This window comes from Globicephala melas, chromosome 13 (assembly GCF_963455315.2).
Source record: "Globicephala melas chromosome 13, mGloMel1.2, whole genome shotgun sequence".
Lineage (NCBI taxonomy): Eukaryota > Metazoa > Chordata > Mammalia > Artiodactyla > Delphinidae > Globicephala > Globicephala melas.
In genome coordinates, this window is record NC_083326.1 from 52,140,012 (window position 1) to 52,428,369 (window position 288,358).

General features: G+C 40.7%; 6 protein-coding genes, 1 long non-coding RNA gene, 2 other non-coding genes and 2 pseudogenes across 28 annotated transcripts; 7 read left to right on the plus strand and 4 right to left on the minus strand.

Annotated features, from left to right (window-relative positions):
* Window positions 1–2,215: 2,215 nt before the first annotated feature.
* Window positions 2,216–2,644, minus strand: LOC115845061 (endothelial differentiation-related factor 1-like). 2 transcript variants are annotated; one of them, XM_030842671.2, is made up of 2 exons: window positions 2,435–2,644; window positions 2,216–2,383 (listed from the first exon to the last, which is right to left on the minus strand). In XM_030842671.2, the coding sequence occupies exons 1-2, from the start codon at window positions 2,642–2,644 to the stop codon at window positions 2,216–2,218; spliced, it is 378 nt and encodes a 125-aa protein (XP_030698531.1). The 2 variants fall into 2 exon arrangements, with proteins under 2 accessions (XP_030698531.1, XP_030698530.2); XM_030842670.2 differs by having other exon boundaries at window positions 2,216–2,644.
* An 11,135-nt stretch (window positions 2,645–13,779) lies between these two features.
* Window positions 13,780–13,890, plus strand: LOC115845064 (U6 spliceosomal RNA). Its single transcript, XR_004036312.1, has one exon. It is a non-coding gene; the product is annotated as a U6 spliceosomal RNA (small nuclear RNA).
* Window positions 13,891–14,012: 122 nt separating this feature from the next.
* Window positions 14,013–45,232, plus strand: CLUL1 (clusterin like 1). Of its 5 annotated transcripts, none has more exons than XM_060310459.1 (9): window positions 14,013–14,154; window positions 14,990–15,108; window positions 16,269–16,417; window positions 21,266–21,433; window positions 23,350–23,782; window positions 27,841–27,978; window positions 36,433–36,647; window positions 40,782–40,838; window positions 42,892–45,232. In XM_060310459.1, the coding sequence occupies exons 2-9, from the start codon at window positions 15,003–15,005 to the stop codon at window positions 42,925–42,927; spliced, it is 1,302 nt and encodes a 433-aa protein (XP_060166442.1). In that variant the 5' UTR covers window positions 14,013–14,154; window positions 14,990–15,002; the 3' UTR covers window positions 42,928–45,232. The 5 variants fall into 5 exon arrangements, with proteins under 5 accessions (XP_060166442.1, XP_060166441.1, XP_060166443.1 ...); XM_060310458.1 differs by having other exon boundaries at window positions 42,948–45,232; XM_060310460.1 differs by having other exon boundaries at window positions 43,519–45,232.
* A 4,477-nt stretch (window positions 45,233–49,709) lies between these two features.
* On the plus strand, window positions 49,710–61,809 carry TYMS (thymidylate synthetase). The gene is made up of 7 exons (XM_030842574.2): window positions 49,710–49,920; window positions 51,719–51,792; window positions 54,182–54,356; window positions 56,597–56,698; window positions 57,396–57,571; window positions 58,326–58,397; window positions 60,611–61,809. The coding sequence occupies exons 1-7, from the start codon at window positions 49,710–49,712 to the stop codon at window positions 60,746–60,748; spliced, it is 948 nt and encodes a 315-aa protein (XP_030698434.1). The 3' UTR covers window positions 60,749–61,809.
* On the minus strand, window positions 60,415–83,669 carry ENOSF1 (enolase superfamily member 1). 3 transcript variants are annotated; one of them, XM_030842581.2, is made up of 16 exons: window positions 83,556–83,669; window positions 79,966–80,074; window positions 75,934–76,049; window positions 73,937–74,023; window positions 73,582–73,608; window positions 71,505–71,577; window positions 71,357–71,395; window positions 70,845–70,927; window positions 70,030–70,064; window positions 68,041–68,128; window positions 66,458–66,592; window positions 65,593–65,634; window positions 64,655–64,784; window positions 64,315–64,414; window positions 62,648–62,729; window positions 60,415–62,044 (listed from the first exon to the last, which is right to left on the minus strand). In XM_030842581.2, the coding sequence occupies exons 1-16, from the start codon at window positions 83,637–83,639 to the stop codon at window positions 61,943–61,945; spliced, it is 1,332 nt and encodes a 443-aa protein (XP_030698441.1). In that variant the 5' UTR covers window positions 83,640–83,669; the 3' UTR covers window positions 60,415–61,942. The 3 variants fall into 3 exon arrangements, 2 of the variants coding, with proteins under 2 accessions (XP_030698441.1, XP_060166616.1); XM_060310633.1 differs by having other exon boundaries at window positions 64,315–64,498; XR_009566437.1 differs by lacking the exon at window positions 64,655–64,784 and having other exon boundaries at window positions 61,994–62,044.
* Window positions 83,670–83,996: 327 nt separating this feature from the next.
* Window positions 83,997–128,287, plus strand: LOC132598347 (uncharacterized). The gene is made up of 4 exons (XR_009566419.1): window positions 83,997–84,114; window positions 93,826–93,896; window positions 127,252–127,373; window positions 128,152–128,287. It is a non-coding gene; the product is annotated as an uncharacterized lncRNA (long non-coding RNA).
* Window positions 95,580–171,322, minus strand: YES1 (YES proto-oncogene 1, Src family tyrosine kinase). Of its 11 annotated transcripts, none has more exons than XM_060310572.2 (13): window positions 171,142–171,322; window positions 156,955–157,008; window positions 121,634–121,906; window positions 117,171–117,270; window positions 113,399–113,497; window positions 111,259–111,362; window positions 111,022–111,171; window positions 109,900–110,055; window positions 109,552–109,731; window positions 103,622–103,698; window positions 102,311–102,464; window positions 99,004–99,135; window positions 95,580–98,167 (listed from the first exon to the last, which is right to left on the minus strand). In XM_060310572.2, exons 3-13 carry the CDS (start codon window positions 121,896–121,898, stop codon window positions 97,959–97,961), a joined length of 1,626 nt encoding a protein of 541 aa, XP_060166555.1. In that variant the 5' UTR covers window positions 121,899–121,906; window positions 156,955–157,008; window positions 171,142–171,322; the 3' UTR covers window positions 95,580–97,958. The 11 variants fall into 11 exon arrangements, with proteins under 11 accessions (XP_060166555.1, XP_060166556.1, XP_060166554.1 ...); XM_060310573.2 differs by lacking the exon at window positions 171,142–171,322 and adding an exon at window positions 170,834–171,038; XM_060310571.2 differs by lacking the exon at window positions 156,955–157,008 and having other exon boundaries at window positions 171,142–171,321.
* LOC115845029 (small ribosomal subunit protein eS26 pseudogene) lies at window positions 107,937–108,285 on the plus strand (annotated as a pseudogene).
* LOC115845065 (U6 spliceosomal RNA) lies at window positions 157,201–157,297 on the plus strand (annotated as a pseudogene).
* A 41,375-nt stretch (window positions 171,323–212,697) lies between the features above and the next one.
* Window positions 212,698–212,769, minus strand: TRNAE-UUC (transfer RNA glutamic acid (anticodon UUC)). Its single transcript has one exon. It is a non-coding gene; the product is annotated as a tRNA-Glu (tRNA).
* Window positions 212,770–252,895: 40,126 nt separating this feature from the next.
* On the plus strand, window positions 252,896–260,577 carry ADCYAP1 (adenylate cyclase activating polypeptide 1). 3 transcript variants are annotated; one of them, XM_030842610.2, is made up of 5 exons: window positions 252,900–253,541; window positions 253,855–253,965; window positions 256,110–256,241; window positions 256,686–256,784; window positions 257,902–260,577. In XM_030842610.2, the coding sequence occupies exons 2-5, from the start codon at window positions 253,856–253,858 to the stop codon at window positions 258,089–258,091; spliced, it is 531 nt and encodes a 176-aa protein (XP_030698470.1). In that variant the 5' UTR covers window positions 252,900–253,541; window position 253,855; the 3' UTR covers window positions 258,092–260,577. The 3 variants fall into 3 exon arrangements, with proteins under 3 accessions (XP_060166905.1, XP_030698470.1, XP_060166904.1); XM_060310921.1 differs by lacking the exon at window positions 252,900–253,541 and adding an exon at window positions 253,651–253,751; XM_060310922.1 differs by lacking the exon at window positions 256,686–256,784 and having other exon boundaries at window positions 252,896–253,541.
* Window positions 260,578–288,358: the final 27,781 nt, after the last annotated feature.

Consider the following 288,358-nt stretch of genomic DNA (forward strand, 5'->3'; position numbering starts at 1 on the left):
TGTGATGTACAACACGATAAATATAACTAACACTGTGGCATGTTATATATGAAAGTTATTAAGAGAGTAAATCCTAAGAGTTTTCATCACAAGAAAAAATTTTTTTCTATTTCTTTAATTTCGTGTCTATATGAGATGATAGATTTCCACTAAACTTCTCATGGTAATCATTACTTCTTGTGGTAGTGATGGATGTAAGACAAATCATTATTCTGTACTTTATATAGTGCTGTATGTCAATTATATCTCAATAAAACTGGAAGAAAAAAGGATATAACTCACATATCACACAATTCCTTCATTAAAAGTATACCGCCCAAGGGGCTTTCCTGGTGGCGCAGTGGTTGAGAGTCCGCCTGCCGATGCAGGGGACACGGCTTCGTGCCCCGGTCCGGGAAGATCCCACATGCCGCGGAGCGGCTGGGCCCGTGAGCCGTGGCCGCTGAGCCTGCGCGTCTGGAGCCTGCGCTCCGCAACGGGAGAGGCCACAACAGTGAGAGGCCCGCGTACCGCAAAAAAAAAAATAAATAAAATAAAGTATACCCCCCAAAACTATTTAAAGGATTTATTTTTAGCACCAAAAATGTCAGTGACATTTTTGTCACTATCATGGAATTGTCATATTGTCACAATTATAAAAATTAATAATGATTTAAATCAGGGGTCCCCAACCCCCGGGCCACAGCAGACTGGTACCGGTCCGCGGCCTGCTGGGAACCGGGCAGTACAACAGGAGGTGAGTGACAGACAAGTGAGCGAAGCTTCACCTGCCACTCCCCATCGCTTGCATTACCGCCTGAACTATCCTCCCCACACCCTGGTCTGTGGAAGAATTGTCTTCCACGAAGCCGGTCCCTGGTGCAAAAAAGGTTGGGGACTGCTGATCTAAATTAACTTTAATTTAATAAATAATTTAATTAAAGTATTAATGAAATTATTTCCCTTACTGTCACATCACAGAGGCAAATCTTAATTTTGGTGACTGGTATGGGGTAACTATTCCTCTTATTTGCAAACTATCACTTGTTGTTACTGTATATACAGCAGTTGGATTTTTGTTTTTAATTTACTTCAGTAGCTTTAGCCTTTCCCACCAAGATTCAAGGCAATCCATTTGCCAATTTTTTTTCTAAAAATCTCTCATAAATTATAAATACTATACACAGGCTAAATCTTTCCTGTACTTCCATATAGGACATAAATCAGTATCTATATGATGTTTCTCACTAATAAAAGGAGTGTATCTGGTTCCAGAACCAGGCAGTTTTATTGCAATACTGAGTTTCCACAGTTCAGCCAAAAGTTTGAGGATGAAGACTTGCTGCAAAAAGCCTTAACTAGTTCTCAACTGCTTTCTCACTTGGCATGTAAATACGAAAGTTAGAAATGGCCACTGGTACAATAGCTGTGAGTGCATATTCCTCCCATAGAATATCAGAAGAGACTTGCAGTTTACAGACAAGGCTGGCAAGGTGTTCGGAAATATATCCAGAAACCTGAGGAAATTAGTGGAAAGAGAGGCTTGTTATTTCTGTAAATATGCTAGAGTACATTTTGATTTTACACCTGAGGAACCAATTAGATTAAGTATGTTTGTAAGGTTTGGGGTTAAGAAAATACTGTCAGTGGAGGGTTTTTCTTAGGACTTCTTAATTGATTCATCAGCAAAGTTACCAGATCCCAGTCAAAGAAGATTCTAAGTTTTACAAAACTTAAGATAACTGTCAAAGAGCTAGAATAGCTTTATCACCTCTGAATAATGCCTCAATGAAGCTATATCGTGAGGAATCTATCTATCTATCTATCTATATTTTTTTTTTTGGAAGGGCAACAAATGTTTATTAGCTTCTCTACGAGCCGGGCGGGAGACGCAGCTCCTCTCCCAGACGGTGGCTGCCCACCCTGTGCGAGGTGGTCCCACTCCGAGCCCCCTGGAGCCACCCTGGTGACGGGGCAGACCCCAGGGGAGAGGAAGGTAGCGTTCCGCACCCCACGTGAGGGACGGGGACAGGGAGGAAAATAATCAGGAGAAGCAAACACTTTGCAAGGTTTTGTTTGTTAGTCTGACAGCAGGTAGGGGTAGAGGGCGCTCCCGGGCAGGGCTACCGCCCCGTGTTCCGCGTGGCCGCGTGAAGAGACCCACGCTGGCGCTGGTGGTCACGCGGAACCAGCCAGACAAGATCAGCTGGAACGCGCTGATTTCGAAGCTTTGTGTTCATTTCGCCCTGGGCCCCTTCTCGATCGGCTTCCCAATGTCTTTCCCCCGGAGCTTAAGGCCGATGGCTCTCTCGATTTTGCCCAGAGCCTGGTTGTTAGAAATGGCCCGGCCCCTCTCACGGTCAGCGACGACCTGTGGCTTTTCGTTGATTTTCGTCGCCAGGTCCTTCTGCGTCAGCCCTTTGCTCTGCCGGCCCTGCGGGATCCCCTTGCCCACCTCCAGGCTCACCCGGTCGTGATGCAGCTCCTCAGTCCCCAGGTCCAGCTTGGCTGTGTTCTTGGTGATCCAATGCTGTTTGTTCTGGCCGGCGGCCCATTTCTTGGAAGCCTCCACATATTCTCCTCCTCTCTGAGCTGCTAGAGAGGAGGACTTGGCCTTGGCCTGGGCGGCCATGGGGCCCTTTTTGGGCCAGTCACTCTCAGCCATGGTGGGGCAGGTGGTCCGTCCGGCGGCTCCGAGGCAGCTGCTCGAGACCCGGCGACGCGACGTCCCCTTGTCGCTCGGCCGCTTCCGGGGCTCGCCGCGGCCCCGCCCCCTAAATCTGTATTTTTAAATTAACCCTAATTGTAGGGTGAACAACTGTCCCAGCTGACCTGAGACAGAAGATTTCTCAGGCTGAAGGATTTCAGTGCTAAAACCAGGATAGTCCCAGGCAAACCAGGATGGTTGGTCACCCTACGCAATGGCCTGATGTATATCATTAGATAGAGTATCTGGATTCTTTCATGCCTCAAAAATCTACATGGCTTGCCTGACTCTAGACAGTCAGCAAGCTTTTATTCATTGCCTGCTGGGGGCCAGGATCTGGAGATGATGTACAATTAGTAGACAAGCATCCCTAACTGAAATATTTTGTGTGTCTCATGCCCTGTGTCTTATGCTGATAGCCCCACGTGGATACAACTATTTCCAGGTTCGTGTTGCTTTTGGAGCTATTAGACTGAACTCAGCAAAGCAAGATGACCAAAATTAGCCTTTCCAGTGGATTCTGTCTTGGTTGTGCTGTTGTCATCTAAGTTAGATATGATATCAAGAAACGTATAAAAACATTTCCATGTGAAAGCAAATTAAAATGGGCCAAAGACAGATTGTAAACAGCTTGCCCGCCTTCCCGCCTACTTTCCTATAAATATTAAGTTAAATATAGTATATGCCCTAACATTGTAATTCACTTCCACGAGGATTTATTGGATGATTATCCTGGGTCAAGCCCTGTGCTAGGTGCTGGGACTACAAGAACGAATGAGAAATGGTCCTGCCCTCAGGAACCTTCCTTCTAATGGGGAGAGAAACATGTGTCACTTGGTCTCTATTTGCCACTGTCTCCCCCAGATCCATTCTCGCCCTCTCTCTGCCTTGCTCCACGCCTCAAGGATTGACCTCTATGAGCTGCATCTCTGGGGCTGTCTTGCTCTGTGGCTTCTGGTTGAGTTCAGCCAATGGGAGGCATTGTTTTGGCTTGAAGCTCTGGCCATTGGTCTGTGATTGTAATTCTCTCCTCCAAGCCTCCAGCACTTGCAGGGCTCCCTTAGCCAATAATCAATTTCCTTACCTCTGCCCACTTCTGTGAATAGTCCCTTCATAAAGTTAGTTTCATGATTTCATCTGAGTGTGCCTTCTGTTTCCTGTACAAACCCTGACTGATTCAATAGGTAAATAAGCTACTGAATTAAAGGAGGTAAGTGAAGTAATAGAGGTATATACACAAGTAGAATGGTGTGATACAGGAGGGCATGCTCAAGAATGCCCAGAGAATGGGAATGAGAAAATGCTTCTTGATCTGAACACTGAAGGATAAATAATAAGTGGGAGAAAGACCTGGAAGGGCAATGTCTAGCATGGAGAGAAAACTCACCAGGATGTATTCATGCAACTGTTAGCAGGTTAGGGCAGCTGGAGCACTAAGTATAGGGAAGGCAGCAGAGGGAGATAGTGTGGAGAAATAGACTTGGTTCAAGACATGTAAGGATGTTAAGCAATTCTGTTCATTTCACATGCACACTGCCTGCCTCTCTCTCTCTCTCTGCCAAACACTGTTCTAGGCACTGGAGATTCATTAGACCATAAAACAACAATCCCTGCTCTTAGGGGATCTAAAACAGGGCAAAAAGAGGGGACACATATTATAAAGGAAATCAAAAAGGAGGACAATGCCCAGGACAGTGCAGACAAATCTGAGAATTTTTTTAATTTTTAATTTTGAAATAATTATAGATTCCCAGGAGGTTACAAGGAAATGTATAGGGAAACCCCATGTACACTTCACCCAGCCTCCTGCAATGTTCACATCTTATACAATTATAGTAAAATATCAAAACCAAGAAATTGTCATTAATATAATCACAGTGTTTTCAGATCTCATCAGTTATACACACACTCGTGTGTATGTGTAGCATCGCCACCATAATCAACACGCTCAAGCCATCATGTTACCTCTTGATGGCCACATCCATCTGCCATCCCTAACCCCTGAAAACTACTAATCTGTTCTTCATCTCTATAATTATGGTATTTCATGAATGTTACATAAATGGAATCGTGTATCATGGATCCTTCGGGGATTGGCTTTTTTCACTCAGCATAATTTGCTTGTGGCTCATCTAAGTTGTGTGTATCAATATTTCACTCCTTTTTCTTGCTGAGTAGTATTCCATGGATGTACCAGTGTTTGTTCAACCCACTGAACCCACCGAAGGACATGTGGGTAGTTTCCAGTGTGGGGTTATTATGAACAAAGCTGCTATGAAGAATTGTATACAGCCTAGATACTTTTTGAGTGAATGAATGAGATAAAATGGATAGAATGCAGTGACCAGCTGTAGGGGATGAAGCCTGACATTGTTAGTAAAAAATGAACCTCAAAGCACGTGCAGCCACCAAGTACTACAAAAAGGGTTTATTTTGTTTCATATATGTATGTGTCTTATACATATGTATACATATACTTTATTAATAATCAAATGGTATCTTTTAAAATAAAACAATTTAAGATAAGCAAACTGAATTTAAAACTCTAAAGTAAAACTTGACAACATATTTACGTTGTCAAGAGACAACAGCTCTCAGTACAATCATTTTAAATATTTAAGTAAATTTTAAAGGATCTTTGTTGTGATCTGGCATTTTTAAAATTCTGATGCTTTACAAATTCTGTTTTGTTAGTTGCTTGAGTTCCTATTCTGCAATGTGCTATTATTATTATGCAGGATTGTATCCGTGCTCCTGAAAGAGTTTTAAAATTAATTCTAATTTGAAGAAAGAACATTCTACCCATAGAAAGTTCAAAAATAAAAATGAGGAAGGACACATTTCAGGAAAACACACATGGTATTTTACGTCACCTACTTTAGAATAATTCCAGGATAGTTTCTTTTACTTTTGTTTTATTTATTCTACTTTTTAATGAATTTACAAATAACCCAAAATGTTCCCTAGTTTTTTTGCCTTCCAGAGTCACAATTTCCTTCAATACTCAAATAAGGATAATTCATCCTGGCAAGTCTGTTGCCTCCTTTTGGATAAAAATCTGGCAATAACCCAAAGAGCATTTGTAAGGGCTCCTGATCTATCTACAAGATACGTGTATAATTTCTTTGCCCATTTTAATATTTTAGGTGTGTTGCCTTCTTCTAAAAATTTGCAGTCAGTACCCATGAAGAATTTTTTTTTCCATGTAGAAAAAGCCTAGTTTGGACTTCCCTGGTGGCACAATGGTTAAGAATCCGCCTACCAATGCAGCGGACATGGGTTTGATCCCTGATCCAGGAAGATCCCACATGCCGTGGAGCAACTAAGCTCATGCGCCACAACTACTGAAGCCCACTCGCCCTAGAGCCTGTGCTCCACAACAAGAGAAGCCACCGCAACGAGAAGCCCGCGCACCACAACAAAGAGTAGCCCCCGCTCGCCACAACTAGAGAAAGCCCACGCACAGCAACGAAGACCCAACGCAGCCAAAAAATTTTTTAAAAAGTAAACGACCTTAAACAAAAAAGTCCAGTTTGCTCAGAAAAACCCAACAAGCCAGGTGATATATTCTATTATTTATATGCTCCTGTTCATATTTTATTATTTAATTTGGACTTGCAACTACTTAGGCAGTTATGGATCAGAAGGTGAGGCTGAAATGTACTATCCAACTGATAGAATGATTTATTCCTCCACAGGTCATTGGTATAGGCTCCAGTTGTCATCAAATACATATGGTATTTTACCTATCCTGTTGCCATGGAGATCAAGAACCAAATTAAAACACATTTGCCAGGGTCATAATAATGTAGTCAGAATTTAAAGAAAAACTTGATTTGCAGTTATATATAATTTTGCTTGTTTGCTCTGACGGTCTGTTGACTTCTACGTGCTTTAGTTTATCAATAATAATAGAGCTTCTCGAGCCATTGACTCACATGGGTCTTGACATTCCATGAGCCCAGATTCAACACATCGTCTGGCAGTCTGCTTGGGTTGGCCCCTGGATTGAAGAAGAGAGGGAAGTCTGGGATAATTCCCAAATATCTGGATCTGGTGACTGGGATCCCATGGTAAGGCAAGCTTGAGGAGAAAAAGCTGGATTAGGAACTGTTGAGTCTGAAATCCCTGTGGGCCATGCAGTCCAGGAGGCAGCCAGTAGAAGGCTGGCTATGAGTGTCTGAGGTTCCATGTCACATCAGCCAAAGAGGGTGGCTTGGCATTTTCCCCAAGAAGAGAATCCTGGGGAATATAAACATCTAAGGCTGGGACAGAGGAAGAAGGTCAGGAAAAAGACCGAGCAGGTGTCTAATGTCTGATTAAGTGCCTGGCACACAGCTGGCACTCTGCAAATACTGTGAAAGAATACGGAACGCAGCCATGGGGATCTACAGCAGGATGGTTGGGCAAACAGGCTCAGCTCACTCTTACCTGCAACTAGTCAGAAATGTGCCTGGGGCTTCCCTGGTGGCGCAGCGGTTGAGAGTCTGCCTGCCAGTGCAGGGGACACGGGTTCGAGCCCTGGTCTGGGAAGATCCCACATGCCGCGGAGCAACTGGGCCCGTGAGCCACAACTACTGAGCCTGCGCGTCTGGAGCCTGTGCTCCGCAACAAGAGAGGCCGCGACAGTGAGAGGCCCGCGCACCGCGATGAAGAGTGGCCCCCACTCACCGCAACTAGAGAAAGCCCTCGCACAGAAACGAAGACCCAACACAGCCAATCAATCAATCAATCAATAGAAATGCTGTAGAATTATTAAAAAAAAAAAAAGAAATGTGCCTGGACCCAGAGGTTCATGTAACATGTCGACCACTCTTCTCAGATCACTTCTGGTCAGTGCTGCGTCCACGTCACGTGCCCTTGGTCTCCCTTACATGTGCCTCTTCTCCATTTCTCTGGGGTCCTGGCTTGGTTCACCCCAGGGATCTCTTCCCGCCTGCCTGTGTCATCACACCCTTGCAGGGGGAGCAGTATACACTGCCTCTCACAGCATAATTGCGGTTTGTTATTATCCTAAAAGACCCTCTTCCTGCGGAGGGGTTGGGATGGATGAGATAAAGGAGATTTAGAAGATGGAGAACCCAGTGAGACTAGGTGGAATTAAAAGAATGAAGGGGAAGGTGAACCCCATCCTGCTACAAATAAAAGGAACAGTCTGAGGAGTAAGAGGAGAACCCAGAGAGAATGGTTCAGTAATACCAAAGACCAGCTGCTTTAAAAAAATAGTTGCGGGGGCTTCCCTGGTGGCACAGTGGTTGAGAGTCCGCCTGCCGGTGCAGGGGACACGGGTTCGTGCCCCGGTCCGGGAAGATTCCACATGCCGCGGAGCGGCTGGGCCAGTGAGCCATGGACGCTGAGCCTGCGCATCCGGAGCCTGTGCTCCGCAACGGGAGAGGCCACAACAGTGAGAGGCCCGCATACCGCAAAAAAATAAAGTTGCGGGACTTCCCTGGTGGTGCAGTGGTTAAGAATCCGCCTGCCAATGCAGGGGACATGGGTTCGAGCCCTGGTCCAGGAGGATCCCACATGCTGCGGAGCAGCTGGGCCCGTGAGCCACAACTACTGAGCCTGCACTCTGGAGCCCGCGAGCCACCACTATTGAAGCCCGTGCACCTAGAGCCCATGCTCTGCAACAAGAGAAGCCACCGCAATGAGAAGCCCGCGCACAGCAACGAAGATCCAACATAGCCAAAAATAGATAAACAAATTTATATTAAAAAAAAAAAGTAGTTGCTAGTCAACTGTGCCAAATGCCACGTGGAGGACAAGAAAGAGGACAAAAAGTAAGCCGTGGATTTGGTGATCAATAGCTCCGTGATGCGTTTAACAATAAAACTTCCCACTGGCAGAGAGAGTGAAATCCAGGCTGCAGGTCAGGAGTCGTGGGAAGTGAGGGAGGGCTACACGCCCCAGGCTTTCTCATCCGGGGCAGGGCATCGTTGGACACACTTAGCGCATCACAACCCCAGCAGTCCCCAGTGATTCTGCTCCTTCCCTCAGCTCACAATCCAGTCCTGCCTCCAAAATAAGTCCCAAGCCTGACCACTTCTCACTCCGCCCAAGGAGCCACCCTTGTGTGGCCATCTGTCCAGGTGATGGAAACTCCCTCCCCCCTGGTTCCCCTCCCACCTGACTGTCCCATAATCGGTCCTTCACAGTGGCCACAGGGGTCTGTTAAAACCAGTCAATCAGACCATATCATTGCCCTTTGTAAATCCTCCACAGTGATCCTGTTATTAAAAATAATTGTTCATGTCTGACCCTGCCATACTACATGATCCGCACTTTCTGCCTCTTAGCATCCTACTTCCCCTTCCTCTCGCTGCCCTCCGCCACGTGCGCCTATTTTCAGTTCCTCAAACGTGCAGGGTTTGTTCCTACCCTTGCACTTGCTATTCCATCTTTCAGGCAGGGCTTGCTTCTTGCGCATGAGTCCTGCACCCCCTGATCCCTATGGCCCCATATTGGTTTAATGCTCCGCTGTTAGCATCTTGAAATTCTTCATTTTTGAACTGAGGGGCCTCACCTTTCCATTTTGCACTGGGCTCTGCTCTCAGGGATCGTCCCCTCCTCAGAGAGGCCTCCCTTGGCTTCCCAGACTAAAGCTGCCCCCACTTTCCAAAACACAGGCAATCCCCTTATCCCGTTTTATTTTCTTTGTAACAGCTTTCACGCTCTGATATGTTCTTGCTTAGGTACTTATTTGCGTGGTGTCCACTTCCCTCCCCCTGGAATGTAACAGGAGCTCCTACAGGGTAGGGACCATCTATTCTGTCTCGCCCCAACGTCCGTAGAACCTCAGTGTGTGGAACACAAGGCTGCCCAACATACATTTGCTGATAAATGAGCTGTTCCAAGACTGAACTCCCTGGACGCAAGAGAAGAACCGTGCTCGGTGTCATGGAAATTCTAGAATGCTTTTGGTATTTATATACATCCTGATCAATAATTAAATTTTTGTGGTGCTGGTCTGTTCTGATAAATTCTGATTTCATGATGAGGTTAAATGGGATATAAATTCTTCTTATTATATTCAAGGTTGGTCTTTTTCATGAAAGATTTTGAAATCTGGATTCAATGCCTACTTTTGCTGCCTATGTTATATGAGCCTAAAACAATCATTTTAGTTTAGTCTGAATTTTTTAAAAGAGGTTGTTGGTCTACCTTCCAATTACATTGTGCTCTATGGCTCAATAAATCATTTTCGTTTGTATTAACTAATTTGACCTGTTCAGTAACTCTATACAAGAGATAAGGTGGCTGTGTTATTTTACAGATGGACTCAAACTATGTTGAAGCTTGATGAGAATACAAGAATAATAATCACAGATATTTAGAGCTGGGAGTAAGTGTTGAGATTATTTCTTCCAATAATTTCTCATTTTTAGATGAGGACACAGAGAAATCCAGAGCCCACCACGAGGCAAGGATTTTGACAGAACCTGATTCTTAAATCAGTGAACTTTATACTTTACCCTTGGTCCTCTCTGCCAACATTTGCCCCAAAAGAGTATTTACAGTCTACTTCAAAATTTTGCTTTTTGATGTGAATTATATCTTTAATTTTATTAAATGAATGGCTGAATAGATGAAGATAAAGAAAGAAAGAAGGAGGGAAGAAAAGGAGGGAGGGAGGGAGGGAGGAAGGAAGGAAGCAGAGCTAGGGAAATTATTACTATTGTTACTGAACCAGGATCGTTTTGCCTGACACTCAGCAAGCCAAAACACTGAGTTGCCAAGTTTTGCAGCAAAGAGAAGGTTTATTCACAAGGCAGTCAAGTGAGGAGATGGGAGAACAAGTCTCAGACCATCCTCCCCCTTTGGGGTGCAAAGGCCTTGGGGTATTTGGGAGATAAAGAATAAAGAAGCAGGATGGTCTGAGGGGTAAGGAACGTGGGGAGCATGAGGAAAGTGCTTGGGAAAAGGTGTGGTAATTGTCATCGTTCTATGAAGGCCTCTGCACATTCAAAACTGGAGGTGCTTAACATGGTCCTGAGGGTGGAGTTTTTGGCCCTCTGACATCGAAACATCACTGACTGGACACTCACACATGCCCAGTTGGAGGGTTGGTGGTCCTAACCAGTGTTAACCACTTCAGCTTGGTCCTATCCAGCTCATCTCCAACTAGACACAGCTGACTCCAAGTACCTGGAAAATAACTTGGGCAAACATCTTATTGCTTCAGCTGCCTGCTGCTTGGAGGATGTGCAAGTCTTAAAATGACCTTGATTAGCAAAGGCAGGTAAAATGGATTTGACTAATAATTACCCACGGTTTAATTATAATCTACATAAGTCATTTCTTTGGATCTTTATGCTCTTGTCTTTTACTTCTCTTATGCATTCCCTCCTTGATTTTTTTTTTTTTTTTTTTTGGTGGGAAGGGAAGGGACTTCTGCCAGAGTAGCACTCCCTCCCAAGCGGGAGTGGGTTGACACACGGGAGAATCCAAGTTGTGGCAAAAGCATTAAGGCTTCGCTCTCTTTCCTCCCCTTTCTGACCTCACTGGTGCAAGACAGCAAATCCCAACTTATCCACAGGACACATGCAGGGCTGCCGGGTTACACAGCTCCACGGACCACGGACATCATATCCTGGAGTTGGGCTCCACAGAAGAAACAGCACAAGTGGCACAGGCTTCCTGGCCTGCTCTGTGCCAAGTAGTTACCCGAAGGGAAGCCCAGAGGTTGTCTAGCTATGCCAGTGGCAGGGTGGGCCGATATAATCAGGGGTGACATAGTAGCAAGTCCATTATGGGCACACATCTAAGATGCTCTGTCCAAGCCCAAACTTACCAACAATAAACCTGACATTTTGAAGTCCATCTGTCTGACTTCTCTATTTCTCAGTTAATACCCTGTGCCTCTTTTTGTTGTCCTTCTTAATTAAGATGACCTTGCTTCTAGGTGTCCTTAGTTACTGACTAGCTATAATATTTTACAACCCACTTAAATCTTGAATGTAATGATGTCATAATTATGAAAGTAACCAGATTCACACGAAGTGTTACCTAATCTTAAGAACAAAATGGCATCTGTGAAAACAGCTGAAACAATTAGAGGAAGAAAGTTTTTGGAAGCTTCAGGATTTTTTTTTTTTTTGCGGTACACGGGCCTCTCACTGTTGTGGCCTCTCCCGTTGCCGAGCACAGGCTCCGGACGTGCAGGCCCAGCGGCCATGGCTCACGGGCCCAGCCGCTCCACGGTATGTGGGATCTTCCTGGACCGGGGCACAAACCTGTGTCCCTGGCATCGGCAGGTGGACTCTCAACCACTGCACCACCAGGGAAGCCCTGCTTCAGGCTATTTTAAAAGTAATTAGTACTAGTTAGCAATAAAGTTCTCTTCTAGGAAATTACACTTAAAGGGGGAACATGGAATACAGAAAAAAATCTACCACTAGAGAATGAACCACCAGTCTTCCTAAACATTGGTTCCACTTTCAACAAAATGTGGGTTGTCGAAAAAGAGCATGTAGATGCCAGCCAGGACTTCAAATGGGTCCAAACTTGGACAACAGCAAACTAACAAGAAAGGTTCTCAGGGTCAGAGTTTGCACTGATGCGGCACAATTTCCTATGATTGACTTTCCCAGAACTGTGCTCTCCTCTTTCTGAGAAAAATACCCAAAGTACTGCTTCTTCCTTTGGCCAACCAATCACCTCTCAGGATAGGACACATCTGTTTGTAGGTGTGGATTGTAGTTGCTCAAAAATGACGTGAGGCTTCTTAAAATGATAATAGGTCAATTTGCTTTGAACTGATCTGTTTTCCAACAGAGCTAAGAGGTTTTCCACTAAATCAGAGATTCAGCAGGTAGTCAAAACAGCTGAAATGAGGTGTAGGCAGGACTTCACGTGTGTCCTGTAATTGCCCATCCCTATGTCCAAGCAGAGCAGAGATAAACTCCAGACTGCAAGTTACTCAGACACAAGGATCAACTTCTAAGGGCCCTGAAAGGCAGGTGAACCAGTTCAAAACAATGTGACCTGCTTAGAAAGTATTGAGTATCTAATAAGTATTGATTGGCTAATCCTTCAAAACTTGCAAAGGGGGCCCAAGACAATCTTGAGATTTCAGTAGCCAGAGAGACCCAGACAACACCTGGCTATGGTGACTCTCTAAATTGCTTTTAAATGAATTTTTCGCTGAATTTTCAGTTCAGCTAATCAATTATCAAATTGTAGTAAAATACTCACTTATATGCTCAGTGTTATCACTTTAGTTAAAATGTGTTTGCATGTATTTTTTAAAATGCCAAATGACTATAAATAATCTTCAAAATGTTTTTTAATTAATTTTTATTGAGTATAGTTGATTTACAATGTTGTGTTAGTTTTTGCTGTACAGCAAAGTGAATCAGTTATACATATATGTATATCTACTCTCTTTTAGATTCTATTTCCATATAGGTCATTACAGAGTATTGAGTAGAGTTCCCTGTGCTATATAGTAGGTCCTTATTAGTTATCTCAAAATGTTTTAACTAAGCATTTACTTTATTTCATATTGTTGCTTATACTTTCAATCAAAGAAATTTGTTTGGCCTATAAAAGAATATACATAGAATAAATTTCTATTTTATTATATTATTATTATTTTTTTTTGGCTGCGTCCAGTCTTAGTTGCAGCACGTGGGATCTTTCGTTGCAGCAGGCAGGCTCTCTTGTTGTGGCACGCAGGCTCCAGAGCATGTGGGCTCAGTAGGTGTGGCAGGCAGGCTTAGTTGCCCAACAAAGGATTGAACCTGCATCCTCTGCATTGGAAGGTGGATTCTTGACCACCGGACCACCAGAGAAGTCCCATAAATTTCAAATTAAAAAAAAATATATATATATATATATTTTAAGGCTTTAATGAGTCCTATCAAAACATATTTGTGGGGACTTCCCTGGCAGTCCAGTGGTTAAGACTTCGCCTTCCAGGGGGTGTGGGTTCAATCCCTGATCAGGGAGCTAAGATCCCACATGCCTCGCGAGACATGCCTCGAGGCCAAAAAGCCAAAACATAAAACAGAAGCAATATTGTAACAAATTCAATAAAGACTTTAAAAATGATCCACATCAAAAAAATCTTAAAAAAAAAAAAATTGTGTGTGCTCACTTCGGCAGCACATATAAATACTAAAATTGGAATGATACAGAGAAGATTAGCTTGGCCCCTGCACAAGGATGATATGCAAATTCATGAAGCATTCCACATTAAAAAAAAAAATTTGTGTAAGATAAAGTAACTCAAGGTCATTGTTCCTGATCGTGTAGACAGCCCGCCCTCTAGTGTTTCTTTCTAAACCCTACCGCATTTTAAACCATAACCTCAAAATGCTAGGTTAATAGGATTAAGAACTGTGTCATCAAATTAATAGAACAAGGCAAAATCCCTGACACAGACAAAAATTAAATCAGAGAAAAGTGAAGGTCCTTCCAGAAGCTGGTGACAACCTCACTGGGGAGAGCCTGCAAAGTTGGTGGTAAATATATTAAAACTTCATTTGGTAAATAGGGTCTTAATAGAAAGAGAATTAGTCCAAATGATAACCGTAGATATAAAATGTGATAGCTTTGTAAATACTAGTATTTTTAAAAGATATCCCAAATGTTGATTAAATAATGGAGTTTTTTTAAATAACAAATATACATAAAGCAGATAAATATCCCCTTTGGGAGGAATTAAGATAATCTAAGTTATTTTATAGATATAACTTTATGAAAGCATACATTTTTATTTGGAATGTTTGCAACTAATATTTATCAAATTAAATTTAAAAGGAAATTTATTATCTGAGAAGAAACAAATTTAACTGTGCATGATTCATACATCCTGATGGACTTTATAAGATGTATGAGAAAAATCTGAGGGGTTTTTGCTTTCATAAAAAAATAAGTAGTAAGCCATTTAGGTTAAAACTTACTTGTGGACTCTGAATTTTGAAAAAAACAGTCCCTTTGACATACCTAATTCTGTGTTTGGGAATATTTACTGTTGACAAGGAAATAAAATGTAGTTTGGATTCTATGGGGCTGTTATCCATGCTATTGGTTGCCCTAATTTTCAAATGCTTCAGATGATGACCTTATTTAACTGTCAGGAAGAATGTAAACAAAATAGGGACTTGGGTTGTCTTTTTTAAAAATTTATTTAGATTTCAGGTTTCCTTATGTCTCAGCCATATCAGCATACATTGTCTAAAGTCATAAAGAAAAACTGACAGAAAAATGCTTTGGATCACCATGTGTTTTCAATTGATGCCAGTAGAAACTAACTTAACCTAAGGCATTTGATGCAGGTTTATTTTTCCTTTGCAGTCACAACGGAAACATGAAGCTGCCACTCTTGGTGTTTATTGTGTATCTGCTGTGGTTGAAAGATTGTCACTGTGCACCTACGTGGAAGGACAAAACTGCTATCCATGGAGGCCTGAAGGGTAATGTTTGGTTTTTTTATCTGCGCTGTGTCCCGTTTGCCTGTTTGCATGTCCTGCTGGCATTTACGGTGATTTACAGTTGAGAGATAACCGTATTCAGGATGCCCTCTAGTTTCACGGTGAGATGTTCTCCAGGCACTTAAGCCAAGTAGACAAGACGCCAAGCATCTGGATAAAAATAGAAAATTCCAAATGCGTCTCTGAGAATGGTCCACATATCCAGATGTTTGCCATCACAGAGATAAAACTTGCCAACGTTTTGAGTTGCATTGCTTGGTCTCATCCAGATGTTTGGTGTCCTCTGAGCACAGTTTTAATGAACAGTGAAATTCTTTTCTAGCATTTGAAAAATTTAAACAATTAAAGTAATCCATGCAGTTATTCTTGAGATAGTGAAAGAATGGGTTATAATGACATTGAATCTGGTTGGTCTGTGCTCATTAACTTGTGGCCTTTGCTTGATGAGATATGCTTTGAGTACTTAACAGGAAAATAAATTAGTTTAAACGTTTCTTTTTTGGGGATCTGTAATTAAATTTGGAGGCCAGATTAAGCTCCTCTGGTGGCCACATTGGCTATTGTGAAGAGAGAATGACAAACCATGAATTTCATACTCGCTAAAGGCTTATTAAAGGGGTGTAAGAGATGTCCAGTAGGTTATTAAAGAATCTTGCATTATACAAGATGCTTTCTAGGTTTTATGCCTCCTGGGAAGGTAACTGAAGCTGAAAGAAAAGGAAATTGTTCACTCTGTTTAAGGTTCCCAGTTGGGCATTTAATATAAATTGTCTGTGAAGAAAATTCAATGTTTTCTTCTAATATAAACACACTTGAGTTTTAAGGGAAAGAAAAACAATTGGATAAATGAAAACAGGCCCTGAGGAAAATGATAAGAATAGGGTTAAATGAACTCTGACTTGGCTAGCAGTTCAGAAGTGAGGAACAGAAGATATCACCCGGGTGGTAGCCATGTCCATGTGGCAGCTGACAGCCCAAATCATTGTGATCTGCTTTCAAAGTTTGATGCTGTTAAAAAAAAAAAAAACAATTAAGCCTCTGCTGGGGGAACATGAAAAGTTGGCGAACTCATTGTGTTCTGATACATTGTAATCTGATCAGATCTCAAAAGAAAAAACTACAACTACATCGTAATCTTTTAGGATTTTCCAAGGCTGGGGAGATAGATATAGATGAAGAGGTGAAGAAGGCTTTGACTGGCATGAAGCAAATGAAAATCCTGATGGAAAGAAGAGAGGAGGAACATAGCAACCTAATGAGAACCCTGAAGAAATGCAGAGAAGAAAAGCAGGTACAGTCATTGAAAATCACACCTGTCCTTAACTATATCTGGACCATAAATAGTGCATGTCTGAGTGCACTGGAGGAATTACTTATTTACCCTAATCATAGATTTTCTGGAGAGCAGCACTTACTGGAGGAAGAGTTTGAAGAAAATTTCAAGTTTCTCCAAAGAAGATATTCCTTGTAGATCAGGCCTTCGCTGGCCTCCAAACTCGGGAATTTGGGGGATTCGGCTTTGTTTGGGAAGTGCTGCTTTCTTAAAAATGCTTTATTGGTGCCTTTTGAGTTGGGATATTGTGTCAAAAGTGTCTGGGAGTTTTTGGCTACATCAGTGGCCTCCAAAGTTTTTTTCTTTCCCATCCCTATTACCATAATTATTGTTAGCATCCACTCCTGAATATATGCATTTTAATTAATTTATTAAATTAGACACATGAATTGCTACCGTTATTATCTCAAGGCACAGAAGGCAGTTAGGGATCATCATTAGCTTGGGTAGGTGTAAGTCCATATTTCAAATCATCTAGATATTTTGAAAATATTTTAGCTTATTGCCAAATCTGATTAGATCATATTTTTACTGACACAAGGCCAAAGAGCTTGTAATGAAAAAGTGGCAGCCCTGCCATTTGCTTCTTATCTACTTGAGCTTAAGTTATTCATATTTTTTAATCTGCTGGGGTTTTTTTCCAAGAAACTTTTAAAGCCTCCTGTTCATTTTGTGAGGGCTAGTTTAGTTAAAAGTAGTTAAAAAACATCATTTACCTGAGTTCTCTTAAACGGCAAGTCATTGCAATTGGCCCCAAGTGAACAGAGAGAGGCAACCAGTGTCTCTTCCGCAGGGTCTTCACGCACAGCTAGCCACACACAATGGCCTGACACAAGCACCAGTGCATGTGAAATAGTACATCAGCCTCATCAATTTTTTTAATTCAAATACCTTAATAGTTGTTGTCCAAACTATGTATCTTATCAATGGAGAATATACATTATATTCAAATGTCTATGGGCCATATTATAAACTGTTCATATGTTACAGTATAAAGCTCAATACATTTCTAAATTATAGACATTGCATGGCTCATAGTTTAATATCATTAACCATTAACATAACACTCAGAACAGTTAAAAAATTTTTAAATTTATTTTCCAACATACCCTTATAGAGAATATCAAAACTATAAAAATAATTTGGAAAATATTTTAAATTTTAAAATTGGGAGTAAATTACTTTTCAATTTTATTTTCATGAAAACATTTTTAATTATGGTAAAATATGCATAACATAAAATTTGCCATCTTAACCACTTTTATGAGTACAGTTCAACAGTATTAAATACATTCACAGTAATTCCCCGGTGGCGCAGTGGTTAAGACTCATGCTCCCAATGCAGGGGTCCCGGCTTTGATCCCTGGCCAGGCAACTAGATCCTGCATGCATGCCGCAACTAAGACCAGCGAGCTGCAACTAAGACCCGGCTCAACCAAATAAATAAAGAAATATATATTTTTAAATGCACTCACATTATTGGACAACCAATCTCCAGAATTCATCCCATTTTGCAAAACTGAAACTCTATACCCATTAAACAACCCCCCATTTCTCCTTTCCATAGTTGATTTTTAAATTTAAAAAACACAAATACAAGTTCTAATATCTCTTCTCTAGACCTTGATCTACACCTAGACCTGTAGACCTATAAAGTTGGGGGTTGCCAAGCTCCGGAGCTGCTGGAATTCACGGTGGCCACTGGGTGTCCCCTGATCCATTGGAGCAGGGCTACATCACAGGCTGGGACCCCAAAGCTGTAGTCAGCCTGTCACCAGCTGGTTGATTTTGCAGCCATCCCTCTCCCTGCACCACACAGGGTCCCTGTCGAGGAAAGGAGATTGCTTGACCAGCAGCTGGAAGCCCTCCTCCCTTTTGGCAGAGATCAAAAGACCTTGAGGAAATGAAAACCAGCTCCTCATGAGGAAAATGTGGAAGCCCCTCTAGCTGTGTTCTTCCCTGGTGGGCTTGTGAGTCTGGCCACCGGGAACAACCACACTAGATATCATTCACAGGCCCTTTATAAAACACATTATCACCTGCAGTCCTTCCAACATCTGAGTAAACCATCACTTTCATTTTACAGCTAAGGAAACTGAGTTTTGAGATGTTAATTAATGTGGTGTTGTTGTTGTTTTAAATTTTTACTGGAGTAGGGTTGCTTTACAATGTTGTAACCCTGTCATGACTGACCCAGGACAAAGTCCACTGGTGCTGTGCCTGTGGAAGACCCAGTGACTTTCTGTTTTTCTCCCTTTCCCGGGCCTCCTGGCAAGCCAAGGAGGGAGCACATGCTATGGAAAGAATGCTTGGTGTAAGTCAGGTTAGCAAGTGTTAGTTCCATTTCTGACCCTGAAGAATCCCAGGAGCTAGTAGAATTTTTATTATTTCTTAAGACATACTTATTTTATTTTTTAAAAAATCATTGAATTATACTCTTAAGGTTTGGGTACTCATTTAAAAATTCATTTCAAAAAGGAAAAACCGGGCTTCCCTGGTGGCCCAGTAGTTGAGAGTCCGCCTGCTGATGCAGGGGACACAGGTTCGTGCCCTGGTCCAGGAGGATCCCACATGCCGCAGAGCGGCTAGGCCCGTGAGCCATGGCCGCTGAGCCTGCACGTCCGGAGCCTGTGCTCCGCAACGGGAGAGGCCACAACAGTGAGAGGCCCGCGTACCGCAAAAAAAAAAAAAAAAAAAAAAGGAAACACCTGTTTAACCCTGAGTTTCCCTCCCTAAAATTATTTTCAATCTAAAATAAAGGATACTTCACACAAATCACGAATTGACAAATATGGGGTGGGTGCCCCCAAGTCTCCCAGAACAAAACACATCCCATCCTCAGGTGATCCAGTGTAATCTCGATCCTCCTCATCAGCTTCTCCCTATTTATATTTAGTGGGAGCATCTGAAACTTGCTCTTACTAAAGTGGGAAACCCTAAAGCAGCTTCAAGTGATTCCCCACGCCCCACACCCCCATCCAGGTTTGTGTGGGACTTTGAACTTCAGGAAGAGGGTTCTAAGTATGGAATCTATCGCTGGGTGGGACATTTAGGGGGAAGCAGAAGGCATGGACAAGGCATTCCTAAACCAGAGACCTTCTTCCTCCATGGCAACATTTCAGTACCAAAACTTGGGCCATGTGATTTGGTCATTGGTTCTTGTTACACTCTTGGAGGTGAGTGGAAGGAAATCAGATGATTACGGACTATGTGCCTTGCTTGCTCATCTCACTTAATACGAAACCTTAAGAGGTAGATCCTACAGTTATTCCTATTTGCTAAGAAGGAGACAGGGACTCAGAGATGTTAAATAATTTGCCCAAGGGTCCACAGTGAGTGTAGTTTGTAATTGGAAATAGTGGGATTTCGGTTTATAGTGACAATGGGCAGAATATTTAAAAGACTGATTGAGAAAATCTGGGCAGTACTGTTGCCTGTCCTGGTGAGGCAACCTTTCTTGAGAAGTTGTAGGATTCCAAAATTGTTCTGCAAAGCCCAAAGAGACAAGTTAAACCTGTCTGGATCACGAGGTGCATTTGGCAGACTGGAGCCCTGCCAGGTTTCTTATGTGGGACGTAGCAAATGACACCCAGCTTAGCCCCAGGATTCTGCCATGAGAGCAGCTGAAAAATCTGAGCCCTGCAGAGGAAATGTGGGGGGATTGTCAGTGCCCAGGTGTTTCTTTGGACTTAATATGCCAGGAAAGGGTGATTTCTTTTTCTTTTGCCGTAGGTAAAAGTGCATAGTACATTGGTGTTAGAAACTGTGCTCCCTCGTGTTTTTTTTCACTTAAGGGAGTCTTCATCCGCTCTGAGGCTTTCTCCTTATGGACAGGTCCATTATATCCCCTAAATCCCCTGAACTACTTCTCAGGCCTGGAGGGAGCCGGTCTGCAGAAGCCCACACTTGCAGGGAGACGGGGGTGGGGGGGGGTCTAGGTGGGCCTGGCCTGGGGGGAGCTCTGGGGGCAGGGTTGACGTTCTCAGGGACAGGTGTCGCTTCTGCTGGGCGGGACCTGGCCGAGTACAGCAGGCACCACAAGGGGGAGTGCTTGGAATGTGGATGAGAAGAACGAAGCCCCTCAGAATACAGCATCTTTGCCATTAGAATGCAACTCACTACAAGAATTGTGATATAGAGTACACAGGAATTTGATATACAAGATTTGATTTGATACACAAGAATTGTGCTTCCTTGCAGTGTTTAAGAACATACAAAAATTAAAAGCAGCATAAATGAAGGAAATAAATGTATCAACTTTGTAAGCCTTAAAAACCCATCTTCCACATCCTTCAAGGACTAGAAGTGAATACAGACAAGTAAACAGATCAGTTACAGTCATTCAGCAGAGTAGGGGCTGTGTCTTCATTGTTGCTTCACCCACAGGCAGTGAATGTCCATCCCATAGCAAGCACTCAATAAATAGCTGTTGACTGTACGAATGAACAGGTGAATAAGAACTGCCCCGGTCTTCAATAGAGATCAAGCAGTGCTCTTAACAGAAAGCTTCAGGGTAGATCTGTCAGACGCTAAGGGCTTGAAGAAGGAATGAGGTTTAGTATTTTTTGTTTTTGTTTTAATTTTTGGCTGTCCCACAGGGTTTGTGGGATGTTAGTTCCCCGGCCAGGGATCGTGGAACCCGGGCCCTTGGCAGTGAGAGTGCCGAGTCCTAACCACTGGACCACCAGGGAATTCCCAGAGGTTTAGTTTAGAATTCGCACATTTTGTAAAGAGTGAGATCAACTAAGGTACAACACATAGAGTCATGAAATGGAAATAGGGTGTGTGTTTCTACTTTTTAATTAGGAGGCTCTGAAACTTATGAATGAAGTTCAAGAACATCTAGAAGAGGAAGAAAGGCTATGCCAGGTGTCTTTGACAGGTTCCTGGGATGAATGCAAATCTTGCCTGGAAAGTAACTGCATGAGATTTTATACAACCTGCCCAAACAGTTGGTCCTCTATGAAAAACAAGGTAAGGGAAAAATAGAGCTCAAGGTTTCTAAGTTCTTAAGGTATGTGCTTCAGCTTACTTTTAAAAATTAACTTATGTTAATATTTAGAATAGATATGGATGATCTGATGTTGGCCTTTTGCAACCTAGAATCTAGCATTCATGCTTATGTATGAATCACTTGTGGATATATAATTTTTAAGTTAGAACAGCCATCCAGTGCTTGCCCTCCCTTTCAGGACACTGTGTGTATCTCTCAGAAACACCCTGACTCTTTCTGCCTTGTATTTGTTATTTATGAACACATTCCCACTAGATTGTAAGCTTTTTGAGGGCAGGAACCATATATTATCTGCCTTCATTTAAGCATTGTAGGCATTCAATAAATGTTTGCTGAATTGCATTCTGAATAATAGTATTATAGTCTCTGATTTCAACCTGCTTTAATGTTTTCTCTGGAGGCCAAGCCTTTGAAGGTGTCCTCTGCCTCCTGAGTCTCTCCTTCAACGGGCTTGCCCTCTTGTGGCAGCACACACATGCCCGTGCACACACGTACCCACATTCACGTCCCCTTTACCCCAATCCATGCACATCCTGTAGGACTGGCATGTTTTCTTTTTTGTCCTCTTTGGCTCTTTTCTGGGCAGAGGGAATCACAGAGGGTGGTGACCTGATTAGGATGAGCTCTGACCCATAAAAGGCTCCTCTTCTCTTGGCCTGAATTTCCCTTCCCCTTCAAGAAGTGGGCTGAGTAGGCAATGCAGAGAAATTCCCCTCCGTATCAGAGCATGCAGTAATCAGAGTCTGCGCCTGGCTTGGCAAGGCCTTCCCCAATTACAGAAGGAACAACCCCTAGGATAATTCATATGCCAAGTTAATTTGCCTCCACTGTTAATTGCATCTGCTCTATTTTTATAGCCACTCTCTAACATACCAGAGTATACTGGAATGAGCACTGGCTGGAAGTCAGGAGCTTTGGAGACCATTCCTATCTGCACCTTTTGTGTGACCTTATGACAATTTCTTGGGCCTTTAAAGTTTCATTTTTGTGGCTGTGTTCAGGTAAACAGAAGCTGACAGAGGGAGAGGCAGATGATCCACCCAGATTACTTTTTGAGAAAGGCATGAGTCTTCTAAGAATCCCTGGAGAATTCTTTGAACAGCCCTTGAGCAGGGGTGGGGAGTGCTCCCACAGTGATGTTTGATGGTTGCTACATTCCAAAACATACAACAGGGTCATATCACTATCATACAAGGGCAACTGTGTTCTGGCACGAACTTATGTGTCACATAGATGAAATAGAACATGGTGTGACTGCTGGAAGATCTCCCCCTGAATAGGAAATTCTATAATTAGAGCTTCATTCCTTTGACTACAGCCAAGGAGGGCTTTGATCACTGGTAATATGTAACATCTCGAAGTAACCTATTTAGCTGTATTAAGCATCTATAGTTCAGTGTGAATGTATTGATCTTTTCCCTGGACTAATTTATGAGATGAGAGAGAGGAGAGCATAAAGACATGAATAGCATGCCACTGAAGGAAAAAAAAAAAAGAAGAAGAACTAAGGCAGAGGTGAAAGACAAGAGCCTTCTTCACAGTTTTCAGGCTGCACGGTCTAAAACCATGCATGCCAACCACCACCAGTACATCAGGACTGTGGCTTGTCAATAATATTGAGAACTTGGCCTTCTTAGGCCTTGGTAGACAAACAGAAACCGGGAGGAACTTCAGACCCTATTTCCATGGTCAAAGCCAAAGCCAGGTACATGAATGTTAATAAATTATCTTAAAGTGGATCACCTTTACCTAGTTTGCCCAGAACTGTTCTTGATTTGGAATGACTACTTGTAAGTTGACATAAAAATTCACAAGAAAAAAATAGTCCAAAAGAAAATTAATTTATTTCATTTCTGTCCCCCATCCCACCCTACAGCTTGAACATTTTTTCGGGAAGATATATCAGTTTCTGTTTCCTTTCCATGAAGATAATGAAAAAGACCTTCCCATCGGTGAGAAGTTCGTTGAGGAAGACTCACAACTGACCCAGATAGAGAACATGTTCAGCCAACTGACTGTGGATGTGGGATTTCTCTATAACAGGAGTTTTGACGTCTTCAAACAGATGCAGCAAGAATTTGACCAGGCTTTTCAATCATATTTCATGTCAGATACAGACTTCATGGAGCCTTACTTTTTTCCAGCTTTTTCCAAAGAGCCAGCAAAAAAAGCACATCCTGTGCAAAGCTGGGACATTCCCAGCTTCTTCCAGCTGTTTTGTAATTTCAGTCTCTCTATTTATCAAAGTGTCAGTGCAACAGTTACCGAGATGCTGAAGGCGATCGAGGATTTATCAAAACAAGGCAAAGGCAAGTATTAAAAGATTATTTAGATATCTGTACTAAAGTTGAGTTTTATTTAACTTTGGAAATGGTAGCCATTTCTAAGTCATTGTACAATGTTTCTGAGAGTGATGGTTTATGGATGATCAAAGTCTCACAGCCTCTTAGAAAAAGCTTTGAGGTCTGCCAAACACTAGCCTTCTCCCGTCTTTGTCGAGAGCTCTGTGGGGCTGTTCTCTATTTCTAGAGCAAATTTTCAAAGCTGAGAAAGAAAATGCTGGTAAGGTGAGAACTTGAAAAAGACAGTTGCCTCCTTTATTAAAACTCAGGCAGATGCTTGGCTCTATTCTGCTTGAACACCATGGGGTTTCTTTAAAATCAGTCCAGGCTCCTCAACTTCCAGTTTGGGGAGAAAGCTTAGTGCCATGTAAAACCAGGTCATATTTAGTGCCTTCCGTGACCTCCTCTGCATCGCTACTGTAATCCCTTAGATCACATCTTTTATGCACAAAACCAGAGAAAATACTCAGAGACAAACCCAAGACTGTAGAAATTTCTGTAAATGATAATAATCGCCTTCTACCAATACCACTCATGCCCTCTGATATTCCATATTGGAAAAAGCAATGCTGCTTTATGTTGTTAAGGCAGAAGGAGGTAACTTCTTCGGGTTTCTGTGGAGAGCCTGGGAGGCAGCATCTCAGAAATGAGAGTTGCCGTGTGGGCCACAGGTAGAATCTGTGTTTCCTTGGACATATCTCTATGGAACATTAAGTCAAGGACAGGGATGCTCTTCTCTAACAAAAAATGAAACGGGCTCCTTCTAGAAATCCCGCCAGTTGTGACAACATGGATGAACCTGGAGGACATTATGCTATGTGAAATAAGCCAGACACAGAAGGACAAATATTATATCCCACTTACATGAGGAATCTAAACTAGTCAATTCCTTCCTTGCACCACCACCACCTCAGTGATAATCTAGAGATCCAGGGTCCCCTGCAAGTGCAGAAAGTAAAAACAAAAACAAAACAGCAAACAAAAAAAGCCTTTGTTACACTTTTATACTCTTCTCTCTCCAGTGTCCCTACCCTAACCAGACAGCAAGTTCAACAGATTCTCTTCCCAGATGAGTACATGAGGACAGTTTATCAAAAATAGGCAGGCAGGGGCTGTGGGGTATTTGCGTGTAGTTTCCATCACTTTTCTGGACTGGTGGTAGGTGCGGAATAAACCTATTGCCCCTAGAAAATCCACCTAATGGGAATAAACCTTTGCCCCTTGTGGTAGGCAGAATAATATAATAGCTTTCCAAAGATACCCAAATCCTAATCCCCAGAACCTGTGAAAATGTTGGGTTACACAGCAGGGGAAAGTAAGGTTGCAGATGGAGTTGAGGTTGCTAATCAGCTGACCTTAAAATAGAGTATTTGGGGTTGTCCAGGTGGCTCCAGTGAAATCACAAGGGCTCCTAAAAGTAGAAGAAGGAGGCAGAAAAGAATCAATAGAGACAGCCTCACGAGACGAACTTGTCCCTACTTTGCCAGCTTAGAAGATAGAGGAAGGGGAACAGGAGGCAAGGGTGGGGTGGCCTCCAGACTCTGGAAAGGCATGGAGATGGATTCTGCCCTAGAGCCTCCAGAAAAGAACAGCCCTGCCAACACCTTAATTTAGCCCACTGAGACCCACTTCAGACTTCTGACCTATAGCACTGTAAAATAATCTATGTTGTTCAAACCACTAAATCTGTGGAATCTGTTACAATAGCACTAGGAAAGCTGCCTCCTGTCAATTACAGTGGTTAATATCTTCTGAGTGTAAACTACGTATCTGGCAGCCTTCACAGATAGGCTTTATTTGTCATGATCATCCTAAGAGCCAAAATTAGAAAAGTAGCTAAAATTGAATAATGAACACTGTTAAAAGGAAAAAGGTGATAAAAATATGAAATATCTTGTTTAATATATTTTTTAATTTTATTGAGTGTTGTTTCATTTTAGTCTCCATATGAAAGAATTTCTTTCCCACTTTGTTCTTTCTAGACTTCAGTTGCTGAATCTGTTGAAACAGAATAAGATAGCTTTTGCAGTTGTCCTCACTTGGCTTACAAATCCCTAGAGAGAATAGATGCGATCCATTCAGTAAAACTGTGGTGTAGTAGCTTCACACAGTGCTGGGTGCTGGGAGCTGGGGGTTCTGGGTTTTAATCCTGCCCTGGAGAATTTTGCTGTCTTAATTTTCCCATGGGGGAAACAGGCAAGTTGGGAGGGTAGATGATTTACTAGAAGTAACTGCCTAGAAGGGCCCTCAGGCTCTGTTCTGGCATGGCCGAAGGTAGGCGATGGGCTACTCTCATGGGTATAGCATGGGGAATTGGTTTAGATAGCCCTCAATTTGCCATCCTTGAATATACCAAGTATTCATCTAGATCCTGTGAATAAGCAATGATTATGACAGACATGACACAGCCCCTAACTTTTAGGAGTTTAGTCCAGAGAAAGAAAAACAGGTCAGTGAACAGTTGCACTACCATATCTTAAGTGAAATGACAGAGGAAGTTATGGAAGAATGACAAGATTAAAATGACAAGACCAAATCCCCTCTCTCAAAGGACTCAGAGTCTAATAGAGAAGACAAAATTAACAGCACATAATGCAGAATTGCTCTACAGTAGAACTCACAGGGGTTCTCTGGGGTGAGAGGAGATGCCACTGAATCTATAGGGAATGGGAGAAAATGACTCCTATTCAACCAAGGGGATGGCTGCCTTACCCATCAGATGATCTAGCAAATGCCTCGTAGGTTTTTAAACAATAAACTTCACATTTTTTGTTTGTTGCTTTTGGCTGTACCACGCGGCCTGCAGGATCCTAGTTCCCTGAGCAGGGATTGAACCCCTGCCCCCCTGCTGTAGAAGCACAGAGTCTTAACCACTGGACCGCCAGGGAAGTCCCAGTAAACTTCACAATTTATCTCGAAATGTTTCATTTTTTTAACGTCAAGGATTTAATATAACAGAATATCATCAGGTTAAAAATTAATAACAAATTTTTCCTAATGTGAAACACTCAATTGGGAATTGTCAGTTTGCTGTTGGACGACTTCTTTTTACATCATTTTTATATGGATGGTTAATTATTCCAGGAAAAAAAAAAGTTTCTTAAAAGTTGATCTGCTTTAGATGTTTTCCTAAATCTTTGACTTACTGTTTATAACATTATATATGTGAAATGCAAAAAAGAATAGTAATAAATACCTACCACCCAGTTTAAAAACAGACATTTCCAATATCTTTGGAACTCCAATACACATTCGAATTACAGCTTGAAAAAATTAAAATAATTACTAGAAAAAATTTTAATGGAAGCCCAAAGAGAAAAGTGGCTTACAATTCCCTATCTAGTTAACCCCAATGATATCAGAAATAATGATAAAAATAAGACACACTAAATTTAAAATAATTTAAATATACAAAGGAACAAAAGAAATGAAAGCTGCCTTCTCCCACCCCATCAAGTCTCTCTTCCAATAGAGTTACTATGAATAATTCCTCATGATTCCTTCCTGAAAATAAAATTATATGCATTAACCTCTGTGTGGGGAGTGGGGTTTGGGGGAAGCAAGTAGTAATAATAGTAATGATGAGTAATAATGACAGTAATGAGACTGCTGGATTAAAGGATACATGCACTTTTTTTTTTTTTTTTGCGGTACGCGGGCCTCTCACTGTTGTGGCCTCTCCCGCTGCGGAGCACAGGCTCCGGACGCGCAGGCTCAGCGGCCATGGCTCACGGGCCCAGCCGCTCCGCGGTATGTGGGATCCTCCCGGACCGGGGCACGCACCTGTGTCTCCTGCCTCCGCAGGCGGACTCTCAACCACTGCGCCACGAGGGAAGCCCGATACATGCACTTTTTAATAGATGCCAAATTGTCCTAGTAACTGGTTGCACCAGTATGCACTCCTACGATTGAATACAGAACAAAGATTTTGCAAGTGCTGGTTAGAAAGAGAAATGACATTCTATCCATGCCTTTAAAGTTCAAACTCTCTAACGACACTGATGTGAAAATGCTGTTACTTGTAGACTCCGCCCACGGCGGCCTGAGTAGGACGGCATTGCCTGTGCGGGGCCGAGGGCTGTGCGGAGAGCTTCGCCAGAACTCGTCGGAATGTTTCCAATTTCACGCAAGATGCCAAAAATGTCAGGATTACCTACAGGAAGGTAAATGATTATTATGTTCTCAGGGTTTCGATTGTATTCTGGTCAGAGGTCACAAATCTCGCTTTTACAGGCATCGTGGATTCATTTGCTTCCCTTCAAGCTCTTTTTGGCGTGCTCATTGCCGTCTGCGGGTGCTCAGAGCAGGTTTATAAACGTTTATTATTCAAAAGTAAGTCAACTTACTTTTCCCTTTTTAAAAATTCCCTCATTATTCCCGTGAAAAATTTTTATGGTTAAAGACCAAGCGAACACTCTTGTGTGCAAAAGAGAACTCAGCAAATTAGGGTAACTTCTTTCTTCTTACTGCAGAGAAAGAAAACCACCAATGAAGAAATCTTCAAAATGTGTAAGCAAATTTTTTGCCAAATAAGTTTTTTTTCAAATGGCATTAACTCTTTCCAGATGGTGGGTTAATTACTAATTAGTATTTAAATACAGATAGTAGCTTCTCCTCCCAAGCCCTGCACAGCGCGTTTCGCCTCCTCCCAGATCTGACCAAGAGCATCTTTCATTCCTTCCCCAGGTGAAAAATTCTCTCCACCGGCCCTTCCCCCTTTCCTCCGACCCTCATGTCCCTTCTCCTCCCCAGCTGAAGTCACTTCCCAACCGCTAGGGTCTGAACGCAAATTTTCTTGCAAAATCCAAGAAGAGCTTTTGATTCCTGTGCTTCTGCTTTTTACCTTGCCAAAGCCCTAAGGGAAGGAAATTCTAAAAAATGTGGCTAAGATTTGAAGCAAGAGATTGAATATACACTGGACCTTTTTATTAGAGCAGATGAGGGTCTTATTTCTTCAGAATTGCTCCCTGGGTGACTTTCTGCAGCTCTGTTTCATCATTTGGAAAATGAAATTAATATAGCTACTTCACACAAGTGTTTTGAGGATTAAATAAAATGTCTGAAGTACTCATGATTCTCATTATTCAAGTGTTTGTTTTTCAAGTCACAGTTACAAGGTTGCATACAGACAACAGAAGTTTTTACAAGAGAAAAATATACACTAATATACTGACCTCTTACAAAAATAGTCCCACTCAAACATGCCACCTATCTATCATTAACTTCCTTTAACTTCCAGTTAAAAGCTTTGAAGAATAATCTCTCCCTGATTGTCATAAGATAATAGAGAAGATGGGGTGTGTGTGTGTGGGAAGTGATTGGAAGAAGGTGATTGAAAGGTACAAACTTCAGTTACAAAATAAATAAGTACTAGGGCTGTAAGGTACAAGATGATGACCATAGCTAAAGCTGCTGTGTGATATATAGGAACGTTGTTAAGAGAGTAGATCCTAAGAGTTCTCATCACAAGGAGAATTTATTTTTCTTTTTATTGTATCTGTATGAGATGATGGATGTTAAATAAACCCACAACAGTAATCAATTCAGAATATATTGTGAATATGTAAGCCAAACCATCATGTTGTATACCTAAAACTTATACAGTGATGTATGTCAATTATTTCTCAACAAAACTGGAAAAAGAAAGACAATATATAAGAAATCAGATAATACAATATAAACACATCAAATAATCAGTATACATCAAGTCACACAGTATACATGCAGTATAAATTGATTGCTGCAAAGGTAAAACACAGAGGAAAGGCTGTCCTAATGTGCTCCCAAACAATTTTTTTTTTTGGCTGCTTTGGGTCTTCATTGCTGCGCGCGGGCTTTCTCTAGTTGCGGTGAGCAGGGACTACTCTTTGTTGCGGTGCGTGGGCTTCTCATTGCGGTGGCTTCTCTTGTTGCGGAGCACAGCCTCTAGGCACATGGACTTCAGTAGTTGTGGCTCGCGGGCTCTAGAGCACAGGCTCAGTAGTTATGGCACACGGGCTTAGTTGCTCTGTGGCATGTGGGATCTTCCCGGCCCAGGGCTCGAACCCGTGTGCCCTGCATTGGCAGGCGGATTCTTAACCACTGTGCCACCAGGAAAGCCCTCCCATACAATTTAAACTTTTATATTTTATGATAAATGTATATAGAATAAAATAATAGAAACACATGTGCCTAATACTAGATGAAGAAATAAAACATTACCAAAATAGATGAAGCCCCCGCTGGTGCCCCTTCCACATCACATCCTCTTTATCCCCTTATAAGGAAATCGTTTTGGGGTTTTTTTTTCCTTCCAGTTTTATTGAGATATAATTGACATACAGCACTTATAAATTTAATGATTTGACATCGTGAAATGATTAACACAGTAAGTTTAGTAAACATTCATCATCTCATGTAAAAAAATTTTTTAAAGAGCAAAACATTTTTTCCTTGTGATGAGAACTCTTAGGATTTACTCTCTTAACAATTTTCATATATAACATATGCCAGTGTTAATTATATTAATCATGTTGTATATTACATCACTAGTACTAACATCTTATAACTTGAAGTTTGTAACTTTTAACCACCTTTGTCACCATCACTGACTATATTCCCCACACTGTAGGAAACTTCTGTTTTGAATTTGGTGCTTATTATTTCCTTGTATTTCTTTTTTAAAAATTTATTTTATTGAAATATAGTTGATTTACAATGTGTTAATTTCTACTGTACAGCAAAGTGATTCAGTTATACATATATATATACATTATTCTTTCATATTCTCTTCCATTATAGTTTATCACAGGATGTTGAATATAATTCCCTGTGCTATACAGTAGGACCTTGTTGTTTGCCTTGTGTTTCTTTATACTTTTATCATGTGTTTATATATAGCACACATACACACATATACCATCCATAGCAATGTTTTACATGTTTTTAGTTTTTATATTGTCAAAGTATAACTTTTAAGCTTAAAAATATGACTCATACAAGTACAAAATGAGCATGTTAAGATTGATTTAGGGCTTCCCTGGTGGCGCAGAGGTTGAGAGTCCACCTGCCGATGCAGGGGACGCGGGTTCGTGCCCCGGTCCGGGAAGATCCTACATGCCGCGGAGCGGCTAGGCCCGTGAGCCATGGCCACTGAGCCTGCGCGTCTGGAGCCTGTGCTCCGCAACGGGAGAGGCCACAGCAGTGAGAGGCCCGCGTACCACAAAAAAAAAAAAAAAAAAATTCGAAAGATTGATTCCATTAATAAGGGAACGAGCAGAATGATTAAGCTGGTTTAAATGAGTACAGGAGAGACTGAAGTATTTACAGTCAAGGACAGAATGTTGAAGTAAGATTGCAAAGTTAGATATAAAACTAGTTGATGTACCGAAGGGTAATAAAACTGTAACTTTTGCAGTTATGATTTCTATCAGACCAAAATAATTTATGTCTCTACTGGACAAAAATTATTTGCAACTTTTCAATCTGTAATTTACATCTAATGTCGTGGAGTCTGGCCCAAATCAACAGTGACTAGTAAATACAACAAAGGATCATTTCCCTAGAGAATTAAGTAATCTTTGGGTGGACCTCTTAGACAATACTTTATGTGACATTGAAAGGACACACAGCCATTCTTCTGCATTGTTTCCAAGTTTTGGATAATATTTCTTAATAGTATAAATGTTATCGCTTATGTATTCTTTTGCACCTTGGTGTTTCACTCAGTACAGTTTGGGAGATTTAGTCATGTGAATGCGTGTGTTTCTAATTTCACGAATTCATTGTTGTATGTTAGTCTGTGTAAGCACATTACAATTTATTTATCCATTCTCCTGCTGAAGCACATTTAAGTTGCTTCCAGTATTTTACAAACAACTCTTGTATGTTTTGTCAAACAATGATTTTGCCTCTTTTATCAACATTTAACTCATTCTTTGTTCTAAGACTAAGCATACAGCTGTAATTATAATCTTATATTTGAAAAATATAAGATAAATGAAATATGTTCCCAAACATTATAAATCATTTTTTTTCATTATTTATGATACATTTTTGGTCCCAATTTTAAATGGACTCACTGTAAGTAGCTCTTTTCCCATACCAGTTACTGGTACTAGATGTATACACCTAAATTCAAAATAGTAGTTTCAAGATAAAGGAGTTTGATGTGGAATGGTCACAGTGGGGGGGTTCATCTGTTTGGGTTATATTTTGTTTCTTAATATAGGAGGTAGGCACATGGAATTTATACCAAGGAATGTCTGTCTCCAGCCCAGTTTTTGTTACATGAGACCATATAATTATCAATTAAACTGAATCTTTTTTGAAAGTGATGTAGGCAATATTAATAATTGCTTGATAACCACAGGTATAAACTGGAAACTCTCACAGGCAGAAGGTGATACATGCACACTAGATTAAAGACAAAACATCCACAATATTTTGCAGCTCCTCCCATCAAAAGCTGGAGTCTGTTTTTTCAACCTGAGAATCTGGGCTCGGCCATGGGTCTGTCCTTAAGCAACAAGATATTGGCAAATGTGAGTGGCTTGAAATGTGCTTGTGAATTAAAGTTGTCCTCTCTTGCTACTGGAAGCCTATCCACCACTGCGTGATCAAGCCCAGGCTAGCCTTCTGGAAGATGAGAGGTCCCAGCCATGCCAGCTGAGACCCTCAAAATGTGAGGGTCTAGACCATCCAGCCCCAGCTGAGCTAGCTCAGACATAAGAATAGTCCAACCAACCCACAAAACCCACAAAAACATGAGAAATAATAAATATTTGTTTGTTGTGCAACAAAAGCTAATGGATGCATATTGTCACATTTCATAAGAGACACCTGCTAAATGTGGGTTTTCTTTCTTCCTTTTCTTGAAACACTCATTCTCATGTCTATACGGTGACTAAAAAAAGGCCTTAAGGTACTGATCATGTGAGTGTATTTTTTTAAGTAACAGCATTAAGATACAGTTCATATACCATAAAGTATACAATTCAGTGTTTTTTAGTATACTCACAAAGTTGTATAACCATCAGCACTATCTAATTCCAGAACATTTTCACCCCATACTCATACTCATTGGCTGTCAACTGGCTCATTGGCTGTCATTGGCTGTCATTGGCTGTCAACATTGGCTGTCAACTCATTGGCTGCAACTCCATACTCATTGGCTGTCATTTCCCATTCCCCGCCCCTTTCCCCTACCCAGCCCCTGGCAACCAATAATCTGCTTTCTGTCTCTGATTTTGCCTATTCGGGGTATGTCATATAAATGAAATCATACAATTTGTGGTCTTTTGTGACTGACTTCTTTAACTTGGCATAATTTTTTCAAGGTTTATCCATACTGTAGCATCTCTCAGAACTTCATTCCTTTTTATGGCTGCTTAATATTCCATTGTATGGATATACCACATTCTGTTTATTCGTTCGTTAGCTGATGGATATTTGGTTTGTTTCTGCTTTTTGGCTATTGTGAGTAATGTTGCTATGAACATTTGTGTACAAGTTTTTGTTTGGACATGTTTTCAATTTTCTTGGGTATATACCATGAAATATATATGGGTAATATGGTAACTCTATGTTTAACATTTTGAGGAACTACTAAACTCTCTTCCAAAGTGGATGTACCATTTGCATTCTCACAGAAATGTATGAGGGTTCTAATTTCTCCACATCCTTGTCAACACTTGTTATTGCCCATCGTTTTTATCTTAGCCAACCGAGTGGATGTGAAGTGGTATCTCATTGTGATTTTGTCCTGTATTTCTCTAATCACTAATAATATCAAGCATCTTTTCATGTTTTTATTGGCCATTTGCATGTCTTCTTTGGAGAAATGTCTATTCAAATTCTTTGTCCATATTTTAATTTTGTTATTTGTCTTTTTATTGTTGAGTTGTAAGAGTTTTTTTTTTTTTTACATATTCTAGATACCAAATGCTCATCAGATATATTATTTGAAAATATTTTCTCCCATTCTATGTGCTGTCTTTTCACTTTCTTGATGGTGTCCTTTGAAGCATGGAAGTTTTTTATTTTGATGAAGTCTACTTTATTTCTTCTTTTCTTTTTTTATTTTGGTGTCATATCTAAGAAACCATTGCCCAATCCAAGGTCACACAGGTTTATGCTTATGCTTTCTTCTAAGAGTTTTATATATTTAGTTCTTGCATTTAAGTCTGTGATGCATTTTGAGTTAATTTTTGTATATGGTATGAGGTAAGGATCCAGCATCTTTCTTTTGCAATTGGATATCCCGTTGTCTCAGTTTCACTTGTTAAAAAACTCTATTCTTTCCTGTGTAGAATTGTCTTGGCACTCTTGTTGAAAATCCATGGACAGCAAAAGTAAGGGCTTATTTCTGGACTCCCAATTCTCTTCCATTTGTCCATATATCTATCCTATGCCAATTCCATACTGTCTTGATTATTGTACTTTGTAGTAAGTTTTGAAATTGGGAAGTGTGAATGCTCCGATGTTGTTCTTTGTTTTCAAGATTGTTTTGGCTCTTATGGATCCTTTGCATTTCCATGTCAATTCTCGTATCAGATTGTCAGTTTCTACAAAAAGGGCAGTTAAGATTTTGATAGGGATTGCATTAAATCTATAGGTCAATTTGTGGAGTATGGCCTTCTTGACAATATTAAGTCTTCCCATTCATGAAAATAGATGTTTTTCCATTTATTTAAGTCATCTTTAATTTTTCTCACAGCGTGTTTTAGTTTTCAATACAAGTCTTACAGTTCGTTTAAAACATTTGTTCATAAGCATATGGTTCTTTTTATGCTATTGTGAGTGGAATTTTCTTAATTTCATTTTTGGTTTGTTCATTGTTAGTGTATAGAAATACAACTGATATGTGTATATTGATCTTGTGTTCTGCAACCTTGCTGATTTATTACTTTTTTAAAAACAAAATTTATTTATTTATTTATTTTTGGCTGCATTGGGTCTCGGTTGCTGCAGGTGGGCTTTCTCTAGTTGCGGTGAGCGGGGCTACTCTTCATTGAGGTGCGCAGGCTTCTCATTCTGGTGGCTTCTCTTGTTGTAGAGCACAGGCTTTAGGGCACACGGGCATCAGTAGTTGTGGCACACAGACTTAGTTGCTCCACGGCATGTTGGATCTTCCCGGACCAGGGCTCGAACTCATGTCTCCTGCACTGGCAGGCAGATTCTTAACCACTGCACCACCAGGGAAGCCCTGACTTATTACCTTTAATAGTTTTGTGTGTGTGTGTGTGTGTGTGTGTGTGTGTGTGTGTGTGTGTATGTATTCCTTAGGATTTTTTGTATACAAGACTATGTCGTCTATGAATAGAGATAGTTTTACTTTTTCCTTTCTCATGCAATTGTGTTTTGCACAAAGTTTCACCTTTATTTTAGGGAAATCGTTTTCCACTCTCTAAAAGAGTAAATGAGTGTCCCTTGTAGAATTCTCCTTGCCTAAGATCATGAGGTAACTCACCACCTTCTTCCCCCATAATTAAAAAAAAAACAAAACTACACCACTATTCTAAAAGTTAACAACTCTAAACTTGCAAATGAAGACATTTTAAAAGAATATCTGGATCTCCTTTCAAACGTATAATGTATCTTGTTAACTGTGACTCTCTTTGTTTTCAAAATATTTTCTTGAATTACTTTTCAAATGTACACTATTGCAAATTTTTTTACCTGCAAGTACAAAGGTCTCCCTTTCCTGAAGATCCCAACACAAATTTTGGAAAAGTGTGAAGGCTGGAGGATCTTGCATTATATCTACATATCAAAAAGAAACAATAACTGATTTTTAAGACTTGAGATGAGGTAGTCACCTAGCTTCTGGTTGGTGGATTCTCCCCCACCCCTATCTTCCTGAAGGCATGGTTTCTTAGTAAACAGCAGAAGACATAGTCGAAAGAGTCTGTGATCTTTTTCTACAATAACAATCTTTTATGATCCCAGATGCCCTAACACATAGACACTTCTGTAGTTTGCAGATAAATAATCTTTACACAGTATCAAGATGCTCATCAACGCAGCTCTATAAATTCCTTTAACCCTGTTTCAGTTCAGAAGGACTGTTGTGCAATAATAACACAGAGCTGCAGAATCTTAGTGACTTGTGAACACAAAGCTTTCTTTCGCTCTCTCTGTCTTGTCAGTTACAGCTTGCATGGGAGCTCTGCTGCACATCTCCTCACTCAGGATGATGGAGCCTCCACCATATGGAGCAAAACTAGTTCCACTGTCAGGGGAGGGAGGGTGATAAATCCTAAACCATTCTTAAAGGATTCCTCCAGCAGTAAGACACATCACTTTGAATATGGCCATGCTCAACTTCCAGGTGGCAGAAAAGTGCAATCTCCCATGTGTCCTGATCAGAGTATAAGTGAGCAGCCCTAATGACCTTCAGAGACACTATGGAAAGGAAGACAAGGAAAAGGAACATTTTAAATCTTCAGTGTGTGCTGGCTCTGTGAGCAGGCATTCTGCAGTGTTATTTCATTTGTGACGGTTGTACCTGGCTGAAAACTCACTCAAGGTCAAAAGGCTGGAAGTAGAAAGCTTAAGGGCTGGGACTTAAATCCACAACACCCAACTCCAAGTCCCACATACATTTTTCTTTACCATGTTACTTTCTTCTTTGCTAGACTGTCCTGATGTTCCTAAACTATACACAAAAGTAGATGAGGCCCTTGAGTTGGTCAACATATCCAATCAGCAGTATGCCCAGGTTCTCCAGATGACCCAGCATCACTTGGAGGACACTACATACCTGATGGAGAAGATGAGAGAGCAGTTTGGCTGGGTGACAGAACTGGCAAACCAGACCCTAGGAACCAAGAACATCTTCAATTTCATAAAGGTAATGGAGAGACTCAAGAGCAGTTATGGAGACTAAGTGTGCATACATTGATTTTTCTGTTAATTTACTTATTAATTACGTCTGAATTTGAAAACAGGCTCTAGAAGGATATTCTACTTCCATTGTGATTGTACTCAGGCTGACTTGTGCATGGTCTTTAGAAAACAAGAAACGCTATAAAGAAAACCAATTTAATACACAAAATACTTTCTAATCCAGAGATGGCTAATTCTGCTTAGAGCTATAGTGCTGATACAAGTAACCATGAAGAAACCTGGCCAATGTCGTTTTTAAGGGAGAAGACTTTCAGGTAAAGCAACTTGAGATCAAAGGCTGACTCTGAAACTTACCAGCTGAATAAGTTTGGGAAAGTTCCAGAATCCTTCTAGGCCTCAGTTTTTCCATCTGGAAAATGGGAATAATAATAGCTACCTTAAAATTAATGTCTGTAAAACAATGAGTATAAGTTCCTTATCCAAAACAAGAGCTCTGTAAATTATAGCTCTCATTAGCTTTTGACACAACAAGCTACTGACTTACCTTGAAAATTAAACACAGTTATATATTAATATTCACATATAAACATTGCTATCTTAAGTTGCACTTATACCATGTCTCCCACTTGCAATCAATAACTCCTGTTGCATAACATAAAATAGTGATTGAATTTCTTCCCTGATGCACCCCCTTCACACACCATATTACATTAATATACAATGCACCAGGCAAGTGATTTCTGATGAGGTTGGTATTGGTGGGCTCCTAAAAAGGCCCAGATACAAAAATCACCTGCAGAGCAATTGAAGGTACAATATTTTGTGTAGCATGTAATGTTAACAATCCCCCGGGATCCCTTTACCAACTCCAGCTGGTGCTGCTGCTAACTGCTCACCCCTGAAATCTTCTCCAAAGGGTTGTCCTTGGGGCCACTTATGCTCCAGAGCTCCCTGCAGGATCAGGCTGAGGCTGGAGGTCACCTGAAGGCCACCTCCCAGATTAGCATCTCCCTCTTCTCTATCTTGCTCGCCTCATCCCCCTAAAAGTTTTACTGAAAGCGCCCTTAATAAATAACTGTGTCAGAATCTCAGGCTCTGCTTCTAGGCAGTCTGACCTAAGACATTCTGTATCCTAGTGATTCACTCTCTTTCAAGGTACAAGGTTGTGGTTTGAGAAATAAGTTTAGAGAGTCACAACCAGCACATTAAACAAACAAACAAACAAAAGCAGAATAGAACACACCAGAAGAAAAAATATTAGAGTGCATTGCATTTAATAAGTCAGATGCATATGTCATGGAACTTTCATTTCCATGATGTGTGTTTATATATGTGTATAACTTATATGTAAGATGTGGTTTATTTTCTTTTTCTATTTGAGTATAGTCGATTTACAATGTTGCATTAGTTTCAGGTGTACAACAAAGTTATTCAGTTATATATATGTCAATATATTCTTGGGCTTCCCTGGTGGTGCAGTGGTTGAGAGTCCGCCTGCCGATGCAGGGGACACGGGTTCGTGCCCCGGTCCGGGAGGATCACACGTGCCGCAGAGCGGCTGGGCCCATGAGCCATGGCCGCTGAACCTGCATGTCCGGAGCCTGTGCTCCGCGACGGGAGAGGCCACAACAGTGAGAGGCCCGCGTACTGCAAAAAAAAAAAAATATATATATATATATATATATTCTTTTATATATACATTCTTTTTCAGATTCTTTGCCATTATAAGTTATTACAAGATATTGAATGTAGTGCCCTGTGCTATACAGGGTCCTTGTTGTTTATCTATTTTATATATAGTGGTATGTATCTGTTAATCCCAAACTCCTAATTTATCCCTCTGCCGCCTTTCCCCTTTGGTAACCCTAAGTTTGTTTTCTAAGAAATGTGTGTTTTTGAGTCATGATGACAAATGTGTTTATAACTGTAGACCATAGTCAAAAGGTTTTGAAAGCCACTATCAATTCCTGCTGACTCTCTATTACTTCATTAGATAGATCATTCCCTAGGAGAGTAAAATAATGTGATATATTTGATCATTCTCACAAATATAGACTTTTAGTTTAAAGAGGAAGAATTCTTATAAGGAATGAGGGAAAGAATAAAATTTTAAGAAAAATTTTAGCAATGCTCTCAATCTTTAGAAAAGTAGAGCCAATATTTAACTGTTTTTATCGTCGTCAGGATTTCCATTCTATGCTTCAATTTGCTTCCATTCTAGTGGCTCTGAGTAACATTAATTGATTTAACTAAAATTTTTGATATTGATAACAAAGACACTTCTATACAAAAAACTCCATAGAAAATAAAATTATGGTTTTCAATGGTATATTTTTCTAATAATAATCACTGCTAAAGAGCACTCAATATTTGTCTGGCAATGTTCTAAGAACTTTTCCCGTGTATTAGATCATTTAATACTCTGTGTTCCTATAAGGTGAGTATGATTGTTTTACAGATTTTTCAGATGAGGTACAGAGAAGTGAAACAACTTGTCTGAGGTCGCACAGCTAGTAAATGGTAGAACTGAGATTCAAGGCCAAACAGTTTTTCTTCAGAATCCTTGGACTTAACCACTTTGCTGAACCGCTTGTAAAACTTATTTTTCTTTAAACGGCTCTTATTTCATCATGTAATGGAAAGTGCAAATTTGTAAAACAGCACATACTGAAGAGGAATCTTTTGTAAAAAAAAAATACACAAATTCCAGCAGGTGAAAAAAGTTATGCTTTTTAGGTTGTAGTTACATGTTAGCGTTATAATTGTTTATTCAACTAGATGTAAACGCTTTACGCAGTTTTTATGTGTGTTACATGTATCAAAAGGAAAAGGGGGAAAGTTATGTTAGCTTTATAAACTAGAATTAAGAAATCACCAGTGTTGATTTGGCTTCTTAATATTCTGCTTTAGTTTTTTTGATAGGGAAATTTATTTGAACACATTTTCAAAATAGTTCTTTTTTTATATAAATTTATTTATTTTATTTTTGGCTGCATTGGGTCTTTGTTGCTGTGCGCAGGCTTTCTCTAGTTGCGGCGAGCAGGGACTGCTCTTTTTTACGGTGCGCGGGCTTCTCATTGCAGTGGCTTCTCTTGTGGAGCACAGGCTCTAGGCACACAGGCTTCAGTAGTTGTGGCACATGGGCTCAGTAATTGTGGCTCGCAGGCTCCAGAGCACAGGCTCAGTAGTTGTGGCGCACGGGCTTAGTTGCTCCGCGGCATGTGGGATCTTCCCAGACTAGGGCTCAAACCCATGTCCCCTGCATTGGCAGGCAGATTCTTCTCCTATTTTTATTTTATTTTATTAATGTTTTGGCCACACCGTGGGGCATGCAGGATCTTAGTTCCCCAACCAGGGATTGAACCTGCGCCTCCTGCAGTGGAAGTGCAGAGTCTTAACCACTGGACCGCCAGGGAAGTCTCTCTGGCAGGCAGATTCTTAACCACTGTGCCACTAGGGAAGCCCCAAAATAGTTCTCTTAAGGTTACATCAAGTTGCATGTCATTACAGTTTCGTTTAAATTATTAAGATCAAAGTATATGCCCTTGAGAACTTATTAAGAAAGTAAACGACATGCATTTCAGATGACTGGTTCTTACAGAAATCACACATACAACCATAAATTGTAAATTTCCTGTGGAAACTCAGTACAAAACTTGGTACATCACATTAACATTTGTGACAGACAGTAGCGCTCACCAAATATTCCATCCGCTCACTCACACTTTCTTGCTCCTCTTGCAGTTAAGTGGTGCCATGTGTTAAGTTCTGGCCAATGAAATGGGAACAAAAATGAAAAGAGTTATTTCTAGACTGAGATAGAGAAGAGCCTGTGTGTGATTATCCATTCTCTTTCTCTGATGAGGATGTAAAGAAAGCCATGCGTTATTACATGTGCTACAGCACATGTGAGATGATGTTCCTTTCTCAGCCAGGGTCCTGAGCATCTAGGTGGTTCAGAGCCCTTGTAATGGGCATGTAACATGAGTGAAAAATAAATTATAAGAAGCCACTGGAATGCTGGGGCTAATTTGTTACCTCAGCACAACTTAGCCTATCCTGACTTATGTGGTATTAAATTAATGCTGAATGTGTGCTGGGATTTCGTAATCTTTTGTTGTATAATCCTTCTTCTTAGGTAGTTCCAGGTGTTCATGAAGGAAATTTTTCCAAACGAGATGTAACGATGACAGAGGTAAGCATTCTGCCTTCCCCTAATTTCACACTCACCATCCCTCATGAAGAAAGTGCTGAGAGTTCTAACTTCATTAGCTACATGCTGGCCAAAGCTGTACAGCATTTTAAGGAACATTTTAAATCTTGGTAAACAGAGTGCTTGATTAGGAATGCTTGTCAACAGGAATAGATGATTCATAAAAGGGGAAAATGACAAAACTAGTTTTAAAATACCTTGAAAATATATTCCACCTCATTAATAATCAAAGACATGAAAACTAAGACAAGATAGCAATTTTTGCCTATTAAATTTGCAAATTAAAAAAAAACCTGATAGGATGTGATGAAATGAGAATTCCCGTATGTTATTGCCGGGAACATAAACTGTTTTTGCCTTTTTGAAAAGCTATTCAATTATACATATCAAGAGTCATAAAATTTCTTTTTGATACATTAATTCCACTTCTGGAATCAATCAGAAGGAATAAATCTAAATTTGAATAAAAGTTCCTACCCCAAGATCTATATCTGCAAAATTATTTAAAATGTTAAAAACAATCTGAACATCTAAAAATAAGAAAATGGTTAAAAGATTATGGCTAAATATGCTCAGTAAGTCTTATGAAACCATTAAAGATATTTATAAAATTTAAATCATAACATGACAACTACTGGAACAAGGGTTTATTCTCAGCCTATCTGTGAGGTACATATTATTATTACCCTTTTCCAGAAAGGGAACTTGAGACTCAGGATTCAAGTCAGCAGGTGGTAGAGCCAAATTTTAACTCAGTTCTCTCTGACTCAAAATTGCCACATTATACTGGTTCCTGTTAGGACATTTGGTCAAAAAAAAAAAAAAAAAGTACAAAACTCTATAAATGTAACGATCAAAAAAATCTAAAATCTGCATTAAAAATAAAAAGGATTGTCAGGAATTACAATGGGAAATGGATGATTTCTTTTAAAAACTTTCCATTTTCTGATATTTTTACAATTTTCTGTAGTGAATAAATAATTTTAAGATTTCAAATTAGAAGATGTTATTTTGCTAAAATAGCTAGGTAAATGTAGATCGAACCGTATCAATGTGTTCCGCATCTCTAAACCTTAGTATAAGTACTTCCATTCCATGATAATCCTACATTGAGATAAAATGTAAATCTATTAAGTCTGCAGAGAAAATAAATGAATGACATTTCAGGCATACATTAGTCACCATCTCTGTTAAACTTAGGATGATCTAAATTAGTGGCACAATTAAAACTGTACATAATAGTCTCCTTTGGTAACATGATCAATCTTAAAAGAATAATTTTTAATTCTAAGTTATTATTCATAAGGGATCTTGTTAGTAGGTCACCATCAGTGTATAATTAAGCTGGATATTACTGGATTTGCTGCCTCTCCCTTTACCTCTGAATTTTGGAGAAGTTTCTTTTCAAGTTACATCAATCAACCAATATCTTTTTAGCATCTACTAAGTGAAGGCACAAGACCCAGGTACGGTGGAGGAGAAAATGATGAATTTGAGAGATACAAGACACACAGAAGAGTAATAGGAGGCAGCATTTAGTGAGTGCCCAAGGGGGCCCTCTAGGAGTTGAGGGGAGTGTCTTTACTTTACCATGGAGGAGAAACTTCTCAGTGTGGTACATTTCCATTTTTTTCCTCTTCGTTTTCCATCGGTCTTCTATCCCCCTCATATTTTCCTCTTCTTTTCTCTTTCCCTCCCTCCTTCCCTCCCTCCCCCCCTTCTCCCTTCATCCTCCACCAAAATATATATGATATATATCATATATATGTTTGATCATATATATATGATCAAATAATATATTTGATCATATGTGCATATATATATATGGTCAAAATATAAAGGTGAGAATATTCCAAAAAAGATTCCAAAAATAGGGGGAAATGTGAGCAAATGGGGCCAGAAAGACAGGAGTGTCTAGATACTAGAGATGCTGAGAAGTCCTATTAAATGAATCTACTCCCACCAGAGCCCTTTGCACCTCCCTCTATCCAGGAACCTCCCCCATATGAGTTTGTGTTCTTTCTTCACTTGTAAGCATGGAAGGCGGCTTCCCTGGTGGCGCAGTGGTTAAGAATCCGCCTCCCAATGCAGGGGACACAGGTTCGAGCCCTGGTCCGGGAAGATACCACATGCCGCAGAGCAACTAAGCCCATGCACCACAACTACTGAGCCTGAGCTCTAGAGCCTGCGAGCCACAACCACTGAGCCCGCAAGCCACAACTACTGAAGCCCATGTGCCTAGAGCCCATGCTCCGCAACAAAGAGAAGCCACTGCAGTGAGAAGCCCGCGCACCGCGATGAAGAGTAGCCCCCGTTCACCACAACTAGAGAAAGCCCACGTGCAGCAACGAAGACACAACGCAGCCACAAATAAATAAACAAAACATAAATAAATTTATTTAAAAAAAAGAATATAGGAAGGGCTTAAACACCTTCCAATATTCTATATATATATTAAAAAAAAAAGACATGGAAGGATACTGTCTGCCTCACAAAATGAGTGGGGAAGCTGGGCAGCTGTGCCTAGGGCCCAAACTCAGTGGGCCACAGTGAGACACTGCAGGATTTTGAGGGAAGAAACAGTGTGCTATTGTTCAAATGGGTATTGATGATTTATTTATGACTGAATAATAAATATATTTTCAATAAAATCTTTTCACAGATTTTGGAATGAAGAGGCTGCAATGACAATGGAAAATATGTTGAAAAATTGAGATAGTGAACAAATTATTTACTAATATGGCTCACAAAATGATCTTTCATAAAGGCAGTACTAATTTTTTTCTTTTTAATTTATAGTTCTTTAATTCTAAAAGTAACAAAATCACAAATTCCAAAACTTTATTTATTTTTCTTTTAATTTTTTTTTTTTTTGCCATGCCACCCGGCTTGCGGGATCTTAGTTCCCCCATCAGGGATCAAACCCAGGCCCCAGCAATGAGAGCACGGAGTCCTAACCACTGAACTGCCAGGGAATTCCCCCCAAAATTTAGAAGGCAAAGATTATCCACAGTCCCACCATCTTCACAAAACTGTTATCATCTTACTATTTTTTCTTATTCACATTTTCCACTTATTTTCTTAGATGGATTCCAAAAAATTGAATTATTTGTTTAAAGGTTAACATTTTATTGATATATATTGCCAAATTTGATAGCAGCAATGTCTAAAGTACTACTTTCTCATATCCTAACATTTCAATTTAAAAAAATCTTTACTAATAAATGAAAACTTTTCTTACTATTACAACTTTTATGTTTTTGATTATAATGTACATTTTTCCAAGTTTGCTTACTACCTGAATTTCTTCTTTTGTGCATCCTATTTAATTCAGTGGGTAAGACTTTGTGTGTTTTGATTAGATCAACATACCAAGCTCTCAAACCTGCCAACAGTGAAATAGCAACATACTAAGGAAAATAACAGGAAAGATGGGGGAAAAGAATCACCCTGTCATTTCCATTCAAATATATGAATATTTGTTAGGCCCTTACTCCAAGAATGTAGCTCGTTAAAACATGAATCCCAATTTTATAGGGTAGAACATATATTAAGAACCCTCTGGAATTCTCATCTAGTCATCTAGCATCCTAAATGCCTAACTTTATTGATTGGTTTGGGATGTGTTTATTTCCCTATTCCAGACTTTCACAGCTGTAACTGTGGTTGGGATCCACAGTTACAGGCTGTAACAGAATGTCTTGCACATCCCAAGTATCCAATAAGCATTTGGTGATTGGTTCTTACCGTCATTATGAGAATGAAGGGCACACAAAGGGAAGAAACACCTTGAATAAAGTAATGTGTCGTAAACAGTAGAAGTTTATCGAACAAGTACTATGTGCATGTAGAATACAGAATGAGTATCTTCACATCAGAGGCAGGGGCAATTGTAAAGGTTTAATAATCCAGGGTTACTGAGAAGATCCCTTTGAATAGTGTTATTAAAAATATCCATACAGATGAGTTTTCTGTTATTTTGCTATGTATTAATTTTTTCAAAAGCCAAGGGTATTTATTCTGTCACTCATTCTGGACTTTATTCCAAGAAAAATGCACTCAGTCTATAAGTAATTTATTAATATTTTGATTATTGATGCTTTTTTAAGGTAAGAACTGATGCATCCTATATGTGGCAAGTAGAATTACCTCTTCAGCTGAGACCTGAAAATCCAGAAATACATAAGATAATGCAGGAAATGTAGCTGCAGGAGAGTATGTCAGTTATATATTGTAAAGTACTGTTAATTGTCTTACGCTGAATGGCAGTTTAATAACTTCAAATTGAGTTAAAATGAAAATTCCTTTTTAAAAAATCAAATGTAAATATTACTGTATTCTATGGTATATTCATAGTTTGTATATTAAATATTAAATCACCAAGGGGTCTGTGTTCTATCACTTCTACTACAAATGTGCCACTTTCTAATTAACAAAGATTCTTTTTTTCAATTTGCTTTTACAATATAAAATATTTGACTTCTTGAAAAAAATCTGTAATTCATTCCTTTGTTTAGTAAAGATCTATAGCTTCTGCATAGATTTTTTTTTGTGGTAAAATATGCATAACAAAATTTACTATTTTAATCATTTTTAAGTGCACAGTTCAGTAGCATTAAGTAAATTCACAATGTTATGCAACTATCACCATTAACCATCTCCAGAACTTTTTTCATCTTCCTAAACTGAAACTCTGTCCCCATTAAGCAATAACTCCCATTTCTCCCCTGTCCCCCAGCCCTTGACAGCCACGATCTGTCCAACTCTGACTACTTTAGGGACCTCAGATAAGTGGAATCATACAGTATTTGTCCTTTTGCAATTGGCTTAGGGTAGTGTCCTCAAGGTTCATCCACGTGGTAGCATATGCTGGAATTCCTTTTCTTTTTAAGGCTGAATACTACTCCATTGTACGTGAGTATCACATTTTGTTTATCCATTCATCTGGAGTTGGACACTTGGGTGGCTTCCTTCTTTTGCCCATAGTGGAGAGTGCTGCCATGCATATGGGTGTACTGCATAGTTTCTTTTAAAAATTAACACAACAGTGCTCTTTTTTAACAAGGTCATACAGATTTTACATAAAACACAAAGTGTTTTTGACTGAGTCTTACTTAACCTCAGAATTTGGACCTTGGTGCAATACAAAAGGAGAATCTTTTGCCAGTATACCTCACTAAGGATTACACTGGGGATATATTTATAGTCAGTCTTTCAAATTATCAAAAGAAATATAAAGAGAGAACTTGAAACCTTTAAAGCATTTTTCACCCAGTTGAGCTATTTGGTAGGAAAGCTTGTTGGAGAGACTTAGAGTTCAAAGGCAGCCCATCGAATATAGTCAATTCCAAATGAAGACAAGCTGTTTTTATCATAACTGAAGGCTATATTTAAAAAAAAGGATACTATTGATAGAATCCTGGATACTGTAATGTACAGTAAATCTCAAATAAATAGAGCCTATTCAGCCATACATTTGATATATTTGTCAGAGAAGGTGCCAAAAAATAAGTTATAAAGGGAACCTGACTATTTTATAGCCAATGTGCCATCAAAACCTTGTAGAGTAAAGAAAGGAAAGGAAGATACTGGCCTCAAAGCACCTGGCAGAGAAAAGCCTTCCCGTTCAGGCTGACCTGGATTTTAATCCTGGCTGCCAGATTTCATAGGTGTTTGACTAGGCAAGATCCTTAATCTCTCTGAACCTCTGTGTTTTTAATCTATAAAATGATAAAAGTAATAGTTTTTGTTTTATTGGGTAGTTGTGAGAACTACAGTAAATAATCCATAATGATAAGCATCAATCGATGGTAGCTTTGACTATATAAATAATACTATTATTTAGTATCTGACTCATAGTTGGCTCTCAAAAATTTTAGTTTCCTGCTTTCCTTTACCTAATTGTGCCAACATTTTTGAGAATTTGTCGTGTAAAGAAGAATCAATATCCAGACCAATAATATTCAAATGTTCTTGCTCTCATACACACTGAAAAGGAAACTGAAAAATGTATATATGCTCTTGCACATGATTTTTCAATATAAGTTGAAAGAATAGGGAATTTTAATTTTCCCATGTATTGTAAATAGTAGCATCTTTAAAAATATCTCATCCTTTTTTGAAATGTGCCCAATGGAATCTACATATCATGGCAATTTGATATCCAGTATCATCCATTTAAACAAATACACAAGTTTTTCTTTATCAGTAAGAAATTTTATCTCATTCCATTTTCTCCTTAAACTCTTATATTTTCATTCTATTTTCTCCAGAGAATTTTATTCTAATGTAATATATTTTATGCTTAAACATCTTTATTGATCAATAAAATATAAATATTTTTAAATTTTGAAAATTAAAAATTTCCTGGGACACAAAAATCTAGGTATCAAATATTCATTCTGGATTGAGTTATCATTGTAATTTATTACTTGTACATAATTGATCAAAATAAATATATTACACATTTCTATGGCTATTAAACATAAACAGTGAAATTTTTAACAGAAATAGATCTCTTAATGAGAAGAAAAAGCTTTTTTTCCTCCAGTAAGTTAATGGATCCATTAATAATTATTATTTCTTCCTAGAATGAGATAGGATTCAGCATCAATATCATCCTTATTTTGCGTTTTTATAGATGTGAGTGCTGTGAAAGCTGCTGGTGTAATGCATTTGAGGTTAGAATGCTCTTTCCCCAGATCATCCCCTGCTGGTTTCTTCTCACTATTTAGATCTCAGCTCAAATGTGACCTCCTCAGGGAGGCCTCACCTGATGGTGGGATCTAAAGTGCTCTCTCTGAACCCGGTTATGTAATCATCATAGCACTTGTCGCTCTCTGCAGATGTCTTGTTCTCAGATTTAGAAATTGCTCCTCTAGGCTGTGAGAGTGACCTTGTCTATCTTGCTCCTTGGTGACTCGTGGTAGGCACTATGATGTAAACGCTGTTGGATGAATGAATGAATGAATGAATGAATGATAAGCTTGTCTGAGAGGATCATTTGTTTATAGAGCAGTAACCGGGAAGGAAACCGTTCTCTCTCCATTTATCATCAAACCAAGGTCCTCCAAGTACTACAATGGAAGAGGAGTCTCCACACAGGCGGGGGAGTCTACACTTGTGTCCCAAGATTAACCCTGTGGTACAAGTGATATTCAATTGGAACAATTAAACTCAGCTCAAAATAACAAAAGGGAAATAAACACGGAGAGTAACTGCAACTAGGTAATCTGGGAGATTTTCAGCCTGGGACCAGGCACATGGTTGGAAATGTGTGGAGACACTTTTGCTCGGCGTGGGATTGGGGGAATATCTATCTGCATTTAGTTGGCCTGGCACAGGTACCTACAGCCCTGCGGTAATTAATGTGTGGGACGATCCCTCGCAGCGAAGACTGCACCTCCACATCGCATTTGAGCTTCTCACACCCAGGGGCGCTCTCAAGCTAAGGCAGACAACGTGAGTCCCCATCCCTGTCTAAAGCCTGTTTTCTGAGTTCAGGTTTCCCACAGAGCAGTCTCTGCCCAAATGACCATCAGAAAAAAGCCCGCCGCGTCTGGAGACAGCCACCACGTCCACCCCATCCAAGCAGTACAGCGCAACACAGGACGGCCATCATCCCCAAAGCAGATACAGGTGACTTTTTAATACTATTATTACACTGGTGTGGGCGTGGGGGGTGGGATGAGGAAGGTGCTGGGGGAGGGGAAGGATGAATCTAGTTGACCTGGGAAAGGCCAGCCTAGCAGGTGACGGATTAGATAGGTTTAATAGATTAAATATATCTAAAACATCTGCTATCCAGTGCATTTCAGTTTACCCTTTGTGAGCACTCATACAACCAAAGAGCAAGAACATTCCACCCAAAAGAAAACACAAATGTAACATTGTTTTTGCCGAGCAGATTAGGCAGAGCTGCAGGTGAAAGATATTTATCTCCTCCCAGAATGTTTTCCTGTTACAAAAATTTTAACCTTGAGTTTGAGAAGTGCCCTTTAGCAGAAAGATTCGAGAATCTTCCACAGACAATAAAGTTGAGATGGGAGAGGAGAGGGGAGAAAAAGGAAAAACCATCGACTTTATTGAATGGAAAGAAATAGTGTTTAGTATGTTTCAGAGAGAGCCCACATCTCCTTCTTGGTAACCCTAGACGCAGCGACATCAAGAAATTTATTGAGCATCTACTATGTGCTCAATAAACAGGTGATTCAAAAGACTGCTGTTGCATGTACATGTATTAGTACCTTTTAAACTCATTATCAAATATTTTCTACCCACCAGTGTTTATATTATAAACGTTACGCTAAAACTGAAAAATTTGGTATTCAAAACTGAAAACGGCTGGCTGTTATTAATCAAGTAAAAAAGCTGCCTTATTCTATTTGCTCCAGCTGCCGGCCTTGAGGGAGGACGGGGGAAAATGGAAATGCAAATCACTTGCAGCAGCCTCCCTCAGTTGTAGGAAACACCGCAGGTAACAGGGTTTTGTTTGTTTTTCGATTGCGCGAACACGTGTAAATTGTTTCAGGGTCCCCTTGATCACCGAAACGTGCGGTCGACCCTGAATCTTTCCAACGAGGGCGGCCTATCTCAGGCAACGCACCAAGATACAGCTTTAGGATTTCCTTCTAGGCCAAAGGTTCTTGACTTTTAAAATGCCATAAAGGTTACGCGATTCGGGAAAGCGATCGCGGTCCCAGCTGGCGGCCCAGCGCGCTCAAGGGACGCGAACGGCTGGGCCCCGAGGGGATCGGGGCGGGGCCGACGTCATGGAAGAGGCGGAGTCTCAGGAGCTGCGGCGGGAAAAGAGGACCGTTGAAAGCGGCGGGTCGCCTCGCCCGCTGCCGCGCTATGCCCGCCGCCGGCTCCGAGCTGCCGCGCCCGATGTCGCCGCCCGCCGCGCAGGAGCAGGGCGCCGAGTCGCGGCCGCCGCCGCCGCACGGGGAGCTGCAGTACTTGGGGCAGATCGAGCACATTCTCCGCTGCGGCTTTCGGAAGGATGACCGCACAGGCACCGGCACCCTGTCGGTGTTCGGCATGCAGGCGCGCTACAGCCTGAGAGGTGAGGCGGACGCGCCCGGTGCGCACGGAGCTGCGGTGGGGAGAGCGTTCCGGACAGGCCGGGCCCCGCGGTCGGCGTTTATTCAACCTCAACCCCGCGAGGAGGGGAAGCGGCCTTGGCACCACTTTGCAGACGCCGAAACTGAGGCTCGGATTAGAGAGATGACTTGCGTAGGGTCACACGAACTGGAGGGACAGAGCTGGGAGGTAAAACCAGGTCCTCTGGCTCTTAATCACGCAGTTATGCTGTCTCCCCAAAGCGGGCGCGATCCTGCAGCGTTTGCCCCAGATTAGAGGGTGGGAGAGGATCTGCTCGGGCTTGACCGGGGCCTTGGCTGGAGGGCCCCTTTTCTGCCCCTCCCCTTCCCTCCGCGTCTGCTGTTTCGCTTTGCAAAGTTTTTAAAAATTGGAGCCAAGATGACGTGGGCGAGGCCGCGTTGGGAGGAGCGAGCCGAAAAGCAAGGGCGGGAACTTGTGGTTCACTACAGTTTTGCCATTTGGTCCCGCGAACCAGCTTTCCTCTTAAACCTTGAAACAGGAACGCGAGAGTCCGAGTAGGAGTTCATATTTATTTGTCTTTGTCTTTAAAACAGGGTGGCTCCTGGGAAGAAGTGTGTCTAGGGGGCTGTTAGGGTTGGGCTTTCAGGGGACAGAGGGGCGGGGTGGGGGTCGGCACCGGACGAAAGTTGAAACAGGCGTGGAGGGCGGTTGTGAGTGGGGAGACCAACTGTTGGTGCAGCAGATTGACCCAGGTCAGGGGAGAAACCCTCCGCCGCGCACCCATTGGAGAGACTGGAAAATACGGGGCTGCAGTGGCCGATGTGGCTTGGACAGCCTAGGGAGTTTTGTCTGAGCAGAGGGATCCATCCACCTTCCTGCAGCTCCAGCGCAGTGGCCTCCGGGGAAACACAGACCTCGTTTCTACCCCCGCCCCTTTGCTTAGACCTTTGGCAAGTGGCTTAACTTTCCCATCTTCAGCGTCCCCATGTGCTCAAAATGGAGGAAATCATCCTCAAAATGGAGGGAAGCAGGTGCTTGAAGACTCTGTTCTTGTTACATGAGTATCACCTGTACAAGTGATAATGTCGACTGAATAGGTACCAAATTTAGTGAGAAGCTTTTACAGTTTTCTCTGTTGCTTGACGCAAACTTACGTATTACCTCCTGGTGTCTGTAAAAAGGGAGGTCATAATGGAGCCTCAAGGAAGGCTGTTTTGAGGATCAAATAGGATCATGCATATCAAGTGTTTAAACAGTTAACTATTTTTATTACACTTAAAAGAATAGAGGTTAATTTTCTTTGCGACTATCTAGAAACTATTCATTTTGGGCCAGGGCAGTATCTACTATCCCGTGGTCTTGAGCAAGTTATCCCTGGCAGGATAATCATGGAATAGGAGCCTTCAGGCTTTGTCCTAGGTCACATTCTATGTGTTGTCTTCGCACCTCTGTGATGAAGGGTTCACGCTAACCAGGTAGTGGGTGGTAGCTCTTTCCCTGCGTACACGTGCATCCCTGCCTGTTCCCTGCCCCAAATCACTGTGTGGAATTCCTGTGTCTGGTGGTCAAGGGGCACAGGAGGGTGGTCTCGGTCTGAATTGTGTCACTGACTTGGGGCTGCAGCCTTGGGAGCTCCACTCTGATCCGGGGGTGCCCACGTGGCAGAGGTTGCAGTTTTCCAGCTGCTCTGTGGTCACTCCAGGGCCTTGTGTCCTGGAGCAGTTTGCTTTTACAGAGAAAGTTGGATGGCATGTTCTGTTTTCCCATCTTGAAATTATACGATAAACTTTGTTTTCCAGATGAATTTCCTCTGCTGACAACCAAACGTGTTTTCTGGAAGGGTGTTTTGGAGGAGTTGCTGTGGTTTATCAAGGTAAAGAAATTTGCTGCTATTGGAAATCAATAATCTGTTCTCAGTACAGCATCAGCTAGATCCTTTTAAAAGTCACACCATGTCACTCCTCGGCCTAAAGCCCTTAGTGGCTCCAATTTCACTTAGTAGGAGCCAAGGTCCTTACCATCCTGTCTCAGCTCTGGCCTCCGCCAGAGTCCTGCTCACTCTGCCCCTCCCACCCTGGCCTCCTTGCTAATCTTCGAGCACACCAGGACATTCCCACCTAGGGCCCAGGCACCCGCTGGTCCTGCTCCCTGGAACCTTCTGCTCCATGTAGCATGACTCGCTCCCTCACCCTCAAGTCTCTGCTCAGTGAGCTTTCCCTGCCTCGGATCTAAAACTGTGATTACCTCCCCACCCTCTCCTCCCACCCCTCCTTTGTTTTCTCTACAGAGAAATACCTTATGTATAAGGTCTGCCCTCCCCCTTTACCCCCTTCAAGGGTAAAGGCAGACAATCAAATAAAATTTTTTAAAATGAAAATATATTTAAAAATAATTTTTTTTTTAAATTTAGAAAAGTATTAGAAGCTCCATGAGGGCAGAGAATTTCTCTTGTCCACTGTTGCATCCCCTGAGACACAGCCTGCCACACAGTAGGCACTCAACATGGAGTGATCACTGAATATAGATCCCAACTGTGCTCTTGTGTTGGGATAAGCTGGAAGGGTCTCTTGAGTAACAAGCTAGAGTGAAGTGATGATGGGCAGCAGCCACACCTGGGCTTCCCCTCGCTCCATCTGGTTCAGACCAGTGATATTCTGGCCAGTGCTGGTCACAGGGTACCTGAGGAAATGGGCTCTGTTCTGGGCTGGGCTAGAGGTTGGGATCCCTTCTACAGGGCACTTATGTGGCTTGTATTGTCTTGGGCCAAAGCAGGCCCAAGGCCTCTTAACACCTTTTAGAAAAGGTTTAGATTTGGATTCAATCCAGTCTCCCTTAGTTCTGTATTCTCGGGGTATTTTCTTCTGCATTGGCCTATCTCAACTGAGAGCGAGCTTCTACTTCCAAATACACCAGCGCAAATCTCAGAAGAGGACGTTTGTAAAGCAGCTAGAGCCCAGTCTGAATAGATGGGAAGGGAGACTTTTGAAGCCACATGCGAAAGGTTGAGAAATGAGTTGTTGGAAGTGAAAAAAATTAGTACAAACTCAGTGACAGAAAGGGTGGAACTGAGATGCTCAGAAATAAAATGTATTCGCTTGTTTTATCTTAAAGCTTGAGTGCAGGATTCTAATAAATCCTTGTCAGGAACACATCAGACTCGCCTCTGATCATCACTCCATGGGTGACTCAAAAATACAGGAGTTAGGGATTTCCCTGGCAGTCCAGTGGTTAAGACTCCGTGCTTCCACTGCAGGGGGCACGGGTTTGACCCTTGGTCGAGGAAGTTCCACGTGCTGTGTGGTGCAAAAAAAAAAAAAAAAAAAAATACGGCAGTCAGAGTTTACCTGCACTTCAGCTGGGATCTTTGGGCAATATGGAGATGTATGGTCTGTGCAATAGTTAATATTGGGTCCAGTGCCAAGCGTTTTGCTTGTATTTTCTACTCACAGTAATATGGGTGGTGGTTACTACTGCTGTGCTCTTTTTTGGGTGCAGATGGTGAGGCTAGAGGGGTCAGGAAGCTGGTCAGAGAAGGGAGGAAGAGAGGCATGGGGCCCAGGTGTGTGTGGCCTCATAGCCTTGCTTGGAACCTTACAGCATATCATACCCAGAGGCCAGTGGGGTCTGTCCTTGACCTGGATGCACCATCAGAATACAGGTTAGGATGACATGGGCCAAATCTAATGAGGTAAAATATATAAGAGGAAAATAAAGCTTGTACTTGGCACCAAAAAAATAAATAACCCCCCAAAACCCACACCTTAACTTTGCAAATATAGGTTGGGGGTAAACATGACTTGATAGTGGCACTTGTAAGATGTGTGACTGACATATTTGCCAGAAAAGCTAAGACTGATTAGGCCAATCGGTGGAAATATCTGATATACCAGGTCTAAGATACACCAAACAGATTGCACATGAGGCATTAGATTCATCCTGGGGCATCACACTTAGACACAGAACACATTTAGTTAAGAAACACAAAACTGTTAGATGAGATGGAAGTAATTAAAGGACTTGGAGGTGTTTCGAATTTTAGTTGAGGGGAATAGGAAAAAAGATTTGAGATCGTGATTGCAAAGAAGGATTGGACCATCCTGGGGGCCCTCAGAAAGTTTGGACTGGGACCAGCCTGCTTAATGATGGGATGTGTCAGGTGCTGTCCCCTGTCTGTCAGCACAGGCCCACTTGGGAGGAGGCTTTTGGGGGATCGACTGATGGCACAGAATTCACTGGATGCTGCTCTCTCCCATCTCTTCCAGGGATCCACAAACGCTAAGGAGCTGTCTTCCAAGGGAGTGAAAATCTGGGATGCTAATGGGTCCCGAGACTTCTTGGACAGCCTGGGATTCTCCACCAGAGCAGAAGGGGATTTAGGCCCAGTTTATGGCTTTCAGTGGAGGCATTTTGGGGCCGAATACAAAGAGATGGATTCAGGTGAGGAGACGGAGTGGGGCCTCAAATTTCCTGAGTGCCTCTCACAGCCTGAGTTTGTTCCAATGTTGCAAGTGGAGCCTGGGGGATAGGAAACCGGTGATGGGGAAGTGGATGTATAACTTGGACCTTGTGAGGGGCGCTTCAGATTCAGGTGGAGGATCAGATCAGATCATAGCAGGGTGGTTAGCACTTGCTGGGTCTTAGCACCTTCCATACCTTGTTCATCAGCAGATAGTGACCCGGTTGGTGGTTGGTCAGTGTGTTGGGTGTAGGGTTGGAAGTTCATCTGGGGGACAAGAGTGTCAGGGATTGCCCTGTGGCGGCCTTGATCTCCCCTTTTAAAGACTGAGCTGCCCAGCACACTGTAGTGGTGCTGGGGACCGGTCTCTGGTCACCCTCTCTTCCCCATCCTGGTGGGATGGAGGAAGGTGAAACATCTCACCCCTGGGCGCCCACCCTCCTCTGTCACTTGGTGGCTCCACTTGCTGACTGTCACAGAATCCAGTCCAGGTCCTTTGACCCTTCCTGTCCCCCCATCCCTAGGTCAGGAGTTGCAAAAGCAAATGCCTACCTCGGGGTGGGTGTGTGTGTGTGCGCACGCCGCGCATGTGCATACACACAGGAAGTAACAGTTTGCTGGCTGGGCAAAAACCAGTTACCTGGAAAGCCTGTGCCATCTAAAGGGGACAGTCACACCTCAGCTCTAGCCAGCTGGAGGGATTAGGGCCTGATGTTGTTGGGTTTTTCAATAAATGGCTAAGTCTTTGGAATGGTGGCAACTTTGGTAAGTTCAAAATGCCATGCCAACCTGAAACAGGCAAATTCACAGAGACCAAAAGTGGATGGGGAGTTGTTTAATGGGTACAGAATTTCAGTTTAGGAAAATGAAGAAGATTTAGAATGGATAGTTGTGATGGTTGCACAACATTGGGAATGTACTTAATGCCACCGACTGCACACCTTTAAATGGTTAAAATGGTCAACTTAATGTTATATAAATTTTGCCACACACCAAGAAAAATGCTCTGTGGGCCAAACAATTTCTCTGCAGGTGAATGGTCTTTCTGTTGTTAGACTGTAGCCCCCGTCCTAGGACATCCTCAGGATGTGAGGCTACACCCCTGGCTTAATTGTGCCTTAAATCCTGCCTCATGTTCAATTATTTATTCTTCCTTGAGGGACCTGATGAAATTATGGCCTTAGTTTAGAGTTGTATGAACGCTTAGCTGTTGGATTTCAGTACAAGAGTTTTTGTTTTGTTTTGTTTTTAATTTTTACCCTGAAATAATTATAGGTTCACAGGAAATTGCCCAAGAAAATGTAACCTCTCACATAAATTAACATTTGTAAAACCCACAGCACTTACCAGATTTCTCCAGCTTTATAGATTTGTGTGCAGTTTTAGCACCTGTAGATTTAGGTAACCACCACCACTATCAAGATACAGAACTGTTCCTTCACAGTTCATCTTTTTTTAAATCTTTGATGTTACTTTTCTGGAACTGTGATGGTGATAGGACTTTCTTCCCCAAATTTAGAACTACTGGACTTGAGCATAGTCTGACTCCAATAAGTGGAAGTTTAACCAGAGGGGTGTGAAGCTCTGCACATCTCGGCTTCCAGTTCATTTCAGAAGGAGGCAGGGACTTAAAAGTCCAGAGACCAGAAATGGGACAAAAGTATAAGGTGGTATAATAATTAGAGGTTTCCTGATATTTACAGTCAGTAGGTATTTAGCTGTTAAATTGTAATTTTAGGTGGGAGTGTTGGAAGGATAGTGTCTAGATGACAAAAAGGAATTCTCATCCTCTGTTAGTTGGACCGTGTATTGTAGGGTAAATTAGTGAAGATCCAGCCCTGTGCCTGGCAGTGGAGCGTGACAAGATTGGTTGATGGTATAGAGACTACGTCCTGTGGGGACCACTGGAAGAAACAGATTGTTAAGGCTGAAGAAGGTTAGCGATAGGAGAAGGGGGAGGAGGGGCACCACGGCCAAGTATTTAAATGACTCTTAAGTAGGTAAGAAATAGACATTGTTACGGTTCCAGAGGACAGACCTAGGAGCCAAGACTCAATATAACCCGACGAAATATAAGACATTTGTATTGTTCATTGGCTATCATGTAACTGTGCGCCAGGGGAGGCCGTGGGAGGACAGTGTGGTCGATGACCTCTGAGACCCTCTCATGGGATGCTGTGATTCACGTGTGAGGTGTTCTCTCTTTTTGCCAATTCTGCAGATTATTCAGATAAAGGAGTAGATCAACTGCAAAAAGTGATTGACACAATCAAAACCAACCCTGACGACAGAAGAATCATCCTGTGTGCTTGGAATCCAAAAGGTTGATTGCATCCCAGTCACCCTGCCATGTCTTAACTGTACCTCCTGCAGAGGCTGCCCGGCTGCCCCTGTGACCCTGGCCATGTCGCACGTGGTCCCATTTTCACCTTCAGAGGGTGAGGTTGGGCCCAGATGAAATTTGTATTTTATGGGCTTTAAATTGCCTGTAAAATTACACATGAAAATTTTAACATTTTAAATTGAGGCAGATGGAATTTCAGATCACCTCCCCCTCACTATTACGAACATTTTAAACAATTATATTGTAAAACTAAACTCTACCAAGGTGTACTAAATACCCAGAGTGGAATATTTGCATTTATGATAGAGATTTTGAATACGGGAAGGTGTGCCTGAGTGGCCAATATCCTGTGGCCCCTGCAAATGAATTCATTCCTCCTATACTTGTGGTTTGGTGCCATGGTGGTAGCACAAGTAATTCATTTCAGCTCGGGTGGAAGAGCATGGCTTCAGTTGTCAGCATGCATCCATAGAAGTCTCACGTTGATGGACAGGTCTCTGTTGTCGACCGTATGCCATCCCTGGGGTTGGAACGGTCTGTGAGGGTCATGGGGGTCGCTGGCCCAGTGGCTCTTTCTCACCATCTCCGCTGTATGAGTTGGTTCTGTTTCGCTTTGCCTAGAGCTGTGTTCTTTAAAACCACTGCCCCTCCTGACTTTCCTCTGCCGTCTCCTCAGATGTCCCTCTCATGGCCCTACCCCCGTGCCATGCCCTTTGCCAGTTCTACGTGGTGAACGGTGAGCTGTCCTGCCAGCTGTACCAGAGGTCAGGAGACATGGGCCTGGGTGTGCCCTTTAACATCGCCAGCTACGCCCTGCTCACCTACATGATCGCACACATCACGGGCCTGAAGGTGGGCTCCTCTCGGGGAGGAACGGCTGTTGCCAGCCTAAAGCACTGAGCTCTTATTTTCAATGATTTTTTTTAAATTAATTAATTTATTTTTGGCCACATTGGGTCTGCGTTGCTGCGCGCGGGCTTTCTCTAGTTGTGGCGAGCGGGGACTACTCTTTGTTGCGGTGCGTGGGCTTCTCATTGTGGTGGCTTCTCTTTTGCGGAGCGCGGGCTCTAGGCGCATGGGCTTCAGTAGTTGTGGCACGTGGGCTCAGTAGTTGTGGCTCACGGGCTCTAGAGCGCAGGCTCAGTAGTTGTGGCACACGGGCTTAGTTGCTCCATAGCATGTGGGATCTTCCCAGGCCAGGGCTCAAACCTGTGTCCCCTGCATTGGCAGGCAGATTCTTAACCACTGTGCCACCAGGGAAGCCCCAAGCACTGAGCTCTTAGATCCTGTAACGTGGAAGAACTAATTGCAGAGAATTTCGTCTCCAATTAGTCTTTAAATGTGATAGATGTAAATGAGGAACTGGCTTACTCTGTAACCTCCTTGGAGCTTTCCCGTCCTTTTGCTCTGTATAAACTAACAGGATCGTATAGGTTATTTATTATAACTTTGATGAATCAACTTTTCTCAAAATTGACGCTGGTTAAATTCCTTGTGAAAAGCGTTGGGATGTCTGCATACTCTGTATCATGTGTTTCTACATGATGTGTTTTAAAGGAATTCAAACTAAAGAATTTACTGTTCTGCTTTCTCCCGTGGGGTTTAGCCAGGTGACTTTGTACACACTTTGGGAGATGCACACATTTACCTGAATCACATTGAGCCGCTGAAAATTCAGGTAAGAAATGTATCTGTCACACTTTGGGGTTTGGTACCTTCTCTTGATAAAAGGTCGATATGGAAAACATCCCTCCTGTAATAAGTGTTCTCCTCGGTGCTCTGACAGAGATAAGAGGACCTGCTTCCAGGTTTGCGGGTGGTGGTGGGCAGGCAGGGACAAGGCAGACAGGCCTCAATGGCCACAGACACTTTACATGACACGTGCTGTGAGGTATTAAGTACCAGTACCAGAGAGGAGGAGCCATCTTTGGACCAGAAGGTTTAGGACCTTCCCAGAGGTGGCATTTTAATTCATTGTTTTACTTGGAAGAGTGTTTAAATGCAAATATTTTCCCTTAGTTTTATGCTAACATACAGTATTTAGGTCTGAACTTTGAAAAGTCTGTGTTCACTTCCATAATTTACAGCAGCCAACAAAGGATTTGTTTTTTGGATGTTTTTTGTTGTTGTTTTGTTAATTGAAGTATAGTTGATTTACAGTGTTGTATTAATTACTGTTGTACAGCAGACTCAGTTATACATGTATATACATTTTTTTCATATTCTTTTCCATTATGGTTTCACAGGATATTGAATATACTTCTCTGTACTATACAGTAGGACCTTGTTTATCCATTTATATATACTAGTTTGCATCTGCTAATCCTGAACTCCCACCCCTTCCCCACCTTGGCAGCCACCAGTCTATTCTCTCTGTTCGTGTTTCTGTTTCATAGATAGGTTCATTTCTGTCATATTTTAGATTTCACATGAGTGATATCTCATGGTATTTGCCTTTCCCTTTCTGACTTCACTTAGTATGATAATCTCCAGTTGCATCCATGTTGCTGCAAGTGGCATTATTTCATTCTTTTTTATGGCTGAGTAGTAGTCCATCGTATATATGTATTGCATCTTCTTTATCCATTCATCTGTCCATCGACATTTAGCTTGTTTCCATGTCTTGGCTATTGTGAATAGTGCTGCTGTGAACATAGAGGTGCATGTATCCTTGAATTACAGTTTTGTCTGGATATATGCCCAGGAGTGGGATTGCTGGATTATATGGTAATATTATTTTCCATTTTCTGAGGAACCTCCATATTTTCCACAGTGGCTGCACCAACTTACATTCCCACCAACAGTGTAGGAGGTTTCCCTTTTCTCCACACCCTCTCCAGCATTTGTTATTTGTAGACTTTTTAATGATGGCCACTCTAACTGGTGTGAGATAGTACTTCATTTTAGTTTTGATTTGCATTTCTGTAATAATCAGCGATGTTGAGCATCTTTTCATGTGCCTATTGGCTATCTGTGTTTCTTCTGTGGAGAAATGTCTTTTGGTGTTGTTTATGGTTTCCTTTGCTATGCAAAAGCTTGTAGTTAGTTTAGGTCCCATTTGTTTATTTTTGTTTTTATTTCCATTGCTTTGGGAGACTGACCTAAGAACATTGATACAATTTATGTCAGAATATTTTACCTATGTTCTCTTCTAGGCGTTTTATGGTGTCATGTCTTACGTATTTCCAACAAAGGATGATTTAAGATGGCAATAAAAATATGAGTGTGCTTAATGAACCTCAAGGAAAAAAATTCAAACCAAAAACCTTTAGCCCCTTATGGATTAGGTCTGGGTTTGGCAAGTCTTTGAGGAGCTTGGCTACTGTGATTAGAGGGTGACCCAGGGCTCATCCAAATGCTCCTCTCTGGCAGTCTGCTCCAGTCATGCTGGACGGAATACTATGTGGTCGTGACCTGTGTCCATGTCCTCATTGCTACTGTCTGTTCATCCCAGGAGTCCTGGCTTGCATCCCTTTCTGTTGTCAACACGTGTCATCTTCTTTGCCCTTTCTGCCAGGGACAGTTGGGCTAGGGTTCAAGGGACTCAAGTAACCATTCTGTAGCTACTTTTTATTAAAGTAGAAGACTAGGCCCTGTCTTTAACAAATTTACCAAGAGCAGTCGATTATAAGAACTTAAACCTGGTGAGCCACCAAGGCTCCTGACACCATGTGATTCTACTGAACACCCTTCACTCTCCACGTGGGTGAAAGAATTGGTCAGCAGCATTGAATAACCAGGGACAAGGTATCTGTAGTATTCCACCCCTGAAAAATAATATTGATACTTTATTGGTAAAATACTGTTATTTGTTTCATGAAGGGACACAGGGAGCAAAATTAAAGCAGGTTGTATGGATCTGGCAAAATAATGGCCTTATGTTGTTTTTAGCTTCAGCGAGAACCAAGGCCTTTCCCCAAGCTCAAAATACTTCGAAAAGTTGAGAAAATTGATGACTTCAAGGCTGAAGACTTTCAGATTGAAGGCTACAATCCTCACCCGACCATTAAAATGGAAATGGCTGTTTAGAGTGCTTTTGAAGGAGTTGTTTGAAGGATATTTACAGGTGAAAGTTCATTTTGCTCTAAAGGAGAAGGAACTAGGTCAAAACCTGTTGGTGATCTATCAGTTATTATTCATTAACTTTTAAGGATGTTGCCACTGGCAAATAGAACTGTGCTGGTTCTCTTAGTAATAAAAGACCTGGAGTTAGGGTAACTCACTGAGGATGTATGTAAATGTAGAGATTGTGAATACAGACAGGAAGGAGAAAATATATATACTCTTAATTCAAACTTTATGTTTTTATGAAAATGGTCAGTGAATTTCAAGAATTATGTATAACTATTGCCCAAATTGGAGCAAGCTGGATAACACCATCAGTCATAATGCCTAGTGTGGTTATGAACATATTTGTTTTATATCTTGCTGTAATGTTCTGCATTCATGTTTTGTTTTGTTTTTTAATTCCATGTTGCCATTTATCTGCTCAGTTCCTGCCTAAAACAGATTTAACTGAACCCTCCTAAACAAACATACCTGTGCTGTGTTCTCTTTTGGATGCTGCTTAGATGGGTAAGGTATATTTTAGAAATGCTGACTAAGCTGTATTTCACCCTATTTTTCTATGATTCATCTAATTCTAGCTGCATTTTATCATTAAAATACAATGATTATTTGGGATAAAGGCTTTAAGGGTTATAAAAATAGTCTATGAAATATCCCTTTACCCTCATTAGCTTCAGCATGGTGAATTCTCTAATAACAGTGCTTAGACTGAGCAAGAGAAAGATGCTAAACCACCTCAGGGCTGATCAGTGAATGTTTTTACCTTTGCTACATATCAGATATCTCATAGTGCTGCACGACTGTTTTATTATGCTAATTTATGACAAGTGTGTTTTTTAAAAAGATTAAGGAATTATTCCAACATGCTGCTTATTTTCAAAGTTTAATGTCTAGGTACCAGCACTTGATAGAAATTTTAACATCTTCCTGGACTTTGAGACAGTTGGATCTACTTTTGTTTAAAGATTACATAGGAGAATGTTTTTTGCTGAAAGAATCAAGTAATGATGACTAAGCTGATGCCTGAGGTTAGTATGACTTTCAGCTGAACTTGTTCTGATTGGTAGGATGAATTTTTTTTTCTATTTTTGTAAAACCATACCCAAGAAATTTTAAGCCTTTTCACTTAAAGCAAAAGCTGTTAAGCATTCAGCTCTAATTCCCTTGAGCAGCAAGGAGCTTCTCCCAAACTTCACCATCTGGATACTGGTGTTTCTTTACAGACTCCTCCTTCATTTCTGTTGAATAACCAGCATCCTATCAAAGACAAAAAATGGAATCATGTTAATAACCACCTAGAACAAAAGTCATTTATTTTACTTATTTCTGCTGTTCCTAGAACTGCTTTTAAATCTAAGTCAGAGGCAACTGAATTAATGTTTTAAAAATAAGTTTGAAATGGGGGAGAGGGACGTCCTTTATTGGCTGCTTCTCAGGATTAGTGAACTATTCACACCCTTTGATAGTTCAACCTCTGTTGGTGAAAATGAGCCCCGATCTCTTGAATAGACGGATAAATGGCGCAGACAACACAACTGCAGTCAAAACCTTTCACTAACTTGCTAGATGGTGCCGGGGTTTTTTTTTAGTTTTGTTTTGTTTGGGGCAGGAAGGACCCAAGGAGTGCATGTTTTCAGGTCCAGCTGGTGAGGAAAGGCTGGCGTGAGAGAAGCCTTGTCGGGGGCATCCTGACCTTCAGGTCTGGGGAGTTTGACTAAAGAGCGATATGTTTCTAGATATTGAAAACAGACTTGAAGGAGACAAAGCTTTGTGCTCTGGGGTCTAGCTCCTGAGAAGAGTAGGGCAGGGCTGGCAGTGCCTCCTCGGGGATGGGGGTGGGGCCTCCCTGGCCAAACTCACCTTAGGAGGCATGTAGGAAGCCTTCTTGATTATCACGGGGTACGTGAAGTGCTCGTGCAGGTGGTCGACGTATTCACACATCCTGGGAGGAAGGAATCGGGTTGGGGTAAAAATGCCTTCAGTTAGATAGTTCATGTGGTGCTGTTAGGGCAAAGGGGCGAGCACCACTAAGAAAGGATGGACTCTGCCAAGGCCTGGCTGATACCATGTATTTCTATGTAAGTCCCTCAGCCTCTGGACTTCAGGTCCTTCTCTGTAAGGTAAAGCAGTATGGGGGATTGGATGAAATGAACTGTGAAGTATCTTTTAACTTAAGGTTTTGGGAACCAAAAGGCATCAATTTAGACTTAGACGTATCTGGGATTTGGGTGCCTCTAGCCAAAAGGTGAACAGATTAAAGTCACCAAATGAGGTCCCTTCCAGCTACACAAATGATTTAGAAGAGCACAGGTTTTAGGATCAGACCAATCTGTTCAAATTTGGTGTCAGCCACTGTCTAGTTTTGTGACTTGGGGCAAGTGACCTAACTCTACTGCCTTACTTCAGCCATTGGTTAATGAACAGCTGAGATGAGCAGGCCATGTGTCCAGTGCTGGGGACACAAAGGAACTGGTAAGAGAGGGCCTTGTGGTTTCAATGGCCGTAGATACCAAGTTGTTGACTATAATATGTACTGTGTATAATCTATAAAGAACAGGCTACAGATGAAGAACCGGCCGCTTGGGAGAGGACAGCGGGCCTTGAAGAATGAATAGGGAAGCGGTGCTCCACACACAGGGTTACAAAGCAGGTGACAGCACACGGCATCTCTGTCTGGTGGCTGTCCCTCCTGCATGGTGGCATTCCCAAACAGTGAGGTCTGCTTTCAGGGGGTGGCATGAGGTTCTCACCCACTCATGGGCGGGCATAGTGCCCAGTGGGTCAGAGCTGACCCTCTTTTGTATTCCTCAAAACTTTGCAGGACCTGTCAAGGTTGGTTGGAGCCCCTCCCTTAGTCCTGCTTTAAGGAACTGAAATGAGGGGGCAAAAGCAGAATAACCTAGGAGTGTTCGTTTTTCTAGTTTAAAATATCTCAGGTTTAAAATACCCAGCTGCAGAAAGAACCATTACTTTATAGTTGAAGTCCCCGTAGACCCTCACAGGTCCCACTTCTCAATCCTGAACTTGATGTTCACCTTTCCCGTGCATGTCCTCATGCTTTCACTGTATACTCCTAGTGATCTTTCTGCACTATTGCATTTAATTCTTGGAGGAGAGAAAGGCATAATAAAGTTGTATGTCTGCAGGTGACTGGAAGGAGACTGTCCTAATTTAAAGCTCACCTGGCACATGCTGAGAAATAAGACGGAACTAAAAGATGCAGCCAGATCCTGAAGACTCCAGTGTTGGGAAGAAATTGGACAGAAGCAGAGAGTATACATATGAAAGCGGGGCTTTAGAAAATCAGAAACAGGAGCTGTTTCTGGTTTCCATTTGGTTGCAGACTCTCCCCATCCCCCTTATGTACCTAGAAAACAGTAAGTCAGCTACCAGGAAACCACCCTCTAGAAGAAAAAAGACTATTCAGTAGTGGGGCTCAAACTGCCTTTGAGTTATGGGATGTGCCAGTGGCCAGGGGTCTGGCCTGGAGTGAGAGACAGTATTGAAGTTAATGCCACATCACTGACCTGTCTTTGAGGCTTGCAGAGACTGATATGAAGTCAAATATAATCAGGTGCTGCACCAGTTCACAGAGGCCAACTCCACCAGCATGCGGGCACACAGGAACTAAAAGTGAAGACAGATTTCCACTGAGTGCTAAGTAGGGCAGCGAGGGAGAAGTGAAGGAGAACCTGTGGCTTTTCTTGTTGCCTGCAGGTGATTAAATCGTTAATAGTTAGGAATGAAAATCATCAAAGATTCCCTGATTAAGCCTAACTGAGAGTTAGAAAAAAGTCAAAATGGGAAACTCCAGAGGGAACCAGGCAGGGAAATGGTGTTTGGTCCGCGACCCCGCGGTGCCCTTACTGTCAAACTTTTTGGCCATCAGCAGCACTGAGAGGTTCTCATTTACACTCCCCAGCCTGCAGCTGTCGATCTGGAGAAACTGCAGGGCTTTTGCCTGTAGGAGTTGCTTAAATATCACTCTATTGTGGCACTGGAAATAGAATTAAAATACACCAACAGAAGAGTCAGCCTCGGCCTTCAGGATCTGTATACCTGGCACTGCCCCCATTCCAAGTCTCTCATTGGTGGCCTCCTGGAAGCCCGGACTGTATTCATTTTTTGTTCTCACTTGGCATGAGGTGAGCCCTGACAAGCCAGGCAGGGACCTTCTGATCACTTTGTTACAGATTTGCTGGCGGAACCACGTGTGTGTCATGTAAAAGTCACACCACTCACCATCTATCAGTGCATAACCGCCACCTCTAAGTGGGAGATAAAGCATCAGGATGAAATAAGGGGATGGCGATGAGCAGGTGGCACGGGCGACAAAACAGAAGCGTGGCAGAACGGCACTGCTCCTTTTGCTGGGAAAGCCGAGAATCTGTTCCCTCACAGAGCTCTACTCGTGGGCCGCCTGCCGCGGGCTTTGGCAGGCACTTGTGCTTCGTTTATAAGCACAAAAAGGGAACGCAATCATGTTTACCCAGTTTGGAAGCTGGCTTACTTAAAACCACATGGTGCACATTAGGCCCCTGCAGCTTTAAATTGCTGCCTTGTAAATTCCGAGGAGCTACTTTGAAAAAGATAAATGACCTTAGTCATAGGAATTGTAGAAGAACATGCAAACTCGACTATATGTATGTCTTACTCCAGACTATGAAGTGGTCTAAGGTGACCCAATTTCTAAGATGAAGAAAATCTCCCAACTCAGAACAACAACACAGGTGATGGAGCCTAGCGTATGCCAGTGTCCCCAGTCGGTGGCCAGTGTGTGCTGACCCTGAGGAGACATCTCTTACCTGTTCTCCGGTGGCAACGCCAATTCCCAGGGGGACCAGTGCCTGTAAAATATAAGGCAACCTGATGTTATTTTCCTAAGTTTTTGAACTGAGACTCCTAATGTTTAAAAATATTTAGAGCTGTTCAGCTATTTAGAGCTGAAGAAGGAAACAGCCCTGCCGTCGAGCCGTGTGAAGTTTAAGGAGCCACAGAAAGTGGTAGAGCGGGTGGGGGAGGTACACTGGGCCATCTCTGTCTGACGCCAGCACGTGTTCCATCCCACAACCAGTACCTCCCTGATTTCTCACCCATCTGGCAGCCTTTGGTTTAAATAGGGCTGCTCATGGAGCTCGCTCTGTCAGAGGATGCAAAAATATAGGGCTCCCAGAAGTTACACTTTCTCCTATGAGTGACCCACCTGGCGCTCTGGCTTATAGATCTGTGCTGTGAACCCGGCTAATGGGAGACTCCCTGAGAGACAGGATATTTCTCACATATTCTTACATATGAAAGGGAGAGAAGCCGGCCCAAATTCAGGTGAGTTTGCCCAGGAAGCGCCCTGGTTAAAGGGCTCTGTGGAAACGGATGGGCAGCCTTCTCATGGGGAGGCCTGAACTTGACATTAGCTAAGCAAACCTTTGCTTGTGAATCAGCCAGAGGAATCTACACTTTGTTTCAATCTGGGTGAGTAAAATATTTGAGTATCAGTCAGATTTCTGTATTTACAAAGTATGGGAATCAGGTCTGTTAACCTTTGGATTGCTGGTAGCCTTTCAACTGGTAGCAATTTAGTTTCTCTAAAATAAATAGAACTGTGAAAGGGAATAAGCCCAGCAATCTTAGGATCTGTGACCACCACTCTAGCAGCAGCAGCAGGTTTTTTACCTTGGAAATGGTGGCATGCCCCAGAATGTCATCAGGGGAGGTGGGCTCCTCAATCCACAGGGGCTTGAACTCCGCCAGCTTCGCCATCCACTCCACGGCCTCAGGCACATCCCAGCGCTGGTTGGCATCCATCATCTGAAAGGAGGGAGAGACCCTTCATGGGGAGGTGTGCCCGCTGCTGACCTTGCTGCAGGCTGTGGCTCCCAGGGAGGAAACGCTGTCACTTGGTGCCCCTGACTGCTGGGGCCCAGCACACACCCATAACAAAGGGAGCCCAAGAGCAGCCACCAAGACGAACTCTGGCTCCAGATACTGTCTCAGGAGATGCAAGCTGCTCAGGGAGCCACTGTGAGGTCCAGAAGTGCTTGCTGGCCCTGGAGCTCCAGCCTGATCTACATTTAGAAACCACCCAAATACATTTGTCTTGCAGGGTTCATCATTTGTAGGAACTGTTTTATCACATTCTGAATCATGCACAGTTAATACCGAGTTTGTTCAATAGTCACTTATTGGCTATTACCTACTATGTGTTTGGCACAATAATAAACCCAAACTCTACCATTAATTAGGCATCTACTCCACTAGGCATTTAATGGATTTTGTTCCATTTAATATTTATAATAACTCTATGAGGCAGTTCACATTAACCCATCTTACAGACAAGAAAACATAAGCAGAGAAGTAACTTGCTCAAGGACGATAAGTAAATGGCGAGTTCAAATCCAGGCCTCTCACTCTAAGGCCTGGGCCCTCTGTGTGCAGTGAGACTGCCAGGAAGCCAGGGTGTGCAGAGACAAGAAAGGGCCCCTCCATCCCCGATATCATCACACTTGGAGAAGCCAGACACAGAGATGGAATTCTTTAGTAGAATGTGCTGAGTGGCAAGAGGTCCCTTGTGGGACTCTGTGGGAACCAGAGGATAGTGCGCCCAGAATCTATTCCTGTCATAAATTATTTAGATGAGCATGACCTCACAAGACAAAAGTAACATTAATTCATGTATAAATAGTGGGACTTTTGATCTTAGGTCCAGGGCTCAAACTTCTATTTTAATATATGAAACATGCCTCCAAAAAAGATATAAAAACATCTTATTGTGACTATTTTATGAAAATATTTTACACATAGGAAGAAATGTTTTATAAAAATAGGTAGGAATGACTGATATTTAACATTTATCTCGGCAAAAGTTCCAGCATTTATTGAGCAATGGCTCCCTGAGACCCACCTACCTGAAGGCGGGTTGGCGGATTTAAGAAGGGGGGGGGGGTTGAATGGTTGACACACCTGGGGCGCCAATGGGAGACCTGTTTGCTCAGGCGCATCTGTCCTAGCACAAAGGAACAATCCCTAAACCTGATCTTACTTAGTTCCGCAGAATAAAAAACTATCAATCAGCCCCCTCAGTTTTTTGTTTTTTTAAACAATTTGCCTACTCCAAGAGCTCAAAGCTGTACTTCTGACATACGGTGTTAAAGTTCCCAATGTTCTTTAATCCTTGCTTGAAACAAGTTGTATTTTGGCCCTGGACAAGGCTTCTCACATACAGCTGCTTACTTCTCAGTGGCAGGGAGGTTACTTACCAGCGTCTTCTCAGGGCCGATCATGTTTCTGATGAGTCGGCATCTACGGATGTCATCCTGGAGATCAGCACCAACTTTTACCTTAAACCTATAAAATAAGTTTGGTCTCATAATTTAGATCTGTCCCCTGACTTGGCAAAGACACGTGGCTTTTCTGCAGAAGTAACTGTTTCTGTCAATAATTCACAGGTCACATTTTCTAGTAAACTCTTGCCCTTTCCCAATCAATCTTCAGACAAGCCACTCAAAAATAACCCTGTAAGTGTATCTTTTTACTCAGTATCGGGGCAGTAACTCTAAATTACCTGCTGTCCTGAAGTCCAGCAATGGACAGAGCAGCTAGATCTTTAATAACATTAACTGAGTTTTTTGCTGTGCCATGAAGAAGAGTTAAGAACGGAAAAGGCATAGTCAGACTTGGCGGGTGAGCTGGCATCCTCTGCCTCACTCACCAGCCTCTCTGTCCTACACACGGACATCAGGCTGCTGCTTTGGAGCCAGGATGGTCCAAGGTCCTCCTCTCCACAACGCCCAACCGCTGTGCTAACAAAAAAGCCCCTCTCACAGCCTGTGCTGTTCTCTCCCCTTTGCTCAACACCAAACACACTAAGATGACCTTTCTATCCTGGGTGGAAGCCTTAGCTTCTGGATGCTGGGCTTCCCATGCTCAGGGGCCTAGGAATCTCTCCTCGGCCTTCTCTGACTCCTAGCGGTGTCTGCTCCAGCCTTTCCTGGGCACATGGAGGGAGGGAAGGTGCCAGCACTCACTGAGCACCTGCTACCAATCCTGGCTGTGCTGGTCCTTTTCAGAGACAGCAACCTTGAAAACCATGAGATATTATGATTCCCATTTTATAGAGAGAAAATGAGGTTCAGAGAGGTTGAACAATTTGCCCATGGTCACACAGCAGGCAGGCACTGCAGGAGATGAAAGGAAAAGGCATGATGTTGATTCCAAATCCACCACATCCCAAGCCTCTCCACTGCTTCATGCTGCCTCCATCAAGTTCTCAGTCCCCAACCCTTTACTTAGCTGAGGATTCAACCATAACTCAGTGCCTCTCACAGTTCAGTGGGTATGCAGATCACCCAGGGATCTTGTTAGAATGCAGATTCTGATGCAGCAGGTCTGGGGTGAGGCCCAAGATTCTGCACTTGTTTTTTAAAGTTGATGGGAGATCTTGTTTTTGGTCCTTACTTATTAAGCAACCTATACAAATGGTTTTCTAAATCTACCGCGAGCAGCAGGGCACGCTAGTGCTGCTGCTCCACAGACCACACCTGGAGCGACAGGAGGCGGGTGGCCAGACTGTCGCGCAGAGAGCCTGGTGACGGCTCACAGGCACAATGTCCACCTTGAGCCGCATGGATGGGCTCAGTGACCAGATCAAAAGGTGATGGTCCCTGTGTCCTGCACAGCTTCGGGATTCGGGGCCACTGCCCACCGTAGTTTACCCCAAGGAAACCCCAGGATGCCCAGGGGTCCATAACCATGAGGGAGAAGGAGAAGAGAAGGCAGAGGCTTGGTCTGGAGAGGAGGTGGCCTGGGGAAGAGGGGGGCCAGACTCTTGGGAGAAGAACTCCGAAGATAATTATTGCGACCAGTGGCTGGAAGTTATAGGGAAACAAAGGGTCTGCTACATTGAAGCTCTTCCAACACTCAGAGCCTTCCAACAACGCACAAGCTCGCTGCCTCTGGAGGTTTTCACATAGAAGCTGAATCAACGCTTGTTACTATAGTAAAGAGTAGATTTCTAGATCGGGGCTGGAAATCAATTATCTTTTTCAACTCTGATGTTCCACGATTCTAACTAGACTCATAGCTCGTCTTTGGAGAAAGAGCTTCAGCTGAAATTTCCCTGGTGTGTCCTTACACACCAGACTGCCCCGGGCGAATCCTGGCCTCCTTGGTACTTTTGGATCCTGGCTCCTCTCCACCGACCAGCCTCTCTCGCTAACTGGAGAGTCAAGTTCACCCAAATAAGTTACCTGGTCCAGCCGTCCTCCAGCGCCTTGCTGCAGAGCTGTGGGGAGAGGAGCAGAGCCATCACCACACACACACTCCTAGATCTAAGCAGCACCTTGGCCATCTCTGATTTGGCTTCACAAATGCTACGGCTGTACCATGAACCAGAAGAACCACCATGTGTTGAAATTCAGAGCAGAAACAGCTTAGCCAACAGAGCATGACCGCTTGGTGACTTTCTTTCCTCATCTCTATGGGAACCATTTCATTAATGGTCACAACATTCCTGGTTGGGGAATGGAGCATTTCTGTCCCTCTTTTTAAAGCCAGGATGTTCTGTGGTATCCACAGGAAGAGTGGATAAAAGAGTAACGAACAGAAGCTAGTCTCCCCTCTCTCTCGCTCTCAGCGGCAGGTGAGCACAGGGTGATGGGAAAGGGCAGTAAAGCAGGCAGGCGCTGACCACCCACCAGGTGCCACCATGTGCTGCGAGCATCACACCACGGCAGCATTCATCGGAATCCTCAACCCCCTCCACCCCGGACAGCTATTATTTCCCCACTTCGCAGTGAGGAAACTGAGGCAGAGCACGGTTAGGGCTCACATTGCACCATGTTATGCTGCTGCCTCTGCCCGGGAATCAGCTTCCCCCTCCAGGGCCGAGGTGGGGCTCACCAGCTCACGGGCCCAGCGTCCACAACGGAAACGGCTTTCCTTTTGCTCACATCCAAGGACCTCCAGGGCAAGGCCTGGGATCCTTAACGATTCAGAAAGGCTAAGAGGAAAACATGATGTCCCTCCAGAAAGCCTGTCTAGAAAACCAGGTTCAAGCGCCCACCTGCTTCAGCATGGTGTCCGAGTAGCCCAGCCAGGCGCACGACGTGGTGTAGGCGGGGTAGCCGTGCGCCAGCATTTGTTCTTCTGTGGAAACACAACGCTCGTCAACATTTTGTGTTTGCGGGACCTTCAGCTTTAGACTTGCCTGTGGCTAAGGCGCTGCCCATGGAGAATCCAGCTGTTCTCCTGCCCGCCCTGCACAGGCACCTGGAGGCGGTGCGGATCCCAAGGATGTCACACCCAGGTCCCGGGATACCCTCTGGGACGCCCTGCTGGCCAAGGCCTTGCCCGTGGCGTGTGGTGTAACCCTAAAAACAGCCTTGCTCCCAGCAGTGGCCGAAGTGAACTCTGACCTAAGAGGTCACACCAGGAGGCCGCTGCATCTAGACTCAACCGTCTGTCCGTGGGCCTGCTGCAGGGGGATGATGCGAACCCCTGGACACTCAAGGACGGGGACACTCAAAAGTGCACAATGATAGCAAAAATAATGAAGAGAATTTCCTCACAACCCACCTCGCTCTTTTTTCCCAACTTGACCTTTCTGCAGGATTTCTGGAAAAAATAAAAAGCATCATCACTCTTTTAGACAACAAAGCACTCGGCCCTGTTGCTTCCATATAAGAATGGACCAGAAAGCTCCCAGCTCCTGGGGATGACTCACCATAGGCTTCCTCCTCTGTCAGGACGTCAGTGATGTACCTAAAATCTAGGCAGGATACCAGCTTCCTGGGGTCCTGGCAGCAAGAGAGCAGGTAGGAAAGGCCCACATCAATTCACAAGTGGATTATGTTTCTAAGAATCTGCTGGACATGGGCTTATTCTGACCGGGAAAGGACCTTTGGGTCCCCTTCTCCCCCCTTCCCAAAGTCGGGGCTTTGGCCTCACTGGGGAGGCCCACATTCTAGGCTGGGTCTCTGGCGAGACCTCCCCACCCCAATCTAAGTCAGTCAGTTTGGAAGCAGGTTGTACTGTGACCAATAGTACTCCGCTGTAACCCTTAAATATCATAAAAGCTCTCAATGCCGAGATTCTGCTTCTTTTAAGACCACTGGCATTGAAACAGAACAGGATCCAAAAGAATGAAAAGTCCACAGGTGGGATTTCAGGCACCTTCCTAGTGGCCCCAAATCATTCAGTTCTGGGGGCCACCTCCAACACCCCTCTCAGAGGCCAACCTTGAGCCTGCAGGTGGCTCAAGAGGTCCACGTCCTTCCCCTTCAGATGGCGCCCCCATGCCACCCGCAACCATGTCAGAGAGATGATGTTACAGCCTCTCATTTTCACTTTCCTCCAGAGAAGAGACAACGTCTGCCGGCCCAACAGTCTTCAAGGCCATGGTTCTTTGTTTTTTCTTTTTAGTAAATTTATTTATTTATTTTATTTTTGGCTGCGTTGGGTCTTCATTGCTGCACGCGGGCTTTCTCTACCTGTGGCGAGTGGGGGCTACTCTTCGTTGCGGTGCGCAGGCTTCTCATTGCGGTGGTTTCTCTTGTTGCAGAGCACAGGCTCTAGGGCACACGGGCTCAGTAGTTGTGGCTCGTGGGCTCCAGAGTGCAGGCTCAGTAGTTGTGGCACACAGGCTTAGTTACTCTGAGGCATGTGGGATCTTCCTGGACTAGGGCTTGAACCCGTGTCCCCTGTACTGGCATGCGGATTCTTAACCATTGCACCACCAGGGAAGTCCCAGGACCTTCGTTTGTTAACCACCAGATTTTCAGCAACCATCTAAGGCATTACCCCAAGCAAGATGATGCTCAGAGAGGTTAAGCAGCATGCTCAAGGTCACACAGCCAGGAAGTGGTGGAGTCCAGATTCAAAGCCAGGTCTGCCTGGGTCTGAAGTTCACTCCCCTTAACCTGCCCAGAGTTTTTTCCTCCTTGGCAGCCAAGTGCTCATCCCTGATATCAACAGGTCAGGCAGAAAGGAAACGGCAGGGGCACATCTTTAGAATTCACTGTGGGCTCCTTGCTCAAGAGTCTGATCTGCCATTTGCTCTTGGAGTCAAAGTGACCAGATAATATTTCAATAATAACATCTTGCTCGTCAGAGTTTGTAAAGCACTTTTCTCAATTGGTCTTTAAACCAATTCTATGGAATTTCTAGAGAAGTTATGATTATCCCCTTTTCACAGTTAGGAAGCGGAAACTCAAGAATTTGTGTTACATGTGGAAACAAGTGCCACAGTGGGGGAGGTGGGACCATCGGACCTCCCTGCCTGTGTGAGCACAGCTCTTTGTTACTTCAAATACCAGAAAAAGAATATTAGACTTGGGACTTCCCTGGTGGTCCAGTGGTATAGAATCCATCCTGCAATGCAGGGGACGTGGGTTTAATCCCTAGTTGGGGAACTAAGATCCCACATGCTGCGGGGCAACTAAGCCTGTGTGCCACAACTACTGAGCCCACGCGCTCTGGAGCCCATGAGCCACAACTAGAGAGAAGCCCGCACGCCACAACTGGAGAGAGAAAAGACCCACACGTCACAACTAGAGAGAAGCCCACATGCCGCAATGAAGAGCCTGCGCGCGGCAAAGAAAGATCCCGTGTGCCACAACTAAAGACCCGACGCAGCCAAAAAAAAAAAAGAATATTAGACTTTACTGGGTTTTGTTTGATCAGCACTATAGTGATTGATCCAGAGGCAGTGCTGAATGTATTTACTGATTATCAAAAGGCAAGTAATCCATGAAATCCATTTCATTTACAGAAACAATGAGAATATTAAAGAATTTACTTACCATGTCAACAAGTAACTTCCACAGAGGCTTGAAGAAAAGAAGAGATTTGTAAAATGTGTGAAGTACCCAAAACGTGTTAAGTACCCACTTGTTTTCTGACAGTAAATGCACTAGTGGCGAATTCCCACTATCAGACTAACACCTGCCTCCCAGCCCCTCGCCTCTGCTACCCCTTCTTGCTCAGCCCTTTCTAACCTACTCCAACAACAACCTGACTGTGGCCAGTACCTCTCAGCGGAGACGAATAATCGAACAATTCTCCATATGTCACTTGGGAGCCTGCTGTGCGTTTGCCTTTGCTCATAGAGGAAGTGTCTGTGCTGCAGGGTCACAGAGGTGCTGCCTGGAGGATTACCTTTCCCTCCTGCTTGGCCCACAGGTCCCACACGGCATTGAGAACGGCCGACGTGGCCAGATGCACCACACCCTTCTCGGGACCGATCTGGTTAGGAAGCAAAACACACCAGCACTTCTTAGAAAAGAAAAAGATATTTAGGTCTTCTAGCCAGGGACATGTTTCATGAATTAAAAGGCAGCGATGGAAACTCACTTAGAGGATAAGCTCTTTTTCAATAGTTTCTAACCTATAGAAGATTTGCAAGAATAGTACAAAGAACTCCTATATATTTCTCTGTCTCTCTCTTTGTATATACATATATACACATATACACATATGTACAGAAAAATAAAATATATTATATAAACTTATTTTACTGAGTCATTTGAGAGTAAGTTGCAAATATCATGCCCCTTTAACCCTAAATACTTCAGAATGTAGCTCCTAAAAACAAGGACATTCTCTTACATGACCATAGAACAAGGATCAAATTCAGGGAATATAACATTGATAGAATACTATTACCTACAAAGACAGTCTATAATCAAATTTCACCAACTGTCCCAATAATGTACTTTCTTGTATTCACATATTAGATTTAGCTGACATTTCACTTTAGTCTCTCTTTATCTGGAGCAAATTTTCTTCTTTTTAAAAATGATATCAATATTCTCAAAGAGTACAGGCCAGTTGACTTACACAATGTTCCTCCACCTGGGTTGGTCTGCAGCCCCATCATGATTAGATTGCAACGTTGCCACCACATTTTTTTGTTAGGGCTATTATCTTTTAGCACTTGGGTAAGGGGTATCCTTTAGGCTTCCCCACTGTGTGGTTACCATTTCCCTTTCTAAGTAAGGAGATTAATATTGCCCCCAAGTTTTACCATCCATTGGTGATTCTTGCCTCAGTCAATTACAGGTATGGTTGTAATATGGTGGTTTTCTAATGTTACCATTCCTGTTATATTAGTGTGTATTCGATTGTAATGACAAAGTTTCCCTTGTTGGTTGGTTGTTTGCTATCTGAACAGACTCATGGAGTCTTAGGTTATTCAGTGACTTGTACACATCACCACCACATTTCTCTTGATGCTTGAATTGTCCCAGATTCGACCAGTGGGAACTCCTTCGAGGGGATGCTTTAAAAGCAAGTTTCACTTGGTTGGCAGAAGTTAAGAATGAAATTCGAGGCAATGTGGACAATAAGCCTTTCTCTGTGCATGGACAGGAGACTGAGCACTTAGGAAAAGACAGAGCTGATGTCAGGAGACATCGGCAAGGTCTCTGCTGCTAGACTGACCTTACTGTGATAAAATCCTCTCTCTAGAACCTCATTTTCTTCATGCTTTGAACTTAGGGTTCAAATATAGCCCTATACACATAAAGGTGCTCTGGTCTTTCTCTTCTTAACCTTTGTTCTTCTCTTACGTTTGTCCTTAATAAGTGCCTCCCACAACTTCAATTCTACTCACATTATGTCTCCCTTAAAATGGTTGCCCATGGGCTTCCCTGGTGGTGCAATGGTTGAGAGTCCGCCTGCCGATGCAGGGGACGCGGGTTCGTGCCCCGGTCCGGGAGAATCCCACATGCCGCGGAGTGGCTGGACCTGTGAGCCATGGCCGCTGAGCCTGCGCGTCCGGAGCTCCACAACGGGAGAGGCCACAACAGTGAGAGGCCCGCGTACCACAAAACAAACAAACAAAAAAAATGTTGCCCATTCAGCACTTTATCCTCTAGAGAGTCTAGACCACTTCTCCCCATCCAGGGAGCAGAGATGAGGTCCATAAGGGCAGAGATAGCTCTCAGGATCCAAATATGTCCAGATTCAAGTCTTACAGAAAGGAACAGATTACCTCAAAATACTGATTGTCCAAATGGTTCAAGCCCTAATTTATCTGAATAAAATGTTTTACCTTAAAATTGTAAACCTGTCTCTATTTTCACAAATGCTGCAATCAAAGGACATGAGACCTGAGTTATTTATAGAAGTGTTTTACAAAACAGGTGCCTTACCCATCTGAGCTGGCTGTCGCTCGTGAGCTGTCTGTAGAAGCCTCTGAAATCACCAACAATGTCCCCGAGGTCCTTGTTAAGCAGGTGGGGGGCCAGGGCATTCACAGCACAGACAACTATTAAAGGGGATTTAATTCTTGTTTAGTTTTGGTGTAAATAAATTAAGACACGCAAGCACCACAAACAATCTAATGTGGGCATTAATGAAAATAATTTTAAATACAAAAGGTACATGCCTTTAAAAATTGCCCCAAATATGTCTTCTATGGTTGTCATAACTAATAGCACACGATAGAATGACTGTTAATCTATATACTGATCTTAATTTCTGAAAAGAGCAAACCCATTTTGATTGACAGAGCCATAGATCTGAAAGTTTAAATCACGTTCCCAAATCATTTTCCTGTTCACTTTGTAAAGTGTCCATATGTCAGCTTCAAAACCAAACCTTGCTAATTCATTGTTCCTAAGGAATAAGACTCTGACTTACAGAATTTTTTTAAAAAATGCCTTTTGATCATTGTCAAGTATAGAAAGTATCTTGAATTCACAGCATAACTCTATTAAAAATGAAATGAATTTGCAAATGGCTTAATACTTACATGTAAAATGTTAAACTACATGAAAACACTTTTCATAAACATTAAATTTCTTACCATTGACTTGTGATAGACTACATTTTTCATAACTAATTTCAAAGTTAATCTGCATTTGGGTCAGCATTACCATCAATTACTTATTTTTGGTGTTCTACTTAAAAAAGACTTTATTGTGTTATTTCAGATGAACAAGTAAAGTAACAAACTGTATGGGAAAGATCCTTCTATCCTTTGCTCAGTCTATAAAACACTCAGTCTATGTGTAAAAGGCCAAAATAATCAAACCAAGTCATCAACTTAGCCCTAAAGCAATGAATTTATTATAAAAAATTTTGATCGACTTTTGTTTGGTATAGCCACTGCTTCAATATTAAAATTCTCACATCATTTCACAGGATAGTTGTAGAGGCACAGTTTTACTATCAGTCAGATCTTAGAAGAAAGATGTTTTGAAAGTATTTAAAACATGTTCTTAGGATCTGCTTGGTCTCTGTGACGCAGCCCTCAGATGATTCGCACTGGCTCTCACATACAGCATTTAGGGCTGATCCACACTTTCTGTGTTCTCTAGGGCTTTTGTTAATGGAATGCAGACTGATTCCAGTTCAGGTGCTCAGTCCCTAGAACTGTGAGAAGACAGAGTGCTCCTCAGTCCTTGATGGTTGGTGCTCTTGGATTAAAGACATCTGAAGAGTAAGTCAGCGACTCTCGTATCATTATCTGCATTAAACCTCTGTTCTACTGAGATGGTTGCTGAAAACCATGGACTGTTCACATCACAAAGCAAACACATTTAACAAATGTTAAGGATGGGCTCATCTTTCACAGCTCTAAGAGAAGCGCAAGCAACACTAATACATTCATCTAGAGGATGTGGATTCTCCTTGCTCAAACTGAGGCCACTGCAGGAAGTTTACTAAAATTTGGTGCCTTCCACAGAAATTCGGGCGGTGGTGGTCTGACTCCAGTGTGGAGAACAGTCTGCTTCAGGTGTGCACATCTGAAGCAATGGGTGGGAAATCTGTCTGGAAACACTCGGCCTTGAAGGCAGCTCCGTGCTGACTGAGGCCAGGGTTCTCTCCTGTGACTACATCTGTCCAGGACTCACTTCCTGGGACCTCCTGCCCGGGAGGGACAAGTCAGTAAAGGCTATGGAGGACCGTGGGTCTGAGCTCTCATGCTGGCAAGAACGCTTGTGGCCATCTTTTCTCTTTAAAAATTATGCTTTTTTCACCTCTTTTTCTTTTCCTATTAAAAGAAACTATATTGGTCTCATTTATACATAAAAAATCAACCATAACTTCCCCGCTCTCTCACATATAGGCGCTTTCTTCACACTAATGAGGAAAGCATTGTTTTCTTTCTGTTTTCTTGGATCATAAAAGATGATTAGGTAAGTAGGCTGATAAAGGCTGCAGAAGAACCGTGATGAGCTAATGGAATTTTTTTCAACTTTAATTTGAACACCACGTAACACGTTCAGTGAGACGGCAGTGGCAGTGAAAAATGCAACAAGGTTAAAATTAAAATGGGTTCCGTCATGCTGTGGTCTGAAACAGGCGGAAGCCACCTCCATCACCACAAAAGAGCCATTTGTTCCAGGCACAGAGAGATGGAAATTGATTTCTCCTGCTCGAGGCATCCATTGGGACAGTGTGGGGGAGGGGAGGGGTCAGGGAGGTCCCCACACAGTGAACTCAGCAACACATCTGTCCCAGGGACCACGTGACAGTGCAGCGTCCCTCCACTGCGGGCCCAGTTCCAGGTCCTGGCTGTTAACAGAGAGTGGTTCTCATGGCTTGTCCCAGAACACATCTTGTAAGCCTGCTGAGTTTTGTACAAACTTTGGGGGCTGCCCTGTATGGCTGGAGAAAGCAGCTTCATAAAGTGCTCAACTTACACCAGTGAATTAAAGTTGCAGGAGAAGCTGATACACAGCTCAGCAACCTGTGGGGGTCAGCGGTCACTGCCTGGGAGAAAACATCAACAGTGAATGGTTGACTTAGGGGGAGGGGGTCAGGGAATCATTGCCGAGGTGCCTCCTTCTGCCCAGCCAATTCCTAGTTACCCCTCAAGGCTCATCTCAAAACCTCACCATTGCTCTGAAGCCGTCCTGACCCTCCTGGACAATGAACTAAACTTCTTTCCGTGTAGCTTGTACTCAAAAAAAAAAAAAAAAAAAAATAGTCCTTCTCGCACTGCACTATTGATTCTTTTATGTCTGTCTCCCTGAGAAGTTCGTGATTTCCTTCTCCTTGTACGTGGGACTCTGTCCCCTTTCTCTCTCTTTGTTTGTAAAGTCATTTCTGCAGTGCCTGGCAGAGCGCCTAGCACACAGGAGGTGTCTGCGGAAGGCCCAGCTGACGGATGACTGGACGGCAGCCCTGGGAGGAGCTGGAAGAGCCTGATGGCATCCACATAACGCTCAAGAAAGGTTCCCTTGTCCTACACACACACACACACACACACACATACACACACACACATACATATACACACACACATACATATACACACACACACACACACCTTTTATCTGCTCGATGATACTAAAATCGTTTGGTGGGTCAAGAGTTTTCTTCTACAACTAGGCAAGGGCTGACAGTACAAATATCCATGAGGGAGGTATCGCATCACCACCAAAGTTAGAGAATCTATTTCCTCCCTTCCTGGACCCTCACCCTTCAACCTATCATAATTCGGCTTCAGCTCCTAATGAGCCATTGAAATTGATCTGTCAGAGGTCTTCTTTTTGTACATATTGAATTTTGTACACTGTGCGTGCATTAAAAAAAACAATTATGCATTTAAAAAAAAACAAGCAAATAATTTGTATGTAAATATTCCGGAGAGAAAGCACTTCGGGCAGTCAGGACTAACCGAGCAGCTGTCTGGGCCTCAGTTTCCTTATCTCCAAAAATGTGGACTCTCAAGACTGCTGAGCCCTCGTCCAGCTCTGAGAAAAGACAGGCTTACTCACGGCTCAATGTGCATTCTTCACTATCTGCTCTTCCAGATGAGAGTTCTGAAACTGGGCAGGACCTACAGCCTTTTCTGCCCAGAAGAGCAGTGAACTTGAAACCAACTCAGTGTGGAATATTCAGAAAAGCAAGTAGGCTCTCTGCACACAACAATAAGCCTTGTTCTGTGAATGCATGCCTGCCTACGTCATGTCCCTCACTCACTCACACAGTTCAGGTCCTCAAAGCTCTGCACAGAAATCGGCTGAGATTCAAGGATTCACCTGTAGTCTATGGATGACTACAAGGAGAGAAGCCAAAATCTGCTATTTAAAAATTTATCCCAATGAAATAAACCATTAAACATTGTTTTTACTCACTTCAAGCAGTGTAAATACGGAGGAAAATAAGGTCAGAATCGGAATGTAAATGAAACTTAAGCATTCTGGAACCTCAAGGGATGTTCAACTCACCAACTTCAGTGCCTTTCCCCAGAGTGAAGGTGATTCCGTAGCCCTTGAGTCCATCTTCCGCATCCGTCTCCAAGACAACATAGGCAGCTGAGTAATCAGGGTCTGTGTGCTGGAGGGGAAATGATCCCCCCAAATCCGCAAACGTGAGAAATCCCCAAATAAACCCGGGAATGACGCCACGTAAGAACAGAAAACACCAAAAAGAGTTCCCATCAGAGGGAACTGTTCATGTTCCCCAAAGGAAACACAGGAGCTCTGAATGGACAAAAGGAATGTCCTCCTGAAGGATGGCAGTTGGACTTGAGGTGACAGTGAAGATCCAGGAATGAGATCTGGGAGTCTTCGGCATAAAAGTGGTCACTGAAGCCATGAACACAGAGGGGGTCTTAATGGGAGTGTGTGATGAGACAGGAAAGGCATTGAGGCCTGAGCCTTGAGAGGGAAGAAGGGGGTCAGTATAGGACGGAGCAGCCAGAGAGGCAAGTGGTCAGCGAGGGAGGGATGGGCAGCAGACAGCAAGAAATGTAGACCAGGGTGAAGGACACTGGAAGCAGAAATAGAAAGGGCAGTTCCAAGAGAAGGAAGGAGACACAGGTCGACTTCAGGTTAAGGAGGAAGTAGATGAACGGATGGAGGCAACAGGCATGGACCAGTAATCTAGGGTTCGGTGGGGAAGGGACAGAAAGGGGGTGGAGAGGCCAAGTAAAGACTATTCCAAAGTGGGAAGCCCTGTCCATGTGGGATGGAGGGGGGCCACTAGAAAAGGAGAGACTTAAAATGAAAAGGGAACAGGCCCTGGCAGTCAGAAAAGGTGGGCATGGGGACACAGGCATAAATCAGTTCTGGAGAAGGACATGCCTTACAGAATAAAGGGAAAGATGAGAGGGATGGCTGGAGGCTGATGTGCAGAGATGGGGCCAAGGGCGCATTAGTCTTCAGTCTTTGTGGCGACACAGTGGCACAGGACTGGGTGGCAGAGGCGGGAGAGAGTGGTCTGGACAGTAGCTCCAGGAAGCTCAGCAGACAACGGGGAATGGAGAGGAAAAGTATGGCTGGGACAAGACATGGAAGCAACCTAAGTGTCCATTGACAAATGAATGGATAAAGAAGATGTGGTACATATATACAATGGAATATTACTCGGCTGTAAAAAAAAGAATGAAGTAATGTCATTTGCAGCAACATGGACGGACCTAGAGATTATCACACTAAGTGAAGTCAGTCAGACAGAGAAAGACAAATACCATATGATATCACTTATATGTGGAATCTAAAATATGACACACAAATGGACTTTACAAAACAGAAACAGAGTCACAGACATAGACAACAAACTTATGCTTACCAAAGGAGAAGGCAGGTAAGGATAAATTAGGAGTTTAGAATTAACATATACAAACTACTATATATAAAATAGATAAACAAGAAGTATTTACTGTATAGCAGAAGGAACTACATTCAATATCTAATATAAACTATAATGGAAAAGAAAAAAAAAAAGTCGGGCTGGTAAGTGGCAGGCTCAGCTAGAGCTGGGCTCTCTGGAATCGTAGTTAGCTCCTGCATAAGTGCTGGTAAGAGCACTGCAGGCCCGAGGGCTCCACGTTTCTTAAAAGGCTGGTAAGAAATCGTAACTGGAACCCACTGCTTGAACAAATATGGGGAACAGTTTCAGGGCTCCTTCATGAAAATACCCTACTTGTGATCAGGAAGACTCGCTCTGCTGCTAAGTGCTAAGGGAGCTGAACTGCTGAGTGCTGCGTGCAGTGAGGGTGCAGGGAGCAATCCTCAGTCATGGCAGTACTGCTGAGGACTGACAAGCAGACTTGCGATTAAGAAGGCACTTGGGGGGAGTTCCCTGGTGGTCCAGTGGTTAGGACTCTGCGCTTCCACTGCAGGGGGCACGAGTTAGATCTCCTAAGATCCTGCATGCCTCGGGGTGGCCAAATAAATAAGTTAATTAATTAATTAATTAAAAGGAAGGCACTTGGAAATCAGCATACAACACACACCATATCTCTGGGAGATAATACTTCAGTATTTATGAGCTTTGCAATACAGCTGTCAGATAATAATCTCTCCTGACCCAGAGGTCATAAACCACTCAGGCCAGAGACAAATTCCATTTCCTAAGTTATTCCACGGTAAGCCAGCAACCTTAACACTTCACAAATTCAAAGAAGAGAAAAATGGAGGTCAGCACTCTTCTGCTTCAGTTTCTTCATATGTAAACAGTAATTACAGCCACAGTTATTGCCAGCCTTCTCTGTGTCAGGCTCTCTACACACATCTCATTTACATGTATAAAGCAGACACTGTTATACCCATTTTACAGATGAGAAAACCCAGGCCTGGAGAGATTGTGTGGTTTCCCCACAGCTGCTACACCTCAGAGGGGCAGAGGCGATAGCACATGATCAGGTATTTGAATTTTACAAGTCAGTAAAATTTCAAATATTTGTTTGGAGATCCACAAAGGATTGCCCAGTGGGTGTTTTTTGTCATTTACCATAACATCATATAAGAAAGAACAAATAAGGGTTTTTAAAAGCAGGAAGAACCTAATCTAAGAATAAAGGACATTCTTTTAAGTAACTTTAGCACTTTTTAACAAAAGGTCATTTCAGGTACACAAAGAGCATAGGGAATGTAATACACATCAAGGTGTCCTCCACCCAGCTTAAGAGGCAAAACTTTACAGTGTGAATGAAAGTCCTTGGGTACCCAATTCCCCTCCCTCCATACAAGTAACAGATAATCATTACCCTAACACGGATGTTTCACACATTCATTACATACCCTGCACCTTTGTTTTTCCAGTGTGCCATGTGTGAGTGGGCCGGGAGGGGCAGTGAGGATACAGTGGGGACAGGCCTGGAGGAGACCCTGCACAGGACTCATATTTGGGAACCACTGCACTAGAAGGTGGTGGTGGTGTGGGCTGTCCCGCTAACACTCTCAGGGAGCAAAAATGCCCTTCAGTGCTTACTTTACTGCATCTCCAAAGGCTGACATCTACTTAACTCTTTATGTGACACATCCTCTATAATCATGTTTTCAGGTAATTTCATGAGAGCCCCCTCTTACACGACCCAGTTACTGCGAGTTTGTTCGTCTGGTTTTCCAACCAGACTGTGACTCCTTCACTTCGCAGATGGGCCTCTTGGGTTAGGAGCTTTCCCAGGTCACACAGCAAGCTGTGGCGGAAGCAGGATCACCACCTAACACCCTGCCTGGGTCTTCCTGGTCTCCTTCTGGTTGAGAAGCTAGCGCTGTGTTTTAGGGTTTCACTGGTGGGAACCTAACAACATCGTTTTGCAAATACGATTCGCATTTCCAGCAAAATGAGAATTGTAAATGTAAAAACAGGAAATACTAAATGTCAGCAAAGAAAGGAACAGTAAGAAAAGAGAAAAAAACCTAGGAGGGTGGAGAGTCTCTAGATACCTTCATTCCCCTTCCCGACCTCTCCACTTACAAAAGCAACGGTTCCAAGGTTGGGAACCTTCCTGGGGCCTGTGGGGTGCCCCGAGCCTAAACGGCCCAGCGTCGGAGGGGCGGGAGGGCACCGGCGGTCAGGCAGCGCTTACCATAGCGTCCGAGCCGTGGCCCCCGAGCGACGTGGGGAAGCGCACGTCGCGAACCGAGAGCCGAGAGATCCTGCCGCGCACCATGTCGCCCGCACCCCGAGGCTGCCAACTCTGCGGGACACCCTCTGCACCGAGGCGCGCGCGCGCGCGTGTGTGTGTGTGTGTGTGTGTGTGTGTGTGTGTGTGTGTGCAGAGCCCGGCGCGGTGGGCGCTGATTGGCCGCGCGGCCACACGGCCGCGCTCGAGAACTTGGCGAACTCGGTGAACTTGGCCCGACTGGAGTGGCCAGCCCAGTTCAAGGTCCCATGACTCCTACGTTTTTCGCGCCAAGTTTCCGCCCGTACTGGGGGAGCTGCACCACAGGCGGACTCGTTCGGGTTCTCCACCCACCTCGCTCCGCGTCGGCAACCCCGCAGGACCCTGCTCCGCCCAGACTAGAAACACGCAAAGTGACCTTACCGGGAGCGGTGCCCGAGAGTGCGAGCCCGAGAGTGCGTGTCCGGTCAGAGTGAGATCGCCTAGCAGCAGATTCAGCTCAGCGCCTGCCCTCAGTCGGAAGGTCAGCCAGGATAGCCTTGGGCTAGAAGATCCTAAGGGTCTTTTAAGTGACCTCAGCCTGTTTACCACCTGATAAAGAGGCGGCTCACGATTTATTACACCCTTGCTGATGCAGAGTGCTTTAAATACATGACCTCTTATCCGCCCAACTCTAGAAGTAGGCAGGTCATGTCCATTTTATTGGTGAAGGAATGGGGATTTGGAGAGATTGATTTAAGAGACTTGCCCAAGGCCACAAAGCTAGTTAAGTGGCTGAGAGTTCTAGCTGCAAACCCAGGGCTCTGTCCCCTGGGTTGCAGGGACTCTGGGGTTCAGAGCTATAGGATCCCTCTGACAGCATGGTGAAGGCTATGGACACCGCCCCCTCCAACGTGCACATGTAAGTTTTTATACCATTTTGGGGGGGGCGGGGGTCACTGACCCCTTGCCTTGTAGTACAGCAGGCCACCTTTCAGTTCCTACTTCTGGGGACTGCTTTGAAAATTAAATGTTTGGGAAGCAGTGCTGTATAGATATTCCATTAATATATGTTCCTGTTGGTATGGCAAGGATGTTTTCAGGGATACCCAGGTCACCTCTGCTGCTCAAGGATGCAAACCCCGTTGAATGAATTCCTTTGGCTAAAGACTGAGATGATTAACTCAAACGCCTACAGAGGCTGCATGGACACCAAGAAGCAAAGGTGTGTGTGGGGGCGGGGCGTGAGGCAAGAGGCAGTCACTGCAGCTAAGGGGCAGCCAGTTAGCTCCAGCTGATTGTGGCCCTGTGGGAATTAGAGCCCGGATTGCTGCATCTTCACATTTTCCAAGGGAAGTCTGAAATTCGGATGGTAATAGGAAATAGCCCTTCTTTTCCCTGTCCTACCCACTTTGCCATTTAGATAGAGATAATTTTACATATGGATCAACATTTATTAACACTTAATTGTGTTACCTATTTGTTCACCCCTATTTTTTGCTTTCTTGATTTTGGGGGTTGGGGGTATGTGGCTGGAATATATGCTCAATTTATTTTTTTCAGAATGGGTCTCTGGCCTGGGTGATATATTCCGAGTACTTTGTGTTCTGAAGATGTCTTTTTCTTTCAGATCTGAAGGATTTTATTGTATAGAATTCTTAGTTCAAATGAATACTTTTTAAAGTAATGTTAAGTCTCATTCTTTAAAGAATACGCTGAGTTTTGGGTTTTTTTCCCACTCTCTGGAAAATGTTTGGATTTTCTCTTTATGGTTTAAAAATATTACTAATATATGTTTAGGATGAACTTAAGTATTAATCTTACTCTACAACTGATGGATTCTTTCAAGCCAGAAGCAATGTATTGCTCTGGAAAGTTTTCTCTACTGTTCCTTTCATTGGTTCTTCCTCTTCATCTGGAACTTACGTTGGTTTGTTAAGTTCAAATCTGAATCTGTCACCCATGCTTTAACTTAAACAAAAACAAAAAATCCACAATTTTTTTGACTCTTTGTTGAGTTCTGGGCATATCCTTTGGTTTAATATTCCAGCTTACTGACTAGATCAGTTTATCATACAGGGAGAGGCCTGGCTACCCAGCTATTCCAAATGCTGACCACACCCCCCATCCAAATCCCTATAATTAATAGCCCCATTACTTCTAGGAAAAATAAAGTAAAAGGGACAGGATTTATACTCCCATCTTACACAGCTAGAAAACCAGTTAAAATATTTGGAAGAAAGGACTTCAGACACTGGACCACAGGAGAGCAGAACTGTGATCTTGGAGAGAAGAAAAACAAAGCACCCTACAGTTGCACCAGCTTACTGTCTGGAGGCTGGAGGCTACTGGAAAGGGGGGTCCCAAACTGAGCCTAGCAGCGTTACTGACTTGAGAAGACTAATATTAGTGTTTGAGGAGGCCAATGTGGCTGTAATTTTAGAGGCAGAAAACAGAAGGATCTCTTCTAATCTTTGGCTGAGTGTGGATATGCACATGAATTAGAGGAAATTATTCAAATTTGAGGAAAGTCACCAGAAAGGAATAGGCAAAAAAATTATTGGAGGTTGCACAAGGTAGGGAATGGTACCTATTCCTGCCAGCCAGAGTGAGAAGATTTAGTAATACATGGGGCATCAGGTAGAACCCTCAACGGGGTATTGCCTTACTGGCAGAAAAAGTCTCCTAAGACTAAAGATTGTTTTGGATCTAACAGAACTTGAATGCAAAACTTGGAAGGATTCAACTGATTCCAAGTTAAGACTAGACAAAATAATACCTGGAGTTTCCACAGGGCTTAAAATAGTTCCTGTCCCCATAAGCCAGGGTAGAAAGTGTACATGAATCAAAATTCAACATTATTTAAAGGAATGCCCCCCTCCAAATTCTAGCAACCAAAAATTACAATTTATAGTGTCCAGCATCCAATCAAATTTACTAGGCATATATAAAAGCGGGAATATATAGCCCATGAACAAGATAAAGGTCAATAAATAGAAACAGACCCAACAGTCCTAAAATTCAGACAAGGACCTTCAAGATGGAAACTACAAGCATAAAGAGGAGAGGTATGAAAGATACAAAAAAGAAAAAAATGAAAGCTACAATTTCTAAGATTAAAAAAATACACTGTATGGGATTATAAGCAGAAAAGACACTTCAAAAGAAAAGATTAGTGAATATGAAGACAGAGTAAAAGAAAGTATCCATAATGAAGCAAAAAGAAGGATTAAACAGAAAAAGAATAGAAGAGAGCATCACTGACCTGTGAGACAATAGTAAATGGCCCAATAGACACGTAGAGGTCCAGAAGTGAATACAGAAAACAAATTGAAAAATAATGGCCCCAAATTCCCAACTTTGATGAAAACTATAATCCACTGAATCAAGCATCTTAAACTCTAAGTAGAATAACCTTTAAGAAAGTCATGTGAAGGTACATCATAAATAAATTGCTGAAAACCAGGAATAAAAGACTATTTTTAGGGACTTCCCTGGCGGTCCAGTGGTTGAGACTTCGCCTTCCAATGCAGGGGGCGCAGGTTCAATCCTTGGTCAGGGAGCTAAGATCCCACATGCCTCGCAGCCAAAAAACCAAAAACATAAAGCAGAAGCAATACTGTAACAAATTCAATAAAGACTTTAAAAATGGTCATCAAAAAAAAAAATCTTTAAAAAAAAAAAGACTATTTTTAAAACATTCTGAAAAAAAAGACACTCTACATTTAAAGAAATAAAATTGAGGACAACAGAAGACTTTTTGTCAGGAATAATGCAAGTTAGAAGACAGTGAAGAGACATCTATAAAGTACTAAAGGGAAAAAAAAAAAACCCTGTCAACCTAGAATTCTTAACTGAACTAAAACATTTCAAAAAGGAAGTCAAATAAAAACTTTTAAAATGCAGTACTATCAGACCTGTGCAAGAAGAAATATTAAAGGAAGCACTTCATGGAGAAGGAAAATGATATCAGAAATCTGGATCTATGCAAAGGAATATTACCAAGGATAAAGGGAAATATTTAATAATGATAAAGGAGTCAATTTGTCCTGTGACACAATAATCATAAATGTATATGCACCTAATAAGAGTTACACATGAAACAAAAAAGATAGAATTAAAAGGAGAAACAGAAAAATCTACAATTATAGTTGAGGATTTCAACATTCCTCTTTCAGTAATTGATAGGAAAAGCCAACAGAAAAGCAACAAAAATATAGAAGACTGAGCAATACTATCAATTAATTTGACCAAACTGACATTTCTAGAACACTCTAGCTGACAAAAGCAGGATGCATATTATTTTCAAGTACAAACAGAACATACATCAAGGTAGAACATATTCTGGGCCATGAAACAGAGTTTTAATACAGGTATACATTTGAGAGGATTGAAATTATACAAAATATGTTCTCTGGCCAAAACAGAAATAAACTAGAATAAGAGATTTCTGGAAAATCCCCAAATAATTAACAATTAAATAGCAAACATATAAATAAGCCACGAGTCAAAAAAGAACTCAGAAGGGAAATTAGAAAATATTTTGATATGGTAAGAACATATCAAAATATGTGGAATGCAGTTAAAGTAGTATTTAAACGGAAATTTATAACATTAAATGTATTAGAAAAGAAGGAAAGTCTCAAATCAATGATCTGAACTTCCACCTTAAAAAAAGCTAGAAAAAGAAGAGTAAACTCCAAAATGACAGAGCAAATAAAACCCAAAAGGATGAAATAAGTGAAGATAGGAAATCAGTGAAACAGAACACACATGCACATGGGTGATCGTGCACACATGTACACATACACACACATAAATACACGCATATAGAGCAAATCAATGAAACCAAAAGCTAGTTCTTTGAGACAAATCACTAAAATAGATAAACCACTAGCCAGACTAATGAGGAAAAACAACGGAGAGAAGACACAAATTACCAAGATTACAAATAAAAGTGGAGGCAGCACTACAGATCCTACAAACACTAAACAATAATAAGGGAAGATTATGTACAAACCACCAAAGTTCATTCAAGAAGAAATAGATAGAGGGTAGGAGGGAGGGAGACGCAAGAGGGAAGAGATACGGGAACATATGTATATGTATAACTGATTCACTTTGTTATAAAGCAGAAACTAACACACCATTGTAAAGCAATTATACTCCAATAAATATGTTAAAAAAATAAATAATCCTATAACTATTACAAAGTTTAATAATTTAATTCAAAGTGAAAATTTTTCCCTCAAAGTAAATTCCAGGCCATCTCAGCTTCACTGTTTACCAAACATTTATGAAACAATAGCAATTCTATGTAAACTCCTCAAAAAAATATGAGAGAACATTTCCCAGCTTTTAAATAAAGAGGTTAGTATTATCCTGATACTAAAACAAAGATATTATAAGAAAACAAAACTGCAGAACAATAGCACTCATGAACATATTCACAAAAATCTTTTTAAAAAATAGCAAATCTGACATTAGCACTATATAAAAAAGACAAAACATCACGACTGGGTGAGATTTATCCCAGTAATGCAAGGTTAGTTTAGCATTCAAAAATCATTAATGTAATTATTCTTCTTAATAATAGACTAAAAAAGAGAAACTATATGATCTTCATACAGACTGAAGAAGTATTTGACAAAATTCAACAATGATTCATGATTTTAAAAAAATCTCTTATCAAAGTAGCAAAAGAAGAAACTTCTTCAACCTGATAAAGGACATTTGGAAAAAACTATTGCCACCATCTGACATTATAGTAAAAAATTAATGCTTTCCCCATAAGATTAGAAACAAGCGCAGTGGTTGGGAGTCCGCCTGCCGATGCGGGGGACACGGGTTCGTGCTCCAGTCTGGGAGGATCCCACATGCCGCGGAGCGGCTGGGTCTGTGAGCCATGGCCGCTGGGCCTGCGCGTCCGGAGCCTGTGCTCCGCGGCGGGAGAGGCCACAGCAGTGAGAGGCCCACGTACCGCAAAAAAAAAAAAAGAAACAAGGCAAGGATATCTGCTTTCACCACTTCTATTCAATATAGTTCTGAAAGTCCTAGTTAGTGTAATATGGCAAGAAAAAGAAACAAAAGGCATATTGGAAAGAATAAAGTAAGCCTCTTTATTCTTGGATGACATGATTGATGGTTTTTGTAGAAAATCAACTTTGACTCACAGACATAGAGAACAAACTTACGGTTACCAAAGGGGAAAGTGGGGGTGGGGGGGAGGGATAAATTAGGGGTTTGGGATTAGCAGATACAAACTACTATATATAAAACAGATAAGCAATAAAGTCCTACTGTAGAGTACAGGGAACTCTATTCAATATCTTGTAATAACCTATAACGAAAAAGAATATGAAAAAGAATATATATATATATGTGTATAACTGAATCACTTTGCTGTATACCAGAAACTAACACAACATTGTAAATCAACTATACACCAATAAAACTTTAAAAAAGAAAATCAACTTTGTAGAATTTACCAAAAAAAGCTTCTAGAATTAACGAGTTTAGCAAGTTTTAGGATTCAAAGTCAATTTAAAATCAATTAGGGATTTCCCTGGTGGTCCAGCGGTTAAAACTCCATGCTCCCAATGCAGGGGGCCCTGGTTCAATCCCTGGTCGGTGAACGAGCTCCCATATGCCACAACTAAGAGCCTGCATGCCGCAACTAAAATAGCCTGAATGTCACAACAAAGATCCCGTGTGCCGCAACTAAGACCCAGTGAAGCCAAATTAATTAATTATTAAAAATATAAAATCAATTACATTCAATATAACTAAAAATGGGAAATTAAAATTAGAAAACAATGCCTCTTTGTATTAAAAGTCTGGAATACTCAGACACAAATTTAACAACGACAACAACAACAAAAAAGCAAGATCTATACACTGAAAACTTAAGACCTAAATGTACAGAAAGTTCATAATCTTGGATTGGAAAATTCAATATTGTTAAGATATCAGTTCTTCCCAAACTGAACTACTGATTTGATGCAGTCTAATCAGAATCCCAGCAGGATTTTTTGTAGCTATTAAGGACTTGATTCTAAAATCCCTATGGAAATTTAAAGAACCAGAATAGCCAAAATAATCTTGAAAAGAAGAACAAAGCCAAACAATTTAAACTACTTGATTTTAAGACTTAACTATTATAAAAGCCACATTAATTAAGACAATGTGATATTGGCATAATGATACATGTAGATCAATGAAACAAGAGTCCTGAAATAGACCCACACATATACAGTAAACTGATTTGAAAAAGATGCCAAGGAAATTCAATGGGTAGAAGTCTTTGCAACAAATAGTGCTAGAACAAATGGATATTTGTATGGAAAAACAAACAAAACACTACCCTTGGCCTTTACCTTATATCATATACAAAGTCATCTTGGAATCCAGACATAAACATAAGAGCTAAAATTATAAAACTTCTGTAGAACACAATGGAGAAAATCTTTGTGAACTTGGGTAAGGCAAATTTTCTTAAGATACAAAGAGCGTAAATCATAAAAGGAAAAAAAATGATAAATTGCACTTCATCAAGATTGAAAATGTTTTCTCTTCAACAGACACCATTAAGGACATGAAAATGCAAGGTGCAGAATGGGAGAAAAATATTTGTAAAACATGTATCTGGTAAAGTCCTTGTATCCAGAATATTGAAAGAATTACAACTCAGTAATAAACAAACAACTTGGTATCAAAAGATGGGCAAAACAGACCCTCCACCAGAGAAGATATATGAATTTGAAATAAGTTTATGAAAAGACTCTTTTTTAATATAGCAGCCTTATTCATGATAGCCCCAAACATCCATCACTTGGTAAATGGACAATCTAATTGCAGTATATTCATACAAGGGGAAATTTCTAAGCCATAAAAAGATGAATCTCAAAAGCATATGCTAAGCGAAAGATGCCAGACACAAGTGACTACATACTGTGTGATTCCATTTATGTGAAAACCTAGAAATGTAGAACTGGAATGGCAGAAGGCCCTCAGTGGTTGCCACAGGTCAGGAGTGAATGGAGAGGACTGACTGTAAGGGGGCATGAGGGAACTTTTTGGAAAGATGAAAAAGTTCTACATCATGATTCTGGCAGCGGTTTCACGACTGTACACGTTTGTCAAGACTCATCTAATTGTACACTTAAAATGGTGAATTTTATTTTATGCAATTATACCTCAATAAAACAAACAAAAAAATGTTGCGCTGGGGCTCCCTCCTCCTTTTATTTGTTAATTTTGAGTTTGAATTCTCTGAAATTGCACTTAAAACTCTCCAAGAATTTTCTCTTGTATTTATTTTGGACTGGGTTTCTTTTGGTTCCAGGAGTTTCTCAAAATTTCTGGATTGATGTCATCTTTCTAATTTTCTAGCAGTGGTAAGGATTACGAAAACAGACAAACCAACAACCCAAGATCTTTGATCCTTTGAAAGAGTTTGGGGGGCTTCCCTGGTGGCACAGTGGTTAAGAATCCGCCTGCCAATGCAGGGAACACGGGTTTGAGCCCTGGTCCGGGAAGATCCCACATGCCGCAGAGCAACTAAGCCAGTGCGCCACAACTACTGAGCCTGAGCTCTAGAGCCCGAGAGCCACAGCTACAGAGCCCGAGAGCCACAGCTACTGAGCCCACGTGCCACAACTACTGAAGCCTGCGTGCCTAGAGCCCTTGCTACGCAACAAGAGAAGCCACTGCAATGAGAAGCCCACGCACCACAATGAAGAGTAGCCCCCGCTCGATGCAGCTAAAGAAAGCCTGCGTGCAGAAACAAAGACCCAACACAGTCAAAAATAAATAAATAAATAAATTTATGGGGGGGGGAAACAAACAACTTTATAAAAAAAAAAAGAAAGAAAGAGTTTGGGATCGGGAGACGTAAAAGCATACATGTAGTTTGCTAATTCCACAGTATATTCTCTCAATGTTTTAGGAGACCAAGGCTGAGGCTGTCCTTGAAAACAGGGATTATAAATAGCAATTGTAAGTGAATAAAAGGACTCTCATAACATTTAAGGGACACACCACTTTAAATAATTCAGTTTTTCTATTAGGATCACTGTCACTCCTTCTGGCCAACTGCAAAGTTGTTTCTTTTTATTTCTCTTGTCCCTATTACCACTTGGGCTGGGGGCAATTTTTTACTTCGGATTCTCGAAGTCCTCCAGCTTCCTCATGCTAACTTGACCTTTAAGATGTGACTGAAGGTGTACTGAACTGCTCCCCTGTGTATGTGGGAAACCTAGTGTCTGTCCCTCCCAGGGTCTCTGAAGCGCTTGGCGGACTTTTATTTTGTCACAACATTTAAACTCTTACATGTGAAATCCACCCCTCCCCTTTTTTGTACCTTGTCAACCCTCTGGACATTCCCCTAATCCCTTTACTTCCCCAAATGCCACCCACCCAGGGTGTGTAGCAGAGCTGAAGGAAAGTTTGTGGTAACAGAGGAGAGCTGATCAAGCATCTTAGACATCTTGTTTCTTGAAGGTCTGTCGGCCTTTCCTGCTACTGTGGGGTTCTCACACCATTTAACTTGGCTTTTATTGTTTTACTAATTTTCTGGGTACCTCCTTTTTCTTCCATTTCCTCTTTTTCTTAGGTCAGCACTCCCACCCCCTCATTCCTATTCATTTTTCATTCTACCCATGAATTGAATGATTCATTCATTCTTGGAGTGTTACATCTAACACTAGTCTGTTCAATGGAGTTTTAACATATATGGCTACCAATTTTTGAAAAACAGAAATTTAATTGAAAAATTCTTAAAAAGTTCCAATTTAGAAATTAAGAGTTTTGAATATGCTCAACGTTTGGTGTGTTCTCTCCATTTAATAAGGTCTTATGGTAACTTAACATTTAACAGAATATTGTATATTGCTACTGTTCCAAAAATGTTACTGTTTTGCAATAACTCTCACTTTGACATATAACATAAGAGTTTCCAATTTTCTACTGATACATCTAGTGGTGGCATGATGAGCATCAGTCAGGGTCCCAGCTGGAAACAAATGGCACACTCGAATTAAGATAAATCAAGGATATTTACAAACGGGGGGGGCAGGATAAGGGAACCACAAGAATTAATGCAGCAACCAACATTAACAGAAGCACCCCTAAGGCAGAAAAGATAGGGGATGGGAGGTCCCCCAAAGGAGAGGAGGTCCCTTCAGTTGGAGGACATAGCCAGCCCAACCTCACAGGGAGTGAAGCAGGGGAATAAATACCTTGACCTCTTTTTCAGGTCCTCCGGTCTTCTGCTAGAGCTCCTCGTTGGCTCAGCCCAAGAGGAATCCAGAGCAAGGGAACCCACTGGTGAGTACAGGCCAGCCTTCTAGCAGAGTATGGCTGTGGAAGGACAAATGGAAGACACCGGGCATACATTGCTTATTTTAATCAGAAATATTCCTTTCTGTATCGACAATTTGTTAATTAATCGGGACTGTTGAAGGAAACCCAACTTGATGTCTTAAAAAAAAAGAAAAAAGTAAAGAAAGAAAGAAAATGGAAGAACGGCAGGGGAGGAGCTGATTTAAGGGAAATAAATGCTGTTCAGGCACACACTCTCCTCCTCATCTCTGCATATGCTTGTTTGTTTTGTATCCAAGTGGGGACCTGGATTCCAAGAGCACTGAGCATTGGGGTAGATCTTTAGAGCAGTATAATCAGACAAAGGATGATTCATCTTCCAACTCCACGGAGAAAAGTCTCAGAGGACTTTACTAGGAGATTTAAATCTTGATTAAAAGAATAAATCAAGGGATGAATAAACATTTGAATAGACAGGATGGGAAGACTGATTGGAAAGATGTTATTTCTTACAAGTTAACTTATAAACATAATGTAATCCTAACCAAAATCTCACCTGAACTTTTTTGGAGTATGAAAAATAAAGTCTAAACTTCATCAAGAACTTGCCAGAATACCAAGATGAAGAAAAAAAAAGGAATCGCAAAGGCAACTTGCTTAACTATTAAAATGCATTATCAAGTGATTAGTCATTGAAAGTAGTGACGTCAGAATGGCTAGTTAACTGGACAAAACCAATACAGTGGGCATGGATTAACCAATAATTGGTGCTGGGAAAATTAACTGTATGGGAAACAATCATGCTAGACTTATAAGTCACATTTTATACCCAAATAACTTCCAAACGAATTAAAGAGTGATGTAAAACACAAAAGCATAAAATGTAACAGATGAGATGAATATTTAATCTTGGGATGCAAAGAACTGTTTAGGCATAAAAAAGATTTGATAACATACAAATGTACAACTTAAATGTCAAAAAAGTTACATGCAAACTTAAAAGGCAAACAGCAAACTAGGAAAACATTCTTAAGTTGAGAAACTATTACCGTACTGTATAAAAATATTTAATAAATGCTTACTAAATGATGTGTTTGTTGATTAAATGTTAATTTTCTGAAATCATTAGGGAAAAACAAAGTTAATAATTTTGATAATATAACAGTAAACGGCAATTAATATTATTACCTTATTGAAAATAACAAATGCTTTTGATTGGCCATTCATAATTTAGTATCTTATTTTCATTAAACCTATAATAGAAGTATAAAACACACATAGAAATAAGGCTCACATATTTTTCATTTTTAGAAAACTGAATCCTTTATGATCAAAAGTAGTTATTCTATTTTATACCCTTCACACAGATTCTTCTGTGAATAGCTTCACTTAAATCACTTAGGTTTCTCTGTATAATACATTAAAACTGTAGTTGCTGATATAATTAAAAAAAAAAAACCTGTAAAAATAATGTAACTCACTCACCTGACATGGAAAATTAACCACACAGAATGAGTTCAATAATGTTTTGAATTTCATAAAGAATTGATTTAACTCTGCTCAAGAGTCATAACTCAACACTTTTTTTCCCCAATGGAAGAAGAAACAGAATATACTTTGCTTTAAATACCAATTCTTAAAAAACTGATGAGAAAGTATTAGTAGTGGCTAAAAAGATAAATCGGTGCATTCAATGAAAATTTTTATTTCAATTATCCACAAAACAATATAATAACACTTTATAAAAATATTAAGTTTTAGGCTACCATTTATTCATTTAAAAAAGTGTGCTAGAAGGCTGTTTTTGCCAACTTCCTTTTTTGGTAAGGAAAACACATTAAGAGGTTGAAGAAGAAAAGCTGTTGGAAAAAATCTTCAAATGTACAAAGTTGTTTATTTTTCTCAGCAATTTAAAAATACATAACCATTTAAACTGAATACACATTAAGTTAGTGTTTTATTTCCTAACTATACAATCGATATTATAAAGAACTGCTCCATTCAGTTAAAACCTAATGAATACCATCAACTTTTTCTGGCCTATTTTTCTGAAGAGAATTAGTACATAAACATATAATTTTATCCTTTTTAAAATGCTTAGAAAAATTGTAATATCATAGTTCACACAAAGCCCTTTAAAACTCTGATGTCACAGGTTGTAGACGTTAAAGGTAAGTGATGACGGCAGAATTCTTGGGAAAACCCTCTTGGAAGAGGGATTCAATACTAAGCAGGTTACGTAAACATAAGAAGCCACCACAATTTTTAGTACCAGAACTGTTGCCAACCTGCATGAAGTTCATCTGTCACATTTTAAAATGGTTTGAATCTCAACAGAGAGACCACAGCACAGAATTTTAAATTTAACGATCAAATCAGGTATGTGATGGTGGTCAGTAATAACATTCCTAAAATACTGGGAACTGATGTGTTGCTTTATTTAAAGTGTGACTATAAAAGAGAGTATTTTAAAACGTAAATACCAGACTTTCATTTGTCAGATTCAGTCCCTTTGCTAGACACTTAAACCAGTGATGCTGCTATTCAAATTCGTATTTTGGAATTTTCTTTTTGAGTTAGTCATGAAAATCAGTATTATTCTGTACGTTTCACTTCTGTACTTTAAATAGGCAAAATCTGTCCCCCTCTTTTCACCACTGCTATTATTCCGAATATGTTTTCCTCCTCAAATCAACTAAATTCTCGAAGGGAAAAAATGATCATCATTAAGCATATTTAAAAAGTGAATGTAGATTCAAACATGGATTTGAAACCTGGAGTTCTAAAAATGTTTTGCATAAAAGCTGTATCACTGGAATTAGTGGGAAGCCTTAACTTAGCTATTTTGAGGCTTATAGCACTCATTTAGTATTTATGTTAAGAAAGATTAGTTTTATAGTCATACCTTATAACTCTTAAAATCTCAGAAAATAAGTGAGGAGCTTTGAGTGCCAGCAAAGCCATTTTGTCACTCTGTAACGTCAACATTAAACATTACATTCCATCTCTCTATCTGTAAAACTTTCACATTTTCTTTTCTCATATTTCTTTAAATACATTTTCCTCTCTGTTAGTCTATATTCAATAAGAGCAAAAGTGCATTCAAGTCCCTGATCTAGTGATATTTTATATTTGTGGCACCCATCATCATAAGTACATATTAGCAATCTCACAGTACCAGTCTGTTTTTCAAAAAGGACTATTTAAATGCTGGGTTTATTTTTTTTCATGCTATCTAAAGATTAAAAGATTTCCCCTTGGGTTGGATAATATGATTTCAATTATATATTGCCTTTAAAAAAATCAGTGCAACCTTATAAAAGATTAACCCATATTCTAGTTACCTTCATTATTTTAAACTGAGCTATTCAGAAATGATTAAAGTGAAAAATTTCTTCTACTTTCCAGTTCCACGAGTATACTGAGTATTAACATAGTGCATTATACTTTCAAATTCCACTGCTGTTGTCTAACATTTAATCAAGTTTTAGATGCTGTTTATATTCCTTTTTGCTTCTAAAGACCTGGCCCACTTCCATGCAAACAAAGGCATATATTAAGGTTGCATATTAACTGTTCAACTTAGAAAAAACTTTTAATAATAATAAATGCAAGAAATTTTAAAAAATTGGAATGGAATTGTTTGGTCCCGTGAAGTTCTGTAATTCTAGATTTTATTATAGTATAACTTTTTAATCTCCCAAGTTTTGTCTATACTGATTGATAAATTTCTCTTAATTATGAGTTTGGGGAATAAAAGAAAGGTAGTGATTCATAAACAGTAGCCTTGTTGCTCTTCATTGTCATGCTATCACTCACACAGTCATCAATATCTTAACTATACTTTCTTTGGACCCTGAAATAAGCTGAAAAATTCATCATTGGTACTTTAGAGTTTAACACTTAGCAAAAAAAAAAGTGGTTTTGTGCAACCACATCTGTAATTCCAGTTTACCATCAAAAACATGCAGGGTGAAGATTTTCTTCTTTTGATTCCTGTACGTGAGGAAGTCTACACAAGTTCTTTACATTTTGGCAGATTTGTGCATATAAAATTGGCTTCTCGGATTATAAATTTTCTCCTGGCTGGTACTGTGGCTCTGTAGCAGTGAAGTAGTCTTCCAAGAAGGACTGGATATATTCAAACGTTGGTCTTTCATCAGGGTCCTTCTTCCAACAAAGATTCATCAATTCATGTAGGGACTCTGGACAGCCCTGCGGGCACGGCATCCTGTACCCTCGTTCCACCTGTTCCAGCACCTCGCGGTTTACCATACCTATCACGCAAGATTCAAACACCAAAAAACAGTGACGCCAAACTCCACTAGCAAAAAGAACAAATCCCCTAACCACTAACTAATTGGAGGTATATTCGAGTGAGTTTATTTAGTGAAGCGATTCTTTCAACGAAGAAAGTGAATTTTAAATGTCAAAGTACATCAACAAGAGCTTAGAAAATGCTAATCTGTTTCAACATATCTTTTTTCATTCCACCTAAAATCTGGCTTTTAATACTAATGCCTTCAATGAGAATTCAGAGTGCTACTCTGAGGTACTGATACTTTCTGATACTAACAGTTAATAATGACCAAACTTAGGCTAATGAGGAACAGTGGCCAAGAACTTTCAAACAGGAATTCAGAAGAAAGAGTGCTAGTCCTGGTTTTGCCAAATATACTAATTATGTTATTTTACATCAAGTCACTTCCTTGAAACAGTTTCCTTATCAACTGTCACCTGTTTGACTTACCTCAAGTTATTACACAGTTCCTTTCTTGTATTCCTCTGTAATCCCCACCAACCCCATCAGCAGTGCACCCTGTGTTATCACAGGGTAAGCATACCCTCAATTACCTGGGGAAGGAGAGGACTAGGATATATTTATGCTCATCTCCTAAGAGAACAGCAGAGCGAAAAGGCCCTTTTAGAAAATGCCCTAAAGGGAGAAAACTGAGCACACCTTACCCTATCTCAAGGACTGTGGCTCTCATAGACTGCTCCCCATCCAATGACAAAAAAAAAAAAAGAGACAGAGAGAGAAAAATAAACGTCTCCCCCAACCCCTTACACTTTTGCTCATAATAAACTCCAGTTACATGAAATGCAAACTTACCTGGATATGGCACTCTGCCCTTTGTTACCAGTTCCGTCTGCAGAATTCCAAATGACCATACATCAGACTTTATTGTAAATCGACCATATAGTGCAGCCTCAGGAGCTGTCCATTTGATTGGAAATTTTGCACCTAAAACAGTATTGACAAGCTTGCTTCAGTAACTTGCTTTTCTCTATTTGTGTAAATATGACATAAGCAAGGTTAATTTTTTGTCACTATCCCTACTGTACATGTCATCAGTGTCAAATTCTTCAAAAGTACAAGATACATGGGAAAATTTTCTTTAATACTATTTAAAATTTGCATTAATAAAAATCACATTTCTTCCTGATAAGATATTCAATGACAGAATGGCTGATGGGGATAGAAAATTATTCAAGAAAATAGAGGTGGGGGCGTCCCTGGTGGCGCAGTGGTTAAGAATCCGCCTGCCAATGCAGGGGACACGAGTTCAAGCCCTGGTCCAGGAAGATCCCACATGCCATGGAGCAACTAAGCCCGTGCACCACAACTACTGAGCCTGTGCTCTAGAGCCCGCAGGCCACAACTACTGAAGCCCATGCGCCTAGAGCCCGTGCTCCGCGACAAGAGAAGCCACTGCAATGAGAAGCCCGTGCACCTCAACAAAGAGTAGCCCGCGCACAGCAACAAAGACCCAACGCAGCCAAAAATAAATAAATAAATAATTTTTTTAAAAAAAGAAAAGAGAGGTAAAAACTCTAGTAAGAAGCAACCAAATACATGGGTTATAGGATCTATAACTTTTAAGTCAGTCTAGCTCCTAGTAGTTCTGTTGGTTGCCAAGAACCTATTCTATCGGTTCTAACGTCTACTGGTTTTCAACCACAATCTCCTTTCTAAATATTTTATGATATCTCTCTGGAAAATTTTATTGTACTATCATTTTTAAAAGCCTAAAAGACTAAAAAATATTTAGTCAAACATTTAGTGTATACTTACTTTTTATGCACAAGACATTATGCTAATTGTTATAGGAGACACAAAAACATAGCCTTTGTGACGTTTATACACTTATAGTGAAAATGAGATTATAGGTGTCTTAAATACTTGAAGTTCCTTATATATGTATATAATGTTGTAAAACAGTTCTTTAGATGTTCAAACAGAAGATCAATTTTCATTAGCACAATCACAAAAGGTTTCATTTAAAAAGTGGAGGCTAAGTTTAGTCTTAAAGAATGCTTAGAATTTTTGCAGGTAAAGATTAAAGAACAATAGGAAGATATTTCAGCTGGAGGGAACAGCACAAACGTATGGAGATTGAAAAGAAAGCACTGAGTTGAAGACAGGGTTTCTCAACCTGGGGACTACTGGCATTTGGGGCTGGATAATTCTCTGCTTGGTCGGGGCTAGCTTGTACTTTGCAGGGTGTTTAGTGGTATGCTGGGCCGCCCCCAGTAGATGCCAGTAGCAACCTCCCAGTTGTAACAACTAAAAATGTCTAAAGGGACTTCTCTGGCGGTCTAGTGGTTAAGACTGCACTTCCACTGCAGGGGGCACAAGTTCGATCCCTGATCGGAGAACTAAGACCCCTCATGGTGCGTGGTGCAGCCAAAAAAATAAGTAATAAAATAAAAATAAAAATGTCTCAAGAGGTTGCCAAATGTCCCTCGGCGAGCAGTACCACCACCCCTGGTTGAGAACTGTGATTTAGGGAACAGTTCCCTAAATCAGTGGTACTCAAACAGTGGTTTGAGTACCAATATGGTCAGTGACAAAAAGATACAGTCCAATGAAAAAAAGAGAAAAAAGATCACACATCAATTCATAAAGCTAAAATCACTAATTTATAGGTATATTCTTTATTCTGAGATTAAATTCTTCCTGCTTGTGTAGTGTTAAAATGCTCTTTCTTTCATGAAATGATGGTAATAGTGGATAGCTGAGAAAAGGTTTTTTTGGTATATCTACTAAATAAATCTTTGCTAACCTTTACGTTGGTCTTACTAGTTTGTATTGAAATAGTCTGTTTATAATTCAGTTGCAGACAGACATTAGTCAGTGAGCTCCCTGACAGCAGAAATCATGCCTCTTACAGCTGTGCCCTGATGTCCAGCATGTGGAAGGACTCAAATGTCTGTTAAAGACAAGCTGGAACTAGACAGTAGGAGATGATGAATGCCAAGGTATCTTTTTTATAGGTGTGGAGGCCTGAAGGTTTCATCAGGATGAACAACCTATGTGCTGATCTGCACTCGACCTTACTTACTCTCTGCCTGTCAAAGTTACACTCTTTCTTTTCATAGTGGACTGAGTGTCCACTATGTTAGGTAATGTCAGGCACTCTACATCTATTAATGCATTAAGTTTCACAACAATCTTGAAACGTAAGTATTACCATCTAATATTTATAAGTGAGGAGACTGAGGCCCAGTCAAAAAGGTTAGGTAACTTGGGTGAAATCTCTGGGCTAACAGGAGATGGAACTGGAACTCAAAAACCCATACTCTTGAACATATGTATATATATAACTGATTCATTTTGTTGTAAAGCAGAAACTAACACACCATTGTAAAGCAATTATACTCCAATAAAGATGTTAAAAAAAATAAAAAAAATAAAAAAAATAAAGAGGGAGGAAAGACACAACCTTGACTTTAAAAAAAACCAAAAACCATACTCTTTCTGTATGCATATATTTTGTCCTTTAAATGTATACTGAATGAGAGCTCAGAGAGATAGACACCAAATAAAAGAAGTGACCTGTTGTAATTTCTGTAAGCTCCCCTCCCTCACTGTTTACAGTGTCAATCTTATAAGTGTTTTTATTTACTACAATTTTATATATAATAAAGAATTATTGTAAATCTGGCACGGAACTGGTTTCCAAAGCCTTTATAAAATTGTATGCTATTTCTTAATACATTAACTCCTAGTCCTTAGTGTAGTAAAAACTGGATGGTTCTGAAGTTCGTTACAAAAGTTATTTTAAAATGTTTCTTATTTGTTGGCATGCCAAAGGAAGTGTGAAGAGAATACTGCTTGCTATATTTATAATGCAAAGAACACCCACAGTTAGATTCTTCCTTGGGGGAAATAACTATCAGAAAGCCACAGTACTATGCACCGTGTATAATTTTATGAATAAAAATCAATGTTTTTATGACTTTTTTTTTCTTTTCCTTTCTTTTTTATTGGAGTACAGTTGCTAATGTTTCTATGACTCTTCTGAGCAGACCGAGAGCTGTTCTTCTTATTCTGTAAAACCCTGTATATTCAAAAGAATGGTAAGAAAAATCCATCGAAAATGAGGTTACAAGCATTTATTAAAAAGCCATTTTACCTTGTCTAGCTGTATACTCATTGTCTTCAATTAACCTTGCTAAGCCAAAATCTGCTATTTTGCACACAAGGTTTTCTCCTACAAGAATGTTAGCAGCCCGAAGATCTCGATGAATATAGTTCATTCTTTCAATATATGCCATACCATCAGCAATCTTGGGAAGAAAAAAAACATATGATACAAAGGGAAGGAGGGAGAGGACAATTCTGCTTAATGTTAAGCCAGATCGCTGAAGAATCATATATCTTCAAAAGAGATGATGGTAACGGGGCATAGTCTAGCAGATAATAATAAGAACAGAAAACCTTTTAATGGAGTGGGGGGAGGGAGAGGAGGATATGGAGGGAGAGAGAGGGAAGGAGAGAAGGAGAGGGGATAGGGGAGTAGGAGAAAGGCCCACAAAGCCTGAAGCATTTACCTGGCCCTTTCCAGAGACAGTTTGCTGGCCCCTAGTATAGAGGGGCTCAGAGCCTTGAGCTCAGGTGTGTGGACGAGGCTTGACATATGCTAAAGTCTCACAGGTACGGTTTCTTGGTATAAAGTTTCTCTAAATTGTTAGATCCCATGGACATCTGGACACTCACTGAGAGAAGAGTCTTAGACCCAATGTGTCAACCAAAGCCAATAAAAGGCCCCTTGAATACCTACCACACACCTGAATATAACTTTTAATAGTTTTCAGATCCAGAATAGTAAAACTATCCCATCTTTAACTGTATACTGCCATCTTAATTCTTGTTTTGGACTATATTAAATAAGAAATTCAGCATATACTTTATTTATTTATTTAAAGACCAATATTATTAATTATTTTAGGTATATTACTTTCCAACCTTCTATCCTGGTAGGATCAGTATGATTCTATGTTGCTTAATATCTGCCTATCTACGGCATCCCACTCCCAGCTTTGTTCAGGGCCTTTTGCAGCACACACTTTAGATTTCTAATATTTTCTTTGGAATAGCGATCATTCATTGACTTAAAATTTATCTACTGAAATATAAATACATATAGATTTTATACTTGTGGATGCATATGTTTCTGAAAGGCCATATGATACAGGAAAGCACTGTACTGGGAGTTACTTACCTGATTCTAATACTAATAAGTTATATGACTTTTAGATACCTGGGTCCTCAAGATACTACAGTATCTGTAACATACGAGTTCAGACTGGATTATCTGTAATGTTCCTCCCAGCTATAAAATTCCATGATTTCACTATTTGAACAATAGTATCTACTAAGATTAGTTTACATTTTTAATGTACACTTGCAATTCAAATGGACACATGTATAAACACACAAGTACCTGAGCAGCCATGTCAACCAGTTGTGGGAGCTTCAAGTACTTTCCATCTCCCTCCTTCAGGAAATCTAATAAGCTCCCTGTAACAGACAGCAAGACATTCATAAAAAATAAGCAAATCTTAAATCAGAATTGCAACAAACATTCCCCTACCTCCAAACAAATCATATCACAATACAAAACTTCAGCTTTTTATTCTTCAATATTTTTTGCAGCTTTGGAATTTCTGAATAATTATCTTTAAGATTCTAGAAGAGGGCCCTAAACTGAATTTTTTAAAACTTCTGATAACATGAAAAAAAAAGGGAAAATGCAATCATCTCACCAGATTACAGACATTCTTTCCTTGTTTGCTTTGATCAAAATCAGCCCAATTTTTAGTCAAAAAGTAGTATTAGATACTTATATTTTTAAGTCAATCTGTAACAAGAGCTCAGACAACTTGAGGACATCTTGGGGTACTTGAAACTAAAGCTAGATGGCTAAATAAATGAGTTGATATGAAGTGTTAGTACAACCAACTTCTCTCAATTTTAGCAGAAGATATCATGCAACAGCAAAGTACTATGCATTACAGCAGAGATAAAGGTTGGAAAGAAAACGTCTAATTGCTATTCTATTACAGGTTAAAAACTTACCATGTATCTGAATTTAATCAAGAGAAAATATCAGACAAACCCAAATTAAGGCACATTTTATGAAGCAACTTTGTTCTCTTAAAAAAATAACGTTATGAAAGACAAGAAAAGCTGAGGACTGCTCCAGATTAAAGGAGACTAAAGAGATGGATGACTAAAAGCAATGCATGACCACGGACTGGATACCAGATCGGTGGGCGGGGTGAGGGGGATTGCTATAATCGTCACTGGGACAATCAGTGAAATCTGAATATGAACTGTATTTTAGGCAACAAAATTGTAACCATGTTACATTTCTTGAATTTGATCATTGTACTGTGGTTATGTAAGACAACGTTCTTGTCTTCAGAAGACAAACTCAAGTATTTAGAGGTAAAGCAAGCATAACATCTGCAACGTACTCTCAAATGGTTCGGGAAAAAACCCTCACATTTATTCATACATATATATAGCACTGGCCGAATCTGGCTGAAACATACATGGGAATTCTTTGTATTATGTTTGCAACTTTTCTGTAAGTTTAAAAGTACTTCAAAATAAAAGTAAAATAAAACAAAAAACAAGGCAAGGCAAAGAAAGCCCTTTCCGTGTTGACAGGACTATGAAGCAAGACATAGTCATGACTTAGTATCTTCATTTATAGAGATTCAAAGTCAGGGAATATCTCTCTTCCTCTGGTCCGTCTATGGCAGGGAGGACATGTTACTGTGTTTCTCCATTTATCTGCCCTTTCAAATATTTACTGAGGGTCTACCACATGTGAGGCACTGTAAAAGGCATAGAAGATACAAAGATAAATAAGATCTTAAAATACTATATGAAAGTATAGTATATAGATCTAGAAACTATATGCACACAAATAAATATTGTCCAGTAGGTGTTATAAAAGTTACTGTAAAAACTACAGTGGAGACACGATGGATCTGGTTAATTCTATGGAAAAATCAGGAAAGGCTTCACAGAGGAGATGCATCTTGAAGAAGAATGGGGTCAGATAGAGAATTCCAGGAAGACAGAATAACAAGTACAAAGGCAGTAATTCATGAAACGGCACAGTAAGTTCAAGGAACTGAAAACGGTCCTTCCTATGCAAGAACATGGGCACAAAGATGGGAACTGATGAGAAAGAGGCTGCAGGAGTCAGAACACAGAAGGCAATGCATAAATGGACTTTATCTTTTTTATATGAAGTTTTATAGAGAAGCAATATGATCAGATTTATGTTGAAAAAGCAATCACTCCAATTTGATGAATGATATTGTACTAAAACTGCATAAAAGGAATAAGTTTAAAAGTTCCTGCAATAGTCTAGGAAAGAGTGAGAAGAGGAACATTTCCAGAGGCACTTAATAAATGGAATTAACAGTCCACAATGGACTATTATTACATAAGGGGGTGGGAAAGTGAAGACTGCGGGGCCTCATTGCCAAAGTCTGTGTTTCTAACAAGTGTCCAGGTGATGCTACTGCTGCCGCACCCAATGTTCCAGAGTCTCTTTCCCCTTTCCAAAAATGGCAAGTACAAGAATATTCACTGCAGCACTGTCTGTGATGGTGCAAACTAAAAGCAACCTAAATGTTCATTGGGAAAGGAATGAATAAACAATGGAACACTCATACAGAATTTCATTCAATAGTTAAAAGTACACAAATGAGATCTTCCCTTATCCACATGAATAACTCTCAAGCACGTGATGCTGAATGAAAATAAAGCTGGTTAAATTTATGTAATTTAAAAATATACAAATACTGTTAATAGGTTAACTATATATTAGTAAAAGTATATCAACAGGAAAAACAGAGATGGGAAAAGCAACAACTTCAAAACTGAGGTTACCTCTGAAGGGAATGGGCTCAAGGAGGGGTAAAAACAAGGATTAAGTTAGATCTTTTATGTGTTGTTTCCTTAGTAGAAAGATCTGAAGCAAATATGGCAAAATGTAAACATTAGTTAAATTTGGATGGTAGGGACATGGGGGTTATGGTATTCTTTGTATGTTTGAAATATTCTGTAATTTAAAAAGAGTAAAATGGCTAGTTAGGAAGTAAAGATGTAATACTGTCTTCTTTAAAGAATCCTGGGGCTTCCCTGGTGGTGCAGTGGTTAAGAATCCACCTGCCAACGCAGGGGGACAGAGGTTCAAGTCCTGATCCCGGAAGATCCCATATGCCACAGAGCAACTAAGCCCGTGCGCCACAACTACTGAGCCTGCTCTAGAGCCCGCGAGCCATAACTACTGGAGGCCATGTGCCTAGAGCCTGTGCTCTGCAACAAGAGAAGCCACTGCAGTGAGAAGCCCACACACCGCAACAAAGAGTAGCCCTCACTTGCCGCAACTAGAGAAAGCCCATGCACAGCAATGAAGACCCAATGCAGCCCAAAATAAATAAATAAATTTAAAAAAAAAAAGAATCTTGGCTGTGAAGGGAAGCAAAAGGTAAAGAGAAGTCAGTGAAAAGCAGATGTTGGGACCAAGAGAGGGTTTTCTTTTTAAACGAAAGGAAGGATTTAACTGTCCTTAAACAGAGGAAAGAACACTTCTTTTTCTTAGCCTGCAAGACAGACTGATGTTATATAAATACACTGCATGACAATGTTGAATATACAGAAAGAAGCAAAAGCTACAGTTCTTTGTTTCAGGATTTAGAATCTAGATAAGGAGCCATGATCAATCCACTATGTAGAACATCATTCAGTGTAATGATAATTGCTAAAACAGTGCAAAGGCTGCAGAGCACAGAAATCCAGGACTGGAATGTGTGTTATTTTGACAATTCTTTTTTTCTGATCTTTAATTACAACAAATCCCCCCTCCCTTAAAAGTTTCTTATATCCATTTATCAGAACATTTTGGATCATATCAGTGGGTCCTTAACCTTTTTTTGGTCATGGGTTATTTTGAGAATCTGATGAATGAGAGTCTATGGACTCTCTTTCTAGAAAAACATACATAACTGTGCAAAGATTGACAGAGAACTTCAGAGGAAGTTCACTGACCCTCTGAAGCTCATTCATGGCAGAGAGAGCATGTATTTGATAAGTAATTATGAAACCAATTCAGAGCAGTCCTTAAGTCGGTCTCATATACCTCTCTGGCCTTATTTCCAACCAGTTACCTTCTATACTTTCCACTACCCATGGTTTTGTTCCCCATTTCCTCATAGCTCTGCAGAAAAATACTGGTACCCTTCACTTTACTTATTCATGTCCTTCATAATCTTAAAGGGTATTTCAAGACTTGTCTTTTCTACTGATATTTCTCATTTTATTCCAACCTATGTTATCTCTTCCTCAATTTCTATGTTACTTACTGAATGTGTCAAAACACCTAGAAATCCATTATGCTTTGAACTTGTTTGTTGATAGCGAGCTGTTATTTACTTTTATACTGAAAATTAACTTATCGGGTTAGGTCTTTTCTCTCTTAATTCAATGTAAGTTGGTTAGATGGCTTTATTTCTTTGATACCTTATAATACTGGCACACTGTTTATATATTAGAAGCATTCAATACATTTTAAATTGTTAACAATTTCTAGAGCATTCTGATTATAAAGAGAACACACGAAGCAATGAGTCTGGATAGATTATGGAGGGCCAAGTTCTAAGTGCCTGAATAGCAAGATGGGGAATTACAGAGTTTAAAACTAGAAGGGCCTCTCTCGCCTCCCTGCTTCCAAGATGACCAAGAAAAGAAGGAATAATGGTCACCCCAAAAAGGGCCGCGGCCACGTGCAGCCTATTCGCTGCACCAACTGTGCCCGATGTGTGCCCAAGGACAAGGCCATTTAAGAAGCTCATCATTCGGAACATCGTAGAGGCTGCAGCTGTCAGGGACATTTCCGAAGCGAGTGTTTTCAACGCCTGTGTGCTTCCCAAGCTGTATGTGAAACTGCATTACTGGGTGAGTTGTGCCATTCACAGCAAGGTAGTCAGGAATCGTTCTCGGGAAGCCCAGAAAGACCGAACACCTCCACCCCGATTTAGACCTGCGGGTGCTGCCCCATGACCTCCGCCAAAGCCCATGTAAGACGCTAAGTCCTTAAAGACTAAAGAAATAGTGTCCTCTGGAAAGACAATAAAATGGAAATTATATTTTAAAAAAAATTAAAAAACTAGAAGGGGCATTTGTGATCTTGTATACTAAACCTCCCATCTAGAAATAATCCTAACCCAGCAATCTGACAACATAGACTTCTACCATATTCCCCAATTAAATACTTCTTGAAATCAATATACAAAGCTAAACGGACCATTAGCTTTATCTCCACTATATTCTTATGCTATCAATATCCTGATTTAAACTTTCTCCTTGCCCCTTTTCTCCCTTCTAGTTCATCTAATGTACTCTGACATGGGATATTTGGCAGTTGTTTGAAGTAGAGATTCTTTGCCAAAAGTGCCATGTGCTTTGGGAGCTTTAGGTAATGTTTTGGCTCTCAATTAGCAGGCTGTGTCAATTCTTAACTTTTGGTTTTTCTGTTTCTTTTGGGGGGAAATATTTTCTTATGGTCAATGTGTAGCTTGTAGTTGGTCCTGTCACCACTAGATGGAACTACATCACTGATCAAGATGGACAAATGGTGAGGGATGACTCCATCAGTGGCTCTGACTAATGACTCATTAAGACTAAAAAAAGGAGATAAAATTCAAGAGGATAAAAAGCAGGCCTGTCAGCAAGCATATTTGGTGACTTACTAGTTCCTCTTCTAATGCATCATCAGCAAAGGGAAAGAGAGAAGAGCGACAGCCTTCCCTTCTTTCCCTGGCCCTAACCAACCCTGTTACTGAAGATCCCACACCTTGGGGTCTGGGGTTTGGAGAAATGGAGAAATTTCAGTTGACAGTAGTGGCAAAAAGCAGTTTCTAGGATTTCTGAGTGAGATTATATTAAAACTAGATAAAGTTAATTTTCTTAACTTTACCTGATTTCTTTGCTTTAGTACTAAAAATATAAATAGCTTTCTGATTGCATTATTTTAAATCAACTAGTGTGAATACTTCTTTTCTTTTTCACCTTCCCAGCTATTCCACTGACTTTAGTCAAATGGAATGAAGGACTATTTACTTTCAAAATAAATTCAGGGCCTTATTTCCTTTTTAAACTCCATACTATCATTTGGAATAACTGGAGCTAATTTCCATTAAACAAAACGTCAGGTTTTCTCTTTTCACATGTCTACATAAAAAATCTTAAGTTAGAAAATACAGTAAAAATCTGGATGCATAAAAACAGATGAAGACTTAAAATTTATTAACAACATGAATACCCCATGAAATACTAACATACACATACCTTTTGACATAAATTCAGTGACAATGTAAATTGGCTCTTCAGAAACAACAGCATATAGTGGAACAAGTTTATCATGTCTTAACTTTTTCATTATCTGAGCCTCTTGAAGAAAAGCTTCTGGCATCATTGTACCTGGTTTTAGTGTTTTGATTGCAACTTTTGTGGTTCCATTCCATGTTCCTAGAGAAACAACCCATATTTCACTATTTTAACCTGTATTTTAAGAGATTTACAACAAACTTCAATGAGCAGCAGTAACCTCAAATATTTCAACATATCTTATCATAAATTGGGGCATTTTCATCTATGTCTAAACAATGACAAAAAACAAAAGTTCAGGCTCCTTACCCATCCATACTTCACCAAAACATCCTTGTCCTAGTTTAACCTCCAGTCGCAAAGATTCTCGAGGGATTTCCCAAGCATCTTTTGCTAGACCTTGAGTCTGGGGTTTCACAGTTGGACACACAGTTGTTAACTTATGGCATAAACCATCAGCATGTTCTAGATAAATGAATAAACTACACTGTAAAATGAATAACTTACAAAAATTAAGGTACATATAATTGTACCAGTGTTTTTAAAAGTTTAAATTATAGGAAATAAAAACAATGTTCTATCAGTTTTATTACAAAAGCACAAACACAAAAAGGGAGTTGCATAAAAGAAGCAAAACATACAAGAAGTCAAACATTTTATTAAATACATTTTAAAAGTTATTATTTATTATGTCCCATTATGTCCCAGCTATTGTGCTAATTCAGCCCTTTACAAATATCTCATATAAATAAAAGAGACTTAGAAAACTTAAGCAACTTTCACAAGGTGACCCAGTAAATACATGATAGAGATGGGTTTCAAACCCTAGATCTGACTGCCTCCAAAGTTCTGCTTTTGACCACTGTGCTTCATTTCTTCCCAAAGAGAATGTTACCATTAATTGTTATTTCTAAAAACCACAAGTGAGGAACTTCCCTGGTGGTGCAGTGGTTAAGAATCTGCCTGCCAATGCAGGGGACACAGGTTCGATCCCTGGTCTGGGAAGATCCCACATGCCGCGGAGCAACTAAGCCTGTGCGCCACAACTACTGAGCCTGTGCTCTAGAGCCCGTGCGCCACAACTACTGAGACTGCATGCCACAACTACTGAAGACTGCACGCCTAGAGCCCTTGGTCCACAACAAGAGAAGCCCCTGCAATGAGGAACCTGTGCACTGCAATGAAGAGTAGCCCCCGCTCTCCGCAACTAGAGAAAGCCCACGTGCAGCAACGAAGACCCAATGCAGCCAAAAAAAAAAAATGAACCCAACTCAATAGTATTATCTGTTCCTCATTTTAAAACTAAAATACATTGGGCACATACTGTGTATAAAGTAGCATGTTAGACCTTAAGAGACATGAAGACATGGATGCTGTCCTCATAAAATTGAACATGAGGAAATAATTTTCACCCTTGAAATATTCACGTACCTGTATAGTGTTTTACCAATTTCTGCAGAGTATCAAATTGTGCTCTGGTTGTGATATAGTATCCACCATTGTCAAGTTTCCTAATTTTGTAGTGTTTCACATTGTCACCCCTTACCTCATCCCAATCACGAATAGAGAGGGAATAAGCACCTAGAAGGGAAAATGAACACTTCTACTATACCTTTCTTAAAATACTGCCCAAGAAAATTTTTATACTTATATTAACAATATTCATACCTTTAGTAGTTTCACTCTCTCTTACTAAGAAAATACCTCGTTGATTCCCAGGATTCAGAAGTAATCTTTCAGCATCTTTTCTCCCCATTTTGCCAAAATACCATCTGGAAAAAAAAATGAATAGTGTTCTGAGTTAGAAGGGTGTAATAAGCATCAGAAAAATTATACATAGATATTAGTAAGAATGGAGTGGGATAGGGAGGATGACAAAGAACAGAACACAGCTTTAAAATACAGTAAAACAGAATGAAAGATCTTTCTTAAATATTACAAGTATTACTATCAGAATATATTGTCATCGTATTTTCATGTATTAACTACTCAACAAGTCTCTTAAACTCCACCTGGCAGTCACAGGAACCGTAAATATAGAAGGAAAGGCAACAATGACAGTCTTTTAGTCAATGACAGATGAAAATATTAAGATTATAGTAGGAAGAGTAAAAGTGGTTCTCTGGCAACAGTGTGATCATTTGTATTCAGTAAGATGCAAGTAAACCATGTCCAAATTATTAGAGACTCTAAATTACTGTGGGTTCATTTAATACGGTTTTGTGAATAAAAATGCAATTTTTGCTGAGGAGGCGCCACAGAATAATGGAGAAGAAAGACCAAAGGACAAAATGGAAAGTAACAAGTCCCAAAGCAGAACAGAGAGTTATGGAGACAAATTACACATCACTAATAAAAAAGCAAACAAATATTGATAGAGCACCTACTATGTGCAAGATGCTGGGTCAAGTGCTATGATATGAAGATGATGTATTATTTATGGATCCCAGATAAACCTGCTTTGTCATAAAAGTACAGGCATACCTCATTTTATTGTGTTTTGCTTTATTGCGTCTTTTAAAAAATTGTAGGTTTGTGGCAACCCGGTCAAGCAAGTCTATCAGAGTCATTTTTCCAATAGCATTTGCTAACTTCGCGTCTCTGTGTCACATTTTGCTAAGTCTCGCAGTATTTCAAACATTTTCTTCCACATAAGACAGCAAACTTAACTGCTAAATGTTGTGTGTGATCTGACTGCTCCACCAACTGGCTGTTTCCCCAACTCCCTCTCCTCATGCCTCCCAACTCCCTGAGATACACAATGTTGAAATTAGGCCAAGTAATAACCCTACAATGGTCTAAGTGTTCCTTTCTCTGAGTGAAAGGAAGAGTCGATCAACATGGCAAACTGTTTTTGATTTATTTTAAGAAACTGCCACAGCCACTCCAGCCATCAGCAGCCACCGCTCCGATCAGCAGCCACCAACATGGAGGCAGGACCCTCTACAGCAAAACAATTACGGCTTGCTGAAAGCTCAGACAATGGTTAGCATTTTTTAGCAATAAAGTATTTTTAATTAAGGTATGTACATAGTTTTTTTAGACATAGACTGTTGCACACTTAATATACCACAGTGTAGTGTAACCAAAACTTTTATGCACTGGGAAACCAACTCACTTTACTGCAATATTTGCTTTATTATGGCTGTCTAGAACCAAATCCACAATATCTCCGAGTATGCCTGTAATATGTCACTGAAGGTGAACTTTAACTTTTTGAAAGTTGTAAGAATGGTACTTAGAACTCCCATACACACTCCACCCAGGTTTCCTGTTAACATTTTGCTTTGTCATATTCTCTTTTTCCCTGTGTATGTGTGTTTGTGTGGGTGTGTGTATTTCCTTCTGAACTGAATGATAGTTGCAAACATGCTGAATCGTTACCTCTAAATGCTTCAGTGTGTACATCCTAAAAGACAAAGATACTCTCTCTCCATAGCCATGGAGCAAGCACCTAAGTCAAGAAGTTAACACTGATACAATAACATCAATGGAGTATAAATTTTTGGCGTGAAAGAGTCTGCAGAATATAAAAAGGGTTAATGCAATTATTTTAAAGTGAAAAAATAAAGGCTAGGGACTAGGCATAATACAGTATTATAAATGCAGATTCATTTATGATCCTACTGTAAGCAAATACTATGGCATTAATTATTAATTTTCAAGTAACATCTCCTATTAATACGATACATTAGCTGTATTAAGACTGGTATGTAATTGCACGTGTGTAAAGTTGTGGCTAAGTAGAATGTGCATTAAGACATTTTAAAAATCAAAATAATTAATAAAATATGAAGCAGTGCCATACTCTTCTGCCTGAATGGAATCTGCAGGGGCTACATAATTGCTAGGGATATAGCCATTCTTTCCTGTAGCAATTGATCTTGCTTCCCACCAGTCTCCTTCCCTGCAACACATAAAACAACAATTACCACAAGGTAGACCACAGCTCAGGACACGATCTATTGCAGTGCCATCTTGTATCTGAAACAGACAAGAAGTATTACTTCCATTTTTATTTATGCATTCATTTGATCAAGAATTAAACTCCAAGAATAATATTTAAAAAATAGGTTAGAGGACATCACTGGTGGCGCAGTGGTTAAGAATCTGCCTGCCAACCCAGGGGACATGGGTTTAATCCCTGGTCCAGGAAGGTCCCACATGTCATGGAGCAACTAAGCCCCTGCACCACGACTACTGAGCCTGCGCTCTAGAACCGTGAGCCACAACTCCTGAGCCTGTGTGCTGCAACTACTGAAGCCTGAGCGCCTAGAGCCTGTGCCCGGCAACAAGAGAAGCCACCACAATGTGAAGCCCGCACACCACCACGAAGGGTAGCCCCTGCTCGCCGCAACTAGAGAAAACCCGCGTGCAGCAACAAAGATCCAACGCAGCCAAAAAAAAAAAAAAAAAATAGGTTACATGAATTAAGGGAATAAGGCCAAGCAAAATCACAATTGCATTGTTTCTGCTTCAAACCAAAAAACAAAACAAAAACCCTAAAAAACAAAAAAAAAACCACTTTAATTTTAGTTATAAAATCTCTTTTTTACATAACCTAACCTTTCAACCTAAGACAATAAACTATGCTGAATAAAACAATTTGGGAAGTAAATCTTTCAGATTACTCAGTTTCGATGAAATGTTTTCTCATTTAAAAGCTTTACTGAGATATAATTTGTATACCATAAAATTCCCCCATTTAAGATTTTTTAAGAGTTTTGCAGCCGTTACCACTATCAATTTTAGAACATTTTCATCACCCCCAAAAGAAACCCTGTACCCATTAAGAGTTACTTCCTGGGCTTCCCTGGTGGCGCAGTGGTTGAGAGTCTGCCTGCTGATGCAGGGGACACGGGTTTGTGGCCTGGTCCGGGAAGATCCCACATGCCATGGAGCAGCTGGGCCCATGAGCCATGGCCAATGAGCGTGCGCATCTGGAGCCTGTGCTCCGCAACGGGAGAGGCCACAACAGTGAGAGGCCACAACAGTGAGAGGCCCTCGTACCACCAAAAAAAAAAAAAAAAAAAAGTTACTTCCCATCCCACCCCTCCCCCACCATTTCCAACCACTAATCTGCTTTCTGTTTCTATGGATATGCCCATTGTGGGGCATTGCATATAAATGGAACAATACAACACCTGGTCTTTTTGACTGGCTTCCTTCACTCAGCATAATTTTTTCAGCATTTATCAGTTGCTCATTCTTTTTTTATTGCTAAATGATTTTCTTTTTTAAAAAAAATTTTTTTATTCTTTTTTTTTTTTTTTTGGGCTGCATTGGGTCTTCGTTGCTGCGTGAGGGCGTTCTCTAGTTGTGGTAAGCGGTAGCTGCGGCGAGCAGGGGCTACTCTTCGTTGTGGTATGCGTGCTTCTCGTTGCGGTGGCCTCTCTTGTTGTGGTGAACGGGCTTCAGTAGTTGTGGCTCGTGAGCTCAGGAGTTGTGACTTGCAGGCTCTAGAACGCAGGCTCAGTAGTTGACTCAGTAGTGACTCACGGGCTTAGCTGCTCTGCGGCATGTGGGATCTTCCCAGACCAGGGATCAAACCCGTGTCCCCTGCACTGGCAGGCGGATTCTTAACCACTGTGCCACCAGGGAAGTCCCAATGATTTTCTTTTTAACAATGCATAAAATTACAATGTTTCTTTCTATCGTATTAGGAGAAAAAATTCAGATGCCCTAGAACTACTGTAACCAAAATATTAGCAATGAGCAATAATAAAAAGATTTAATTCCTGGAATAAAGTATATTTACAAGAATGTTATCCACGAACATCCAAATAAGACTAAAGTCAATTCAGAACATGAGAACTACATGTAGTTCGTAATAGATAAGCCTTGACTTTTCCAAAATTAATGTGAAAGGAGAGTATATTATCAATCTGCAATGAGGAAGACATATGGGTTCTGCTACTATAGATTAAATGCATGTTTTGCTTTACCAGAAATAAGTATTGAAAATATTTTGTCTACATTGAAATTTCATAAATTCTTGAGGTGAATCTGATCTTTAAAAAATGAAATGGAAAATCCTTTTGTAATTCAAATGTTTACAAACTCATATACTTGGCTTGTAGCTTCCTAGTATATATTAAGTACGTTCAGATATACAAACTGAAAACTTTGATCCTGATAATCATTCACTGATTCATTCAAACATTCACTGAATACCTTTTAAGTAACAGACCTTACAACAGAGTGTGCTAGAAACAGGTAAAAAGTCCTTATCCTCAAGTAACTCCATCTAGAGCAGGATTTCTCAACCTCAGCACGACTGACACTTTGGGCTGGACAATGCTTTGTGGTGGGGGGGCTGTCCTGTGCACCGCAGGATGCTGAGCAGTATCCCTAGCCTCCAACCACTAGATGCCAGTTGTAGCACCATGGATGTAACAACCAAAAATGTCTCCAGACATGGTCAAATGTCCCCTGGCTGATTCTGCCCCCATGCTGAGAACCACTGGTCTAAAAGGATGATAGGCAAGTGATAAATTTTAATTCAAAACTGTGAAGACTGCTATAATTGAGGTTTGCACAGGTTGCTATGTAAACATGTAAGAGAGACACCACCAAATCCAGCAGGAGGTGGGGACTGGGCCAGGCAGGAAAGGTAGAAAAAATATCAAGAAAGGCTTCCTTGAGAAAGGACACAGGAATATACACTTTGACGGATGCACAGGGTTGGCCAGATGAAGGAAGAAAAGTGGAGGGACAAGAAGTTACATTCCAGAAAAAAGGAATCGCATGTGTGAAAGCACAGAGAAGGGGAGAACCCCCAGTGTATTCAGAATCATAAATAAGTAATTCACTCTGGCTGGGCAGTGGAGTGAGGAAGGGGAAAAAGCTCAATGAATGACGCCTGCTCTTATTGCTGTTTTATCTTGACAGCAGCCAGTAGCTATTGAAGGATTTTAAAGCCGAGAGACAGAATCACATTTCATGTTCTCAAAAAATAACTGGTAGCAAGTGGGAACAAAGATGGAAGGAAACATGACTGGATGCAAAGAGACCATAAATGTCTATTCTGAGAAGTTACAAAGTGGTCACTGTGCCTGCTAATGAAATTATGGGATCTATTTTCTGTAACAAGCGCTGAATTTTCTATGGTGGCCCACTAAATGACAACAAGTCTGAGAGTCACATAAGGAAACAGCAACGTAACATGGTCAGCTGGGGACTGCAGGAGTTCCTTAGCCTTTTTAGTTTGTTTTTTTAAGAGAAAGAGATTAAGATCTTTAAATCATCTAGTACTTAGATAAATGGGATCATAGAAATATCTTTATAAAGGTTTTTTTTAAGTAAGGTACTTACTTACATATACTCCCTCAATCCTCACTCTTAAATCTCTACTGTTTATGGCAGAACCACAGCAACACCATTTGCAGAAATCATAACTTCTGGCTCCAGCAGTAGTATTACGCCGTATGTCTAAAGAAACCAAATGTATCATCCAATCCAGTGGGCAGAGACCCACGCCCCACTACTCTCGTCTCTGAATCATCATCCAGCTCAGTGGTTTCAGTGTAAAGTAGGCTGTCGTTGGTATCTCTCCCCCGTAAAATGTTCATAACACTTACGTATTGTTAATTATTTGAAATCTTTCACCCTTCTTAAATGAAAGGTCTTCTGTAGTTCTAGCTTCATAATCATATAAGGCCACAAATACAGTAACACCACCTATTGGGGGAAAAAAAGACCAATGCAAATTATATAGACAAATTAACAACAGAAAAATTTAAAAACATTGCCAACAACAACAAAAAAAGCTTATTAAGCATAGCTCTTTTCCTGGTCTCCAGAATCTATTTTTAAAAGTTGGAGGAGCTTCCCTGGTGGCGCTGTGGTTGAGAGTCTGCCTGCCAATGCAGGGGTCACGGGTTTGAGCCCTGGTCTGGGAATATCCCACATGCCGCGGAGCAACTAAGCCCGTGCGCCACAACTACTGAGGCTGCGCGTCTGAAGCCTCTGCTCCGCAACGAGAGGCCACGATAGTGAGAGGCCCGTGCACTGCGATGAAGAGTGGCCCCCACTTGCCGTAACTAGAGAAAGCCCTCGCACAGAAATGAAGACCCAACACAGCCATAAATAAATAAATAAAATTAAAAAAAAAAGTTGGAGATTTGGGTTGCTGAAGTTTTCAAGTTATTAAGATGCTATCTTAAGGCCTTCCATGAGACTACTGTACTCTACAAATTCTAAAATTCTATAGACCCAGAGAGACATTTTTAATCTTGATTCACAGCTGCAACATCTCTAGCTTGAAAAGACAAAGTTCAAATCAATTCTTTGGCAGAAAAAGCATTAACGAGTATTATAAACTACTAGCATTGATCATCTCAATTTCTTAAAAACAGTAAGTGAACATTCCCATCCTTAAGACTAATCATTCACTGTATAGCACAGGGAACTCTACTCAATACTCTGTAATGACCCATATGGGAACAGAATTTAAAAAAAGAGTGGATATATGTATAACTGATTCACTTTGCTGTACAGCAGAACACAACACTATAAATCAACTATACTCCAATAAAAATTAATTTAAAAAAAGACTAACAGTAATAACTAGGGTTTTATTAAGATTATTTATTATATTTAACACAAAGATAAAAACAGCATGCTTTTCTTAGAAACTAAATGGTATGGCTGATATGGATTATAAATTCCAAAAGTAATTTTGTCATATAAAGCACTGTATGTAGTTGGTTAAGACATAAGCAACTTAAATAGCCAAACTATTATCTGCAAGCGAAAGAACAGAATCTCATTTATCTGGCTTCTCCCCTGAGGCCCGGTCATATATTAACTACCTATTTGACATCTCAAATGTCTATCAAGCACTTAAAATTTATTAGGTACAAAACAAAGGTGTTGGGCTTCCCTGGTGCTGCAGTGGTTGAGAGTCCGCCTGCCGATGCAGGGGACATGGGTTTGTGCCCCGGTCCGGGAAGATCCCACATGCCCCGGAGCGGCTGGGCCCGTGAGCCATGGCCGCTGAGCCTGCGCGTCCGGAGCCTGTGCTCCGCAAAGGGAGAGGCCACAGCAGTGAGAGGCCCACGTACCGCAAAAAAAAAAAAACAAAAAACAAAAAAACCCCACAAAGGTGTTGACTTTTCTCCTCTAACCTGAAGTATTACTGAAGTCTTCCCTACCTCAGCGAACATTACCAGTCAGGTATTCAAGCCAAGTCCATTACCAGCACTGTCAGTTCTACCTCTAAAGTACCTTATCTACTTCCTTTTCATTTCCAGCTCTTCCACCCTAATCCAAGTCCCTGTTATCTCTTACTGGGAAAGTAATAGCCTAACTCACTTCTATATCTGGTTCCCTACATCCACCCTTCACGCAGCTGCCAGAGGGAAGTTTTTAGAAAGGGAATTCAATCGTGCAAATTCTTTACTGAAATCTCTTCAATAACTTCCTTCTAGCTTTGAATAAAACCCATACTTCTTACTATAGTCTATGAGGTCCTGAGAAATCCTGACTCTTCAACCGCATATCATGTAACTCTACCCTCTGCCCATACTAGTCCTCAAACCTGCCAAGCCCATCTGTACCTCCTAAAGTGCATTTGTTATTCTCTCTTCCCAGAAAGCTCTTTTCCCATTTATACACATATTTAGGTCATTCTCATCAAACCTCAGCTCAAACGATTTCATCTCAAGATGGCTTTCCTTGATCATTTAAAAAGGGCCTTCGCCAATCATTCTAGTTAGTTCCTTCATAGTATTTATGAACCATTAATCATCCTGTTTAGTTGTTTCTATAATTATTATCCAACCCTCATTATAATGTAAACTCCACTGGGGCAGAAATCTTGTTTCTCTTGCTTACAACTCTCTATACCTGGCACACAGACACTCATCAATAAATTAATACCCATGAACGGACTATTTCCTGTAAATAAACTGCTTTAGGTAACTCAAGTATGTCTTCTCAACATTTAATCATTTTGGATTAATATCTTTCCAGAACATATAATCCTGAAAATAAACTTTTACTGGTGACTGAGAAATACCATCATGACCAACTATTACTGAAGTATTTAGAGTTAGGGGACTGGAATTAAGACTATTATTGACTCTTTGATGTCCATAACTTCTCAAATGAACAGTCTAACAGAATTTGTGTATGACATTCTCTAGTCACTATTTTTGGTCTGGAGGTGAGCAGAGTGAAGGGACACATTTATAGTCCATGCTTGTAGAAGAGATTCTTCTTTTGTCCCCTCATGTTGCTCAATTTGGTGCTGGTAGCTGTTTTGCCAAGCCTAAGGATAAAGTGGACACTCCAAGGGCTCCAAGAGAGACACCAAAGAAACTCGAGTCCTTGATGACATCAAGGAACTGCTGGATCAAGGAATCCTGGAGCTCACCCTACCTTTTAAACCCAGTTGTGCTTTGTTACTCAAGGGAAAAGCATCCCGATAGGGGACCCTTCACAAAAGAACCATCTCTCTTTTTGAAATTTCTGACTACGTTTTTAGAGCATTTCTGACTCCATGAAAGGTTGTTGGCCATCACTTCTTGCTGTTCTCTGAAAGGATACTGTAGGGTAAAAAATGAAGTTCTAGAATAGGGCATTAAATCTGTGCCCTCCTGCTTATTATCTGTGACTCTGAAAAAAAAATCATTTAAACACTGAGCCTCAGGATTTTTCTTTTTTCAGTCAGTAGTGTCTAATCGAAAAAACTGTATTATCACGAAACTGCCACTTACCTAACATTTATCAAGTAACTACTATAATACTTTAATAATGGCTAGCACTTTACAATCCTCAGAAGTTGTAATATTCTAGAGGGAGGGGTATACATTTTTCAGGGTGGTTGTTTTTTGGCCGTGCTGCACGGCATGTGGGATCCTAAGTTCCCCAACCAGGGATCGAACCTGCGCCCACTGGACTGCCAGGGAAGTCCACAGGAGGGAGGGGTATACTTTTTTTTAAAATAGATCTTTATTGGAGTATAACTGCTTCACAATACTGTCTCCGTTTCTGTTGTACAACAAAGTGAATCAGCTATACATATACATATATCCCCATATCCCCTCCCTCTTGAGCCTCCCTCCCACCCTCCCTATCCCACCCCTCTAGGTCATTGCAAAGCACCAAGCTGATCTCCCTGTGCTATGAGGCTGCTTCCCACTAGCTATCTATTTTACATTTGGTAGTGTATATATGTCCATGCTACTCTCACCTCGACCCAGCTTCCCCCTCCCCCACCGGTCCCCAAGTCCATTCTCTATGTCTATGTCTTTATTCCTGCCCTGCAAGTAGGTTCATCAGTACCATTTTTTTCTCTTTAAGATTCCATATATACGTTAGCATACAGTATTTTTCTCTTTCTGACCTACTTCACTGCATATGACAGAATCTAGGTCCATCCCCCTCACTACAAATAACTCAATTTCATTTCTTTTTATGGCTGAGTAATATTCCATTGTATATATATGCCACATCTTCTTTATCCAGTCATCTGTCGATGGACACTTAGGTTGCTTCCATGTCCTGGCTATTGTAAATAGAGCTGCAATGAACATTGTGGTACATGACTCTTTTTGAATTATGGTTTTCTCAGGGTATATGCCCAGCAGTGGGATTGCTGGGTCATATGGTAGTTCTATTTTTAGTTTTTTAAGGACCCTCCATACTGTTCTCCATAGTGGCTGTATCAATTTACATTCCCACCAACAGTGCAGGAGGGTTCTCTTTGGGGTATACATTTTTAATCTTTATATTTCCAGTGCCTGCCAGTCAGCACTCAATAATTATTTGAAAAATGAATTAGTGAAATAATTATATAACCCAGTACATATATATATATATATATATATATATATATATATAAAATCACCATCAGATTACTACCAAATTTCCCAGATGTACACAATAAGACTTGAATTTATGTTGGAGACTTTAATTTTTACATAAACTTATTTTAATAGTCCCCCAGTAAGTTATTTCTGTTATAGCAGGCAAACTTTATGTATTGCCCAAGGTCACATTCTCAAACCAACAACAGGATTGTCCATTTAAATCTCACCTGTTAAACCAGCAGGATATGAACTTGGCACCACTGAAAATGAGGAAGATGCTCCTCCAAAAGGTGTCACCCCTGAGGATCCTCCAAATGGTGTCATGGAAAGGTTGCTGAAATTAACAGATGTGCTCTTCGTGGAGGATGTTGGTGCCACTGCAGTGTGCTCTGCTCCATAATGGCTGACACTTGTACTGACCGGTTCTGGAGTGTTTTCTGGTCTGTATTTAACGGCTGGACTTTTGTTCTCTTTACTTTTAATGCAGCCCATTATCAAATCTAGAAAGGTGATAAGACAAATTTTGAGAAGCAGTTAACATAAAACATACTTCAAAAGGTGCAATTCAATAGTTGACTTTAAACGAGGCATTTTTCCCCGGCAAATAAGTTAACAATAACAAAACAAACCAAAAAGAACTTAGACAGCTGCAAATAAAGTCTCTCCACATCATTTATCTTTATTACAATTCTGCTAATGTATCATTCCAATCATGTCATTCTCCAGCTCAATCTCCTTTAATGGTTCAATGCCAACATGCCACAGTGTATTGGGAAAACCATGGGCTCTGATGCCAGAGGCAAGAGTTTGAATCCTAGCTTCTTACTTCCTAGTGCAGTGACTGCAGGTATGTTGCTTAACTTCTCTGCACTTCAGTTATTTGAAAAAGGAGAACAATAATATCACCTACTTCGTAAGGTTTTCTATAAGGATTAAATTTCTTACAACTTCTAGACAATCTCTGGTTCTACACAGTGGGTACTAGCAAATTCTGGTTGCTTTCCTTCTACCTATACCAGCACTGTGTAACAGAAATATAATCTGAGCCATGCATATAATTCTAAATTTTCTAGTAAATACATTTAAAAAATAAAAACAGGTAAAATTAATTTTAATAATATATTTGATTTGACTCAATAAATCTAAAATATAATTATTTCAACATGTCATCAATATGAAAAAATTTAATGAGATGTTTTATATTCTCCTGTACTAAATCTTAGAAATCTGGTGTGCATTTTAAACTTACAGTACATCTCAATTTGGACCAAGCACATTTTAAGTGCTCAACAGCTGTATGTGGCTAGTAGCTACTACACAGGACAATGCAGCTCTATATCTTTTCCCTTCCCTACCAATGGACGCACTCCCAATGCTTGCCAAATTGGACTTCAATTTATCTTTCCCACTTTATCATTTCCTCACTTACCTTATGCACACATGGAGAAAAAATAAATTCCTGTTTCTCCAATACACATGCCCTGTGCTTTCCCATTTTTGTGTTTTCCCTCCTAAAAGTGCCTCTGTAGGTTAATACTCTCCTCACATCTCTACCTGCTAAAATTTATCCATTCACTGAGGGTTATTACAATTGTTACTTTACCATTCAGGCTGTCTCCATAACTGGTAAAATACCTTCTTCCTTAAAACTTCTAATGTACTTTTGGAGAGATTTTTGTACGAGACTCTCACTTGCATCTTGTTTTCTGCTAATTCCCAGCCTACCCTCAAGTCACTGGCAACACATTTCTTAAAAAGCAACAGTTTCTCACCTCTTATATACTGTACAGCCTACCAACATGACTTGCATATAGTATGTTTACTGATATGACAAAATCTGCATTATTCCATTCACTTCCTGCAGAAGAACTAATGGTGATTTCATTAATTCACTTTGTTTTTTTCCTGGCTGTGACGCGTGGCATGCGGGATCTTAGTTTCCCAACCAGGGACTGAACCCGCACCCCCTTCAGTGGAAGTGCAGAGTTCTAACCACTGAACTGCCAGGGAATTCCCCTAATTCACTTACTTTTTACAGTATTTCCCTTCTTTTACAGCATTCAAAAGGAAGTAGGTGAGTGATAAGATGACTGCTTCATCAATTCTGAAAGACTGAACATTTTTACAAACTCAACTACATAATATTGATTTAAAATGTAGCTATAAATATTAAAAGAGAAACAGTCTCAGAAACTCAAAGTTGGAAGGTTTTCACATCTATCTTAAAACAGGTATATTCTGAAGACGTGACAATAAAGCACAGGATTGGAACATGACTGGGACTGGAAACTTACAATATCTACTGAAAACACTATGAGAGAATAATAAGCTAAATATATAAAAGGCAGTCTTCTAAATGTGTTAGAAAAAACTAAAGGTAAGCTGTTTCATAATCTAGGAGTTGGAAAAGTCTTTAAAGCGTAAAAGTAGAAACCTTAAAGGAAAAGACTAAGAGATATATGATTAAGTTGGGGGGGCAGGTGTGGACACAGAAACTCTTAAGTGAAACTAAAGACGTGAGAAGTAGGGAGAATATGGAGAATATCTTTGCACTTGCTCATGCTCTTACTTGCTCTCTCAACACATACATGTACTCATATGAAAACTGGTTGACGTTCTTAATACAGACAACTCTTACACGTTAAAAAACATATATATAAGCCCCTTAGAAAAATAGGAAAGCCTATCAACAGGCAATTCACGAAGGAAATATGAAAGGCCAATTAGCATATGAAGGTATGTCCAACCATCCCAGTCTTCTAATAAATGCAAATTTTTAGGGAATTCCCTGGGGGTCCAGTGGTTAGGACTCCACACTCTCACTGCTGAGGGCCTGGGTTTGATCCCTGGTCGGAGAAGTAAAATCCCAAAAGCCGCACGGCACGACAATCAATCAATAAATGCAAATTTTTAAAGGTATCCTTTTTGCTTATGAGATTGGCAAATTTTGGCTCAATACTCAAGGCTGAAGGGTGAATTTTAATCAACAATCAATATATACCCACAAAATATGTTAAATTGCAAAAATATTTTAAAATCTATACAAGACTTACACTATTACCTATATCCAAAGTCTAAATATTAAAAAAAATTTTAACGATTACATAGACTTTGAAAGAACAGTAGTTGTATGACAGAGAAAAAATTATGAAAGCCAGTAACGGTGCTAACATTTTAAATTTGATAACAGACCAACTGAAATACATCAATTCATAACCAAGGTTACTATAACTATTTACCCACCCTCATTTCTATTTCCAGCTTCCTTACTTCCTCATTTTCACCTTTTTCTTCACTCAGGATCTTTGCTAAGGTCTTTTCGCCCCGTAAGACATCACTCCTAACTTAACTCCTCTTCCTTCAAAAGTCGTATCATCTTTTTTCCCTCACTCTACCAGTTTTTCATTACTACTGTCCTCCAGTCTCTTTTTCTTAAATAGAGTCTTTGGTCCAGCTCCTCACATCTACCCACTTATTCTTTTCAATAGCTCCAGGACAGTTCCAATAGCACCCAGTATCAATACACAGGAGCCATCACGGCTGCCCATCTCCTTTAGAAACATTTATATATATATATATATGTATATATGTATATAAGTGTGTGCGTATATATATATATATATATATATATAATATATATATATTGGCCACACTGCGTTGCTTGTAGGATCTTAGTTCCCCGACCAGGGATTGAACCCGGGCCCCTGGCAGTGAGAGTGCTGAGTCCTAACCACTGGACTGCCAGGGAATTCCCTAGAAACATTATTATAAATGTAGGATGTGATTTACATTTTTAAGTAAACTTCAGGTGCAATGAGTTATACAGATTTTAATGGACTGTCTTAGAAACATAACATTATTTAAAATATTTACATGGGAAAAGCCTCTTTCAAGTTCCAAGCTACTAACTTACAGATACATATTTATTAACAACATATATTTATGAGACACTATAAAGGGAGCTAAGGATGGCAAGAATGGTTCTTTTTCTTTAAAAAGGTCACACATAAGTGAAGGAAAAAAACACAGTATTGTAAAATTTGAAAAATGCCAGAGTGAAAAAAAAAACACTAGAGCAGAGGTACATACAGAACATCATGGGAATACAACAGAAGTTATGAGCTCTGCCTTGAGTGCTTGGGAAAGAAAATTTTGCAGACAATGGCATCTGAGCTAGGTCTTGAAGAGTTGGAGACTTAGGGAAGAAGCACTAGGATATTCCAGGAAGAATGAAGTGGGAAGAATGGTTCAGATGTTTGGAACAGCATGGTGTATTTGGGGAACAGAAAACCCTGTGGCAGGAGTATAAGGGGGTGTTTTTGAGAATGGTGGGACAGATGGCTACTGTTCGAGGAGAATTTACACACAAAGAGGATTATTTGCTAAGCAATAACTTTTAGATTTATCCAGGGAGCACTGGAAAGTTAAGATTCTTAAAAAGATGAATAGGGCTTCCCTGGTGGTGCAGTGGCTGAGAGTCTGCCTGCCGATGCAGGGGACACGGGTTGGTGCCCCGGTCTGGGAAGATCCCACATGCCACGGAGTGGCTGGGCCCGTGAGCCATGGCCGCTGAGCCTGAGTGTCCGGAGCCTGTGCTCCACAACGGGAGAGGCCACAAGAGTGAGAGGCCCGCGTACCGCAAAAAAAAAAAAAAAAGGTGAATCGCAGAAAATATGTTTTAGAATAACTGTGGTAAAAGGACAAATTATAGAGTGGAAAGAAAATGGCGGCAGTTAGTCAAGTTACAAAACTACTGCCATGACCCATGTGAGGCAGGACAAAAGCACGATTACTGGGGCCAAAGATGAGGGGAAATGAAAATAAGTAAAATAATCAACTCTAGGTGATCGGCTGAGTATGGGTGGAGGAGACATGAAAAAGGAGTCATTTACTCAGTCCCTACAATTTACCAAACACTTTAAAAGTAGTTACTATGTGCATGCTAGGGGCTGGATGACGCAAGAGTTTCTAGTTTGAACTGAGTGGAAAGTAACACCATGAGGTAGAGAAAAGAGAAACAGGTTTTTCTGGACCAACCAGTTCAGTTTCAGATGTTAGTTTTAGGGGTCTGTGGGGCATGACGTTAAGAAGTCTAGTGGGGAATGACAGTAAGTGTAAAACTCAGAAAGAGGTAGAAACCAGAGAAAAGTTAAATTTTTTTTCAGTGTTACCACACCTTTTGGAGATAATAAAACTCACCCAAGGCACAGACTTGGAGAGGTGTGAAAAATTAATACAGTGTTGCAAGACACCTACAGATAAGGGACAGACGGGCAAGGAAATTAGGAAGCAGCAATTAAGAGTTGGGAGTGCTTTCATAAATACAAAAACACAATTGGAAAGGATAATCATTAACTTCAAGGTAGTGGAAAGGGTTGGGGAAGAGTTTCAACTGTATCTGTGGCACTTTTTTTTTTTTCTTAAAAGATAAATGAAGCAAATAGAGAAAAATGTTAATGTGTTAAATGTAGGTAATAGATATAATTCTTTTTGTTAGTTTGGAGTATTTAATACATTTTTAACAAGCAGAATAATACAGTGGGAATAGAGAAATAGACTTTCAAGAAGAAAATGACTAATAATGGTAAAGACCAACATGAAATCAAGTGGCATTTAAACTGATTTTAAAAGGCCAGCTGATTAGTAATTAGGAGCTCACTGATGACTTTCACAAGAGCATTTCTTAGCATCATGAAGGTAAAAGTTAGAGCACAGTTAAGTTGAATAATAAATTAATGACTAGGCCATGAAAATATGGTGAAATCTGGAATGCAACATCTTCATAAGCTGGGAACATACACTTTGTATCAAAACGTTTTATATGATTTCTTTGTCTACTTCACAGATCCTTTCCTTCGCAGTCTTGGCGTAATCTAATTCGGCAGACACTTGGGTTACTCAACAGCCATCCTGCTTTGATAAAAGAACCCTGATTTTGTTCACCTTCCTTCATTTGTCCAGCCCCAGGTAATAAATAATGACTGATTTAAGCCACTCTTGGTCCTATCCCTTTGCCATTAACTGTGTAAGCCATGAGCATGGGCTTCTAGGAAGTTTCTCCTCACTTGTAAAAAGGAATACAAGACAGAAATATTCCATTTCACTCCCTAGATGTTATTGTTGTTGATGCCTAAATCTGAGACCACAAAGCACCCATGTGAAAGGAGGACACAAACATACTGAAAAGGGGAGGGCAGAAAGATGAAAGGAACTTGGGTCCCTGATGCTGCTGCTCAGTTACTGAACTATATAACCCTATAATAACCCGAGAACACAATTTAGCTCCAGAAATCTTACTATGTGAGATAAATATCTACTGTAAAAGTCAATTTTCTTGTTTGGTTTTCAGTTACTTGCAGCTGAAAGGATCTTAAATAATAAACTACTCAAATCACATGACAATGGTTAATATATTAAATCCCTTTCAACATATCAAGAATCAATAGCTTAACAAAAATAGATCTTCTCTCAAAGTATTTACATAAATCTGAGCTATCCTTAAGACTGTAAAATTTATAGTCTATAAAAGTAAAATTCAATTTTTAAGCAAATGATTTCATAGATATTTGCTTGAGTATAAGGTGCATGAATATTTGCTGAAAAACAGGCTTTACCTCAATTTGAATATTACTGTTACTTTAAGATTTTCTGAGAAATATGAATTTAAAATTTAGATTACAGAAACTTCTTCCCTTAGACACTACCAGATATTCTTTCCTAAAATGTTCTTTTTTAACAAAATTAGCTTCGGGACTTCCCTGGTGGCACAGTGGTTAAGAATCCGCCTGCCAATGCAGAGGACACAGGTTCGATCCCTGGCCCAGGAAGATCCTGCATGCCGTGAGGCAACTAAGCTCGTGCGCCACAACTACCGAGCCTGCGCTCTAGAGCCCACGAGCCACGACTACTGAAGCCCGCACACCTGGAGCCCATGCTCGGCAACAAGAGAAGCCACCGCAATGAGAAGCACGTGCGTTGTATCTAGAGAAAGCCTGCATGCAGCAACGAAGACCCAACGCAGCCAAAAAAAGAAAAAGAAAAAATCAACTTTGGGCTTCCCTGGTGGCGCAGTGGTTGAGAGTCCACCTGCCGATGCAGGGGACATGGGTTCGTGCCCTGGTCCGGGAGGATCCCACATGCCGCAGAGCGGCTGGGCCCGAGAGCCATGGCCGCTGGGCCTGCGCGTCCGGAGCCTGTGCTCCACAACGGGAGAGGCCACAACAGTGAGAGGCTCGCGTACCGCAAAAAAAAAAAACAAAAACACAACTTTGAGGTGTAATTTACATACAATAAAATGCACCATTTAAAGTGTACAGTTCAATGAGTTTCGGCAAATGTCTGTAACTGTGCAACCAATACTATAATTACAATATAGAAGATTCCAATCACCCCCAGAAGATTCTGTTGTACCCTTTTCCCAATAGGGAAAATCCCCAACCCCAGCCCTAAGCAATCACTGATTTGTTTTCTCTAACTATACATTTATCTTTTCTAGAGTTTCATATAAATAGAATAATACTATAGTCTTTTTCGTGTCTGCCATTTTTTTAAATTAGGCATTGTGTACCTGAGATACTTCCATATTGCTGCATATATAGGTAGTTCATTAATTTGTATTGCTAAGTAGAACCCCATCATATACCATAATTATTTAGCCATTCACTTGTTGATGGGTATTTGGGTTGTTCCAGTTTGGGGCTATTATAAATAAAACAGCTACAAACATCCCCATACAAGTCTTCGGGTGGGTAGATATGTGCCTCTCCCCCCTCTCCCCATAAATACCTAAGGAATGGAACTGCTTGGTCATATAAAGTTAAGTTACTGTAATAAGCTGCTAAACTGGTTTCCATAGTGACTGTACCATTTTGCATCCCCACCAGCAGTGAATGTGAATCCATTCTCCACATTCTCAACAACACTTCTAAGTCTTTCTTTCCCCTCTCAGAAACCCATCACATGTTTACTTGGGTTTGGATATGATCCAAATAGTCTACACAGCTCTTTGACTTTTTATTCTATCTAAAGAGCTTTGACAATTGAAATCTACTGATACCAAAGGTAGCTGACAATATAAAATGCATATGGCTGAATTGATGTTACACACATTTACAACATGAGCATTACCAAAATCATTAGAACTGTTGATTAACCACTGATTTTAGTTCACTGATATAAACAATGGTCAGGACTTAGGTAACTGCCAAACACCTTTACCACCATTTAATTTGCCAATGCTATCAAGAGCATTTCAATCTCAAGCCTGCCCTCTAAAATCCAGTATTATTTCTACACTCAGATTAGATCCAATGGCAATCTAAGACTGCATGGTTACTAAGATGCAATGATGATTCCTTCATACCTTACTACATCAATAGGTCAGTTTCTCACTTTTAAAACCCTATCTTTAAAAATTAAGGCATAAATGTGTAAAATCCACTCATATTAGTATACAGGTCTGCAAGTTTTGACACATGCATACAGTCGTGCAACTGCCACCTCAATGAAGATAAAGAACAGTTCCATCCCCACCCCCATTCCATGACACCTCCATGCACTTTTTGTAGTCAACCTCCCCCTCCAACCCCAGGCAACCATTAATCTGTTTTCTGTTCTTACAGTTTCACCTTTTTTTCCCCAGATACCATACAGCATGTAGCTTTTTGATTCTGGCTTTTTTCAGTTAGCATAATCCATCTGAGATCCACCCATGTTTTTGCAGGTATCAGTTCATTCCCCTCCCCCACCCCCCTTTTTTTAGTTCATTCCTTTTTATCGCTGAGTGGTATGCATACACCACAGTTTGTTTATTCATTCCCCAGTTGATCTGGGTTGTTTCCAGTTTTTGAAAATCACAAATAGAGCCACTATGACCACATACACATAGGTTTTTCTGTGAACACAAGTTTTCATTTCATTTGAGTAAATACTTAGGAGGGAAACTGCTGGGCTGTATTGGAAGAATAACTTTATAAAAAACTGCAAACACTTTTCCAAAGCAGCTTTAACATTCTGCATTCTCCCGATCAAAATGAGAATTCCAGTTGCTCTACATCCTCATCAACACTTGTTATTGGTCAGTTGATTTTTTTAGGTGTGTAGTGCTATTGTTAAGGTTTTAATTTATATTTTCCTAATGACTAAGCACCTGATATTAAGCATCTTTTCATGTGCTTATTTGCTACTCATATCTACTTTGGTGAAGTATCTGTTCAACTCAATTTTTTAATTGGGTTGTCTTCTTTCTAATATATTCTGGAAACAAGAATATTTACTAATATAATACTATTTATTATATTATTTAATATTCCAGAATCAAGTTCTTTGTCAAATATTTTTTCCCAGCCTATAGGTTGCCTTTGCATTTTTATAGCAGTATCCTTGAACATGATTTTTAATTCTGATGCTCAATTAAGAAGTTTTAATTTTATGGTTTGTGCTGTGTCCTAATTGAGGATTCTTCACCAGAAGAATTTCTCCTGTTTTCACCAGAAGTTTTAGCTCTTTATATCAGGCCTACTGAGCCATTTTAAGTGGATTTTTGTGTATGTTGTGAAGTCTGCGATCCCATATTTTTAAATTGGATATACAGTTCTTCAACTGCCATTTGTTGAAAAGACTATCCATTTCCCATTGAATTATCTTGATACCTTTGTCAAAAATCAATTAATCATATACAGCTTCCCTGGTGGCGCAGTGGTTGAGAGTCCGCCTGCCGATGCGGGGGACACAGGTTCGTGCCCCAGTCCAGGAGGATCCCGCATGCCACGGAGCAGCTGGGCCCGTGAGCCATGGCCGCTGGGCCTGCACATCCGGAGCCTGTGCTCCGCAGTGGGAGAGGCCGCGGCAGTGAAAGGCCCGCATACCACAAAAAAAAAAATCAATTAATCATAAATGCAAGGGTCTGTTTCTATACTATTAGTTCCATTGTTTTATATTATATGTCTATGCTAGTGTCAATTATCACACTGTCTTCATCACTATAGCTTTACAGTAAGTCTTGAAATTAGATAAAATAAGTCCTCCAGGGTTTTTTTTATCTTCTCCAAAATTATTTTGGATACTCTATGGAAGGGGGTCAACAAACTTTTTCTGGAAGGAGTCAAAGAATAGACATTTTAAACTTTGCAAACCAAATGGTCTCTGTCACAACTACCTGACTCCACCATGTTAGTGCAAAAGCATGTTAGTGCATAGACAATACATAAGTGCTAAGTGTGGCAATGTTGTAATAAAACTATTTCCAAAAACAAGCAGCGGGTCAGATTTGGCCTGGAAGTTGCAGTTTGCCTGTGCACTAGGGTCTTTCATTTCCATACAAACTGTAGAGTCAGCTTGTCAATCTCTAGAAAAAATGCCTGCTGGAATGTTGACTGAGATGATATTGAACCTACAGATCAATTTGGGGAGAACCGGCATCTTGAAAATATTGATCTCCTGATCCAAGAATACAGTACTCCATTTATTTAGAACTTTAAAAATTTCTCTCAGCAATGTTCTGCAATTTTCAGTGTATAGATAGATAGGTCTTGTTCAATTTTTGTTAAACTTATCTCTAAGCATTTCATGGTTTTTGGTTATTACTATAAATGGTATTACTTTATTTCTATTTCTAATTGTTCATCACTTATATAAACATATATTAATAATATATATACTTGATACTTATATATTGACCTCATATCCTGTGACCCTAATAATAATAAGTTCACATCTTAATTCTAATAGCTTTTTTTTTAGTTCCATAGGATTTTCTATATTAAAGGTCATGTGTACAAATAAACACTTTTACTCTCCCTTAGCACCTCTAGTACAATGCTGAATAGAAGTGAGGAGAGAGAACATCTTTGCCTCGTTCCTGATCTTAAGGGAAAAGCATTTAGTCTATCACCATTAAGTATATTAGCTGTAAGACTGTAGCTGACCTTCATTAGGCTAAGGGACATTCTCTTCTAATTCTGTGTTTGCCTAGAGTTTTTGTCATGAATGGGTGTTAAATTTTGTCAGTTATTTTTATATATCTACTCAGATGATCACATGGGTTTTCTCCTTTACTCAACTGATATGGTGGATTAAACTAATTGATTTTTGAGTGTTAACCCCACCTTGGCACCTCTGCATTCTTGGAATAAAACCCATTTGGTTATGATATATTACCCTTTTAATATATTCCTAAAGGCTAATATTTTGTTCAATATTTTTATGTCTATAATCAAAGAGATATTGCTCTTTTGTTCTCTTGTAATTTGTCTGTGTTTGGTATCAGGATAATTTTGGCCTCATGAAATAAGTTGGGAAATGTTCCCTTCCTCCTCTATTATTTTAAAGAGTTAAAATTAGTATTACTTCTAAAATGTTCAAAAGAATTCACCAGTGAAGCCATCTGGGCCTTGAGTTTTCAATTACAAATTTAACATACAGGGCTACTCATATTTGATTTTTCTTGTGTTACTTTGGTAACTTTTTCAAGATTTGTCCAATTCACCCAAGTTATTAAATTTATATTAGCATTGGGCTTCCCTGGTGGCGCAGTGGTTGAGGGTCCGCCTGCCGATGCAGGGGACACGGGTTCGCGCCCCGGTCTGGGAAGATCCCATATGCCGCGGAGCGGCTGGGCCTGTGGGGCATGCCCGCTGGGCCTGCGCGTCCGGAGCCTGTGCTCCGCAGGGGGAGAGGCCACAGCGATGAGAGGCCCGCGTACCACAAAAAAACAACAACAAAAAAAAAAAAAAAAAAAAAATTTATATTAGCATGAAGTTGTTCATAATATTCCTTTGTTAATCTAGTCTAGCACCACAGCCCTTTCAAGGTTTCTATTAGAAGTCCAGAGTAATCAACAAGGACTTTTCCCCCTCCAGTTGGTAAAACCTCAAATGCCTCCCAACCCTCCGTGATCTCAAAGGGCCACCAGCTCACAACAAACTGCTCTTTGCCTGGCTTTACAGTTTCACACTCTGCAGGTACCTTCCAGAATTCAGCAAAAAAATCAGAGAGACTCCTTTGCAGACTGTTAGCGTTATTTTTCTAAATAGTGGTCTTTCTGCTGGAATTCTCCCCTGCAATTTCCAGCTGCCTTGGCCTCCATGAATTCTGATCTCCTCGACTTATTAAGACCACTCTCAGGCTTCCCTGTGGCGCAGTAGTTAAGTAACCGCCTGCCAATGCAGGGGACACGGGTTCAAGCCCTGGTCCGGGAAGATCCCACGTGCTGTGGAGCAACTAAGCCTGTGCGCCACAACTACTGAGCCTGCGCTCTAGAGCCTGTGAGCCACAACTACTGAGCCCACGTGCCACAACTACTGAAGCCCACACGCCTAGAGCCCGTGCTCCGAAACAAGACAAGCCACTGCAATGAGAAGCCTGCACACCGCAACAAAGAGCAGCCCCCGCCCCGCTCGCCACAACTAGAGAAAGCCCACGCACAGCAATGAAGACCCAATGCAGCCAAAAATAAATAAGTAAAGTTAATTTTTTAAAAAAGAAAAGAAAAAAAAAAGAACCACCCTCCTTTGCCCAAGATCCCTATCCCTGCTCTGCAATTATGCCTCTAGAGAAAGCTGGGGTGATTAGGTGACTGCCCAGCTTACCTCATTTGTTTCCTGTCTTTCAGGGATCACAGTCCTGTATTGCTGTTGTTCAATGTCTGAAAACAATTGTTTCATATACTTTGTCCAGATTTTCGGTTTTTGGTTTTGGGCGGAGTGGTAAATCCATCATGGCCACTTTAAATGTTCTTAAAGGGGACTTCCCTGGCAGTCCAGTGGTTAAGACTCCACGCTTCCAATGCAGGGAGCATGGGTTCGATCCCTGGTTGGGAAACTAGGGTCCCACATGCTGCAAGGCACGGCCAAAAAGAAAAAAAAGTTCTTAAATTTAATCCCTAAAAAAACATTTCATTCCTTGGTTTTAATATCATTAACGTGCAGAGAGTATTATTTCTAAATAAAATTAAGTCAGTTTATATAACAGATAATGGACTTATTCCTTAACAATAACCACTTTCAGGGACTTCCCTGGCGGTCCAGTGGTTGAGACTCTGCGCTTCCACTGCAGGGGGTGTGGGTTCGATCCCTGGTCGGGAAACTAAGATCCCACATGTCACTCCACATGGCCAAAAAAATCATCATCATCATCACTTTCAAACAAATTAACATTTTAAGTGTTTTACTATAATTGAAGTGCTCTGTAGTATTTTTAATTTCAAGAAATAATTTTTAAGGTAGCATTTATGTACCCACTTGCTAAGTCTAAAATTTATACTCAGCTTAATGAGTTAGGCTCTTTTGGACTCCAGAAAGTTTTTATTCTAAACATAAAAATGGTAATAGGGAAGAGGCAAGAGTCTCATAAAAACCATAAACTACAGAACAATCTAGTCATATAGATTAATCCCAAAAAGCTGATAGTGTTCAGGTTTGAATGCAGGTCTTGATACTGGGTAATCATTGCTTTATTGTTAGGAGCTTATTGCTTCCCTTCTATCATGTGGATTCAGCATCTCTATTTCCATACCCCCGATGCTTCAACCAACTATTTCACTCTCTACTGGGATAACAGTTCCCTACTTCTAACCCCTATTTACTCATAATTTTCATTCATTTATGGTCTATTCCAGGTTTCCTCAAACTCCCCCAGCCACTGCCTAATTCACTTATTTGAGTTTGCACTAGCATGAAGAAGAGTAAAAGCAAAAGAATGTAAGTTGCTATCTCATTGCCCTAACCTGCTGACCAGATTTGCCCGTCAGGTGCTCAGCCCATGGTCTCCTTACGAGATTGTGGGCCTAGAAGTTACCATGATGATTAGTCTGTTCCGCATAAGCTCTTGCTTTAGTACCTATTAAAAATACATATATTTTAGCGAAATGTACTAAAAGTAAAAACTTTTCCAACTGAAACAAATTTCTGTGTTAGATTTTTTTTCTTTAGTGGAAAGGAAGTCAGAGATATGGAAGATTAATGTGTAATGCTGATCTAGCCCCACTAAGTCACCAGCCATTACCAGAGGGTAGAGTCAGGCAGGTTAACAAATGCAAAGTTTTACTTTGATCCCTCATCACACCTAAACTATTGTACTTTCTCATCTTCCCTGGATAAAGGGCAAGAGAAGGTAGAGTGGAACTAAAAACATCAACAGAGCTTTGCTGATGGGGCAAATTCTCAAAAGCAGAGAAGTAAAATGGCCCCTTTCTATTTCTCTTATGGCTGTCCTGTCATCCCCCAAAAGAACATAAATTATAGTACTCGAAAACCTTTTGTTTCAAAATGCTATAGGAAATAAAGCATTGATAAGGTAGTGACAACAAGAAGAAATGCTACCAGATATTTAAGATGGTCAGGCATTCTCTTTTCAAACCTCAGGCCTTCATAATCCTGTCCATTTCAACTTTCCCTCTTCTCTCTACACATCCCACTTATTTTGGCAAAAATTTTTTCTAACTTTCCTATGTTTCTCATACTCACTTAAAATATAATCGGAATTTTCTTGATTTCTGCCCATGCTTGCTGCTTCCACTACATTAAAACTGCTCACTAAGGTCCCCAATTAACTGCACATTGATAAATCAATCCAGTCCTCATCTCACCTAACCAGTCAGCCACGGTCCATACAAGGGATCCCTCCCTTTTCCACCTAGTTTCTAGGACACACCCTCCTCACCTCCTGACATCTAAACACAGGCCTTCTCCATCTACACTCACTCCTTTGCTGGTACACCCAGTCTCATATCTTTAAATACCTGTACAACAGTATACATCAACGGTTACCAAAGTCTCCTCACTTGAACTCCAGATTAGTTTTCTAAATATCTACTCAATATCCCCAACTTGCATGTCTAAAAGCACCTCAAATTTAACATTTCCAAGACTCCTAATCTTTTTCCCCAAACCAGCTCCTGCAATCTTCCCCATATCAGTAAATGTTAATGCTGTTCCTCCAGTTGTTCAGGACAAAAACTCTGAAGTATCCTTTAATCTCTTCATTTCACATCCTATATCCAACTCTACAGCAAATTCCTAGGCTTTATTTTACAAATATATCCAGAATCTGAAAACTTTTCTCCACCTCCACTGCTAATCTGGTCCAAGTCACACCATCTCTCACTAATTCCACAACATGGAATTACTCCCAACAGCCTAGATGGTCTCCCTGTTCCTGCTTTGGCACCCCCTCACGGGCTTTTCTCAAAGTAATAGAGCTATCCTTTTAAAACATGAATCAGGGACTTCCCTGGTGGCGCAGTGGTTAAGAATCCGCCTGCCAAAGCAGGGGACATGGGTTCGATTCCTGGTCTGGAAAGAACCCACATGCCACGGAGCAACTAAGCCCTTGTGCCACAACTACTAAGCCTGCACTCTACAGCCCGAGTGCCACAACTACTGAGGCCACATGCCACAACTACTGAAGCCCGTGCGCCTAGAGCCTGTGCTCTGCAACAAGAGAAGCCACTGCAATGAGAAGTCCACGCACCGCAACAAAGAGTAGCACCCGCTCGCCACAACTAGTGAAAAGCCCATGCGCAGCCACAAAGACCCAACGCAGCCATAAATAAATAAATTTATTAAATAAATAAATAAATCACGAGTCATTTCACATCACTCTGTGCCACAATCCGTCCAAGACTTTCACTGCACTCAGAGTAAAAGCCGAAGTTCTTACAATCGCCTTCGAGATCCTACTACGGAGCCCCCATTACTTCTCTTACCTCATCTCCTACTACTGTGTCCTTATTTGCCCCATGGCCTTCTTGCTGTCCTTCAGACAGGCCAAGTAACTCCCATCTCAGGCCACTGCCCCTTCTTTTCTCTGCCTGGAAAGCTCTTCTGCTACATACTGGCATGGCTCATACCCTCAGCTTCTTCGGGTCTTTGCACTATTACCACCTTCTCAATAAGAACTTCTCTGACCACCCTATATAAAGCAGCAGTACAACATTCCCTAGAGTACTGCCTATTCCCCTTTAACCTGCTTTATTTTTCTTGATAGCACTTATCACTATATAAAACATAAGCGTTGAAGGCACAGACTGTTCTGTTATTTGCTTATTGGATGTACAGCACAGTACTTAAGAACAGATTTTAGAAACAGAATGTCTGGGTTCAAAGTCTGAGTCCAGGGCTTCCCTGGTGGCGCAGTGGTTGAGAGTCCGCCTGCCAATGCAGGGGACACGGGTTCATGCTCCGTCCGGGAAGATCCCACATGCCGCGGAGTGGCTGCGCCCATGAGCCATGGCCGCTGGGCCTGCGCGTCCGGAGCCTGTGCTCCGCAACGGGAGAGGCCACAACAGTGAGAGGCCCACGTACCGCAAAAAATAAAAAAAGTCTGAGTCCACCGCTCAGCAGCTTCGTGAGCTTTGGCAAGTTACTCAACCTTTCTGTGCCTGTTTCCTCATCTGTAAAATGGGAAAAATAAAAGTTAAGACTCAAGAGTTATTGTGAGGATTAAATGAGTTAATACATGTAATGCGCCTACAACAGTGCCTAGCATATAATAACCACTAATGTTTGCTATAATGGTAATGACTTTGAGGATAATGATGGCTCTCCTCTCCAGAATCTAATGGCAAATTTTGTTTTTAAATTTTATTGAAGTATAACATATATGCAGAAAAGTAAATATAACAAATGTACAGCTAGACGAATTAGCACAAACCAAACACCAATGTACTCACCACCCAGATTAAGAAACATACTTAACTGCCAGCAACCATCCTACTGGAAATATACCTTGCAGGAGATTGCTGGGTCACAGAGTACACAGTGCCGAACAGTTTTCCAGGGTGGCTGCACCAGTATATAATCCCATCAGCAGATTATGAGAGTTGCCATTGCTTCACATGTTCATCAATACTTGGCATTTTCAATCTTTTAAAATTTATCTGTTCTGGTGGGTATGTAGTGGTCTCTCACTGTGCTTTAAATTTTATGTTCATAATTATTGATGAAGTGAGCACCTTTTCATATGTTTATTGGCCATTCTCTTTTGTGAAATGTCTATTCAAAACACTCAGTTTCTTATAGGGTTGTCTCTTTTTCTTATTGATCTATAAGGCATTCTCTGTAGTATTCCCAGAACCTAGAACAGAGCCTGAAACAAAGTAAGCATCAATAATATTTTTTAAATGAATGAATGCCTGCTCTGTTTTTCTTCAGATCCTAATCATCTCTGTTTCTGCAACTATGCTACATAATTGGATAATTTATAGTGATTCTCAACCTCTAATCCAATCCAAGGAGGTTCTAACTTGTGAACTGCTTAATAATTTTTATAAAGGAGACCTTGTCTAGAACACCATCCAGGATTAAATCTTTCAATGGCTTCCTAGTACCTACAGAATAAGAACCCAACTCCTTAACCTGGTATTCCACGTTTACTTCCCCAATTTACCTTCCCAACCTGCTTTCCCTACCACCTGCTAATCTTCCCAAACACAGACCTGGGGTTGGGGGAGACAAAAAAGCCAATTAGACTTTAAGTATGTAAATCAGGGAGCAGAGACTGTCTTTTAGAGGCAGAGCTAGCAGGATGTACAAAAGCCCACAGACAAGACAGAACAAAGTGAGATTTTGAAACCGTAAGTAGTTTGGTGCTGAAGTACAATGTGGAAGAGTAATAAGGGGAAAGATGAGGCCAGAAGAGACAGCAACAGGGAACAGAGCCTATACTACAAGGATCTTCTTCTGCTTAATACAAATTGCTTTAGATGCATGGGTATTCATTTAATTTTTGTTGAAAGAATAAATCAGGGACTTCCCTGGTGGTCCAGTGGTTAAGACTCTGTGCTCCCAATGCAGGGGGCCTGGGTTTGATCCCTGGTCAGGGAACTAGATCCTACATACCGCAACTAAAAAAGGCTGCATGTTGCAACTAAAGATCCCACATGCTGCAACTAAGCCCTGGTGGAGCCAAACAAATAAATAGTTAGAAAAAGAAAGAATAAATCACTGAATTGTAACTTGATTCTGACTTATTCTTTCCAACAACCTGCCTAACATTTGTTTCTCCCCAAAAGGCCAAGCATAGCAAGCATTCTAGAAATACTTGTAGGTTCTTCAACTATTTCCTTAACTTATCAATTCCATAAGTCAGATAAAAGTTTTTCAAATTTCCATCAGGCAGTCATATATCAGAACTGCCTATACTATATCAGAACCTGCTTTGTAACAGTATGTTTAGTAGAGCTGGAACAGATTTGAAATAATTTTTAAAATGCACCTGGCTCAATCATTAGCAAGTAACACTTCACATTGTACTCTATGTTAAGGTATTCTGTCTTAATAATATTTTACACTTTAACAGTGTTTTATGTCTCCAAAGTATTTTTTATTATTTAATTTGACCCCATAATAATCCTAATATTACCAGGGAAAAAAGAAAGTAGGTATAACCTCTACATCTTTTATTTGAAGAACCTGACATCTGGGTGGGTGAAGTCATTTGCTCAAGGAGATGAAGCTAAAAGTAAGCACAACTGGGGAACTGGGTCTGAGTTCTAGGCTGCCCTCTTTCCACTACCCATACAGCCTCTGGGGAAGCTTGTGTATAACATTTTCTGTTCTTTGATAAGTTACTGAACATCAGCCCTTTAGAAAATGTTACAAACATGATAATACTATTGGCAGTCAGCCTCACTGCTCTACCCACAACACAAATCTACTAACTCTGAAAACAGCATCCCGCCCCTCTCCACCATAACCGTGTTGTTTTATTATTAGTAATAGTGATTAAAAATTCTCAGATGACTTAACACATTTTTGAACTCTTAAAAAAATTTAAATGTACATTATTTCTATAAACTAACTCTAGCAAGTTAACCAACTGTGACATTATATGCTGTATCCAGTAAGGGGGTAAAAAGCCCTAGTTTGACACAGTGCTCTATGGATCATAAACATAGTCAACGATTTTTTCTCTTACTTTCATTTTTAAATCCCTTCCCTTTAGCATAAAGCACAAAAATAAGCAGGACCATGAAAGAATAGAAAACAGACGGAGAGGAGGAAACATCACACGACTAAAGGGCGTGCACTTTGTCTAGTAAAAGCAAACAAAGAACTTAATTTCCCAAGAGTCAAAGGAGAATAGAAAATGTGAGCAATGGAAAACTGAGCTTGCAGTCTCACTGACAGCAATTTTCTACCACCAATTTTTTCTTTTTTTGCACTTTAGATGTGCAAACAAGTGAACTTAAAGAAAAAGCCAACTCATTCTAAATTCTGGGCTGTTCCGCATGGTTTCTTTAATGAAGTCTGGCACAGGATCAGCCATAAGGACCTGATGTAAAGAACTGTAAAGAACACTTAAAATTTATTGTGTTAGGAAATATAGTAACAAATTACAAATTAATGTAAAGCCCCAAGATATTTATTACTTGTAAGTATTTATAAGCATCATTCTCTCTACAAATTCAGTCAACTCTTGAAAAAATAAGCTGATTTTATACCTATCTTAAGATTTTTTTATCGTTCTTTGTCAAGATTTTTGACCTAGAAATTATAGTAAACAATTAGTTAATACTTTCAAGTCCTTATGGAAATTAAATGCTCCTCAGACACTGTATGGATTCTTCTTTAGTCGTAGTTTTAAGCCTTAAAAATATATCGTTCAGGGCTTCCCTGGTGGCGCAGTGGTTGAGAGTCCGCCTGCCGATGCAGGGGACATGGGTTCGTGCCCTGGTCCGGGAAGATCCCACATGCCGCGGAGTGGCTGCGCCCATGAGCCATGGCCGCTGGGCCTGCGCGTCCGGAGCCTGTGCTCCGCAACGGGAGAGGCCACAACAGTGAGAGGCCCGCGTACCGCGCAAAAAATATATATATATATATATCATTCAACTATTTCTATAATAATGTATATATCCCTTCTGTTTATCTTTTTAAAACTAAAGAGAAGAAATTAGATACACACACGATTTTAGAAACATCAGTTTATAAAACTGACCCAGAACTCTTTAGCTTTCTCCAAATTCCTGTAATATTTTTTTTCCACTGTGCTTTTGCTGTAACAATATTTTGAGTTTCAATGCATGTTTTAGTCCATAGATTTAAAACTGAGACATCTATTTGGTAAATAAAATATACAACTGTAAACATGAAATTAATGCAGATCTGAGGAAAGGGAGCTTTAGGAACAGAAGCAACAGCAAGGAATAGTCAGATGTATTTCAAAAATCAAAATAAATCACATGACGAGGGGCACGGCTGGAGATGAGTTTAGGGAAGCAAGGCAAGAAGCGAATCAGTTTAATCTGTTACCACTCTCACAGACCAGGAACCTTTCGGACCTTTGATACCATTTGGTGCAGGTCTTATATTCTGTAAAATCACTAGCCTTTTATCAGGAATAAGCAGAAACTGTATCCTCGCCTCTCGAACTCAGGCTAGTATTTCTACTAGTACGAAAGAAGTTTTTAAAAACACATTTTGGGGAGTTCCCTGGTGGCGCAGTGGTTTAGACGCCACCTGCCAATGCACGGGACACAGGTTCAATCCCTGGTCCGGGAAGATCCCACATGCTGTGGGGGAACTAAGCCCACGTGCCTACACAGCCCGTGCTTTGCGACAAGAGAAGCCACCGTGATGAGAAGCCCGCGCAACGCAACGAGTAGCCCCCGCCTGCCGCAACTAGAGAAAGCCCGCGCACTGCAACCAAGACCCAACGCAGCCAATCAATCAATAATACATTTTGATTGGTATCCAGGAATTTAATTGTAACTTGTGCATATTATATAGGTTTAAAACCATCATTTATTTAAAAACTATTGTGAAATAATTTTAGATGTATGGAAGAATTATAACCTTCTTTTTAAAACACTGTCCTTTTTAGCTTACTTTGCCAACTTCTCAAACAAGATGTTACATTACTACATGAAGTAAACAGTTTACTTTGGTTTTGTCAGAGGTTAATACAGTGTTTTAAAATGCTTGCTTCAAAATTTGAATTACCAAGTATGTTAAAAGATATTTTCATTTTTAACTTCCACGAAGAAAGTTCTGTCCTGTCAGCAATAATTTTTTTTTTAAACTGTGGTTTTGTCATACAATATGTACTCAATAAATGTTTATTTTTCTCTTTCCTGGCACTGATTTTGAAGGAAATAAAAGCTAATGTAATTCTCTGGATATCTACTAGGTAAAAGGATACGTGGAGTACCAATTTTGCCTTTAAATAGGTTTTTTTTTTCTTCTAAACATAAAAGTCTACAGAATAATGGTAATTACACAGTAGAATGACAAAGACAATCAATGACTTTCTAGCGATTTGCTGGAAGAGACCGTGATTTTACTTTTTTAAAATTAATGGAAAAAGTCTTTCAGATCCTCTAAAATATCAAAATTCATTAGACACCTATAGGCACTGCCCTCCAGAAACATGAAGGGTGAAGATGAAAGACTAGTTCTCATTTTGTCAATATATCCACTCTCTGCAGGAGGCTTTGTTAGCTGGGACAGCTATCTTCCAAGAACTCAAATTCATCACGTCTGAAATAGAATCTGCCATCTTTCCCACCAAAATCCACTCTTCCTTCTCTGTCACCCAGATGTCAGTGAATGGCGAGTACACTGTTCCAGTCCACCCCGCTGTCTCAGTCAGAAACCTGAGAGTCATTCTTAACTCATACTCCTCCCACGCTCCCACACATCCAGTCAGTCAACAGGAACTGACAATACTACCCTGTAATCTCCAACATTCTTCCACTTTTCCCTCAACTAATTACTACTTCCCTCGGTACTAACCATTTACTGTCTGGATTACTGCAAAAGCTTCCTTCGCTGACCCTCACTGTCTCTAGTGTTAAGAATTTCTCCAGTCTTTTCTGGGTGTAGTGTGAAGGATGTTTGTTTTCTAAAGAGAAAATCTGATTAGGAGCCTTCAATGGCCCTGTCCATATACTGCTCCCAATATAAGGTCTAAATTCCTTAATATGAAATAGGAGTCCCTGCATGATTTGCTTTATTTACCTCTCCTGGCTCACCTCTTTCCTTCCATCTCCTTGCTCCCCGCATATGAATTTTTTTTAGATTCTCAATTGCACCATTTTCTTTTCATAAATGCTCACCACAACCTCCCTCTTTCCTTATGCTTGGCTTATGACTACTCAATCTTCAGCTCTTAGCTTAAATGTTCAAGGCATCTTCCCTGACCTCTCACGTGCTCTTATAGCCCATTTTATTCCTTCCCCACAGCATTTACTAAATTGTCACTGCCTGTTGGTCTCTGTTGTACCTTGGCCCGGTGCTAGCCCACAGAAGATGGTCAATAAATGTCTTCAGAGTGAATGAATAAGAACTGACTTGGAATTAGACCACATTTCAATTCTGGTTTTGTTTCTTAATAGCTACTGGGATTCTTGATCAAATTAGTTAATCTCTCCTAAACCCAGGTTCCCTCATTTTTCTGGAGGAATGGTATCTATCATGAAAGGTTGTGAGAATTAACTAATATTGTATGTAGAGCAGCTAGCAGTACCGTAACAAAAACAAGTGTTTGCTTTAGTTAAGACTATTCTGGCTACAAGGACAGAACTAACTAGAGGTAGATTAAGCAAAAAGAGCATTTTAAATAAAGGTTACAGCAGTGTCTCAATCCAAGGTCTCTCCAATCCAAGGTCATAAGAAAAAACCAGAATCAGGAGCCCAAGCCATTAAAAGTTAGTTTGTTTATTTTTCTCTCTTCCTCCTGAGTCCTCCTCTCTCTGCTCACTCCCTCCCCAACCCCCTCTTCTTTCCTCCTTGTCTCCCTGCCTATTTAATCCCCCTCTCTTCTCCATTCCCTTCCTATATTTGTCTCAGTCCCTCTCCATCTTTCACCTCTGCTACTCTGTTCATCTGTCTTATTCTTTTCTCCTGTGGAAGAATGGCTTTTTGGCTCTTGACGTCACATGGTAGAACAGTTCCAGAGTTATGGCTATCAACAGTTCCAGAGTTATGATCTTCATTTTAGAGCCAGACAGAGGATTCTAAGTATCAATTCCAAATTCCTAAAGGACTCTGGCCCATATTGGGTCAGCTACGTGCTTCTGGGTCTGTCTCTCTAAGCCAAGAGGTGGGATCACCACCGGAAATGGCAGATCCCACTTTAACCATGAGATGGTGGAGAAGGTCCTAGAAAATAAGGGAGTCTGAGCAATCAAAACACTTGGCATTTACTGTTCCACCAAGTGAAAGCTATTAACATTTAGAGAGAATTATTTTACTCGAGTGAATTAGCTACAATAAGAATATATTAGTAATTAGTCATGTTTTAAGTTATACTTCTTTGATTTTAAATTTTATATGAATGGAAAACTTGATAACAGCATATATAAAAAGGATTATAGGGCTTCCCTGGTGGCGCAGTGGTTGAGAGTCCGCCTGCCGATGCAGGGGACACGGGTTCGTGCCCCGGTCTGGGAAGATCCCACATGCTGCGGAGCGGCTGGGCCCGTGAGCCATGGCCGCTGAGCCTGCGCGTCCGGAGCCTGTGCTCCGCAGCGGGAGAGGCCACAACAGTGAGAGGCCCGCCTACAAAGAAGAGTAAAAACTGTATAATCACTATTAGTACTTGACTAATAAATACATCAATATTATTAAAAAAAAAAGAATCCACCTGACAATGCAGGGGAAAAGGGTTCGAGCCCTGGTCTGGGAAGATCTCATGTGCCGCGGAGCAACTAAGCCCGTGTGCTAAAACTACTGAGCCTGCGCGCTAGAGACCGTGCCACAACTACTGAGCCCGTGTGCCACAACTACTGAAGCCTGCATAGCTAGAGCCCGTGCTCCGCAACAAGAGAAGCCACTGCAATGAGAAGCCTGCGCACTGCAACGAAGAGTAGCCCCCACTCGCCGTAACCAGAGAAAGCCCACGCACAGCAACGAAGACCCAACACAGCCAAAAAAAAAAAAAAAATCACACTGGTCTGTTAGGGTTCAGAGTTTATTATGATTTAAAGCTAATTCTGTACTAAGCAACATAACTTTGCTAAATTAGGAGAATGGTTTAATTTAACCAAGTAGAACAAAGTAGTTGAAACAATCAAATGAACAACTCATTCATTTAACTAGGTTTTAAAGGGAAATAAGCCAGTAAGAGTACCACGGGCCTCTACCCTTACAAAGGGAAGTAAGTACTAGCCTTGGTGGAAGAAATAAGAATGGGCAGAGCTGGCCTGGCTCTAAGTGGCTGGAGGAGAGAGAAGCACTGTAGAAGGTCCGAGTCCTGGTAACAGGGCTGTGGTTGGCATTACGAGCAGCCTGTCTGGATGACACTCTGGACCCAACTGTTCTTTCAGTGTCCCCTGAATGGGAATTCGTTAGGAAGCTGGTCTCAGCATAGCAATTACCAAAATCACAAGGACTCAAAGACGGGAGACTAAGTGGGTGGGTGACTTCCTTGACAGCACAACACCAAACACGGAGGCGTTTTCCTTTTTTCCCCTCTATGGAGTGAGAGGGAGGGGTGCTTAATATAGGAGTACTGAATTTGGGTGACACATGCAGGAGAGCTAAGGAAATCTGAAATAGGACCTTTGTCTCTTGTGGTTAGCCCAGAAGATATTCTGCAACATACACTACTATAAAAATGTCATCATTAATAAATCCTCATTATCATGGATTCCATATTTGCAAAATAGCCTGCTTGTTAAGATTTATTTGTAACTCCCAAACCAATGATAATTTATGGTGTTTTAGCAGACACTTGCAGACATGAGCAGAGCCATGAAAAATGAGTTGCGAGATCCACACGTACTCAGCTCAGGGCAAGCAAGGCTCTCATACTGTAAACTAGTGCCACTTTCTTTTCTTTTTTCTTTTTGTGTTTTTGTTGGTGATGTTACTGTTTAAAATAGTATCCCAGGTGTTGCTGCTGAAGCGCTGTCCTCTCTCTAAACACAAGAAGGCTGTGGTGCACCTTATGGAGAAAATGTGTGCTGGATAAGCTTCATTCAGACACAAGTTATAGTGCTATTTGTTAGTTCAGTGTTATTGAATCAACAATACACATTAAATAAGGTGTGTTTTTAGTAGTTTTCTCCCTACTTGTTGAGCCTTCTAGGGCAGACTTAAGATGTATTACTGGAAGGAATCTTAGTTCTTTCAGGAGAGCTCAAAAAGAAGGCTAGATAACTGTAAACTTGGTGAAATCTAATTGTATTTCTCTGTTTTGCTAGATAAACTATTTGCCTCCTCCAAAAGAAAATATAAATAAGGTGTGTTTTTAAATAGAAGCACACATAAAACAGATTATACATTTATCAGCTGACAAAACGTTGTAATTAGAGGCTCACAGGGACCTAACCTTGTATTTCCTCTAGAAGCAATGGTTCAGTATTCACTAAATCAGTGTTCAAGGTGACTTTCTAGAACATAACTACTGCAAATAATGTAAACTGACTGTATATAAATACTTTGATAGAAAAGACTTCCATAAGCGAGTCAAAAGTTGTGCTTTTTGAAAACTGATTACATACTGCTAAATTTCCCTCTAATAAATTTTTTAAAGGAAAAATCTAAAATGCTGTACTTTTAAAATGTATAGCTTTTTGTTCTGCTTTAAAATTATATCTTTAAATGTACTAAAGCCCTCCAACAATTTCTTTGCCACTTTTGCATTTTTAAGTGAATTAAAATTCATTCAAATGAATTGTTACATTATATTGTTTTGCTCCAAATAGAAAAGTATTGAATTTGCTAGGCATGTATTTAGTCATCAATTACTAAAACAAAAATCAATAATTTAGCAAATCAAGAACAAGTAGTTAAGACATTCTTTTTTTTGTATATCTAATATTGTGCACACCCACTACATTTCAAAATGTTTTTCTGAATAAATGAATGAGCAAAAGTAATATACACAAGGTAATATACCAAAAAGTAGTCTGATTAAGCATGTAGGGTAAAATAACTAATGAATTTAATCATAACCTAGTAATAAATATATTTCTCTTAATTAGATGACAATGATTTCAAAAAGAGCTAACACTTACTGAACAGTTAGTGTGTTATAGCCACTGTGCTTACCACTTAAAATGAATTATCTCATTTAATTCTCAAAACACTCTGAAAAATAATTGCTGTTACTTTCCTCATTTACAGATGCAGAACCTGACACACACAGGATTAAGTAACTTGTCCAAGGTCACACGGCAAGTGAGACAGTAAGACTCCAGACCTCCAGTGGTCTACCACTGTCAAACTGAACATCTTTAAAGCTTCAAGTTGTATAAATGGGTCTCTATTTTCAATTTTTCCATACCACCTGCGTGATAAGGGTCTGAGGTACTTATTACAAATGAAGATTCCTGGCTCTCAGTCCAGGTTTACTGAATTCGAATTTCTGGAAGTAGAACTCAGGAGGCTACACATTAACAGACATCCCAGGTGATGAGCAGGCACTCATTTTTAAGTAATGATGAGAGCCACCATTTTTAAGTATATGATTGACCCCTTATTCCTATGCTCCAAGCATACCTATTTACTATAACCAGAAAGCACCTTGCTTTGTCCATCTTCTCTGTGTCTTTGTTCCTATTACCAGCTTCCTATGGAATGTCCATTTTATTTATCCTTCAAAACCTTCTCAAATCTTACCTTCACCTGGTGTCTCCTGAATGGGCCTTTCTCTTGATCTGCCATTGAACTTTAAGACTCCAATACAATATTTCTCTTAGGTTATCTAAAGAAGTGGAATACTTAATTGATAAACAGAAAGGAGAGTTTCCTTTTTACCTCCTAAAAAGCCTTATTAATATGGTGCCTCGCCTGGAGTAGATGTAAATTTTTTTTAAGTTTGTTGAATTGAATTACAGATTCTTTTCCCCATCAATGTTTAGGACGTGACCCAAAAGATAAATATTAGTCAACAAATTAATGTTTGAATCTGGCTTCTTTAACCAAAGGGAATGGAGATAAAAAGACTGTAGCACAAAAAAAAAAAAACATCACCCTAAGTAAAAATAAATTTAGGGCTTCCCTGGTGGCGCAGTGGTTAAGAATCCACCTGCCAATGCAGGGGACACGGGTTCGAGCCCTGGTCTGGGAAGATCCCACATGTCGCGAAGCAACTAAGTCCATGCGCTACAACTACTAAGCCTGCACTCTAGAGCCCACGAGCCACAACTACTGAAGCCCGCAAGCCTAGAGCCTGTGCTCCGCAACAAGAGAAGCCACCGCAATGAGAAGCCCAGGCACTACAACGAGGAGTAGCCCCCGCTCACCACAACTAGAGAAAGCCCGTGCTCAGCAACAAAGACCCACCGCAGCCAAGAATAAATAAAAATAAACTTAATCCATAATAATTAACAAGATTAATTTACTAGTTATCTACATCTCCTTTAATCTGTCAAGACTGATAATGCTTATGACCTCAACAACTGCTCTAGCCTCAAAATGTCAGTATAAGGTAGGTGACAAGAAAACAGCAGCTATATGAGAAAGGTAAAATGCATGTTCACCATTTCCAGACATTTCTGACATCATCTTATCAATTCAAGGTGGCAACAACAATTGATAATATCGGTTTTCTGCATTATTATTTAGCCACTGCTATTACTCCACTTAGAAATAGGTAGGAATGTTATAGACACGAGTAAATGAAAACTTATAGGAAAATAAGATTTGGTACTTATCAAATTTTTATATAGTCAAGCTCCAAGGACCATATCTATATCATAAAATCAAACAGATCTACATGACATATTTTCTGAAGGACTTCATTCCATTTACATTTGAATTGCCAAAGAATATCAATTTGCCTGCTTTGGCTCTTGGGAGTAAAAAATTAATGTGGAAGTAGTGTGAATGGTTTTATCATAGTCCAATGGAGCTGTCATATTAAAAGGAGACATGAAGTTTTTGGCCTCTCACCTTCCGAGATGGCCCACACACTGTCTATGGAGCGTGTATCTCCCTGATTAAACCTTCTTTCATTTAAAAAAAAAAAAGGGAGACATGAAATTTTTAATCAAAGAAGAGTTGATGTTTTCTTTCTTTCTACTTTCATATTACATGAGAAGCCTTTTACCCTAGGCTATAAATGATCACAGTCTTTAGTTCCTTAGCATGACCTAAGAATCAAAGCCAGAACCTTGGTACAATATTTCTGAACTGTTCCTTACTTCTGTGCTATACTATTTCAATCCTGAAGTCATTTTTTAAAAACATGTATGTAATAACTATGTGAATATATGTCAACATTTAAAACATCTTATTAAAAAGTTAAAAGACTGCATTTGATTTTTACGGTTTATCATATAAAGGAGTACAAGTTTCCAACAAGAGCCACAAAAACTGTATTAGAATTGGTTAAGATTTTTTGCAATACTGATACTATTTTGTGCTCTTAACAGAATATTACAGTAGTATTAGCAGTATTTGCTTGCTTACAGCAAGTATATAAAAAAGGTGGGTTGTATTATTAGGCCCACATTTTATAGTATTATTTATTTGAGGAATGGGTATTTAAAATTCCATGAGACAAGTTACCTATACATGCATAAACTATTTCTGACTGGAAACAATTTTCTCCTATTTATCATTTTTGAGTATTGACAACAGAATACTATATGCTATAAAACCTAAAGAAATGGCACACGAGTGTTTTTTCAAGTTTTCCTAAATAACATGAATACATAAGATTTTTCATGATCCAATACTCTTGTGTCAAGGAGGAAATGCAAACTGAAATTATAAAATAAAAAGAATAACAACTTCCTACCACATCAATGAGCTATAGCAAAGGTTGTATTCAGAGCAAAATTCATAGTCTTACACACCTATTACTAAAAAGAAATTAATACAAATAAAATTTAGGGAAAAAAACAAAAACTCAAAAAGAGGATTTTTACTTGTAAATCATACTGAGATTTCTTTTCCTGTTGTTTCTAATTAATTTTTCTTTTAATTTTCTTTTATTTCATTATTATAATGGAAAAACTTCCAATGTGATTTACAAATAAAAATCAATGAAATAGATAAATCACTAGATTTAATCTTAATCAAGAAATGAAAAGGGCGAGTACACAGTTTTAGGTGTGAAAAGAATGCTAGAGCAACAGAAGATTTGAAAAAACTATAAACGGGAACTTTAAAAAAGTTTTAACAATCAGATGAAAAGGATGACTATCTAAGCAAATGGAAGTTAATAAAATTAACTCAGTTAAAAGATAGGAAACCTAAATAAATCAATAAGCATGAAAAGGGTTTAAACCTTGTCAAAAATTCCATCAAAAATTGTTAAATATTTTATGGGTAAATTATCTGACACCTGTCAAGAATAAACTAGTTCTATGCCCTTTAATCTCTTCCAAACCATACAGAAAAAAGTTTCCTTATTTTTTTACTGACAGCCGAATCCTGACAGTTGGTTTGGGGTCTCTACAGAGCCAAGAAGTGGGGAAACAAGGGAAAGATCTAGTGAAGAGTTCCTAAGTCAGGGGAATCTTCGCACTCTCTTGGACTGCTAGCAAATATCAGTCCCTAGCAAATTAAGAGTTTTTCTGAGGAAACAACAGCACTGAAAAGCCCTTAAAATACCACAGACACCAAGGACCAGCAGCAGCATGCTCTTCTAGCCCACCACCAGATATTTGATCACTGACTTAGTATTGTTTTTTAGTTTTTTAGGGGTTTTTTTTGCAGGCTTAGAGAATTTTTATTGAGAGTCTCGGACAGCCTGGAAAATGCAGTGCAAATAATATATATTTTCTACTTTTTAATCTCAAAATATATCTAATTTGTCTTTTGATTTTTCTAACCTTTTGATATAGATTTTTCCTAAGAGAGAAGTCCACGCCACCTGTCTTTTAGGGATGCAATTTTCTTGGTTGTAATATTTTTTCAACAGACATTCTGGATAATCAAGAAACCTTCCCAATCACTACCTACGTTACTCAAAAACTCTCCATATTCATTTATTCATTCAAAAATTACTGAGAACCTAAGAAGTGGAGATATAGTAGTGAACAAAACAAAGTCCCAGCCCTCATGCAGTTTGCACTCATATTGGGAATAGTAACAGACAACATTAGGCACTTACTATGTGCCAAGCACTGTTCTAAGTACTCTTGCACACATCAACCTACTCAATCTTTAAAACAACCTTGTGAGTTAAAGGCTTTTTCTTTTTACTTTTCCTTTTAAGGTGAGAAAACTGAGGCACAGAGATTATGTAACTTGCTCCAAATCAAAGATAACTCCCAGGCAGCCTGGATCTAGAGCAATGCTATCCAACAAAAATATGATGTGAGTCACATATATAACTTTAAATTTTCTAGTAGCCGCATTAAAAATAGGGGAATTTCCTGGAGGTCCAGCGGTTGGGACTCCGCGCTTTCACTGCAGAGGACCGGGGTTCGATCCCTGGTGGGGGAACAAGGATCCCACAAGCTGCATAGCAGGAAAAAAAAAAAAAGGTGAAAAATAAACAGGTGAGATTAACTTTAATAATATCTTACTTAACCTAATATATCCAAAATATTATAATTTCAACATGTATCAACCAAAAAAGTTGAATTATTTTACATTCTTTTTATCATATTAAGTCTTCAAAATCTGGATGTATTTCACACTTACAGCACATTTCAACTGCTCAACTGTCCCATGTGGCCAGGAGCTACTTGACACATTGTGATTAACAATAAGAAATATGTATTTGGTTTTCCTCCCTATCCCTAGCCCAGAGCTCCTAAAACCCTTGGAATTTCCTGACGGATAAGAGCAATAAAGGTGAAGGAACACCTTTTGTTATTCACAAGTCCCTGAGTTTGTGTTAGTGGTAACTAGTAGAAAGCCCCTAGGGTGAACCCACCAGTGGACTGAGTGGCTGGAACTTTCAGCCCCACCACACACTCCCACCTCAGGGGAGGGAAGAGGAGCTGGAGCTTGAACTAAACACCAACAGTCAATGGTTTAATCAGTGAAGCCTCTGTAAAGAGGCCTCCATAAAAATCCTAACTGAAGGGGTTCAGAGACCTTCCAGGTGCTGAAGAGACCTGGAGGTTCTGGGAGGGTGGCTTACCTGGAAGCCCCACACCCCTTCCCACATACATTACCCTGTGCATCTCTTCCATTGCCTGTTTCCGAGTTGTATCCTTTTATAATAAACCAGTAACCAAGTAAATAAACTTTTCCTGAGTTGTTAGCCATTACAGCAAATTATCAAACCCAAGGAGGTGTCATGGGAAATCCCAATTTACAGCAGTTGGACAGAAGTTGTGGGTAACGTGTAGACTCACTATTTGCAACCTTGGTATTTTCATAAGTAATGAAATAGAGATAAATGAGATAGGAAATTTTAGGTGAACTCCTAAGGCATAATTATGTTTTAGGTATGTCTATTTAAAACTAGATTCTCCAAGGACTTCCCTGGTGGCCCCGTGGTTAAGACTCCACGCTTCCAACGCAGGGGGCCCGGGTTCCATCCCTGGTCAGGGAACTAAGATCCCACATGCCACGTGGCGTGGCCAAAAATGAAAAAAATAAATTAAAATTTCAAGTAAAAATAGTTTCTCCAGACTTTTGGTAACTTGAAACTTTAAAGTTTTGCTAAATAAAGTTAAATGATGGGAATTCATTGAATATCCAGGTCATTTCAAATAAGATAAAATACTGAAACATTAACTGCTAAACAAGTCTATCTACTTTTGTCTTCTTACGAGAGAAAAACTAAAGACGTTTGGGTTTATAAGACACATCCTGTACCACGTTGAGGAAAGAAACTATGTTATGAGAAACTAACATAATACTGTAAATCAACTATACTTCAATTTAAAAAATTATGCTCTGAGGAAATGTATGTTTCTAGAGGTTATAGAATATGTTCATAAAATTTGCCAATGGGGAAATGGTATGACAAACAGTCCACAATTACTTACTTCTTAGTTTTCATCAGAAATTAAGGTTTTTAAGAGTTGAGAATTTTAATTAATGTAATTAAAACTAAAAATTAATATGGAAAACATCTTTGTATGCAAGGAAAAAGAAGGTATAAGGAATGGAAATGCATTTTGTTAAGGGAAAGAAAGTAGGGGACAAATTAATATGGATACAGAAAGTTGCAGAAGATTTGCAAGAGAAAATAAAGAATCCATAGAAAGGAATTCTATGGGACTTCCCTGGTGGCAAAGTGGTTAAGAACCCACCTGCCAATGCAGGGGACACGGGTTTGATCCCTGGTCCGGGAAGATCCCACATGCCGTGGAGCAACTAAGCCGTGTGCCACAACTACTGAGCCCACGCACTGCAACTACTGAAGCCCACATGCTCTAGGGCCCATGTGCTGCAACTACTGAGCCTGTGTGCTGCAACTACTGAAGCCCACGTGCCACAAGAGAAGCCACCACAATGAGAAGCCCGCACACCACAACGAAGAGTAGCTCCCACTCGCCGCAACAAGAGAAAGCCTGCATGCAGCAACGAAGACCCAACGCAGACAAAAATTAAAATCAAAAAAAAAAAGGAATTCTATGTGTGGTCAGGATTAAGATCAGGATGAATTTAATTGAGTCAATGAATTTTAAGATTAAAGGCAATATGGTACAAAACTTGAATATGTTTTCTTTGTTAAGAAAACAAATTTTTTTTGTGGGGAATACTGAGCGGCTAACTTTCTTTACCTTTTAAGTAATTTGTTCTAACTCTATATATTTGCTTTTGAAATCTTTTATTGTCACTTTGTTAAGTGAATAAGTATTGTTTCATGGTGACCTATGATCTATTTGACCAAGTGTTTTGAAAGTTGGTATGCAACATTTCCATTCCCCAAATTGAGGCAAGAATACACCCTGTTTCAACAAGAAGTAGCCAGAGCAGCTGTCGCCCCATTCCCTGAAAGATTTGGGGAAAGTTAAAACAGGAGTGGGGACTGAAACCAAGTTCCATTACAAAGTTTATGGTTAATATGTCTATCCAAAACTTTATCCCCTTTCTTGTCCCCTCTGACCTCAATGCCGTGCTAACTGAACACTAATCAACCAGAGTCAGATGCCTAAAGCTGCTGATGTAGATATCATCAGTAATATACAAACTCAGGTCATTTCTCCAGGGCAAGATGAGCTAACAGACCCCCGAGCCATGGACCACCTGGCTAGGAGAATCATAAACCAGAAACATCCTGACTCCCAAAACTATGACTGAAAAATGTCACAAGACCATGTCTCTTTTGTTAATCCCAGCCTCTTTGTTCTTCCCCTTTAAGAATATCCCTAACTCAAAGACCAAGTTGGAGTGGGCCTGAGGCTTGTCTTCCACTCCCCTGCATGGCACCCTGTAACAAATCCTTACTTTGCTACAAACTCCTGCTGTCAGAGTTTGGCTTTCTGCACTGCAGACACACAAGCCCTCTGCTCAGTTTCAGAGCCTGGGACATCTTACACCAAGAAAATTAAGTACTACTCAAAACATGATGTGGATATATCGAAAGTGTACAGGAACCATCTTGAAGAGGCTCTTGCTGGCTAAATACAGGATGAATTTGAGCATCAAAATGAATGACACTAACAGATTATAACCTGTTGACTAAAAAGAAAATCCAAAAATCACTCTGATATAAATGAGTGAGAAGGGAAGATTTTCTTTCAGAATCCCAACTAATAAACATAGAAGGAATTACACAGTTAGAAAAGTATTACTTTGCAGCCATCATTTCAATAATCAATTCAGGCAAGACTCATTCATGGAATCTAAAACTATTTTCCTACAAATCACTTATTAATGAAAAAGAGAAAAATGTTAACTTTACAGTGGAGAAACCTGACAGATATCACCTTACCTAAGCAGAATTAATACTGCTAATAATGGGACTAACAAGGTGTGCCTCCTGATGGGCTATACCAGGAACGACACAATACCCCTGATATATCAGTAATATTCCTGCCCTAATTCATAATCTAAATCTAATCACGAGAAAGCACAGACAAATCCTCAATAAGGTACCCTGTACAAAACAAGCATTCTGACTTTTCAAAAATATCAACATCATGAAAGATAAAGGCTAAAGAACTATTCAGATTAAAGGAGACTAAAGAGCCATAACTAGATGCAGTGGGTTACATTCTGGATTTTTGTTATAAAGGACACTATTAGGACAACTAGAAAAATTTTGATTATGGACTGCGACATTAACTCCTTAGGGCTGCTGTTTAAAAATAAGTAAATATGGGCTTCCCTGGTGGCACAGTGGTTAAGAATCCGCCTGCCAATGCAGGGGACACGGGTTCGAGCCCTGGCCCGGGAAGATCCCACATGCCGCAGAGCAACTAAGCCTGTGCGCCACAACTACTGAGCCTGCACTCTAGAGCTCGCGAGCCACAACTACTAAGCCCACGTGCCACAACTACTGAACCCCGCACGCCTAGAGCCCGTGCTCTGCAACAAGAGAAGCCAGCGCACCGCAACGAAGAGTAGCCCCCCGCTCGCCGCAACTAGAGAAAGCCCGCACACAGCAACGAAGACCCAACACAGCCAAAATAAATAAATAAATAAATAAATATATTAAAAATAAATAAATAAATTTTTTTAAAAAGGCTTAAAACAACAGAAATGTATTCTCTCACAGTAATGGAGGCCACAAGTCCAAAATCAAGGTGCCAGCGGGACCACGCTCCCTCTGAAACTCTGGATAGAATCTTTCTTGCCTCCTGCTAACTTCTGGTTGTGGCTGGCAATCCTTGGACTCCTTGGCTTGCAGCTGTGTCGCTCCCATCTCTGCCTCTATCGTCACATGGCATTTTCCTCTTCTTATCAGTACACCAGTCATACTGGATTAGGGCCCACCCTAATTCAGTATGACTTCATTTTAACTTGATTACATCTGCAAAGACCCTATTTCCAAATAAGGTCACATTCACAGATACTGGGGATTAGAACTTTTGGGGGAAACACAATTCAACCTACAACAATTATCTATTAGATAACTGTGTCATAGTGATGTTAAAATTCCTGAATTTGATTGACTGTACTGTCGGTGTATAAGAAAATGTCCCTGATTTAGAAAATGTACACCGAAGTAATTAAGGGTGATGAGAATGATGTCTGCAACTAACTTTCAAGGTGGGGATGTGGGGAGGATACCCACACACATATACAAGAAAGGAATGACAAAATCAAATGTGGCAAAATGTTAGCAACTCTTCTGTAACTTTGAAATTATTTCCAAATAACAAGTTTTTCTAAAACCACACATGAAATAATACCTATGAATAAGCTTAACAACAAATGTTCAGAGTCTATATTAAAAAAATAAAACTGTGGGATATAAAGAACCTTAATAAATGAAACAAACCATTTATTTTTAGATAATAAGATCCATTATTATAAAGGTGTCCATTCTTCCCTAAATAAATCTAAATAATTAACATTATCTAGATCAAAAGCACAATGTTCATATGGAAAAGTAAATGCATAAGAATAGCTGAGAAAATTTTTTTTTTTTTTTTTTTTGCATTACGCGGGCCTCTCACTGTTGTGGCCTCTCCCGTTACGGAGCACAGGCTCCAGACGCGCAGGCTCAGTGGCCATGGCTCACGGGCCTAGCCGCTCCGGCGGCATGTCGGATCTTCCCGGACCAGGACACGAACCTGGGTCCCCTCCATCGGCAGGCGGACTCTCAACCACTGCGCCACCAGGGAAGCCTGAGAAATTTTTAAAAAAAGAAAAATGAGGAAATTTGTCCCACTAGTAATCACAACCTCATGGTTAAGAGTATAGGCTCTAGAGTCAGAGTTGGTGACAGTCCTAGCTTGTAACCTAAATAAATATAACTTCTCAAAACCTACTTCTTCACCTGTAAAAATAAAGATATTGAAAATACTTAACTCAATTGCTTGCTTTGGCAGCACATAAACTAAAATTTGAACGATACAGAGATTAGCATGGCATCTGTGCAAGGACAGGCACATTTGTGAAGTGTTCCATATTTAAAGAAAGAAAATCCTTTCATTAAATAAGATGGCTACCGGTCAGAACATTTAAGCCAGATTTTCAAAAGAAAAAAGAATACCTAACTCTGGGTTTTGTGAGAAATGAATCAGGTAAAATATGTTAAAGTATTTACCACTGTGACTGGTACACAGGTAATACTCAATACGCATTAGCTGCTGCTCCTGCTGTTGTTATCAGGGTCATGATCATCCTCATCATCAAGCTATGTGGTACTGGCATAGGAATAAACAAGTAAATATCGGGAAAACAAAGAGTGCCCCAAAACAAGCCTGAGAGTAAAAGAATTTGTAAATGCTAAATGTGGCATTTTGAATCTGTGGTAAAAGGAGAGATTTAGATTTAATAAACAGCATTGGTGAGCTCTATCATCTGAGGAAAGAAAAAAGGAACTGGATCCTTATCTTACAACATATATAAGTTTCAGAGTAAACAGCTAAATTATTTGTAACATAAAACAAAACAAAAACCTATAAATAGAATTTTTTAAATTATTGTCAACTGTGGAAAGTATTCTTAGAACACAAAATTCAGAAGTTACAAAAGGAAAATTACTTGTAATACTTTAAGATAAAAGAAAAACATTAAACAAAGACAAGCAGAGATATGAAGTGTTTGCAACATAAAGGATTAATATCCATTGTACACGAAGAATCTGTAAAAATCTATAAGAAAAAGACAACCCAAGAGCAAGATTGGCAATGGTTATGAGCAAGCACAGAAAAATGCACAGGAGACTTCAACTGAAAAAGCAAATAAAAATAACTCTGAGGTATCTTTGTTCATATATATAATAAAAATAAAACAATGTTCACAGATATTACGGGATAAACACACATGCTTATCCCATACTCCAGTTTAATTTTCCTTAAAAAAGAAAAATCCAGAAATACATAAAAAGAGCTTTAAACCTGTTAATATCCCTGACTGAATATCAAAAAGATAAAGCAAAGTCTATAGTGCCATTAGAAGACTTAATTACAGAAAGGGGAAAATAAAACAGACCAAAAAATAAATAAATTGGAAAAGGAATCACTGACCCTTGCTGTTAGAAGGAAACTAAGCTTTATCAGGTCCGACCACTCACCAACACAGGAAAGTACCACTGACAGATGATCTAGAGCCAGTATTTACTCAGACTACAAAGAGGTGGTTCAACAATTCAAGAAAGCACTGCTGGACAACTAACTGTTAAGAATTACTTCTCTGTAACATTCCAATTGTTTATAAATGGTAACTGTTTAATAAACTGTTACAGAATCTTGTCCAGATTTAAAGGCAACTTTCAGTGTCTGCATTTATTAAAATTCACCTTTTAAGGCATCATTTAATCATTTTTCTTTCTTTCTGAGATGTCTGTCTCTATGATTTCTTTCTTTTTCTTTTTAATTTTGTTTTTATTTTTGGCTGCGTTGGGTCTTCGTTGCTGCACGCAGGCTTTCTCTGGTTGCGGCGAGCAGGGACTACTCTTCGTTGCGGTGCACGTGCTTCTCACTGCGGTGGCTTCTCTTTGTTGCAGAGCACGGGCTCTAGGCGTGCGGGCTTCAGTAGTTGCAGTACATGGGGTCAATAGCTGTGGCTTGCAGGCTCTAGAGCGCAGCTCAGTAGTTGTGGCGCACAGGCTTAGCTGCTCCGTGGCATGTGGGATCTTCCCAGACCAGGGATCAAACCTGTGTTCCCTGCACTGGCAGGCAGATTCTTAACCACTGTGTCACCAGGGAAGTCCACCATGATTTCTTTCTATTATCAGTGGGGTCCTGGGAATATCAGAAATGTCTTTTAGAACCTTCAGATAGAATTCTTCTGGACCTAGAAGCCTGAAATCAGTCAAAGCTAGATACCCTCTTACTATCTGCTATCTAGTTTCTTATACTTTTTTTCTAGCTTTTCCATTAAAGAGCATCCTCTTGTTACAGAAGTTAGGAGATTAAAAAGAAGACGTGCTAGTTGTTTCTTACGATCTATCATTTCGACTTTCTGAAGTTGTGGATCTGTGGCTTCTTACTGCTGGCTGTGATTATCTCGAAGAATCGTCTACGTTGTCATTAGTTTTTCCCTCTTCTAAGCATCAATCATCCTAAAAATCCTATTCATCCTCTGACAACCTAAGAGGTTCTTGACCCTCTCTTCTACTTGACCTTTATTACGAGTTCCTCCTTCTGACTTAAGTTCTATTCATTAAAAAAAAAAAAATCAAAAGCTAAGCCCCAGTAGGAGTGGCTTAAGGGGGTGGGGGGAAGGGGAAGTGTGAGGTGAGACTGGGGAAAGGGAGGTTTAGCTCCATCATAATTTCCACCTGCCACTATTCCCCACCAAATTCTTTGATACGGCTAATTACTGTCTTTTCTCAATCACTAAAAGTGCTATCTAAATATATTTAGATAAAAGCCCCATTCTACTCTGACCCCCTTCCTTACCAGGGTGCTTCTCAAACTTTTCATATAAAAAAGCCTGGGAGGGGCTTCCCTGGTGGCGCAGTGGTTGAGAGTCTGCCTGCCGATGCAGGGGACACGGGTTCGTGCCCCGGTCCGGGAAGATCCCACATGCCGTGGAGCGGCTGGGCCCGTGAGCCATGGCCGCTGAGCCTGCGCGTCCGGAGCCTGTGCTCCGCAACGGGAGAGGCCACAACAGTGAGAGGCCCGCGTACCGCAAAAAAAATAAAAAATAAAAAAGCCTGGGAAATTCATTCCTTTAGGTGGTATATTGCCCACTAGAATCTTAAACCATCACCGTTAGTTCGCTCCTGTACTAATATTGTTGCCCGAATCAAGAAAATACCATCTGTGCCCACACCTTTCAAATAAATATTCTAATCATGTTTATACAACTAGATAGTGTATTTCCATATACCTAACTCATTCAACTACTAGGTTACTTCCTGTTCCCTTCTGTGATAGAGACAGCTACGTTTCCACTAAAAATGCCTTCTCCCCTTCTATGGTGTAAAGTTGTCACTGGAAGGTAGCGGCCCTGCCAAGGACTATTTGTCTCAGTTCTACCTACAACCAGATACAAGCATATGACTCAATCAGTGTATGGGGAACCGATGTGTGCTACAGTTTTTAAGAAGCATGGCTGCTAGAGATATAGTTAGAGACTATGATATAAAGAAAAGAAACCCACTTATTCTTACTTCTCCTTAACATTTACAAGTCACTGCTAAATCAAATCTCAGTTTCTTCATCAGACTCAAGTAGAGTGTTTATCTGAATTCATCCTGAGCATTAATGCCATTGTTTAGCACTGGGCCTGCCACTCCAAGGAGTCTTGAGGTTACTTACTGCATGAGTTTTCAGTGAGAAGCTGGCTGCTGACACTCCTTTCTCCTATGCCCATGGCAAGCAAATATGGCCAGCGAACTGCTGTACTTGCCCATATTTTAAAACTATTTAATACGTGCCTACTATGTGCTGTTGTTCTAGATACTTGGGATAACTTCAGTAAACAAAATAAAGATCCTACCCTCGTGGAGCTTACCTAGTGGAAGCCATTCTAAGCTCATAGAGTTGGCACAACAGGGTATTTTATATATTTATTTTTTGACTGCGCTGCGTGGCATGTGGGATTCTAGTTCCCCCAACCAGGGATGGAACCCGTGCTCCCTGCAGTGAGAGCGTGGACTCTTCACCACTGGACCACTGGGGAGTCCCTAGCACAACAGTTTAAACCTATCTGCTAATCCTTATGTAGACTCAATAAACACAGGCAGTGATGGAACTGTTGGCAGTGATGTGTGGAGTTGTACTGCGGATATTCTATGTGGGATAATAATGCAACAAAATCAAGCTGTATTCCCATAGAAAACAATGCTCCAGCTTATAAGAGAGGACAAAGGGTACATTCTTAGATACAACGGAAGAAATAAAAGGAAGCCAAAGAAGAAAAGGCTTCTAAGGTGGTGAAGGAAATCACTGTCAATGGAACTTGACACAGTGGCAAAAGAGTAGCAAACAAAATTTCCATTTAGAGCTTTAGATGAGACTCTTCATGCAGAGAGTGAGGAATTCATGGAACAATAAGATTTAAAGGAACAAGCCAGGGCTTCCCTGGTGGTGCAGTGGTTAAGAATCCACCTGCCAATGCAGGGAACAAGGGTTTGAGCCCTGGTCCGGGAAGATCCCACATGCCACGGAGCAACTAGGCCCGTGCGCCACAACTACTGAGCCTGCGCGCCACAACTACTGAAGCCCACACGCCTAGAGCCCGTGCTCTGCAACAAGAGAAGCCACCACAATGAGAAGCCTGCGCACCGCAACGAAGAGGAGTCCCCCGCTGGCCGCAACCAGAGAAAAGCCCGCGCGCAGCAACGAAGACCCAATGCAGCCAAAAAAATAAAATAATAAAAATTTTAAATAAATAAAAGAACAAGCCAATTTGGAAGAATTCTACTGGATTTCCTTAAAAAGGAAGTGCAGCTTTGAATGTTGGTAAGTTTGTACCAAGGTGCAGGAAACCACCATCCTACTGACAGAACAAATCAGAAAGTGTGCTCTCTTTCTGCAGCATGTGCCTGAAACATGATGGAGGACAATTTAGACAATACAGAGCTTCCATCTATTTCTACTAACTCATCTAGGAATAAATCATATACTTAGTAGAAAAGAAGGCAATATTGCACAGTAGAAGGAAAACTGATTTGACCATAAACTATATATATATATAAAAATATATATGGGGGGAGGCTGACTATATACATACAGACTATATATATACTTTACAAACCCAAACTTACAAATGAACCACATTTACTCCAGTTGAGTTAGAGTAATAACCCACTTCTGCATGCTCCTTTGCTCCTTTGATGAATTTTTTTCCTTTTGGCCACGCCACACAGCTTGTGGGAGCCTTGTGGGATCTTGGTTCCCCGACCAGGGATTGAACCCAGGCCCTCCACAGTGAAAGCGTAGACTCCTAACCACTGGACTGCCAGGGAATTCCCTGATGAATTAAATTTAGATAGGAAAAAAACTTGATTGGAAAAACATGCAAACACTGTCTCTGTAATGTGGGCTGTAGCTACAGTTTAGTTAGTGCAATAACCCAATTTTTTAGCTCATACAATAGTTGACCTCAACACCCATTATGAAAGATGCACCACAAAGCTAATTCCATTAAAAAGAAAAGTGTAAGTGTTGAAAATTCTCAGCCCGATACAAATGTACAGTTTAAGGAAGAAGGAAAAAGATAAAAAATCTCCCTTTCCATCATTGCTCCTTATCCCTAAGGAAGGTGTCTTATAGGAAGCAGTCTTGCTGTCAATTATTCAGTCACATCAACGAGTCATGTGACCTTAGCAAATTACATATACTTACTGGTCCTCAGTTTCTTTGTGTGTAGTAAAAGCCTATCTTATGCATGATTCCTCTGTGTTTGGGGAATGCCTTTTCAAAGATTTAAGTTAAACGTGAAAATGTATATGAATGTATAGCAAAGCATCTGACATAAAACAGGCTTTCTTGGGACTTCCCTGGTGGTCCAGTGGTAAAGAATCCGCCTTCCAATGCAGGGGACGGGGTTCGATCCCTGGTCGGGGAACTAAGATCCCACAAGCTGCAGGGCAACTAAGTCCCCACACCACAACTACTGAGCTCGCGCGCCTCAACGAGAGAGCCCATGTGCCGCAAACCACAGAGCCCACGTGCTCTAAAGCCCACACGCCACAACTAGAGCGAAGCCCACGTGCCAAAACAAAGAGCCCGCGCCACAATGAAAGATCCTGCATGCCGCAACTAAGACCCGATGCAGCCAAAAAATTGTTTAAAAGAAAATAAATAAAATCTAAAAATAAAAGATAAAACAGGTTTTCTTCCGTCTTTACCCAATACCTAACAGAAGGAGTGGGAAAAAGAAAAAAGGACACAAAAAAGAAAATTATAAACTTCATACTACATCCACTTCTCATTTCTCCTCTTCTACTCCCCTCATTTTTGTTTCTCATTCCCAATCTTTTGACCTGTTTCCATTTCTCACACCGGGTCAGGGTAGGAAGCAAGTTTCACAGTGCCTAGCAAGCAGGTGGGAGGAACTAGGGAAGCTTCTGTCCTTAAATTAAGCTCAGAGTCCTAGCATCCTAATATGGAGCTCATAACAGTGATTTTTAAATAGTGAAAAGCTGGGAAGGTGAGGACTGGCAAAGCTACAGGTTATCCACTGTATAATCAGAGCATTTAGTAGGCCAAGTATTTCATTTGCTCAAAGAGCTCAGCAAATTTAAAAAAACACACAAAACTTAAAATCAATCAGAACATATTTACCACAGAAACACTGTTATATCTTTATGTTAGGTTTTTACAGGTAAACTCTAATGGGCTGCCCAGAAATCTAACCAAAAAGGCTAACCTTACAAAAAGAACTTTTTCTGGGAAAAATATACTGATTTTCCACCTTATAGTTTTAGTTTCTTTTCTTTTCCTTCCTTCTCTTTCTTTCTACAAAATCTATTATGCAAACCTTAAAAAGCTAACCATCTTCTAATGCCCATGCTTATTTTGTTCTAAATGTTAACTACATGTGTTAAAGAAAAATATCCTAAATAATTAGTCTCCGGTTCTATCAATTAAAAAAGATGTTTTAATTAATGTCAGAGGCTCTTTTCCCGATACAATGCAGCAAAGCTGTCATCCAGTCATGACTACCTGTTAACTGACATCACAACTATGTGCTTCAATGAATCATTCAGTCCTTTTCTAACTTTACTGCAAAATAAATCTGAAATGTTTTTTTAAAAGCCTTGCTTTCAAATGTGTTTTCTTATAGTAAAACCTCTGTACAGGTGTTGTGGAGCCTGTGTATGTGAGTCACACGTATCTGTAATGAACTAACATCTAGAAAAACATCAAGTCTTCCTGCCTAGAGAACTGAATCGGTTTACTTGAGGCTAAATCTATGTAGTACAAAGGGATTTATTAAAGCTTCAGATGTATCACACCCTAATACCATCAAAAATCAGAGAAGTATTCTAATGGATTATCACACTAAAAAGATCAATCCAAAAAATTTATAACAGCCTCATAATTATAGCCAGTTCCACCCAACTGTGAATTCCTAGAAGGTAGCAGTCATGCTGCAATCATTTTTATAACATCAAAACTGGCATAGTATTTGTTGCACCACAGGTTTAATAAATGTCCACTTAATGAATGGAATACACTTTATTTGCCTGAGAAAGTCCAGGGTCAAGTCTGTGGGTCAGTTTTTTACCCTTTTACTTACCTGATATCTAATTGTATTTCAAATTCTAGACTCTAAAACATTTCCTTAAAATTTTATCAATATAAAAACTTCAACTGCAGTAGAGCCACATATTTAAATAAGGCTGAAAGAATATTAGAAAACATCTGGCCCAACTGTACCCCCGTTTCAAATGGTGAAACTGAGGCCTATGAAGTTCAGTGAATTGACCAAGGCCACATAGCTCTTCACTGTCACAAGTGGAATTAAAATGCAGATGGTCTTCTACCTTTTAGTCTTGTCCTTATTACATCATGTTACCTTCTCTGCTCCTTTTCAAATGCCTGACTGCTGCTAATTAAAAAGTACCTATAATGTGAAAATACTAATTACATCAGAACAAATGTAAGAAATCAATAAACTTGGGACTTCCCTGGTGGCACAGTGGTTGAGAATCCACCTGCCAATGCAGGGGACACGGGTTCGAGCCCTGGTCCAGGAAGATCCCACATACCGCGGAGCAACTAAGCCCATGCGCAGTAACTACTGAGCCTGCGCTCTAGAGCCCACGAGCCACAATTCCTGTGCCCTCGCGCTGCAACTACTGAAGCCCACGTGCCTGGAGCCCATGCTCCGCAACAAGAGAAGCCAGCGCACCACAACGAAGAGTAGCCCCCATTCTCCACAACTGGAGAAAGCCCGTGCAGCAATGAAGACTCAATACAGACAAAAAAAACAAAAAACAAATCAATAAACTTGCCATGAAACAGTTTTAAGTATTAACTTATGAAGCAAAAGCCACCAATTTTCTCCACCCCACCCCAATTTCTACTTAACGCTAAGAAACTAAAAGTTACATTAAAAAATTAGAGAAGTGACTAGCCTCTGTAATCAGTTTAAGAAAACCTAAGGTCTGCATATATTGTTAGGAACAGAGGCTGAAACCAGACAATCTTTAGGTTTCAGTGGTCAGTCTTTTCCTCCCAGTACTTCCTGCCTCCACCCCCACCAATAATTCAGCAGACATACCCTATGACCTATGCATTCTTTCACAGATTACATCAAGAAAACAAGGATTTCTTTTTCTTTTTGTCCTTGGAATATACGAATATTATCACAATTATAATACTGTCACTAATACCATGATAGGATACCCCCCCAAAAAAATTTTTTTTTTAAATTTTTGGCTGCACTGCGTGGCACCAGGATCCCCGTTCTTCGACTAGAGATCGAACCTGCACCCCCTGCAATGGAAGCATGGAGTCTTAACCATTAGACCACCAGGCAAGTCCCCCAGATGTACTTTTTTTTACAATCTAGGATCTTGGGCTTTCAACATTCACTAAAATAGTAAAAAAAAAAACACTTATTTAAAATAAACCTTACTAGAAACTAGTATAACTTCAACTACAAAGAGTTTCCAGTTTATGTTAGAAATATCAAAATGACCTTTAAGTTCACAAAGTTTAAACTTTTTAAACAGTTTTATAAAATCATTTTCTAGACCAAAACTTATGAGGGTTAAAGATTTAAAGAACTTGTTTTAACATCAGCTTCTGAAAAAGTACTAGGCTACTTTTGTAAAATTTTACTACAGGTATACCTTAAAAACATGTTGTGTGTGAGGAAAAGTCTGTATATATAAACTCATATAAATATACACAGAACCACATCCCTGAATACAGCTCAAAAGGATTTATTCTATTAGGGACTGTTCTCAAAGATTCATATAAAACAGTTCCTTGCCACAGCGAGTACTAGGTCAAGTATATCACAGTCATGGAAAGAAATAATTAGAATGCAAGGAGAAATGTGCTTTGATACCAGCGTTCTGTGGGAGCACAGAGAAGGGGGTCAACACACCAATGTCTTGTTAAGTATGTGCCACGATAACAATGTGTACTTGTTAATGTTCAAGTGTACACAGTCTTCCTTCCTTCTTCCTTCCTTCTGGTTACACCAGTTTGAGAGCTACTTCTCCCAATACTCTCTATTCCCCATCCCAAATCAGCCAAATCCTGAACCACTAAATTCCAAAGCCAGAACTATCAAAAGGAATTGTCTAGATTTTCCAACGGTAGTGGTAAACGAGAGGACAAGATGCTGCTGCTCTTTGCTTGGCACACTGAGCAACATTTCAGAAGCAGCAAAATTTGCCTGCGGCCTCTTCCAGTCTGGGGCTTGCCATATAGAGCTGATGCTGTATCTGCGTTTGTTGATGTCCATCTTCTCACACCCCAGGAATAAAGAACAACAGGAAAAATAATCTAGGGTTCCTACTTGCAAAACTCCAGCAGTCACAGGGGATATGCCATGTGCAGCTAGTTCTAGAAATAATCCCTTTTGAAGGTCTTCCACTTACTGGAAAAAAAGCAGGGAGTCCAAAGAACATACCAGCTCTGCCACCCGCCAAGCAACAGTAACAGCAGCAGCACTTCAAAGAGACACGGGTTAAAACAGCACAGAGTATATGGTATACGCTTCAGAGAACCTGAAATCACATATATATTCAAATTAGGGAAACTGAAGGGCACTGCTGTCCCGGGTTGGGGGGCGGTGCGGGGGAGCAGAGGCATAGCTCAGCCCATCAGTAACCTCATTGTACATTATCCTGTACTCTGAAATTACAGGATTCCCTTTCTTTCCTGGAGTGAGCTTCAAGATCTTAAAGAATAACACCAGGTAAACCTAATCCAGACCAGGATGTGTTGCTATCAAGTCTGCTAGTTCCAAGACAACAGTGGCGCTGCTGCAGCCAACGATTCCTTGGCACACAGACACGTTAAAATGATCCTGGCAGCGGCACTGGCTCTTCTCTTTCACCCTCTGTTGTTACTCTAGCTCCTTTTGCTAAATCTGCCTCTGAGTATAGACAGGAGCTGGATGGTTCATAATCACCCAGCAGCTGTAGCTGAGCAATAGGCAGCCTAATTGTGGCGCCGGAGCAGCTGAGAGGAAGAAAAGAGAGACTGCATACCCTACCATAGCCACACAAACCGCCACACACACTACCAATCAGATACCAGGGTACTTTAACAGGAACAGATGATTTCCTTTAAAGAAAAGCAGTTGTACCTCACTAGAGGAACTTGTATTTGTATTACAGACCTGTTTAAACGTGAACTGAAGGTGACCTAAGCCATGTAGCGTTCTGAACAATGGAAGATCTTAACTAAAACTTCCTGTAAATATTCACACAACAAAGCCAGCACCACAAACATCACCTTTGTAACATAACTGAAAGTTCCTGTGATATAAGAACTTGGTACAGCCATGATCTCTCCTCTTCAGCTCTACATTACCACAATGCAAAGCAACCACACCAACAACTAACACAGCAAGCCATTACACAAAGCAAGTAAAGTAGCATAAGGCAGCGATTCACAGCATTTTGGAAACTCCAACACCATAATGTCATTTGAAACAAAACACCATTTCTTTAGGTGCTATACGGCACATCTTCATAAAGTCTGAGTAAATGACAACTTATTTTATGCTGAGAATTTTAAGACATCCTTAAGAATATCAAATCGCAGGCTGAAATTACCAATCTAAAGAATTATTGTTCCAGAAAACTGAAAATGGATGAAAGACTTATTACCTTGATGCCATAGTTAAATTTTGCGTCTTAACTGTCATGCTACCATAATCTTCTGAAAAATAGGGCATATTTTATATTTGATGATAGAACAGTGTTCCCTAGTTTAATAAACATATTTTGATTACCTACTATTTGTCATGTACAACATACAAAACTGAAGAGGATTTAAAGTTAGTTAAACCTGGTGTCTTTCTTCAAAATATTAACATAATTAACATATGTTATTCACCTGTGAAAGTAGTTACATACGCCAGCTGGTATTTCCCAGTTATGGTTTAATAGGTCTAATCCTGTTTGCAAAGGGCAGCCCAGCAGTATTCTAAAGTCAGTCACCAAATATTAAGTCCTTTAGCGAAACACCTTATACAGTGTAAAGTACATTACACACAGGCTTCTTTAAAAAGGAAATTTTAAAAGTTTCACATGAACTAAAACACAGACACAGAAAAGCAATCATGGCGTAATGAACTATACGCTTGAACTATACCACCATCAGGTTAAAGAACTTTGCCACCACTTCAGGAGCCAGGTCCCAATCACAGCCTCCTCCCTCCTCTTTTATCTTTACTTTTACAGAAATCACTTCCTTGCAGGTTTTTAAAAAATACATAGTTCTACCCCCCGAGTTTGCATTCCTAGATACCAGACCTTAATACTGCTCTTTAAAAATTTTTGACATTAGGCTTTTTTTAATATAATGCTAGTAGAAACTAATAATAAATAACATTTACGCTAAACAGACTCACTAAAGAGCTAAACATATTTATAAAGAAAAATTACATTAATAAATTATTTACTGCCTAAAAGGATGCAAATTTGAACTCTACATAAACAACTCTTAAAGCATGTGTCAGTAATATTTGATTTACACTGGGTCCTTGCTATCTTTTAGAATATTTATTCTTTTAACATTACATACCATGAAAGAGATTTATTTGCATAGACGTTGATTTTTCAGCTTGAGAATTCACTGATTTAAAAAAAAAAAACTTGAACCATGTGTTAATATTATACTTCAGCCATAAGACAAATTCCACCTATCCCAGAAGATAGGTCAAAGCTGTAATTTCACTTTCGGTTGAACAGAATGGAGTCAATTTTGTGGTTTATGAAGTCAGCAAAAATGTACTGCAAAATTAAAGCTATTATAACATTATGGTGGTTACGGCAGAGTACATATTTTAAGAGCCCTTTTATACTTTATCCTGGAAACATGAATGTGAACTGTCCTGTACTTAGATTCAGATCAAAGTCTTTTTTTTCAAATTTAGGACCCAATGAATTGTCAACCAGCATTCAAAATCTCCACTGAGGTTTAGCTAATGTCCAAAAGTTAAAATACAATTACACTTCCTTTTCTTAAAACGTCAACTATGGCAGGAGTCTAATATATTAGTAAAGACAGAACAAAACATAAATAATGAAATATAACTTTCTTACAGAACTACAGATGAAAATCTTGTATGTGACACATACAAGGTCCTTGGCTTCTAATACAAGACACTCCTTCATTACCTGTCCATTCAAAATGTTTCCTGTCCACTGTGTGCCAACCATTGTGCTAGTTAATACATTAAATTTACCACACTTTGCCTTAAATGCCTATAGTCACATGTACCTATTTAGTAATATTTTCCTTAGTGTGTAATTTAACCACAGATAATTTAACAGGATGGTTTAAACACACTTAGAATTATCAAGTTAACTTTGCCACTGCAATCCTGCAGTTGCAATGCACGAGTATACCACCATCATACACATGTATATGTGAGATCATCTATGTGAACACACATTCCGGTGGGAACATATATACACATAATAAATGGCTTGAACATAAAGTTTGATTCCAGTGGAGACTCAGCTTTTCATTTCTCTAACAATTTATAAAGCGTCAGACCGTGTGTTATGCCGTGCCTGTTTTAATTAATGAAGCAGAAAATAATTCTACCAAATCCAAACCATGTTGGGTCCCACCCACTACAGAACAAAAATTAAAGCAGTCCCTACCCTACATCGGATTTGATTTTCTAAGAGCTTCTTAAAACAACGTTGCCCCATGCCCAATAAAGCAAAAGCTGGAAGCAATTATCAAGAAAAAAAACACACATTAAAACAAAATTTTCTGTAACACATGTGGACAGAGAACCGAACCAAATGGGAGGCGGAGCGTCATAACACTAAAAGTGCACGCTGAACAGCGTATTTCCCAACCCCCAACCCAAAACAAAGGAAAACTTTAACATGTTGCGGTTTTCAATCAAACCTAGCGCAGCGAGAGGCTCACCCGCTCGCCCCCCCTCCCCCGCCCGCTCTCCCGGCACAGTTGCCACCCCGTGTCCGCCGACAGGCAGACCCCCGACCCCGGGGACGGGAAGGGGCCGCTGCTCCCGCCCCTTACTTCGGCCAAAAGAAACCTCGCCGACCCCTCGCCGGGCGGCCAGCACGACCTTAGAGACGCGGGTGCGGGTGTCCCGGCGCTCCCAGGACCTTGGGTCGGACTTGGGCGGGACCGGGAAGGAATGGACTGGGCGGAGACCGAGGCAGAGGGCGAGCAGGTAGCGCCGGGAAGGACACACGCCCGTCGGGCAAGCCGGGCCGGGGGAGGGGAGAAGTTTCTCCCAACTTCCCGACTCGGAGCCGGCGGGGAGCGGCGGCGCCTCCGGGCGCAGGCAGGCGCCGGGCCTAGCGCTGCGGGGCCGGGGTCGGCCGCCTCCTGCTCCGCCCGCGGGGCCCCGAAGCGTCCTTACCTGCGCTCCAGCGGCGCTCGCATGAGTCGCCGCAGCGGCGGGGAAGGGTGGCGGGGAGGGGGCGGCGGGCGGAGGGGAGGCCCGTGGGGCCCTCTCCGTCCTCCACCTCCTCGTCCCGGGCGCCGAGGGGCAGCGACGACGGCACAGCCAGCCGAAGACTCGCTACTTCAGGAGGGAATTCCCGGGCTCCCCAACACCGCGGCCTCACGCTCCACCTCCTCCCCGCGCGGTGCCCGCCCTCACTCCCGGCCCCGCCCCCCCGTGTAGGGGCGGGGGCGGGCTACCTGCGCGCGCGGCCGCCCGCTCACCGGAACTCGCGCCGCGCCCGACCGGGCTCCCGCGACCTCGCCTTCCGACGCCGGCGCGCGCCCCCTCGGGTTGCGGGCCGCACTCCAGCTGTCCCGGTCGGCGGCGAGATCGAGTCACTAATCCCGACCCAACATGGCGGCGGGGTCTGGGGCGGATTCCCGAGGCGGCGCAGGCTGAGGGGGCGTGAGGAGGAGGCGCTTCTCCACACGGAAAGCAGGCCCACAGCGCCCCCTCCCCACGCGCGGAACCTGCGGCTCCGCTGCCGCGGAAGATAGGGTGGGGTGCCTCGGCCTTTCTCCTTTCCCCTCGCCCCGCTCTCTGTAGTGCCGAGGGCTTTGTTTTCGTGGGGGAGTATAGGATTTTGAGGGGTTGGCTGTTTGCTCTTCAGTACTATGCTTCCGCACCCTTTGTCGTGGATAGTAAAATCTCAGCCCAGCCAGGGGGGTGTTACTAACACCCTCATCACCAGCCTGATCACCGTCCAGAAACGCTCGCGTCTGGCCTCCTTCCGATCCAGGGATCCTGTCCCAGCCCCAGGAGCTTCCTGTTGACTGTAGGTCGAACCAGCCTTGCCGGGAGAGGGAACCGAAGCCGAGTTTTGTTGGCGACTCTCCCAGTAATGGTGGCCTTGGCTTGTCTTGGGACAGCGTGTTCTTAGGCGATGCTGGCAACGTCCCAGAGGAGGAACTGGGGCAGGTATTATTGTCCCGTTTGACAGCTGTGGAAACTGAGGCTGCCACCCCAATGAACGTGGAGCAGCCACAGCTAGAATCCTGCTCATCTGAATCCAAGCACCTTTCCTACTGGCCTTGCAGCCAGCCGCTGAAGCAGAAGGAAGAGGGTCCAGAAGGTCCAGAAGGACCTGGGAAAAAAATGAGGATCAGCCAGTGTCCAGAAGGGCTGAATATTGAGTGTCTTCTGCTGAAATCACTTCTGCCCTGACAGACTCTCAGATTAACTTCCTCTTCGTATTTCCTCTTTGGTGGGGTTATCAGAACTATTAATGTTGGGACTGTTGGTTTCCTTTGTGGTTTTTAGCGAAATTCAGAATCATCTTCGACAAATACGAAATGGTACAATCATATGTGCCAGTATTCGGGTATTCTAGAAACTTAGGAAATGCATATAAAGGTTTGAAAAAAATTTTTTTTCAGCTCACTGAATGAGCCAAAGATAGGCATAGGCATTCACATTAACTAAAAGGTAACATCGTGCTTTATATGATTTAGCTGCTAAAACTTCATTTGCCCTTGACTGTCTTGGTTATTAAATTTTTCATGTAAATTTATATTTAGCTTTTTTTTTTAAACTACAAAATAAATTCCTTGAGCTGCTACTTTTCTAAACTTCTGTGTAAAATAGAGATAGTATTTTTTGTCCTAAACTCTCAGCCTCAAAAAAATCAACTCAAAAATACTAGTTTACTCCAGTTCAAGGGATGAAGTGGCTTTGAAGATGTTCTGTATGGAGTTTTCAAGATGGGAGAGGGTGTCAAAATCCTACATGTTTTGTTATACTCACTTATCTTCACTTTTCTTCCCTTAACCCTCATTTTAATTCTTTTTATTACTTCATTCCCTGTTTTCTCTTTTGGAATATTTGTCTAACAACATCAAGCTTCAGTCTGTAAATATTCTGGAGATTTTTCAATCTGGAGTCTCACTTATTTCCAGGCGTATTTAAAACAAACGGGACAAAGAGAATCTCTAAAGCCTCACTGAGTTTGGTATAATAGAAATTGCTTTCAACTGAAAATCTGTTCATTTGTGAAAAGGACAAATGAAGAAGCACACCCCTGTGTCCCTCCCACACAGCAGGGAGGTCTGGTATGTATGGGTTAAGGAGTGATAAGGAACCTAAATCATGGAATCCCTGGGCGAGTCTGCTGGATGAAAAAGCTAGGGGAAAGCTTGAAATAAATTAATGAAATAGGTTAAGTCCCTACAAGAGTGAAACACATTGTTTATTTAAGTTTATTAATGCTTACAATTACCTGACTGGTGGAAAGTCTGAAGGATTTGGAGTTTCCTTGGGGCCCACTCCCTCTCACCCTGGATGTGATTTTGCCAGGAAGTGGTTGTGTGTGGAATAAACCTCTCCCGCCTGTGTCAGTCATCTGCTGCTGTTGCTGCTTGCATCACTGAGGCTGTGATGATGATTTTCTCTTCCTGGTAACTAGAGAGCCTGCAGTCCTACACAGGGTGCAGGCACTGGTCTCTGCTCTTTAATGACTATCCTCACTACCACCCCTTCCCCCCCAAATGCCTTCCACCATAACCATTCAAAGCTTGGATCTCCTTAAGTCACGGTGCCTCGGGTTATCTGCACCACCTCAGCCTTGCCTCCTCCACCTGGCCAATTAGAGCAAATATGAGGAGCCCTCTAAGCAAAGATAGGGAAAATCGAGCAAAAGGCAAGTATCCATCCTTGAATGTTAGGCTTGTTGTGCCAAGCTCTGTGGCGAGATGCCGTACAATTTCTGATGCTTTCATCACCTCCAGGACTGGTGCTCACCTGGGCAAGGTCTGTCTAAGAGAAGCACTCCACTGGATGTGTAAGGACACCTCCTACAATGAATAGATACAAGAAACGGTGATCTTATGTGAGCTGCAGCAAATCCAGCCCATCGTTTTGCCGTGTTTTGTTGCTCTCTCCAGTGTCTAACTTATTGCCTGCCTGGTCTACATCTTAGATTTCCACCCTGTGCCTGGTGTGCCTCCCCAGCTCCGGGACTATTTGTTGGAAATCTAGTCTTTGCTGTTGGAATCTACTTGGGCGTCATCTAGGTTTATTTTTCTGACTTCAGTTCTTCCTAGTTCTCCTGTAGTTTTGTCCCAGGCCTGTTATACCTAGCGAAGTCCCTACCAGTGTCAGCAGCTCTAGCTCCCTGGGTACCACTCTGCCTGTTCCTAGATAGCCTTTGCCATCACTTCAGACTTTCTTGCTCTCAACTTGGTTCATCACTCTGTTCTGTGACAGCAGTTTCTAAGCTGGATGGCACTTGGCGTCTTCTCACATGCTGTCCACCTTGCAGAATATAGCATGCAGTGGACCTTTTGAGGGTGTCTGTTTAACCCAAGGTCCTCTACTCTGAGAACCAGTCCCCTCCCAATAGCCAGAGTGTAGCCCTTTGATCTGAGTACCCCCTACTTTCAGGCTCCAGCTTGGAATTTTGAGGGAGTGACACAAAGGTGACTCAGAGGTTATTCATGATGGTGTGGTGGAGTTCAGGGTCCAGTGGCATAAGGTGGGTGTCCAGGGGTAGGGAGGGCCCAGGAGCAGCAAGTGTCCAGTGCTGCTGGTGCCTGCATCCTAAGCAGACCATCCCTATGGCAGGACCTGGACTCTGCCCCACCTCCCTTGGTTCTTGGCTGAGCCTGCTCCACCAATCCTCCTGTTCATTCTCTAAACTTCCAAAATTAAATTCTCTTTCTGCTTAAATTAAGTAGAGACCTTCTGTTCTTTGCAAATAAGAGCCACTGTCAGTTTCTGCTACTTACTCATACTGCTGACAGTAAACTCAAGTGCTGTGAGGGCAGCACCTCCTGCCCCCTGCACACAGTGGGGGTGGGTGAGGGCTGGGGGGAGCTCGTTTTCAGGGAGAGGATGAAGCAGATGCATAGTGAGAAGTTTTTCCGGGGATAAGAGCTTGTAGGACCCCAATGCCAACTCTAGTTGCCTTGAGCCACATGTAAGACCCCAAGAGTAGAACATAGCTGGCAAATCAGTCCCTCCTCCAGCTGCCAGGGGCAGTCATTTTTTAAAAAAATTTTTTATTTATTTTTGGCTGTGTTGGGTCTTCGTTGCAGTGTGCGGGCTTCTCATTGCAGTGGCTTCTCTTGTTGCGGAGCACGGGCTCTAGGTGTGCAGGCTTCAGTAGTTGCAGCACGCGGGCTCAACAGTTGTGCCTCACGGGCTCTAGAGCGCAGTAGAGGCTCAGTAGTTGTGGTGCATGGGCTTAGTTGCTCCAAGGCATGTGGGATCTTCCCAGACCAGGGATCGAACCTGTGTCCCCTGCATTGGCAGGTGGCTTCTTAACCACTGTGCCACCAGGGAAGTCCAGTCATTGCTTTTACATCACAGCAGGCATCTACCCTTTCTCCCAGAGCACTACCTCCATCCTCAAAATCCTTCTCAACACAACGATTCAGGCAGCAAACACCTGAAATTGATGTTAGATATTGCAACCCATTTGATACCTCTGCCCTATAGGCTTATAATTTCCTCCCAAAATCTATATGTGCAAGTCCTGTAGCCATTCCCAAGTGTTTGACCTGATACATTAAGCTGATGTGTGGTCAGTGTCTCTGACAGTGAGTATAAACACGACCGAAATTGCTACCAGATTGCTACTTCCTGGAAATCTTTACAAATGGGTTATAAAAAGTAGAACATAACTTTGCTTAAAGGCAAGAAGTTAGAATGTTTACCTACATCAAAGGTTTAGAAAAGAAACTATACATCAGTCATGCTCTTATCTCTTAAATTAACTAACATCAGATCATGAAACATAAAGGACTGGAATCAGGGAACTCTTTTTTATTAGATATTTTGCAAGCTAACACTTGTTGGGGTTTAAAAATATGTTTGGAATGAATCTATGTCTTTGAAAAACTCTTTTAACATTGTTTTAAAGCTATGCTGTCTTTTTGTACTTTCAGTGGTATAGATCATTATTTTTTGCATTGTGTCTGAGCAATTAAAATCTGACAAGATCGTATTATATGATGTACACCATAACGCACTTTTAATTCTTTAGCAAAGTGTATTTACACTTCTTTTACTTGTATATGAAGAAGGCTTTTGAGTACTTGAAATAGCTACTTAATTGCTCTTCTTTCTAGGGGAATATCTTACATAACAAATATCTAACATAAGATCTATGCTTTGATGAAATGTCTTAGGTCATGTGAATGAATTAATGTGACTGCAACACCGATACCAGGGTTGTAAAAACCATGGCTGTCTCTTATTGAGCCCTTACCATATGCCAGGTGCTTTACCTGAGTCATTCACTGAATCCTCATAATCACTCTGGAGGTTAGTAGTATTATTCCCATTTGCAGATTGGATCCCATTGCAGAAAAGAAATTATTTCTTAAATGTATTTCAGTGACTATGTAAAACAGCATTTGTTTCTCCAAATTCTAAAATAATTAAAATTGGTAAACTGCCTTTATAATTAGGAAACATAAATAAGAAATGTGGGATTCTACAAATTTCATAGGAAATCCTTTAATGTATAATCTTGTAACTCTAAGAAAGGGTTGGGGACAAACTTAAAAGATGCATGAGAGGGCTTCCCTGGTGGCACAGTTGCTGAGAGTCCGCCTGCCGATGCAGGGGACACGGGTTCGTGCCCCGGTCCGGGAAGATCCCACATGCCGCAGAGCGGCTAGGCCCGTGAGCCATGGCCACTGAGCCTGAGCATCCAGAGCCTGTGCTCTGCAACAGGAGAGGCCGCAACAGTGAGAGGCCTGCATACCGCAAAAAAAAAAAAAAAAAAAAAAGATCTTATGCCTTTATTAACTTGAAGGATTGGAAAATTAATGGCAGTATACTTTCTTTGTATTGAAATTCAACAAATTAAATATTAATAGATTTTCAAAGATTTTATGTGGACTTTTTTTTCAGGGAAAAAGGAATTAATATCCTACCACATTTAATGTTAAAATACATAGTTTTCAAAAAAAAATACATAGTTTTCTTTAGGATATTCATTGGAGACTAATACAATCAGTTTTTACACTTTATACCTAATTTAATTTAAAAAATTTTTTTGTTTTGCATAAAAGAGCTAGCCACTTTTTTAAAATTATCTTTTAGCTTTATTGTTATTATCATCATTTTCATTTCTTTATAGTGGACTACTCTACAACCATTTCAAATTTTTGAGCCCTGAGTTCTGGTCATTAATTCCTGTGGGCCTATGTCCTTCTGAATATTTGAAAGCATGTTTACTAAAGAATCAACAGCCATGCACTGAAGAATCAAAGAGTGTACAATGACTCACACTAAAGAGGATGCTATTTAAATAATCCAAATGTGACTAACTTCAAAGTAGAGATTTTTTTTTTTGGACACCTGGTAATTTTGGCATAAAATAGAAAATTGGCACTCATGCTCATTTCACGTAAAATTAATTCCAACAAGTTAAAATAGAAGCAGAGCTGGAGACCAAGGAATGGATGTTTTGTTTTGAAAACCAGACTGGAAATTCTGTTTATATTATAGTAAGGCCCTTTTAAAATTTATTTGAACTTCTGCTCAGGAAAATATTTAGATTTTCCTTAGCCCTCTTAAGGACCTATTGTCTAGTTGTGGATTTTATTTGAAAACCTTGAAACAGAAAAAAAAAATTCCTCCTTTTGTCAAAGTCTCCAAGCCTCACATATTCTCTTTAAAAATCACCAGTCTCATTTCCTTTGAGATGATGAGCTATACATCCAAAGAACAAAGCATTTCCTGAGTCTGTTTAGAGTACATAGGATTAGTTCCTAAGTGTTTGTCATGTACCCTCAAGAACCTGGTAGAAAGCAAAAAACAAAACAAGAAAGCCAGAAACCTCCCAAAGAATACAGAAATTTATATAAAATCTTGAGATGGTAAATAGCACAGAATTACGTAAAGTCCCAGGAAGTATTTGATAAGTTTGGTCATTTAGACATATAAACACTTATTAAGCTTTACGTTCCTTAAGATAGAAAGCTATGACAGTGGAAAGATGTTTGGACTGGGAATAAATACTAATTCTGGTCCAACTGCTAGTGGATATGGGGTTTCTTTTCTTTTTTTTTTTAAATTTGTTTGTCATTTATTTTTATTATTGAGCTGTAATTATTCTTTGTACATTCTGGATACAAGGGCCTTATGAGACATAATGATTTGCAGGAATGTTCTCCCATTCTGTAGATTGTCTTTTCACTTTTTAAAAATCAATTATTTATTTATTTATGACTGTGTTGGGTCTTCGTTGCTGCACGCGGGCTCTCTCTAGTTGTGGAGAGTGGGGCCTATTCTTCTTTGCGGTGCGCGGGCTTCTCATTTCGGTGGCTTCTCTTGTTGCGGAGCACAGGCTCTAGGTGCGCGGGCTTCAGCAGTTGTGGTACACGGGCTTAGTTGCTCCACGGCATGTGGGATCTTCCTGGACCAGGGATTGAACCTGCGTCCCCTGCGTTGACAGGTAGATTCCTAACCACTGTGCCACCAGGGAAGTCCTGGACATGGGGTTTCTTTAGGGGTGAAGAAAGTATCCTGGAATCGGATAGTGGTAATGGTTGCACAACTTTGTGAATAAACTAAAAACCACTGAATTGTACACTTTAAAGGGTGAATTCTGTGTCATGTAAATTGTATCTTGATTAAAAGAAAATTCTGGTTCCAGAATTTTATTCCCTTCTGTAACTATGTAATCTTTTTTCCCCAGCTTTATTGAGGTATAATTGACACATAACAATGTGTAAGTTTAAGGCTTGCAAGGTGATGATTTTGATACCCGTATATATTGTGAAATGATTACCACAATAAGGTTAGTTAGCACATCAAACACCATTTATGCTACATAGATCAAAGAAATAAGTATAAAGTACATAAATGTAGGGAAATCAATGCCATTATGTAATTTGCAATGGAAAGAGTAGGATACTGGGACAACTGACTATCCATTTGGAGAAAGAAAAATTTCTCTTGAAGATTTTGTGTAAATTTATTGGCCATTCATATTTCTAATTTTGTGAATTGTCCTTTACCAACTTTGCAATTAGGTGTGATTGTCTTTATGAATTTGTAAGTGTCCTATTTTGAGATTTTGAATTCTTCATTTTTCATAAACGACGGCAACATTTCCCCCAAGTTTTCATGTGCCATTTAACTTTATTTGTAGGTTTTCTTTTAATACAGAGAACTTGAGAAATATTTTATTCCATTTATCAATCTCTTCCTTTTTGGTTTCTTTTAAATCCCAGTCTTAAAATTTCCTTTCCAACCTAAAATTATTTATATATTTTTTCCTAGTATTTTGGTGATTTTTTTGCATTAAAAAATTTAGTCCGTTTGAATATGATTGATGTTGTAGGACATGAAGTAGCAATCTTATTTTTCTTTTTTTTTCTAAATGGATAGTCAGTTGTCCCACTATTCTCTTCTTTCCACTAGGATTACATTTATCTCTTTTTCTTGCCTGATTGTTCTGACTAGGAGTTCCAGGACTAGGTTGAATAGGAATTGTGAGAATGGGCACTTTTGTCTCATTCCTGATTTTATAGGAAAAGCTTTTTGCTTTTCACTATTGAGTGTGATGTTAGCTATGAGTTTCTTAGATATAGTTTATATTATGTGAGCTATGTTCCTTCTACACTCAATTTCTTGAGAGCTTTGATCATGAAGGGGTGTTGAATTTTGTCAAATGTTTTTTCTGCATCTATTGAGAAGATTATATAATTTTTATCCTTCATTCTATTAATGTGATGTATCACGTTTCTTAGCTATATAATCTTAAGTAAGTTTCCCAGGTCCTTAAGACTTCAGTTTTTCCACTGTAAAGTGAAGGGGTTTTATTAGAGCAATGCTTTTTACACCGTGGTTTGCAATCCTTAGTGAGTGGCAAAATCAATTTAGTGGAGGGCAACCAGCATCTTAAAAAAAAAAGAAAAAGAAACAAATATCTGAGTGTATTGCATATAAGAAGTATTATTTTGCCAAACTCTTATTTCCCTTATATGCGAATACATAAGGAGTCATGATGTAAAATATGTTTTTTTTTCACTGTTGGTTACAATAAAAAGTTAGCTGATTTGTAATCTCCCTCTTATAAAATTCTGTCAGTTTACACTGTTCAATTTGGTAGCAGCAAAATCTCCAATCCTTACTGCAAACAATGAAGCAGTATAATCATTATGATCATTCCCATTTTATAGGCAAAGAAAATGCGGGAAAGAGAAGTTAATAAGACAAAAACATACAGCTAGAAGTGATAGAGCTGGTAATTGAACCCAAGTAGCTTAATTTTAAAGCTGCCACTTTTAACCACTATATCATTCTATCTAGAATTCTGGCAATAAATTTTTAAAGTTTTAAATTGACCTACAATCCCATAGCCCTTCTCCACTTAATATTATAGAATTTTGTATTTTTGGTGAGTATTGGTTTTGTATTTTTGGTGAATATTGGTTTAGAAAAAATAAGTTTCCTTGATATTAAATTAACCTCATCTGAGAAATCATTAAAAAGAGTGGGGGAGGGAGTATCAACACATCAGTTCAGACCATCAACTCACTTCTTAATGCCCTTTGTAGATCCCAAGATTTTGGCTGAGTAGTAGAAACTTTTCACTTTAAAACAAACAAAACAGGGACTTCCCTGGTGGCGCAGTGGTTGGGAATCCACCTGCCGGTGCAGGGGACACGGGTTTGATCCCTGGTCCGGGAGGATCCCACGTGCTGTGGAGCAGCTGGGCCCATGTGCCACAACTACTGAGCCTGTGCGCCACAACTACTGGAGCCTGCGCGCCTAGAGCCCATGCTCCACAACAAGAGAAGCCATTGCGATGGGAGGCACGTGCACCGCAATGAAGAGCGGCCCCCACTCACCACAACTAGAGAAAGCCCGCACGCAGCAACAAAGACCCAACACAGCCAAAACTAAATAAATTAATTAAAAACAAAACAAAACAAACAAACAAAGGTGTTTCTGCAATAAAGAATCTTCCCCTAAGAATAAAACTCCTATAATTCCTTCGCTACATTCTATTGAAATAACGAGTTGTTCAACTTTAGCTCAGTTGAATTTGGCCACAAAAATATCTAGTATTCTTCCTCAGATCAGAATTGTTCTAATTAGCTCCCCAGGAAGGCAAAAGATCATAAGAAGCCTGAGAAATAAGAAGCAGAATTTAGATGATGCACTGAAGTCAATGCAATGAAAACAGTAACAGCAAAGGTCAAGTTCTGTCTTCCTATCTTATTTCTTCTTGATGATAGCTGTATCCTGTGACACATACACATACTCACTCTTCTACTAATGCAACAAACACAACGTTATTTTGACACAGTCCCAGCTTCTCAAGATGACTCCAATCTCTTGGCAATAAAAATTGGAAACCATCATTTGTTAAGTGCTTGTTTTTACTAGACTTTTGCCCTGATTTATATACTGATTTAAATGGTCTTCACCACAGTTTGTGAGATTACTCCATTTTTTATTTTCTTTTTTAAAATGTATTTATTTATTTATTTGGCTGCACTGTGTCTTAGTTTCAGCACGCTGTGTCTTCATTGCTGCATGCAGGATCTAGTTCCCTCACCAGGGATCGAACCCAGATGCCCCAACCCCTTCATTAGGAGCCCAGAGTCTTAACCACTGAACCACCAGGGAAGTCCCTACTCTACTTTTTATCTTATTTTATTTTAAATTATTTATTTATTTATTTTTGGCTGCGTTGGGTCTTTGTTGCTGCACATGGGCTTTCTCTCTTTTTTTTTTTTTAACATCTTTATTGAAGTACAATTGCTTTACAATGTTGTGTTCGTTTCTGCCGTATAACAAAGTGAATCAGCTATATGTATACATATGTTCCCATACCCCCTCCCTCATGCATCTCCCTCCCACCCTCCCTATCCCACCCCTCTAGGTGGTCACAAAGCACCGAGCTGATCTCCCCATGCACTGCAGCTGCTTCCCACTAGCTATCTATTTTACATTTGGCAGTGTATATATGTCATTGCTACTCTCTCACTTCATCCCAGCTTACCCTTCCCCCCTCCCCGTGTCCTCAAGTCCCTTCTCTACATCTGTGTCTTTATTCCTGTCCTGTCCCTAGGTTCTTCAGAACCTTTTATTTTATTTTAAGATTCCATATATATGTGTTAGCATACAGTATTTGTTTTTCTCTTTCTGATTTACTTCACTCTGTATGAGACTCTAGGTCTATCCACCTCACTGCAAATAACTCAATTTTGTCTCTTTTTACGGCTGTGTAATATTCCATTGTATATATGTGCCACATCTTCTTTATCCATTCATCTGTCGATGGACACTTAGGTTGCTTCCATGTCCTGGCTATTGTAAATAGTGCTGCAATGAACATTGTGGTACATGACTCTTTTTGAATTATGGTTTTCTCAGGGTATATGCCCAGTAGTGGGATTGCTGGGTCGTATGGTAGTTCTAGTTTTAGTTTTTTAAGGAACCTCCATACTGTTCTCCATAGTGGCTGTATCAATTTACATTCCCACCAACAATGCAAGAGGGTTCCTTTTTCTCCACACCCTCTCCAGCATTTATTGTTTGTGCATTTTTTGATGATGGCCATTCTGACTGGTGTGAGGTGATACCTCATTGTAGTTTTGATTTGTATTTCTCTAATGGTTAATGATGTTGAGCATCCTTTCATGTGTTTGTTGGCAATCTGTATATCTTCTTTGGAGAAATGTCTATTTAGATCTTCTGCCCATTTTTGGATTGGCTTGTTTGTTTTTTTGATATTGAGCTGCATGAGCTGCTTGTATATTTTGGAGATTAATCCTTTGCAGTTGCTTCGTTTGCAAATATTTTCTCCCATTCTGAGGGTTGTCTTTTCGTCTTGTTTATGGTTTCCTTTGTTGTGCAAAAGCTTTTAAGTTTCATTAGGTCCCATTTGTTTATTTTTGTTTTTATTTCCATTTCTCTAGGAGGTGGGTCAAAAAGGATCTTGCTGTGATTTATGTCATTGAGTGTTCTGCCTATGTTTTCCTCTAAGAGTTTTATAGTGTCTGTCCTTACATTTAGGTCTTTAATCTATTTTGAGTTTATTTTTGTGTATGGTGTTAGGGAGTGTTCTAATTTCATTCTTTTACATGTAGCTGTCCAGTTTTCCCAGCACCACTTACTGAAGAGGCTGTCTTTTCTCCTTTGTATATTCTTGCCTCCTTTATCAAAGATAAGGTGACCATATGTGCGTGGGTTTATCTCTGACCATATGTGCATGGGTTTATCTCTGGGCTTTCTATCCTGTTCCATTGATCTATATTTCTGTTTTTATGCCAGTACCATACTGTCTTGATTACTGTAGCTTTGGAGTATAGTCTAAAGTCAGGGAGCCTGATTCCTTCAGCTCTGTTTTTCTTTCTCAAGATTGCTTTGGCTATTCGGGGCCTTTTGTGTGTCAATGCAAATTGTGAAATTTTTTGTTCTAGTTCTGTGAAAAATGTCATTGGTAGTTTGACAGGGATTGCATTGAATCTGTAGATTGCTTTGGGTAGTATAGTCCTTTTCACAATGTTGAGTCTTCCAATCCAAGAACGTCGTATATCTCTCCATCTGTTTGTAACATCTTTAAATTCTTTCATCAGTGTCTTATAGTTTTCTGTATACAGGTCTTTTGTTTCCTTAGGTAGCTTTATTCCTAGGTATTTTATTCTTTTTGTTGCAATGGTAAATGGGAGTGTTTCCTTAATTTCTCTTTCATATTTTTCATCATTAGTGTATAGGAATGCAAGAGGTTTCTGTGCATTAATTTTGTATCCCGCTACTTTACCAAATTCACTGATTAGCTCTAGTAGTTTTCTGGTAGCATTTTTAGGATTCTCTATGTATAGTGTCATGTCATCTGCAAACAGTGACAGCTTTATTTCTTCTTTTCCGATTTGGATTCCTTTTATTTCTTTTTCTTCTCTGATTGCTGTGGCTAAAACTTCCAAAACTATGTTGAATAATAGTGGTGAGAGTGGGCAGCCTTGTCTTGTTCCTGATCTTAGAGGAAATTGTTTCAGTTTTTCACCATTGAGAACGATGCTGGCTGTGGGTTTGTCATATATGGCCTTTATTATGTTGAGGTAAGTTCCCTCTATGCCTACTTTCTGGAGAGTTTTTATCATAAATGAGTTGGGCTTTCTCAGTGGCCATGGCTCATGGGCCTAGCCGCTCCGTGGCATGTGGGATTTCCTGGACCGGGGCACGAACCCTTGTCCCCTGCATTGGCAGGTGGATTCTTAACCACTATGCCACCAGGGAAGTCCTGTACTTTTTAAAAACTGAAACTCAGTTAAGATAATTTGGTATTAAATGATCTGGCTTGAGTTAAATCCCACATTCTTTGGGCCAAGCCTGGTAGTTTTTCCCACTGTCCGGCTCTGAAGTGTTGTCCCTCACTCAATGCACCTCTGTACACAGCATACATGTATTTAGTATGGTTTCTGTTGTTGTGATTATTTGAAATAAACATAACATGTTTACCCAGACATTTCCATTTTTTAGCTTCCATCTGCTATAGGATCTATGTTTTGCTAATACAGAATATTTAGAAGATTTAGTTTAAACACAAGGACTTTTATCTTTGGTTCAGCTCAAATCTTGACTATTTCCTTTATATTTGCAGTCACATACACATTTTTCACATTTCCTTTTTAATGCTTTGCTATGAATTGTTAAACTTAAATCCTGCAGCTAATGCCTAATGGGCCAGGAACAATGTAGCTATTTAGACAGAATTTTGCAAATTAATCGTGAAACTTAAAGAGGAATGGAGACCCCGTGTTGAGTTAAAAAAAAACCAAACCAACAACTATAATCCTATTCTTGGAGCAAGGCTTAAGATAATGATCCCCACAAAGAAGGTAAGTGACGTAAAGAAAAAGCATTTGTATAAAGCATAAAATAAGAAATGAACTTCAAACTTATAAAACCTAGATTTCCCTTGTGGTCCAGTGGGTAAGACTCCACACTCCCAACGCAAATGGGCCCAGGTTCAATCCCTGGTCGGGGAACTAGCACCCACGTGACTGCTGCAACTAAGAGTTCGCATGCCGCAACTAAGAAGCCCACATGCTGCAAGTCAGAGTCAGCGTGCAGCAACTAAGACCCGCCGCAGCCAAAATAAATAAATAATAAATAAATTTTAAAAAATTATAAAAACTATTTTGGAAAAATCAGATTATAAACTTCAAGACACAGGAAGAACACATTTAACAGAGATTTTAGCCAAGTAGGAATAACGCAGAACCAGTGTGAGAAATGTAATGGGTCTAGCCACATACAAGCTTTCTGGCCATTTATTTTCTAAGGCAGATATCATTAATTTCACAGTTACTAAGTGCCAGGCAAATTTCCTGTACTTTAAATCATCTTAACCCATTTAACCCCTCACAACAATCCTATAAATTTAGGTATAAATGAAGCTAAAATCTCCAGAGAGTTAGAACTATTCTTTTGTGATGAATATCCTTTTCATTTTATACCAAGTAAGAAGACAGAGATTAAAATTCTTGTTCATTTTTTTGGCCGTGGCCTATGGGCTCTTACTCCCCCCCAACCAGGTGTCAAACCCGGGCCCGTGGCAATGAGAGCACCGAGTCTTAACCACTGGACTGCCAGGGAATTCCCAAGAATAAAATTTTAATTGATGAATTTTAAAGAAACTAAGCCTTAACAAAGCTAATATGTCCAAGTGTGTGCAGTTATAACAAATGGCATCACTATTTTACTCTGAGTCTGAGTCATGATCACTATTCTCCCCCACAAATGAGAAAGGTGCTCCCAGTCCTGCCCTTTTCCTTAGAGAACTCAGGTCCTTAACCTCATATCAATAACATTTAACTGCAAATTATATATGGCTTAGGACTTTTTCAAAACTTAGAATTTACTTATTGATTAAATAAGATTAGAATAAGTAAGATTAGAATCCTTATATAAGGGACTACTTTTGGATATTTGTCATGAACAGGAGATATTTAATTTCAGTAATAGATGTTGATTAATTTCCTTATTGCCATAATGACTGTAAACAAATTATGATATTTTAAATTTATTTGGTCTTTTTTTTCCCACTTCGAAACCAATAATATTGTACACAAAATTTCCATTTTAATTGTTTTCTTCATTGTGTAACTTATGAAAAATCAGGACATTGAAATGAAGTGATTTTCCAGTTTCTTTTACTGAGTCAACAGTAGCAAATCATTGTTACTCAAGAAATGCTTAGTGTACAGAATGAAACAAAGAAATATCAAATTATATGCTGCTTGTAGAAGCTTAACAACTAGAATATTATATACAAAGATGAATAATAGCTCATATTTGATACATGCTAATGAAGAGCATAAAGAAGAAAATCTTTGGGAATTCTCAGTTAGAGGAAGATCTGAGTACGGTGAGGCAGTTAAAAAGAGCTCTGGGGCTTCCCTGGTGGCTCAGTGGTTGAGAGTCCGCCTGCTGATGCAGGGGACACGGGTTCGTGCCCTGGTCCGGGAAGATGCCACATGCCGCGGAGCAGCTGGGCCCGTGAGCCATGGCCGCTGAGCCTGCGCGTCCGGAGCCTGTGCTCTGCAACGGGAGAGGCCACTACAGTGAGAGGCCCGCGTACCGCAAAAAAAAAAGAGCTCTGAAAAGGTAGTGGGACATAATTGGGAAAGACAATTCCATAAAGGCATTCCTCAAAGGGAAGGTGATGGCTTAGGCAGAGTTTCAGAGCCCCAGATGTGTGTTCAGATAGAATGCTACCAGGGCCAAAAGTCGAGGGTTTGTGCAGGAATAGCATAGGAGATAAAGGTTCCTGATGATCCAGCATTTACAACTTTTGACTTCAAACATGAATTTTCCTATCAAATGACTCCAGCTCTCACACTACGGAACTTTTCGAGGGTGGGCATTTATCTTATCTACCCTGATGTTTTCAGTGCTAACACAGTACTTTGAGTGCCTGACTCAGAAAAGACATTCTGCAAGTATTTGTTGAATGGATGGATGAATGAATGAATGAATGAGTCTCAGATAGATTCAGTGAATTACTCAAGGTCAAACAACTAGAAAGTGAGTTACAGCTGGCACAAGCTGTTGCTTTTTACTCTATTCAGATGTGAACTATACAGTGTTACAGAATCATTATTTTTCCATTCTCCTTGTCTTTTTGGAAATTTTCTTGGATGGACCTTAAGAAGATTGTATTAGTTAAGGTTCTGCACAGAAACAGAACCAATGGGATATGTGTGTGTAGTTGTATGTGTATGTGTGTATTGAGAGAGAGAGACACACACACACACACACACAGAGAGAGAGAGAGAGAGAGAGAGAGAGAGAGATTGATGATAAGGAATTGGCTCATGCAACTATGGAGGCAGACAAGTCCCAAGGTCTGCAGGGTGACTCAGCAAACTGGGACCCAGAAGAGCCAATGGTGTAGTTCCAGTTCTAGTCCAAAGACCTGAGAACAGGAAGAGCTGATGTTTCAGCTCTAGTTTGAAGACAGGAAAAAGTCAGTGTCCCAGTTTGAAGTCAGTCCAGCAGGAGGAATTCTCCCTTACTTGGGGGAGGGTCAGTTTTTTTTGTTCTACTTAGGCTTTCACCTGATTGGATGAGGCCCACCCAGATTAAGGAGGGCAATTCACATAATGTTTTTAATTAAAAAAAAATTATTTACTTATTTTTGGCTGCGTTGGGTCTTCGTTGCTGTGCGTGGGCTTTCTCTAGTTGCAGCGAGTGGGGGCTACTCTTCCTTGCAGTGCGTGAGCTTATCATTGCGGTGGCTTCTCTTTGTTGCAGAGCACGGGCTCTAGGGGCGCGGGCTTCAGTAGTTGTGGATCGTGGGCTCTAGAGCACAGGCTCAGTAATTGTGGTGCACGGGCTTAGTTGCTTCGCGGCATGTGGGATCTTCCCGGACCAGGGCTCAAAACCACGTCCCCTGCATTGGCACGTGGATTCTTAACCACTGTGCCACCGGGGAAGTCCCCATGTAATGTTAATCTCATCCAGAAACACCCTCACAGACGTGGTCCAGAATAATGTTTGACCAAGTATCTTGGCATCACATGGCTCAGGCAAGTTGACACATAAAATTAACCATCACAGATCTTTACCACTCACAAGTCATGTAGTCAGTTGAATATCCCAAATCTATGCCACTAAAACATCATGGGCTACATATTTAGTCCTCAATGTGTATTTATACAAGTTCCTTTTGTTGAGATAGTACAACATGATGGTGAGGAGCACCTCTGGTTCAAATTCAAGTTATCAGATGTGTGACCTTGACAAGTTACTTCTCTTAGTGTCAGTTTCTTTATCCATTAATTGGGAGTAATAATTGTTCCTCCATCTTAGAGTTGTTGTTATGAGAATTAAATAAAATAAGAGCATAAAATACTGAGTACAGTGCATGGCTCATAGTATTCACTCAATAAATGATGGCTACTGTTTAATAAAAAATACTAATGCAGGGACTTCCCTCGTGGTCCAGTGGGTAAGACTCCGAGCTCCCAATGCAGAGGGCCTGGGTTCGATCCCTGGTCAGGGAACTAGATCCTGCATGCATGTTGCAACTAACAGTCCACATGTTGCAACTAAAGGTCCCGCGTGCTGCAGGGAAGATCCCACGTGCTGCAACTAAGACCCAGCGCAGTCAAAAAAAAAAAAAAAAGAGAAATACTAATACAAATTTAATGAATGTGGCATACCATTACCACTTGTTTGATTTGATCCCATAAATATTCTTTTAAAATGTCAAGTTATGTTTTTAATTTTAAACACTCAAGTGAAATAATAATTCTTGGCAGGTACCATTCATTTATATTTCTATCTTTAATTCCTAGTGCAACACCTGATACATAGTAAGCACATGATAACAATTTTAAGAATACTTAATATTGTATCAGAAAATATAATTTAGGGTGTTTGAATTCTGTCACCCTAAAAATATAGAAAATTTGAGAATAATTTTTATGCACAAATGCTAATTTGATTTGAAACAAAACATTTGGAGAGGTTATAATAGTAGAAGGCAGGTATTTTCATTTATTTAATATTTGTTAATTATGTTGCCCTATAAACCCGTGAGCCTATAAACAGTTTCCATAAACAACTAAAGATGACATGAACTTTTCATTGACTGAATCAATAAAGTAAATAATTTTTATCACATTTTAAAACCACAGTGGCATAAATATAATGAAAATAATACCTTACATTGAATAATACTTTATACTTTTCAAATTATTCAAATACACTCTCACATTTGATTCTTAAAACAACCTTGAAGAGTGGGTAAGTAGATGTTATTATCCTCATTTCAGGGTCAGTAAACTAGAAATGAGAGATTCAAATTAGTATGCCTAACAACAAGCAGCAAATTAATGACTAAGCTAGAAGCTTTTAACTTAGTATACTTCCTAATACACCAAACCTCATTAGACTAAATTCCACTCTCCTAAGTAAAAAATATCAGCGTGGTCTTCAGTTAAGAAGGGATTTTTCTTCAATACATGTGATTATTAGGCAGTGTTTATCCCATGCTAAAATCTCAAAATTTTATTTTAATAAGAATGCAAAGTAGTTTTTCTACATATCACATCAATACCAAAAAACTATAATCACAGTGATGAATTTTATACTCTTGAGTACTATTTAAGGTAGTTTGGGTCACTAAATAATATCATATAATTTAAATGATAGTTTTTCTCACATTAGAGTCTTGGGTTTGACACACTGTCTTTTTCTATGTTACTATAACATTTTCCCTTTTGATGTGATACTGTTTACTGTGTTGTCTTAAACTCACTCAAAAAAAAAAAAAAACCGGACTTCCCTGGTGGCACAGTGGTTAAGAATCTGCCTGCCACTGCAGGGGACATGGATTTGATCCCTGGTCCGGGAAGATCCCACATGCCACGAAGCAACTAAGCCCGTGCACCACAATTACTGAGCCTGTGCTCTAGAGCCTGCGCGCCACAACTACTGAAGCCCGCATGCCCTAGAGCCCACGCCACAACTGCTGAGCCCACGTGCTGCAACTACTGAAGCCCACACGCCTAGAGGCCGTGCTCCGCAACAAGAGAAGCCACCGCAATGAGAAGCCTGCGCACCACAACGAAGAGTAGCCCCGGCTCGCTGCAACTAGAGAAAGCCCGCGCACAGCAACGAAGACCCAATGCAGCCAAAAAAATAAATAAATAAAAATAAAATAAAATTAAAATAAATTCTTTTTTTAATAGGAGCGTGGTATGCACTGGAAATAATAGTTTTTGTAATTTGGTGTAAGGGTCATATCCTTAACACCAATTTAAGAGTCAACTTTTTTTTTGTTGAAATTATAATTTTGACAAGATGATAAAATAATTAGAATGACCCCAAGTCTGCCACTCTGATGGTGTAGTTATTTGGTTATCATTGCATAATTTTCTCCTGCTAGTTCATCCCCCAAGTTGCTTTTCCAAAACCCCAACATAAACAGCTACCTGGTAGTTTTGAGTTCGAGGACCATGTCTTTCATGTTATATGCCCTCTTACAGTACCCAGAATCATGCCCTGCATGCAGAAGGTGCTTAATATGTGCTTGAGCAATGAATATATAAATGAAGTTCTTTTGGAAGAGACCTGGGAATACTTCTTTTGTTAGAAGTAAAGATGAATAGATACCTCAACGCTGGGACGTCAAGAACGACAGTCCCGTGCAGAAGTAGAGAGAAGCAGCAGACAGCACGGGAAAATACAGTAGAGGCAGCACAGAAATGAAGCCCAAGGAAATGAAGGCAAACTGGGACCCGGAAACTAAAGATAGGGGCAAGTCAGGGAAGGGGATGATGTCATCAGAACAACAACAGAGGAAGATAGTTTTGGCAGCAGCTTTTGAATAGACGTTGAAGAAAAAAAATGAGAGAGAGGGGAAAAAGGAAACGGGAAAAGGAAGTCTGCTCAGCACGCAGGATGACATTGTGGTGGGAGGAGAGCTTCCTGTCACAGCTTGATGTTTGCAACATCTGGTCACCTCTTATAACAAGGAAACTTTAGAAACTGGAGCCTTCTCAAGCAACCAGGTTAGAATATGTACGGATTCCATGGCCGTTAACAGTGCTGGCAGACAGGCACATCCGAAGAAAGAAAAAAATATAGACGGAAGACAATTGTGTCTCTTACACTGAGAACACTCCCACTAGTTTTCCAGTGTAAGTATTCATATTTGGAAAAGTATATGCTTTACGTGTTTTGGGAATTTATTAGTTTTGTATTAAAATTAAAGTGTTGAAATTTTCTCTTAATTCAATGATCTCAAATGGCAAAATGTAGCTAAGAAATTTGCAAAGAAAACAGTTGTTTCCAAAGCTAATGATTTTCATGACCCATTTTTCTGTCGCACTGTTTAATTTTTGCGAGATTCCATACCTTGCTTCATTTACAGTATTGGCCAGTTTTCCACAACGCAATTGTGCCCTCTAGCGTTTCTTAGTATTTAACGATGGCTACTTTGGAGTTTTAGAAAGTGGTCACAGGTAGAACTGACTTGATGAGTAGGGAAAATAGTAAGGATTTCCACCTTATCATTTGTATCAGTCAGTAGAAGTGTGGCTATGTTATGGTAACAAATAAACCCCCGAATCTCAGTGGCTAAAAACACAATTTTTTTTCCTCACGGAAGGTCCAATGCAGGCTGGCCAGGCCTGTCTACAAGCAGCATCTTGAGAATCCAGGCTTCCTGATCTTGTGAACTCTGCCACCGTGTCAACTGCCAGACTCAACAGGACAGGGAAACAGATGGAGGGGGCCCACTGGCTTTCACCTGCTCCATCTTGGAAGGGACACATGTCACCTTGCTACTTTCCACTGGCCAGAACTAGTCCCCAGCCCAATGGCAAGGTGGCCTGGAGGGTGGGAGAGGCAAATGGAGGTTCTGGGAGCACCAACGGCCTCTGATAAAGCTTCTACAAGAGCGGCTGGGGGACTTCCCTGGAGGTCCAGTGGTTAAGACTCTGCACTTCCACGGCAGGGGGCGCAGGTTCGATCCTTGCTCAGGGAACTAAGATCTCACATGCCACGTGGCACAGCCAAAAAAAAAAAAAAAATTTTTTTTTGATTTGAAGTTTTCCATTAGGAAATTATTCTATCAAAAAGAGAATAACAAGAGCAATTTTGATGTTCACAATTCTTCATTTTTGACACTCAAAATTAAATATCCCCTTTTGTATAATGGCAGAAGTGTAGCGACAGACTTTTATATTACAATTTCTGTTCTGATTGACTTTTGTATAAAATAAAATGTCCTTTGCTCCTTTATTCTTTGAGAGAACTATCTTCCTTCTCCTGCATCTCTTCCTTGGATGTTTAAGTTATGATTTTTATTGTAATTACCTCTTTCCAACTTTAATTGGATATACTGGAAAGCTGTTTCCCAAACTGTTGTCCTTACTGACATCCCATCTTGGAGACGTATATTACATTTATTTATGAAATTTTACAAATTTTATCTATTACTAGGAAAAATATATTTAAGGAAACTATAAAGTTTTATAGTTATTTATTAAGTATTGAGCTTGATGGCTCTTCTTTTGATTTTTTTTATTGTGGTAAAATATATATAACCAAAATTTACCACTTTAACCATTTGTAAGTGTCTATTTCAGAGGCACTAAGTACATTCACTTTGTTGTGCAATCATCACCACTATTTATCTCTGGAACTTTTTCATCATTCTGAACTCACACTGTACCCATTAAAAACTAGCTCCTCATTCCCTCCTACCCCCGAGCCCCTGGCAACCAGCATTCTACTTTCTGTTTCTATGAATTTGACTACTTTGGGTACCTCGTATAAGTGGAATCATACAATATTTGTCATTCTGTGTCTGGCTTATTTCACTTAGCATGTTTTCAAGATTCAGCCATGTTGTACCATGTATTAGTACTTCATTCCTTTTTAAGGCTGAATAGTATCTCATTGTATGTTTATACATTTTGTTTATCCATTCATAATGGCTCATCTTTGACAATATCACATTAATTTTGTTTAGTCAGTAAATCATTAATACATCTTTTGAGAGTCTTCTATAATCTCTAGCACATCTTGATTAGAGAGACGTAAAACTGTTCAACCCTTGGTCATCTGTGTCCTCTTAGACTGTATATCTGAAATATCTTGCTATTTCTACCTTTTGTTAGGTCTTCTGGCAAGGCTCCACTTTTCAAAGGAAGTTTTCTTCTGGGGATAATCAACCATAGTGTTTGGCTTCCAGTATGAGCATGTTCCATCATTAAGCTTTTCCTTTTCCACTTCAGTATTTAAGAGACAAGTTTTTAAAGTTATCTTAAATATGGAGATGCTGTAGAGTGACAGATACTTCATCTCTGGCTTCATCATATTTCTAAAAGTCTTTGTCATAATTCTAGTTTTATAATTTTATTGTTAATAATATTATTAACCCTCATAGAACAATAATAGCTACTAGGCACTGTTCTAAGTACCTGATACACACAGGACATGATGATACTGGCTTCTGAAATAGAAAATACAGGAGGAAAAGCAGGGTGGAAAGAGGGAAAATGATAACTCAAGTTTTGGACGTGTTGGCTTTGAGATGCTGGAGGAAAGTCGGTGCCTTGTGTAAGAGAGCAGGCGGGAGATGTGAATTTGTATCAGGACTCAGGAGCACTGCTGGGGCTGGAGGGGGATTTAGGAACGAATAATATGTAGGGAAGAGCTGCAGCTGTGGAACAAATGAGATTTCTAAGGGAGAGAGAGAATGCAGAGGGTCCACTTAGCCCAGCAGCAGCCAGGAGCTGAGCCGGATTGATGAGCAGGAATTAGCCAGGCAGGAAGGGTGATGGTCTGGAGCCTGCATGGCCCCTGGTGGCTCTGTTCTACTTTCCGTCTCCATGAATCTGACTACTTGGGTACTTCATATAAGTGGAATCGTGCATATTTACCATGGGAGCAGGGAGCAGTGGTCGCAGCCAAACCACCCGAGGAGCTTTGCAAAACTACTCCAGAGCCAGAGATTCTGAGTCACTGGGTCTGAGATAGGCTTCAAAAAAACCAAGTGAGAACATTGTTGTGGAAGAAGACCAGAGGAGGACAGTGTCCTGTAAGCTCAAGGAGGTGAGGCTGCAGGGAGGGGACAACAGTGACAAAGAAGGGAGAGGAACGGGGCACCCACTGGGCCTGACAAACCAGGCTTATCAGGAGCTTCAGTGGGGCAGTTTCCGTAGAGGGATGAGGGGAGAATAATTGTCCTCTGGGACACTGAGAGACACCGGGATCAGAATTACCAGTAGAAAGAGAAGGATTCAAGGCTGGGGGGAGATGCAGATAATGAGGAGGTAGAAGGGATGGAAATGGAGGGACTGGATGCCTGGTAGCTTGGGTTTTCTAAGAGAAGCTGCAGGCACATTCACTGGAGGCCACTGCTGGGTGTGTTAAGCCATGGGGATAACACAGGCTTGAGGCTCAAACTGCAGCTCTGCCATTTCCCCACTCTGAGATGTCTGTGCCTCAGGCTTCTCATCTGTAAAATGGGGATTTAATTTAATTTGTTTATTTTAAAATGGGGATTCTAAATACTCTTTTCTGCCCTATAGGACCGCTGTGAAGGTTAGGATGAGTTAGTACATGTCATACTCTTAGGACGGCACCTGGAGGACTCAGGTGTGTTCTGTGCTGTGGAGGCAGGGTCTGGTGGCTGGGTATCCTCGGAGGGGATTAGAAAAAGAAACATCCAGAGGAGAGAGGTTGTTTTGGTTTGAAAACCACTGCCCTTTGGTGGAATGAATTTGGGATTGACAGTGTTGACACAAGGACTTTTACCCTGCCTTTGGCACAATATCGCTGTGGTTTGGGTCGGGTCCCTTACCTTCTTTGGGTGGCAGTTTTCTCCTTGGTGAAACGCGTGGGCTGCTCCCTGGCACCCCTGGTTCAGGCTCGCGGAGTGTGGGATTCCCAGCACAGCCGCGCAGCGCCTTTCGAGGTTCGCGGGTGCCACCCTGTGGTAGAAACGGATAGTGTTGTCAACAGGCTCCGCAAGGCTGAAGACCCAGCGACCCAGCTTTCTAGATGGGTTTTTATTATGTACAGAAAAATCTCTCCAGGGACAAGGGACCCTATCCAGGGTGAGAGTGCTCTCTTATTAGCATAAATGGAGCATGAGTTGGATATGGCACAGTAGCCAGAATTTCATTATGGCCATGATGAATAACTTAACACACGTGAATAATTTATAGCGTGCTCAGCCCATTGGAGCAAGAGGGCCAATAACACTAGCTAAAACTTGGAATCTGTTTACTTCAGTGCATTTTTTCGTTGTTGAAACAGTGACCTTGAAAATGACCCCATCTCCATAGTTAGGCCTATCTCACGAGTTTCCCAGTAGAGTTGTAAATCTGCTCTGTGTGTGTCCCGGCATTCTGTCCCGCCGGCATTTGTTGAGCTGAGAGAAGTCAAGGTCACTCTGCCATGAGCCCCAGCAGCCTCTTCTGTCTCTAAAGGATTTTTAAATGACTGATTAGTAATATTGGAGAACCAGTTGTATGATTCAGAAAGGTTACTGAGACAAAAGCTTCTGGGAATGGCCTTGGCTTACGAATTCCCTGCCATGGGCAGAGAGAGTGTCTGCAACAAAGGCTGTCAGGAAACAAATATAATAAAACGATAATAGACCGGAGGGAGGTTCTCTGTCATTTTGCAAATTTTATTTTATTTTATTTTATCTTTTTGCGGTACACGGGCCTCTCACTGTTGTGGCCTCTCCCTGTTGTGGAGCACAGGCTCCGGACACACAGGCTCAGCGGCCATGGCTCACGGGCCCAGCCACTCCGTGGCATGTGGGATCCTCCCAGACCGGGGCACGAACCTGTGTCCCCTGCACCGGCAGGCGGACTCTCAACCACTGCGCCACCAGGGAAGCCCCATTTTGCAAATTTTTGAATCCTGGAAGCACAAGAGCCATGCCTCTGGCTTGGGACTGCATATATCTGCTCCCTAGGTTTAATCCCACCTTTTTTTTCCCCCAGCAAAACTTCAGACTGATATTTTACCATCCAAAGAGCTAGCTTCAAAAGTTGCTCAGGGGACTTCCCTGGTGGCGCAGTGGATAAGACTCTGCGCTCCCAATGTAGGGGGCCTGGGTTCTATCCCTGGACAGGGAACTAGATTCCACATGCATGATGCAACTAAGGAGCTTGCGTGCCACAACTAATGAGCCCATGTGCTGCAGCTAAGGAGCCCTGGATCCACAACTAAGGAGCCCGCCTGCCACAACTAAGACCTAGTGCAACCAAATAAATAAATATATATATATTTTTTAATTGCTCAGAATATCTCCTGTTCCTTTATATTGGGTTGGCCAAAAAGTTCGTTCGGGGTTTTCCATAACATCATGAGGAAACGAACATTTTGGCCAACCCAATATTTGGATCATTTTATTCCCTCTATAAAGAAATTTGTGGATTAAAAACTATAGCATCCTGGGAGTTCCCTGGTGGCCAAGTGGTTAGGATTCTAAGCTTTCACTGCTGTGGCCTGTGTTCAATCCCTGGTCGTGGAACTGAGATCCTGCAAGTGGTGCGGTATGGCCAAAACAAACAAACAAAACCCCTCAACCCCCACCAAACCGGATAGTATCCAAAAATTGTTACAGGACGATATCAAATCCATCACCCACTTTTGTAGTTCCATACATCAATCCTGTCAACCTACCCGTTAATTCCTTGTCCCTCAGTCTCAGATCTAACTTCCCAGGCAAATGTAGTACACCCTGAGAAATTTAAACTCTCTACTCCCATCTGTAAAAGGTTAGGATATTTATACTCATTCCTATTTCCTTCTCATTTCACAACAAAAGGTGTGCACCCTCCACTCGTGTTCTGGGTCCTATGACCTCTTACCTCCTACCTATACATCAACTATCATCGTCTTCTGTATTTTCAGCTTCTCCTCAGCATATAATCATGTGTAAGTGATTCGCATCTTTAAACAAAGATGCAAACTTGATCCTATTCTCCACTTCAGTTACTGTCTTGGGTCTCTGCTCCTGGTCTGAGCCGACCTTCTTAACAGGGCAGGTATGTTATCTTTCTGCATTTCCACGTATGAGAATAATTCCTCAGACAGTCATAAGGCTTCCAACTCAGCCATGATAGTGAAGCTACTCTGCTAAAATGACCATGGCCAGATTCAGTGGTTGCTTTTCTGAGCCCTCTTACATACTCACATGTAATGATGGCAGAACAACCAGATCCTCACGCTGTGATTTCCTTTCCGGAACAACCTGAGATCATTTTCTCTACTAATTACATGTCTCAAAGGGGCGATCTGATATTTCTAATGACATTTCATTCATGAAAGTCAGAGGGTCACATGTTAGTTACTGGGCTAGATGTCAAAATATAGAATTCAGCACTGGTTTCCACTCTCTGGTTTACAGTAAATTCTGTACATCATGTGCCCACTTAACATCAAAATGTCTGTCATCTTTCATAAGGATACAAGGACAATAAAAGTTAAAGCACTTATTTAAAAAAACCCATTTCACACCGCTGACCACCTTCATCTTTTAACTCTCTCCTCCTGGCTTCAGTGACACCAGACTCTTCTTTTTCCTCTTTAGAAATTCCTTCTCAGTTTCTTTTTTAGGCTTATGGGTGTGTGTGTGTGTGTGTGTGTGTGTGTGCGTGCGCGCGCGCGATGCTTATGATTTATCAACCCCCTACTAAATGCACACATTATCTCATTTAATCCTCAAACAACCTTATAAGGTAGGTGTTTTTAATCTCCATTTTATGTGAGGAAGCCAAGACTCAGAGAGGTTAAATAACTCTGAGTAACATAATCAAACCCAGGGTCATCTGTCTTGAGGTTAAGTTCTTACCCTCTGATGTTATAGCGCCGCTTCAACTTTAACACACCTGAAGGCCATCACACGTGCTATTCTCTTTTACTGCAATGTTCTTACCGCATTTGGCTCCTTCACATACTTCATGCCTCAGCCTAATTGCCATCTCTTCAGAGGAACTTTCCTGATCATCTGATCTGTAGAAGTCTTTCTCTCTTTAGTTTTTCTCCATCACACCATCCTCTATAATTATTTTGGGTTTGTTTGGTTATTGTCTAACTGCCCCCCTAAGAAATAAGGTCATTGAAGTCAAGTCACTTGTCCAGGGTCACCATGAACATTTGCACAGGTTGTGCACTGTATAAGGATGCCTAGTTGAGGTAAGTGAATGGGCTAAAATCTGCCTTTACTTACCCACCAGAAGGGTTGTCTTAAAAAAAAATTGTCCAAAGATATCCAGGCTGGCAGTGGATGTGATTTTGCCTATCTTGTTCAATAGTTTATATCCAGAGCCTAGAACAGTGACTGGTGTGTATTGGACTTTCATAAAATATTTAGTGAGTGGAAGGGAGTAATGTAGCTGCAGGACTGGTTTATACCAGAAAACAACCAAGGAGTCCTTAATAAATAAAAAGTCTTCCAATGAGTTTCATTATACGTAGAGTAAAATCAAAATTCTTTTTTTTTTTTTTTTTGGCTGTGCCGCGAGGCATGTGGGATATTAGCTGCCCGACCAGGGATTGAACACTTGCCCCCTGCAGTGGAAGTTTGGAGTCTTAACCACTGGATCGCCAGGGAAGTCCCCAAATCAAAATTCTTTGCATGGCCCATTGCATAGCACCCTTCTCCTGATTGTGATGAAAAATTGCAGTAGTTCTAACCTACTTCACAAAAGACAATCTTCCAGGTATCTTTTGATAATCAAATTCATGATAAGTCCAGAATCCACACATAACACAAGGAATGCTGTTTCCTGCTATATTTCAACTTGCATGAAGGGATAGTCTGTATTTCTTTTTCTTTATTTCTTTTTTTATTTTTGGCCACACTGCGAGGCATGTGGGTTTTTAGTTCCCTGACCAGGGATGGAACCTGTGCCCCCTGCAGTGAGAGCACAGAGTCTTAACCAGTGGACTGCCAGGAAGTCCCAATATTCTGTATCTCAGAAGTCAGTTGAAGATGCCTTGAACACTTGCATTTTCTCCCTATTATAGGATGGCTTTTGATGGGACTCTTCACCAAAAAACTACGTAGTAACATTAGTTCACTCAGGTCTTGTGATTCCAATCAAATTTCCCTGGGAATGTTTCCTTGTCCATTTTTATTAGAATAGCCACTTACATGGGAATTCTGTACCAATTCTGGAATTTCTTTGACCCTTTCTTTGATAGCTATCTCGAACCACTTGGACCCTCACGGTACGTAATTCCTCCTTAGATGTCCACTTTAGCTTTCTCTTTGCGGATGACCCAGCTCTTTTACTAGATTCATCCTCATCGAATTCCATTCCAGCAGTCACATAACCATCTGCTTCTGTCTGACTTTTTACTGTGTTCTTGCCCTTATCCATTTTTACAAGGGTTGCCCACCAGTGCAGGGGAGACTCTGATCCCAGTGGTAATAGTAATTCAGCAGCTGTGGAATCACCTCCCTTCAAGCTCCCTGGGCAGATGAGGTTTTTTTCTGATTCTGAAGGTGACTGGGAATTCATTGCCTGATGACTAACTTCCTCTTTTGTAATGTGATAGGAGGGGAAGCAAGGCAAAAATCTCAACCTCTAAACTCCCTGTGAGGCTTTAATAAGATGTGTTTACAAAGGAACAATTTTAGAACACCAAACCAAGCCAAACAAAATCCCAGGGCCAAAGTTTTCGATTTTTCCTTGTTCATTCATCTGGAAAAGTAAGTGGCAGCCGTGGTGTTTGGCGTGGCCAGGATGGCCTTAGTTAACATCAAGAACATGTGATTTCTCCTAGTCCGTATTTCCGGTTAGTCCTGCTTGAACATACACACGCCTCTTAAATGCTATGCATTTAGAGCTTCAGATCTGGAACAAATGTGAGGACCTCCGAGGCCCTCGTTAGCTTGCCTACTAACTTTAGGAAATTTGGGCACTGGCCCCCTCTAAGCCTCAACCACAGGAAGCGTGGGGTGGAGAGACCGCTTTCCTACGGCCCGTTACTCAGAATACTTGCTTGAACCAAATGGAAACCATCTGGCCAAGTGGATTTATTGTCATGAGCTAACAACACTGTATATTTTCATGTAGATTTAAAGGGCTAGGTTTCTGAAAAAATTTTAAAAATTGGCACTTTAATCCACTTAAGCCATTTGTTACTTATTTCAGTTTGCAGTAGATATTTTATTTTATATTTTTGGCCGTGCTGCGGGGCTTGTGAGATCTCAGTTCCCCGACCAGGGATTGAACCCGGGCCCTTGACAGTGAAATCACCAAGCTCTAACCGCTGGACCGCCAGGGAATTCCTGAGGTAGATATTGTAGATCAAATTAAAAGTGATCATTTTCCTTTTTAAGTATATTTGGCCCCTCAGTATTGCTGCTTTTCAAAAGTGTGTCTGACAATTCTCAACACAAATAGTAAGATGATGAAAAAAACGCTAAGAAGAAGTAGGCATCTTTCTAATCGCATGAGTAAATTTTCTACCCAAAGTGTTTCCGGCAGAGAATTCCATTTTATATAGTAACAACATTTTAGACAGCCTGGAAACAGCCTAGATTACCTGGTGTAATAATAACTATCAGTTATTAAGCATAGAATGCATGCTCTGCTAAATATATGTGCTAAGTCTTTTACATGAGCTATAGCTCATTTAATCCGTATACTGTGAATATAGGGTAGTTACCAGTTTTATTTTACAGATAAAGAAACTAAAGTTTGGAGGAACAGAGTAAATTGCGTCAGGCAAGATGGGTGAAAAGCAGGAAAGTGGGACCTGAACCAAGGTCTGTCTGACTCTAAACTCTGCCTGCCAAGTGCAAGAGCGATATAATTATGTTTATTTTTTCTGGGCTCAGAGCGGCCAGGGCATTAAAATAAATCCTAAACTTGTGAAATAATGACAGTTGCTTTGCAGATATGTTATATTGTGCAATTATCATGCTTATGTAAGGTGTGTATTATTGTGACCATTTCACAGATATGGAACTGAATCTCAGAGACAATTTATCACACAATTATTGATTGAATCACATGCAAACCCAGATTGGTCCTGGCTCACAAATCTCCTCCTGGGAGCTTGTTAGATGCAGAATCTCAGGGGCCCACCCCCTCCCTCACCTGTTGAATCAGAATCTGCATTTTATGAATTTGGTAAAGTTGCAGGATACAAAATTAATGCACAAAAATCTCTTGCATTCCTATACACTAATGATGAAAAATATGAAAGAGAAATTAAGGAAACACTCTCATTTACCACTGCAACAAAAAGAATAAAATACCTAGGAATAAACCTACCTAGGAAGATAAAAGACCTGTATGCAGAAAACTGACACTGATGAAAGAAATTAAAGACAAAACAAACAGGTGGAGAGATATACCATGTTTTGGACTGGAAGAATCAATATTGTGAAAATGACTATGCCCCCCAAAGTGATCTACAGATTCAATGCAATCCCCATCAAATTACCAATGGCATTTTTTACAGAACTAGAACAAAAAATCTTAAAATTTGTATGGAGACACAAAAGACCCTGAATAGCCAAAGCAGTCTTGAGGGAAAAAAACAGATCTGGAGGAATCAGACTCCCTGACTTCAGACTATACTACAAAGCTACAGTAATCAAGACAATATGGTACTGGCACAAAAACAGAAACATAGATCAATGGAACAGGATAGGAAGCCCAGAGATAAACCCATGCACCTATGGTCAACTATGACAAAGGAGGCAAGGATATACAATGGAGAAAAGATAGTCTCTTCAATAAGTGGTGCTGGGAAAACTGGACAGCTACATGTAAAAGAATGAAATTAGAACACTCCCTAATACCATACACAAAAATAAACTCAAAATGGATTACAGACCTAAATGTAAGACTGGACACTATAAAACTCTTAGAGGAAAACATAGGAAGAACACTCTTTGACATAAATCACAGCAAGATCTTTTTGATCTACCTCCTAGAGTAATGGAAATAAAAACAAAAATAAACAAATGGGACCTAATGAAACTCAAAAGCTTTTGCAAAGCAAAGGAAACTACAAACAAGACGAAAAGACAACCCTCAGAATGGGAGAAAATATTTGCAAACGAATCAACGGACAAAGGATTAATCTCCAAAATATATAAACAGCTCATGCAGCTCAATATTAAAAAAACAAACAACCCAATCAAAAAATGGGCAGAAGACTTAAATAGACATTTCTCCAAAGAGGACATACAAATGGCTAAGAAGCACATGAAAAGCTGCTCAACATCACTAATTATTAGAGAAGTGCAAATCAAAACTACAATGAGTATCACCTCATACCAGTTAGAATGGGCATCATCAGGAAACCTACAAACAACAAATGCTGGAGAGGGTGTGGAGAAAAGGGAACCCTCTTGCACTGTTGGTGGGAATGTAAATTGATACAGCCACTATGGAGAACAGTATGGAGGTTCCTTAAAAAACTAAAAATAGAGTTATCATATGACCCAGCAATCCCGCTACTGGGCATATACCCAGAGAAAACCATAATTCAAAAAGACACATGCACCCCAGTGTTCACTGCAGCACTATTTACAATAGCCAGATCATGGAAGCAACCTAAATGCCCACCAACAGACAAATGGATAAAGAAGATGTGGTACATATATACAATGGAATATTACTCAGCCATAAAAAGGAATGAAATTGGGTCATTTGTAGAGATGTGGATGGACCTAGAGACTGTCATACAGAGTGAGGTGAGTCAGAAAGAGAAAAACAATATCGTATATTAACGCATATATGTGGAACCTAGAAAAATGGTACAGATGAACTGGTTTTCAGGGCAGAAATAAAGAGACAGATGTAGAGAACAAATGTATAGACACCAAGGGGGGAAAGTGGTGGGGGTGGTGGTGGGATGAATTGGACGATTGGGATTGACATGTATACACTGATGTGTATAAAATGGATGACTAATAAAAACCTGCTATATAAAAAAAAATATTTAAAAATTAAAAAAAAGGAAGAAGTGAACTATCCTTATTTACATGACATGATTCTTTACACAGAAAAGCTTACGTAAATCCAAAAAATAATTCCTAAGACTAATAAGTGAATTCAGCAAGGTCACAGAATATAAGATTAACATAAAAACCCAAATATACTAACAATGATCATGTAGAAGCTGAAATTAAAACAACACAATTTACAATTGCTCAAAAAATGTATATAAATCTAATAAAACAGAAATGGGACTAATATGATGAAAATCCTGATGAAAGAAATCAAAGATCTAAATAAGTAAGAGATGTACCATTCTCATGGGCTGAAAGACTCAACAAGGATGTCAATTCTTCCAAATTAATACAGTTCCTATCAAAATTCCAGCAAGACTTTTTCTTTGGTAGATAAGTTTATTCTAAAATTCACATGGAAAGGCAAAGGAACTAGAAGAGCTAAAAGAATATTGAAGTTCTTTTTCCTGTTATTTTTCTGACTCTATTAAGGAAATTTTATGTCTTGAATCTAGTAATTAAAAAAATTGGGGGCTTCCCTGGTGGTGCAGTGGTTGAGAGTCCGCCTGCCGATGCAGGGGACACGGGTTCGTGCCCCGGTCCGCGAAGATCCCACATGCCGTGGAGCGGCTGGGCCCGTGAGCCATGGCCGCTAAGCCTGTGCGTCCGGAGCCTGTGCTCCGCATCGGGAGAGGCCACAACAGTGAGAGGCCCGCGTACCGAAAAAAAAAAAAAAAATTGGAATGTGAAAAAAAAAAAGAATCTGCATTTTAACAAGATTCCCAGGTGATTAGTGTGCCCGTTAACGTTTGGAATTAGATTACATAGAGATTTTGGAAGCTACTTGAGGTGTCCTTCCTCTGCCTCCCCCTGCCCCATTTTTTCTCCTTAATCTGTAAAAATAACCAAAAAAAAAAATCTGTTTAGTCACTATCACTCACCAATACTTCATAAACATGGTCTCATTTAAGCCTCATAACAACTCCACAGTGTCAATACTATCATCCTCACTTACAGGTAAGGAAATTGAGTCTTGGGGAGAACAGAGTGCTAATGTAGGAACCGGAAAAGGTAATATAATTCCTCTCAGGTGAAATTAAGGTTCAAAATGGTATAAAATACTGCTTCTTTTGATTTTCCTTTTAACTAATGTTTAATAATAAAAAAGCTGAAAATTGGAGCTATTTGTTGAGTACTCATAATTTACTAAGCACTACACTAAGTGCCTTACCTTATCTAAATATGTAAAACTATTATATAAATGGAATTTATTCTCTCTGACAAGTAGACAAATATCATGGAAGCATTTGACTTGTTTATCACAAACTAATGGGTTAAAAGAAGGAATGATAACTGTTGATTAACTGTTATCAGCAAGACCATCTGACCATCCGCCAGCGACTCAGTCAGGTGTGGGGTTCCCTCCAAGGGACATTTGGAACCATACGGCGGCCCTTTAAGGTTGTCACAATGCATGGGAGGTACAACAGGCATTTAGTGTCTTGGGATGAGGGATGCTAAATGCTCTGTCAAGTATGGATTCCAGCACAACCAAATATCATCCCACCCCAAATGCCACTGGTACTCTCCTTGAGGAATGGAGACCTTTACCACAGTTTTTGTGTTTATAAAACAAGACTCAACCTTGGAGAGAACTGTACTAATTATTTCCGTTCCCAAAGACTTAACACGTTCCGCTACCAAATCATTGTGATAAACCCACTAGGACACAGATATACTGAGAACCCGGGGGCTGTGAGGCCATCAGAAATGATTTAATGGTCAGAGGGACCACTTGGATAAATCTTTTCTCCACCTACCTAGACTTCCACCGCCTCTCTCAGACAGGAAACCTCCGCTTCCTCGCCACCCTGTCTGGTGTTGGAGAATAAGGCACAGCCGGGTCTCACCCATTCCTGGGTAGAGGCGCGACCAGTTTGAGCGTGAGCCTCGGATCCCTCTGAGGCAGGTTTTCCTAGCGGGTGGGGCTACGTGCTTGAGCTCACCCTTCCTGCTTCACTTCCTACTGTAGGAGTTCCTGCCCGAGCCCCAGGCTAAAAGGTGAAGGTCAGGAGCCGGGCCAGGGGCAGCTGAAAGTGATGGATCTCGTGCTGTTTTGCAGGTTGCTCTGGCACCTGGAATGCAGGCGTTTCCAACTGGCCTTTCCTGGCTCCACAGTAGTTTCATCTACCCTTGGATTTGGAGGTAAAACGGGCAGCTATGTATGAGGAAAGCGGTCGGAAGCTGCACTCTACCCTCAGGCCTAAGCCTTTTTCCAGACCTGCTTTTAAGAGAATTTATGTTAACGGCTTGCTTAGCTATTAAAAAAGTGCCACTGTCTTTCCTTCTGTGTTCCTTCCCACTGCGCATGCTCGTCAGTGAGCCTGAGCAAGGAGCTGGGGGGAGGTGGAGGAGGGCTGCACAGAGGGGCAGCTGAACCTTGAGCACGTTCAGTCGCAGTAGTAGCTGCCATGTCCATGAAGTGCCTACGCTGTTCTCAGCACTTTTATTTACATTATTTTCTTTCCTCAAAACAACTCTGATAGGTCTTGTTCCTGATGTGGAAGGAGAAACTTTGAGACATTAGTAACTTGTCCAGGGCTACTTAATTATTAGATACAAGAATTGGAATTCAAATAGTTTTCTGTAGTCCAAAGACATTAAACATTTTAAAATTAAAAGACAAAGCTCGGCTTCCCTGGTGGTGCAGTGGTTAAGAATCCGCCTGCCAATGCAGGGGACACGGGTTTGAGCCCTGGTCCAGGAAGATCCCACATGCCCCGGATCAACTAAACCCGTGTGCCACAGCTACTGAACCTGTGCTCTAGAGACCGCAAGCCACAACTACTGAGCCCGGTTGCCACAGCTACTGAACCTGCAATCTAGAGCCCATGCTCCACAACAAGAGAAGCCGTGGCAATGAAAAGCCTACGCACCACAACCAAGAGTAGCCTCCGCTCTCCCGCAACTAGAGAAAAGCCTGCTTGCAACTAGAGAAAAGCCTGCTTGCAGCACCCAACGCAGCCAAAAATAAAAGAAATAATAAAGAAATGAAATAAAAAAATAAAAAGACAAAGGAATTTCTTCCATGTTTTATGATGCAGATTTATCAATAAAGCACTTTATTTTTGAGTTTATGAGTAGATCCTGTTGACTGAAATAAGAACACATGATGCAAAAGTTGTGAATTAAGTTTTATTCAGGGACCTTACTGAGGACTGTAGCTCGGGACACAGGCTCTCAAGTAAGCTCTGAAGAACTTCTCTGAAGAGGTGAGGGAGGAGCCAGGTTATAGATGAATTTTTTTTGCTGGGAAAAACATATAGTCAAGCACAAAAAGATTATTGCTGATCCCAAAGAACAGACATCTCAAATTAATGATTTTAGTGTTTTTCTAAGTATGGGAAGATGCAAGAATCTGGGGTCATTGAAATTTTTCCTTAGATAAGTATCTTATCTAGGGACTGGTATATTCAAAGCACAGAATGCTTTCTGTTTTTCTCCATCCTGAATTCCCCTCAGGATGCACTGTCGGTGGCTGACTGCAGTGACTAATGGCTTGATCCCTGTAGAACTGGAATGGCAAGCAACATTTTTTTCTTTACAATCCAAAGCTGTATTTTGAGAAAAAAAATACATGGTTTCTGGTAGCTTCCCTAGGAATGTAGGCTGCTCTGTCTCTGGCAAGAATGTGGATCAGGTTCCTAAATTTTCCCAACACTTTCAACTGTGCCATCTGCACGTCTGGGATCTAAAGCATATGTATTTTCCTCCATTCAACAACACAGAAGACTGGCATTTTAGTTATTTGTCACTACGAATTGATTGCAGTTCAGCCCTTGCCAGAGTTTGCTTGTGACATCTGATAAGAGAGAGAAAGAGAAAGGAAGAATACGAAAAAAGATTTGTGGGAATTGTGATTATCTGTTCTTCCAGGGTCTCCAAGTTATTGGACTGTATTATCTTAGGTAATCAGAGGATAATGTTCTTGAATCTGTGTGTGTGTGTGTTTGTGTGAGTGTGTGTGTAATCACAGTTCCTTTAAAAATATCCTTATAGGAGTAACAAAACAATGCTGTTAGGCTAATCTGTCATTTTACTAATTTCTAGGGCTGCTTTAATTGCTCTTGCAGAAATGACAGGTGTCTCTTTCTTTTCTCACTGTTTAGGGTCTGTTTCACAAAATTGGATGTTTGAGGGGGGAAGACTTTTTTTTTTGGCCTCTCCCCATGGCTTGTGAGATCTTAATTCCCCAACCAGGGATCGAAACTGTACCCTTGGCAGTGAAAGCACGGAGTCCTGACCATTGGACCACCGGGGAAGTCCCAATGGAGGAAAACTTCCTTTTCAGATACAGAAGGCTGGTTCTTCAGTCAAGGTATACAAATGTCCAGGCTTTTACAGTATATGAATAATTATCCATTATATTATTCAATGTATTTATATAAGGATCCCTTTGAGACATTCCTGCTGGAGTCTAGTTCACCTTTATGGAAGAATTCATGTGCCTTATTCTATTCGGAAGTGAGACTTCATACTAAATATCTTTGCTTTATTGTTTTGGTTCCCAGAAAACTCATTGCCAAATGAGTACTTGACTATATTGCTTAATTAATTCCAGATGCTAAGTATACATATTGTTCCTTAAAAATTACATTAAAAATTTTAATTGTCAGCTTGTGTCTTAATATTTGTAAGTTATCTAAAACACCCTCTCCCACTTAATTTTTTTGGCAATAGGCATAGAATTACCCTATGGATTACTTGCTAACTGCCAAGGGCAAAAATACCTAAAATGGAGAGATCTGGCTTTCACCACCACAACCCAGTGATCAATTTTACAATCAGTAATAGTAGGACAATCAGGCATTATGTGCCTCCTGATGAGATGCAATATGATGTACATGCTGCCACTTGCCAAATATGTTAACTTGAATGTAAGCAAGTCTGTAGGTCTTACTTCCAGTTCCTAGAAATAGAAGGGATAGAGAAATTAAAAAACATCTTGAAGAAACGAAGTTAAAAATAGAATGTGGGAGATTGTACAATGAAAATAATTGGGGAGATAGCGTCAGTTCTAGATTAAAAGAGATGGGAGAGGGAATTCCCTGGAGGTCCAGTGGTTAGGACTCCGCACTTTCACTGCTGAGGGCCTTGGTTCAATCCCTGGTCAGGGAACTAAGATCCAGCAAGCTGCGCAGCGTGGCTCAAATAAATAAATAAATAATTAAAAGAGATGGGAGAAGGTACCGAAACTAGATCAACGGTGATTGTTTTTAGGCATGTAAAGTGCAGCCACTTTGGAAATAGTTAACAAGTTAAATGTAAATTTGCTCTGTGATCCAGCAATTCCTCTCCTGGGTGTCTTCTACCCAAGAGAAAATATATATCCACACAAGGACTTGTATGTCAATGTTCATAGAAGCATTAACAAAAGCCAAAAACTGGAAACAATCTAAATGTCCATCAACTGATAAGTGGATAAACAAAATGTGATCTATCCATACAATGGAATATTACTCAGCCATAAAAGAAACAAACTATTGATACATGTTATAACATGGGTGAACATCAAAAACCTTATGCTAAGGAAAAATGTCTAGATGCATAAGACCACATATTGTATGATTCTATTGATATGAAATGTCCAGAAAAGGCAAATCTAGAGAGACGTTGGGTAGATTAGTTGTTGTCATGGGCCGAGGATGGAAATGAAGACTTACTGCATACGGTCATAACGGAGCTTTTGGGGGTGGAAAAAGTGTTCTAAAACTGGATTGTGGTGATGGTTTGTGCAACTCTGTACATTTACTAAAAATCATTGAAACGTCCACTTATAATGAATGGATTTTACAGTACATAAATTCTACCTCAATAAACGGATTAAGAAAGGACTATGGCAGGGCTTCCCTGGTGGCGCAGTGGTTGAGAGTCCGCCTGCTGATGCAGGGGACATGAGTTCGTGCCCCGGTCCGGGAGGATCCCACATGCCACGGAGCGGCTAGGCCCGTGAGCCATGGCCACTGAGCCTGCGCGTCCGGAGCCTGTGCTCCGCAATGGGAGAGGCCACAGCAGTGAGAAGCCCGCATACAGCAAAAAAAAAGGACTATGGCAGATGTGATGTTCTGTGAGCCTTGCAGCTTTCCCCTTTCTCCTACTGATACTAACCCTGAGACTGTCCTGGAGGAGAACTGAGGGGCTCAGCCAATAGCCAGCACCAACCACTGCACCTGGGAACGAGTCCACCTTGAACTTTTGGGAGCCTGGCCAACCTTCTAGGTGAGTGAGTTCTTCAGGAGTGAGCTCAGGTGAGACCACAGGAGGAAACACTCGGCGGATCCACAGATCATGAGATGTAGTAAGTTGTTCTACATTAATTCTATATTTAAATATATACATTTAAATAAAAATATATACCAGTGAAGTGATATGGCAAAAGATTAACAGCTGTATTTAAATGGTGGATATATGGTTATTGTGCTGTTTCTATTTTCTGTCTGTTTGAAAAATTTTAAATGAAAAGTTAAAATAGACACATAGGGGAAATCATACCTGGAGAGGGAACTAGGCATTTGGGGTAGATACAAATCCTTCCCTAAATTCATGTCTGCATTTCCACCCACACAATTCTTGAACATATGAGATGGGTCTTGAGTGAGTAGCTGCTGGGGGAGCAGAAGGGATTCTAATTAGAGGAAAGAGCAGATGCAGTGAGATAGAAACAGGAAAGGGTTTGGTTCATTTGGGGCTTATCGCTTACCTATTCCACAAAAATTATTAGCATCTACTATGTGCTCGGCACTGATAAAGGTACTAGGGATTCAACAGTGAACAAATGAGCTAAAATTCCTGCCTAATCGGTGCTTAAACTGTAGTGAAGGAAGACAAATAATAATAAACAAACAAATGAATAGTATATATGGAATATCAAATAATCAGGAGTGGATCCAGGTTTTGTGAAGTTATACGAAGTTGGAGCATTCATTACTCCAGAAAAACCCCAACATCATCCATGAACATAGGGCGTTCTGATGCTGATGTTTCATGAGCTTCATAGTAAATCTGCTCAAATATCTTTGTGTGAATTTCTCCAGAAGAAGAACCAGGACAGATAAGTGGTGGATGTGGAAAATAATTCCAGGAAATACTGGTAGTGGGTGGGGCCGTGAAACAGAAGAAAATTAAGTTGATAAATATGGTTACTCCAGCCTGGGGAACTGGGAGATGGTATAGAATGAAGGGCAAGGAGCCTGGGGTATACCTGTGCACCATCTCCTGTCAGTCATGGGTTCAAGCTTGCTCTAGGCAGGCCAGTCAAAATTTCTAAAAGATAGACTTATACGGGATGGTTGGAACTCATACTGTAGCTCCCTCTGCTGTAGTTAGTCTCCAAACTGCAATAAACATTCACCACCTTTCTCACCTGCCACCCATTCTAGATTCCCCTCACCTGTGGCTCATCGTTCTGCTGGTCTATGTTGTTTGCCTAGTGGGAAATCCAGACCTTTACCTGGAGAGGTCTGAGCCCTTAGCTCCTGTGTTCTTGCCAGGCATGGTTGTTGTATATGGAAACAAGTGGGAGCCTGGTGAATCCCTGAGTTCCAGACATATTCTTCCCCGCCTTGATTATGTAGCAGCAATCTTATTTCCTCATGCTCTCTAAGGTCAATTACCCCCACCAGCAGAGTAACTCCACTCTGCTTTCTGATCCACTAGCAGAAAAGCCCCAAATGCAGTCAAAGCTTTAGGTTCAGTGGAACTGTTGCTTGGTTTCCTAGGAGAAGTGTTCCTGTGGTCCAGGAGAGCCTAACATTGCAGGGACAGGAACTACTTCCGCTCTTTGGTTCCAGGACCTGTGTGATCTCCTAACAGAGCCACAGCACCTCTTGACGGCCAGTGCTTCAGAGCAATTTTACCCTTTCAACATGGATCGAGAAGCAATATGCACAGGCAGATAAAAACAGGTTGTTTAAAGGGAGCAAAACATAGGCTTAGACCTCTACGAGTACCAGAAGAAAACAGATCCTTGCTGAAACTCCTTGTAGAGAAAAGTGTGCAGTTAGAGAATTTTATGCTTGGCCAGATTGCTGTTTGTTTGGGAAGATTAAAGGAAGATGTTATTATACATGCAAAAATCCTGGTAAAACACTTGTATTAGAAAGAAATTACTTGGACATATAACTCAGTTCATCAGGAGATAAACCAACATTTAAAATTTAAGAATTAAGATACCATGTACAATGGAATATTACTCAGCCATAAAAAGGAATGAAACTGGGTCATTTGTAGAGACGTGGATGGACCTAGAGTCTGTCATACAGAGTGAAGTAAGCCAGAAAGAGAAAAACAAATATCATACATTAATGCATATATGTGGAATCTAGAAAAATGGCACAGTTGAATGTATTTGTAGGGCAAGAATAGAGACGTAGACATAGAGAACAGACATGTGGACACAGGGTGGGGAGGGGAGGGTGGGATGAATTGGGAGATTAGGTTTGACAAAAATACACTACCATGTGTAAAATAGCTAGTGGGAACCTGCTGTTATAGCACAGGGAGCTCAGCTCAGTGCTCTGTGATGACCTAGATGGGTGGGATGAGGGGGTGGGGTGGAAGATCCAAGAGAGAGGGGATATAGTTATACATGTAGCTGATTCACTTCATTGTACAGTAGAAAGTAACACAACATCGTAAAGCAATTTTACTCCAAAAAAAAAAAAAAGAAAAAGGAAAAAGATATCTTGGCATATAGAGAACAGACTTGTGATTGCCAAGGGGAGGGGAGGGATGGACTGGAGTTTGGGGTTAGTAGATGCAAACTATTACATATAGAATGGGTGGACGAGGTCCAACTGTATAGCACAGGGAACTGTATTCAATGTCCTGGGATAAACCATAATGTAAAAGAATATAAAAAAGAATGTATATATATGTATAACTGAGTCACTTTGCTGTACAGCAGAAATTAACACAACATTGTAAATCAGCTATACTTCAATTTAAAAGAAAGATATCATGGCATAAAAGACTGGTATCAGTTAAACTTAGATTACAGGACCAAATGCAAACTTTATTGAAAAAACTGAAAAAGACCTAAATAAATGGAGAGATAGAGCATATTTAGAGATGGAAAAACTGTTTTTACTGCTTAATTACTGACCATTCTGTAGGTGGACACTTAATTTTCTTTCTTAATACAAATCAGACTGAAGTGAATGTTCTTTCATATTTCTTCTTAGGCACATAGGCTAGAGTTTCTCTATATACGTTAAAGTGGAATTTCTGGTTCAGAAGACTTTTTTTTTTTTTTTTTTTTTTTTTGCGATACGCGGGCCTCTCACTGTTGTGGCCTCTCCCGTTGCGGAGCACAGGCTCTAGACGCGCAGGCTTAGCGGCCATGGCTCACGGGCCCAGCTGCTCCGCGGCATGCGGGATCTTCCAGGACCGGGGCACGAATCCATGTCCCCTGCATCGGCAGGCGGACTCTCAACCACTGCGCCACCAGGGAAGCCCAGAAGACATTCTTATATTCAGTTTTACGAGATGTTCCTAAATCACTCTCCAAAGTGGTTGTAGGAATTTTACTCCCTCAGGTAGAACATGAGAGTCCTTGTTTCACATTCTTACCAATACTTAGGTCTTTATCATTGTTGAAATTTGCGTGAGTAGTAGCAAGGCCCAGCACCATGTCATATGTTCATTGTCTATTTGACTTTCCCTTTCTGCCAATTGCCTGTTCATATCTCCTGTTTGTTTGTTTTTTTCTTTTTCTTTCTTTCTTTTTTTTTTTTTCTTTTTTTGTGGTCATGCCCCGCAGCTTGTGGGATCTTAGTTCCCTGACCAGGGATTGAACCTGGGTCACAGCAGTGAAAGCGCTGAGTCCTAACCACTGGACCACCAGGGAATTCCCTCTGTTCATTTTTCTATTGGGTTATTTCTCTCTCTCTCTTTTTTTGTTTTTTTTTTTTGCTTTTGATTTGTAGAATTTCTTAATATGTTCTAGATACTAATCATTGGTAAGTTATATGAATTACAGGTATTTCCTTCTCCTACCACTCTATGGTGTGTCTTTTGATTTTATTTATAACTTTTTGGGAGTTTGTTTTTTTTGGGAGTTTGTTTTGTAGAATTTGAGCCTCGAGGCATCCACTGGAGGGGGTCTCGGTAGATAAAGACCCAGAGATTTTGATCAGGGTGATGAGTGATATGGGTGGATGTGGGTAGGCTCTCATTCCAGACTGCTGAAATTTAAATCCCACTACCACTTGTGTAACCTTGGGCAAGTTATTAATCTTTCTGTGCCTCATTTTTCTTGTATGTAAAGTGGGAATATTAATAGTACATGGATTATTATAAGGATTAGAGTGTATTAGTTTTCTATTGCTGCATAACAAATTACCACAAATTTAGCAGCTTAAACAACACAAATTTATTATCTTACACTTTCTGTGGGTCGGGAGCTGAGTTAGGAAACTCAGTTCTTCCTCCTGTGTCTCTTTTACTCGCACTTTACTAGCAAACTCACAACAGTTCTGACACCCGATGTGTGGGTTTCTTCCCACCAAGCAACTCCATGTGACACTCGCTGGGTATCCTACAATTTAACTTCATTCTGACACTATCTACCTGGGGATAGAGTCAGACCCCACAGGTTAAGGGCTCAGTCCTACAAGACTGCTCCCCTTCCCCTTTGTTTTTGGCCACACCACATGGCTTGGGGGATCTTGTTTCCTCCTTGAAGGATTGAACCCAGGCCCTTGGCAGTGAAAGTGAAAATTCCTAACCACTGGACCACTGGGCAATTCCCTCCCCCACCCCCTTTTAGATGCCAGTGGCAAGTCCAGGTTTTCACCTGTGCTTCTGACCTAAAGGCTGTACATCGAAGGTTCTCACGACCACCTCTCTGGGTTTGATTAATTTGCTACTTGCTGTTGGCCAACTGGGCAACCTTCTCATATCCTAGAGGCAACCTGCCTTCCCTGCCACGTGGTCCTCTCCCCAGCATGGAAGTTTGCTCCTGTGAGATCAGTAGAAGAATCTCTCTCATCCTCTGAATCTCTTCCCAAAGGAAGTGCCCATCTGATTAGGTCAGGCCCACCCAGGAAGATTCCCCTTTTGATTAACTCAACATCAACTGACGAGGGAACTTAATTACAACTGCAAAATCCCTTCTGCCATGTGATGTAATATAATCATGGGAGTAACTACCCCACCATAGTCACAAGTCACATCCACATCCTCAAGGGGGATGTGTACGATGGGGAGCAGGAATCTTGGGGACCATCTTACAATTCTACTCGTCATAACATTTCTTCTCACTGGTTAACCCACCTTAGGTTTTCTGTCTATTCCATAAACACATTTGTATTTAGAACTTGAGGAATTTCATATTGGACTTTCCTATTTGTTACCCTCTGGGCCCTTTGGGAAAGGGTTGTCTTGAACAGAATGGAAAGTAATAGTAAGAGTAATTGGGAAGAACCCCCCTGCTGCCCTCGAGAAGTCATGGAGGATAGGGACAAAGCCAAGGAGCCCTGCGCCTTCTTTTCAGGGTGGGACTGACAGCTGAAGCCAATGACACATCTTGTGTCTGACAGTTGGTTGCCCTATTAATTACACAGATGAATAACTTTTCATTAGGTTTCCCCCTTCAAAGTTGAATATGTCTTCATTCTCTTTAGAGTCTTTGGCAAATTAGACTTCTGGGTCATTTTATAAAAATTTAAGTTCGTTATTTTTAATGATGCCTGGAAGAAGGAAGAGAAATCATCATTTATAGAACTTTTAATGGGAAAAGTAATTTCTGTATTCTTTCGGGTGAGCACTTTTGGGCAAAAGTTAGTCACAGAATCCCCATTATTATTACTTCAACTATGAACCTGAGTTAAAAGAAGAAAGATTTGCTGATTTTTGTGTTTGAGATTCATGTACCCGAGGTCCAGGGAGTGTTCAATTTATTATTATACCATAAATTATGCATTAGATTAACATTTTTTAGTGATTCACTTTCTCATTTATTAATTTAATGAACACAATTTTTCAAAGTGAGATTTAATATTGTGAGTAGTACAGTGGTAGTAAGGATCAGATAGAACAATTCATCCTGTGTTAAGTGGGAACATTTTCATAACTTAGAGCATTATCCCTCATATAGAGAGATTGAACTAAATGTCAAGCTTCCTGTATTTGCCCAGAGAGCTTATCAGGTTGGTTTGTTAAAGAGGAAACATCTTGTGTTTGGCTGAAAGTAGCAATTTAGAAAAAAAACTCAGGAAACTTTTAGGGACTGAACTGGTTCCATGCCTTTAAGAATTTATAAATGAACTAACTGTGGAAATGAAAAGAAATGGTTGTAAAGATTATTTCTCAACTTGAAAGAATATGAACCAGTGTCATCAAGAACTTAAAAGCCAGTTTGGGTGATACATGTGGTATATAATAAATAATAAAATTCTGTTCTATCTTTTATTCTAAGTAGCTGTAAGTATAGAACCAACTGCAGATACCATGCCTAGCTCATAGTGAAGCCATGAGTCGCTGGTCTTTATGAAAAACAAAATTCGTCAATAAGCTTTAGAAGAAAGAAAACATACTCAACCTTGGACCCTATGATATGATAATATTACCCAATACGCATGTTGAAAATGCAATTTACTAACATTCCATCTTAAAAACAAATCATAGAGGATTCATTTTTGGGGGAATTAGACATAATTTGAATAGATTTCACCTCAATACATCAATCAGGTGGTATACTTTCAGGTGGAATGATTTTGCTGAAAAAATTTAAAAACTAAGTTATAGTTTAGTTCTAGTTAGTTTAGATTAGTTAGTTTAGTTTAGTTCTAGTTCTTGGTAGTCACAGCTCTGTCAGCTTGCTGCTCACTGCTACCAGATCGTCTCTCTTTTTTTTTATTTTAAAAGATTATTTTTTAAAATAAATTTATTTAGTTTTGGCTGCATTGGGTCTTTGTTGCTGCACACAGGCTTTCTCTAGTTGCAGCGAGCAGGGGCTACTCTTCCTTGCGGTGTGCGGGCTTCTCATTGCTGTGACTTCTCTAGGCATGTGGGCTTCAGTAGTTGTGGCACGCGGGCTCAGTAGTTGTTGCTCCACGGCACGTGGGACCTTCCTGGACCAGGGCTTGAACCTGTGTCCGCTGCATTGGCAGGTGGATTCTTAACCACTGCACCACCAGGGAATCCCCCAGATCTTCTCATTTTTATAAAGGATTTGATTTATGTATTTATTGAGAAATGATTGCCACAATAATTTAGTTAACAGAAATCACCTCACATAGTTACAAATCTTTTTCTTGTGATGAGAACTTTTAATTTTTACACCCTTAACAATTGTCTTTTTTTAATTGAAGTATAGTTGACACACATTATATTCGTTTCAGCTGTGTAACATCGTGATTTGACATTCATGTACATTATGAGTTGATCACGATAAGTCCAGTAACCATCTGTCACCACACAAAGTTATCACAATATTATTGACTATATTCTCTATTCGGTGCATTACATCCCTATGACTTATTTATTTTATAACTAAAAGTTTCTACCTCTTGATCTTCTTATTTCACTCAACCTCCCACCTGCAACTTTCAAATATACAATATTGTTAATTATAGTCACCGTGCTGTACATTACACCCCCAGAACTTATTTGTCTTATAACTGGAAATATGTACCTTTTGACCTCCTTCACGCATTTTGCCCACTGCCCACCTCCTGTTTCTGGCAACCACCATGTCTGTTCTCTGTATCTTTTTTTTTTTTTAAGATTCTACATACACCTGAGATCATATAGTGTTTGTCTCTCTCTGTCTGACTTATTTCACTTAGTATGATGCCCTTAAGTTTCATCCATGTTGTCACAAATGGCAGGATTTACCTCTTTTTTGTTTTAAATAGCTGAATAATATACATATTTCTTCTATTTCTTGCCTATTATAAATAACATTGTAATGAACTTGGGGGTGCAGATATTTTTTTGAGATAGTGATTTTGTTTCCTTTGGATAAATACTGGAAGTGGATTTGCTGGATCATATGGTAGTTCTATTTTTAATTTTTTAAGGAATCTCCATACTGTTTTCTAATTTACATTCCTACCAACAGTGCATAAGGGTTTTCTTTTCCCCACATTGTCCCCAGCACTTATCTCTTGTCATCTTCTAACAGGTGAGAGATGATATCTCTTTGTGGTTTGATTTGCATTTCTCTGATGATTAGTGATGTTGAGCATCTTTTCATGTGCCTGTTGGCCATCTGTATGTCTTCTCAGACCTCCTCATTTTTAATAGAAGCAGAAATCTGTGTTTTGTTTTGCATGAGATCTTCTAATTTTTAAATGTTGGCTCAATTTTTATAAAAAGTACCTTTTGCCTCCAAAAACCCCACAAAAACCCTGTGTGTGGCCCACTGGGGAGAGAGAGCTGTGTGGGGCATTGATATTGATGTGAAATAGAAAGAGAATGGATTCAGGGCTGCTGTGCTCAACTACCTGGCCTCTTAGGGAAGCCTCTTCATCTTCTGAACCCCAGCTTCCATTTATACAAGAGGGGATCTGCAGACGTGTGGTTCCCAGAGATGGGGGTAGGGGTGGAGGGAGGGGGAATTGGATAAAGGTGGTCAAAAGGTACAAACTTTCAGTTATAAGATAAATAAGTACCAGGGATGTAATGTGCAACATGATGACTGTAGTTATGGTATATTTGAAAGTTGTTAATAGATCCTAAGAGTTCTCATCACAAGAAAAAAATAAAAAACAATTTTTTCTTTTTTTATTGTATCTATATGAAATGATGAATGTTAACTAAACTTACTGTGGTAATCAATTCACAATATATGTAAGTCAAATCATTATGCTGTACCCCTTAATACAGTGCTGTATGTCAAATATATCTCAATAAAACTGAAAAAAAAAAAAGAGAGGGGATCAGATGCCATGTTCTCTAAAGAACTCTCCTCTAAAACTCTTGAAGAATTGCTTTTTCTGTTTTATACCGGTGACATGCTGTTCAGTCAGCATGTTTCTTGATGAATCTTCTACCTAATACATGAAATTCATGAGTTACTTGTTTTTTCATTTATTTTTCTCATGCCCATTATCTTTCACATAGATGTTCTCAGAGCAGGAGCATGCTCTGGACCATCTGTAGCTTATTACTCTTTTGTTTTGACATTTTAGGCTTTTCAAGGATTAGTTTCTTCAGGTGTAGTTCAAGAAACTAACATATCTATAAAGAGAATTAGCATAATAATTCTTTTCTCTCTCCTCCCCTCCTTTTCATTTTGTGTGGCATTATGTCTCGGGCCATAATAGGTAGCAGAAATGAAGCTAAAGTTAGTAGATATTTAGTGAATTTTAGCTTTTCAGGCAGTCATTCTGGTTGATTCAGTTCCAGTTTCTACTTCACCTTTAACAGTGTACAAATTCAAAATATTCTAGAACTAGTTGTAGTAATTACAGTTTTGCAGGTTAGGCCACAAAATATGATTTTTATTAAGACTGATTTCTTAGATTGCTGGAATTATTTCTGTGCCACCTGGGCTTGTTATGCCATCTAAAAGCATTATACCATTTATTATTATTATTTTTAAATTTTTTTAGAGTATACTTGATTTACAATGTTGTGTTAAAAAGCATTATACCATTTAAAACAACCACACTCAGGTGTAAGAAAAACAATGAGAAACAGGCAGCCTGATGTAAAATCCTATTCAGCGTCTCTAACCTTTTGTCAGTCTCTCTGCTTTACATATTTGTTGTGAAAAGGTATCCTTAGCAACAAAGATCATTGGCTTGTTATACAAAAGAGACCCCAGACTGTTCTTATAAAGATTCAACTGCTTGACACTGGATTTGCTTTTCCTTCCCAATGATAATAAGCACCCAGATGGCAAGACTGGAGACCTGACAGCAAAAGCACATGGGCCACAGCATTTGAATAAAAAGTAGGATGTGCTTTAGGCCATGTGCCCACGTGCCTGAGGGCCTCCCCTTCTCAGCCCTCTCTTCTTGTCTTTCATCAGAGCCTCTTCTAGCAAAGCTGCCCAACAAAGGCAGTCTGGCATTTCATTATGGCACCAGGGAAATCAAAGGGAAAATAAAAAGGCTCATGAAGCATTTAAAAAACTTCATAATGGAAACAGTTGAGTTCCACCTGAAAGCAAATGTATATTTGTCAACATTTTCAATAATGACAATATTGTCATTATTGAAAAAAAGAATAATAATGAGAAAAAGGAATGATGAGCCCCCAAGATGATATTTGGGTGCGTTTGAGAAGTAATAACATGGAGGCTGTTTTCTAATTTTTATTCTGAAATTGGTGATTTCTCTAATCAAAGAGAGTTCCCCTGCTTCTACGGTGGTTCTAATTAAGTAGGGGAAAATGTTCAGAAAGAGGGTATTACCTTTGAAATTCCTTTGAGACATTAAATGTCCTTCCCCCTTTCTCCTGAAGGAAACAGCAGCAAATGTCCTGATTTGAGGCGGTGAAAAGAAGCAGGGTCTTCCTGCCTAGAGGCTGCTTTGACACTAGTTAATTTCCTACAGGTCAGAGCTACCTGCTACTTTTGTGAATGAGAAAAGTGGGAGAAGAAGATTGTGATAAAAACAAAACCCTTCCTTTCTTGGCACTCCTGTTTTGGTAGCCCTTTTCGGTCCCTGGGTTGGCACCTAACTGCAGAAAATTTTCCTAGAATTAGCTGTTCACACTTAAAGGAGAAACCTCTGCACTGCCCCCCACCCAAAATTGAATTTTTTTCACCTTTTCTTGGCTGCCTGACCATTAAGTGACATTTATAGTTCAGGCAATGCTTTGTGTTTCTGCCCTACTCCTTTCCAGGTGGAATAAGGGCGAGCAGCTTGGGGAATCTCACTCTGAACAAGGCTACCCAGGCCCACAGGGAACTCTGTGTTCCTTCACGAAATGCAGAAATAATGAATTAGCCCAGGCTGTGCAAAGGAGTTTCTCAGACTGTCTCCTCTTGTGGGATTCAGATCTGTTTCATAATCTTCCAGTTTCTGAAAACCCAAGGTGACTTTCAACACAAGGCATCTGGGTGTAATTAAATAATTGTTGGCAATTATTTGCAGAGTCATACACACAGGGAAAATGGGAGACCTTCTGATTGCAGCAGTGTTGCTTACACCTGTGGTTTTTGTTATTTAAACCCAGACATGACTCATTGGATATCCTTCTTATTAATGAGTCCCCCTTAAGGTACTAACTCAAGCAGTTCTATTATCTTTCTGTCTGAAATGACCAAATTTGCTCTTACCTTAATCAAGTAAGTTATCTTTACAGTCTTTCTCGGGGGAAATCACCCCTTAGAGAAGCATAAACTTCTTTTATGTGGAATAGAATGTATATACTACCCAGAAGATAAGGCGTGTAAAAGCAAAAATGGTTGGCTGTGGACTTGGGACCAATCTCCCTCAGGCTTGATGCCTCAATAATCAATCAGTCCTTAAGAGGGAGGGTATTTACTTTTAAAATATGTTATTTTGCCTTACATCAAAAGAACATGAGCCCAAGTAAACACAAAGCACAAGAACAAGGGCGTTCAGGTTCAAAGTTAGGATTCCATTAACAGCTAAGTAAACCTGGGGGAAAAAAATCTGATTTTCTCTCTTTCCTAACTATGGTCAGAGATAATCAAGTGCTCCCTTGGCTCAAGACACTAACTTCGGTAAACACATACATGTTATATTTTTCTGTTTCATTTTTGCATTCCTCTTTCTGTCTCATTGAGGGTTTCTGTGAAATAGTGCAATTCAAATTGCTGCTGTCAATTCCAGTTTTGCCTTCTTTTACTCAGCAGTTGGGGAAAAAAAAGTGCAATTTAAATAACTGAGATATTTATTTAAAGTGAAAGATAGAGGGACTTCCCTGGTGGTCCAGTGGTTAAGATGCCACGCTCCCAATGCAGGGGTCGCGGGTTCTATCCCTGGTCAGGGAACTAGATTCTGCATGCCGCAACGAAGATCCCGCATGCTGCAACTAAGACCTGGTGCAGCCAAATAAACAAATAAATATTAAAAAAATAAATAAAGTGAAAGATAATGAAGACTTGAGGATCCTGCTCTAAATTGCTTGTGGTCTCCGTCGCCTTTATGATAGATGGTTCCTATTTGCTTGCTGGATTGTGCTCTGTGAACCAGAGGATTTCCTGTAATGATGTAGAAGTCGTTTCAGGACCCTATCTTGGTCGCTATGTTCGTAAAAATAGTTCGCCGACCCAGAAAGGCCAAGGGCAGTGATTTTGGCAGAGAGCAAGTTCCTCAGAAGAAGCACTAGGTGGCGGTGCTGCGTCGTAAGTGCTAGAAGGCCGAGGCCCGCTGCACTTCAGGGCTGCTAGGATTTCTGTGGAGAGAAAGAACCCTGATCACTGATGTTTGTGCCCCAGAGCGATCAGATTAACTCAAGCAGAGGTGGTCCTTACAGGATATATATCTGGAAAAGGAATTTTCTGTTAAGTTTTCGTTAAGGCTGTGATTTGTTATATCAACAAACCATGGGACTTCCCTGGTGGTCCAGTGATTGAGACTTTGCCTTCCAATGCAGGGGGTACAGGTTTGATCCCTGGTCGGGGAGCTAAGATCCTGCATGGCTCCCGGCCAAAAAACCCAAACATAAAACAGAAACAATACTGTAACAATGAGTCAATAAAGACTTTAAAGACGGTCCACATTGAAAAAAAAAAACTTTATTAAAAAAACATTGTTTCACAGTCTAAAGGCTGGGGTGTTTTGTTTTGAAAAATTGGAAAGGAAATATAAGGGCAAAATTCAGAGTCTGTCAAGATTATAAGTACAATTTTACATTTTTTCTTTTTTCTTTATTTATTTTAAAAATTGAAGTACAGTTAATTTACAATGTTGTGTTAGTTTCAAGTGTACAGCAAAGTGACTCATATATATATATTTTTTTCCACTATAGGTTATTATAAGATATTTAGTATAGTTCCCTGTGCTATACAGTAGGTCCTTGTTGTTTACCTATTTTATATATAGTAGTGTGTATATGTTAATCCTAAACTCCTAATTTATCTCTCCCCACCCCTACGTTTTACATTAATTTATGTTTTCCATTGGATGATTAAAATTTTCCTGAGGCTGAAGGCTTTTGATGGCTTACTGGAAAAATAAAGAGCTGGTGGTGGGAGTGGCACTGTGGGCTCTGAAGGAGGAGCGAGAAGGTATCTGGTGAGGCATTTACTTGTCCGGCCTGTTCTCAGCTGCAACAGAAGAAATCAGGACTGGAGACCACAAAGCTCCCTTCAGATTCTAACGGTCTATGATTATCTGATTTTAAGCAGTTGCAAAGTATGAGCTCCTGAAAGCCATTTAATTTGATTCCAGTTTACTGTAAAGGCATGTGAATGTTTATAATATGGTATATATGTGAATACTACTCTTGTTGAATGTCAGAAGGGATGTGCATTCCTGGAATTCCAAGATATGGAAGGAAAACTTTGAAGTTTTGGTTGAGGAGGTAATGGAATTGTCTATAATGATATTAGCTCAGTGCTTTATCTTTGCTCTAAATGTTTTGGAAACTGCTGGCCTTCTATTTGCTACATGTAAAATTACATTAGGAAGTCAGACAGAGAAAGACAAGGACTGTATGTTTTCACCCATATGTGGAATCTAAAAAAGCTGAACTCAAAGGAGTAGGGAGTTGGAATGGTGGTTGCCAGGGGCTGGGGGTCGGGGCGGGGAGGGGGGGGGAACAGGAAGATGTTGGTCAAAGGGTACAAACTTCCAGCTGTAAGATGAAGACGTTCTGGGGATATGATGTACAGCATGGTGACTATAATTACAATATTGTATCATATACTTGAAAGTTGTTAAGAGAGTAGATCTTAAAACTTATCACCACACACACAGGTAGTTATGTGAGGGGATGGAGATGTTAATTAACTTTATTGTGGTAATTATTTTACAATATGTACTTGTATCAGATCATCACACTGTACACCTTAAACTTACATATATGTCAATAGTATCTCAATAAAGCTGAAAAAATACCCCAAATCACATTAGAATTTTTGAATCATAAGTCTGACATTACAGAATTATACAAGTTTTTCTTCTAGGGACATGATATATTTTACACATATATATTCTGTTTAAATTAACTTACTAATTTTCTTTTAAATAATTTGTTTATTTATTGAGGGAACCAGTAATGGGCTCTGCCTTCAAGGAGACTACATTTTTCTGGTCAAACAGTGAGTTGGGCAAGCAATTCCAATAATGTGTGGTAACTGAGCTAAGTGGAGAAATACAAGATTCTCTGAGAGAACATAGCAGTAGATATGAAAATTACTATCTGTAGACACTTCACAGGAAAAACTGATTGTTAGATTAGATTGTATGGAGATTTTTATAGAAAAAAAATAATCCTTTAACAGAGGAAACAGAAAAAGACATAAAAACTGAATGTTAGATTAGATTGTATAGGGATATTTATTCAAAAATATAATCCTTTAACAGAGCAAACAGAAAAAGACATTGTGTGTCTGTGTTAAATGCTGCTTTTCTTTATGGAAAACTGGAAACATGTAAAATTCTTTGACCACTTTGATCATAGATGCCATAGAAAAGCTAATACTAAACACTAAATAATATTAAATACGAAGGGAAATACTAAGGGAATATTTTTCTCTTAATTTTCAAGTCACATAGACAGTTGAATCTGAAAAAAGAAATTTTAAATATCAATAGGCTTTCTATTCTCTGTGAAACTTCTTTTTCCCTCTTGTTATTATTCATATCCTTCCTCTAAGAGAATGATGAATTCCTAATTAGAACTGCATAGTTACCCTAAATTTGAAATTAAAAGGCAACAATTTGCATTTGCAATACAGATCATTTCAGGTTAATGGCAACTTTTGCTAATGCAAGAAGTACACTGAAATTGCTCATTCATACTGTGAACAAAACAAGGGAGAAAATATTAATAGAACCAGTGATTCATAGTTATTTTTGTTGGGGTGAAAAACCATCTCTTGAGAAGGACAACGGTTCAATGAACAAATGCCATGGTGCATTGGATGACAGACAATGCTCGTAGCTGAATGGAGGAGGACAAAAGTTTTTTTACAAGGACAGTTTTGATGCAATTGGAATATTACATTTATAATACCCTACTCCTTGTTGATGAGTAATCTGATTTCAGTGATGACCCTTTGCTTGAGATACATATATTCTGGCAATTGACTCCTCTTTCCACCCCCAAAATAGAATGTTTGAAGTTTGACATTGTCCTTTATTAATATTTTCAGTATTATTTCCACAACTTGGGCTCCTTCTAAGTGCTACATCCAGTTCTTACAACCAGAATGTTTTGTGAGCCCTTCTCTCAGGGAAAATTTTCAGGGTGATCCTCCTGAATCAGAAAATGTTAGGGGTGGACATGGTTTTAAAGATTGTCTATCTAATCCCTTATCTTACAGATGAAAAATTAAATCTTGAGGAGTTTAGTTACATATTTGATAGGTTGTGGAGCTCCAACTAGAACTCAGAGAGGAGAAACCAGGTGAGAATTTGTATGTATGAAGAATCTACTGTGGTAGCTGTGGACCCATCTTATTTAACTTTAATCCTTACCATAATCTTACGTCACGGGCAAATCCTTTTTTTTCTTTTTTTTTTTTGGCCGTGCCACTCAGTTTGTGGGATCTCAGTTCCCCAACCAGAGATTGAACCCAGGCCAGAGCAGTGAAAGCACAGAATCCTTACCCCTGGACCACCAGGGAACTCCCGGTGAATCCTTATTTTTAGACAAAGAGGTTAAGGCTAGAAAAGTAAGGGATACTAGTCCAAATCCAAGTTTGCTGGCTTTTCACTCACTCACTCATCCACTTAAAAAATATTGAGAGGCGGTCTGTGCCAGGCGCCAGGCTGGGGACACAAAGGTGTGCAAACAGAGGTGGATTCTGGTCTTTAGTCGTTTATGGTTTGGCTGCAGAGACAGACACTAATTAAACAATCACACAAAAAAGATGTAAGATTACACTGACGAGGGCTGTGAAGGACACGACGGGTCATTTGTGCCACATCCTGATGTGAAAGCAGCAGTTTCCCATGAAGGTGGTCCTCGCAGAGGCTTGCCCAGCCTGATGCCAGCCTCTTGGAGAGCCAGCTTGGGGGAGAGGCTGGACGGGTTGGTGGGAGGAGAACAGAGGCACAACGTACTGCTCTTTGACTAATTTCTCTGGGGTCTCCTGGTCTTGCTTTCACATGGCTTCCTCTACTGATTTTTCTGTCATAGTTTGAACAATAACCCTGTCAATGTATTTTTCTTGAAAACATGGTAGACAAGACTTTGCTCTGTGAAAATGTGCTCAGGAGGGTGACAGCTTGCTTTGCTCTCTCCCAGTCACACTTCTGAGTCTTGGTAACACTCCATGGAAATTGTGACATTGACAGTGACTTCTCCTTACTATGAAGTACGATTCTAAAAGATTAAGTTGGCCTGCTTATCTATGGGTGAATGTCCGTCTATCCATCCATCCATTCATCCATCCATCTTTCCATCCATTCATTTTTCCATCTTTCCATTCTTTTACCCATTTTTTTTTAGTGGTTTTTCCCTCTTTCTGGCACAATTGCATCCTAAGGAATTTTTGTCATTGGGTACGATAACTCCATCAAATTTTGTTTGCTTATAAGACAAACCAAAGAGAATATGGAGAATGAAATGACTTTGTTTTGACAAAATGGTGGAATCCTGAATGAGTGTTGTCATTTTTATTTTCACTGCTGTCATCATAAAGTCTGTGCAACACAATTTTTTTCTCTTTTGGTGATATCGTTCTAGATATATTTCCTTGCAAATATGTGCATATGCTTACTCATTTCATGAAAATGAAATCACATCCTATAAACATTTTTGTGGCCCTTTTCCCTCTTAACAATATACCATGAATATTTTAAGTTCAAATTAATAAAGCTCTTCATAATAATTTCAATGGCTGCACGGCATCCCATTGTCAGAATGTGCCATAATTTATTTATTTAATCTCCTGTTGTTAGGGACAGTTTGGAATTTCTCCATTCTCATAAACATTGCTGCAATGAACATTCTTGCATGTTTAACTTTGGGCTGTTGTCAACAAATTTCTTTCTGATAGATTTCTGTATTAAATTCTGATAGAATTGCTGTATTAAGGGCTTTTGATACATGCTGCCAAATTCTCATTTTTCATGAGTTTCTCTCAATTTATAATCCCCCTCTAACAAAGCATGAGATGTCTGTCTCTCCAATGATTCCCCGCCATAGTAACGCTAAGCAATGGCAGTGAGCATTTTTAACTATTGAAAACTTTTCCATGTTTTATTGACTAGTTGCTTTTCTTGTTTTGCGAACTGTCTGTTCTATATCCTTTGGCCAATTTTGTCCTGAGCTGTTTAGTTTTTGGTAAGGTCTCTTTATATAGAAATGACATTTTCCCAGTTTATTATTTATATTTTGACAATGATGTTTTTGAGTTACAAAATCATTTGAGATAGTCAAATTTATTTACTTTTTCCTTTGTGGTTATTGCATCTGCTGTCATATTGAGGAAAGACTTCCAAGTTTATATAGTTATTCTACATTTTTTTTTTTTTTTTTTTTTTTGCTGCATCGCATGGCTTGTGGGATCTCAGTTCCCCAACCAGGGATTGAACCCAGGCCACGGCAGTGAAAGCCCCGAATCCTAACCACTGGACCACCAGGGAACTCCCTAGTTATTCTACATTTTGTTCTAATAATTTATTTAAAAATATTTTTATATGACTGGAACCTATTTTGGAATATGGTGTGTATTAGGAATATAATCTTTCATTCTAAAATAGTTAGTAGGTTGTTAAAGAACCATTAATGGACTATTTTATTATTTCCTCTGACTTGAAATTTCATCTTTATCATATACATAGATTTCCAATTCACGTATTGTGGCTTACCTCTCTTTTATTCAGGCTTAAATAATTATGCCCTCACTAAAGTTTTGAGCTTATTAGTATAGCTCCTCTGCATTTCTTGCTAAGACTATTCTTAGGTATTTTATAATTTTTATTATTAGTTATTAGTTACTTTTAGTGCGATAGTTTCCATTTTATTTTCTACCGCTTATTGTTGGGACATAGGAAGGCTATTAATTCTTGTATACACATTAATTTGTGTTACCAAGTGCAAACTCGAATAATGTGTATATGATAAATTTTAAACTGTTAGCTAATATTTTAAATTGAAGCACACTGGAATCTTTTATGAATGGATTTTTTTTTTGGATTTACTAGATACATATTTAATAGGAAGAAAATTTGCTTTGAAAGATGAAATTGTTGCTGAACATCCATCTCATAAGGAAGAGCAACATTTATTTTAAAGGCAGACAGACAGCTTTTTTCTTTAGGAATAATCTTAGTGAGTTTTTGGTCATGGAAGTCTTAGATTGGCAGAGGGTGAAGAAAGGAAAATGAAGGGGACTTCCCTCGCGTTCCAGTGGTTAGGGCTCTGCACTTCCACTGCAGGGGGCATGGGTTCAATCCCTGCTTGGGGAACTAAGATCCCACAAGCCCTGAGGCAAGGCCAAAAAAAAAAAAAAAAAAAGAAAAAGGAAGCTGTTCTGTTTAGTAAAATAACAGGAACATTCCTAAATTCCTCTGCCATCTGAAGAGGCGGGGGTATGGGGAACCCCAAGGATGAGAATAGAAGAAACTATGAGGAGTAATGACCTCAGTGGGGGAAGGAGTACCACGAAAATAGAACTGCTAAAAAATTCCTTGTAAAGGGATTGCTCCTTGTAAAGAACAGTGATATTTATTAATAAATTATAAGTTGATTCCTGTTCTGAACCCTGTTGTGATCTGTTCTAGAATAGAGTATATTCACACAAAATTTGAGATGTAGTAAGGTCAACAGATCAGCAAACGACTGTCACTGAAAAGATAGTTTATTGCTCACAGTTCCGGAGAGAAGTGGGCATGCTATACCACCTGGGGTCACATGAGGAAGCACCAGGGTTGGTCATGAAGAAGAAGAAGGGGGAGGAAGTGTGGGTAAGCACTGATTGTGGTTTATTTGGAAAGAAGCAATTAAGGAGGGGTAAGCAGGCTTAGATTGCTAGTTTGCATAACTTTAGAGGCTCTGGAATACAGAGGCGGTTCCTAGATGTCTGGGGTGATTGGGGCAGGTGGATAATGGCTAAGGATCTGAGATCCCTATAAAAAGGTGATTGGGAGTGTGGACTCTGTATTGGCTGGTGTGTATTTGAAAGGCATGTCCCCAAACAGAGGACTCCTCTTGAGGGGGCAGGGGTGTTGAAGGAGGCAGAAAGTCAAGACAAGGGCACTCAAACATAAAGCAGAACAAGGTATGTCCAGCACATGTACATAGGGCAAATATTAAAGCACTGAGTTTACAGAAGCTATAAACATGCTTAATATTGATATGTAATCCTTCTCAGTTTTTTAAACTTTCAGTAAAGTTCTGTTATAGGCAACTGTCTTATATTAATGGTACTTTGGGGGAAACAGGGTTATTTTCCATGTTGCAGGTTTGCTACAGAGAGTGAATAGAGAAGGAAATCAAAGTAGGAGGTGATCAAGAGAAACAAAAGCGCTCCCACCAAGAATTCTCAGAAATACTGAGGAGGGCTATGTGGATGGAGGCTCAAGTCAACTTACTTGGAAAATAAATGCTTCAGGGGACTTCCCTGGTGGTCCAGTGGTTAAGACTCCATACTCTCAATGCAGGGGACACAGATTCAATTTCTGCTCGGGGAACTAAGATCCCGCATCCTGCATGACACATGGCGTGACCTAAAAAAAAAAAAAAGCTTCAGGAAGGCTGGAGGAGGTGGAAACACTCAACAGCAGCCCTTTGGGTTATGATGGTAGGAATTATAAATTCTGGAGGCTTTAGGGAATGGTTTGAGGGCTGGTCTGTTCCTAGAGAAGGGCTCTCTTACAAAAGTGATTCTTAGGGCTTTTAAGAGTCATGGTAATGAATTTTGGGAATCTGATGAAACTGATACATTTTCTCTCCATAAAAATGTACAATATTTTATATACCATGTCAGGAGCTTTACAGAAGCCCTAGAGCCCATCTGTAGATGCTGGTCCATGAACCTGGGGAAAATACCTCCCAATATTAAAGTCATAGTAAAAGACGTGAACACTAAATGGTCTCCTTAAATTGGTCACAACACCTATAGTCCAATTACGCATCTTTGATACTCCCACATGTTAAATGAAAAACTACTTTTTCTTTAATCAAGGTTGGTTCCTTACCTATAATGTAGTGTAAAGTCAGGTTGACTTAGAATGACAGAGGTGTGACTTTTATCATAAATGCCAGGACAGTTTTCTAGTATTTATTATTAAGACTTAAGATTTTTCTCTATAGGCAATGAAGTTAAGGACTCATTTTCATACCCTTGTTTCTATCTAAGAGTATGGATAACACCAGAAAATCTAATTCTTTTTGGTTCTGAGTAGAAGAAGAGAAATATGATTATCAAAAGAGATTTTATCTTCAAATTATTGAAAGTTTTCTGAATAGTTCAAAGGAGAAATAAAGATCACATAATGACATAATGAAAGCCTGCTTGACATTTTTCTTAAAATTTTAATGAGGTAATTTGATAACTTATAGCTGTTTAATACCTGCCTCGGGACCACGGATTAGAAGTAATTTCACTGGTAAAATGATACCTAGAGGGAATAAAACAAAGCCATCTATAAGGCTTTCATAAGACATATTTCAGGAGCCTCCATTTATCAACTTATTATCTTAAGTTGCAGTAAGAAGGTGTTGTATAATAAAGAATTTGTCTGGTCTTTGCCCTAGGTTCCTGGGGTGGAGATTTTAGGCCCTTGGAATTTTCCCAGTGATAGAGGTAACTATTATTCTTAGGGCACCCCTCAGACTACACTTAAGTTTATGCTAATAAGGTGACTCACAGGGCACCTTAGATGGCTTCAGGGTGGGGGCTGGCCTTGCTGGAAAGGCCAACCATGTGATTAGAGGGATGCAGCTCTGAGCCAGGTGATAGCAGCCCAGCCTCTGGCAGTGGGGAGAGCAGCCAGAGATTGAATTCAATCACACTGCCAATGACTTGATCAATCACACCTATCTAATGAAACCCTAATAAGAAAGCTAGACACCAAGTTCGGTCAGCTTCTCAGTTGGTGAACATATTGATATTCCAAGGGGGTCATATGTCCTGATTCCACAAGGAGAGGACGTGGAAGTTTCATATTTGTGAACTTCCTAGATCTCATCCTAAAGGTTTCTTCTTCTGTCTGGTCGTGGTCTACATCCTTATAATAAAAACCACAATCATAAATATAGAGCTTTCCCAAGTCTTATGAATCTTTCTATTAAATTATCAAACCTGAAGGAAGTAGAGGGAACCTCCGAATTTTTAGCCAGTTGGACAGAAGACTGGGAACTCCAGGTCTTGCATCTCAAGTGAGGGGGTTCCTGTGGAGGTTTGCCCTCTCAACCCATGAAGTCTCTGCTAACTCTGGGTAGTTGGGTAGTTAGCATCTAAATTGCAGAAGGAGTTTCGGTGGACATGAGCAGAACTTCCTTCAGTAAGGTAGTTGGACATTGGAACTGGCTACACACTGAATAGGTCTGATCTCTCCTAGAACCTCTGGAGGATGCACAGCCCTGCCAACACCTTGATCTTGGTCTTCTAGCCTCCAGAACTGTGAGAGAGTGAATTCTGTTGTTTGAAGCAAAAATAAAAATTAGCTTTTTTTAAAAAAATAGATCTTTATTGGAGTATAATTGCTTCACAATACTGTGTTAGTTTCTGTTGCACAACAAAGCAAATCAGCCCTATGCATACACATGTCCCCATATCCCCTCCCTCTTGAGCCTCCCTCCATTGCAGCACTATTTACAATAGTCAGGACATGGAAGCAACCTAAGTGTCCATTGACAGATGAATGGATAAAGAAGATGTGGCACATATATACAATGGAATATTACTCAGCCATAAAAAGAAATGAAATTGAAAAAATTAGCTTTTATACAGTAGTTTATGTTGAGATGGTGCCAACTGGGACTTTCAAATTTTACCGCATTGGATTAGGGAACCAACAATTACCCCTTGTTATCCTGTTTAACTCTTTTTTTTTTTTTGGCCACGCTGTGCAGCATGTGGGATCTTAGTTTCCCGACCAGGAATAGAACCTGCGACCCCTGCAGTGGAAGCGTGGAGTCTTAACCACTGGACTGCCAGGGAAGTCCCCTGTTTAACTATTAAACAATAATCCCATGAGATCGGTGTGGGGAATGAAGAAAATGGATTTCAAAGAGGTTAAGTAACTTGTCTGAGACCAATTAGAACATAATGGATCTGGAATTCGACTATAAACCTGTCAGACCTCCTCAAACCCAAGGAAGCTTTGTTACTGTACATACCATGGTCAACATGGAACAATAGTGGTTTCTCTGTTAGAACTTTATAACTGTAGTGACACGAAAGGCTGAATCAAGGTTCCCTCCACTTTAATTTTTTTGTCAAAGCTTTTAACTCATTATATCAGTGGAACATTGTTACTTTTGGCAAAGGGTGATACAGTCAAAATAAAAATAATCTTGATAAAAAATAACCTTAGAGTTTCTTTTACAGAGACAATAGATTAGCAAGAAAAGTCTCCGAACACTGAGGCAAGGGTCTGTGCATGTACCACTGCCCCATCAGAGAGGATGAGCTAGTTGGAAAAATTAGTGTTTCAGTGATAGCCGAGGATAGAGTTAACCATTGGTGAAAAGGGTCCCAGTGTCCTGCCTCCCGTCCTTGCACTGTGTGTGTGTGTGTGTGTGTGTGTGTGTGTCTGAACATGTGTGTGTGATGACATTATACTCCAGGTAGGCTAGGAGTCTGTGAGTGCTTCCCTTCCCAACTAAGGCCTGAGGAGAAATCCAAGCTTTACAGAGAATCCCCTCCCAAAGTATGGTTTGGCAGTGGCAAATCCCCAGAGGGGAGGTCTGGGCAGAGGGCCTGAGGCTGTCCCCTGAGTCACCTGTGAACCTCGAGGAGTGTAGGAGAGCATTAGAAAGGTCCCTATGTGCTCAAGAGTAGAGTAGGATTGGCTGAGAGAAGGCTGATGGGCTAGAAGTGGTCTCCAGTCATGAATGCAGGGAGGTCATGATGCAGGGAAGCAGTCAACAGATGTCACATGGACCATGTGAATGAGGAACCACCAAGGACCCAGGAAGATGAGTTACATCTCTGTGGATGCTCATGGAGGACAGAGAAACATCAAGAACCAGACACCTCATCTGTGGAAGCACAGGCACTTTCATAAATTCCCCAGCATTTTTGCCCTTGGGTAAAGAGTGGAACAGTGGGTCCCTGGATTTTACTTGGAAAAAAAATTCCTGAATTGACTAACTAAAAACATGGAATGACTGACTGAGTAATCATTGATTTGACTGAGTTTACCTAGAAATTATTAGATGAAATTTTCTGCTGTTGGGTAGTAATAGAAGCTCAGGTAAGAAATTAAATTCAGTTATAGGAAAATAAAATACAGTTTTGCATATATGAGTTTATGACTGTAAATATTCATTCTTCTCTATGCAATAATACAAACCAAATTAGAGTGTTTCCCACCTGCCCCCATGTTTTTCCATAATTTTGCAGCAATTCCTCTCTTATTTCCTCCCACGCAGGCTGGATTGCTAGGCTACCCCTGTCAGCTTTCTCAGATTTAGAGGCCAGGAGCACCAGGGGACTTGGAAGATGTCAGGTTGTTAGTTATTATTGTAATAACTGTTTGGTTAAATTAAAGCTCTATGAATTTGTATACTGAAAAATTTCAGATGATTCCTATTTATTTTAGCTCTGTTCCTTTTGCAATAAAAGACTTCTATTTAATTATTAATTTGGCTGTTATTTCTGGCAATTCTTGGCTATAAATAAATGTTTTAAAAATCTTATCCACAAACCACTAAGGATTTTTTTCCTGGTGGTAGAGCTGTTATATATGAAATTTTGACTCTGTAAGTAGTGTGTAACCATGAATAAATACTATCAATGTAAATTAAATTTAAATGATAGTTTCTGCATGATTTTGGAAGGACTGGGGACAAAGAATACAATTTAGACACAACTTAAAATGTCTTATTGTGACTCAGTGACAAGAAGTCACTATTAGAGATTGTGCTGGTTAGTTTTATGTGTCAACTTGGCTAGGCTATGGTAGCCAGTTACCAATCAAACACTAAGTCTCTCTGTGAAGGTATTTTGTAAATGTGATTGACATATCCAATTAGTTGACTTTAAGTAAAGGAGATTATCCTTGGTAATGTGGATGGACCTCATTCAATCAGTTGAGAGCCTTAAGAACAAAACAGGTTTCCGTGAGGAAGAAGGAAGTCTGTCTCAAGATAGCAGTGTCAGCTCCTGCCTGAGAGTTCCAGCCTCCACTATGGATTTCAGAGTTGCCAGCCCACACCATCCTATAAGCCCATTCCTTGAAATCTCTGTCTCTCTGTCTCTGTCTCTGTGTCTCTAATATAATTATATTAGAACATCTAGAACTACTTTCGGTACCAAAATCTGTATCAGTCAAGGAAAACAGTAAAACTGGTTTTGTTTTCCTTAATTGACACAGATTTTGGTACCGAGAGTAGTTCTAGAGGAACTGAATCTTAAGGATGAGTTTCTGAACTGGCTCTGGGTTTTCTGGAATCAGCAATCTAATATGATTTGATTTAAAGGCATGAATGACTCTATTTCGGGGGCACTGGTAGTCCATGGCATAAAGCAGCAATAGGGATACACAAAATATCACCACTGGATACTCCAAATAGTTTTAGGAGGTAAGGGTATGGGTGACCATGAGCTTGAAACTTTAGAATGTTGTCAAACTGATGAGTATAATGAGATTGACTGTTGTTCTTAAGTGCACTGGAGAAAGTGGGGAAAGAAAAGAAAATGAGCTCAGGGCTTCAAATTCTCAGCTGCATAAATGAGCTCAACGTTTCTATTTCTACCCTGAAAGAAACCCTTATCTCCCGTAGCTTCAGAGCTGAGATTTCTAAAAGTCAAGCTGAGAGGATCATCCTGGAAGTGGCTGAATTATAATTCTAGTTGAATTCTCAACCTTGCAGGGTGTCTCCTGTTAAAGTGAAGACATTGACTGGGAAGGAATGGGACATATGGGGAGAGCCTGATGAAGCTGAGGTTTCGTTGTTTTTTTTTTAAATAAATCTATTTATTTATGGCTGCGTTGGGTCTTCGTTGCTGCACACGGAACTTTCTCTAGTTGTGGCGAGCAGGGGATACTCTTCGTTGTGGCGCACAGACTTCTCATTGTGGTGGCTTCTTTTGTTGCAGAGCACGGGCTTTAGGCATGCGGGCTTCAGTAGTTGCAGCGCATGGGCTCAGTAGTTGTGGCGCACAGGCTTAGTTGCTCCCCGGCATGCGGGATCTTCCCAGACCAGGGCTCGAACCCGTATCCCCTGCATTGTCAGGTGGATTCTTAACTACTGCGCTACTAGGGAAGTCCCGAAGCTGAGGTACTTGAATGACTAAATTCTGCTGAATTTCCTTTGACAATAGAAGTAGCCCTTCCATCCCTGTCTGAGGAGGTTAACCTTGCTTTGCTCCAAGAACCTGTAATGACCTCCCCTGAGGTAGTAGCCTGGAAAGAAACTGCTGATTCTCCTGAATGATGGTTCTAATTTATACTGACAGAAATCCGGAGAATATGTGTTAGGAATGGATATTAAAGTTGTAGGATAATGGTGGAAGGAACGTAAAGTTTGATCAGGCTGAATTTATTGTTATGGGTCCACTAAGTGTAGATTCTGGAGTCAATGTTGAAGCCCAAGGGGTTAGAATGGGCTCTAACAATTTGTCTGGTTGGTTGGCTAAAACATGGACCAAAAGGTAGCCTCCACAAAATAAAGTTGGAATGCCAGGACTGCCTTGGCATGCTGTAGAGGAGGATATCCAAAGACTGAAGGAGACTGAAATATTAGAGTGGATTTATCATGTTAATTTTCCCCAAGTGAGGGTTCCAGACAACACTCTTTCACCATGGTTATGAGAAACAAATTTGTAAGTGGAGTGCCAGCATACTTAAAGTACTCTGTGGTCATTCTTCTCTTTAGGTCAGAATTTGCAGTGGAACCTGCTGCTACTGAACTGGAATCCTTAAACGCATTGGGGATAATTGGATCCTGGGGCATCAGAGGCCAAGTGGTAGCACTTAATCACCAAAGACACAGGGGGCATGATTATTGTTGTGGATCTCTAGGATATAAGCTCCACAAAAACACAGGCCTTGTCTTTTTTTTTTTTTTTTTAATGCATCCATCTTCAGAACTTTTAACAGTGTCTGGCACATAGTGGATATTAATAAAATATTTGTTGAATGTATTTTCTATTCTTTTTTTTTTTTTGGCCACACTGTGTGGCATGTGGGATCTTAGTTCGAACCTGTGTCCCTTGCACTGTGAACTTGGAGTCTTAACCACTGGACCACCAGGGAAGTCCCTGTATTTTCTATTCTCGATCTGGCTTATGCTGATTTTATTTTATTTTAAAAATAAATTTATTTATTTATTTATTTATTTTTGGTGGTGTTGGGTCTTCATTGCTGCGCAGGCTTTCTCTAGTTGCAGCGAGCTGGGGCTACTCTTTTGTTGAGGTGAGTGGGCTTCTCATTGTGGTGGCTTCTCTTGTTGCAGAGCTTAGGCTCTAGGCACGCCGGCTTCAGTAGTTGTGGCATGTGGGCTCAGTAGTTGTAGCTCGCAGGCTCTAGAGCACAGGCTCAGTAGCTGTGGTGCACGGGCTTAGTTGTTCCACGCCACGTGGGATCTTCCTGGACCAGGGATTGAAACTGTGTCCCCTGCATTGGCAGGTGGATTCTTAACCACTGCGCCACCATAGGGAAGTCCCTATGCTGATTTTAATATGGCATTAAATAAGAGCCAATACTTGGGAATCTACTGTTTCCAGGATTAGCTATATGAATCTTAATAAATATTGATTAAACGAGATAAAATACATGCAGTGTCAAACACATTGTAAGGTAATCAATAAATGACACTTGAATTTGCAATCTGCATGCCGCTGGCTTTCTCTTCATTCAGGTAGAATCATTCGTTAAGCACCTATTATTTTCCAGGCCCTTGGCCAGTGCTGGGGATACATATATGAATAAAACATGAACATTGGCTCCAGTAAGCTCAAGTTTTTATTTATGGAGAACAGAAAGGAAAACAAATATTGAAATCCAAATATCGAAAGTGCTTTAATAGGTCTTAAGTTTATGGTGATCCCAGAGTTGGTACAAAAGAGGGAATAATCAAATTTGCTAAAGTTAGGAAGAAAGTGTTCTCAGGGAAGTTTCCAAAGAAGAGGAGATACTTGAGGGACGAGGAGAGCATTCTGTCAGGGGAAATAGCACTTTAAAAAGCAAAGAGCTAGGGCTTCCCTGGTGGCGCAGTGGTTGAGAGTCCGCCTGCCGATGCAGGGGACACGGGTTTGTGTCCCGGTCCAGGAAGATCCCACATGCCGCAGAGCGGCTGGGCCCATGAGCCATGGTTGCTGAGCCTGCGCGTCCAGAGCCTGTGCTCTGCAACGGGAGAGGCCACAACAGTGAGAGGCCTGTGTACCGAAAAAAAAAAAAAGCAAAGATCTAGAAAACTAACTGCTGGGCTTATGAAACTCTAATAAATTGGTGATGCCTACTTAGTGGGTAGGATGGAAGGAGTCCCATGGTTGAGATGAGTAAGGGCTAGATCTACACTGTCCAATATGGTAGCTCCCTAGCCTCATGTGGCTGTTGAGTCCTTGAAATGTGGCTAGTCTGAATTGAGATGTGCTATAAGTGTAAAGTACATTTTGGAGTTTGAAGAGTTAATAGAAAAAAATGTAAATCTCACTAATAATTTTTTCACATCAATTACATGTTGAAATGATGATGTTTTGGACAATTGGGTTAAATATATACTTAAAATTAATTTCACTTGTTTCATCTTACTTTTCTAAATATCACTACTGGAGCATTTAAAGTTACATAAGTGGCCCCATTTGTGGGCTGCATTATATTCCTATTTGACTCTGCTGGGCTAGAGATGGATGGATAAATGGATCGGTACATTCTTTGTCCTATGAGCAATGGGAGCCTTAACCAGAGTGGCACTGTGACTAGATTTGAATTTGAGCAGCATTCAGGGGGTTGTGTGGAGGATGTCATGGAGGGAACTGGGACTGCAGGTAGTTAAGTGTGCACTGCAGGAGCCCAGGTGAAGGATGAAGAGGGCCTGAGCTGAGCCTCGGGTGAAGTGGAGGATGATGAAAAGAAGATCTAACAGGGTATGAGTCTGCTATGGGCTTAATTGTAGCCCTTAAAAATGTGTACGTTGAAGTCCTAAACCCCAGAATGTAACCTTATTTGGGAATAGGGTCATTGCAGGTGTAATTAGTTAAGATGAGGTTATACAGGCACAGGGTGGCCCCTAATCCAGTATGACCAGTTTCCTTATAAAAAGGGGAAATTTGGACACAGACACACACACAGGGGGAGCATAATATGGATATGAAGACAAAGATTTGGGTGACATGTCTACAAGCCAAGGAATGCCCAAGATTGCTGGCAAATCACCAGAAGCTCAGGGAGAGGCCTGGAAACGCTTCTCCCTCTGCCTTCAAAGAAGGAATGAGCCCTGTCAAAACCGTGATTTGGACTTCTGACCCCTATAAGTGTGAGACAATAACTTGCTGTTGTTTAAGTTCCCTAGTTTGTGGTACTTTGTTCCTGGAGCTCTATAAACCTAATGCAGTGTCTCTTAAAATTTCAGATTTTAGGGAATTCCCTGGTGGTCCGGGGATTAGGATTCGGCGCTTTCACTGCTGGGCCTGGGTTAAGATCCTGCAAGCTGCATGGCGTGGCCAAAAAATTCAGATTTTATTTAGACTGAATTAATATTGCCTAGGTTAGCCTATGGGGGTGAGTTCTGTTGTCAAAGGGCCATGATTTTTTCACAGCAGTGGACCAACTTTAAAGAAATTCTTCTTTCCAGGTTTATAGTGGTAGGAATGGAGAGAACCGGGCACTGGGAAGCTGGGTCAATATCTATATTTTCTTCTGGTCTGTGAACAAGGGGATTGTGAGAAGTCAGAATAGTCTCTTCCATGCTAAACTCTCTTTTTGGTCGCTGTGATGGATATTTCTCATGGTGTGTTCTTCTACTGAATTCAGTATTCAGGCCCTGAATGGGACTGAGAAACTGCAATAGTTTTCAGTGGCTGCAGCATCGCTGTCCATGGGTCTTAGGTTCCTGGAGCCAGTTATAGGTGATTTTACAGGTGAGGGAAGTCTGGGGTTCAACAGGGTGGCCACGGTCCACTTGTGCTCATTGTGTTTATACAACTGAAAGGAGGTAGGCTTCAGGAAATAATTATTTTTTTTACTGTTGGTCTTTCAGATTCAACTACGGCCAGCAAATAGCCTTGGTTTATGGATAATTCATAGTCATGGCCGTGTGGTGTATATTTAACAGTTATATGCATGCCTCAAGGGATCTCATGACTTAAAATATAATCATTTTATTAGTTCTTATTGATTTATAAGTTATCACTTTCTACTGTAATGTGTTATTTATTTATTTATTTTGGCCACCCCATGCGGCATGTGGGATCTTAGTTCCCCAACCAGGGATGAAACCTGTGCCCCCTGCAGTGGAAGCTCAGAGTCCTAACCACTGGACTGCCAGGGAAGTCCCATAATGTGTTACTGCTCTACCTGATTTTGAGCTGGATATGAATATGCTTCAGAGGTAGAAATAAAAGAGTTTACTGAGGTATAACTCAATAAAGTACCCAAAATCTTAAGTTTACAGCTCAATAATTTTTACCTATGTATAGATGCATGTAACCATCACCCAGGTTAAGGGGTCGTACATTTCCAGAAGGCTCTCTCCTGCAACTACCTGGTCAATACCTTCCTCTAAAGGTAACCACTATACCTCTGTCATCATAGGTCAGTATCAGGCACAATTTTAGTGACTTCTTTTAAGCATTATAGATTTCTCTGTATCTGGCCTCTTGCATGTTTTTATGTCAGAGTGATGTGGCTTTCATAAAAGCCATTGAGGGACTTCCCTGATGGCGCAGTGGATAAGACTGCATGCTCCCAATGCAGGGGGCCCGGGTTCGATCCCTGGTCAAGGAACTAGATCCCACATGCATGCTGCAACTAAGAGTTTGCATGCCACAACTAAGGAGCCCACGTGCTGCAACTGAGGAGCTGGCGAGCCACAACTAAGGAGCCAGCAAGCTGCAACTAAGACATGGTGCAACAAAATAAATAGATAAATATTTTTTTAAAAAAGCCATTGAGTACATCAACCATACCACAATAAAAAAGAAAAAATTAAAAGAAAAGGTCAAAACAAAACAAAAAACAAACAAAGCTAATGAAAGCAAGGAAATAGCAGGCAGAAAAGTTTTCTTTAGGATATGTGTTCATGCCGCACAGAATCTTGGGGCAAATCTAAAAAGAAATCAAGTTGCAAGTATAGTGACTTTTTTTTTTTTTTTTTTGCAGTATGCGGGTCTCTCACTGTTGTGGCCTCTCCCGTTTTGGAGCACAGGCTTCGGACATGCAGGCTCCAGACACGCAGGCTTAGCGGCCATGGCTCACGGGCCCAGCTGCTCCGTGGCATGTGGGATCTTCCCAGACTGGGGCACGAACCCGTGTCCCCTGCATCGGCAGACAGACTCTCAACCACTGCGCCACCAGGAAGCCCTATAGTGACTTTTAATTGCTGCCTCTTCTATTCTATTCTAATTTAATTGTTCATCTGGGCAGAATCTGCTGTGTGATATGAGAGCAATGTAAATGAGAAGTATGTATGTGTGTGTGTGTGTGTGTGTGTGTTATATGATACGTGTAACAGAAAGAGGTATCTTTTCTGTTAACTTTATTGTGGGATAGGAAGACAGAATAGCCTAGATAAAATCTGTGTTAAGAGAATGTAAATTCTGTAGGCCAAGTACAGTCTTTGTAAGCATAGTGATTTTTTTCTTTCACACAATGCCATCTAATTAGAATAGCAGAAACTTGAAAATGCAAAAATCTCTCCAACAGTAATAGATAACTTTCCCATTTTAAAAGAACATTCTAACACTTTTTAAAACCATTTTGATTTAGATCACATGGGGACACTGCCATTGATTAGCTGTGGTGAATATAATACGAATTAGAATCTCTTGGGCTAAGATTCTCAAGCACAGGGTGAACTAAACTACTGTAAACACTTCACATCCATTCAGATACACCCATTTCTGGAACTTCAAAACCATCAGCTAAAAACAACTCTTTATTCAAATGACTTTGGGATCGAGGCTACACATACCATGACTTAAAACAAAATGGAGTTTAAACTCTCCGTACAGACTTCTCTGCACTTTGTCAGGACTAATTGATATGAAACCAATGCATTAGACCAGTGGTTCTCAACATTATTCTCCTACTTTTTTATTTTTAAGGTTAGCACAGTGATTTTTATTTTTATTATTTTTAAAATTTTATTTATTTTTAGCCGTGTTGGGTCTTCATTGCTGCCTGTGGGCTTCTCATTGCAGTGGCTTCTCTTGTTGCGTAGCACGGGCTCTAGCCACGTGGGCTTCAGTAGTTGTGGCTTGCAGGCTGTAGAGCGCAGGCTTAGTAGTTGTGGCGCACGGGTTTTGTTGCTCCGTGGCATGTGGGACCTTCCCGGACTAGGGATCAAACCCATGTCTGCTGCATTGGCAGGCAGATTCTTAACCACTGTGCCACCAGGGAAGTCCAGCATAGTGATTTTTAAAAGCAGTTTCATATGTATATGTATAACTGAATTACTTTGTATTTGTACAGGTTGTACAGGTTGTTAGTTTCAGGTTGTACACCTGAAACTAACACAACATTGTAAATCAACTATACTCCAATTTAAAAAAAAGCAGTTTGCAAAGCTGCCATAGATTGCATTCATGCTTGCTGTCTTAGGTAACAGCACAGCAGTTATCCTTGTGAGTGGCAATGACTTACCTGCTGCACTCATCTTCTTTAACTGAGATATTTGTTGGAGACTTCAAAAATAAAAAAATATTTTTGGCAGTTGTATGTACCCGCCAATATTTTCTGAATGAAAGCAGCAGTGGAGGAGTAGAGGGGATCTGACTTAAGGAACTGTCTTAGCTCAGGCTGCTGTAAGGGAATACTGTAAACTGTGTGACTTAAAGATCAGACATTAATTTCTCAGAATTCTGAAGGCTGGGGAGTCCAAGATCAAGGTGCTGGCTGATTCAATGTCTGGCGAGGGCTCTCTTCCTGGTTTGCAGATGGATTCCTGCTTGCTGTGTCCTCACGCAGAGCAAGGAATGATCTCTTCTGTGTTTCTCCTTATGAGGGCACTAATCCCATTCATGAGGGCTCTATGCTCATGACCTAATTACTTCCCAAAGGCCTCACCTTCAAATACCATCACATTGGGGATTAGGGTTTCAATATATGAGCTTTGAGGGGACACAAACATTCAGCTCATAGCAGAAACTCAATAGACAACTTAACAAAATTGCATTTTGATTCCAGTTATTTTGATTGTAAACCTCATGACGGCAGAGAGTTTACACGCCTTATGCTTCTTTTTTAGCCTCTCCAACACATGTTGCTGTTAACTGACAAAAACTTGCTGATATTTTTATCTTGATTTGGCTTCAGTAGACGTGGTAGATGTCTGTTGACTGTGGCTGCTTGCATAGTGCTACACGGTGGACCTCAGGGCTCTGTCGCCTTATGTACAGCTATACATAGTATTACTATGTTTAACTTTTTATGTAATTTTGGGTTCCTTTAGCTCAAGAGTTGGGAGGTTTGCTTCACGTTTTGGTGTGGCTTGCTGCTAAATATAAAAGTTTGCACAGTATTAGGCTACAGTGAAAGAGAACAGGTAAAATCTTTCTGGCTCTAAAATATGTCTGAATCCCTATAGCAGAAGCATTTGGAGAGGAAATATGAGTGGTCCTGCCTCTGAAGAGTGGAGCTGACTTTGTAGGGTGTCATTCTCTGAATCCAGGACCCACGTGTCTCAAGGTACTTAGGTGCTCCATCTGAAAGGTCCTGTGGCCTCCTTCTTTTGTTCTCTGGCTGTTACTCTGAGTCGTGTAGTTTTCATAAAGAGATTTTATTAATTTAGCAGAACATTTGCCTTCCTGGGACAGCCTTATTTACGAGGTGTCTGTTGTGTGAAACTTCAGGGAATGGCCATCACACACTGTTGCCCTAGTGCATGTAAACCACACAGACAGCTTTACACAGACCAGTCTGTCTGCACACCATGCATTGAGCTGGCCCAGCAGCTCCTTGTTTTCTTTTGTTTTGTTTTGTTTGACCACGCCACACAGCTTGTGGGATCTTAGTTCCCCGACCAGGGATTGAACCCGTGCCCTCACAACACAAATGAACGTACCTATGAAACAGAAATAGACTCACAGACATAGAGACAGACTTGTAGTTGCCAAGGGGAAGGGGGTGGGAGAGGGAAGGATTGAGAGTTTGGGATTAGTAGATGCAAACTATTATATATAGGATGGATAAACAACAAGGTCCTACTGTATAGCACAGGAAACTATATTCAATATCCTGTGATAAACCATAATGGAAAAGAATATGAAAAATAATGTGTATGTATATGTACAACTGAGTCACTTTGCTGTACAGCAGAAATTAGCACAACATTGAAGATCAACTATATTTCAATAAAACTAAAAGAAAAGAAAAGAACCCAAGCCCTCAGCAGTGAAAGTGTGGAGTCCTAACCACTGGACCGCCAAGGAATTCCTATGTAGCTCCTTGTTTTAACATCCTAGTGAAGCATCGTGAGATTGCAAGCCATTTAAAAAGCATTAGGCCCAGTTAACAATTGCCTTAAACTATAAGGCCTCGTAGCCACTTCTGTTCAGCATGTTTATTAGGGTTGTCACTTTACCTGGTTCTGTTGTATTTATGTACTCCCTTTCTTTTCAAAGTGCTTCCCAACAAGATATTAGTTCTGTGCAGAAGTCCTGTGAGGGGGAGCAGACTTTTATCCCAATTTAAAGCTGAAAAATGATGGCACAATGGAAGTTGAAGGTGAGGGTATATATATAAAACAGAGGTGTTGCCTGCACTTGCAGGCAGGAGCAAATCCCCAAGTCTTTATGATTAGTTTTACAGTCGTGCATCAGAGTCCTTCTCAGTATTTCCCAGCATCCCCTGGGAATTACTTGCACCTTGTTTTGGAGAGGGGCATTATACCACCTGTATTAGTTTCCTAGGCTGCTGTAACAAAGTATCACAAACTGGGTGGCTCAGAACCACAGAAATTTATTGTCTCACAGTTCCAGGGGTTAGGGTGTTGGCAGGGCCATCTTCCCGCTGAAACCTATTGGGGAAGGAACCTTCCTTGCCTCTTCCAGCTTCTAGAAGCCCCAGACATTCCTTGGCTTGTGACAGTATCATGCTCACCTTCACTTGGCATTATCCCCATGTCTCTTCACCTAATCTTCCCTTTGCACATATGTGTGTCTCTGTCCAAATTTCCCCATATTACAAGGGATCCCAGTTATATTGTATTAGGGCACACCCTAATGACCTCATTTTAAATTGACGACATCTGCAAAGACCCTATATTCAGATAAGATTACATTCTGAGGTGCTGGGAGATTAGGACTTCAACATACATTTTTGGAGGACATAGTTCAATTCATAACACTGCCTTTTGAAAATTCTAACTAATGCCTCAAACATAGCACTTCACCAAGCCTGCTTGCTAGATACTGTTCAGCCCTGATAACATCTACCCCTGAAGCCTGGCATGGAAAGGATGTATTTTATGAAGGAGAGGTCAGGAGATACTAATCAGATGTCTAGACCTACTTGGTCCCACAAACCATGACAATAAACTTGGATCATAAAGGAGCCAAATTCTGAACAAAACACAAGTTAGATGATCCACCTCTGAATAATGTATGATAAATTATTCTTCCAAGATACAGTCAACCTCATTCAGTACAAATTTAACACATTCAATTAATCTTATCAATAATGAGAGGATTTGATACATACACTAGACACAGCTACTGTCGATGACCGTATTGCTTGGCTCTCCCCTCTGCTGTGTTTCTTCCTGTACCTGCCTTTGCTATGCTATCTTCCTTAATGTGTTGACTTGGTTCTGTTCTTTCTTCCTTTCTGATTTGCCTTCAGCTTTCCTTCCAAGTGGAGGTCACAGATCAGACCTACACGATGAGAAGAATCAAATAGATGCTTAGCTCATTATACGACAAAAAAATTTCAACAGAGGAAATACACATTTATTGGAAAAGTAATAAAGAAAAGCCATGAATTATATTTAAAATAAATCTCATACTTATTTCTCTTATTATAAAATACATGTTCATTAAAAAAAAAACTTTAGGGGCTTCCCCGGTGGTGCAGTGGTTGAGAGTCCGCCTGCTGATGCAGGGGACACGGGTTCGTGCCCCGATCCGGGAGGATCCCACATGCCGCGGAGCGGCTGGGCCCGTGAGCCATGGCCGCTGGGCCTGTGCGTCCGGAGCCTGTGCTCCGTAATGGGAGAGGCCACAACAGTGAGAGGCCTGCGTACCACAAAGAAACAAACAAAAACAAAACAAACAAAAAAAAACTTTAGGAAAAACACATAAGCATTAAAATAAAATAAAAAGAATCCATGATCCCCTTCATAATTCCAACACTGTCAATGAACTTTGTTAATGTTTTGGTATATTCCTTCCGGAGGCACACGTATAAACATTCTGCTTTTACAAAGCTGGTATTGTACATGTGGGTTTATAATCTGTTCTCTGTCTCTTTTTAACAACATGTTGTAAGCATCTCCTCATGGCATTAAAGATTTTTCTACAGTGTCATTTCCTTTCATCATTCTGCAGTGGAAATAAAGTTCCATTGTAGGGATATACTAAAAAAAATTAATCAATTCCCTACTATGGGACATTTTATGGTTGTTTTCAAATGTTTCTTATTATAATCAATGGTGCTGTGATTAGGGTTGTATTAATGTTTTGATAGACCTATGCTTATTTTCTCAGCATAAATTCATAGAAGTAAAATCAGTGGGTCAAATTTATGAATAATTGACAAACTGCTCTCTGGAAAAGATGGATCAGTTTACACTCCTGCCAATAGTGCTTGAGAACACATATTTCCTGGCATATTTGATAATACAACATGGTAGAATATAAAAATATCATTCCAATTTGGTAAATTAAAAAACCAACACTTTAATTTGCATTTGTATGACCATTTATGCTACATAGAATAGATCAAAGGAATAAATATAAAAGATGTAAATATAAGAAAATAAAACTATTATGTAATTTCCAATGCAAAGAGTAGGATACTAGGACAACTGGCTATCCAATTGGAAAAATAAAGATTTTGTGCAAATTTATTGGCCACTCATGTTTCTAATTTTGTGAATTGCCTCTTTATGTCCTTCACCAACTTTGCATTTAGGTATGATTATCTTTTCTTTATGGATCTATTAGTGTTCTTTGTACTTTGAAAATCTGAATTCAAATTTTCATGTTTATTTTTCATAAGCAATGGCAAAATTTCCCCATTTTCCTGTTTAACTATTTAACTTTATTTGTGAACTTTATTTTAATACAGAGAAATTTAAAAAAATTTTAGTCAATTTATCAATCTCTTACTTTTTGGTTTCTTTTAAATTGCCAGCTGTACAATTTTCTTTCCAATTCTAAAAGTATTTCTATATTTTTTTCTAGTATTTTTGAGATTTCTTACATTTAAAATTTTAATCCACTTGAACATGTTTGATGTTCTTGTAGGACATGAGTAGCGATCTAATTTTTTTTTTCCAAATGGATAATTAGTTGTCCCAGTATTCTATTCTTTCCCTTGGAAATTACATAGTAGTATTTATTTCTTCATATTTATATACTTGATATTTATTCCTCTGATATATTATTTCATCAGCACCACACTGTTTCAATTACTGCAACTTTATCACATTTTTTAATACCTGTGAGTGAAACCTTATTCATTACTTACATCTTTAAAATGTCTTTAAAATGATACTTACACATAACTTCATTTATTTTAAAATGTCAAGAAAAAGCAAGAATTGTTCTAACTACTGCTTTAAAACTCATGTTTTGTTAAATAATCATGTGCTTTTATGAAAGTTGACGCTTCTTTCCCCTTTAATAATAATAATGGTAATTATACAGTAATAACAAGGAGACCAAATGGTAGGAGAAAGTACAGTAACTTTGGAAACAGGCAGTCCTGGGTTGGAAACCTCACTTTGTCATTTATTAGCTGTGTGCTTTGGTCAAGTTAGTTCACCTTTAAGAGTCTCAGTTTATCCATTGGTAAAAAAAGGAATAAAACTACCAAATCTACTTCCTAGGGCAATGAGAGGATTAAATGGGACATTGCTAATACAGAGCAAGTCACTGCTGTCAAAGAAGGACCCCAGTAAATGTAATTTCCCTTCCCTTATACTGGTCTAGGATTTATTGTTTGTAAAACATTTTTATATACATCACCTCATTTGACTCACAAAAGTCTTGACTCATTGGCAATCATACGATTTCCGTGGTATTAAATTACACGATGATTTAATAAGATATGATGATGATATAATGGTATTTAATGGTCATCTTACAAGATAATGTTTTTTTTACTTAAAAACATCACTGAAACTTCTGCTACACTCTTAGGTATGAAATCACTTTAAATAATGACTCAGGATGGCAATATTTTTAACCTTTTCAACAATTTGATAACATAAGTAAGAATATGTGTACCATTAATGCACATATTTTTAGACACATATCTATTTTCTAAAGCAAAGCCCATAAGTATGTGATATGTTTGTAGTCTAACTAAACCAGTTTCTGTTGTGTTAATAGCATTGGATTCCAATTACATTAACCATAATTTTTAATTTAAAAATTAATAAGAAAAGAAACATTTTCTTCTCAGTTGAGTCAAATCATGGATTAAATCTCATATTAAATTAGTAATTTATATTTATAACAACTCTGGAACAAATAAATATGTAAATTAGTATAATATACTACTGTCACTAAGACTGTCTGAAGTCACTGAGACTTGAATTTGAGTCTCTGCTTTACAATGTAGCAGCTGTGTGACTTTGGCTAAGTTACCTAAGCACTTTGAGTTTTAGTTTCTCATCTGTAAAATAGAATAATAGTAGTATCTAGAAAGAAGATTGTTTGAGGGTAAAGGAAATAACTCTAATCAAGCATTTATCATAGTAAGTGTTCAATAGATGATTATTTTTGCTGTTGTTATTGCTATTATTGACTGGCGAGTAGCAAAATTATGCAGCCCCATTGGAAGGAAGGACTTAAAAGAATTTAAAGAAATAATAATTGAAGCTTTCAAATAGTAAACTCATGGCTAATATAATTGTATTTCAAGCAGATGATAATTTCTTAAAAGATTAAATCATGCCTCTATATTTGGGTGGAGAGAAGAATTAATTTAAAAATATTTGTAGAGATTTTATTATTAACACAAAGTGTTAGTAATAAGGATAATGAAAAACAAGCGCTCCAATATTATTACAAACAGACCTATATTCACAGATAGATAAGGCTGAGTTTGAACCCCAAGGACAGAGGTTTGGGATACTATGAACTCGTAGAGCAACATCCTGTTTTGATTTATGCATAAAAGCCTTGTTTTATTTTGCACACAGATCTTCCTTCCAACATTTTTAGAGGCTGTCACAAAAACTCAGTTAAGATATTGGGTGTCCTGTATCCTCTTCAAGCTTTGCTTCCTGCATTTAAGACTTACATGAGCAGAAGATTTAGACTTAAGTAGAGAGAAGACTTCCTTCTCCTTGGCTTTTAAGAGGACATGTTCTGGAAACCTCTGGAGAATCTTGCAGATGCTGCACAGTGAAGTATGGGGTATATATTTTTGGAACCTAGGGTAGGGGAGGAAAATCCTTCTTCTCTTCCCTTCTAGGTTCTTTGGTTAGCCTGCTAATTAAATCAACATAAGACAGATTAACAACAACAGCAACAAAAAAACCAAATTTAATTCGTGTGTATGGAAGCCCATAGAAATATGAGACTACAAGAAGAGACCAAAGCAGGCAGCTTTTATACCTTCTGGACAAAGAAAAAAATAAACTTGTGAGGAACTGACAAGACAAAGAAGTTTGGACTTGGGGTAGTAAATTAGTGTAGAAGTAACAAGGTTTGTTTATAATACCCTTCTTGGCCCTAAATTTTCTATCTCTGGTGATAAGGATGCCCCGTCTACCTCCGGGGACAGGGAAGGTACTTTCACATGGGAGATTTATTTCCTGCTTTTAGGGGTACAAAGGAGGGTTAGTGTTTTTCTTGAACCAGCTGTTTCAAAATAATCAATATGCCAAAGTGGTATATTTGGGGCAGGCTGCCCTGAACCCCATCACCAGTAAGCTAATGCTCAGAACCAGGCCTTAGAAGAGCCACATATATGAGATAGTTGAAATCACCCATACTTTCAGCAAAGGTTCGATCCTAGATTTGCTTCTTGAGTGTCTGCTTTGTCTTAAAACTGGCAAAATTTCTTGGCTCTGTGAACAGGCAGTTCTGTTCTTGAATTAGAAAGGTATGTTTTTGCTCATGTGGTTTGGAAAGGCTTCCTTTGCTGATTGTTTTCAGAGTGTGTGAAGCACTAGATTCTGAAGGTCAGAGAAACCATGACACATTCTGGGTAAGCTCATCAGCTCCTCACTACTTTGTGAGTTCAGAGGGGCATGATGCAGGCAGTCCAGTAAATGATGGTCATGATGTTCCACTGCAGAACATCTGGGTTTCCCTACAGGTATAATCGGTATGAGGTGAGTCATTAGTCATAACATTTTCTGGAAGAGTCAGAAGAGAAAAAGTTTAGAGTGAAATTGAATACAGTGTTGCAATTTACTCTTGTCACTCATATGAGAGGATGGTGTTTTGCAATGAGCTTGCTCACTGAGAAAGCTTACTGTAGCCTGGTTCCTAGCTAAGTATTGACTTAGAAATGAATAGAATGAAAATATAAGACTTTCTCAATCTGGTTTAATGTTATTTATACTAGGAATGTATGAAGATGTTGTGTGCAAACATGTCCTTTCATATGGTAAAAAAAAAAAAAATCCATGGGGTAGGGGATGGGGATGGTGGTGGTACAGGGCAATGGGGAGAGCTACACAGTCAAAGAAAGGAAAAATGAAAACATGGAAACTGTAGGATGGGTAGCTAGGCCAGAAAGAAAGTAGTGGAAATCTCCTTACCCTAGGGAACTGAGTCTTGTTTACGCCAGGTGTTTGCTAATGTTGTGAAGCCATCTGCAAATTCAAACTCTCAGTAATATACTAGACATATTCTTCCTGTTTGAATACAAACCCCACTTTTTCAAGGGCTAATGAGTTCTTTAAAATCGAGTGTTGTTTGAGGGTTCAAGGCTTGAAACTTCAAGGAGACAGATGTGTTTGTGACCAGGAAAAACAATTCAGGGAAGTGTTAGTTTGACTTGTAGCTAGCATCCACCATTTCAGACTAAAAGTTTTGTTTCCATATCTTAAGGACCAACGGGATAAAAAGGAGTTGATAACGTTATAGGTTTGAAATTCAGGATCTTTGATCATTTCCAACAAATATTTCCAAACAGCCTCTTCTGGGTAGGTCATGGCTTAGCAGGAAACTGCCTGCCTTCTGTCGCTCTCCCTCACAGAGGACCTAGGTGAGGCTTTGCACTCTGAAGATTTCTGTGGTACTACCAGCTTCTCTGACTGAACATGATGCCAGTTACCTGCCATTCTTTGCTTCTATGGTCGGGAAAGAAACTGTTGCCGGGGAATTCTTCTACTTCGTCTAGTGAACGTTGCGGGTAAGGGTCGGGGCTCTTGGAAAGAGGACTTGAAATTCCTCTGCGTTACCCGTAAATTGGAAGTTCTAACTCTTGGGTCCCTTCTTCGTCCCCTCCCTCTTCTCCCTGTGTCACTGTCAATTACACTTGGGCATCTGGAGGTTTCTCTCTCGTCTGCATTTGTAGTGAGTAAGCAAGTCCATATCTGCCGCCACGGTTTCCTGCGCGGCCCTGGCCGGGACCCCTTGCAGCTCGCACGGGGTGGCTCCGGGCCTCTCCAGCCTGGTGTGATGCGCGCCTCCTCGCTGCTCCCCCAAATCCCCAGACACAAAGGCCCCCTGAAAGCAGCGTCAACACTCGAGTTAGAACGCTCCCGAGGTTGGAAGCAAATTACCACTCTCAGGGCATTTGGGGGTAGTTTTGGTCTTTGAGACATCGGTCGCCCCATATTCCCCTCCATCGAATAGAAAGCAGAAAGGGTCTGCGCTCGCGCCGAGGGTCTGTCGAGGCAGGGGTGCAGCCCCAGACCTCCCAAGTTCTTGAGCTGGGTCCTCAGCTTCTAGCTCCTCCCCTTTCTCAGCCTTCCCAGCATCTCCCGGCCCAGCGGTTCAGGACCAGACCAGAACTTTCAACAATAGGATCGCATCTTTGCCCACGGGACACCAAACTCGCCTAATGAGAGACGCTGCAATGGGACGAAAGTTCTGCGGGACGACCCTTTTCCGGGTCCGATTCCCCCAGGTAGCAATGGGTCGGGGCTGGGCGGGTCTTTGGATTGTGCTGAGCAATGCATGGATCTCCGAAGCTTGATTGTTTTTGGAGTTCAGTGGCCAAGAATCTCAAATTAAATTCTCTGCTTAGTCTTTCACTTCAGTGAACGGGTTCGGGCCTCGAGGCCGGTAATTCTGGCGTGCTGGGCCCTGAGGTCCGAGCTCACAGGGCCCACGCTGAGAACAGTCCAGTGGCACATCTTTTGTAAACCAGAGGCGCAGGTCGGATTCTTGGGGTGGGTGGAGCCGGCAGTTCCTTCCTCCTCCGCATAAACGTATTGGTGTTTGTGGATTTCCCCCTTTAATAGTCCATGAAGTCAACAAACTCCCCACATGGTGGCTCCCTTTACTAAAGTCGAGTAGTGAATTGGTACAAGGAGTCTTGGAAATTTTCAAATATTTCTAAAGATTTAACTCATTTCAGAATTCGCGTGGGCGGAAAGAGTAGGATTTTAATCGGGTTCACCTTTGACGTGAAGCAAGGCGGAAGACAGGAAAGCCACAGTCGGTAATAGCTCCGGGCGCTTTAGTAAGAAAGCCGTCTCTGCTTGATTATCCGGTCGTGTTCACCGCCGGCTCTTTGTGTGCGAGCTTACTCCAGAGGCAGAGCTGAACACGGAACACACGCATGTAAACACTCCAACATAAATCAGCGAACATATGCAGTGGAGACAAAGAGATTCACCCCCATGTAGATGTGGTTTGAATCTTTATTGCAGATAGGCAATCTGGAGCATCCCCAGGAATAAACTAAGAGGAAGTGGCAGTTTCTGGCCATGAATGGTCAGAACGAAGCAAAACTTTGTCACCTTGGAGGAAGTATTAAATCTCAAATAAGAGAGCGGGAAAGGCATTGAAAATGAGCAGCATTATAATCTTGTCTTAGAAAAAGCATGCAGAATATAGCTTCTCTAAATGTTAGATCTAAATCATAGTAACAGGAAACACTCCCACTAAATTGCCATTTCCTCTAATTTTTGTTTAAGATCCAAATAATTAAAATGCACACTAATGGTTATCGATGGCTCTGTTTCTTTTTTAAAAGAAATAGACCCGAGTTCCCTTACTGGAGTAGAAATTTACAGATCTTCTTAAATAACCCCGGGACTTGGAAGCTTCCTGGTGTATATGGTCTTCCCTTATTGCTTTCCTCTCCCCACGTCATTTTCAGTTAAAAAATTTTAGCCATCCCCAACGAAGGGATTCCTGTTAGAAACCCTCAGTAAGTGAATTTGTACTGGGTATCCTCGTGCTTTCCCCGTCTGTCTGTAACCCCCAAACAGAACTCAAGCTGTAAATAAAGGGGAGAAACATATTTCTCACTCCCAAATTCTTAAAATTTCAGTTTTTGTGGAAAATACAATTTCACAATTTCAATGTTAAAATTAGTAAGAGCCACAGAAAGTGTGAAGGCGTCCAAATAGGTCATCTAGAGATCCAAAAACCAGGACTAAGGGGAGACATAGAATGCTCTTTACTCAGAAGGGCAGGGGCAAGGGTTGGACAGTTCTCACCATTAAGGGCATTCGTGGACACTGCAAGGGAGGAACATATCTGAACAACGGGGGAACTTGGACGATGAATCGCCACATTCAGGGCACCACTACCAAATCTTCAGAGGCTCTGGTGAAAAATTAAACTAGTGGCAATTCTCAATGTTTGCAGCATCTGCGACCAAACAGTTCAGCACTCCAAGCCTGGACAGCTCCACAGGCCGAGCTCCGGACGCGGCTTTAAGTCTAATCAATTCTACTCAGAGCCAGACTGTCAACGACAGCCAGACTCATTAGCGATTTACTGAAAATCCTCCAAGACTTCCCTTTAAAAACAAAACGACTTCCACATTTAATTGTCTATCTAAAAGAACATATGCAAGAAATTAGGAGATCTAAATTAAATTTATTAATAGGAGGGCTTGATGGTGCTTAGTTCCAGAGCTCAGAGCTCTGATTGCTGGGGCTTGATGAAAAAGCAAAAAGAAATAGGAGGGACATAGTTAAAAACATGATTTTCACCATTCTCAAAATTCTATGAATTCTTTACCCATCCTTGAGAAGTGGGTAAAATTGAAAACAATCAAAACAATTAAACTTCTTTAAAATTGTACTGTTTGAGTTAAAGGTGTTTATGAGAAGTTGATGACTCCGGATCTTATCCAAGAGGACGGCACAGAATAGTTAATATGTTCCTTGAGGGACTAGGATGCTGACGTCTTTTTCTGATACCCGATCATTACGTGACTGGAAAAAAAAAAAAAAAGGAAGTCATTCCATGAATAAAAATCGGAGTGCAACAGTGCAACAAAATATTCTGTACTTAAAGGCCATAGGCAGACAGATGTTGACAAAGAAGGCTCTTCCAAAGCCACGTTCGGATTGATTTCTGCTAACTGCACATATAAACAGGAGCAGAGGGCCGGTCACCTCTGTAACCACCGGCAGCAGCAGCAGAAGCCGCAGCTTCAGACGCAGCCAGAGGGACTTCTGAGCAGAGAAGGCGCTGCCGGCTCGCGCAGCTGCCTGATCGAGTGGCTCCCACAGACGCCGGCTGCGCTGGGGCCCTCTCTCTTTCCTTCGTCTCCTTCTAAGACTTTCCCTCTTTCCTTATCACTTCTTTCTCTCCGTGAACTTAAGGCCACTTTGTCCCCCACCCCTCTTAACTCGTCGCCCCCTCCTTCTTCCTTCTACATCTCTCTCCTCGCCCCCTTCTCTCGGTGTCACGCTCCCTCCTAGTCCTGAGCGTCCACAAACTTTTGAACAGAATACCGGCCTCAGCAAACAAGTCCTTCAGCTCCTCCTGCTGCTCCTGCTCGTTGCTGCGGCTTCTGCTCAGACACTAACGCCAGACGGTGATGCCTCTTGGGTTGTGACTCCAGAGCAGAAACTTGGAGAAGCCCTTTGCCCGCCGTCCTACTTGGCAGCAAACCCTCTGCTGGCAGCGGTAGGAGTTGAATGGTAAGGGGAAAAAAATCTTACCAAACCAAACAACTCACCTGACTGCTAATTCTTTCGCCAGCATCAGGGTACGAGTTAGCTTTCCTTCGTACCAGATCTGGCGAGTTATTGGGCGTTGGGTATATACATATACTTTCTAACTATAGCGAGAAGGAAGTGGCGGGGGCGCGCCGGCTGTCATTAAGCCGTATTCAATACTGGGAGTCAGAGGTGAGCGCCGTCCCTCCCTCAGTTCAGGGAGTTTCTAGGGGTTTGAGGGTGGAAGGCCAGTGGCGTTCTGACTGCTGTGTGCTCTCTTTCGCGTCCTGCGCAGAATGACCATGTGTAGCGGAGTGAGGCTGGCCCTGCTAGTCTACGGGATAATAATGCACAGCAGCGTCTATTGCTCACCTGCCGCCGCCGGACTCCGGTTTCCTGGGATCAGGTAGGTGCTGGCTGCCCTAGCTGAGCTGAGGCCGGGGCTTCCCTTCCCCTGACACCTCCTCGTGGTCGCCCTCCTGCAGTTCCTCGGTCAGGCTACGACCGGTCAGGCTTACCACCACCTCCCCATGCGGCCCCACTGCACCGCCACCAGCCTGGGTCCGGCCGCGGGTCAGTGGCCGTGGCTCAGCGGGAGGATCCCGGCAGACTCCGCTGGGCCTCGGCCCCCCTCCCCCAGCCCGCCACAGCCGAGGCGCCTGGGTGGACCGAGCGCACTTCGGCGGGCTGGTGAAACCTCCCCTCCCCCAACCCCTCCCACGGGAGGGGGGCAGGGCCGGGCCCTATTCTTAGCTTGAGTTAGGAGAACTTTGGCTCCCGGAGCCAGTTTGGAGGGGGGGGGGGGTTGAGAGTGAAGCTCCTGTGGACTTTGCTTTGTTACAGCTTGTTCGGGACTATCGGGGCGGGGTCTCCCTCTCTCTCCTCACCTCAATTAGAATTCTTTCTACTGGAAGAGCTTCCTCTCAAGTGATAGGTTTTCCAACTGCATTTTGAGTCTTGGGGAGAGGGAGTGTTGGCCGGGTAGAGTTAAGAAGAAGCTATTTGAGAGAAGGAAAACAAAGATGAGGGAGGGGGAAATAGATGAAATGGATGCAAAGGAGCAACAGAAAACAAACTGGCAGGCAGTACTGGGAAGGCAGCCCTATCCACCCCAGGCAGGAGTAACCCTGGCTTCCCCCACCCACCCCCAATTCCGGGTTTCTAATCGGTCGGCGCTGCCCGGGTTCCCCGCCGCAGCCCCAGAGTCCCGGGCCTGTCAGCGGGAGAGTGGAAGCTCGCAGCGCAGCATCGGCACTCCGCTGTGCACCGGGCTCCCGGCGGCGAGGAGCGCGCGTTCTGACCGCAAAGCTGCTCCTCCGAGCCGCGCCTAAGAATGATCTCCTTAGGGGTCGCTGACCATTGATTTGGGTTCTGGCTTCGGTGTTAGGATTCCAGCATCTGGGCACGGGGTACGGGGTGGAAGTGCCGAGAAAGACCAGGAGACTCCGAGCAGCCGGGCCAGGGCAGACAGGCGCGTCGCCGAGGAAAGGCTGGGTGTGGGGCGAGCGCAGCAATGCCTTGCCCCTACCTCTCCAGGGATGGAGGAAAGGCGAGCGAAGTAACGAAGTATGGCTAACCCCTCCTAAAGCGCGCTACTTGCCTTGGCCGCTTTCCTAGTCTCTCCAGCGGCCGAAAGCGAGTGGGTTGTGTATACTAACCCATCTCTCCCGTCCTGTATCAAGGATTGAGTTGGTAGGTAAGGGCGACTGCGAGATTGTTGTCTCTCGGTCCCCTGTTGACCCTTTGACTCTCTCCCTTTGCCTCTGGGTTGAGATGCTGTCCCGCCGCCCCGCCACCGCTAACATATTAGCGCGAACTATCTACTTACTGGACTTAAAAGCCTTATTACACCCCCAGCTATTTTCAAAGTCCCGTGTGCCTGACACTTTCTCCGGGCAAGAGGTACCGGAGGGCGCGGACATGCCACAGAATGAGCCGCTGCCAAACAGGCTAAGTTTAGGGGCATCTATTACTCATGTTCCTGCCAGATCCTCTCCCGCCCAAAATAGAAGCCGGAGGTTCTCCGTGACCTACATCTGCGCGGGGAAGGACTCCCCTGGGCTCGGAGGCTGGGTGGGGGTGGCTGCTGGCGTTGGCCGCCGGACTCCCCAGCCATCCACCCTCTCTGGCTCCCGGCCTCCCCCATCCGGTCTTCGCGTGGCCAGCGTCTCTCTCCTAGAGCCCTTCTCATCTCTGCCCGCCGCTGCTTGTGGACGGAGGCTCAAGCGCCAGGCCGGGAGCGGAGCGGTCCTCCTCCGTGGCCAGGTGTGCTAAGTCGGCGCAGACGCCTCGGCTTCCCAGTGCCCGTTGAGGCCGCGGCCCGGGCAGGGCGACCCTGCACCCGCGAGATGAGGGGTGGGAATTTCTGTTGGGTGGAGTTTTCTCCTCCTACTTCTACCCGCACCCCTGTCCTAGAAGAAGAGGCAATTCTCCAAGGGGCGCCTTTAGGAAGAAGGAAAATCGTGAGAGCCCCTAGGGATCTTTGGGTCCTCGCAGAGCCGAGGAGGGACCTGTAGTGACCACTCCTCGTGCCCCCGACTACCGCTGCAGGCCGGAGGACGAGGCGTACGACGAGGACGGAAACCCGCTGCAGGACTTCTATGACTCGGATCCACCTGGCGTGGGGAGCCCCGCCTCCGCGCTGCGCGACGCCTACGCGCTCTACTACCCGGCGGAGGAAAGGTACCACCGCACGGCCCTGCGCCGGCCCAGGACTGGGAGGGAGAAAGGGGCAGGGGGTGGCCCATCGAGTAGGTTCTTTTTCATAAAAGCCCTCAAGCCTCTCCTCTCCCGGGATGGTTCCCACGAGAGCGAGAGAAAGTTAGTAGCGGGCCGGTTTGTGTGGACATGAGGGCCGCGTGGGGACGAAAGGTCCGTGGCCCAAGGAGTGGCAGTGAGTGCGCGCCCAGGCCGGGCTCCACACCTGCGGTCCCCGGAGGGCAGGACGAACTCCGGTTCCTGGCACTCACGGGAACATCCCAAGAGTCATCCCCGAGTGCCTTGCCTCTGGGGTTTTCCCCGGCAGCCTCCCGGAGCACCGGGGGGCGTGCGTGCCCAGCTGGGGACCTGGGGCTGCCACTTGGGGACAGTCAGTGACCCCAGGCGCGCACTTTGCCTCCTTGTTAGAGATTTCGCCCACGGGGTCCTTAACAAGGCCTACCGCAAAGTGCTGGACCAGCTGTCCGCCAGGAAATACCTGCAGACGCTCACGGCCAAGGGCGTGGGGTAAGAGTTTGCGAAAGAGTTAACCCGCGCGTAATGGCGCGCCCCCGCGAGCGCCGGGGTGGGTATCTGTGCCAATGCGCGCTGGGCGGGCGGCGCAGCTTCTACGTCCGTGCGTGCACGTGGGGCCGAGGGTGCGTCTGCGCCGCAGGGTCTGCCGGGCCAGCTCCCGGAGGCAGACTAAGGTTCGGAGACCGCGACTTAAGTTTGGCCAGAGAGCTCGGGAACTGGGCGAGGAAGGGAGAAGGCAGGAAACCCGGGGAATCTGATCCGTTTTGAATAATTGAAAAAAAGAAAAAGCCCCCCTCCCCCACCCCAGGCCTTCAAAACCTTCAAGCTTCGTGGGACGATTGGCTAGGATATCCTCTAAGCATGACTTTTTCTTTCCTCATTTTTCTTTCACTGTAAATTCAGTTCGAAACAAACAAATCCTCAGATTTGGACCCTTAAGGAAACAGTTTTTACTGGTGCCAGACAAACCCAGAGCACAGGGCTTGCGTGGAGCATCTCTCAGCAGAAGGCAACATTTTAATAAAGCCCATGGGACAAAAGATTACATTTTCCGCAATTAATAATTCATGCGATGAAAAATATTGCCTACAGCCTGTCGACTTATATTATTATCACGTTTTTCACTTTAGCGCGCAGGAGAGGAGTGTTCATGTCTGACTAGGAATTGCGGGATCGATGTAAACTCCACGGCAGCAGCCAACTTGAAATTTAGGGCTCTTCGGTTATTTTCTCTGTACGTGGGGTTGGGTGGGGGTGTGCCAGGAACGGTCAGGACGATTGAGCGCAAAAGCATGGATATTCAAATCTCAGCAGGCAGCGTTTGGAGAGAGGTTGGCCTTAAGTCGCTTGCCTTTGGCCCGGACCTCATCTGGGGCCCATTCTGTAAGGACTTAGTGCCCCAAGATAGTCGATGGGGAGGGAGGAGTGAGGGTTCCCATCGCAGCCCTCCCTCCGGCAGCTCTCTGGCCGAGCAAGGCGGCGCGGTGGGCGTTGAGAGCCGGCGTCCTCCCTGAAGACTCCCGCTTGGGGTGGGGCCCGTCTGCCTCCAGCAACTATTCAACCTGTGTCTCCCGCCCCGCCACCCTCTTCCCGACCTCTTTCCTTGCAGTGGGAACCTGGGCGGAGGCGCGGACGACGACTCGGAGCCGCTCTCCAAGCGCCACTCGGACGGAATCTTCACGGACAGCTACAGCCGCTACCGGAAACAAATGGCTGTTAAGAAATACTTGGCGGCCGTCCTAGGGAAAAGGTATAAACAAAGGGTTAAAAACAAAGGACGGCGAATAGCGTATTTGTAGCGATGAGTTACCAGCTACCCTGTGTATACAACCCTGACACACTGAAAAGTCATTTTCCCAACTGACTGAACAGTCATCGCTCTTGTGTTCTGTCCAAACATGTATTTATGTATGAAGTAAAGCCATTAAATGAATATTTTGATAATAATATTGTTTTTCTTTTTACAAAGCACTAGAGAATGCACAGATATACTTTGTGGACCAATTATTGATATTGATATATATATATTACAAATTTATATTAAGAATATATATATAAAAGTATAATTGAAAGCAGTTCAAAGTGTGCACAAGGATTGAAAATTCGCCTGAGCTGTTTGTTTTTATATAAAATAAATAGAAAAATAGACAATCATTGTTTTGAATATTACTCCTATTTTTGTAAACTGGAATTAAAAGGACAGTATTTTTATCCACTACAGGCCTGAAGATATTAATACCGACCATTTGCTACTGTACATAAACAGTGATGCCCTGCTCCAGGGAGATTTTGAGTAATGATTTGGGAGAATTGCTGGAGGGCACTCTTTCCCAGTGAGTCTTTGGGGCAGGCTGCTTCAATCCCAGCTGGACTCAACTAGCCACTGTCCCCCTCGCTGGGTGGCAATTCCAATACTTCTGCTTTCTTGGATTCTATTTTCATGTGTATTTGTTTCTCTTCAGACTCACCCCAGAAGGAAATTCTCCTGATAAAACAACAGCTGGATCCAAATTGCGCTTCTCCCCAGGATTCATACCACTCCCTGGGGGAGGAATTGGACTCTACAGAGAAGGGAGACTTGAATAGGAAGCTCCCTTTTCTGTACTTCCAGGGACCCCAATATTCCAAGGTTAGGGCAATTGGAACAAAGTGAAGGAAATGTAGGAATATTGGAAAAGGCAGAGCGTAAGGCAGTAGGAGGAGGACCCTCCTGGAGAGGGACTGGCTGGGGGCTGCCTCAGGCCTGGGAGCTGGGCATAAGCCGAGTCCCACCGTAGTCCCCTGCCTGCCTGACTTTGGGTGCTGGGTATTGGAAATGGATGCAAAGTACAATGTGTTTTTCTCCAGTGCTGTCCATGCTTCTCATCTTGTGAAATGGCCAGGATCCTCCCCTTTGAACCTTGCTCTGTAGGAGCCACCCTTTTCTTTCGTGGTTTTCTGAAGACTTCTTTCCCACCCTCTCGCACCAGTTTTTAAAGTACTGTTTACCATTTTTCATTCACTTCTCTTAAATTTGTAATGCTTCTTAATATTTTTGTTGTTTGATGCTAGCACTTATTGTAAAGTATAGGAACCCTTGTGTAGTTACCACTAAGTAATTATGCACTAAATATGAATCTTTTGTTTCTTGTTGATTGAGTTTGTAGGTAAAATGTATTTTTCTACATTATGGCTTATTGCTTAGTAAAATTTATTTCATAAAACCAACCTTTGTCATATTAGAATGTGTAGTGTTCACATGTTGGCCAGTTGTACTAACTGACAAATCATTTAAATCTCATCTTCATATGTATGAGTACTATCTTATATTTGTGGTCAAGAGTGAGGTAAGCAAGCTCCAACAGGCCCTGAGAATGTCCCCTTGTATTCTTTCTTGGCTACAGAAAGCATGTCTGTCTGTTTCCTATCAATTTCTTGAACCTGTCAAGTAATCTCAATAAACAAAAGAACCTTCACCCAGCAACCAGCTCAAGCAACAACAGGCAAACCAGCCAGCCAAACTCCCAGATTTCAGGCCCAAGTTCTTTTGAAAAAAACAAAACAAAACAAGAAAAGATTAAACATTAGCTTGTAAAGTTTAAAGGACCTTTCCTTTTCCTTTACGGATTTGATCAGTATGAAGTCATAAATCAAAGAAAACTGACTTGGATTTGCATTCCCAGGCAGGATGGATGCTGCCAGGAGATCACATTGCAAACAGTGAAAGCACAGAGGCATTCGATCTATGCCTGAGTCCTGTGTACAGAATCAATCTTTCTTTAATTCTGCAGTCTCCTCAGGCAATGTGACACGGGATGCAGTTTGCAGCTTTAGTGCCTTTCTTCGCCTTTTAAATCGCCACGAATCACAGATGGCTATTTAGTGGCCCTACAATGCTGCAACACATCGGCTTGCATTTTAGTCTTAATTATTTGTTTCTTGGATAATGGGCAGTTTTCTGTATTTGTGTCAGCTGTTAGTGGTGAAATAGGGCTCTAGTTAACCTTTTTTTTACGAAGTCTAATTTAGTGTTCCCGTGGCTAGTTGCAAGCATTTACAGTGATCACCCAGTTTAATCTTTTGTATATTTTTTAGAAATGCCAAGAGCCTTACTAATAACCTGGAGCAGATTTATGATATAGTGATAATTTAGATAGATGTTAGTCTTGAAGCTCTTATTTTATGTGCAACTGATTATAAAAACATCTTACCCGAGTATTATTACACACATGATATCTATAATTAGGACTTTGATAACTGTTATATAAAGTGTGTAAAATTTGTATGAATAAATTTTTATAAACAATGCAACTTCGTCTAATGTGTGGGGAAAAAAGACATTCAGGAAATAACTACTTTAAAATCTCTTAAAGTATTTTCTTTAGCAACCATAAGATTTTTCATGTCTGGAATATCTATCTAATCATCCATGTATTTTCATAAATTGTATTTTAATATCTGCTTGATGGGTTACTGAATTCGACTAAAAATTTAAAGTAGCTACTTAGATGGAGATGCCTAAGAAGATACTAAGCTCATAAATAGGTGAAGATATTGGAACCTTTATAGGATGCTCAATTTAGATTAATTTCCATCCCCTAGTGTGTAAATACATTGCTCAGTACTCAGAAAGTTGCTATCCAGTGGTGGGAGATAGTAACTGGGTATTAGTTACACCTTTGAAATAGAAATCTAACATTGTTATTTTGTAAGTAACTCTGCACACTAAATTGGTCTCCATAAAATTCTGTATAAAAATGACTTAACTTTGGAGGTTTAAAAATATGTTTAGAGATCTATAAACAACTGTCTCTGATTAAAATGCTTTGGGCAGAAGGAAAAAGGATATGAGTAAGCAAAGAGTTAATTAAATATCTTTAAAAGAAAATGTACTTTGAAGTCCAGGACAAAATGTGAAAAGTCATTTGTGGATTTTTTTTTAGTCATATTAACAAACTTTAAAGCAAAGCCTTCATATGAAAGTCCCATAAATTTCTCAGTGGTGTTTATTTTGGAGCCCTTGCTATTTCTGGGTTAAAAAAATGTAATAAAAATCACTTATAATAAGTCACATACAATTTAATTTAAATTGCCAAGTTTTCATCCTAAATATTAATGCATACAATTAATAAATCAATAAATGTATCACAATAATATTAAAGGACCAGTAAAGATCCGCAAGGATTCAAAAACTATCTTTAGAACTTAGCTCAGTATTTAAGGCCCAGAATCATATAAGGAGGACCTTATGATCTAGAGGTCTCATTTGTAGTGTATCTAAAAAAATGAACAGTAAAATTCATATTTACATTGGATTTTATTGGATAAGGAGTTTTTCTTCTCCATCTTTAAACTGCCCCCTCTGCTGCGCCCCTCCATGGAGTCGCTGAGTGTGTGTGTGTGTGTGTGTGTGTGTGTGTGTATATATATATATATATATATATATAGTATGCTAGTGCGGTAAGTGGAAGAATGAAGAAAAATAAAGCTAATTTATTTGGTTGAGGGCTAATGACTTGTTGAGAAAATAGAAATAAGCCCCAGACTGGCTGACTTCAAGTGAAGTTAATTGTATTTAGCAACTTTCTATATTCTTTTACATGGGTTAACTCAAATGATGTTTTTTCCTTGGAGGGATTGATATATTTAGGTACCCAAGAAGTCATCAGATGTGCCCTATTGGTGATAGGGCTGGGGACACATTGATTCAATACAGTATATATTTACTGAACACCTAAAATGGACCAGGCACACTGGTTGAGAAAGCCTAACTAACATGTGGGAGTTAAGCTAGTATTTTTTGAAAGAATATTTTTCTGCAACAGGATCACATGGGGGAACTTGTTAATAATGCAGATTTCAGGACTTCACCAGAATCAGTGAATCTGCATTTTAAATAAAAACCGTAGATTAATGGGCAATGAAGTTTGAGACTGCCTAGATCTAGAATTTGGCAACATATTGTAGGCACATGTGTGTGCTGGGACTATTTTTTTTCATATTAATAAGCAACAGGTTATACTATCTGTACACAGTAATAAATACATCAATAAGCTGTATTCTCCCAGGATGGACATTAGGTTCTTGAGAAGTTGTAATATTTTCTTTAGGTCACTAAGTCCATAGTTAGCATTATTTTACTTGTACGTTCTGGTTGGACCTCTCTGTTAGAGGAGCTTCTGGAAGAAGAGTGATCCTGTAAATAGAGTCTAAGTAGTTCAATCACATGACTGAGAGATTAATGAAATAATAGAACCTGCGCAGCTAGCTGGCGGTAACTGCGGATCCAGAAGTCAACTTGCAATTGCATTATGTCCAAATTTGGCTTGAATATGTCCCCCCAGCTGTTTACAAGATGATTTTACTTGGAGGCTCCACTGACCTCACACTCAACCCTACTGTTCACGCTGTTACAAAACTGGGAACCAACATCAAGTCTGAGCTCTTTTTCTTTGGAACCCTTCTTTGAAGAAGGGAGATGCCTGCTTCTCTTTCGGCCTCACCACTGGCTTCCTACGCTGGTTCGTAACAGGTCAGCCTGTGCTTGGTCATTTCCCCTTCAACCAGGTAGCTTTAGCTCCTTTTTATCCCTCTGATGTTCTGGGGTAGCCTCCACTGTCACAGGGTCCAAAGTTCCTCATACTCTGGACCCAACATGATCCTTCTTTAGAAGGAAAAGTTCTTATTGGTCTTGGAAACTTGAATGCTCCTTTTCATCTCCCACAATTCCTCCATGGCCGGAATGTCCTTTCTCAACCTAACCCAATCTAAATATTCTGTAAGGGCTGACTCACACCCTCCTTTTTTAGGGATCTTCCTCAGCCTCTCTGAGTAACATATTGATACCTCCACCACCATCCTTGCACTTGTTTCCGGTGACCCTCACTCTCTGCAGCAGTACTTCTGATCTTTAATTCCACACTGCTCTGCCCTGTTCCTGAACTGTTTTGTAAGTGCCTGCCTTGTCTCCCCAGCTCCATGATCTCCTGGAAGTCGTGGATGACAAAATGCACGTTAATGCCCAACACACTTCAGGGAACATAATAAATACCTCTGAGTGATGGAAATAACAGAGGACTTGCAGAATTCACCTTGACATTTCCCCCTTAGTCTAATAGGACAGCTACAAAGTGTATGTAGGAAGTGAAATTAACTTATTAATTAGGTGTTCATTGTAAATCAAACTAGATCTTACTCCAGGAAAAGCTACATAGAAAAGAATGCCAAATTAATTAGGTGTGTTTCTGCGATAAGATAAAATGAACTTTAAATTCGTATGTAGGCAAAAGGCTGCGACAGACTCAAGCCACCAGGCCTTAAGTTTTTCATCCTGATAAAGAAGAATTGTATTTCCAAATTAGAGGGAATTCACCTTATGCCTCAGGAAAGTCATACTTTTTCCTAGAATAAAGGAAAAGGGATTTCTTGAGAAACAGACTGGGAACTGGACTGCTCTCAAAGTGATAATTAACAGGGTAGTTATCTGCAGCTGTCAAACTTCTCCCATCAACAGAAATGTGATTTGGAACATAAGTTCATAGACAGGAAAAGGCACATAAGGAAAGACATTTTTTAACAACAGTGGAACATCGTGGTAGGTGATGTCATCTGGTCTAAGTTTATTTTCTTCTAGCTATATCTTTGCTATATATTACAGAATCCTAATTCAGGGAGGACTATTACCTATAAACCTAAAAGAAAATAGACAATGTGGTATGCATCTGCGCACATTTGCCCTCCTCTTGTTAACTACCTGGATTTACTCTTGAACACAGGTCCCTCATGCAGCTCTTGGCTTTTATGGGATGCAAACTGCACTTCTAGATGTAACTAATCAGGATAATTGTCCCCCCTGACCACAATTCAGGGCTTGACATGTTACCAATTTCAGGATAGTGGGATTAGAGATTTTTTTTTTTTGCTGGAAGCTTCTAGGAAAGAGGTTCTTTTTTTACTTCTGAATGGCATGGTGTATGATTTAACACAACATATAAGAAGCCAGCCTCACAATGGAACTGACACCATGAAAGACAGACAGAAGTGATAGGAAGAAACACGTCCCTGAAAACAACATTGAGCCCTTGAATCAAACGAGCCCTTGAATCAAACAACCCTGAAGCCTGGACTGAACGTTCCTGTTAAATAAGCCCATAAATCCCCTTCATTGCTTAAGCCAGTTTTGTTTGTTGTTTGTAAGTTAAGACCTGTGTTGCAAGTCATGGAAACCCGACTCATACTGGCTGGGTATTTTTTCTTCATAAATCAGGAGAGTGTTAGAACTGGTCTGCAGAAGTTCCAGCCAACAGGAAGTGTTACAGCTTCCATTGCCCCAGTGTTCCAAAGCCTTCAACACGCTCTGCTAAAATTTTACTTTAATGTTTAAATATTGTAAAACATCTAGAAGTAAACCCAGTAACTGCTTTTAATTATAGTAAGAAATACCCTGTGAAGACCCTCACCATCCTTTGCCATCAACTCTACTACTTCTCTGAACCACTAGCATCTTAGAACTGCTCTGCTCTGAAACTTTTTTGAAATCCTGCCTTTCCCTGTACCCATGAAACTTGTGATAAAACTCAATAGAGCCACTTTGGAAGACAGTTTGGCTGTTTTTTACAAAAGTAAACATACTCTTACCATAAGATTCAGCAGTCAGGCTCCTTGGAATTTGTCCAAAGGAGTTAACAACTTATGACCACACAAAAACCTGCACACAGATGCTTAGAGAGTCTTTATTCATAATTGCCAAAACTTGGGAGCAACCGAAATGTCCTTCAGTAGGTGAACATCTGTGATGTTCTGATGCGCCCACCCCTACAGTCCTTGTGAGAGTTCAAATGTCCAATTGACATATTCACCTGGATGTCCAAGCTCTCTAGGTACCCCAAGCTCAATATGTTCCCAAACGAATCATTATCCACATTTATTCCTCCTGTTTTTGACATCATTATCCATCATGTTACCCAATCTAAATACTTCAGAGTATTCTTCTCTTCCTTTTCCTCCTCTTTACTCCATTTATTTAATCGGCCAGTAAGTCTTAATGGATTTTCCAATCCTATCTTCTGCGGAACTCCATATTCACATAATCCTTTGCTGTTTTCACAGTAGCCTCCTAACACTTTGGCTCCACTTACTTCTTCCTAGTCATTCTCCTCTGCCTCCAGAATGATCTATCTAAGATAAAATCCTGGTTATCTTACCTCCTTATACTGGCTTGAAAAAATTTTTATGATTTCTTCTGGCCTATTGGATGGAGTCCGAAGTCTTTAGCCTGTCTTTAATAATTTCCCTCTAACCTACCTTTCTCTTCTCACCTATCACCTTCTATTTGTGGGTCCCTCTCTCTAGAACGGTCTCCTATCCTTTTTTTTCCCCTGGTGAAATGCTACTAATCTTTCAAGGAAGGACTAGCTCCTTTCTCTGTTTTCCTGCTGCATTTCTTCGTACTACTAGACATGCATACACATCTTTTGCTGATAGGATGAGAACCTAAGGACCATAATTATTCAACTTCCAATGCTTAGGGCCTGTAGCTTCCGGCACATAATGGACACTCAGTCACTACATGTTGAACTGAAATTAATTGCATGAAGTTGGTGAATGATTATTCTCTATTTAGACACTAGGAACAAAATAATTTAAGGTATAACATGATATTAGGAAGGATTTTGACAGCAACAAATACTTTTTGAGTGATTGAGTCAAAGCATATTCCTTTGAATACCCAGTGTTTGTGTGCCGAGGTTGTTTGAGTTCTGCAGGATTGTTTCCCTCTTTGTTTTTCTTATTCTCTTCTCACCCTAGCAGGTGATAAATCTTATACTCAGGTGACAGATGGGAACAGCAACACAGAACTTGAACATGGTAGGTACTCACTGGAAGTTGTCTGTTGACTAAATGGATTTGTTTTCTGAGAAAATATAGGCCACCAATTTAGAGCCCAAATTCCTTGGAGTTGCTTAAAGGCCCCAAGTATATTTGACCTTGTGCATTGACTTGTGTGTTTCCAAAATTTAAGCTTTGATGAGAAATTAAAAAAAAAACAAATACATTCACACAATGGACATGAGACTTTCTTGAGTGTTTGGGAATTTTCCAACTTGCTTATATATGCAGATGTTCTTGGATGAGCCCCTGCTAAGATCTCTTCTAGTTCTCCCACTTTGAGTGTAAATAGGGAGCATCAGAGAAAGGCCGTCTGACTTCTTTAGTGTCATATACTTGCCTGTGGAAACCAGATGCTCAGTTCTACAGTGAGCTGGGGAAATAAATGATGCTCTTAGCATTAATTAGATGGAAGCTATCTTGGGATTGTGATTTTGCAGGGGCACATCTTGCTCACATAACTTTCATAATTATGTAAGGAGCTGATGATCCCATTTGCAGATTCTGTCTTCTGATCATGAGATTATTTATTGTGCTTCAATTAGAAAGAGGGAAGGAGAAGAAACAAAAATGTGAACCAGATCAATCTGCTGATTGCTAGGCATCCTGGTGAAAAAGGATATTGAAGCTGCTAAAGCAAGTCCTCTAGATTTCCCATAAATCTAATCAGTGTGTGTTTTCCTCTAGTATCATCAGTAATGGAGAAAGGATCCTGTCTTTTCTTACTTGGATCTTTGTTTGAGATGTAGTAAGGGAGAACTGCTGTGTTTTTTTTTTTTTTAAACTTTAAAGCTGATAATCAGTCTATCTTTTTTTCTTTTTTTAACATCTTTATTGGAGTATAATTGCTTTACAATGTTGTGTTAGTTTCTGCTTTATAACAAAGTGAATCAGCTATATATATATATATATCCCCATATCCCCTCCCTCTGGTGTCTCCCTCCCACCCTCCTTGTCCCACCCCTCTAGGTGGTCACAGAGCACCGAGCTGATCTCCCTGCGCTATGCGGCTGCTTCCCACTAGCTATCTATTTTACATTTGGTCGTGTATATATGTCCATGCCACTCTCTCACTTTGTCACAGCTTACCCTTCCCCCTCCCTGTGTCCTCAAGTCCATTCTCTACATCTGCGTCTTTATTCCTGTTCTGCCCCTAGCTTCATCAGAACCATTTTTTTTAAGATTCCATATATATATGTGTTAGCATATGGTATTTTTCTCTTTCTGACTTACTTCACTCTGTGTGAAGTAAGACTCTATGTCCATCCACCTCACTACAAATAACTCAATTTTGTTTCTTTTTACGGCTGAGTAATATTCCATTGTATATACGTGCCACATCTTATCCATTCATCTGTTGATGGACACTTAGGTTGCTTCCATGTCCTGGCTATTGTAAATAGAGCTGCAGTGAACACTGTGGTACATGACTCTGTTTGAATTATGGTTTTCTCAGCATATATGCCCAGTAGTGGGATTGCTGGGTCATATGGTAGTTCTATTTTTAGTTTTTAAAGGCACCTCCACACTGTTCTCCATAGTGTCTGTATCAATTTACATTCCCACCAACAGTGCAAGAAGGTTCCCTTTTCTCCACACCCTGTCCAGCATTTACTGTTTGTAGATTTTTTGATGATGGCCATTCTGACTGGTGTGAGGTGATATCTCATTGTGGTTTTGATTTGCATTTCTCTTATGATTAGTGATATTGAGAATCCTTTCATGTGTTTGTTGGCACTCTGTATATCTTCTTTGGAGAAATGTCTGTTTAGGTCTTCTGCGCATTTTTGGATTGGGTTGTTTGTTTTTTTGATATTGAGCTGCAGCATGAGCTGCTTGTAAATTCTGGAGATTAATCCTTTGTCTGTTGCTTCGTTTGAAAATATTTTCTCCCATTCTGAGGGTTGCTTTACATCTTGTTTATGATTTCCTTTGCTGTGCAAAAGCTTTTAAGTTTCATTAGGCCCCATTTATTTATTTTTGTTTTTATTTCCATTTCTTTAGGAGGTGGGTCAAAAAGGATCTTGCTGTGATTTATGTCAAAGAATGTCCTTCCTATGTTTTCCTCTAAGAGTTTTATAGTGTCTGGGCTTACATTTAGGTCTCTAATCCATTTTGAGTTTATTTTTGTGTATGGTGTTAGGAAGTGTTCTAATTTCATTCTTTTACATGTAGCTGTCCAGTTTTCCCAGCACCACTTATTGAAGAGGCTGTCTTTTCTCCAATCAGTCTATGTTAATAAGTAGCTTATGTCCCTGAAATTACTCTGAAGGCATCCTAACATAGGAGGGAAAAAATAAATTTATGGAGTAAGGGTTTATCTGACTGTACCTTGAAATAACTAACTTTTAGTCATTCTTAATAAGTTATCTCTGTGTAGACTCAAGTCGTTTAGCCTTTAGGCTTAATTTTGTTTTTCATTCAATTTATCTAAAAAACTATAGACAACTGATCCCCAGATTCTTGCAAAGGTATTCAACTCAAGTCTTTGAAAGTATTCTTTCTTGTTCCTTTAAATGACTGAAGAAATCTGCCAGGGAACTGAAGGGTTGGTGAAAATGAGGGCTTGGACAGTTACATATTCTAGAAATTACCATTAATGTGATAAACACAAAGGATCCATTTTTCAGCAAAGGATTTCAGAAAATATAAGGCTGGAGGGGGTTTTATGAGTGTGGCTTCCTAGGTCTCCCCAGTTCCTTGGGGGAGATGGGCTTGGGAGGGTAGCAAAGGTAATCTGCCTGCCAAGGGTGGGTCCTGTCAGGCAGAGGGAAGCCCAAAGTAAGGGATTTCCAAATCTCTTTTACCCCCAACTACAGTGCCCCAAATCCCCAGCTTAACTACTTTATATAGTTACAATAACTGCTTTTAGCAAGTCACCTGTGTCTAATGTGCTGCTATATTTTCTTATTTTACAACCTTTGCCCCACTGTGCACAGATTATATAATAATGACTCCACCAATTTATAGTCACATGGAATGAACTATGTAAAGATGACCAGTTGTGAACACACACAAACAGGACTAGCTACATAATTTTGGGGGCCTACAGCAAAATGACAATGCAATACCCTTTTAAAAATTATTAAGAATTTCTAGACAACAGCAAAGTACTAACCCAAGCGCAGAACTGTTCTGAGCTCAGGGCCTAATGGGAGTGTACAGATCATACGGCCATGAAACTGGCACTGGTTCTAGATTTGGGAGTGCTGAGTATGGCAGGTCTGGCCAGAGCTTACCCCAGAACCCTGTCTTTATTTGTTCTTAATGTTCTATCCTTAGTGTGTGTGTGTGTGTGTGTGTGTGTGTGTGTGTGTGTGTGTGTTTTGTGTGATTTGACATGCATATAATTTTATTGTCCATTCAGTTTGCCATTGGCAGTGAAGTAGAGGAGAACAGATTTTTAAAATTGTGGCTAAAAAACACATAACATGAGCTCTACCCTCAACAAAATTTTAAGTGTGCCATACAGTATAGCTTCCTGTAAGCACAATGTGGTACAGCAGCTTTCTAGAACTTTTTCACCTTACGTGACTGAAACTCTCTACTCATTGAACAGTGACTCCCTCCCTGCCCCTCCTGCCAGATCCTGGCAGCCACCCTTCTACTCTCTGCTTCAGTGAGTTTGACTACTTTAGTACCTCAAGTAAGTGGAATCATGCAGTTTTTATCCTTCTGTGAGTGGCTTATTCACTTAGTATAATGTCCTAAAGGTTCATCCATGTTGCAGCATAGGCCAGGATTTCCTTCTTTTTCATGGCTGAATAATATTTCATTGTAAGTATGCACCACATTTTCTTTATCCACTTATGTGTCAATGAACATTTAGATTGTTTCGACCTCTTAGCTATTTTGAATAATGCTGCAGTGACCATGGGAGTGCAAATCTCTCTTATCTTCATTGTGTCTTTTTATTTATTTATGGCTGCATTGGGTCTTCATTGCTGCGCGTGGGCTTTTCTCTAGTTGTGGCAAGAGGGGGCTACTCTTCATTGTGGTGTGCTGGCTTCTCATTGCGGTGGCTTCTCTTGTTGCGGAGAACGGGCTCTAGGTGCGCAGGCTTCAGTAGTTGTGGCTTGCTGGCTCTAGAGCGCAGGCTCAGTAGTTGTGGCACAGGGGCTTAGTTGCTTTGTGGCATGTGGAATCTTCCTGGACCAGGGCTCGAACCCGTGTCCCCTGCATTGGCAGGCGGATACTCAACCACTGCGCCACCAGGGAAGCCCCTCATTGTGTCTTAATTGGTCTAAATACCACTAATAAATAAAAGTACATTCTTTTGGGGCTTCCCTGGTGGCGCAGTGGTTGAGTATCCTCCTTCCAATGAAGGGGACACGGGTTTCAGCCCTGGTCCAGGAAGATCCCACATGCCACAGAGCAACTAAGCCCGTGCACCACAACTACTGAGCCTGCACTCTAGAGCCTGCAAGCCACAACTACTGAGCCCATGCGCCACAACTACCGAAGCCCGCGTGCCTAGAGCCTGTGCTCTGCAACAAAAGAAGCCACCGCAATGAGAAACCCGCGCACTGCAACGAAGAGTAGCCCCCGCTCGCCTCAACTAAAAGAAAGCCTGCGTGCAGCAACAAGGACCCAACGCAGCCAAAAACAAACAAACAAATAAATAAAAACAAGAAAAACAGTACATTCTTTTGGAAATAGTGTTTAACTGTTAAATGACTAAAACAGAATAATTTTACTGCTTTTTCAGGCTGCTCTCTATTGAAATGACCATCTTAGGTTGCCCAGCTAGCAATGCAGGCATTGAGCTAACATTCCAGAGGACTAAACCCATTCTGGGAGAACATGAGATGGTCCAGGCCCCACGGTGGACTCGCTGTGAGGGTCAGTGACACATAGTGCTGCCTCCCTGACCTCTGCATGGCTGCATTCCATCAGCAGAGTAAAGAAAAATACCGCTCTGGAAAGGATGCTCTGAGACTGAGTAAATATTTGCCAGCAGGGCCTCAGCCCCTCCAGGCAGAGAGACCTAGGGCATTCAGCTGAGAGGACCTTACTATTGAGAGCTAAGGCTTGACTTTTGTGTGTTAGCAATGCCTCTAGCAGCATCAGCTGGCTCTTAGCTGATTCTGCAATCTGTTTCTTGTTTGCCTAAATCTTAGTTGTTGGGGGTTTAGTTCTTATTCTTGATTAGGGTGTTTCTGGGGCTTTTACTTACACAATCATGTTTTGCTTCAGGGAGAAAAATGGGGAAGTTCAGGTTACAATAGTTTCCCTTTGTGAGGAGCAAATAGCTTGGTTTAATATGCAGGTGCAAAGGGAAAAAGAGAGAAAGCAGGCTGAGTGATTGCTGGCCCTGCAGTGATAAATTTTCTAACAAGCTTCAGGAACATATGGCTTTCTCAGCTTCAGCCTCTTTGCTGATCAAACCTGTGAGCAGGTGAATGAGGGTAAGGCTTCCCTTTATACAGATAGACCTAGGTGTATAAGTCACCTACGCATGTTCTTGGGCTATTTGTACCAACAGAGGCTTCACTGAGCACCTACATATACTGCGAATTCCTTCTTTCCTGTTGTGGTGCTAGATTGAGCATCCATTTTGTTCTGAAATTCTGTGATTCTCCAGTCATCTGTGATAGTGAGAAGTGGTTACTCTCATCATATTTTAAGCTTGTGAGCTGCCCTGGATCTCTCCTCTCTAACGGTCCTGCTCAGGAAGGGTCAGGGTAGGGTTATATATAGGACCACTCAATGTGGGCCACAGGGACACAGCTGAGGAGGGAGGGCAAGGCACCAGGGGAGCTGTGGTGAATGGAGCCCACACTGAATGAATTGACAAGGTGGTGCTGTTATTAGTGATACTTGGGAATGAATATGATCCCGGCTTTTTTTTTTTTTTTTTTTTTTTTGCGGTACACGGGCCTCTTACTGCTGTGGCCTCTCCCGTTGCAGAGCACAGGCTCCGGACACGCAGGCCCAGCGGCCATGGCTCACGGGCCCAGCCGCTCCGTGACATGGGGGATCCCCCCGAACCGGGGCACGAACCCGTGTCCCCTGCATCGGCAGGCGGACTCTCAACCACTGCGCCACCAGGGAAGCCCAACCCCGGCTTTTATTGTGTGATCTCCTTTCAGGAGCTTGGAAACCAACCTTTTTATTGGTCTGTTCCTGATAGTGTTACATCCAGAGTACTGTGTTTTGGTTTTCATATCTGAAGGTGCATGTGGTAAAATTGGAAAGGGACCACAGATGAGCAATGGAATTGATTAAAGGCATGAAAAATAGGACTCATGCCTTATGAGGAGATGTCAAAGAACTTGTGGCTATTTTACTGGAGACGAAATACTGAAGGGATTCTTAGCAGGCGTTAAAACATTAAATATGTTATTTAAATGGCACTGATTATCTCTTCTAGAGCAGACCTAAGGAAGCTAACAGAAAATATTTGTTAGATACAAAAGAGCACATTTTTTTAAATTTAATTTTTTTTGGGGGGGGGTACGCGGGCCTCTCACTGTTGTGGCCTCTTGCGTTGCAGAGCACAGGCTCCGGATGCGCAGGCTCAGCGGCCATGGCTCATGGGCCCAGCCGCTCCACGGCACGTGGGATCCTCCTGGACCGGGGCACGAACCCGTGTCCCCTGAATCGGCAGGTGGACTCTTAACCACTGCGCCACCAGGGAAGCCCCCACAAAAGAGCACATTTTTAAAAAGAAAAGATGACTGAACATGGGAATGGGTTTCTTAAGAAAATTGAAGAATGCTTCTTTTTCACTATTTACATCCAGGCTAGATGACCCCAAGGGTTGGATAGTTGAGGGGTGGGTGGGGCTGTACCCTCGAGGCCTCTCCCAGAACCTGTATTCTGTGTTCTCAGATCTCCCTTTGACTCACGGGAAGATGTTAGCAACGTACTGTCCTGGATTAGGAGGGTAGGGATACCTTCCTTACCTATCTGACTATTTGCCTCCCTCTTAAGTTTCTCCTTTAGCCGTTTGCTCCATACTTTAGGGTAAATTGGCTCTCCTGCTATGAGCAGCCTGTAGACTATTGCTAGGGAGCATGGGTCAGTTCTGGCCACAGGAGGTGGAAACCCAGGGGTGGAGTCTGGCCACATCTGTGTGTGTTGGAGGGGACAGAACCATTTGGTACAGCCACTGCTTGGCCTGACACATGTAGGCAGAAAGGTATGTTGCCAAAAATCTCAGCTTCTCTACACTGGTGCCAAATAGAAATACGGAGACAGAATTTAGGAGGAAAAAGAAAGGGTAGCCTTATTTCTTTGCCAGGCAAAGAGGGAACATAGCAGGCTAGTGCCTCCAAGAACTGTGCCCCCCTTGGAGAGGGTAGTGAGAAATTTTTATAGTAATGGTTCAAAGAGGGTGTGATCAGCTTGGGGACATTTTTCTGATTGGTTGGTGATGAGGTAAGTGGGAGTCAGCATCATTGACCTTCTGGTTCCAACTGGTCTGGGGTTTAAATGTTTGTGGGCAGCATACCATCATTAATTGTTAACTTTTCCTACCTGGAGGGGGTTTCAGTGTCTGCAAAACTGCTCAAAGATATCTTGTGTGTGTCCATTGATGGGGAACGGAGGTCCTTGCCCCAAGGCTAAACTATTGTTTCTCTTGACTCTTTCTCCCTTGTCTAGGATCACCTCCCTTCCCTAATTAACAACTGCTTGAATCTGCCCTTTGGAACTCAGGGAAGGTCATGGAGGCTGAAAAGAAGGTGTTATTTCTAGTAATCAAAGAAGTGGGGGTCACAGAAAGGCTTTATGTCCAGTAGCCCCACAGGGCCCTGCTGGGTATCAGCTATACCAAGAAGAGTTGCTGGATTTTGCAGACCATGGTTAGCAGCCCAGGTCTGCCCTATACCAGCTGAGTGAAATTGGATCAGCCACTCAGTTTCTGAATCTCTTATTCTTCCTCTATGAAATGAGTATGAAAATAACAATACCTAATTCACCAGGATTTTATGAGATTCAAATGAGATGAGAAAGTTCTCTGTAAACTATAAATTCCCATGCAATGGTCACTGGCCTGAGTTGGCCTTTTGCTTCTACTTACCTGGTTTCTGGTGTCCCTGTTACTCTCATCTGCTGCTTGCTCCTCCTGCCTAGACCCCCATGTGGCGCTGGCCTGTCCAGGCTTCTGACTTCCTTCCCAGAGCAAGATTCAGGGCTTCTCAGCCTCCCTGTATGTAGCCTTCCTCTACCTCATTCTTTCAGAATCCTAATCTCAAAGGAGTGACTATAAATTGGCTGTAATAGGCTGATTGGACAAACTAAGCTCTCTAATCACTCAGACTTTAAATGGGTAACCATTGCCAGGTAATAGTTTCCTGATCCAGGTGAGATGCATGAGCTCTTTAAGAAAAACCTTAAAGGATGGAGGGAGTGCTGGTGATGACTGGAGTCTCAGGCTTCTCTGAGAAGCATGTGGGGGAGTATTTCTGCTAGACCCCCCGTTAATCACCAAGACACACCATGTGGCATCTGCCTGCATGGCTCAGTGCAAATGGCATCATCTGAGGAGAAGCTGGGCCGGGGGAGGGTGGGTTTTCCTGTCTTCCCTGCGACAGACACACTCACTCAGACAGACTCTCTGAGGAGAACAGTCATTCATAGAGGTTAGGCTGGGGGCAATTTGGAGAGCTAAATTCTGAACATTTGTCAGTAAAATAATGCTGCCTCTTAAAATAGCTCAAGGATGTTTCTGTGCAAGGTGGTTTCTGTGGATATTTGTATATATATTAATGTATTTATATATATAAAATCTATGTCTATGTAAAAGGTATATCTTTATCTACAGTATGTATAAAAACACATATTCAAGCACATGCCCAAATATGTCATGAACCAAAAATGACTGAATTTACATAAGTTACAATATTTATGTCCTAAGGATGGCTAAACTTAGCTACAACATCTAATTTGCAGTGACGTCTTTCTTTAACAAGTTTTATAAGAGGGATGATTTAAGTCAAGGAAGAGCAGTGACTCATTCACATGGTGGGCCAGTGGCTAAGTTTAGAAAAGAAGGGATGCTAGGATCTTCTGGGGCTTAGAGTTTTACTGTGAAGTCATTTTGCTCTTCCACACTGTTTTTTAACATTCATTAGGTAAAACCAAGAACTTGTAATGCAATAGCAAAATTCTCATTTTCCTTATTTAATTAGTTCACTTAATATAGCTTTCTGTTTTAGGCTCTATTCTGGGTCGCCATTCAAATAATTTGAGCTTAGTTTGGTTGTTTTGCAATTCATGGTACAAGATGTTACCAAGTTGATTTTTACCTTTAAATTTTGACTAAGGTAAAAGCCTCCAGCAATTAGATATGGAAATGGAGAGACAATTGGGAAGTGTAAGAAATTCTTTTGCTCTGAAGGGAGGAGTCAAAGATCTGAAAAATACATTGTTCTACATTCATTCAAAAAACCTGATCTAAATTCTAGGGCCATAAGGGAGAGAAATTACTCTCAAGGAGCTCCTATTATTCTGGGAGGAAGATGGAAATGCAAAGTAATGTGATGCAGGGAGAGAAATATAAGGTCAGGGCTAGGGTGGCCACTTCAGGCGGTCACTGACTGATGCATGCAAAGGCTAGGAAACATGGTGTGAGTGGAGCAACAAGGCCTAAGTGAGTCCCCTTTGGATTTTACTATCTGGGGCTGTTTGAATGCAGAAAAATTGCCTCCAGCTGGAATTGCTCCAAGGAATCCTGTGTAGATGTTGCAGAGGGAGGGAGTCTGGAGAGCTTTTAAGAGTCTTTAAATTCCTCTCTAACCAATTTTTAAGATTCTCCAAAGATGAGGATTCAGATACTCTTGTTTCTGGTGGTCAGGACTTGTGACCTGCACACCTTTTCACATGCCTCATGCATCACGGTGTTGGGCACTGGTTCGAAGTCTTGACTGGGCTTTTGCAAATCATAATGCCCAGACTGTGATGGAGACAATTAATCAATATCAGGGTGGGGGGTGGAGGTCCCAGACGTCAGAGTTTTTAAAGCTCTCCAGGTGATTCCAATGTATAGCTAAGATTGGGTATCAGTGGTACAGGGCAAAGTGTGATCCCTTGGACCAGCAGCATCACCATCACCTGGAACTTGTTAGAAATGCTAATTCCCAGTTCCCACCTGAGACCTACTAAATTGGAACTTCTGGAGATGGGGCCCAGCCATCTGTGTTTTAACAAGCTCTCCACATGAGCACGTGAAAATTTGACTCAGCAACTCCAAACTTCACTGATTTGCTACCTGGGACTGCTTGCTACCATGACCTCACCTGGCCACAAAAAGGCTGTTCTTTTCTAGTCTGGATAAGAATCAATAATTCCTCATTTGTTCCAGCCTGGTCAGACTGGAATTTTCAAAAGGACCTTTACTGAGGGAAAGCAAAAAGGGAACAAATGATATTCGAAAGCATAAAAAAATTGATTCTTCAGTATACTGATAACTAAAAGTCAACTAAAGTCTGTTCACTTACTAATTCATTTAACACATCTGCATTGAATAGCAGAGACACAAAGATAAATTAGAAGCCTCTCTAACACGAAGGGGCTCAGGGTTTTTAGAGAAAGACAGATACGTAAATAAATGTGTATAAGGAAGTGTGAGAGGTGCCATCACAGGAACCTGGTCTTCACAGAACTCATTCACAGATGTGGGCCCAGATTTTGTGGGACCCAAAGCTTGTACATTTCTGGTGGGCTCACCGAAAGAACAGAATACACAATTATGAAAAAAAAATTAGGTGCGGGCCTTGAAATGCAGTCTGAAGCTATGACTTAGTTAGCTGGGTGGTAGATGTGTACCGCTGCTTGTCACAGTTTAGGTGATAGTCTCTTCAGGGCAGATCCTATATTAATCTTTCTCACTAATGGATCCGCTACATAGCACAGCGCCTGGCACTTAGTAGGGGCTCAGTAACTATTTGTTGAGAGAAATAATGAATCTATGCAGATGAAGGAGGAGGCACAGGTTAGTTCTGTCTTTACCCAGCCTTGGTCCCGTGGAAGCCCTGAGAAATCTCTTCATTCAGAGCCCACTCTTCTCTCTAAGGCAGTTCTCCTAAAACCTGGATTTTCTATACTAATATTATTACCTGGTGCTCTCATTGCCCCCTCAAGCATGGATCAGTGAATAAGAAAGGTCCACCCTATCCTAGCTTCAAGAGTCCTACTGTGTTAGGTTTGTTTGTTGGAATGTTGCTGATACATCTTTCACCTATCTGGAAGCTTCTTTGTTCTAGCTTCTGAGCCTCTTCTACTTGGTCTATATCATGTTTAATTTAGCTACGCTTATGCATAAACCAGATGGTGCTAGCAGGTTATACCAAGTAGTTAAGCTTGGCCTTCTCATCAGTGTCTTTGGCTATAATCTGGTTTGATGTTAATGTTCACTATATGATTCAAAGTGGTGGACTCCATCTTTTCTCAGCATGGAGGACTTATTTCTATATTTTCCACCCTCAGTCAGACAGCCACCCAGATCTGCTTCTCCCCTCTGTGATTGCCTACTCACTTTCATCATTTGGTTTAGGGAGCATATCAATTAAGACCTCATTTGCATACCCACGCGGCATGCCCTGACCTGAGCCAAATGCTTACTCAGTGCTTGTGTGGCTATGATTCTCCCAGGCATTCTGCATAGAGGCTACTTGGTACAATTTCCCATTGCCTTGGCCACACCTCCAGTAATATCGCTCTTGCAAGCTTGTGACTGAGGTCTAGAGCAGTGGTCCCCAACCTTTTTGGCACCAGGAACTGGTTTCATGGTTTTCCATGGCCGGGGGTGGGGTGGGAGGGGGGCGAAGGTTCAGGCGGTAATGAGAGCAATGGTTCAGGCAGTAACGTGAGTGATGGGGAGCGATGGGGAGCGATGGGGAGGGGCAGATGAAGCTTCACTTGCTTGCCTGCCGCTCACCTCCTGCTGTGCTCTCTGGTTCCTAACAGGTCGTGGACTGGTACCGGTCCACAGCCTGGGGGTTGGGGACCCCCGGTCTACAGGATCTTCATATTTACTGCTTTGTCTCATTGCCTTTGGGATTTCTAGATGGCTTTGTTTAAACTGCTTAAAATTTGCCCAGGTTGTCCCATCTTAAAATTTTCTCTATTTTGGACACTAATTGTTTTCCACTTTAAAAAGCTATTACAGGAGACTTCCCTGGTGGTCCAGTGGGTAAGACTCCATGCTCCCAATGCAGGGGCCCGGGTTTGATCTCTGGTTGGGGAACTAGATCCCACATGCATGTTGCAACTAAGAGTTCGCATGCCACAACTAAGAAGTCTGCATGCCACAATTAAGTCCACGTGCTGCAACTAAAAGATCCTGCGTGCTGCAACTAAGACCCAGAACAGCCTAAATAAATAAACAAATAAATAAACTAATAAATAATAAATATTAAAGAAAGCTATTACATTCTGGAGTGCTGGTAATAATCTGCTTTCCATCTGGAGAAAACCATAAGATGAAAAGATACATGTACCCCAATGTTCACTGCAGCACTATTTACAATAGCCAGGTCATGGAAGCAACCTAAATGTTCATCGACAGATGAATGGATAAGGAAGATGTGATACACACACACACACACACACACACACACACACACACACACACACACGGACAATGGAATATTACTCAGCCATAAAAAAGAATGAAATAATGCTACTTGCAAGCAACATGGATAGACCTAGGGATTATCATACTTAGTGAAGTAAGTCAGACAAAGAAAGGCAAATATCATATGATATCACTTATATGTAGAATCTTTATTTTATATATATATATATATATATATATAAAAACTGAATCACTTTGCTGTACACCAGAAACTAATATAACATTGCAAAGCAACTATACTTCAAAAAAAAATTCCTAAAAAAGAAAAAAAATTTGCTTATTAATTGGGTGATGGTTACATGGGTGGGTACAGTTTGTGGATGTTCATGGAATTGTACACTCCTCTGTAAGTATGTTATACTTTAAAAAAAGTAGACAACCTATTAAATTTTATCAAAATGTGCATATTTGTACAAAAAGCTTTTTATTTATTTCAGCTTTATAGGCATAGAACTACTGGATCACAAACCTTTTTTTTTTTTTTTTTGCAGTACGCGGGCCTCTCACTGTTGTGGACTCTCCTGTTGCGGAGCACAGGCTCTGGATGCGCAGGCTCAGCGGCCCAGCCGCTCCACGGCATGTGGGATCTTCCCAGACCGGGGCACGAACCCATGTGCCCTGCATTGGCAGGTGAACTCTCTACCACTGAGCCACCAGGGAAGCCCGGATTACAAACCTTTTAAAGGCTCTTGCTAAATTGCTTTCATATCGCTTTACCTTCCCTTCATCAGCAAGTAAATCTTATTACTTAAAAAACATTTTGATAATGTATAAGCAAAATTGTTTCTTTTTTCTAATTTAAATTCCTTTAAGTGTCTATACTTGTGTCTATACTTATACATGTTGAACATGGTCCAATTTAGAAACTTCAAATTATAGAAGTAATCTCTCTTTGTATATTTACACATACATACATATATATTTATATACATACATAAAGCACACATGGCTATGCATATCCATATATGTAAATATATACATTATATATATCCATATACCCATTGTGGAAAAGCTGGAAATGTAGAACACTGGAAAGAAAAAATTGGGCTAGATGATCTCTAAACTCTGAATGCTATGACCATAATATCAGAAATTTCATATCCAAGGCCAAATGGCAAAAGTCATGATGAAGGAGGCTGTCTCAAATATCATTTCTAACCAGCGCTGCCTTACTTTTTAGTCATAAATAAAAACCTAGGAACATTTTAATCTAACTGAATCCCACCCTGAAATGGTGGACACCACTGTTGAATGTCTACAAGTTGTATCCACAGTTAAGCTCTAAAGATAGATTCTCTTAGATAGAATTCCATTAAGCATTCAAATGACGAATATTTCACTCCTACTTAATTGTACTTCACTTAAAAAGTTATGATTTCTTTGCAATTTTGAGCACCTAAGAAAGCCTTGCTTGTTCTGGTACATTCTGAATTTCGTTTAAGGAACATTTCATTTGGAAACAAGCAACAGTGAAGAGTCTGATTACTCTAACTTAGGAGTGATTGCTGCACAGAAGGTGCATCTTATTCCAAAATGCATCACTGTGTTTCTACTTCTCAACTCTAATAGTCCTCCATCTTTCATACTGAAGGACAAAATGCCTATTACTACTCTCTCAAATGCTCAAATACTAAAGCTTGTGTGTCAAGCCTTGCAAAGACTGAAACATTTCTCACCCAAGTGTTTACTTCTAACCATGTTTTTGAAGCAAGTACTCCGGCCATTAACACTAGCCTGTCTTAGGTTGGTTCCCTAGAAGCAGATCCTGAGGAGGATGCTCTAGAAAGCAATTTATTGATTAGGAAGTGTCCCCTGGAAGGGGGTTGGGAAGTGTGACTTACAAGGGGAAGAGGTCAAGTGAGGGCGTCGCCTGAAGCCAAGTCCAAAAAGGGGAGCACTTCCTCGAGTGGTCTACCTCAGTTTGCAGAGAAGAAGCGTTTTATCATCTGCACCTGTGGTCATACAGGGTAAGGCTCCCCAGGGGACATACATTTGGGTTTGGACAGTGGGAGGGAGATCACCAGAAAAGAGGCACAGGTGCTTACAGTTGGGAGTGAATATGTACTGGGAGCCATTGAGCACGAAAATGGTGAAGGGATTCAAGGACATATGAGATCTTGTTCTATGTCCCCAAAGCTTGTCTTTGTGAACAGTGAGAATATTCTCTCTAGTTTCTACCAGCTAGAAAGTGCAAATACCATCTTGCATTTGGTGGCCAGTTGAATAGACTGGGGTTACGAGACATGAAGTCACAGCAGCATTCTCATTGTCCAGCTCTCCGAGGAATTCGGCATAAGGGTGCACCCGTCTACAAGAGGCCTTTGTTGTCTCAATTTTCATTGTCTGGTTAGCGCTGGAAAAGTCCCATTCCAGTAGTACCTGCCCAGTGTTACATATTAGTGGGTCTGTGACTGAGGGCATCTCACAATCTTGTGAGGACTGGAGACACCCTTTTCACTAAAACTTTCTTACTGCCTGTGGCAGTGAAGGTCTTTGCTTTCACAGGCTTTGGGGGTGAACCTTCTGGATCCTGTGAGGGCTGCATCTTTTGCATTCTCCTTTGGGATGTCTCTTGTGTCCATAGTTAAGCCATAAAAAAGCTTACTGGTTTGAGTCATTACTGAAATTAATATAAGATCCTACTCATCAATGACCAGACAAAAGATTGTTTGAATTGGAAAAACTTCTGTATTTCAAAAAAATTTCTTTTAGAGACCTCTCATTCTAAACAATTGTTTTATTCGTACCTGTGGAAAGACCAAATTTAAAAAATGGCTACAAAGGAGTATCCTAGCCTTAGGGACTCCCTTAACAATACGAAAGAACAGAGATTAGACTTAAAAAGTAAAGTCTACATCTCACATAATTTCCCCTTCTTAAGATCTGGCCCTGTCTCCTCAGCAAATTCCCTTAGCTCCCCAAATTCCTCCACCTTCCCCAGAAAATCCCTTAAACACCCTGCTGCCTGTTTTAACTTCCCTTTCTCTGCAAGATTTACAGAGAACACTCCAGCCTAATAGCTAGGGTATACAGGTTATTCACATAAATGCTGAAAGTCAGGAAGTGAATTTAGCAGAAGCACCCAGAACAAGAAGTGGGGTTCACTTTGCTGTCCCTTACAACTCTTCCTACTCACCAGGGCTCTGTAATCAGGCCCTGCTAGCTTTAGGCCTTCCTATGCAATGCCCTTTGCAGATACATAGTCTAGAACACCACCCAAAGAATTCATGTTCCCCAGACAGCAGCAGATCTTTTAAATTATAAAGCCCCTTCACTTCTACTTTTGGAAGATTCTACCAAATTTAAGCAGGAATTAATGGCGTTTCAAAACCCTATTCACAGTGACCTTGTTTGGCTGCCAAGGGGTGTTCTTCCCGCCCATATTAGACTATAATTATCAGATAAGTCAGACAGCCCTCCTGGAGAAAATCTCCCTTGGAGGAAACAGATGACCAGAAATTCTCCCAGGCCTTCCTGCAAATTACCAGGAAATGGCTCAGCCAGAGGCTGAGATTGAGGGGCTGTTAGAGACATTAGTGGAGGCTTTCCCCTCTAAGGTGAATTGGTCTAAGTTTAAACTGAGCACTCAGAAGGAAGGAGAGCATCCAAGGCCTTTGTTGAACGTTTTATAGAGTTTTGAAAGGTATACTTCACTAAACCCCGAAGCTCTAGAACATAAAAAATCTTTTAATTTTCGCTTTAGTAGGAAAATTTCTCCCTGATATAAAAAGGCAGATTCAAAATTGTGTGGTTAGTGGGCTAATCAACCTCTAAGCATTACAATGAAAGCATCACTCAATTCTTTGAAGATAGTTTGCAGGGATGCAAGAGGAAAAAAGAGTTAAATTTTTGAGTTGCAACTTGAAACTTTACAAACACAAAAGCAAAACTCTGAGAGCAACCCAAAGCCCACTCAGACTCTTTCTTTATTTGCCTTCAGACATTTACAGATATTGTAAAAAATCAGGACATTGGAAGTATAATAGCATTTAAGAAAGAGAAGGAAACATTTAAATAGTAATTATCCTAGACTTCTGATAATAGACAAATATTCTCCAAACCTCCTAGGAAAAATTCATGTTCTTTCTATGTCCCTTGAAGATATCAATCTTACCATGTCTTTGAAATGTAAACACCCTAAGAGATAACTAAAACAATGCTCACACATGCTTGGGATTGACGGAAAAAAATAGGGAAAAGAGGCTTTCTAAAATACAAACTGCTACAAAAGCTCTCTGGCCCAAACTGTAGTCCACAGCCTCCATAAGATTATTTGTCAAGGGCAAATACAAGTTTTGAAAATCTTCTCCATAAATAGTAAAAAGCTTTAGTCACCTGAGCTGGTCAACTTATTTCAACTGTTATTTATTAGCTAGTGAGTTTTATATTATTGTACCCCATTCACAACTAAAATTTTGTAACAGAAGCTATAGGGTCTCTATGCCTGTCTATACTGTCTCTGTGTTTATGTATATTCATGGATGTATGTTTATGTATATATATACATTTTTTCTACCTCCAGATGGTACTGCTAAAATTAATTTGTAAAGAGCTCATTTAATTGGCATAAAGGCAAACAAGTGCTATATAAATTAAGTACACTCTTAGAGATATAAAAACTAATCCAAATGTTTTTCAAGTTCATGTGATCTAGGATAATATTCAGTAAATAAAAACTAGTTTAAGATTTCTTGGTTTAATTAAAACATGCATACCTTTAGAGTTACCAACATTAAGCATAATACTTTTATTTTACTTGGTTTACTAAAAGTCAAATAAGCTTGTGATGTCCTGTTATAAAATTTGTGAACAAGAAAAATAAGATGATGACTAGCTGCTTTAACGTCTCTTGAAATTTTCATGAGTAATCTAAGTATGGCTGTTAACAGCAAGTGAATTAAATGCAAGTGGAATAAAAATTTTAAGCGAACTTTTCAATAACAATTATGTTTTATGATATGTCTACTTAAATATTTTCCTAAATCTCTTAGGTAACTTACACCCTTAGGGTTTTGCTAAGTTAAAGTAAATGATGGAAATTTATTTAATATCTAGATCATTTCCTAATAAAATAAAATACAGAAACATTAGTTATTAAACATAGGTTTATCCACTTTTAGCTCCTTATTACCAAAAAAAAATTGTACTATGAGAAAGCATTTCTAAAGGTTATGAAATGTATTCATAAATTTGCAAATCTAAAGAATGCTGTTGTAACAGTTCAATTCTTTGAAATGCTTACTTCTTAATTTTCAATAGAAATTAAGGATTTTAAGGGTTAAGAATTCTAATGCAATTAAAACTATTATAAATAGTAATATTTGCAAATTTTCCTTGCAACCCTGTATACAAGGAAAGTAAGTTGTGTTTTTGGCTTAGAAAAGGTATGAGGTATGGAGATGTACTTTTTTAAGGGAAAAGAAGTAAAGTAAGTTTGGATATTTTACAAGGGAAAAGAGCAGTGTAAAGGGAAATCTATGGACACAGAAATTTGGGAAGAGAGAGAGAGAGAGAGATAGATGGTGGGGGAGAGAGAAAAAGAATCTTGTGTGGTCAAGTTGGCTAAAAATTGAATTGTTATTATAAGGGTTTTAAAAATAAGCTTTAACACCAATAGTATACTTATGTAAAAGTACAATTTAATTTTGTTTCATCTGTTAAAAGGAGAAAGTTCTTTTGGACTATGGGTCTGCTCTCGATAAGACATTGTGAAAGATTTCTCTTTACCTTTTAAGTAATCTGCCAAGAAAGCAAAGGTTTTGTGTTTTATCAAAATAATTTTTGGGGGCTTCCCTGGTGGCTCAGTGGTTGAGAGTCTGCCTGCCGATGCAGGGGACATGGGTTCGTGCCCCGGTCCGGGAAGATCCCACATGCCGCGGAGCGGCTGGGCCCATGAGCCATGGCCGCTGAGCCTGCGCGTCCGGAGCCTGTGCTCCGCAACGGGAGAGGCCACAACAGTGAGAGGCCCACGCACCGCAAAAAAAAAAAATAATAATAATAATTTTTTGTGTTTCATGTTATCTTTATCATCAGGTCTTTGATTACTTAAGTAAACTGAATCTTCTAGATACTAAAAGAGCTAAACTTTGCTCAGAACTATGTAACTTTCTGTATGTGCCCTTGAAATTTTTTATTGTCCCTTTGGTTAAATGGCTAATTAAGTATTGTTTCATAATGATCTGTGATCCTTTTGAGTCAAGTGTCGAAAACTTTTTTATATTTTTGAAAAACTTCCCCAAATCAAGCTTTAAATGAAGTCCTGTTGACCTCAAACTAAGTATGGGATTTTCCAGAGGGTCCCTGAAACATCTTAAAAGATTTGTTCCATTTCCTTATAAAAGAGAGATGTTACACTAATTAGGCTTATTTGATATGTTAAATTACATGAGAAGCATTGTCAAATAAGTGATGCTAAACCATTTTAGGTTACTTTTGTATAGATGTATGTTATTAATATAAATGTTCCATAAATTGTATAAAATTCTTAGAAATCTGATATCTCCTGGTATGTTATCACTTATAATTCTAGTCATTATCTTGAAGTGTTGTGTGTCACAGAAATAATCAAATTTCCTTGTCAACTGCATTATAATGAACTCTCATCAGATCTTTAACTATGACCATTTTAAGTCTTTTGGCATTTACAGTTACTGTTTGATGGCTTTGGCAAATGTGTTTCATCTTTAGAGAAATTCATAGAAAGGACTCTGACAAGTACTCTAGAATACAGGTTTCTGATAACTTTCAGATCATACAACTGAACTGAGTAAGAATTTACAGAACTTTAAGGAAAAACTGGATTCATAAAATTGCTAACAAAGTTCAAGGTCAACAAGAATTAATTGCATAGGACTGAAACGACTAAGGTGGATGATTTTAATTTTTATGACTGAAACATTGCTGGTTCTTTTAGTGTTTTGTTTTTCTAGATTTAAGGAAACATTTTTCTCTTTTCTCTTAAGATACCTATGACTTAGGGCAATTTGATAAAGTATACCTTTGTGAATAAAGATGAAGCAATTACTCTGTCTTCCTACCTGATCCCTCGAGAATTAGGAAAATTCACTGAGTATTATTATTTTTATGGCAATACAATTATTTGCATAAGTTCAATAATAATGTTCTCCTTGTAACAAGACACAATTAAAAACATTGGTTATGTTACCAAGGCTCTGATTGGAATGTCATATTTGAGAGAGATGTATATATACTCAGTAGCCAATAAAGTCCCTTGGAAAAACATCCTGGTACCTTGCTTACAGGGTTCCTGGCAGCCTTACCAGGCAAGTAAGGAAGGTCACTTCCTGGCAGGTGCAAGAAACTCAGGGTATTTTGGGGACCTCAAGAAGAGAGAAATTTACCCAAATCTATGGGTACTGCAAGCAAAGTCTGATTGCAAATTCTCAGCTTGGCTTCTCCTAGAAGAGAGGCTTTTTAGAGCTCAGTCTGAGATTCTTTATGAAAAGTTCCAGCAAAGAATATTTAAAAGAGCCTATATGGTCAATCACTATCCTTGTTGCACTTACGTAAATAATCAAGTTTATTGAAACTAGACTCAATTTGTAAACAAATTAGTGTTATTGCGGTTATCTTTGATATAAATGGGTGTAATCATAGAGAGAAAAATTATGTTTCATTACATTTCAGTAATACGCCTCTGTGGATATCAGATTCTAGTGCTATTGTCTTTGAGGTTTGTTTTCTACTTGTAAACTGAACTGGACCCTGAATTCTTCTAGTTTCCTCCAGTATTTGGGTACAGCTCTCTCAATTAATGTTTCCAATTTCTCTACTACCCTTCTTGACTTGGAATCACTGAGAACTAAAACTGCCCTTTTCCCAAAGCTGTGCAAACTAATGTTGGACAACTTGATATAAACTACAGAGAAGTCAACACAACAGCTCATATATGGACAATCTTCAGGCCTGTTGCTGTGTAATCACTCAGAAAGGTTATCAAAGACATTCAAACTGCAAACTAGGAAATCTGTCATATTGCCACTGCCTGCCTTCACTCCATCTGAAGATGTTTTGAGCCCAATATCTAGAAATCTTCTTGACTGACTACTCTCAAAGCTCAGATTGGGTTTATAACTTGCTCCAACCATCGACCTTTTGTTTCCTTAGAAATGTTTATTAAATACCTTGTTGCTAGCACAATACAGGCCTAACTTTGGGAGCCCACCTTAGCATCACCACCTCCTGAAATGTTTGACTGAACCAATCTATTTTCAAGACTAAAAGAGGAATTCAATGAAATAATGGAGCAATCTGCCAACGTGGCTTCTGAATTGTGAAACTTCTTGGAAGTTTCGAAGGTAGGATTGAAGGAGAGCAGAGTATGCTACCCCAAAATATGATTTTTTGGCATATTGAATCAAAGTTACTTTGGAAACAGCCAGTGCAAGAAGAACATTCTGACACTCCTTTGTCTCCCTGAAAGCAGGAAATAATTCTCTCATGTGAAGTTACTCTTCCTGTACCAGGAGGGTAAAAGGCATCCTTATTGCCAAAGATAGGGAATTCAGGGCCACAAAGTCTGCGTAAACAAACCTTGTTACTTCTTCACTAATCCCAAGCCCAAACCCCTTTGTTTGGCCAATTCTTCACAAATTAATTTTTTCCTTGTCTAAGAGGTATAAAAGCTGCCTGCTTTGGTCACTTCTTGGAGTTTCATATTTTTATGGGCTTCTGTATATATGAAATTAAAATTTTCACCTGTTAATCTGCCTTATGTCAATTGAATTATTAGACCAGCCAAAGAACCTAGAAGGGAGAATGGAGAAGTTTTCCTCCCCTACACTATCAACAAGAAAGTATTTCTCAAGTAGGTTGAAATGTATTTGTTTCCCTACACTTTTGGTCCATTCAGAACAGATGCCTGTTGTCATGGTAACAGAAACAAGAGCAAGTAAGAGTTTTTGAGTGCCCTAGATGCTTTTGTACAGGGGGAGGGGTGAGGTTGAATTGAAATGTGGACTTAAAATGAAATATCATTTTCATCTTTCTCTCTCCGTAGAGGGCAGATGTCATGATTATGCCTCAATCGATTCCCCAAGAGTAAGCATATTCAGTCAGTGCATTTGAAGATGAAAGAAAAGAGAGAAAGGGAGATGAAGAGAAAGGAGGCTTCATTTTCTCCTTGCTCCTTCCCAAACTATTTCATCCAGTGACATGCTTCTGGAAATATTTTGCCTCTCTCGGGCTCATGGACTGTAATCCAAACACATATCAGTTTTGAGGAAATTTATAACTCCTCTCCCATCTCTATATTTCAAAACACATAGGTTAGGTTCACTTTTTAAAAACATAGATATGATCTAACTAAACCAGCAAGAGTAGGTTTGGTTTGGTGTTTAATGAAGAAGAGTGAATTTTCCTTATTTATTGTGTCTAACCCAAACTGTGCTCCCTGCCTGGAAACTCTCCTTCAGTTTGGATGCCCATTTCCCTCACTTCAGCACTGACTGAGGCTCATGGCTGCACATCTTCTCAGTTCTGTCCTTTTCTGTCCCTTCTTTTTCAAGGTACAGCAGACACTCACCCACAGCACACTCCTGGCACCAGGTGTACCGTACATGCCCCATGCTCTGACTTACCACCACTCCCTCTGGAA

What these genes read in the sequence shown, in the direction of transcription:
- LOC115845061 (XM_030842670.2), bottom strand. Translation starts at nt 2,644, where the DNA reads ATGGCTGAGAGTGACTGGCCCAAAAAGGGCCCCATGGCCGCCCAGGCC.
- CLUL1 (XM_060310456.1), top strand. Translation starts at nt 15,003, where the DNA reads ATGAAGCTGCCACTCTTGGTGTTTATTGTGTATCTGCTGTGGTTGAAA. An exon ending in TATCCATGGAGGCCTGAAGG is followed by an intron (nt 15,109 to 16,268) that starts GTAATGTTTGGT and finishes GTAATCTTTTAG; the next exon opens with GATTTTCCAAGGCTGGGGAG. An exon ending in TCAGGATTACCTACAGGAAG is followed by an intron (nt 27,979 to 36,432) that starts GTAAATGATTAT and finishes CTTCTTTGCTAG; the next exon opens with ACTGTCCTGATGTTCCTAAA.
- TYMS (XM_030842574.2), top strand. Translation starts at nt 49,710, where the DNA reads ATGCCCGCCGCCGGCTCCGAGCTGCCGCGCCCGATGTCGCCGCCCGCC. An exon ending in AGTTGCTGTGGTTTATCAAG is followed by an intron (nt 51,793 to 54,181) that starts GTAAAGAAATTT and finishes CATCTCTTCCAG; the next exon opens with GGATCCACAAACGCTAAGGA. An exon ending in TTGAGCCGCTGAAAATTCAG is followed by an intron (nt 58,398 to 60,610) that starts GTAAGAAATGTA and finishes TGTTGTTTTTAG; the next exon opens with CTTCAGCGAGAACCAAGGCC.
- ENOSF1 (XM_060310633.1), bottom strand. Translation starts at nt 83,639, where the DNA reads ATGGTGCGCGGCAGGATCTCTCGGCTCTCGGTTCGCGACGTGCGCTTC. An exon ending in GGGGAAAGGCACTGAAGTTG is followed by an intron (nt 76,050 to 79,965) that starts GTGAGTTGAACA and finishes CCCCTTTAATAG; the next exon opens with TTGTCTGTGCTGTGAATGCC. An exon ending in AGTTGGGAAAAAAGAGCGAG is followed by an intron (nt 70,928 to 71,356) that starts GTGGGTTGTGAG and finishes GTGTTTCCACAG; the next exon opens with AAGAACAAATGCTGGCGCAC.
- YES1 (XM_060310570.2), bottom strand. Translation starts at nt 156,895, where the DNA reads ATGGCCACTGAGCCTGCGCGTCTGGAGCCTGTGCTCCGTAACGGGAGA. An exon ending in ATTGGTAAAACACTATACAG is followed by an intron (nt 110,056 to 111,021) that starts GTACGTGAATAT and finishes TCATTTATCTAG; the next exon opens with AACATGCTGATGGTTTATGC. An exon ending in TTTTGGTGAAGTATGGATGG is followed by an intron (nt 109,732 to 109,899) that starts GTAAGGAGCCTG and finishes TTGTTTCTCTAG; the next exon opens with GAACATGGAATGGAACCACA.
- ADCYAP1 (XM_030842610.2), top strand. Translation starts at nt 253,856, where the DNA reads ATGACCATGTGTAGCGGAGTGAGGCTGGCCCTGCTAGTCTACGGGATA. An exon ending in CTCCGGTTTCCTGGGATCAG is followed by an intron (nt 253,966 to 256,109) that starts GTAGGTGCTGGC and finishes CTACCGCTGCAG; the next exon opens with GCCGGAGGACGAGGCGTACG. An exon ending in CTCACGGCCAAGGGCGTGGG is followed by an intron (nt 256,785 to 257,901) that starts GTAAGAGTTTGC and finishes CTTTCCTTGCAG; the next exon opens with TGGGAACCTGGGCGGAGGCG.